The sequence below is a fragment of the Podarcis vaucheri genome (assembly GCF_965113315.1).
Source record: "Podarcis vaucheri genome assembly, chromosome: 7".
In the NCBI taxonomy this organism is placed as follows: Eukaryota; Metazoa; Chordata; class Lepidosauria; order Squamata; family Lacertidae; genus Podarcis; species Podarcis vaucheri.
The window spans coordinates 12,022,993-12,241,968 of NC_138765.1; the positions used below are offsets into that span (position 1 = coordinate 12,022,993).

A 218,976-nucleotide genomic window follows, 5' to 3' on the forward strand; every position below is an offset into this window, starting at 1 on the left:
TCGCAACTCACCTTTCCCTGCTCCTCATGCCCTCCCACCCATCAGAGGTGCTCCTCAGCGCCTTGCCTTTGACCCTTGCAGTTGCATCACAGTTTTCTGTCGCTTTGCATCTTTGGGAGTTTGCATGAGCAAACTGAAAGTCAGCAGGGCAGCTTTTCTTGCTGCCGCACCTGCATGTCAGGAAAGATTTTGCATGTCAAATATCTTCCAGTTTTAGATCTGTGAAGAGCAATTGCTGGAAATCACAAATGTGGGCCGGTGGGGGGAGAGAATGTGGTTAAATTAATGTCCTGGTGGATTGGTGGGCTTCCTATGTTCTTAAAAAACCCTTGGGTTGTTTTTTTAGGGGGGTGCCACAAGCCTTATAACAGGGGTTGGCAACCTAAGGCCCGGGGGCCAGATCCGGCCCAATCGCCTTCTGAATCCGGCCCACAGACGGTCCGGGAATCAGCATGTTTTTACATGAGTAGAATGTGTGCTTTTATTTAAAATGCATCTCTGGGTTATTTGTGGGGCATAGGAATTTGTTCATTTTTTCCCCTTCAAAATATAGTCCGGCCCACCACATGGCCTGAGGGACGGTGGACCAGCCCATGGCTGAAAAAGGTTGCTGACCCCTGCCTTATAATAAATCCCATGCCACCCCTAGCATGCAGAGCCTCATTTCTATTTTTTTAGGCACATAATCACCTTGCTGCTTCTGTTTGGTGATGCTGACTATGTTGTTGTTGTTGTTTTGTCATGTCCGACTCTTCGTGACCCCCTGGACCAGAGCACGCCAGGCATTCCTGTCTTCCACGGCCTCCCGCAATTTGGTCAAACTCATGCTGGTAGCTTCGAGAACACTGTCCAACCATCTCGTCCTCTGTCATCCCCTTCTCCTTGTGCCCTCCATCTTTCCCAACATCAGGGTCTTTCCAGTCTTCTCTTCTCATGAGGTGGCCAAAGTACTGGAGCCTCAGCTTCTGGATCTGTCCTTCCAGTGAGCACTCAGGGCTGATTTCCTTCAGAATGGAGAGGTCTGATCTTCTTGCAGTCCATGGGACTCTCAAGAGTCTCCTCCAGCACCAGAATTCAAAAGCATCAATTCTTCAGCGATCAGCCTTCTTTATGCTGGCTATACTATGCCTTTAAAAAGCAGCTTGCTGCTTACCTCTAGAAATGCCTAGAAAAGCTTCCCTTGCATAATTTCTGTTTCTTTTTAAAAAATAAAATAAAAGGGAGGGGTGGTGATTGCGCTGTGAGGGTTAACCCAGTTTAAAATCACTTGAGGTTTACAGTATAAACACATCCCCTGAAACATTTCCCAGATGAAAATAGCCATGCTTGGGACAACAGTATTGACTCATGCCAAAGTTCTCTTCTGGAATCCTGTTACCCCCCTGTGTTTTGCAAGCTTTCAAGAAAACCCTTCACACCCCTCTGGATTCAGCATTTCTTTATTGCAAAACAGCCTGTTCTGTGCTCATTTCAAAGCCAGGATGATAATTGCTATTTTGGTAAAAGATACACTTTTTTAAAAAAAAGAAGAATTCCGGTGTGTCACCAACAGTTCAAAACAGAGCACAGCAGTTCGTAAAATGGCAGACTGTCCACTGAGCTGCCTTATTCTGTATCGGACCTTTGGTCATTTTGCTCAATGTTGTCTACCCTGGCTGGCAGAAGTTTCTCCAGGGTTTCAGAAAGAGTTCTCCACTAGCCCTAACTAAAGGTGCGGTGCTGGGATTGAACCTGACACCTTCTGCTTGGCACGGCGTCATGTAACCTCCTGCACAAACAAACCAGAACAAATGAGCAATAAACGGTCACATAGGCTTCCTGAAAATTTGATGCAAAGAGATCAGGATTCGTGCTCGGTTTTGCATGGCCATCTGGAAGCGAGGAATTTACACAGTCCAGAATCCGAGGGAGCAATTTACAATACAGTGGCACCTCGGGTTACATACGCTTCAGGTTACAGACTCTTCTAACCCAGAAATAGTGCTTCAGGTTAAGAACTTTGCTTCAGGATGAGAACAGAAATCATGCTCCGGCAGTGCGGCGCCAGCAGGAGGCCCCATTAGCTAAAGTGGTGCTTCGGGTTAAGAACAGTTTCAGTTTAAGAACAGACCTCCGGAACGAATTAAGTACTTAACCCGCGGTACCGCTGTACTTTACTGAGGAATTTCTTATTGAAGGACGGGCGGGCGTCGTCTTCTCACTTCCCTTTCCGTTCCAGTGTGGTGTAGTGGTTAAGAGTGGTAGACGCGTAATCTGGGGAACTGGGTTCGTGTCCCCGCTCCTCCACATGCAGCTGCTGGGTGACCTTGGGTCAGTCACACTTCTCTGAAGTCTCCCAGCCCCACTCACCTCACAGAGTGTTTGTTGTGAGGGAGGAAGGGAAAAGGAGAATGTTAGCCGCTTTGAGACTCCTTAAAGGGAGTGAAAGGCGGGATATCAAATCCAAACTCTTCTTTTTCTTCCTTTGCCACCGCAGTGGCGCTGAGACTCCTCCACGCTGCCTTGGAGCAGCTGCCAGTTTGATGGAGACTTAAGCGCTTGCAGGATTAGATTTAGAAACGCCAAAATGTTCCAACACATCCCCCACGCGACCCGAAACCCAGCAGGGGTAATACAGATGGTCGGAATGCTGCTATTTTAAAAACGTGGTTTATTTTTAAACCAGATTTGTTTGAAATGTCTAGAGGAAGCTTTGCTGGGTTGGTGTCTTTTGGCCACGGCCTTCAACGTGGGAGCGAAAACAAGGCCAGGGGAACATTGGGCGGAAGCTTATGCTGAGCCCAGACTGTGGGTCCATCTAGCTAAGGTGGCCTACACTGGCTGGCAGCAGCTGGTCAGGGTGTCAGGCAGGTAGCAGACCCAGCCCGACCTGGGGAGACCTGGAAGTGTACATGGCACTTTCTGCATGCAAAGCAGATGTTCTAACCCACTGATGGGACAGGCCAAAGATGGATCTCCGGGGCAACATTCTGCCTCCATTAGGAGCAAGGGGCCTGTGCTTGGCCTAAGCATAGACAGACAGTGTGGACAGTGGAGATGCAGCCTGGAAGGCTGGTCCGGTCTGCGAACCCATTTCTGTGACCAAAACATTGAGACCATGGCTGGGAACACACTGTGCATTTAAAGCTAGACACACACACACAATAATTGTTTGCTGCTCACAGAGCTACGAGGTGGGTGCTTTAAATATATGGCATGTACACAGCCTTTATTGCAGATAGTGCTTGAGTATGCATACCCTCCAACATTTCTCCGATGAAAATAAGGGCTTCCTATTCATATATATTTATATATGCCGCCCATTAAACATTAAAAAACATCCCTATACAGAGCTGCCTTGAGGTGTCTTCTAAAAGTTTCAGTGCAGTGGTACCTGGGGTTACATACACTTCAGGTTACAGACTCCGCTAACCCAGAAATAGTACCGGTTTAAAACGAATCTCAGGGTTATTTGTGGGGCATAGGAAATTGTTCATTCTCCACCCCCCAAAATATAGTCCGGCCCCCCACAAGGTCTGAGGGACGGTGGACTGGCCCACTGCTGAAAAAGTTTGCTGACCCCTGCCCCAGACCCTCCAAGTGTACCTGTTTTCCAGGGACAGTCCTGGATTACAGAAGCCATCCCAGTTTCTTATTTGATCCCGGAATATCCCGCTTATGCTTGGGACGTCTTATTTTCATCCGAGAAGTGTTGGAGGGTATGGAGTTATGCGACCTCCGAGCCAAGGAGATAAGTAACTACAGTGGTACCTCGAGTTAATTACTTAATTCGTTCCGGAGGTCCATTCTTAACCTGAAACTGTTCTTAACCTGAAGCACCACTTTAGCTAATGGGGCCTCCTGCTGCTGCTGCGCCGCCACCGCACGATTTCTGTTCTCATCCTGTAGCAAAGTTCTCAACCCGAGGTACTATTTCTGGTTTAGCGGAGTCTGTAACCTGAAGCGTATGTAACCCGAGGTACCACTGTATTTCTTAATCATTTAAATTCTTTCCACTACTTAATACAGTGGTACCTTGGTTTAAGAACAGTCCAGTTTACGAACAATTTGGTTTACGAACTCCGCAAAACCAGAAGTAGTGTCCCGGTTTGAGAACCTTACCTTGGTCTAAGAACGGAAGCCGAACAGTGGAAGGGCACCAGCGGCAGGAGGCCCCATTAGGGAAAGCGCGCCTCGGTTTAAGAATGGTTTTGGTTTAAAAACAGACTTCCGGAACGGATTAAGTTCGTAAACCGAGGTACCACTGTATATTAATACCAAAAGCTTAGCAGCTGCGATCTATGAAACGGCAGACCGCTCCCCACAGGATGCCTTCCCATTGATGCCCCACAGAGAAGATACAGTACAACAGCTACTTTGCACTCTTGAGTTTCAGCTTCTAGGAAACCTGTGGAGATAGCTGGACCCGTGAGGAACAAGACCAGCTGCCCCTGCAAACAAAATGTTGACAAGGCATCCCATTAGGGATAAATAAAGCAAAATTAATGGAGCAATTTACTAGAGACGAGAACCTGACAAACTGGGACAGTTGCAGCATATGTATTTTTACCACCAGTTGGGTCGGATTTGGATTTTTAATGCCTCGGGCCTCAAAATAGTTCAAGCTGTCTTTTAGAAGGCGGCCTTCATTATCTTGCGTGATGACTGAGGAAAAGATAAACGGAGACATTTTTAGAAACAAGAATGAAAGCGCAATCTGACCTCTGTCCCAGGCATCTGTTGTGTGTGAGGATTATTTAAAATATATTCAAGAATATATTAAGGCAGAGCGTGCTTGTTTCCATCGCTGCTCTCTCAAGCTAGAAAGGCTTGCTGCATTTTCCTCCTCACCCAAACCCCTCAAATGAAGGACCCTCCGTTCTCCACCCACATCTTGGTGCGATAAGAAATCACGTGGGACCATAAATGGATCCCAAAGTCCATATTCCAGTGGGACTGCACAGGTGGGGTACAAGGGCTCTTGCATAGGTCTTACTACCCTATCAATCTCTTTAAAAAAAATAAAAATTAGAGTTTTCAATTTTTTACAAACAAAAAGAAAAACCAAACATAAAAAACAAAAACACATAAATTTCACGACTTATTTTCTCATAACATATTTCCCCGACCTCCTCATACCTCCCCTCCCTGTATATCCAGTTCAAATTATTTATACAGCAAATCCTTATCTCAAAGCATTACAGCTTAAAAAGAGAAGAAGAAAAAAGAAAAAAGAAAACACCTTCTTTTCTCTCCAACATCTTAGATTATTATAACTTTGGATAAAAGAAAACCATTTTATCAAATTCCTTTTACCATTACAGCTAGAAACCGCTTAATTTCAATCCGACATCATTCAACATTCCTTAATTTTACAGTATTTTTGTAGATAGTTGTCAGGGGTTCAGGAGCAGAGGCAAGGGAGGAAACAGAGAGCGAGGGGGAGGAGGCAGAAGAAAGGATGAGTGATGACGACGACCCGAGATCTCCGAGTCTTTCCAGTGAATCAGAAGATTCACAGAAAGGAGCACCAGTGGCCAGGGCAAGGGGGGAGACTAGGGGGACACCCCAGGAAGATAGAGCCAGAGGGGACTCAGAGGGGAGCAGTTGGAAATCGGGACCAGCGTCACCGCCAGAGAGTAGGGAAGAGGAAGAGCGCCAGGGATCAAGCGCTGGCAGCTCACAACAGGAGGGAGGGCACGAGTCAGGAGTGGCCACACCTCCATCGGGGAGCGAAGAAACGGTCAGACAGAAAGTGGAAGGTTGGGCGCGCGCGCCAAGTTCAAATGCACAGGAAGGTGGCGCAGTAAGCAGCCCGGAAAGGGAGCCAGGTCCTAAAGCCCGGCGCAAGGAGACAGGAGGGTCCGGGGGGTCGGCGTCAGAAGAATCCAGGAAGGAAGAGACCCCGGGGGGCAGAGGGACCCAGAGAAGAACAGTCAGGTGGAAAAGGTGGAGTAAGGCTAGGATATTAAGTTGGTGTACAAGGGGCGGAGACTCAGACGGAGCTTCGCCGGTCTAACCCATAAGACGTAGAGTTGCACGCAGCAGCTGGAGAATGGAAACTGTAACTCAATAAAGACTTTTACAAAGTGATTGCTGGCTAGCGTGATCCTCTGTGAGCTAGGATCTGGAAGCAGCTCTGACAATAGTCCTTAAATTTTTTCCAATCTTCTTCTGCCGACTCTTCTCCCTGGTCACGGATTCTGCCAGTCATTTCTGCCAGTCCCATACAGTCAATCAGCTTCATCTGCCATTCTTCCAAAGTGGGCAAATCTTGCATCTTCCAATACTTTGCAATCAGTATTCTTGCTATCAATCTCATATGGCTGGGTTGGTCAGCAGGCAAGTCCCAGACCCGTCAGTGGTGTCTGACAGAACACCCCTGTCAAAATAAAGTCAGAAATGCAGTCAAGTTACAGAAATGCAGTCAAGTTACGTGCAGAGTGGTGTGGTTTGCAAACTGTTTTCTAGGGAACTCTGAAGTTCCTCTGAAACTTCACCATAGTTCTTCAATTTCGACAGTCACATCTCCATCAAAGGCAGTTCGACTGCTATCTGCAAACCACACAAGTCGCAACCGGAGGTCCACGTTGCGGCTGCTGGAGAGTGGGCGAGGAGGAGAAGAGGCTGTCACTGCCAGGGCAGTGATGACACACCAGCTCTGAGGTGCAGGCGGAAGACAGGGTCACCCTGGACAGGAAAAAAGTAGGAACTGAGAGGAGCACAAAGTGTATCAATTATTCTTTTTAAAAAATGCTTTGTGCATCTGCGTCTAATCCAGGAGTCGCCAACCCATAGGTGGGATGCGCCCACGAAGACCATTTTACCAGCCCACGAGCCACTCCCGAACCGAGCCACCCATTTGGTGAGTCCCCTGCGCACTGCGCTAAACCAGCGCAGCACAGGGTCTCACCGAGCAGCACTGGAAAACGCACCTGCGCACACACAAATACCAGAAATTGCGTCTGTGTGTGTCCAGACGCCAAAAATCACTTCTGCGCAGGTGTGATTTTCGGCGTCTGGGCAATCGCAGACGCGATTTCCAGCATCACGCTGAGCCAGTCCGGCCCACAGATGATCTCCGTGGGAGTGATCTGGCCCATGGCCAGTAAACTTTGCCAACCCCTGGTCTAATCTTTCCCCTTTATACAACGTGCAGTCGTACCTTGGAAGTCGAACAGCTTAGTTCCCAAACGTTTTGGCTCCCAAACGCCGCAAACCCTGAATTGACTGTTCCGGTTTGCGAACTATTTTTGGAAGCTGAACGTCCGCCGGGGCTTCCGATTGGCTGCAGAAGCTTCTTGCAGCCAATCAGAAGCCATGTTTTGGTTTTCGAATGTTTTGGAAGTCAAACGGACTTCCGGATCGGATTCCGTTCGACTTCCAAGGTATGGCTGTATTTACTGGTGTGTATTCTTTTTCTTTTTGTAAATCCACTGAAGAATAAAATAAAATAAAAATCAGAATTAAGAGGTTTTCTCAGAACAGTGTATGTGCTGTGTCTGATTGTTGTCGTGATGGTTCCACTTGCCTTCTTCAGATAGGAAATGTTCGGGGGGGGACACAAAAATGGAGAGTTGAGGAGGGTCGGTTGTGGATGGGGGGAAATAGAAGGGCAGAAATGTCCCTATTCTTGGCTAGAGATGGAAATAAGATAAAGTCTCTAATAGAGAAGAATGGCAGGTGAAGTTAATGGACTATGCTGAAAAGGCTAAAATGACCAGAAGAGTCAGAAATCAGGAAGACCAAAATTTTAACAAGGAATGGGGGGAAATTATAACTTACCTTAAAGACCGTTGTAAACAGTGAAAATCATTAGTAGGATTGGAATATCACTTGCAATTTAAGGTTGAATTCTTGGCATAATGGAAGAGGTAAAGGGTTGATTATCATCATCATCATCATCATCATTTATTTATACCCCCCCCCCAATCTGGCTGAGTTTCCCCAGCCACTCTGGGCAGCTCCCAATCAAATGTTAAAAACAGTACAGCATTAAATATTAAAAACTTCCCTGAACAGGGCTGTCTTTTAAAGATAGATAGCTGCTTATTTCCTTCACATCTGAAGGGAGGGTGTTCCACAGGGTGGGCGCCACTACTGAGAAGGCCCTCTGCCTGGTTCCCTGTAACTTCACTTCTCGCAGTGAGGGAACCGCCAGAAGGCCATCGGCGCTGGACCTCAGTGTCCGGGCTGAACGATGGGGGTGGAGATGCTCCTTCAGGTATACAGGACCGAGGCTGTTTACGGCTTTAAAGGTCAGCACCAACACTTTGAATTGTGCTCGGAAACGTACTGGGAGCCAATGCAGATCTCTCAGGACCGGTGTTATGTGGTCTTGGCAGCCACCCCCAGTCACCAGTCTAGCTGCCGAATTCTGGATTAGTTGTAGTTTCCGGATCACCTTCAAAGGTAGCCCCACGTAGAGTGCATTGCAGTAGTCCAAGCGGGAGACAACTAGAGCATGCACCACTCTGATGAGACAGTCCGTGGGCAGGTAGGGTCTCAGCCTGCGTACCAGATGGAGCTGGTAGACAACCGCCCTGGACACAGAATTGACCTGCGCTTCCATGGACAGCTGTGAGTCCAAAATGACTCCCAGACTGCGCACCTGGTCCTTCAGGGGCACAGTTGCCCCACTCAGGACCAGGGAATCCTCCACACCCGCCCGCCTCCTGTCCCCCAAGAACAGTACTTCTGTCTTGTCAGGATTCAACCTCAATCCCTTAGTCGCCATCCATCCTCCAACCGCCTCCAGGTACTAACACAGGAACTTCACCGCCCTTGCTGGTTCTGATTTAAAGGAGAGGTAGAAATATGCAGGAGGAATAGATTAACAATAGAACCCACAAAGGGGAGGATGGAAGTCCAGGAAATTCCTTGGAATCTTGTTTTTATGATTTATGTTTGATATCGCTCTGTAAAATTTTAATTTGAAAAACCAAATAAATAACATTTTAAAAAGAAAAATGTCCCTATTCTCATCTGAGGAGTTTTAGAGGGCATGGGATATCACGTGCAATGATGAGCAAGGCTTCAAAAGGTAACTTTGAGATGCATTCACAGAGCAGCCCTGCCCTAGACAAACATTGTTTTATTCTCTCTGTAAAGCTACACACCCTGGTTCTTCAGTTTTTGCCCGTTTGGGCCTGGAAGCGGGTTAGTAGCTCAGGGTTCCTTCGCCCTTACCTTTCCTCTAGACCTTCCAGGCCCAGGTCCTTAAAGCTCTGTGTCTGTGCCCTTTTTTCTGCACCAGAGCTTTCTCCACTAAAAAACGCACTCCATAAAGCTCAATCGGAGCAAATGGCCATCTGTAGAAAACACAAATTGCCAATCACCTTTAAACAGCAGAGGAAATCATCGAAGCTTCGTTACTTAAACCGCTTGGCAAAAAGGGGGAAGTGGCCTACATATAGAAATTTGTTGAAGGATCAAGAAGGGAAATGGAAATTGCCGTATTTTTCGCTCCATAACACGCACATAGTTTTTAGAGGAGGAAAACAAGAAAAAAAAAATCTGAATGAAACAGTGGATGTATCATTTTGGTGCTTCATGCTGTGGCCACAGACATGTGATTTGATGGTGAGTTTGGTTTAGGCCAATGCAAAAATCCTGAGAATCCATGTGGATCTGTGCTTTGTAACCACAGCAACCGAAAGCAGCTTTTACAACTTTGTAAACAAAGCAACCAAAAACAGAAGAGTGGGCAATAAGACCCTGAGGCAGAATGCAGGAAAGCAGCAGCCTCCTCTGCAGCGCGTGATCTGATTTTTGCCTCTGCACTCGGGCCAGTCAGCTCCAGGGACCACACATTCGCTCAATAACACGCACAGACATTTCCCCTTACTTTTTAGGAGAAAAAATGTGAGTGTTATAGAGAGAAAAATACGGTAAAAGATTAAAGATCATTTTCAGAGTTGGTTACACTACAGACAATCACATGAGATGTACAAGGAAGACAATAAGAAAGGGTTTAGTTATACAACTTACAGATTTCAAAAGGAAGTTATAGAAGAAGAAGTGAAGCTGCTGAAGAAAGCATATAGTATTTTGCTAGAATGGGAAACAAAAGATGAGGTCAAATCGGTCTTGATCAAATAGGCACAAGATATAGGACATAATATAAAATTTGAGGACTGGGGAAAATTGTGAAATTTACAGATTGTTCTCTTTTAAAAGAAAACCATATGAAAATGATGTACAGGTGGTCTATCACACCAGTACAGAGAGCAAAAATGTATAAAACCAGGTCAGACATATGATGGAAATGTAAAGAAAAAGAAAGGACTTTTTACCATATGAGGTGGGAATGTAGAGAAGTTTTTAAAAATTGGGAAATGATATACAATGAATAGAAAAAAATGTTCAAAATGGCATTTGTAAAAAAACAACCAGAAGCATTTTTGTTAGGGATTGTAGGACAAGACCTGCCAAGAAAAACAAAGAATTTATGTATGCTACAACAGCAGCAAGAGTCTTGATAGCACAAGGATGGAAGAATGAGGAAGTCCCAACGGAAGAACAGTGGCAAGAAAAAAAAGGGGGGGAATAGCGTACTGTATGTGATTTTATGGTTTGATACTTCGTTATGTTGAAATTGCTTAATAAAAAATATTTTTTTAAAAAAATAGCAGAGGAAATCTCCAGAGGAGGTGCTCAGACACAGAGCTTTAAGTCACAGACCTGGGCCTGGAAAAAGCAGGGTGAAAAAGGTCAATGTGGATAATCTTTTTAGATATTAAGCTATGACACAGGAACTCACCTGCCTGGAATTCATTTCTGCCACAAGCTTAGTAGGTAGATATTTAGGCTAGTGGTTCTATCTCAGCTGAGGAACCTCAAAGGTCATCCAGCCCAGCCCCGTCCTGCTACAGAAGACTCACATGCTAAGGCATCCCTGATAGATGGACCACCCACCCTCTACTTTTAAACAACTGACAAAGGAGCGCCTACCACAGGCATAGGCAAACTCGGCCCTCCAGATGTTTTTGGGACTACAACTCCCATCATCCCTGACCACTGGTCCTGTTAGCTAGGGATGATGGGAGTTGTAGTCCCAAAACATCCGGAGGGCCTAGTTTGCCTGTTAGCATTTGAAGTTGAAGGCTGGCAAAAGCTGAATTGAGACAGAATGCTTTCCCCGGATAAAACTGCCCAGAGACTCTGAGTTTTAGAAAACAAGCAGGTTAATAGTTATTAAAGGAAATACAGGCTGACAGGAAAGATCCCTCGTTCTGTTTAGCTAAGGAGGATTTCCTATAATCCGTGCTTGCTTCTGCATCTCAAGAGAAGAGAGGTCCAAAATATGTCTCTGAAAAGGTATCTTGTGGTCAGCTCCCCTCAAAAATGTCCCTGTGAGATTCTTGCCACCTCTGTACCTCCCCGGGGGTTTACCACATTACAGAAGACACCTCAATCTGTTTTATCTGCTGTCAAAGACCACATTGTCACATTTGAAGCACTGCGATACCACTTTAACAGACATGGCTCGCCCCAAGGGATCCTGGGAGGTGTAGTTTGTCAAGGGTGCTGCTGAGTGTTGTTAGGATACGCCTATTCCCCTCCCAGAGCTACAATTCCTAGAGTTCCCTGTGAAAAGGGATGGACTGTTAAATCACTCAGAGAATTGTGGCTTGGGTGAGCAAACAGGGGATCTCTCCTGGCAACTCTCAGTACAGTGGTACCTCGGGTTAAGTACTTAATTTGTTCCGGAGGTCCGTACTTAACCTGAAACTGTTCTTAACCTGAAGCACCACTTTAGCTAATGGGGCCCCCTGCTGCTGCCACACCACCAGAGCACGATTTCTGTTCTCATCCTGAAGCAAAGTTCTTAACCTGAAGCACTATTTCTGGGTTAGCGGAGTCTGTAACCTGAAGCGTATGTAACCTGAAGCGTATGTAACCCGAGGTACCAATGTACCCTTAACAGACTGCCCCTCTCAGAATTCTGTGGGGGAAGCCATGACTTTTTAAAGTACAGTGGTGCCCCGCAAGACGAATGCCTCGCAAGACGGAAAACCCGCTAGACGAAAGGGTTTTCCGTTTTTGAGCTGCTTCGCAAGACGATTTTCCCTATGGGCTTGCTTTGCAAGACGAAAACGTCTTGCAAGTGTTCCGATTTTTTTCGCTTTCCCCCCCTTTTCCTAAGCCGCTAAGCCGCTAATAGCCTTTTAGCCGCTAATCCGCTAAGCCTTTAATAGCCGCTAAGCCTTTAATAGCCGCTAAACCGCTAATAGCGCTAATCCGCTAAGCCGCTAATAGGGTTGCTTCGCAAGACGAAGAGGCTCACAGAACAGATTAATTTCGTCTTGCGAGGCACCACTGTAGTATCATAGTGCTTTAAGCGTATAGTTTGAATGAGGCCAAAGTCTGGTTAAGGAGGAGCTGTGAAGCTTCCCGTCTTCAGAGCTATTGGACGGCAGACAGACCAGGCACTCAGCTGACAGGTGCATAATATGGTATTTCTACATATATCATGTTCCTGAGTGCTCACTGGAAGGACAGATCCTGAAGCTGAGGCTCCAGTACTTTGGCCACCTCATGAGAAGAGAAGTCTCCCTGGAAAAGACCCTGATGTTGGGAAAGATGGAGAAGGGGACAACAGAGGGTGAGATGGTTGGACAGGGTTCTCGAAGCTACGAACATGAGTTTGACCAAACTGCGGGAGGCAATGGAAGACAGGAGTGCCTGGCGTGCTCTGGTCCATGGGATCACTAAGAGTCGGACACGACTAAACAACTAAACAACAACATGTATATCATAGCAATGGTTTCAAAATCAGCAGCTGCACATATAAGCTAGCATGTGCAAATTTTATGCAAGTCTTTTGCATGTTTTCGAAGTGATGCGTTTTCTCTTCTTTTGGCAATGTGTAAGTGACCACCTTAATCTCTCCCCCAGTCACTTGTTAGGGCAAAGGTTCCTTGATCAAAAAGTCTCAAATTCTAGTTTCAGGTAGGTAGCCGTGTTGGTCTGACGCAGTCGAAATATATTAAAAAATTAAAAAATTAAAAAATTAGATTGCATTCTAATTGTTGCCGTCGTTTTTGCTAATTCAATCATTTCAAAAAATTAATCAAAATCTCAAACAGGAATGGAATTGTGTAGAAGAATACATGACCTAAACATGCTCCAACAAGAATTTATTGATTTGTATAGACTGATTTCACTAAGCTAAGCTAAGCAGATATATAAGACTGAATGTTTAATAATTAAGATACAAAAATACAATCTCAATAATAAAGTTATAAAATAATAATAAGGAAGTCACGCCCGGGTGGAGGGAAGACACAGGGCAAGAAATAAGAAATGGATAAATGTTGGTACATAATGAAATGTGGAAATATGAATTTACGAATATAATGTATATGTATCATTATGTAAAGATTTCATATATGGATTGCAACGAAAGAAAGAAAGAAAGAAAGAAAGAAAGAAAGAAAGAAAGAGGGGATTAAAAAATTGTCCAGTAGCACCTTTGAGACCAAGTAAGTTCTGGCTTCAGTGGTACCTCAAGTTTACTTAATTCGTTCCGGAGGTCCATACTTAACCTGAAACTGTTCTTAACCTGAAGCACCACTTTAGCTAATGGGGCCTCCTGCTGCCACCGCTGCACGATTTCTGTTCTCATCCTAAAGCAAAGTTCTTAACCCTAGGTAATATTTCTGGGTTAGCTGAGTCTGTAACCTGAAGCGTATGTAACCTGAAGCATATGTAACCCGAGGTACCACTGTATAAGCTTTCATGTGCATGCACACTTCTTCAGATGCCCAAGTTGTTTGCCCGGCAAGTGAAGGGCACCATAAATTTGATTGCTCAAGACCAGAAATCTTGTTTTTCAAGGGCAAGATGTTTCCAGAGAAACCTCATAAACCCTGCAGGGACCCACCCTTTGCTAACCACTGCTGACCAGAGTTATAAACCAGACTTTGCCACTCACTATGATTCAGGGCAATGCACCAGCCTATGGCCTGATAAGGAAAATCCTGAGGTGCGGATTTACTCCACTGCCCAGTTCGTTGGGGAGCACACCCTGAGTGTCTCTCCAGTCAGCAAATGAAGTCTAGCCAATTTAAAGAAGCAAAGAGCAGTCAGCAAATCTGATCTTTATTTGCGGACACATGTGCTAAACCCTGTCTGTGGTGCCTACCATTCCCCCCCCCCAAAGAATGAGTCAAGAGACCAGAGTATGGGTTCAGATTGGCCACAACTTTATTGAGCTTCAGAAGTGGGAAACTTGGCACAGGCCTTGGCAGGTAACCCTCTCAGCCCACCTGGCTGAGGATATGCAGGCAGGTGAGGTCCTGTGGGAGGGGAATGTAAAGTACAAACTTACACAGCATGCCCTTCCACTGACTTCGTCCTGGGAGTCTGACCTACATGCCACTGCTCTAGGGCCAGGGACTTTAACGGGCCCTGCAAGTGCCGCCGCATGGGAGGGAGCATGAATGCATCCCCTCTGACTTGATGTTAGACTAAAGGATACCTTGTTGTTGTTGTTTAGTCATTTAGTCATGTCCGACTCTTCGTGACCCCCTGGACCAGAGCACGCCAGGCACTCCTGTCTTCCACTGCCTCCCGTAGTTTGGTCAAACTCATGCTGGTAGCTTCGAGAACACTGTCCAACCATCACGTCTTCTGTCGTCCCCTTCTCCTTGTGCCCTCCATCTTTCCCAGCATCAGGGTCTTTTCCAGGGAGTTTTCTCTTCTCATGAGGTGGCCAAAGTATTGGAGCCTCAGCTTCAGGATCTGTCCTTCCAGTGAGCACTCAGGGCTGATTTCCTTCAGAATGGAGAGGTTTGATCTTCTTGCAGTCCATGGGACTCTCAAGAGTCTCCTCCAGCACCATAATTCAAAAGCATCACTTCTTCGGCATCAGTCTTCTTTATGGTCCAGCTATCACTTCCATAGGCCAGCTCTCACTTCCCATAGGATACCTTGCCAACGCCTAAAACCACCAAAGTTGTGACGAAATGCTACGGGGAAGGCGAAACCTGCCCATGCAGGGAAAATTCCTTCCCAGTTCTGAAAAAAACAACCATCTTACGACCACAGCAGCGCCCGCTGACCTGGAACGCAAAATATTAGTCTGTAAGGAAAAAGTATCATTAACTTGCTGACTGCTGACCTAGGATGAAATTCTTTGGAGGCAATAAATCATTAATTTGAGGGAGGGTGAGTGAGTGATCCTCAAAGGAAGAAAACCAAAAGAGGCTTGGACAAAGGGGTCAGCCATTGTCCTCCCTGGCTGAGGGCGGGTCAAAGGCCAGCCCAAGCAGGTGGGAGGCACCTGCCCAGGTGAGCCCCACTTGGTACCGCAAACCCTGCCCACCTGTGGGGAAGGGAGGGCGGAAATTGTTGCAACAAGGTTCAAACGCAACAAGGTTCAAAGAGTAGGAACACAGAGCATGGGGTTGCATGAACTTTTAAGACCTCTCCCCATTTCCCCTAATACATTTTTCAACAGCATCATCGATACATCCCAAGTATGTCACAAAGTAGGAGTGTCTGGCATGTAGAGACCTGAGCCTATCACCCACCCCTGTCAATAACCCTTTAACTACCCTCTTCCCAAAGAACAATAAAGGTATTTACACATCCCCCTAGCTGCAAGGCTTTCCTGCCTTCTCCTTTGAAAGTGTCAGGATTCAATCCACCATCCCAATGGGTTTCTGTCTGGGGTATGCGCTGCCCTTGATTATCTCCTGCCTCCTATTGTGTGGCTAAGTTCACACCTTATGGAGGGGCAAGGAGTACTTGACCTTCTGCTTAAGGGATTATGGGGGCTGGGGGAGCCCTGGATTCCCTTCTTCCAGAGGAAGCCCAGGCACCCCCAAACCCGCCCCTCCAGATGTTTTTGGGACTACAACTCCCATGTTCCCTAGCTAACAGGACCAGTGGTCAAGGGTGAGGGGAGATGTAGTCCCGAAACATCTGGAGGGCCGAGTTTGAGGATGCCTGCATTAGCCGTTGGAGCCAAGGATATTGGTCAAACCGTTGAATTTTGCTGATTATTAGAAGTTTCTACACTTTTCTATACAGTGGTACCTTGGGTTACATATGCTTCAGGTTACATACGCTTCAGGTTACAGACTCAGCTAACCCCGAAATAGTACCTCAGGTTAAGAACTTTGCTTCAGGATGAGAACAGAAATTGCATAGCAGTGGTGTGGCGGCAGCAGGAGGCCCCATTAGCTAAAGTGATGCTTCAGGTTAAGAACAGTTTCAGGTTAAGAACGGACCTCCAGAACGAATTAAGTACTTAACCCGAGGTACCACTGTACTGGATAGTCAGAGGAAACAGCTTATTGCTACAATTTTAGGGACTGCTTTTCTGAGCCTCTTTGCTGTTGTGTATGTATAGTGCCTGTGTCAATGGTCATTGTCCTGGCCTTAGTTAGAGGCTGTGGTGGGGACTTGGGATTTTGGGGGAGTTGTCTAACTGCCCCCCCATTCCTGGTTTTAACAGCCCCATACCTACCAAAGTATTACATACTGTTACAAGATGAGTGCAGTGGAGATTTGTAATAATAATAATAATAATAACAACAACAACAACAACAACAAAAACAACAACAACAACAATAATAATAATAATAATTTATTATTTATACCCCGCCCATCTGGCTGGGCTTCCCCAGCCACTCTGGGCGGCTTCCAAAAGAATATTAAAATACTATAATACATCAAACATTAAAAGCTTCCCGAAACAGGGCTGCCTTCAGATGTCTTCTGAAAGCCTGGTAGTGTGGTAGTGGTAGTTGTGTTTCCCTTTGACATCTGGTGGGAGGGTGTTCCACAGGGAAGGCACCACTACCGAGAAGGCCCTCTGCCTGGTTCCCTGTAACTTGGCTTCTCACAGTGAGGGAACCGCCAGAAGGCCCTCGGTGCTGGACCTCAGTGTCTGGGTAGAACGATGGGGGTGGAGACGCTTCTTCAGATTTGTGAACATGAAGCCCTGTGAACAGCTCCGTATGGCAGATTTCACGCCCTTCTCTCTGGCCTCAGGGTTCCTAGGCCCTTAGTAGCCGCACGACCGGCAGAAATTCAACTGGTGCAGCCCCAAACAACTTAGATCCAGGATATCTTAATGACCACCAGAGTCCTTATATCCCACCGTGATCCTTGAGATCATTGTACTTAATTTCCCACCGGGACTCAAACAGAAGCTACGCATGGAGTGTTGCCAGCCTTGTGCAGCAGAACAGTCTTCCAGCAGAGATGGAACACCTTGCCAAAAGACTTTTGCAGCTGTTTAATCCGCCAGTTGTTTTGATGATTATTTTTTCCTGTTTTAATGGTGCTTTATTGTTGTACACGGCCCTGATCTTATGATATGGCGGTGTAGAAACATGTTTATCAATCAGCCAAAGGCTGAAATGTGCTAGGGGAAAAACCACCGATGGATGCAGTTTTCTGTACCAACTGCAGCTGGGAAGCTCTCCTTGCAGAAGTGCAGAAGGGAGCGAGAGATGATTAACCATTAACAGGCGTTGGATGAATCCGAGGGGAACGTCCCAAGTTTGACAGCAAGTCAGCTGTTCCCTCCTCTTGTTCCTCTCTGTGCTGTTTGAACTGCAGAGTCTCAGAGCAATGGAAACTGAACCCCACCTACCCACCCCCACTTTGTTTAGCCTCTGGATAAGGTTGGGCAGCCAGAAGTACTTTCCTGCTGAGCTATATTTGGATCTGGCCTAACAAACGCTGCCAGTCATAAACTCCCAACAATGATTTTTCCAAGGACTACAAAGCGTTTGCTTTTAAGGACAGCAGAAGATCGGGCCAATCGCTCCAGTATCCTGCTCCCGCAGAGGCCAGCCCAATGCCTGTGCAAAGCTCAGAGGCGCTACCTGCTCCTACAGTTTCCAGGATTCCTGGCTTTTAATTTAGTATTGTGCGGTGAGGAAATCAGACAAAGGTTGCCAGCTAGAGAATGTGGCATGCAGTACAGTGGCATCTCATTCGGGGGATACAGAGCAGAGCAGCCACACGTAAAAACAAAAACCCAACCCCAGCCCCTGTGCAACAATCCTTAAATCCTGCCAGCGTCAGCACCCAAAATAATTACATTTCTTGGTGTTTTTCATTAGGGGAGGCAAATCGATCCATTTCGGTTTCTCTCAGTTTCTCCTTTTCCCAGTCCAAAGTTCAGTTCTTGGCATTTTGTGTTTTTTAAAAATAATTTTTATTAATTTTTCCATTTTAACAATCCAATCAAATCACATTAAATATTCCAAATTATAAAAACACACACACATATAGTCGGAATATTCTGCCAAATTATAAATTTTTATTGGGACTTCCCATGCTTCAAGTTCGGGGGGGCTGTGATCATCTTATATCTCTACTGCCTTGAGTTTCCAATAGTTCCTTTAAATCTTCCTGTTGTTAACCTTCCTTCTTTCATATTCATTTCCACATCAGTTTGCAATAAAAGAAAATCAAAAGTCCTCCAGAAAATTCATCCACTTCTTCGTGTGAATTTCTCCCGACGCAAATATGTTAGTGTTGCATTTTGCCCAATATGAGCATTTTTGCAAAGCAATTCCTCCGAATGTAGTGCAATTCTTCAATGTTATTTTCTCTGATAGATACACTTTGACACATGCTTTTTTTTTTTTTAACCCTAGCGCAGGCACAGGCAAACTTGGCCCTCCAGATGTTTTGGGACTACAATTCCCATCATCCCTGACCACTGGTCCTGTTAGCAAGGGAACATGGGAGTTGTAGTCCCAAAACATCTGGAGGGCCGTGTTTGCCTATGCCTGCCCTAGTGTTTGCACCTGTGTCTTGGCTGGAGAAAAGGCATTGCAAAATCTGGAGATTTCTCCTTGCATACACATTTGCATGGAATTTCTCTTAATATATAGATTTTTGCAAAGCAATTTCCCCTAATAGAATGCATTTTCAATGCTACTTTCACTAAAATGTGCATGGGGGGGAGAAAGAGTTTACCCTAGTATATAGATGTTGGCATGAATTACTCGGATGGAGGACCGCATTGCAAGATCCGGAGATGTACAAAGCTTTAAGGATGGTTCTCTGACCCTGCCAGAGCATCCAGCCTCTGATTTGGTGGGGGTGAGGTGTTGGTACTACGAAACTGTGCATACCGCCAGGAAGGGGAAAAAAGCACTGTGCAGACATCATGGGTTTTCAGTGCATGGAGAGAAGCAGTGGCAGCTGCCAAAACCTTGCAGGTCAACTTGTTGTTTAAGGCACTGCTAACACAGCCTGGTTGAAACGTTTGCGGTGCTATCAGCAAACACACGCAGCACAATTTACCTGCAAGGCTGTGTGTTCCTGTGTCGGAAGCATAACTCGATAAAAGAGCGCATGCTCCTCTGTTTATATTTTGTTTCCCAAGTAACCTTGGCTCTTTAGGACCTGACATAAAATGAAGTCTTGAAAGCTAGAGAACAAACTGTCTGAAGAGTGCGTCAGTAATGGGCTTGGGATTTATTTTTTATTTTTTTATAAAGCCCTTGATAAAAATGAAAGGAAGGAGAGGCAAGATCGTGACTTTCAAAGAGCTTTAAGGTCTGCCAGCATCGCTTCTTCTGTGTGATTCCATTTTCCATATATCAGCTGACCTCCACAAAGCGACTAATGCAATTCAGGGAGGAAAATCCTAGGCGGAGCTTGGAGACGGCTGAAGCTGCTACGGTTTTGTTTTCCTGAAAAGCCTCCTGTGCCCTGCAACCAATGCAGATATTCAACAGGTGAAGCTTCTTCATCAATGCCTTTCCATGACCCATAAAATGCCTGTTATAGAGGCAGAAGAGCCCTGCCAAAAAAAAGACAGTGGCAACCTCAGTCCTCTTCCTTGTACCATCAAAACAGAGTCTAATATATTTGTGGGAAGGGTGAGCTGTGCCAGGGATGAAGGACAACTGTAGTAAACAAAGCTTGGCTTCTTTCCAGCAATTCTGGGGCTGTGGGAGTGGTGTGACGGCTCTGTTAGCAGCCTTTGAACCTTGCACTGAACCACAATATCTGGCCTTCCCTGCTGAGATCTAAAGAGGTTAAGCCAATTTAAATGTTGTACCGAAGAGGAGAGTTTCTCACTGACCCAGTTAGGAAGAAAATGGCCTGGCCACCTCTTGTGTCTTCAAAAGCAGCTTAATCTTCAGGTGAGAAGTTCTTCCACCTGCTAATGTCAGCAGATCCAGCTGCTGTTAAATGCAGAAGAGCAGCAGTAAGGCAGAAAGTTGGCAGCCTTGATTTCCAGACCTGTGGGGCTTTTGGGCACTAAGGTTGTAAACTTTCTGAGGGCAATCTAACCTTAACACCAACTAGGATAAGCCGTCGTTTGCACATGTTAAAGTTTATCTCCAGTAGGGTGAAAGTTTGAAATTTCTACAAATCCAGCTGCTGTAACAGGCAGAGAGAACCACGTATTACTTATTCTTTTAACTTTGGCAGAAAACCAGAGAACTAGAACATGCAAATACTGAAACAATAAGACCATCTCTTCCGCCTCCTGCCCCCACCCCATCAATAAATTGCATAGTAACAGGTGCGTAACCTCAATAACTTTGGGTCACCTCCGGATGACCTGTTTACTGAGCATTCATCCTGCTTTCTTTGCGCATAATTTGTGGCATGTTATACAGCATTGATTGCTTACTGAGCATTCCTTTACATTTCTTTGTGCTTTTCTTTGGCGATCACTCGTAGCCGAGTAAGATTGTGTTCCATAAACACGGTTTTAACAGCGAGTCTGTAAGTGACTGTGGAGGTCAATTCTGGATCCACACGTCCTTCCACAGTGGGGACATTGGTTTCCGGAGGGGAGTTGATCACAGTGTGGATTTGCCAAGCGTGACCTTCCTCCTAGCACGTTTCTCCCTTTCGTCCTGAGTTTGAGCATCTTCAAAGCCCATGACACCTTTGGTAAAGGCTGTTCTCCAATTGGAGTGCTCACGGGCAATTGTTTCCCAATTGTTGGTGTTTATACTACATTTTTTTTTAAATTGCCTTGAGACAATTTTTAAACCTTTTTTGTTGACCACCAGCATTACGCTTTCCATTTTTAAGTTCGGAATAGAGTAGTGGCTTTGGAAGACGATCATCAGGCACCCGCACAACATAACCAGTCCAATGAAGTTGATGTTGAAGAATCATTGCTTCGAGACTGGTGATCTTTGCTTCTTCCAGTACACTTGTATTAGTTCACCTGTCTTCCCAAGTGATGTGTAAAATTTTTCGGAGACACCGTTGATGGAATCTTTTGAGGAGTTGGAGATGGCATTTGTAAGTGGTCCATGTTTCACAAGCATACAGTAAGATTGGTAGTACAATTTCTTTCTGCAGAGGCTATACAACACACTCCTGTCTACTCTGCATCCAGCGAGCTCCCACAGTTGGTTTGGGAAGCAGAGTTCGCATCCTGTGTCAGCCCCAATCCATCTTTATCTTGTATATAACCCGTTGCTACTTAGGAAATACAGCAAACCAGCTTTGATCCAAATTAAGAAAGAAAAAAACACACACAACCTAGCTGTGTTTTATGCATATACATTCAGCGCTGCATCAAGCAACTGCTCGTTGGTTTGTCTGTCTGTTTGTTGCAGTTATACCCCAGCTTTTTCTCCAAGGGGTTCATACACAACAACCCTGTGAGGTATGTTAGGCGAGGGGCAGTGTGACTGGCCCAAGGACAGTCAGCGAGCCAAGTGAGGATTTGAATCCTGGTCCCTCCCAGGTCCTGGTCTGACACTCTAACCACTACACCGTACTGTCTCCCACATTTGCCATCCCATACTTCCATTATTGGGACACGGGTGGTGCTGTGGGTTAAACCACAGAGCCTAGGGCATACCAATCAGAAGGTCGGTGGTTCAAATCCCCATGACGGGGTGAGCTCCCGTTGCTCGGTCCCTGCTCCTGCCAACCTAGCAGTTCAAAAGCACGTCAAAGTGCAAGTAGATAAATAGGTACCACTCCAGTGGGAAGGTAAACGGTGCTTCTGTGCGCTGCTCTGGTTCGCCAGAAGTGGCTTAGTCATGCTGGCCACATGACCCAGAAGCTGTACGCCAGCTCCCTCGGCCAATAAAGCGAGATGAGCGCCGCAACCCCAGAGTCGGCCACGACTGGACCTAATGGTCAGGGGTCCCTTTACCTTTACTTCCATTATTATCCTGTCATTTTCCTTACTGCAAACAGTCCGGGGTTTCGTTTGTTTGCTTTTACTCTTAACCGCATAACCCGAATTCACCCCATCAAACTGAATCCCATCTGCATCGTCCAGGAGCATCGCTGGTGTGTGTGTGATCCTGTCCTCTTTTAGCAAGGACCGAAACCAGAAAAAGAGGGAGTCTTCCTGGTGGTGCTGACATGATACAGTCAGAGCACACACACCTGCTGTATTCTTTCAAACCAGGTTTTTTAAAAATCAGGTCTGGTTACTTTAGGGCTGGGAGAAAAGTGACTTATGACCCACCAGCGAAACTGGCAAGTGATGCATTCTAGAAAATAATCTCCATCATTGTAAGGAGGTACATAGTTCTTAAAGTTCACAAGAAGCATTACCGAAACATGCCATTCTTATTGACTCCACTCAATTTGAGGTGCGGGTTTTTTCTTCTTCTTAAGTGCTCTCAAGTCTTTGTTCCAGGCCTCTCCCTTCCGGGCACTCCTGTAATGCTCAGCTCCAACTCATCTCATTCCTTCCCGGTGAATTATTTAGATGCCATTTCCTGGAATCTCCTTTGTTTCGTTTCTCCACTAGCCAAAAGCTAAGAGCTGAAAGAGAAGGCAATCACCAAGACAGTTCTATTCCTCCACTGATAGGCTTCTTCCTCAGACGACTGAAAATTCAGCTGTTGTTTATAGGCAGAAATCATCCTATAAAACATAGCCTCAGACTAGAGAAGAACCAGACAGGGATCTATCTGTCTGTCTGTCTGTCTGTCTGTCTGTCTGACTGACTGACTGATTGTGTAAGATGTAACTCTACAACAGACCCAGACGGGGTTTAAATTATTATGTTTGGCAGTCTAAGCTGACAAGGTAAAGGTAAAGGTAAAGGGACCCCTGACCATTAGGTCCAGTCGTGGCCGACTCTGGGGTTGCGGCGCTCATCTCGCTTTATTGGCTGAGGGAGCCGGCGTACAGCTTCTGGGTCATGTGGCCAGCAGGACTAAGCTGCTTCTGGTGAATCAGAGCAGCGCACGGAAATGCCGTTTACCTTCCAGCCGGAGCGGTACCTATTTATCTACTTGCGCTTTGACATGCTTTCGAACTGCTAGGTTGGCAGGAGCAGGGACTGAGCAACGGGAGCTCACCCCATTGTGGGGATTCGAACCGCCGACCTTCTGATCAGCAAGCCCTAGGCTCTGTGGTTTACCCCCCAGCGCCACCCGCGTCCCTAAGCTGACAAGAGCTATCGATTAAATTGATTAAACTGGTCCTTTCATTTGCAGGTCGAAAAGGGAGAATTTTGACATGTGTACAGCAGGGATGGGGAACGTGCAGCCTTCCAGATGTTGGCGGACTCCATCTTCCATCATCCCCCACTATTAAGCCCTGCTGGCTGGGGCTGATGGGAGTTGGAGTCCAACATCTGTAGAGCCACAGGTTCCCCCTCTGAGTCACTTCCGACACACGACAATTCTACAATTCTATGATTCCTTTATTTAAAAAAAAAATAATATTTATTTGATTTCACGAGTGCAGAGTTATAACAATACAAAAAACATATCCATATTGGGAGATTTCTCTGAATCTCTAGTCATCCCACCTTCATGGGTCCTATTATAAACCATTTCAACTGTATATTATTTCATCCACCTTTTATGTCTCTCCCTTTTTTCCATAATAGCTTCTACATTAAAAGTGTTATTGCAATCCTGCTAAGGTTTCCATCTTGGTTCCTGAGCTTTCCAGTCAGTTTTGCCATTTCAGAATAGTCCAACAGCTTAGTTTGCCATTCTTCTCTGATAGAGACTTTATCTTCTTTCCATCTCTGGGCTAGTAACATCTGTGTGGCTGTTATCACATACATGAATAGTCTTTTCTGCTCCTTTGGGATCTTGGTACCTGCAATTCCTAATAATAAAAAAGCCTCTGGGTTTTGTTTTGTCTTTTACAAAAGTTATTTTAAACATTTTTTTCAGTTCATTATATATCATTTCCCAAAGGCCTTTATTACCTTACATGACCACCACATATGATAAAAGGCACCTACTTTTTCTTTGCATTTCCAGCAGATATTTGTGCTTGTCTTATACATTTTTGCTAACTTACTAGGAGTCAAATACCACCAGTACATCATTTTCATACAATTTTCTTTCAGTGTACAACATGCCAGGTACGATTCTATGGTTCTATCTCCGCCCTGTGCCCTTGTCGGTTGCGTAAAGAGGGGAATTTCAGCAAATGCTACTTATTAGGGGGGGGGAGAGGAGAAAAGCTGGACCTGCTGAAATTTCCGCCTCTGTTCAAAGTGTTTGGAGAGCCCCCAGTTTCCCCAGCCACTCTGGGCGGCTTCCAACAAAATACTAAAATACAATAACCTATTAAACATTAAAAGCTTCCCTAAACAGGGCTGCCTTCTAGATGTCTTCTAAAAGTTTGGTAGTTATTTTTCTCTTCAACATCTGGTGGGAGGGGATTCCACAGGGCAGGCGCCACCACCGAAAAGGCCCTCTGCCTGGTTCCCTGTAACTTGGCTTCTCATAGCGAGGGAACCGCCAGAAGGCCCTCGGAGCTGGACCTCAGAGTCTGGGCTCAATGATGGGGGTGGAGACACCCCTTCAGGTATACTGGGCCAAGGCCGTTTAGGGCTTTAAAGGTCAGCACCAACACTTTGAATTGTGCTTGGAAACGTACTGGGAGCCAGTGTAAGTCTTTCAAGACCAGTGTTATATGGTCTCGGCGGCCGCCCCCAGTCACCAGTCTAGCTGCCACATTCTGGATTAGTTGTAGTTTCCGGGTCACCTTCAAAGGTAGCCCCACATAGAGCGCATTGCATTAGTCCAATCAGGAGATAACCAGAGCATGCACCACTCTGGCGAGGCAGTCTGTGGGCAGGTAGGGTCTCAGCCTGCATACCAGATGGAGCTGGTAAACAGTTGCCCTGGACACAGAATTGACCTGTGCCTCCATGGTCAGCTGTGAGTCCAGAATGACTCCCAGGCTGAGCACCTGGTCCTTCAGGGGCACAGTTACCCCATTCAGGACCAGGGAGTCCTCCACACCCACCCGCCTCCTGTCCCCCAAAAACAGTACATCTGTCTTGTCAGGATTCAACCTCAATCTGTTAGCTGCCATCCATCCTCCAACCGCCTAGAGACCGAAATGGGAAAGACATGTTTTTGTTGCGGCTGGGGCAGAGGAAGGCTGCAGGTGCACCCTAGCGTTTCTTCTCTCTGTGCTCCTCCCAGAGGTCATTCCTCCTCAGGTCACTGCTACAAACGCCCCACATCTCCACAGTGAGCTTTGCTCAAAGTGGCTCACCACTTATTCTTAAAACAGGGCGGTCAGAGGGTGCAGATATAGATGCACAGAATCATTAAAAAATGTCGGGTTGCAATGCAATGCAAGAATATTGGACACGCAATGCAATAATATTGGACATGAACATGTTTAAATGTTAGAAAACTGGGTTCCGCGTCGGTGGCTTGGTTGGTGTGAAAGTGAAGAGCCTTTGGCTGAAAAAAGCTGATGACAACTGCCGTGGGCTACAAGCCAGACAAAGGAAACTGATCGGCAAGCACTCCTCTCTCTCCCTAACTGTTACTCATTAGATCTGTCAACCATCCTGTATCTCTGAAACGGTGTGTCTAGACCGGTGGAATCTGAACTTGGCATGGCAGGTATTCCTTACTAGGCTGGTATTGAATGTTGCTGCTTGCTGGGTCCCCTGTAGAGAGAGCGGGAGACACAGGCCAGGTAAGGCGATCGTTTCCTTGGAAGTTGGCACAGAACAGGGTATTGCCTTACCCAATCCCAACGTTGCTTACTAGCTTTTCATTAACGTCTCGGAGCATTTTATGACCTTTTGAAGAATAGCTAGAAAGCTGCCGCTCCTTCTTGCCAATATTGCAGGGTGACGCACTCCCGGTTCTTTGGAGAGAGAGGTGGCAATTGTCGGTGCAATGGCACCATGAAATCTGACCGCAGAAGCAAGGAGGCAAATTCCCAAGTGCGGCAAGGCAACCCAAGACTTTATAGCCACACCCTTCCTAATGCCGCGGACACACCTTGGATTTTAAGCACATTTGTGTCCCTCCAAATAGCTTGTTAAGGGCGTGGGGGGAATTGTAGCTCGGTGAGGGGCGAACTACGGCCCTCAAGATTATTGGGTGTGGGATGTCATGCGGATGGTGTGGCTGTGACCTTTGGCTATAATGCCAAAAAGAACTTTTGACCCATGTAAACATCATGGCTTCAATACCAAGGCAGTTTCTTCCCTCTGATTTCTGAACATCCAGTCTGATGAAGAGTTCTTTTGGTCCCAAAAGCTCTTGGTCTCTTTGAAATTAAGGGTGGCCGTTTAACCCTTTGCCATGCGTGCCAGTTTAACTTACGACTTAGAATCGTAGTTGGAATGTACTCTGGGCTCATTCCTGCAAGGCAGGAATCCCAAGAAGTCTTCCTTCCTTGGCTTGGTGTATTAGGCGGGTTCCTCTTTGAGAAAACCTGATTTATTTAGCATACAAAGGATTGGAAAATAGCAGACCAGGAGATGATGGCATTACCTCCTCTGTGAAATAGGTGGTATCACTCTTTGTCCCTGGCCAGCTACACCACTGCTCATAATCTGGTGGCTGCGTAGAATTGTGATAATCTTGGCTTTTTATGATTAATAAAGAGCAAGTTGTGATAATCTTGGCTTTTTTATGATTAATAAAGAGCAAGTTCCTAGACCTCGTTGATATATAGATGACAAAGGTCTAGAACAATAAAAGTACCTGGGAGAGTTGGAAAGGGACCACGAGGGTCATGTAGTCCAACCCCCTGCAGTGCGGGAATGTTTCACCCAACATGGGGTTCAAACCCACGATCCTGAGATTAAGAGTCACATGTCAGACCACAGAGTCAGACCTCACCTGGAGTGCTGTGTCCAGTTCTGGGCACCACAATTCAAGAAGGACACTGACAAACTGGAACGTGTCCAGAGGAGGGCAACCAAAATGGTCAAAGGCCTGGAAACGATGCCATATGAGGAACGGCTGAGGGAGCTGGGCATGTTTAGCCTGGAGAAGAGGAGGTTAAGGGGTGATATGATAGCCATGTTCAAATATATAAAAGGATGTCACATAGAGGAGGGAGAAAGGTTGTTTTCTGCTGCTCCGGAGAAGCGGACACGGAGCAATGGATCCAAACTACAAGAAAGAAGATTCCACCTAAACATTAGGAAGAACTTCCTGACAGTAAGAGCTGTTCGACAGTGGAATTTGCTGCCAAGGAGTGTGGTGGAGTCTCCTACTTTGGAGGTCTTTAAGCAGAGGCTTGACAACCATATGTCAGGAGTGCTCTGATGGTGCTGATGCTGGCTGATGGGAGTTGAAATCAGACAACATCGGAGGGGGGCAGAGCTTCCGCACCCCTTCTCTCCCTCATGGGGAAATAGCGAGAGTACAACTGGATTCTATAGCAAGGGTGACAAGATGAATAGATATCCTGGGAGCTGCTGGGTGCTCTTTTAGTTAAGGAAAGAAACAAGCATCCGATTCCATCATTATAAGCCTCAAAATTCTATAGCATGTCAAAATTAACAATCACGCCATTCTTCTGCCTGTTTGGGCAGGCCTTCTCTCCCACAAAACAGGATGTTTTGTCCTCAAAGAGGATCTCGGCAACACTAACAAAACAATAATAATCCCCATACCAGGAAACTGGCCCTGGGGTGAATACCATCAAAGTCTTGTTGACACTGGTGGGGCATCATGCTTGGCTGGTTTGCCAGATGGGCACCAAAAGGGGGGCAGGATATGTGGGTCCCAGCCAGGGGACGGATCAGCAGCTGAGATCCAGTCAGGTCCTGCTTCCAGGCATTTGGTTGGCCGCTGTGAGAACAGGGTGCTGGACTTAGATAGGCCACTAGTCGGATCCATCTGCTAGGAACTTCATAGGTTCTTAGCTACCCAATCAGCTTCTTGCCCTGGGAAGGGTCACCATCTTGCCCTCTGCCTCGGGCAGCAAAACAACTCGGCTCAGACTATTGGGTTGTCAACTTGCAACCTGGCCACACCACCTGCACCTTTACATTTCCAGCTGTGGTGAGATATGGCAGTGGCCAATTCCCTGCCTGTCCTCCCTCCCCAGTTTTTTTTTTTTTGGCTACCCCCTCCCTCTTTGCTATAGCAGGATTTCTACACAACTGGTTGTACCAGCGGCAACACTCAAAGTTGTCTGTCCCAGCCTCCTCCTCCTTTTTATTATTTTCTTCAAAATAATAATCTGCTATACTATACTATAGCAGAGACATCACCTTGCCAACAAAGGTCCGTATAGTTAAAACTATGGTTTTCCCAGTAGTGATGTATGGAAGTGAGAGCTGGACCATAAAGAAGGCTGATCGCCGAAGCATTGATGCTTTTGAATTATGGTGCTGGAGGAGACTTTTGAGAGTCCCGTGGACTGCAAGAAGATCCAACCTTTCCATTCTGAAGGAAATCAGCCCTGAGTGCTCACTGGAAGGACAGATCCTGAAGCTGAGGCTCCAATACTTTGGCCACCTCATGAGAAGAAAAGACTCCCTGGAAAAGATCCTGATGTTGGGAAAGATGGAGGGCACAAGGAGAAGGGGACGACAGAGGAGGAGATGGTTAGACAGTTGTGATGGCCTGGGAATCTGATTCAGAGGCTGAACCTGAGGAGTCCCAGCCTGCACAGGAGTCCCCGCCTCCAGGGCCGGCTGAGCAGGGGCTTGAATCTGAAGGGCCCTCACCTGTGCCGGATCCTCAGGAGCAGACACCAGCTAAATCCGAGGACCCATTGCCTGCAGGTGCTCCTCTCCCAGCCCTGTCAGGGAAAGGTGAGGTTGCCTCTGGGTCCAGGAACCCTCCAGCCTCTCCTGAGCTGCAGAGGAGGGAACTAAGTTCTCTCAGGAAGTGCTCACCTCCAGGCCAGGGGAGGCGAGGCACCTGTGGGCCGGGGCCACCCTATGCCTTGGAGGAGATAAAGGCCAGCCCGCCCAGACCCAGGTTGGCGAGAGCAACATCATTGGTAACCTGTTCCTGCTGGCACCCCGACCTGCTCTCCTGAGTTCCTGACCACCCCCGACTCCTCGCTTTGGACCTCGCTTCGCCCCTGACAGACAGCCTCCTTACCCTTGACCTAGGACCAGACTTAGACCACGCCGCATGGTAAACCCCCCGCCTCCGGAACCAGCACTACAGTGTTCTCGATGCTACCAGCATGAGTTTGACCTAACTACAGGAGGCAGTGGAAGACAGGAGTGCCTGGAGTGCTCTGGTCTATGGGGTCACGAAGAGTCGGAGACGACTAAACAACTAAACAACAGCAACAATACTATACTATGATATTGTTACACGCCGGCCCAGTCTCTGAGCGGTACGAGATCCCAGGGGTTCCAGGCCAGGGTTCGTGGTTCCTTTTGGGAATAAGGCACAGAGGAGACTGTGGTGTCTTTAGAATATATGGTTTATTTACCCGTATGTACCACCTGAGCCTGCAGTGGAGGGGGTTCACAGCACCAGCACCCCAAAAGGGTCTTTGTTTCTCCTCTAACCGCAGCCTTGGATTCAAGCAGAAACCAAAACATTGCTCTCAGGCACTGCTCTGACTATCTCTCCAGCTTGCTCCTTTTCCTATCACCGGCAAACTCTAAACTCTGCTTTGTTCTTCTAACTAGCTGCAAGCTAGAGGAGGGGGCCAGGGGCGTAGCAAGGAGGGGCAGGGGGCAGTGGCCCGGGGCACAAAATTCTGAAGGGGTGCAACCAGGTACAACAGCTGTGTGCCCCGCCCTCAGATTGGCCAAGCTGGGAGGCATAGCTGTCAACTTTCAGATTTGAAAATAAGGGATCAGCAGCCTCGAAAATAAGGGATCAGCAGCCTCACCTGTCCTGGAGACAGTCTACGGGATATCTAACAATCCGGGATAGCAGCAGGAAATAGCGCTGGAATAAGGGAATTTCCCGCAAAAAAAGGGAAGGTTGACAGCTATGCTGGGAGGTGGTGGAGCTGCCAAACTGAGAAGGTGCACAGCCACAGCCACCACCAGAAGCTGTGCCAGCAACCATGTGCCTTGCGGGCTCTGCACACACCCCTGGCATGTGCTTCTCCCCCAGCTGCCCGGTCCACCAGGGGGTGTAACACTTGCTCTAGAGCCCTGTCTGGTCAAGTTGCATGGAATCAATTTCAATCCGTTACCCCCGAGAATGTGGACAGGCTGCTTGGACGCGTGAAACCAACCACCTGTCTCCTTGATCCTTGCCCATCCTGGCTAATAAAAGCAAGCTGGGAAGGGCTGGGCGATGGGCTCTGCGGGGTGGTGAATGCTTCCCTCTGTGAGGGAACATTCCCAGATCTGCTGAAAGAGGCGGTCATTAAACCGCTTCTTAAAAAACCATCTTTAGACCCGGCCAGTATGGCCAACTATCGCCCAGTCTCAAATCTTCCATTCTTGGGCAAGGTGATTGAGCGTGTGGTTGCTGAACAACTCCAGGCACGCCTGGAGGATGCGGACCATTTGGATCCCTTCCAATCAGGGTTCAGGCCTCATCATGGGACTGAAACTGCCTTGGTCGCACTGGTTGATGATCTCCGGCGAGCTAGGGACAAAGGTGAGAGTTGTTTACTAGTTCTGCTGGATCTCTCAGCGGCCTTTGATACAATCGACCATAACATCCTTCTGGACCGTCTAGAGGGGTTGGGAGCTGGGGGCACTGTTATACAGTGGTTTCGCTCCTTCCTCCTGGGCCGTGTTCAGAAAGTGGTGGTGGGGGATGAGTGTTCAGACCCCTGGGCCCTCACTTGTGGGGTGCCTCAGGGTTCCGTCCTCTCCCCCATGCTTTTTAACATCTATATGAAGCCGCTGGGAGAGATCATCAGGGGGTTTGGACTGGGTGTCCATCAATATGCAGATGATACCCAGCTCTACCTTTCTTTCAAATCAGAACCAGTGAAGGCGGTGAAGGTCCTGTGTGAGTGCCTGGAGGCGGTTGGAGGATGGATGGCGGCTAATGGATTGAAGTTGAATCCTGACAAGACAGAAGTACTGTTTTTGGGGGACAGGGGGCGGGCTGGTGTGGAGGACTCCCTGGTCCTGAATGGGGTAACTGTGCCCCTGAAGGACCAGGTGCGTAGCCTGGGAGTCATTTTGGACTCACAGCTGTCCATGGAGGCGCAGGTCAATTCTGTATCCAGGGCAGCTGTCTACCAACTCCACCTGGTACGCAGGCTGAGACCCTACCGGCCCGCAGACTGTCTGGCCAGAGTGGTGCATGCTCTAGTTATCTCCCGCTTGGACTACTGCAATGCGCTCTACGTGGGGCTACCTTTGAAGGTGACTCGGAAACTACAGCTAATCCAGAATGCGGCAGCTAGACTGGTGACTGGGGGCGGCCGCCGAGACCACATAACACCGGTCTTGAAAGACCTACATTGGCTCCCAGTACGTTTCCGAGCACAATTCAAAGTGCTGGTGTTGACCTTTAAAGCCCTAAACGGTTTCGGCCCAGTATACCTGAAGGAGCGTCTCCTCCCCCATCGTTCTGCCCGGACACTGAGGTCCAGCGCCGAGGGCCTCCTGACGGTTCCCTCATTACGAGAAGCGAAGCTACAGGGAACCAGGCAGAGGGCCTTTTCGGTGGTGGCGCCCGCCCTGTGGAATGCCCTCCCATTGGATGTCAAGGTGATGGACAACTACCTGACATTCAGAAGACATCTTAAGGCGGCCCTATTCAGGGAAGCTTTTAATGTATGATATTTTAGTGTTTTTTGGTTTCTGTGGAAGCCGCCCAGAGTGGCTGGGGAAACCCAGCCAGATGGGCGGGGTACAAATAATAAATTATTATTATTATTATTATTGCTCTGCCCTGGGCACCAGCAACCCATGCTACACCACTGGAGGGTCCTCACACGGAGTCTCTTTACTTTGTTCTCCTCAATGGCCCATCAACCAGGATATCACCTCACAAAATCATAGACTCAGTGGAGATTGCACATTACGGCTGACTGTGGCCCTACTCTGGGAGAATTCTGTGCCCCCACACTGCCGTCTGCCCTCCATTTTGCTTCCATATAAGAATGTCACTCTCCAACTGCAGACCCTCCAAGTCTCCCTATTTTTCAGGGATGTCTCTGATTTAGAGAAGCCGTCCCAGTTTCTGATTTGATCCTAGAATGTCCCGCTTTCCCTTAGGGCGTCCTTATTTTCTTCTGAGAAATGTTGAAGGGTATGGAGTTTTCCAACCCCTGAGCCATCTGAAGGCAGTCCTGTATAGGGAAGTTTTTTAAATGTTTTATTATGTTTTTGCATGTGTTAGAGGCTGCCCAGAGTGGCTGGGGCAACCCAGTGAGACATGTGGGGCATAAATAGTAAAAATTATCATTATGGAACGGGACCTCCCTCTTTTCATTGGAGAAATGTTGGAGGGTGTGCAATTGGTTTCTATCAGTCTTGTCAAACCAGCCAATCCACTCTTAAACTACAGCCCCATCCTTGAATTTCGAAGGATGGCTGAGCTCCTCTTTGTGTACTGAAAGTGCAAATTAGGTTACTTGGCCTTTCGATGCAGACTGAATCGAATGGCTCCCCCGTCCGTACTTGGGACTTGCCACAGGGCATCCCCATCAAGTGCTTTTTGCCTGGCTGGAATATGTCCTTGAATGCCTCTTGGCTGCTTTGGTGGAATGGGGTGTGTGTATGTTTGGAAACCTCTTCGTTCCTGAAGTATAGTCCTTTGTACAAAGCAAAGTCTCACATTTATTGCCCCGCCCACTTTTCCTTTTGGCCCCTCCTCTTGGCCCCAGGTGAGGGTGGGGGTCAGCCTTGGACTGGGGGGGGGAGGTACCCTCCCCTCTTCTTTTGTATTTTTATCCTCTGATAGCTTTGCTTTCCTTTGAAAAATTCCCCGAGCTGAAACACGAAGCCCAAAAGTCCGGGAAGTAATATGATCCACTCTTTTTTTATTTGCGTCTGTCGCTCTGGTCTGAATTTGGCAAGCCGCGCTATTTGCCAACTCCCAGGTACAAAAGCTGTATGTGTATACAGGTTGAGGGGAGATTTCCCTCTTCACAAAATATGCATCTCGAAACTTCCAGGAGCTTTTGAAAGCTGCTCTCTCCAAATAAACAAACATGTTACAGGAGAGCGTTTCTGCTCCAGTGATCCAGGGCCTGCCCCGAAATAATCCCTTTCTTCCCCAACTCTTCCCGTAAATGACATCAAGCAAAAAGGGAGTTGACTCAAAAAGCGGCGCAAGCAGAGAGATTCCCTCGTCGCTACAAATTTGTGCCTTGCAGACTTTCGCGGACGCTGCTCTTTGCCATGGGCCGATTCCTAGCTTGGACTCTCCTGCTCCTGTCGCTCAGTATCCTTTGCTGCACGGCCAAGGATAAAGGTGAGAGGGAAGGATGGAAACTGGGAGGCGGAGGAATCGCTACATCGATTCTTCCCCCTTTGGTGGGGGAACTGCGGAACCTTCTGCCACAGGACGCAGCGACGGCCACCAATTTGGATGGCTTCGGAAAAGGATTGGACAGATTTGTGGAGGAGAAATCTGCTGGTGGCTACTAGCCATGATGGCTGTGCTCTGTCTCCACGGCTGGAGGCAGTAATGCAGGGGCGGATCCTGGTAATAGGCCGCCCTGTGGTAATAGGCCATTTGACGCCCTCGCTCCAGCCCTCTGTGGCACCGGCTCAAGCCAGGCTTTGGGAAGGAGGCATGAGGTTCTGGCAAGGTCCCAGAGCCCTCCTACCTCTTTCCCCAAGCCCGGTAAGGGCTTTGCTTGCCCGTCTTTGGGAAGGAGGCAGGAGCCCTTACTGGGCTTGGAGAAGGCACCTTCCTTGGCTGCACGCCCGGTGTGATGGCAGCATTTGCGCTGCTGTAAATCTGCCTCTGTAGTAATGCTCCTGAATGCCAGTTGCTGGGAGGCGCAGCAGGGGGAGAGTATTTTTGTGTTTGGCTCCTGCTTGTTGGATTCCCACAGGCATCTGGGAACAGGATGCTGGACTAGGCGGGCTATTGGCCTGATCTTGCAGGTCCCAGTGGCTTAGCGTGGGTTGCCAGTGCCCCGGGCCACATGGAGGGAGGGAAATGGATGAAGTACACACGTGCATTCAGCTGCGTCACAAAGGAGATTGCAGCCTCAGAGATAAGAAAAGAAGAGTCCGTCCATTGTCTAGAGAGGTCGCTTCTTGGTTCTCATGGAAAGGGGTCAGTATGGCACAGAACATCCTGCTTTGCCAGCCAAAGGTGCCAGGCTCAATCCCTTGCCCTTCCCAGCTCAGGGTGGTCCTGGGTTGGGAGAGCTTGAGGTTTGCCGCTGCTGGAGAAACGCTGTTAGAATAAACTAGCCTTCCCCAGTCTAGGGCTCTCCATATAGAATCACAGAGTTTCTGCTTCATGGGCGAGTTGGGATTCGAACCCAGATCCTAGTCTGACATTCCAACTGTTACACCACACTGACTGAAAGGCACATACCAGCTAGGAAAAAAACAGTCAAGGAAGGCACTGAGCAGGACCGGTAAGGGGCATGGTCTGGTGAAATGTAATGGCCAAGGAGAATCCCGGGAGCCAGAGAGAGATGTCCAGGGGCCGCATTAGGCCTCCAAGCCACCCCACCCGTGATATATGAGGTGGAAAGGTAAGAAACAAGCTTCCCGTCCCCTTCTCCCCCAGGACCATCCTTCGATGGCCATCTGTCGTGGATGCTTTAGTTGAGATTCCTTCATTGCAGAGGGTTGGACTAGATGACCCCTGGGACCCTTTCCGATTCTATGGTTCTTCTCCCCTCTCCAGACAGAAGAGCGGGCAGAGACTGCTGCGAGAGGGAAGAGTCACTCAGAATATTTTAATTGTTTTAATGTTTTAATGTTGTATTTTAATCTTGTTTTTAAGTTGTATTCATTCAACTCGTTTTTATTATTGGTTGTTAGCCGCCCTGAGCCCGGCCTTGGCTGGGGAGGGCAGGGTATAAAGAAAAAAAAAATTATTATTATTATTATTATTATTATTATTATTATTATTATTATTATTATTAGGTCTTGGGATGCAAGGAAGTTCATGGCAGCAAAAAATCCCCCATCTTCTTTCCTCCAGCATAATTCAGGAGAGGACCATGACTCTCCAGAGTGGCTTTGCAGAGGCCACAGTGGGGAGAAGCAGGCGGAGACTTATCCTTCTGTGTCTTGAAATCTATTAACTTGTTGCTCCATATAAATTATCCGCCCTCGTTCTCAGAGTAGCTGTCTTGCTGTTCGGAGCTGTGATAGGAATTTTGAGGTCTTAGATATATGGTAATGTTCATAAGCATACCAACCAAGCACGTACATAGATCAGCACAGGAAGACCGACCTGGAACCATTTTGATTCCTAAACTGAGCAAAGGTTTTCTCTGCAAGGTCAAAGTGGGAAACCTCCCCATTGTCTCTTTCCTCACAAATCCTGTCTTAAAGGCACACTTAAGATATGAATAGGATGTGAGCCTGTGACCTGGCCCAGGAACTAAGTATTTATCATTACAAAAGACTGGCCAGGCTCCCAATCAAGTGACTATTAACAGGTAACCTGCCAGACAGGAGATAAACAAGGACAGGAGAAAAACAACATACAAATTTCTGTTTAGACCGCCTTTTCTGTGATGTAGGTATGATGTATCTGAGGGGTGGTCTTAGGTTACACACCTTCTGTGATGTAGGTATGATGTTTCTGGGGGTGGTCTTGATCTACAGGGTGGCAATTTCAAAAGTCTTTATAAGGCCTTGTGCACCATTTTTCCAGGTTTCCCCTCCTTTCCTGCGGGTGAGGGGAGCACCCTGTTGCAACAGATCAATAAAGATCAAGCTTACTAGCTGCTTTGCTTCTTAATATTCTCTGGTTGGCCTCTGTTATTTTCTCCTACCAATAGGGAACCTATGTAAGGACTCTAGAATCATAGAATCATAGAGTTGGAAGAGACCACAAGGGCCATCGAGTCCAACCCCCTGCCAAGCAGGAAACACCATCAGAGCACTCCTGACATATGGTTGTCAAGCCTCTGCTTAAAGACCTCCAAAGTAGGAGACTCCACCACACTCCTTGGCAGCAAATTCCACTGTCGAACAGCTCTTACTGTCAGGAAGTTCTTCCTAATGTTTAGGTGGAATCTTCTTTCTTGTAGTTTGGATCCATTGCTCCGTGTCCGCTTCTCTGGAGCAGCAGAAAACAACCTTTCTCCCTCCTCTATGTGACATCCTTTTAAATATTTATATATTTATATATTTGAACATGGCTATCATATCACCCCTTAACCTCCTCTTCTCCAGGCTAAACATGCCTGGAGAACATATGGGTTCTTGGATACCCCACAAGGGAAAAAGGGCCATTTTTGTTTACAACAGAGTTTACCCAATTGACCATCTTTCCTCTTTTCTCTGCCAGGTAGAAGATTCCGTTCAGGCCACAAGGGGGGAGAGCCAGCCCAGGAAGGCCACCAACCCTGTAGTTGTTCCGGTGAGTCTCTTTCTTGCATCACCAACCCCGACAGTTGAGAATATGGAAACTCTCTACCCCAAGTTCCGCTTTTGGTTTCCTCTGCAGCAGCTGGCCTGGCCTGTTTGTTGCTGAGGTGTGGCATTCGAATAAGATCTGACCTGTAACCTCTTGCACAAATCACTCGGGCTCGTCGCTTGGTTTGAGAGCGCCACAAACCAAACCCGAGTCCCCCCCTGATCTGACTCTGAAATTTCCCAGTGTGAAAAACGGAGATGGATGATGGGTCATCGTTCGTTAATTAAGAACAATTGATGTTGACGGTTAATAATGCAGCAAGACGCCGCCTGATGCCAAATTAGGCTTCAAAGCGATCTTATAAAAAAAAACCAACCAATTATGCAAGCATTTAAATATAAAGCACCCATAATTAAAATGCACAGACAATCCCATTAAAAATTAAAATGTGAGCATCCATAGTTAAAATGTGCAATCAAGCAAACCGATGCAGTAATTAAAGCAGGGAAATCCTGCTGGAGAGGTGAAGGAAATGTCTGTGTGAAGAGCCGGTGAATTAGACTGGGGGTTTTCTCGTCATTAGTGAGCGAGGCTGGGACTCAGCATGGTCTCCTATGGATTAACTCAGAACACAACGGTGGAACCTCATCTATGGAGAATGGAGAAAACTGTGTGACTAATCTATGGCCCTCCAGATGTCATTTATGGCCCTCCAGCTCCTATCATGCCAGAAGAAGAAGAAGAAAAAGAAGGGTTTGGATTTGATATCCCGCCTTTCACTCCCTTTAAGGAGTCTCAAAACGGCTAACATTCTCCTTTCCCTTCCTCCCCCACAACAAACACTCTGTGAGGCGAGTGGGGCTGAGAGACTTCAGAGAAGTGTGACTGGCCCAAGGTCACCCAGCAGCTGCATGTGGAGGAGCGGAGACGCGAACCCGGTTCCCCAGATTACAAGACTACCGCTCTCAACCACTACACCACACTGGCTCATGCATGGGCATGCTGGCTGGTGCTGATGGGAGTTGAAGAAGATATTGAGAACCACCCCTGGCTCACTCCCACAGTGGAGAACTGGAAGAGGATGGGGCAGCAGAGGAGGAATTGCACGTGGTTTGGCTCGCTTTCACGAGACGTCTCTGCAGTCAACACTCCTAACACAGGAACCTAAGAAGAGCCAATGGCCTATTTAGTCCAACATCCTTCTTCTCACACCCAGAGGCCTATGTGAAACCCTCAGTCGGGACCCAAGCAGAAGACCAACCTTCCCTCTTGTGGTTTCCGGCAACTCGTATTCCGAAGCATTGCTGGTTCCAACCGTGGAAGCAGAGCCGAGCCACAAGGACCAGTAGCCATTGTCTGCCCTCTCCCTGAATTTGTCCAGCCCTCCTTTAAAGCTATCTAAGTTGGTGGCTCAGGGACGCGGGTGGCGCTGTGGGTTAAACCACTGTGCCGCTTGGGCTTGCCGTTCGGAAGGTCAGCAGTTCGAATCCCCACAAGGGGATGAGCTCCCGTTGTTCTGTCCCAGCTCCTGCCAACCTAGCAGTTCGAAAGCACACCAGTACAATTAGATAAATAGGTACTGCTCCGGTGGGGAAGGTAAAAGGCGTTTCTGTGCACTGCTCTGGTTTTGCCAGAAGCAGCTTAGTCATGCTGGCCACATGACCTGGAAAAACTGTCTGCGGAAGTGGACAAACGCCGGCTCCCTCGGCCTGTAAAGCAAGATGAGCACCGCAACCCCAGAGTCGTTTGCAACTGGAATTAATTGTCAGGGGTCCCTTTACCTTTACCTTTTAAGTTGGTGGCTATGATTGCATCCTGTGGCAAGGAGTTCCGGAGTTTAACGATGTGCATACAGTTTCTTTGGATGTCCACGAGTTCTAGGTTTAGGAGCACTCCGAGATATTCTGCTTGCATGCCCTAACCCTTTCTGGTTATGAGGGGTGGGGAGGACCATAAAAGCACTCCTCCATCCCAAATCTTGCACTTGCCTCTTCCCGCTGCCAGTTACCATACCATACCATACTCATCTTTTGTTGGCTTATGTTGTTTTAGACCTGCGTGGGCCCCGGAATCCAAAGAAACACGGACGGCTGTGTCCTTGCGATGGCATCCTTACCGGTTTGTCTCTGCCAGGTAACAAAATACCTTGAGACAGGGCTGGTGGTGGAGATAAGATGAATGGGAAACATTTATCCTCCCCCCCCCAAAAAAAAAGACTTTAAAGGGGAGAAATAATTTATTGTGTATCCTACGCAACTAGCGTCCCATTGATGGGAGGGAGAGAGTCGTAGTCAACACGTGGGTCCCCTAACCAGATCAGTCTCAACTCTGTATGGTTTGTGCTTGTATCTCCTATTCGTGGCCCTGGTGGCGCTGTGGGTTAAACCACAGAGCCTAGGACTTGCCAATCAGAAGGTCGGCGGTTTGAATCCCCGCGACGGGGTGAGCTCCCATTGCTCAGTCCCAGCTCCTGCCAACCTAGCAGTTTGAAAGAATATCAAAGTGCAAGTACATAAATAGGTACCACTCAGGCAGGAAGGTAAACGGCATTTCCATGTGCTGCACTGGTTCGCCAGAAGCGGCTTTGTCATGCTGGCCAAATAACCTGGAAGCTGTACGCCAGCTGCCTCAGCCAGTAAAGCTAGATGAGCGCTGCAACCCCAGAGTCGGTCACAACTGGACCTAATGGTCAGGGGTTCCTTTACCTTTTTAAGTTTAAATTGGGACTCGGGTGGCGCTGTGGGTTAAACCACAGAGTCTAGGACTTGCCGATCAGAAGGTTGGCAGTTCGAATCACCACGATGGGGTGAGCTCCCGTTGCTCGGTCCCTGCTCCTGCCAACCTAGCAGTTCGAAAGCACGTCAAAGTGCAAGTAGATAAATAGGTTCCGCTCTGGCAGGAAGGTAAACGGTGTTTCCGTGCGCTGCTCTGGTTTGCCAGAAGCGGCTTAGTCATGCTGGCCACATGACCCAGAAGCTGTACGCCGGCTCCCTCGGCCAATAAAGGGAGATGAGTGGCGCAACCCCAGAGTCAGCCGCGACTGGACCTAATGGTCATGGGTCCCTTTACCTTTTTAAGCTTAAATCAGCCATGCCTAATCACTGGGGAAGGGTTGTAGCTCCAAGTTAGAGCATCTGTTTTGAATGCAGAAGCTCCCAGGTTCAATCCAGGGCTGGGAACAACCTTGTTGTGAATGAGCTTTATGTGACCCCTGTAAAAAGTGTTTGTTCTACAGATCAAAGCGACTGAATGCATACATTGGGCAGGGGCGAAACTAGGCTTTATTTCACCTGGGTCAAAGACCCAGTTTGGCACACTGACCCCAAGCACATTTGTGTAAACACAAACACACACACAGAGGCTGGGAGCCTCAAGGGCGCCCCTCTGGAGGCTTCGGGGGGGGACCAGCTTGCCCCCTACCCTAGCTACAGCACTGCATCAGGTAAAGTGATCTCACAAGTCAGCTGCTCCCTAATTGCTAAGGGATTAATAAACTATTAGTAAAACCTTGATTTTGGCCCAGTAGCAATTCAGCAATTCAGATCTCTGAACACACTTCCACTTGTTCCACTTGCCTATAAGACAAGTGTCCGAATGGTTTCCCCCTTGATCTGCTCCTTTCCCATGGAAAACCTTCTCTTTACAGCTAGATCGGAGCAAACGTCAATTTGGAAAAAAACCCGAATTGCCATTTGCTCCCGTTGAGCACTAAAGAGTGGTTCCCCCCGGAGGAAAGCAGCGGGACAAGAGGAAGTTTGGATCAACCCAGGGTTTCCCTCCTGCCAGCAGCATTCTGCGCTAGCTGCAGCGTCCAGATCAAATGCAAGGGAAGCCCCACCCAGAGTGCATGGCAGTTGAAGTTGGGTAAGCTGTGTAAAAGGGGCAGGAACATAGGAATGTGCCTTATACTGACCACTGGTCTATCTAGCTCAGTGTTTCTCAAACTTGGGTCTCCAGCTGGTTTTTGGGGGGACTACAACTCCCATCATCCCTAGCTAGCAGGACCAGTGGTCACAGATGATGCGAATTGTAGTCCAAAAACTACAGCTCTCCAGGTTTCCAGAGACGGGTCATTCCCAACCCTCCTTGCAGATGCCAGATGTTGAGCTGAGCAGCTGAATTATGCAAAGCAGATGCTTGATCACTAAGCAAGAGCATCAGAAGGGAAGATATAAACTGTCCCTTCTTCTTTTTTTGCAGAACAGCACCATCGCCACCACCGTGGCCTGGCCAAGCGGCATTTGCACCAGAGAAGGCATCGGTGCCAAGCATTTGTGAATAAGTGCCACATGATGCGGGTGGCCATACCCTTGTAGCTTTCTCTTTTTTTAACGTAAAATTTTATTAGTTTTTTAACATATCATTTTCAACAGTAATTAAACATACTTTTACATCTTATTCAATTTTTTTTACTGCAAATTTTCCAATCTAATCTCTTAGTATGCATTTCTTATTTTCCCAGTGTGTTGTACTGGTTAAGAGCGGTGGACTTGTAATCTGGTGAACCGGGTTCGCGTCTCTGCTCCTCCACATGCAGCTGCTGGGTGACCTTGGGCCAGTCACACTTCTCTGAAGTCTCTCAGCCCCACTCACCTCACAGAGTGTTTGTTGTGGGGGAGGAAGGGAAAGGAGAATGTTAGCCGCTTTGAGACTCCTTAAAGGGAGTGAAAGGCGGGATATCAAATCCAAACTCCTCCTCCTCTTCTTCTATTACATTTCGAACTCATAACCAATATCTCTATCTTTTTCTACTCTGAAACGCTTCGCATATTTCTCCTTAGAAAACGTCTTGTAGTCCTACTAGCGTAATTTGTTGATTACAGTTGCTCTTCAAATAATTCATATACTTCTTCCAATCTTCTGTAAATCTCTGGTCCCGCAGGTTTCGAATCCTTCCTGTCATTTTGTCCAACTCTGCATAGTCCATTAATTTCGTCTGCCATTCTTCTTTCGTCGGAATTTCTTCTTGCTTTCATTTCTGGGCTTACAATACTCTTGCCGCTGTTGTTTCATATAAGAACAGTTTGACATCTTGTCTATTAATGTCTTGGCCAAGTAAAAATGCTTCTGGTTTTTTTAAGAAGGTATATTTGAAATATGAAATACCCTTGTTGCTTTCTCTGCCCCGACAAGCACACAGCTTAATTCTTTGTGCTAACCATAAAACAAATCCCTCTTCGGTACTGGCTGTCTTTACTTTGTTCGTTTCCCCACAACGGTCCTGCGAGGTATGTGAGGCTGAGAGGCAACAACCGGCCTATGTTTACCCAGGGAGCTTCATAGCCAAGAAGGGGATTGAACCCTGGTCTCGCAGGTCCTAATCCAACACACCAACCACTACCATACCCTCCAAGTATCCTGATTCCCCAGGGACGGGTTCATGAATTACAGAAGCCATCTCAGTTTCTGATTTGATCCCAGAATGTCCTGGTTTTCCCGTTTTCCTCTCCTCCACACAGGGCCTTATTTAAGTTTGATGAGACCCTAAGCTACTGAAGGTAATTGGGCCCTTTTATATGTCCAGCTGGCCTTTGTCAACAACAAATTGTTGCTGGTTTTTGTGTTGAATACAGTCATACCTCAGGCTGAAGTAGCTTCAGGTTAAGTATTTTCAGGTTGCGCTCCGTGGCGACCCAGAAGTAACGGAGCGCGTTACTTCCGGGTTTCGCCACTCGCGCATGCGCAAGCGGTCAAAATGATGTCACGCGCATGTGCAGAAGCGGCAAATCGCAACCCACAGACATGCAGACACGGGGTGCGTTCGCTTCAGGATGTGAACGGGGCTCTGGAATGGATCCCATTCACATCCAGAGGTACCACTGTATATGCTATAATGTAATTTAGGGACCTAATAGGTATCTAAAGCCATTTGCACATTTTGCTGTGCAACCAATCCATGCAGAATATAGGCACCCTAAATATAGAAATGAGCAAACCAGTGATATTTTAGGGAGCAGACTAGCAGGTGGGGCCCATTACTTACGCACAGGAGCCTACACAACACAAAACACTGTTGCTGTATGTAGGTTCTATTTTATTTGTTTTTTATCTTGTATTTTGGAAATGTACATCCAGGTTTTTTCCCTTTAATTTTTTTGGGGGCCCCCAAGAGAGTGAGGCCCTAAGCTGTAGGGCTTGTTTAGCTTATATGTAAATCTGGAACTGCCTCCACATCTTTGTGGAGAGCAATTTAAAGTGGGAGAAAGATCAGACCACCCAGCTCCTGTCCCTTTTGGAAACAAGAGTCTTTGCTCTGTGTGTGTGTGTGTGCATGTGGAGACGCAAAAACAGAGTCCTGTTTATACTGAAAATAAAATATCTGCACCAAATGAAGGAACAGAGAGGACTAGTCACCACTGCAGTGCCAGAGCGGCAGAGGTAAGGCCGGGCACCCATAGCAAAAATTTTGTGGGTCCTCGTCCCCCCCAGGGCTCCCTGGAGTTGGTGCCAGTGGCTCGCAAGAAGCCCCAAAGCAGGGCCTAAGCACAGCACCTCTCTCTACGCACTTGTGATTTCCAGCAAACCAGTATGCAGACCTTTTACTCTGACCCAGAAAGGCTTCCCTTCCATGCTGCGTGGCAGACGTGTGTCATCCGAGGGGCAACATGATAAAATCTGGCAGCAAAGCATTTTGCTTCCATTTAAGGACAGCTCACAAATCATTAAAAGTTGTCCTCGACCCACAAAAAAAGCAAAGGTTACAACTTAGATTTGCAAACCACAACCATGTGACTTAACCACAGGAAATTGTGAAGTCGTAAAACTGGAGCTGCAAGATTTAGATGATTTTGTTGGTTGATTAACAGAATGGTGGGCAAAAAGAGGTAAGCGTCAAACTCAGGCGTGGGGGACATGGAAACCTCTGGATGTTCACAGGCTACAACTCTCATCATCCCTACATATTGGTCATGACAGCCGGAGCTGAAGGGACTTGGGGATCCTGCAACATCCTGCTCTAGAGCCTAGAATTCTGAGGAAGCATCTTTTAAAAGTTGAGGAAGAGAGAGAGATTTGATAAAAATGTGGGCAATCTGTTTTTGGATCACTAATTTATCTTTTAGGGAACAGTCAGAGGCTAATTCTCCTTCCTTGGCTGTGTGTTGCAGGGGGACTTAATCCCAATAAAATGGAATTGCTATTGCTCGGGAGATCTACTCATCAGGATAAAATTTAGGCCAGATCCTGAATGGGATCATGCCCCTTCTGAAGGGCCAGGTACACAGTCTAGGAATGATCCCAGGTTGGGCACTGTCTGTGAAGACAATGTTGACATCTGCTGCTTTTCGCCAGCTTAGGCTGGTTCAGCAGCTGTGGCCCTATCAAAAGATGGCAGTGAGTATGTCCAGGTTAGATTACTGCAATGTGCTCTACGTGGGGCTGCCCTTGAAGACGGTTCGTAAGCTGAAAGTGGTACCTGTGTTTGGTGCAAAGATTGCATGACATTTGTTCTGCATAGCCATTCGCAGGCACTAATTTACATTAGACAAAACATGCGCATTAGGCAAAATTGCAGACTAAAATGCTGGAGACGATTTTAAGAAAAACATGAATTGCTGCAGAAATGCGTATAACTGAATTTAAGATTGCAAAGGTGAGAAACCAAGAGAACCAAAACTAACAGATCCAGCCATACCTACACATTTCTTCCAAGACTGGCTGTGCACAAAAAGAAAAAAAAACTTTAGCAGCTGCTAGTGGGGATCTTGTTCACTTATTTTTTGCAATTGTAACTCTATATTTTTTTAATGTGCAGTGTGCCCTGGATTTTGGCTCAGAGGAATCAGGGCAGCACATGTAAAGCATATGACTCCCCCCCCCCCAAAGAATCCCAGAGGACTGTAATTTGTTAGGAATGCTGAAAATTATAGCTTTGCAAACTGCCTTGTGTTTTTCGGATGAAGGCTGGTATATAAATTTAATAAATAATAATAATAATAATGGGTCACGTGCCGTGGATCCGCCCGCACTTATTGCTGACAGGGAGCCCCACTGAATCCAATGGGGACTTACTTTAGATTAATTTACGCGTAGGATTGCACTGCAGATCATAGCTGTCAACTTTTCCCTTTTCTTGCGAGGAATCCTATTCGAAATAAGGGAATTTCCTTTAAAAAAAAAGGGAAACGTTGACAGCTATGCTGCAGATACAGTAAGCAACAACAAAACAACAAAAAACCGTGCATTTGCAAGGAAAAAAGGAACCCAGCATGGGTATACTAATTATATTAGGCGGCGCGAGACATTAGAAAGCGTCCCGAGCTTAATTCGTATCGATCCCCTGGCGTCCGCACTTCGGCGCGCCCGGCCCCTTTAAGGCCGGGCTGGCTCGGGGAATGCGGAAGCAGGAGCCGGGACGCCGTTGCCGTGGGAACCGGCTCGGGTGACGTCGCAACCGCCCGCCCCTCCGTCCCCGCCCACGACTCATTGGCGAGCGCCCGTCATGTGGCGCTACCGAACGTTAGCTCCGAGGCGGAAGCCGGTCTGGAAGGGGGCTCACAGGGGGCCGGCGGGGGCAGGAGGCGGAACCCCGTTGGGTAAGTAAAGGGCCAATCAAGGGGGAGGCGGGCTTGCCTTTTGAGGCGTTTGGCACGTCCCGCCGCGGTCTGCTCCCCCCCCTCAAAGTTGTAATGGTGGGGTCTGAGTCCGCTCTTCCTCGTTCTGTGGGAGGGCGCTTCCATTAGGGAAGTGGGGGGGGGGGAGGCGGTGGGAACATTAGGCGGTAGACAGTTATTGTTGTGGGGGGGGGGAGAGGTTTTCAAATAACGTTGTCCCTTAAAGGCCAGCTCACTTTATGGTGGCGTTTGTGACAGTTCCGTGGGCCGTGTTGTGTGATTGTTGAAGGCTGAGAGAAGGTGGCTGCAGCCCAAAGTCACTTAATGAGGGCGTGGGAGGATTTGAACCCAGGTCTCCCAGTCTGGGGCCCTTAACCTCTGCAGGTCAGGGGGCATGGGGTTCTATCCCCCCTGGAGGCAAATCTACACACACATATATAGGGGTTGCAAGGGGTGGATTGTCAGAGGAAAATCTCATGCAAGAATCGCAGGTGGAGGTACGTAGTTCGGCCGGAGCAGGAATGCATGCAGAAATTAACGCTTTGACCTGTTACGACAAACCCCCTTTTCAGCAAAAAACAATAATAGCATAAATATGGAGCAGCAGTAGGAGATCATACAGTCAGCTTGGTAATGTTGGGGTGTGTATGTGAAGGAATCCAAGGGTAATCGACTAATACTCTCTCACACACAGCTAGGATAGTAGATCCTGTGAAAACCCCAGCTGGTGGACCCTTTTCTCCAGGGATGGTCCTCAGGGGTGCCTCAAGTCTTCTGAAGGATCTGTGGTGATTCATCGGTGCAGAGCTTGAGGCCCAACTGAAAATAGCAAAGGGGTGGTCCCAAACTATTTTTTAATAAATGCCCAGCAGGTTCTTGTGGCACTATAAAGATTAACACGTTCAATTTGCTTCAAGCTTTTGTGGACTTTAGTCCCAACTTCGTCGACATGAATAAAACGTTGTTCTGAGTTATGGGTATATGCAGGATTACTTATCATGCAAGTGATGAAGTCAATTGTAGACCGTGGGATCTTATGCTATAATAAATGACTTGTAAACTGCTTAGTTCTTTTTATAATCGGTAAATAAATATTGTTAAGTAAATTTTAAAATGTTAGTTTTTAAGGTGCCATAAGAATTGGGGGGGGGGTGTTTTTTGCTGGGGCAACCTAATGTAGCTACACCCTCTGGAAGTTGTTGCAATCAAGTCCTTTATGGGGCTTATGTTGCTGAAAGTATGACCCATGGTATCTTGACAGGATTTGTATTTATTATGTTATAGCTTAAGGACCTGAAGGCAATGTACATGGTTCTCTTACCATTTTATCATCACAACATCCTTGTGAGAGAGATTAGGCTGGAAGATAGTGGCTGACCAAGGTCATCCAGTGACCTTAGTGGCTGAGTCGGGATTTGAACTCAGGTCTCCCCAATTCTAGCTACTATATCACATTGTCCCTCAGTGACATCTGCTAGAAATCAACTGTGTGATCGACTGTGATGGTCCTTGAGAAGATGGGAGTGGGCTCTAGAGTTCAGTGGTTGTTGGGTCCTTTTGAATACAGTGTAAGAGAATGTCAGATTTAGTTTAATTAAAATGTTTACTAAATTATGGCTTTTCTATTTATCATATTAAGCAGAGTGTGTGTACTAGATCTTCTGCTTCTAGAAGTTCATATATGTCATTGATCAGTAGTGAAATCTTTGCAACCCTGCTGCCAAGATGTGGGAAGAGAATTTCTTAGCATACCTTCCAAGTGTGTTTTTGTGTGTTTGTTTTGTGTGTGTGTTCTGCTCTGTGCCCCATAATTGGGTGGCTCCTGGGCTTCTGGGTAAGAATGTTGTTTCTGTGTATCCTATGTTTGCCTGTGGAAATTCTCAGTGAGATTCTCAGATACCAGCTGCATATATCTGAAAATTCTATGAGATGGAGGTGAATTAAAAAATTGATATTGGGGCTTTAGGAAGAATTATGTAAGCTTTCAGGTTCTGATATAGATTTAAGCTGCTGGCCATCTGTGTGTGGCAGTCTGGATGATAAGCACTAGTTTCAGAGTCCTACCCAAAGTAATTTCTGAACTCTTAGTCTGCCATCCTAGACATTGTTACCTGGGAATAAGTCCTGTATAACCAATCGGACTTACTTCTGGGTAGACATGCGTAGAATTGCACTGCAAATGTCACACATCTCTGCTCTTAAATGCAAAACGTTTTTGCACTGTTCCCTTGCTGGGATGAATTTTGGATGACAGCTTCTTGTAGAAGTTGTCAAGATTGGTTCCTTCTGTCAGTAAAGGCCAAGAATGACTGAACTGTGCCACATTCTCTTCTGTCACTGTACCTTGAGATTCCATCTTGTTCCCTCCCTCGGCTGTGTCTTCCAATTACTTTTTAATGAACCACCTTGCCACATCCCTGCGAGCACTAATAAAACGGCAATTCTAACAAGTTTTCTTTTATTTTTAAAGTTGTACACCGAGTGACTGGGTATATGTTCAGATCACTTCAAAGCTCACGATATTACATTCCTCTCAGCCAGGAGTTCTGGTGATTTCTTACTGCCCTGGAGACCCCCTGCCCCACAAACATTGTTGGCATCTGTTTGTCTCAAGAGACAATGGAGTGCGCCTCTGGGGGTGAAGTCAGGCCGTGTTGTTTCTGTTGCGTTAAACAGACCCAAAGTGACCTCTCCGGGGCGCAAGCTTGGGCAGTGTGTATGGAGGTCCTGCGCTGCCCAGATGACAAGTGCTCCCTCTTTAAAGAAAGCTATATCTGCAAAATTGGTTTCTCAAACCAATGCCTGCCCTTAATGGCAAGGATTTGTTTCAAGGTTTAGTAATGTTTTTGCATATTTCCCTGGCACCCTACCTTGCAGCCCCTGAGCAGCCTACAGCAGTTTCACAGAACTTGTTTTGTCACTTTTTGTCTAGTCAGTGATTTAGCTTCTAACATGTCACGCTGAGTTGGTACCGCTGTTATTACAGTTCTTCTTCCTCGGTAATGGCAGCGCGATTGGTTTGCAGAACTTGTTGAGGCCTGCGAAGGCGTTGCCTGAGGCGCCACATTCCCAATCTATGAGCGTTCCAGAACCGGGCACCCTTTTGCTCCTGGCTGAATCTCCGACCAGCCTTTTCTCTGCCCTCACGGTCACGCCAAGGGGCAGGGAGGAAGCCGGCAGCTCAGCTGGCGGTCACAAAGGGAGATTTGTGTTGAGCGCGCCTGGCACAGCTTGCGCCTGTGCCCCAGAGGTCACCTGATGATCTTAACTGATGCGGGCATTAGCCCTGGCAGAGCCGCGTGAGATGCTGTTTCTCGCTGGTTCGTGTTTTTGCTAGAAACTGCGGCAGTAGAGCACCTGGGGTGAGGAGGTGGCGAGGGGAGGGGAAGGCCAGGAACGGGTGCGGGTCTGTCGTCCGCCAATCCGAGAGCCACATGGACATGGTGTGACACGGAGGAGGCTCGGCTTTCACCGCAGGTCGTCATTCCTTAAGCTAGCCCCCCTTCTCTCCCCCCTGCGCAGCAGAGGTTAAAGGGCAAAGGTTTCACACCCTGCCGAGAAGGGAGACAGTTGACTTCCTCCCTCCCCAATCCCTGTCCAGTTCCAGCTGTGAGGCTGTTCCCTGCCCTCTCTCCCAGTCCCCTGTTTTCCATGTTTTTGGCATTTGACATGTGCCCCCTTTGCTGCCTGTGCCCCTTGCTCTCATCCTGCCCCCATGTGTTTCCTAGTTTACCCAGAAACATTTCTTCCCCAACAGATGCCAAAGCGGTGACTCAGCTGGGCAAGTCTCAAACTCCATGTCCTGGGAGGGAATGGTGAAAGCCTGGGCATCTCCCGGCAGCGCAGATCTTTCAGCTCTTGCTCAAAACTAAGTTTTGCCTTCCACATCTCGTCTTTTCAAACATCCCATCTTTGGAACTCCATGCCGCTTGTAGAACATGGATGGGGAGTCTGTGGCCCTCCAGATGTTGTGGGACTGCCACCATCCCAACTTGGGACTGGCGGGAGCTGAACTATGACCACATCTGGAGGGCCACTCGATTCTTCTTCAGCTGGTGCAATAAAACAGAAGGGGCAGTTTCCATTCTCTTCTAGGAAGAAAACTCAAGTTAATGATAAAAAGGATTTGACCCTTTGTTGTTTAAAAGGATGCTTCGTGTCTCTTAGGGTGAGGCCCACTATAAACCTGAAAGTGGGGGGTGCGGGAAGCTTGGAACACCTTTGCTGCTCCTGGATCTTCAGCATTAGCCACCGGGGCTGGGAAGACAGCAATGACAGGGCAGTGAGGAGGCCCCGGTTTGTGGGTTGCTAAATTCCTTGGGACCCAAGTACTTAAATGAGCCCCTTCCCCAGTATCAACCATCTCGGACCGTATGATTGGCAAGTAGGGCCTTGTTGGTAGTGGCACCATTGGCGGCTCGCCTGTGACGGGGCCTTTTTGTGGTGGTTCCTCATTCATGGAATGACCTTCCTAGTGAGGTACGTCTCTCTCCATCATGTTTAACTTTCAGGATGCATTTGAGAACATTCCTGTTTGGCATTTGGTGGACGAAGGGGTGCTGTTCCTGGCAATCCTGAGATCACTGCATAAAATAATGCTTTAAACTGATTTTAGAATGTTTTAGCTGTCTTAAAATGCTTTTTTTTTTTAAAAAAAAGAGATGTGTATTTGTTTACCACCCTGGGCTTCTTCAGGAGGAAGGGTGGGATATAATTCAGTAATTAGAAATAAGAATGACGACATCAACAACATCTGGTGGCTTTGAAAGTGAGATCCAGGCCAGGAGAACCAGCTGCAGACTGGTGGTTGGAACATGGGAGGACGAAGGGGGAACTGATATATATCATATGCCTCATAGCTCATTTTTGTAACTATGGAGTTATTATCCATTTTGTTGCAAGCTGCCTCAAAATTTTGGCTGCTAAGAGAGGTATAAATACTCCAAATAAATCATTTAACTTCAGTGGTTAAGGTGCCCCTGCTGCACTGCATAGAAAGATACTTATTTCTTTCCAAGATCCAGGATGATGAAAACTGGTTCTGCCGCTTCACAGCAGAAGCTGACTGTGCACAGTGCTGTTTGGCTAGTGCCCGTGACGTTACAATTCCACACCTGGGAGGTTTCACCACCTTTAATGTTTAAAAAGGCGATCTTGGAAGCGATGGCAGATGCCGATGTGAATAACTCGGCAGCCTAGCCCCAAGAAAAGAACAAATAAATTTAAAAGGCGTTGTGGAATGGGCAAGGTGAGATAATTCAGTTGGCATTCAGATTGCTGGTAGGCCTGTCCCTCTGACAGAGTGTCAAAAGAGTGGGGGCAGAATAGGCTCAGTTTGTGTGTGAGAGAGAAAAGTGCGTAAAAACCTTTGCAGAGGTGCATTTGCCTGCGCTATGGACACCTTACGAGCACACGTGTTTTTGAAGCGTGGTATGTGCTTATGCTGAATCTGGGATTGTTTTTTGTGGAATCAGAGTGGAGGAGGGAGCAAGGCGTGAGGAAGGAATTGGGAAAGTGTGTTTGTGGGGAAGGCATAACAAAGGTCAGAAACGGAGCGGAATTGCAAATTCCTGTTAACCGGAAGGGAAAGAAGCCTCCTCTTAGCTGTTCTTTCTGACTGAGGGCAGAAACGACAGGTACGCTGTAGCAAGGAGTAATATTTCATTTGGTATTCGAATAAATAAAGATATTCCAGCCCCTGCATGAAAAGTTGACATGGGCCGCTTTAAGAATGGGGCTGAAGTCTGACCATTTCAAATTGTGCCCCATGTTGTCTGATTTAAATAGAAGTCGCAGGACCATTTGCTGGCGAGTCTGTGATCCCTATTAGTTTTTTCTGATCTGGCTCAACGAGTGCAATGCCCCTTTCTTGCCCTTAGCGCTCTGCACAAAGGCTGTTGCTCTACAGCTCTCAGATGAGCTTCAAGGAGCCCCATGGGACCTGTCTGCGCATGGGGAGCATGTGGCCCTCCTGGAAAGAGTTGGTCTAATTGGCACCGCTCTTGAAAACATGGTCACGGGAGCCCCATAAGCAGCCCTGGCTCCCTGCCCTGTGTGGGGAAGAGCAGGAGCCTGTTCTGTTCTGTTCTTTTGGTGCAAATAGCGTCATTCTTCTGTTACAGAATCAACCAAATCAGTTCCTACAGTATTAAATGCAAAGGAATATAATAGGTCTGTGGTTGCTGAGGACCGGGGTTTTGGAATCTTTGTTGCCACACTATTTCACAGGGTTGGAAGGGACCCTGGGGGTCATCTAGTCCAACCCCCTGCAGTGCAGGGATCTCAACTCCACGACAGATGGCCGTCCAACCTCTGCTTAAAAACCTCCAAGGAAGGAGAGTCCCAACTGTCGAACAGCTCTTACTCTCAGAAAGTTCTGCCTGATGTTTAGCTGGCATCTCCTTTCTTGCAACTTGAATCCATTGGTTCGGGTCCTGCCCTCCAGTGCAGAAATATATCATGTGGTGTAGAGTATAATAATAAGAACTGCTAGACTCTCCGCATCCTTTTAGGGGGGGGGAAGCACTAGGTTTTTAGTCCTCATTGATTGCAGAGGAAGAAACAGGCAACGGCTGTGTACACAGTGCTGCTTACTCTGGCTCCGGCGTTTGAAGCTGTAGTGTGCATGGCATTAGCACCAATTCATATCTATCCTGTAGTTTCTTGGGAAATGACTCTGTTCGTTGTGTTTCCCCTCGAACCAGCTTCCACACAGTTCAGAAATACATGCCATGTTCCCTTTGCAGTTAGGCTGCACATGCTGAGATGACAGCTTCAGGAATAGGAGTTGGAGGCATGGGCGTAGCTAGGAATTATGTTAGGGGGGAGCAGGACTTTTGTTAGAGGGGAGCAGCCGAGAGCTATCTGTGATGCAATTGGTCAGTTAGTTAAGTATTTTTATTTACTTACTTGATTTAGGGGGGCAGCTGGGACGCGGGTGGCACTGTGGTCTATACCACTGAGCCTCTTGGGCTTGCTGATCAGAAGGTCGGCAGTTCGAATCCCCTCAACCGGGTGAGCTCTCATTGCTCTGTCCCAGCTCCTGCCAACCTAGCAGTTCGAAAGCACGCCAAAAAGTGCAAGTAGATAAATAGGTACCGCTCCGGCGGGAAGGTAAACGGTGTTTCCATGCGCTGCTCTGGTTTCGGTGTTCCGTTGCGCCAGAAGCGGCTTGATCATGCTGGCCACATGACCTGGAAAAGCTGTCTGCGGACAAATGCCGGCTCCCTCAGCCTGTAAAGCGAGATGAGCGGCGCAGCCCCAGAGTTGTCTGCAACTGGACTTAACTGTCAGGGGTCCCTTTTACCCTTTTAGGGGGGCAGCTCCCCCCCCCACACACACAATTAGAGGGGTTCTTGCAACCACAGTAAAACCCAACAGGCAATGCACTTTGGGTGAAAATATCTCACCCTGCTCTCCGGTGTGTACAACAACATGCAAGTGTGACTTGAAAAGTGTGGTGGGGTGTGGGAGCAGCTGTATTTTAAACCTCCAGAATATACACAGGTAATTCCAGCTGGAGGGACAAGCATCCAAGGACTGAGACCTCCATTCCCCACAACCCCTAAATTTCTGCCTTGTGCTCCTCATTTTCCTCTTGTCTCCCCACTCCCACCTGTTGTTCTCTCCCCAGTTTTCCTAGCTCAGCTTCCCTCGTGAAGCATCTTCCCCACTGGGGTCCTTTGCACTCTCAGAAAACAGTACCTAATAATTATACTCCAAAGCCAGCACCTTCCACCCTCCCCGCAGCTTTGCTGCGGGCACCAAATATATCCGGTGAAGAAAACAATTCATGCACACCAACCACTCTGTGCCTAGTTTATTCCAGCCATGGGTTTGCGGAGAGGGAACTGGCAGCGGAACTGGAATGTTGGAATTTTGATGCAGCGCCTGAGCATTCCAGAACGCTGCTGAGGGGGAAACAGAGATGGGCTGAGACGGTAGCTTGGCCCTCCTTCCCCTTCCCAGTCAATCCCAAACTCTCCCTCCCTCGTCCCCTCCTCCGAGGCGGGGCCAGCCTGTTGACTTCCCCAGCCCTCTTTTAAGCCGGCTGGCTGGGCAGGCAGCCAGTGGCCGAAAGCGGCATCAGGAAGCCCTGGTCCTTGGTGGGCAGCGGTGGGTGAGTACCCTCGACACAATCCCCTTTCTCTTCCTGTGCTCAAGTGTCTCCAAGAACCGGCTGGGGTGTCAGCTGCTTCCAGTCCCCTGGTATCCTGAGACCAGGCTCTTGCCTCCTCAGCGATCCGAGACCTCTGCTGCCACCGCTGGCCTCCCTGGCAGGGCTGTGGTCAGGATTTTTGAGGATGCAAAGAGCTTTGGACGTCTTTGAAGTGCTGGAGGCTACTCCTAACTATTTGGAAGGCCTGTTGATAGGATGATGGTTATTTATTAAATGTGGGTGGGCTGTGCTTGTGGGGAGTGCCTTGGGCACCTGTCGGCGAGGGTTGGGGGCTTGCCAGTCACAGAATTAGAGTTTGGGAAGGGACCCCCCCGGGTCACCTGGTCCAACTCCCTGCAATACACAGCCATCTCTGGGCAGGCTTAAACCACCAGCAGTCAGAGGCATGTCCCGTCGCTCCACCTGAAAGGGAGCAGGTTTTTGCCTGTACCTCACCAGGGTCAACAGCTTAAGCTGTGCGCTCACCTTAACCCCTACCTAGAAGTGAGCTGCAGCCAATGGCGGGAGGAGGGATAAAAGAGGGAGCTCAGGGACCCCACTGAGATGTGGGCAACATCTGCCTGCTCCATCCGTTAGGAGTAGGCTTGATTCTCTTTTTGTTTTTTTTTATTTCCGAATTTCAAAAGTTTACAAACTGACACATGCTTCCAAGTAGACATCCATTTCACATACAGCTTCACCCCACTGTAGTTCCCCTGTATTTTCTAAATTTGCTATGTATTATAAATATTCCACACTGTGCTCCCAACAAATACTCAACTGCTGCTTTTCATTCAAATCCTGCCTGCATTTTTTACATGTTTACGTGGAGTGGGCTTGGAGTGCACAGCTTCACCAGGAGAGCCCACGTCAGGCGTTATTCCTGGGTGACAGAACCGTTGAGAGAGAGTGGGGTGGAGCCCTCTGGAAACAGGCTCTTCCGTGCATTGATATTGTCTTAGTAAGCGATGCCCGCTCTGCTCACAGGGCTTCCGGCCTGCGTGGAGGAGAAATGGAAGCCGAGGAATCAGGGAATGTGGAGTACGTAGCTGAGGCAGTGACGGGGGAGTGTAAGTAAGGGGCAGGACGTCCGGCGAAGGCGCGCTCTTCGCTTGGTGAGAGGCTCCTTGCGCCCAGTCGCAGCAGCATAACTTCTCCACCTGGCTCCCTTCGTACCCGCCTCTCTCCGGGGGGGGACCCCCTCACAGCTCTCCTTTCCTCTTCCAGGCCCCCCTGTCACTGACACCATGGATCCTCGGCCCCTGTTCCAGACCCTGCATGCGCTGGCGGAAGACAACGTCAACTTCTTCCAGGAGAGCACCAGCGAGACGGGCCGGCGCTTTGTGGCGGCCTTCACCACCATCCGGGAGCACGCCCGGTGCCTGGAGCCGGTGCTGAGCCACTTTGCCACCATCTACCACATCTTCGACCTGGACGAGCACACGCCGGCCAACGGCTACCGGAGCCTGGCACAGACGGTGCGCTGCTGCCTGGCCCACATCGTCCACAAGAGCCGCTACGTGGCTACCAACCGGCGCAGCATCTTCTTCCGCACCAGCCACAACTGCGCTGAGCTGGAGGCCTACTGCACTGCCTTGACGCAGCTGCGAGCCCTCGTCTACCTGGCCCAGCGCCTGCTCACCCAGAACCGGCCCGGCCACCTCTTCAACCATGAGGACCGAGGGCTCTCTGAGCAGTTCCTGCAGGAGTACATCACCATGCACAAGGGCTGCTTCTACGGGCGCTGCATGGGCTTCCAGGTGAGGCGAGGGGAGGCGCTCAGCCCACATGGAGGTGCTAGGCTTTGGGGAGGTGGCCCCTGACCCGTCGCAGGCATCAGTGAACCCCCACGTTCCTACCTGTCATCATTTCTGTGGTCTCCTGTTCTAAAAGGAGTTTGGTCTTTCCCCTTGATGTCTTCGCAGTGGGACATCTATCTGCACAGTGCCTGGGGGCATGAGCTGCTTTGGACTGAGTCAGACAATTGGTCCGTAAAGAATAAAAATTATAATTACAATTAATTACTTATACTCCGCCCATCTGAAAGGGTTGTCTCGGCCACTCTGGGTGGCTTCCAAAATAATATAAAAAACACAGCCAAACATCAGGCATTAAAAACTTCCCCATACAGTGCTGCCTTCAGATGTCTTCTCAAAGTTGTTTATCTCTTTGACATCTGGCGGGAGGGCGTTCCACAGGGAGGGTGCCACTACCGAGAAGGCCCTCTGTCTGGTTCCCTGTGACTTCATTTCTCACAGTGAGGGAACCACCAGAAGGCCCTCAGAGATGGTGCAGTATCGCCTCACTGACTGGCAACAGCTCTCCAGGGTTTCGGAGGAGGGCAGGGGGACGTTCTCAGCCCCACCTAGAGGTGTCAGACACTTATCCTGGGACCTTCTGCATATAAGGCAGCGGAGCTGCAGCCCTCCTTCTCCTTTCCCTCAGCCCAAACCCTGTGAAGTTGCTGACTTCCCTCTCCAACCCCATCTATAGCGTGGCTGAATTTGCCACAGCTGTGTTTGCTTGCATTCATCCCTTGTTGGCCTGGCCTGACTCCTCTCTCTGTTGTTCCTCCACCACTGGCTGCAGTCAGCTGTATTCTCCTGGGGGCAGGGACCTGTCATCATCCCCCCCCTTCCCCGTGTTTGCTCTGTGCTTTTTGTTATTGATTTTTATGTCTGATACTGAAGTAGTAATAATTGCCAGGAGAGCCCGCTTCATCCCAGGAGAAGCTGGTGCCCTTTCCTCACAAGACCTCTGTACTCCTCCCAAGAAGTTCACCTTGTTCTCTGCAGAGCTCACGCCGGTGCCCATCAGCTCCCTTAATCTGATTTGCCCAACACAGAGCCCTCCGTGTTTGTCCCGAAGGAGCCTCTGTGGCAAGAGCTGGCACACAGCGGAGTCAGGGCCTCCCTGTCACGGAAAGCCAGCTCTGGCCTTCCCCTTTCCTTCTCTCTTCTTTTCCACGCAGGCGTCGGCCTTGGCTGCGTGGCCCTGAGCCATGGGTCATGCAAGTCCCTCTGGCTCTCTCCCTCCTCCAGCCCGACACACTTGCCAGTCTCACAGGAGATGAAGTTTCCCGGCTGAGTTTGGATCTCCATTTCGGAGCTTCCCTGACTCTCTGACTTCACCCAGTCCATGCAGCCAGGAACCCTGGCAGGACTTGGCAAGGGGGACCCAGTAGTGCTTCTTCTGCCTCATCCTTTTCCCGCATAGCTCAGGCAATGAGAACCAGACCCGGCCAGGCCTCTGCCTGCGAGCAACCAGTTCCCCAAACGCAACATCCTGTTCCCCGCCTCTCACGGTTTGGTCCTCTGGCTATAGATTTCTCGCCTTTCTCGGGCTTGGAACCAGCAGCCGTGTTTGGGAAGTGTGATGTGTCCCTGGATGTGCCGGACTGGATTCGGTAATGAACTGGATTAGGGTCAACAAACCGAAGCTCAGTCCAGACAAGGCTGTTAGTGGGTGGTTCTCTAGACTGGATGGATGGGAGGTTGCCTGCTCCTGATGGGGTTACCCTCCCTCTCCATTGATGTTGCTTGAGGCCCAGGTGGCCTTTGGTGGTGCAGAATGCCTTCCATCAGCGTTGGCTGGTGGCCCAGCTCTGCCCCAGTCTGGATGGGGATCGCCTAACTTCTGCCGTCTATGCTCTGTAACCTCTAGGATAGTTCAATGTGTCATATGTGGGGCTGCCTCTGAAAACAGTTCAGAAGCTTCAGCTGGTGCAGAATTCAGCAGGCAGACTGCTTACTGGGGCAAGACAGTTTATGCATATTGCACCAATCCTGCCCGACTACATTGGCTGCCAATTAGTTTCTGGGCCCAATTCAAAGTGCTGCTTATAACCTATAAAGCCTTGAAGAGCTCAGGACCACCGTGCCTCAAGGACCGCCTCTCTCCATATGAACCTGCCAGGATCCTGTGATCATCTGAGGCCCTTCTTTGAGGTCCAGAGGGTGGCAACTTGAGAACAGGGCCTTTTCTGTGGTGGCTCCCCGTTTGTGGAATGCTCTCCCCAAGGAGGCTCGCCTGGAAGCATCATCATATAGACTTCAAAAACATTCCTCTACAACCATATAATAAGCCTTTTGCTTATTAAACTATCTATAGCCTTTTAGAAGTGGGTGGGGTGTTTTTAGGATATCCCCCCCCCTGCTCCATTTTGGGTTGCCCTGGGGAAGAAAAAGCAACAAACAAATGTGATTATTTAATTCATTAAGAGTTTCTGCCCAGCCTTAATGTTGACCTTTCCCTTCCCAGTTCGCTCCCTCGATCCGGCCTTTCCTGCAGACCATCGCCATCAGCCTCGTCTCCTTTGGGGAAAATTACAAGCGCCATGTGTCCGGCATTGGTGAGTGGTGGGAGGCGGGGGAATGGCAGGCATATCTTGGCACATCGACAACATGGGAACTGTGTTCCTTTCCCCTCCCTGGAATGCCTAGGTGCCTCCTTTTCCCAGGCCAGTGGGTCAAAATGCTGTTCCTCTCACGTTATTTGTATTATTTTGACCGTGTGGTGTCATGTTGGACTAGGACCGGGGAGAGACCGGGGTTCCAGTCCCGCCTAGACCATGGATGAAGTTCACTGGGTGACCTTGGGCCAGTCACTGCCTCTCAGCCTAACCTCCCTCACCAAGGTTCTTGTTGGGATTAAATGAGGGTGGGGTGAGATCCATGTACAGTGGTACCTCAGGTTAAGTACTTAATTCGTTCCGGAGGTGCGTTCTTAACCTGAAACTGTTCTTAACCTGAAGCACCACTTTAGCTAATGGGGCCTCCCACTGTTGCTGCGCCGCCGGAACACGATTTCTGTTCTCATCCTGAAGCAAAGTTCTTAACCTGAAGCACTATTTCTGGGTTAGTAGAGTCTGTAACTTGAAGCGTATGTAACCTGAAGCGTATGTAACCCGAGGTACCACTGCCTTGAGCACCTTAAAGACAAGAGTGGGCTATAAACAAATAAATACGTGTATAAGACTAGGTTTCCCCCCTAAAATATAATGTAAAAAAAAATAGGGGCGTCTTATGCACAGATACATCTCTCCCCCATTTTCTTAAATCTTAGTCCCCTAAAATAGGGGGCATCTTATACATGGGGGTGTCTTATAGATGGAAAAATAGGGCAGTTGCAGTGGAACCTCAGGTTATGTTACCCTTGGGTAACATAAACTTCAAGTTGCAAAAGCAGCAAACCCGGAAGTGTTATGCCGCGCATGCATGTGCAGAAGCGGTCTCTCCAGTTGCGGAAACTTCGGGATACGGCCGGACCTCCAGAACGGATCCCGTTCGCAACCAGAGATACCACTGTATTTTGAAGTATAGGCCAAACGTCTCCCAAGGGCAGAAAAGGTTGTCTCAAGTCAGGAAGGATTCCAATCGCTGTAGAAGCAGTGGAACAAGCGCATTTTTGCAGCGCATAAGTGCCAGAGGCACATCCCCGCTATGCGTAGGAAGTCCAGTGTCTCTGGAAAATGTGTCAACGCTTGACCTCACTCTCTGCTACTAGCAATGAGCTTCGTGGTACCACATATTTTTATTTTTCTCTCTCCTGCACTAGACACACAGGGGGATATAATAATGTGGGCAGCCCCTTTCTCGAAATTCGAAGCAGAGGTTTCCCCCTGAGCCGTCACCCAACCCCTTTGATCTCCCTCTTCTTCCTCTTTCTCTCTCTCGTGCTCCCCCCCCCCCATTCAGGTGTGGCCGCCAGCTCTCTCTTCACCAGCGGGAAGTTTGCTATTGACCCCGAGCTCCGTGGGGCAGAGTTTGAGCGCATCACTCAGAACCTGGACGTGCACTTTTGGAAGAGCTTCTGGAACCTCACCGAGATGGAGCTGCTGGCTGTGAGTCCTGCCTCAGACGACAGGAGGTCGGACCTACTGCGGGGGAGAAGGGACCTTGGATGGGAGAGAGACTCTGCCTGGGTCGGGGGGGGAGGCTTGGAGGAGGCATGATCAGATGATAGGGAGCGTGAGGCAAGGCAGAGGTTGTGGGGACTGTGAAAGATGGGCGGAGGGACAGGTTTAGCAGAGGGGGGCACCAATAGCAACAAAATGGGCTGTCCAAATTGTATGTATACCTGAAGGAGCGTTTCCACCCCCATCGTTCAGCCCGGACACTGAGGTCCAGCTTAGAGGGCCTTCTGGCGGTTCCCTCATTTTGAGAAGTGAGGTTACAGGGAACCAGGCAGAGGGCCTTCTCGGTGGTGGCACCTGCCCGTGGAACGCCATCCCGTCACATGTCAAGGAAATAAACAACTACCTGACTTTTACAAGACATCTGAAGGCAGTCCTGTTTAGGGAAGTTTAGAGAGTCAGTGTAGTGTAGTGGTTAAGAGCAGTGGACTCGTAATCTCGTGAACCGGGTTCGCGTCTCCGCTCCTCCACATGCAGCTGCTGGGTGACCTTGGGCTAGTCATACTTCTCTGAAGTCTCTCAGCCTCACTCACCTCACAGAGTGTTTGCTGTGGGGGAGTAAGGGAAAGGAGAATGTTAGCGGCTTTGAGACTCCTTAAAGGGAGTGAAAGGCGGGATATCAAATCCAAACTCTTCTTCTCTTCTTCTTCTTCTTCTTAATGTTTGATGTTCTATCGTGTCTTTAATATTCTGTTGGAAGCCACCCAGAGTGGCTGGGGAAACCCATCCAGATGGACGGGGTATGAATAAATTATTATTATTATTATTTATTACTATTATTATTATTATTGATGCAGCACTGTTCCTGCCCTGCATGCTGCGTACCTGGTCCCTTGTGGGCCAGCTCTGCCCTGGATATTCCTGCGGGGAACTGCTCTTTGGATATTCACTCCTAGGGCTCTCACACAGCTTCTGCCCTCTCCGCAGTCCCTCGCCAGCATGGCCTCCTCCCAGGTCCGGTTATCCCGGGCGCTGCTGGTGCCACCACACTCCTTCGACCTGCCTCTGGTTGCTGACCCCCAGCTGACGGTCACCATCACCCCCCCAGTTGCCCACACCGGACCAGGAGCCGTGCAGATGAGACTCATCTCCCACGAGCTGCGGGAGGGACAGGTAAGCAGCTGGGAACAGCCGCGGGTTGGCTTGAGCTAGGGGGGATGCGCAGGGTCAGACCCCGTAGCTTCGAGGCATGTGGAATCCTGGGCTTTATTTAGCCTCTGGATGCGGCCCTCAGACCTCTCTCCCTGGCCCTTGGGGCTCTCCCTAGGCCATGCCTTTCACCAGCCCTGCCCCGCCCCCTCAAGGGCTTTTGCCTTGCTGGAATTTGTCCTTCAACAGCACTGATGCCTCTTGCATGCCTGGATGGAAAGCTATGGGGGGGTGTCTGTCATTTTGCATGGCTGGAATGTATCGTCACATCTACGGCACAAACAATTACACACGCCACTTTTGCATCCGATCGCAGCCACCCCGAGAAGATTGCCTGCAAGGGAACTTGTTCCGCAGGCTGAAAAAGCTTCTCCAGGCATATGGTCTCATCACGTGGCCAAACCGTTCCCGGACGGGACCCTGGCTGAGCGGGACTGCTCTGTAATTGGATGCCGTCCCACATGCCAGTTTCCCTGACAGCAGGAAACCCCCGGAGTCAAGGACAAGGGAGCTGGTCTGTCCTTCTCTCTGACGTACAGCTTTTTAACCACTCTGCTGCCATTCAGAACATAGGCCAGCAGCCCATCCTGCCCAGCACCCTGTTCTCATACTGGCAGACCAGATGCCTCTGGGAAGCAGACCCAAACACAAGAGCGCTCTCCTTTCCTGTGGTTTCCAGCAAATGTTGTTTTGGTCATTGTCTTTGTTGCTGGTGGTGCGTTTAATTGTATGGCTTTCATTGTTACCTGCTTGAGGCTTTTTTTAAGCAGAAAAAGCAGCATATACAGTGATACCTTGGTTCTCAAATTTAATCCATTCCAGGAGTCCTTTTGACTCCTGAAACGGTTCAAAAACCAAGGCACGGCTTCCGATTGGCTGCAGGAGCTTCCTGCACTCAAGCGGAAGCCGCGCCCGACGTTTGGCTTCTGAAAAACGTTTGCAAACCGGAACATTCAATTCCAGGTTTGCGGCATTCAGAGGCCGATTTGTTCAGGAGCCAAGCCGTTCGACTACCAAGGTACCACCTTACACATTTAAAATAAGCGCCTCGTTTTCAGTGCTCCGGTTCCAAGGTTACCCTGAAACTCAGACTTCTGTCCTTCCTCCTCCCCCTTTCCCCCCTCACATCCCTGTTACCTTCCTCCGGGGTTTGATCCTGGCTTGCAGGACAAGAGCGAACCAGGGTTTGCTGCAGACGACTAGAAAAACTGTGGTTTGCCTCAAATCAGGAACCTGGGGCGGGGGGGGGGGAGGGCAAATTCCATGTTCCGCAACGGTTGAGGGTTACCCAAATGCAAAATTCATTTTTTATTTAAACGGAGGATCATTCAACCATCCAATTCCCTTCTTGCAGTCTGGAGCAACAGATTCCAGGAATGCGTCACAGCAACCTTGTTTGTCAAGAGAGTCCTTTGAGATTTTGACAGCCCCGGGGACTGGCACCGCCGGGCGGCGGCAGGTGGATGCCAGCTGGGCGCCTCTTGCCTCTCGGGGCCTGGCACTGCACCCATGACTACTTGCTTTTCCCTTTTCTAGGACAGCGAGGAGCTCTGCAACCTCATGCGCCCTGAAGGCCCCCTGGCCCTGGAGCTGCGCTGGAGGACCAAGCCGCTGCCCCGCTCGCCTTACCTGGTGGTGCATTTCCACGGCGGCGGCTTCGTGGCCCAGACCTCCAAGTCGCACGAGCCCTACCTGAAATCCTGGGCTCAGGAACTGGGCGCCCCCATCCTCTCCATCGACTACTCGCTGGCGCCGGAGGCTCCCTTTCCGCGGGCCTTGGAAGAGTGTTTCTATGCCTACTGCTGGGCCATCAAGAACTGCCACCTGTTGGGTGAGAAAAGGAGGGCTGGGGGGAAGGAAGGAGGTGGGGGCCAGAACTGGGCCTTGGCCACAGTGGCCTGAGAGCAACCAGCTGCTAAGATCCTCCTCGGAAGATCACAGGAAGCTGCTCTCTCCTGGCTCTGACCATCTGTCTGCCTAGATCAGTGTGTCCCTATGCCAGGCATGGACCACAGCTCCCATCTTTAGGGTTGCCATACAGTCGGGAAAACCAGGACATGTCCTCTTTTGCAGGGCCAACATGCCCATTCGGGCAGATTTTTAAATTTTAAAGGAAGTGTCCAGGTTTTTCGGGCTTAGGCGGCTTGGACTGTTCTCTTTTTTGCTCTTCAAGATACGGCAACCCTAGCATCTTAGAATCATAGAATGGTAGAGTTGGAAGGGACCATGTCTATTCTCTAGTCCCTGCAATGCAGGAATCTTTTCCCCCAACGTGGGACTCTCACCCACGACCCTGAGATTAACTGTCTCACGCTCTGCCAACTGAGCTTTCCCAGGAATGACCCTGACCATTGGCCATACTGGCTGGGAACAGAGAGTCAAGGAGCCTCTGGGGCAGGGGCCCAGGTTCCCCCCACCCTTGCCCTGTGCCCAAATCTCAGGCAGAACTCGGTTTCCCAGGTGTCCTTCCAGAGATGGTAGGAGGGACATTGCGCATGCAGAGCTGGAGACCTCCAGATCTGAATGACATCTCCCACTAGCGCACTAGCAAGCATGGCTCCAGCAAGCAACATCGGGGTGTGTGTGTCATATTCAGTGTAAGGTCTACTCTGTGTAAATGCCTTGTTTGCATAGAGCTAATAGAGCTAAAAATAATAATAATGAAAGCCTTCTACCAGCTTTTGCCCCACTTCCGGCGCACAACGAGTTTCCAACACCAGCCACCCAGCCAGGCTTCTCTTGGGGCTCACAGCCAGGGCTTCCCATGTTGCTTTGTTCGTTGACTTATTATTTCATGAAATTTATGCACCGCCGGGCTGTAAAAGTAAAAATTAAATCTCAAAGCTGTTTACAGAAAGAGGGAAGCAATCAAATTACTGTTGCGAGCAGTCGAAAGCTGCTAATTAAAGCATTTTTGAAAAATAGTAATAATTAAAAATCATGATCAACGAGAAAAAGATTAAAACACATATCATCAGTCTGGATCAGTGGTTCCCAATTAGCTAAGTACTGTGAAACTCCTATTTTTTCAAAAAGCAAGCCAGGGACGCCCGCTGCTTTTGAAAAACGTTGATACCTCTATGGTAGTTTTCTGTTATGTCCCACGGAACCCTTGGGGTCCACACACCACCAATTGGGAACCACTGATCTACATGTGCCTAAAGAAAAAGGAAGTGCGGGCACTGCCACTGCCCGCGGTGTCTGGCATTCAGAGAGGGTTCTGCTGCTGGGTTTTGAAAAAGAGCCCTCTGCCCTGCTTCCCCCGAGTGGTTCTGACCTCTTTTCTCTCCCCCGCCGCTTGGCAGGTTCCACAGCCCAGACGGTGTGCCTCGCGGGAGACAGCGCTGGCGGAAACCTGTGCATCACGGTCTCCATGCGGGCGGCTGCCTTCGGGATCAAGATGCCAGACGGGATCATGGCGGCGTACCCAGCCACCCTCATGCAGGTCTCGGCCTCGCCCTCCCGCCTCCTCACCTTGCTCGACCCGCTCCTGCCTCTGAGCGTGCTGTGCAAGTGCCTCAGTGCCTATGCCGGTGAGGGCAGGGGGTGCTCGGGGGCAAGAGGGGTATCACTCCTGGCGGGCAAAGGGAAGCGGCGGTTTAAGGTCGTAGGGTTAGTTAAGCTTGGCTGTGTGGTCGGTTGGCATCTGTCTGTCTCGGGAGACCACGGAGGACTGCGCCTTGGGGAGTGAAGTCAAACCATTGGAGAGTTACAGTGCCTGCTGTGGCTGTTGAGCCTGATAAGGGAGAGACATGTTTTGTTGCAGCTGGGGCAGAGGAAGGCGTCCCGTTGTGTGGCTGCGTGCTTATTCTCACTGCGCTCCTCCCAGCGGTCATTTCTGCTCTGGCCACTACTGTGGATGCACGACTTGACTGCTTGTCTCCAGGCACGTCTGCAAGGGATTCCCACGTGGCAGAGTTGACACTGCCAGACTTCCTGTCTCATTTGCAGACATCTTTGAAATACAGAGTTGAAGGCATCTGGCTTCAGACACACTGTGGCGTTTCTGCTGCTGCTTTTAAAACGCAAAACTGTTTTCTCTTTATTTCACCGCAGCCCCGTAAGGCAGCTGTCAATCCTTGTATAAGATAGATAGGTAATTTATTACGGCCGGAGACCAGCTTATAAAACACACTTGGGGGTACAGTCACAGAAGGAAAACAAACAATTAAAACAATGTACAACAATAAATTAGGGACATGGGTGGTGCTGTGGGTTAAACCACAGAGTCTAGGACTTGCCGATCAGAAGGTCAGCGGTTCGAATCCCCGCAATGGGGTGAGCTCCCGTTGCTCTGTCCCTCCTCCTGCTAACCTAGCAGTTCGAAAGCACGTCAAAGTGGAAATAGATAAATAGGTACCACTACGGCGGGAAGGTAAACAGCATTTCCGTGTGCTGCTCTGGTTTGCCAGAAGCGGCTTAGTCCTGCTGGCCACATGACCCGGAAGCTGTATGCCGGCTCCCTCGGCCAATAAAGCGAGATGAGCACGCAACCCCAGAGTCGGTCACGACTGGACCTAATGGTCATGGGTCCGCTTTACCTTTACCTTACAACAATAAATTTAAAATTAATAAATGCGATAAGCGTATAGACACTTGAAACTTTAAGATAAACTACCGCAGGGAGCTGACCCAGATTCACCCATGGAACCAAGTTTGGGGATTTTCTTAACGAACTAGTTTGAGTCGGGAGATGGTCTGCGCCTACAGATCTGTACACAGAATCTGTTGACCATCCGGGTCGTCTTCTGATCTTTGCCTAACAGGAAAAGGTCGAATTTTTGCTTTTCCGGGACGTCAGCGAGCCTCACGAGTAGGCAGCACATATACTAAAACTTGTACAGTGGTACCTCAGGTTAAGTACTTAATTTGTTCCGGAGGTCCGTTCTTAAACTGAAACTGTTCTTAACCTGAAGCACCACTTTAGCTAATGGGCCTTCTGCTGCTGCCGCTGTGCCGCCTGAGCCCAATTTCTGTTCTTATCCTGAAGCACTATTTCTGGGTTAGCGGAGTGTGTAACCTGAAGCGTATGTAATCTGAAGCGTATGTAACCTGAGGTACCACTGTATAAGACTTGTACCCCGAATAAAACCAGAAAATGAAAGAGGTGGTGAGGAGTACCGTGAGAGGTGTAGGAAAGGGAGCTGGAAGGTTATAAGGGCATGGCAAAAATCTGGGTGTGTTTGTACGGTTTTAGGGAACGCGTCTCGTCCTGACTGTCTGGGTTTCTTTCCCCCCTTTCCATTCCAAGGGATGGAGCCAGAACCGTGCGAGTCTCCCACCCTGGAGAAACTGAGCCCCGTGAACATGGTGCGCCGAGACACCACCATGCTCTTCCGAGACTTGCGCCTGGGAGCCTCCTCCTTGTTTGGTTCCTTGCTGGAGAACACGGGCAAGATCAACGGGGCTGACGCCCCGATAGGTAAGAAGCAGCCCTCCCCATCTCTCCTCGGCCTCGCCATCTTTTCTTGCTCTTCATTCCCCGCCATCCTCTGACCCATCTTGTCCCTGCAGGGCGCTGCCCCTTCTCCTGGGGCCTGCGGGGCTCCTGCCGGTGCCCCCTGGCGCAGCTGCTGGCGATGCTGTCCCTGGCGCGGCTCTTCCGATTGCAGGGCCCGACTCTTACTAACCCTGCAGCTGGTAGGAGCCGCCTCCTGCCCCTAACGGCATGCAGCGCTGCTTGAGGCGAGGAGAAGGGGGCAGGGCTGCATCAATGCCCTTGCTGGCCAGCCCCAGGGGAGGGTCCTGCGGCTGGCACAGGGTGGCATGTGCAATGGCATCGTCTGAACAGGGCAGGCTGGCTTGGAGTGGTGTTATTGTTGCTGCTGCTGGCTCAGCATGGCATTTGTGGGAAAGAGCTAGATAAGGCGTTGGAGAGAGAGAACCTCAGATTTTGCACTGCTCTATTCTCATTCTGCAATATTGATTCTGGCATGCTTGCATGCAGAAATCTCATCTTTTCTCTCTGCATTTCGCTCTTTTAACGGTTCCATGAATCGCTAGGTTGAGAGGGAAAGGAAAAAGAGTTTATTCACTCAGGCTGGATCTACACTGATTTGTAAACACTTTTAAAAAAGTAATATAGCTCTCAATGCAAATCTCCATTGACGACAGATCGCTGCTCTATGGTGCCCTGTGGTGTCATGTTTTTATAACACAGTTTTAAACGTTTTAACTGAGCAATGTAGATTAGTCCCCAGATTTCCGGTTTTGATGACCTGAGCCAAATTGGACCATTGTTTCTCTCACTCCTCTTCGTCCCCCCAGCTGCCACCTCACCTGCTGCACTGTTGAAGGCTAGAACCTTGTTTCCTTTCTTTCTGCCGTCCCTTCAGGCAAGAACTGAGATTCTCAGAATTCTGCAGGGGTTTCTGTGTCCTTTGTTTTTAGGTCACATTCCTTATGGCAGCTGCTGCTTGGGAAAGTCTCACCTGAGCAAACTGACAGTTACAGCATCGCATGCAGCACAATCCCTGTGCAAAACAGCCTGGCATTGATTGGCAGCTGCTCACGCCAATGGGCCTCAAGGAGGCTGCCTTCCTTCCCGTCATTGGCTGACTCTTTCCCATGGTGCACGCTGCTGGGGAAGGGAGCAGGAAGGGGAGAAGGGGGATTATGTTTGCATCATCACAGGGAAGCAGTAGAGCCTGTGCTTCTTTGTGCAGAAGGTCCCAGCTTCAACCCTTGGGATCACCGGGTAAAAAGATCTTTGCTAACAGACCTGGGAAAGACACTTGGATGAGGCTCTGCAGAGTGACAGCTGGGGAACGGAGCTGGGTTGGTGGGTCGTCTGTTTGGACCAAATTCAGCTTTCCATGTTCTATGCCAGGGGTGTCAAACTCAAATTCATCGGGGGGCTGCATCAGCAGTTTGGTCACCCTCAAAGGACCGGTTGTATCTGTAGGACTATACATCATATGTACTTACAGTACAGGAGAGAAGGGTTCAGGCAGCCGTTGGATCTGTCACATCACAGGATGGCATGCGCTCAATATAAAAAGAAGCGGAGGTTTCCTGAATGCATGTAAAGTGGAGGTTTCCTGTGTAGAACGGCCGGCGCCGCTAGAGGGCAGACGTTCTCTGGCTTGTAGGCTGCCACGCATGCGCTGAAGAGGCGGCTTTCTTGTGTCAAAAAAAAAAAGAAGCGAGAATAAAAGGTGAAGGCTGGCGGCCGGCGGCGGCTACACGGGCCACATGACGAGGTCTGGCGGGCCGGATTCGGCCCGCGGGCCTTGTGTTTGACACCCGTGTTCTATGCAAAGGTGTCTCTGGTTCCACTTTAAGAGGCAATCTCTGACGATCGCTGGGAATCACAGGCACGGAGAAACGGCTGCTGATCTCAGGTTATGCTTGTAGGCCTCCCATGGGCAACTGGCCAGTCCCTGTTAGTACAGAGTGCTGGACCAGATTGGCTCTTCTGTTCTTCTACCCACAAAGCAAGCTGTGCCCTTGTTTTGCACAGGGACTCCGACTTTTGTGCTTTAGTCTGGATTTTTGGAGGTGTTATGTCAGGCATGTTCAAAGTCTGTTGCGGCAATTTATTTTCTGGGGGGAAATCCTAAAAAAACATCAACGACTTCAATCCTAAAAAAAGGTTAACAACTTTGGTTGGCCTTTTGGTCGGCCCTCACGGCCCTTCACTTCATCAAATCTGGCCCTCCTTAAAAAAGGTTGAACACCACTGTGGTAGATGATGGTGATTTTAATTTGTATATCAGTCTTTCATGCAAAGAACTCAGGGCAGTTCACAGCATGAAATACAGACTAAAACCACAAAGCAGATAATAAATGTTATAATGTATTATTATAATAATGGTTTTATAACTTGCTGGAAGCTTTGCCAGAGTGTCTGGGGCAGCCCAGTCAGATGGGCAGCGTATTATTATTATTATTATTATTATTATTATTATTATTATTATTATAACAAATTAAATCAAAATTTCCTCCCACAAACACATTTAAAAGGACATGGATTGGCTGATTAAACAAAGACTAGGGAGAAGAGGAATGTTTTTGCCTGGCGCCTAAAGATATGCAATGAAGGCGCCAGACGAGCCTCCCTGGGAAGAACATTTCGCAAATGGGGAGCCACTGCAGAAAAGGCCCTTTCTCATGTTGCCACCCTCTGGACCTCTCATGGACACAAAGAAGGGCCTCAGATGATGATTGCAGAGTCTGGGTCAGTTTATATGGGGAGAGGCGGTCCTTGAGGTATTGTGGTTTGTTTGTTGTTATTGTTTAGTCGTGTCCGACTCTTCGTGACCCCCTGGACCAGAGCACTCCAGGCACTCCTGTCTTCCACCACCTCCCACAGTTTGGGCAAACTCATGTTTATAGCTTCAAGAACACTGTCCAACCATCTCGTCCTCTGGCGTCCCCTTCTCCTTGTGCCCTCCATCTTTCCCAACATCAGGGTCTTTTCCAGGGAGTCTTCTCTTCTCATGAGGTGGCCAAAGTATTGGAGCCTCAGCTTCAGGATCTGTCCTTCCAGTGAGCGCTCAGGGCTGATTTCCTTCAGAATGGATAGTGCGGTTTGTTTACAAAACTGCAAAGAACCATGTGATAGCAAGGAGGAGGCAGTGGGGGGGAGCATTTGGGAGGGGGGTCCTAGCCAGGGAAGGTATGGGGAGATGTGTGGCGTGGACAGGTAGGGCAGTGTGCTCCCTGCAACAAGAGGACATTCTGCCCCCTTTGTAAACTGGAGCATTTTACCGCAGTCCCCAGGGGTGCTTCCTAGATCAGGTGTCGCTTTCTCTCCTCGGTATCGGGTTTTGCAGCAAGAAACAGGAAGCGAAAGCAGCTGTGGGCTGTGACCACGGAGGGGAAGAGAGCAGGTTTATCCTCATTCACCCTGTTGTTGTTGTTATTGAATTGGATTTATGTACCGCCCTATACCCGGAGGTCTCAGAGAGGTTCACAGAACAAAATCAAAATATAAAACCACAAAATATAAAATCAAAATAAAAACAACAACCCTATAACCACCTCTCCCCAAACCCAGAAGCTGCTACTGTGTGTGCACAGAGAGGGAGGGAATAGTTATGGTGTGAACATTGGCTCTAGGGAAACAGTGAACGCTGGGATTTGTGCTGAGAGGGGCAACGACGGGTCTCACTGTGGTCGAAACTGCACTGTGAGGCACTCACTAACCAGTCACTCCCCACCCGGCACACAGAGCCTGTGAGGAAGAGCATCTCCGAGGTGGGCCTCAAATCCAAGTCACTCGCCAGCAGCAAAGAATCCCGCAAGAGCCAGACCTATCAGAACCTTTCCTGTGCCTCGGATGCCTCTCCAGCCCAAAGCCCTGCCCAAAGCCCCACCCCGGCCCCAGACCCGGACCCTCCGGCAGCCAGCTTCTTCATGAGCGACGGCAAGCACGAGGCGGTGCCCCCCAGCTACGACGGCACCCTGACCTTCCCCGACGGCTTCCAGCCTCTGCGCTCCGACCAGCCGGCCACCTGCATGCCCCTGGAGCTGTCGCCCATCGTCAAGAACCCGTTCATGTCGCCGCTGCTGGCGCCGGACGCGATGCTGAAGGGGCTGCCGCCCATCCACATCGTGGTGAGTGAGGCTGCAGGGTAACAGTGCCCATCTTGGCCCCCTGTCCAGTGGCTGGGCTAGCTTGGGGCTCGCGGGATTCAGGAGGTCAACAAGTTTCAGAGGCGGGTGCTAGGGTCAAGTCAACAATAACTCACAAGGTGTCAGCAAAGTTCAGACTTCATTCAAAGAAACAAAACAGCTCGGGCCTAGTGAGCCTGGTAATTCTCCCTAATAGGTCTTGTCCCAATGAGGCAGTTGCAAAGGCTTTGCACCGCTCTCTAAGCCTCCTCATCCCCCAAGTCCTTCCCTCGCAATCTGGAAGGATTGGGGAGCTGGTTGCAGCAGGAGTTGGGGACTCCCTGGATTCTTCAGTGGCTGGTCTCATCTCTGCCTCCTGGCCCCCTTCCTCTCCTGCCTCTGATTCTGGACTGCTCTCTGCCACAGCCTCTCCCTGCTCACTAAACCCTGTTACCTCTCCAGCTTCGGACACCTTCTTTTCCCAGTCTTCTCCTTCTTCCCCCTCTGACCACTCATTGTCGTCCCACCACCAGTCCCCGGGCTCTGAACCTTCTTCCCCTGGGGGTGCCCTGGGGGGGGGGGTTCCCCGAATGATGCCTCTCACCGCTCTTCTGCATCCAGCCAGTCCATGACAACAGGATACAAAAGTTAGCTGGCCGACCTCCCTCGGGCTTCACAAAACTGCACAGTTGGTTGGCAGGGTGTGGGGGGAACAGGTTTCAGCAGCACGTGTTAAGGGACACCCATTGGCTCCAGTCCCGGCTAGGGGCCGATGGGAGTTGGGGTCCCAAACACCTAAAAGTCACCAAGTTGGCCAACATTGTCTTAAGGGAAGAGGCTGAGGTGCTAGGGAGTTCTCTGGGACGGCGTGGGATGGGGAGAGACACAAGGGAGCGGCTATGTTGGGCATTTCAGCATCTCTTCTCCAGAAAACAGCCTACCGGATGCCTCAGGGGGAGAGTCACCCCTTGGCATGATGGGAATATCCTTCCATTCATCAGATGGCCAGGCAAACCCTCTGCAGGAGTCTCCTATCTCTCACCCTGTCCTTTTGACTTGCCTTTGCCCCACCCTCCTCTGGACCCCCACATCTCCCACCCCACCCACACGGCAATTGGGCAGGGTTGTCACAGGTTCTCCACCCCCTGGTTTACAGGTGGCAGCCCAGAGCCGCGCATTCACTCTGCCTCCCTTCCCTGCCTCTCCCTAGGCTTGCGCCCTCGACCCCATGCTGGACGACTCGGTGATGTTTGCCCGGCGGCTTCGAGCGCTGGGGCAGCCGGTGACTCTGCGGGTGGTGCAGGACCTCCCCCACGGCTTCCTGAGCCTCTCCCAGCTGTGCCGCGAAACGCGCCAGGCCTCTGCCCTATGCACGGAGCTCATCCGGGACATCCTGGTCCCCCAGGATCCGGCCACGCAGCAGCCCGCGGCCACTGCCTCCCACCGGAAGCACCGGAAGCTGGAGAGGACCTCCCACAGCACCGGGGCTGCCACCAGCCGAGCCGCCAACTACACCCAGGAGAACAGCGCGGCGGCGGCCGCCGAACAGGAGGGGCCAAACGGCGCGGCAGTGGGGAGCGGTGCAACACCCGACGCCCAGGCCAGAGCAGCCCAGGAGCACCAGGAGGGCAGCAGATCCCCCGAAGGCCAGCAAAGTGGGGTCACAGACAGGTCCACACCCGCCTCGGGTCCCGGCCCCTCCGACGGCACGGTGGGCAGGGGGGTGGGGGCCTGACCCCTCCTGCATCACTGGAACCACTCTGTTTGAGAAGGTGTGGCGTGGCTTCGTTTTGCAGTGGAAATCCCTCTTGGTGCTTTTTTCTATCTGCCCACTCCTGCCATTGGTGGGTTGCGGGAGGCAAATGTCCCGTTGCTTCCAAAATCCGGGGGCCGGTTGCCCCGTATTCTCCGTTTTTATACATGTTGGAGTGTTTTTAAAAGGGCAGAACCCCGCTGCCGATGGGTCCTGGCAGTCCTGGAGTTTATGCGCCTCCTTCTCGCCCACGGCCCCTTCCACAATCCTGCTCCTTTCTTCGCACACCAGCAGCCCCCCCACCACATGCCTTCCTATGCACATAACACCCCACTGCCGCCAGAGCACCCCCAAGGACGATCTGTGCTGGGGGTGCGACTTGGCACAGATGAGCACAAGCACTGACCTCCCTTCTCCTTCTCGGGAGGAAACAGGGGAGCAGGGCAGCTTCCCAGTTCTTGCAGGGCTGCCCAGTCCCCTCCTCTCCCTTGCACAATAAGCATAAAATCAGCCACTGCCCAGTCCCAACCCTCGGTGGGGCGTCCCGGCTGCCACTTCTCAGTATTCACTTTTGTTCTTGGGGGACGCATTCCACCACACTGTGACCTTCCTGTCCTCCAAACTCAACAAGCTCCCCCCACTTGCCTTTCACTGTTGTTGTTGTTGTTGCTGCTGCTACAAACCAAACCGGGGGGGGGGGGGAGGGAGAGAAGATCTGGGTGCTTCTACCCTCCTGAAAAAGGGCTGTGGTGTTCCCTCCCCACCTGCAAGGGATGCGGCGGGGGGCGGGGGAACTATTTTTGTAAATAAAAGCTGGTTCGATTTTGAACGACTCGTCCTCTGTCCTTTGGATGTGTGTGTATCCGTGTCCCTTCAAGCAGTCCTGGTAAGGCTGAGAGAGGCGCCCTTGGCCACAGCAATATTGCGCTAATCAAGGCAGCAGTAGCACAGGTAGTGCGTACGGAGAGTGAGGAACCTTTGTGCCTCCTGTTGTCACTGAACTACAACTCCCATCAGCCCCAGGGAGTGGGCCCCATGGTCCGGGGGTACTGGGAGTTGTAGTGCAGCAGCAGCTGGGGGGCCAAAAGTTAGTCTGCATGGCACCTGGGATATGAGATCCCTGCATTTTGGGGGTGGGGTGGGCTAATTGGCCCTTGAGAGTTCCTCCTAACCCTACGTTTCTACAAAAAGCAACTAGCCTATAGCATTTTGTCTAGAAGCATCTAAAGGTAAAGGGACCCCTGACCATTAGGTCCAGTTGTGGCTGATTCTGGGGTTGCGGCGCTCATCTTGCTTTACTGGCCGAGGGAGCCAGCGTACAGCTACCGGGTCATGTGGCCAGCATGACTAAGCTGCTTCTGGCGAACCAGAGCAGCACACAGAAACGCCGTTTACCTTCCCGCCGGAGCGGTACCTATTTATCTACTTGCACTTTGAGGTGCTTTCGAACTGCTAGGTGGGCACGGGGATTCGAACCACTGACCTTTTGATCAGCAAGCCCTAGGCTCTGTGCTATAACCCACAGCGCCACCCACATCCCCCTAGAAGCATCTAGCACACTGTCATCTCCACTGACTAGCCACAGTACTGCAAGGTTTCAGGCAGGGGGTATTGTTCCCATTCCAACCTGGAGATTTTGGGGATCTTCTTCTTGCAAAGTGGATTCTCTGCCACTGAGCTACAAACCTTCCCCTTGGGTTTGGGCATATCTGTGTGGCCTGAAAGATGGAGAGGAGGGGGAAGAACTGGATTTATAAAGCTTCCATGCCTAGTTGCCTGAAAGGATCACTCACCCAGCAGTGATGCAACTTACAAGGGTGGTACAGTGGTGCCTCGCAAGACGAAAAGAATCCGTTCTGTGATTCTCTTCGTCTAGCGGTTTTTTCGTCTTGCGAAGCAAGCCCATTGACGGATTAGCGCTATTAGCGGCTTTTAGCGGCTTCTCTGCTGATTGGATCAGCTGATAAGCGGCTTAGCAGCTTAGAAAAAGGGGGGGAGGGGAAAAAACCAGCAGGAACTCTCAAGACATGGTCGTCTTGCGAAGCAAGCCCATAGGAGATTCGTTTTGCGAAGCACCTCCAAAACGGAAAACTCTTTCGTCTAGCGAGTTTTCCATCTTGCGAGGCATTCGTCTTGCAGGGCACCACTGTATAGGCTGTAAAAAGGCCCTTTCCGACTGAGTCAGGCCTATGATTCCTTCTAGGCTAAAGCTCTCCTTCGCCTTTCAAGCAAAGTTCTTCCCTAGGGGCGGGGAGATGTGGCAGGGATCGAAGCTGGCATCTGCCACATGCGTTTCTCCCAACTGGAACAGCGTGGAGGGTTTGCAGCCCTAAGGAATTGCACAAGCGACTTCTGCCTTGCAGAAGGGCTGCAACCGCCGTGTCTCTGCATGGCATGTAGCAATTCGAGGGTTTCTTTTGCAAGAGTGGGCTGTGAGAGCAACTGGAGCAGGGGAGGTGGGGGGGGGGAATCGACAGGCTTTTGGGGCAAGGGGAGGTGCAGGAACACCCAGTTCTAGCGATTGAGAAAAGGGGATGGGTTTTCACAAGGTAATGCAGAATTGAGCCAGTTCTCAACCACAGAGCATACTATGCTCAAGTCTGCAGCAACTTCTGGGTCCCTTGGGTTGGGTCCTCTATAAAAGCCAGACCTTCATCATTTGTGCTGGAGTGCTGCTGGCTGAGCCCCACCAGAGGGCATCTTTGGCTCTTCTAACAACCAGCCTTTGCTGGGAATCAGGCAGATTATAGCACTTCAACTGTCATGGCTGCCCCCAAAGAATCATGGAAGCAATGCTTCATAAAACAACAGTTCCCAGAATTCTCGGGGGGGGGGAGAGCTATGTACTTTAGATGTATGTGTGAATGTGACCCAAGTCTTGTGTTTTACACCTGCCCTGCAAACACTTGTAAGGATAGGCTAGAAAGAGATCTCAGTGGGGAGACGGAATGGGAGGAAGGATGGGGGTGGAGGGACGCCTATAAAATCCTAGGGCCAGCTGCCATGCAGTACAACCTACCTGTCGTAGGTTAACCCGAAATGTTGTCATTGGCCAAAGGTCACCCGCAACCTTTGCAGTTGAGTGGCAATTTGAGCCTCATCTCTCAAGCCCTAGGGAAATAGTCTTAACTCAACAATGCAGCCACAATCACCTGTCATTCTCTCAGTTCTGTGCAGCAGTGCAGTTAGGTATTTGACAATGGGCAGACTTCTAGCATCTTAAAAAGCAGAGACATCACCTTGCCAACAAAGGTCCGTATAGTTCAAGTAATGGTTTTCCCAGTAGTGATGTATGGAAGTGAGAGCTGGACCATAAAGAAGGCTGATCGCCGAAGAATTGAGGCTTTTGAATTATGGTGCTGGAGGAGACTCTTGAGAGTCCCGTGGACTGCAAGAAGATCAAACCGATCCATTCTGAAGGAAATCAGCCCTGAGTGCTCACTGGAAGGACAGATTGTGAAGCTGAGGCTCCAATACTTTGGCCACCCCATGAGAAGAGAAGACTCCCTGGAAAAGACCCTGGTGCTGGGAAAGATGGAAGGCACAAGGAGAAGGGGACAACAGAGGACGAGATGGTTGGACAGTGTTCTCGAAGCTACCAGCATGAGTTTGACCAAACTGCAGGAGGCAATGGAAGACAGGAGTGCTTGGCGTGCTCTGGTCCATGGGGTCACGAAGAGTCGGACACGACTAAACAACAACAACAAGACTTCAAGTCAAGAGGGCAGACCGTTTGCCCTAGCCCCAAATAATGCCACATTATTTTCTCCTGGAACGCAGCCGCCGCCTGTAATAACAAATAACAAAGCTCAAAATGTGTTAGGGGTCTATAAACATCTTACGAGTGCAGAAGTCCCTGTAAAGGATTTGACTGGTGTTAACACATGTTGTGCATACACATATATATTTCTCAGCTTGCCAGGTGTCCGTCCTCTTGCATTGCAACAAAAATAGATTGCAGGGTTCTGAACGGCTTTTGTCCTAGTTATATCGAATCCAGGATTAAAATAATAAGCAATGTGTTGGCATAAGGACACTGGGCTCTGATGATTAATTCTCTCCTCCCCGTCAGAGGTCATGTTAGCTCAAGATCGGTGTGTTGCAATGTCCTTTCTTTCCTCCCTTCCTTCCTCTCTGCCTGTTGGGATCTTCTGTTGTGCTCAGAAAAGTCTTCTACAAGCAAGGTTATTATACTTTAGTAGGCAAGGCAAAGCAAAAACCTCAATTTAATGGGAAGATTAGTCTTTGTATTTTGCTAATTACAAAACTCTCCCCGCCCACACAACCTGCTTTTCATTCTGAGAGCCTCATTAGTGTTTTTAATATCCCCCGCTCCTTAAATTAAATAGAGTCATAGCATTGGAGAGTTGGAAGGGATCCTGAGCATCACCTATTAGTTCATCCCCCTGCAATGCAGGAAAATGCAACTGTCCCGTACAAGGATTGAAGCTACATCCTTGGCATTATCAGCACCACGCTCTAACCAACTAAGCTTTCCAGGCTGCTGCATATATTTGCTGGTAGAGGTTCTGTACTCCTGGCAAGCAAAAGATGGGTCCAACTGTTTGACAGCTAGTGTAGGACACGGAGCAAAGGGAAAGGCAAGGAAATGGTATTTCAAAGAACCATTGACACAGCAGTACCAGATTTCCCCCGCACAATTGAGGGGGCACCAAATGGAGAAGATCCATAACATAGAAAATCCATTTGGGGGCACCAAATTTTGGCGCCATATGATGGAGAGATTACCAGTCTTCCCCTGGACACACAGATGTGCCTGTGGAAATAACATGTTGCCCTGCTTTTCCTGAGACGGGATCTAGTTTTGATCTTTTTGTCTCCCCATATATTAACTGTACTATTTCTTAGCACGTAACTTGTACAGTTTTATTCTTTCGCATTTTCCTTTAAAGAAATCTGATTTGATGTTGTCATTGCTGTCCTTAGATCATTTCAAAGTTTTTTTTTTAAAAAATCCTTTAAAAACAAAACAAAAACATGTTGCAACAGATTTAGGGCGGTGCAGGTGGTTCCCTACACAGGGCGTCAAACTGAGGAGGTGCAAAATAGTAGTAGTAGTAGTAGTAGTAGTAGTAGTAATAATAAGTGCCACCTATTTAGGGTTACCAAACGCCCCCGTTTCCCAGGGACAATCCCCCGATTTGTGAATAAGTCCCTGGACAAATTCCATCCCCGGAATGTCCCCGAATTTCATCTAATGTCCCCGGGAAATGCAGCAGCGGCAGTCTCAGCAGCCTGGAGCAGTTGGCTCTGGCTGGCTTCAGGAGCTGCTCGGAAGTCCCCATGTGATGGTGGTGCAGGGGCTTTAAGATGCAGCTTCCGGGCTGCCTCCACCTTCCCTGACCCCAGCAACTAAGCTGTGAAGGGAGGCTTCACGCTGCCTATCGGAGCAGCCTCCCAGCTCGTACTTGCGTGCAAGCAGGAGCGGGATGGGGATCTCTCAGGTGTGAAGGGAGGCTTCACACTGCCTATCAAAGCTTGTGTTATGTACTGAGTTGAATAGGATCCAAACTGAAGCAGTCTGATTGGTCCTAGAACAATGCAGCAGTATGATTGGTTGGCAGGAACCACCCAATCATGCTCCAGATATAAGTGAATCCACAACCTGATTGGCTTACAGTAGAATTCCGGAATTAGCCAATCATGTGCAGCCCATTGTCTAAATAATGTATATAAAGCAGATACTTTGAGGGGACTTTCATTCATTCCTCCTCACCACTATGAGCTGAATAAAGAGCATGAAATCACTTTGCGACTCTGAGTATATATCAGCTTGCGTGCAGCAGGAGGGGCAAGAATGTCTCAGTTAGGCAAGGGGAAGCCTCCCTTTGCAGCTGAGGGATCCCTGCCCCCTTCTGCTTGCACGCAAGTAGGAATGGGATTGGGGCTGCTCCGATGGGGAGGCACCGCGCTGCCCGAGCCTCCCTGCCGCTGCTCTCAACCCTCCTTCTCCGCCTTCCATGCCTGACCCACTGTGCACCGCTTCCCCACCACCACCGAAGATCCAACTCAGGGGCTGCCCAGGCTCATGGAGAAAGGAGACAGGAGCCTCGTAGGAAGGGGAAACGTGGCGGTTGAGGTCAAAGTGGTGGCCACCTCTCTGCCGCCGCCATTGCTGCAACATCAACGTCCCGAACGTGTAGTATTTATTCATTTAAAGTGTCCCCGGATTCATTGGAAGAATTTGGTAACCTTAATCTATATGCATGATGCATATCTACTCAAAAGTGAGTAGGGGCGCCAAATATTGTCCTCACTCAGGATGCCCTATTACCCAAGTCTGTCCCTGGTTGTATATGATAGCCATGTTCAAATATATAAAAGGATGTCATATAGAGGAGGGAGAAAGGTTGTTTTCTGCTGCTCCAGAGAAGCAGACACAGAGCAATGGATCCAAACTACAAGAAAGACGATTCCACCTAAACATTAGGAAGAACTTCCTGACAGTAAGAGCTGTTCGACAGTGGAATTTGCTGCCAAGGAGTGTGGTGGAGTCTCCTTCTCTGGAGGTCTTTAAGCAGAGGCTTGACAACCATATGTCAGGAGTGCTCTGATGGTGTTTCCTGCTTGGCAGGGGGTTGGACTCGATGGCCCTTGTGGTCTCTTCCAACTCTAGGATTCTATTCTATGATTCTATGAAATAGAAGTGCCAAATGGGGAGGTGGAGAAGACACATTGGGGGCACTGCTTTTGCACATTGCTGCTGTGTTTTATATACAGTGGTACCTTGGGTTAAGAACGCAATTCATTCTGGAGATCCGTTCTTAACCTGAAACTGTTCTTAACCTGAAGCACCACTTTAGCTAATGGGGTCTCCTGTTGCCTCCGCCGCCTGATTTCTATTCTCATCCTGAAGCAAAGTTCTTAACCTGAGGTACTGTTTCTAGGCTGGCAGAGTCTGTAACCTGAAGCGTCCGTAACCCGAGGTACCACTGTATTGTAAGCCGCCCTGGGACCCCCGGAAGAAGGGCGGCATAGGAATTTCATAAATGACAGTGTGAGGGAATTTCTGGAAGGTGGCATGGAGGTGGGGCTGGCTGCTTTCAGGAGGCTCCTGCCAACGGGCCAGAGGCTCCTGTGGGGTTCAGTGTGAGGTGGGGCGATGCCTCGTTGTCCCCAGGCATCGGACTCTTTCCAGGCGGAGGGATACGGTTCCGCTTCTGCTCGCACGACCCCTTCACTCCCCCCCGTCCCCTCGCAACGAGCCCCAGCGGCGGGTCGCTCCGCGGAGCAATCCCTGCCCTTGCCCGCCTGGGGGAAAAAGTCCCGGACCCTCCGAGAGGGCGGATTCCAAGATGGCGGCGCGGCCGGGTTGCCGCGAGTAAGGCGGTGTGAAGCGACCGCCTCGGAGGCCCTAAGAAGCGGCAGCGGTCCCTTCCCCACGCCCGAAGAGAGACGACAAGGCGCCGGTGGTGGGGCCGGCGAGCGGGCCGCGGTTACGGGTGAGGAGCGGCGCATCTCACGTAACTTGCGTCCGTCTGCGACCAGGAACGCAGGGGCGTACGGTGCGGGAAGAGCGTAGCAGGCGTCTGTGAATAGCTCGGTTGAATGGGGAGAGAGCGAGGAGCTACGCGAACAGCGCAGCGGGGAGATCAGGGCGCCCGGCAGGGGTCGCTGCGCGCGCAGCTTCGAAGTTCGAAGAGGCGCAGATGGGCGAGGGCGGGGGCAGTAAGGCGCTTTACGCAAGCGGAGTAGAACGCTTTCGAGAATAGTAGTAAGGAGGCACATGCGCGCCGGTGGGAGGCTCAATGTTTCGCTGAGGTTTTCATTGTGTTCTTGGAGAAAACAGCCTTAAACAAACGATGCGTAAAATGCCCATTTAAAACTAATAAGCGTTCCCATGCATTCTAAGCATCAGGATAAATAGTCTTTTTTTTGCATTCCTTTCCCAGTCGATATCCCTCCAAAGTGAGGGAAAATAAATAATTTCATTCATAAAAGGGTCCTAGCATTCGATGCACAAAGAGGTGCAGGGATGACATGTTATTCGGCAATCATTTTCTGTCTGTGCCTGTTGGATTTTAGCTATAGTGGTTCTTCAGCTGTCAAGTTCACAAAATATTACCATTTTGATGTAAATGTTTTTTTGGGGGGATGCAGTTAGCTCAGAGGGGTTGTGCCGAATCGGATCTTACAGGTACAGTACCCAGCTTTATAGATGTTATTGTTACTTGACTTGAAATTATTGCTTCTGCTTACGTAATTTATTACCTTTCCTGCCCTATGTAAACGATCCTTACGCAGCCACGAGCAGCAAAAAAGTGTGTGGAAGTAAATGAGTGGGCTAGTAGCATCACTTGCAGGCTACTCACTTTTGTAGGTTTATTTTAAAAGTTGGCTAAAACAGCTCTTGTGGCAGCTTACAAGGCTAGTTAGATACAATGGGCCAATTTGTTTGTGACGTTAAACTATATGCTTCCATCATTGTTACTACTATTATTACATTTATTACCTGCCCGTCACCAGCAGGTCCCAGGACAGGTTACAGTGATTTAAAGTTAAAAACAGTTAAAACAGATCACAGTACAGTAGTAGTATGCTGTCCACTGGGAGACTGGAAACAGAAGATTGGTTTATTTGAAACCAAACACAGACAAAAAAGTCTCCAGAGTTCCGTGTTGTGAATGTAAACAGTAGTTTGTTGAAACAAGCCAGGATCAGGTAATGATTTGTAATCCTTTTTGTTAACAGACCATATTTTAAAGTAACCAAAGTTTTCCAAGTTTGGAAATATTTAGAAATTCTGGGTGCGATACTCTCAATTTTCTCCTTCTGGCCATCTCTGGTTAACCGTCAAGGTTATTGTAGTTTATTAGAAGTTCCAGTAAACAGGATGAACTTGCAGTACAATCCTTTGTATGTTTACGCAAAATTAAGTCCCACTGTGTTTGATGCAACTTGTGGAAGTGGCAAGCCTCTAGGTGTTGTAGGAACCCAACTCTCATCAGCCAGCAGGGCCAATGCCAGGGATGATGGGAGATTTTGTCCTGCATCATCCGGAGGGCCACAGGTTAGCCACCACCTTGGCCTAGTAAAAATAGTAAAAACTATTCCAGGCAAGTATTCCGGAAAAGGAATTCCACAAGCCAAATGCCATGAAAGAACACTACCTGCCCCCCAGCCATCTGCTTAATCTCAGGGGTGGGGGGAGTTCCGGAGAAGGAACTACAGTGAAGATTGTAGCTGCTGAACAGCCTTATATAGGAGAAGGTTGATTAGAGCTCTAAGTTAAAACTAACTCTGAATTGCGCCTGGAAACATTTAAAGCACCAAAGAAATATGATCCCATGGTGAACCCTAGTTAACTGCCTTGCTGTTGTGTTCTTGACCATTTTATGACAAAAGAAAGAGAGTTGTAAACTTGCTAAACTTTTTTACAAGGCAGTAAAGTATTCGTTAAATCTGTAAAATCTCTTTGGGCACATGAATGAAGACATGAAATTTCACCCTTGGTATTAAAGTATCTTATAACTACTTCAATACTTGATGAGATTGCACAGCTGCTTGATGCAGTTGTAGTGACATTATTTTCAACATGTGAGTTTTCTTATGGGCAAGTCTTTTTATTCCCCTCCACCCAATCAAACTGAAACTTCTCTTCACCCTAGTTGCTCCTAGACTGAAACAAGGATCAGGTGTCTCCAAGTTCACATACATGGATATCCAGGTGTCTGGATTCCCTTTTAGTGTGTTGCATATAATTCAGTTGTTCCCTCCTCCCATGTCTTGTCCCCCCTTCCCAGGCACATCAAAAATGGCCCCAGCCTGCGAACGGCTGCAGTTTCGATTTCCTGGCTACGGCGATGGGGTGCTGCACCGAATGGACCAGCTGCGGCAGCAGAGGCGCTTCTGTGACGTGACAGTGCAGGTGAACGACCTGCGGGTTCCCGGGCACCGTGTGGTCTTTGCCGCTTGCTCCCCTTTCTTGCGCGACCAGTTCCTGCTCAATGACTCCCAGGAGGTGTCCGTCTCCCTCTTCCAGAGTCCGGAGATTGGGCGCCAGCTTCTTCTCTCTTGCTACACAGGATGCCTCGAGGTGCCCATCAAGGAACTGGTCAACTACCTAACAGCTGCTTCCTTCTTGCAGATGGGCCACGTGGTGGAGCGCTGTGCGCAGGCAGTCTCCCACTACTTAGTCCCCAAGGCAGACACCCTGCTGCGGGAGGAGCAGGCAGAGGGGAGCTATTCCCAGCAGGATGGGGAAGAAGAAGGGGAGGAGAAGCAACCTCCTTCACCGATGGGGGAGACAGATTCTGAGGATGTCAAAGTGGAAGTGCCTGAGTTCACCCCACGCGACTCCCACGGCCCCTCTTCTCCTGCAATCTCCCTCTCCCTCATCAACTCCGCTGTGGAGATCACGCGCAGCTACCTGCAGGGTTGCTATGACGACGAAGCAAGCAGCGAAGGACTCACTTTCCCTCCAGCAGCTCCTGCCCCCGCCCCTCAGTGGAGGAACTACCCGCTGCATCGTCACCGGCACGGCACGGCCATGGCGTACAGGGACTGGCGGGCGGGTGGCGGGGTGGCATCGTGGAAAGTGCCGGGGCTGGAGCGCCCGTACCGGTGCCCCCGCTGCAACAGTGTGTTCCAGCAGCTGGGGAACTTTGTGAGCCACGTGCAGGAGCACAAGCTCTTCCTGTGCCTCCGCTGCGGCAAAGTCTTCTCGCAGAAGAGCAACCTGACGCGCCACATCCGCGTGCACACCGGCTTCAAGCCCTTCCAGTGCCCCGTCTGCCGCAAGTGCTTCACCCAGAATGCCACCCTGCAGGACCACCTCAACCTCCACAGCGGCATCAAGCCCCACAAGTGCAACTACTGCGAAATGCACTTCACCCACAAACCGGGCCTGCGGCGCCACCTCAAGGAGATGCACGGCAAGAGCACCGTCCAGAACAGCCACGAAGAGATTGAAGAGGTCACCATTGACTTTGATTGATGCGAGAGGAGGGCGGGAGGGGAGGCTGCAAACTGAGCGGTAGATAGTCTTCTGTGAGGCCGGGCAGAGTCTTCAGTCAGTCCAAAATTCCTTTCAGTGAAATACGGGCTACGTGAACTGGGTAAGGGGCACCCTGCAGACAGAAGCAGTCGACGCAGGGGTGTCACAGGCCACGCTCGTTGCTTTTCAAGTAGTAAGGGAAGTGCTGTGGCTATAGAATGTTTACTGTAGAAGGGCACAGAGGACAAGGACTGAACCGTCATCTGGATAGGAGACAAAATCGCCCCACAGCAAGGAGAGGCTGTTGAGTGAGGATGCTGCCTGAGGATGTCTAGGCCCGTTTTGTAAATGGGTTCACGTGAGGGGAAGCCGCTGCCTCAGACAGTGGATTTTGGGTGCGCTTAACGGCAGCAGTGGGGACACGAGAGAGCTGGCTCATGGGGCACAATCCACTGGGCAAGCCCCAGTGAAATGAAGGGGAGCCCTGTAAGAATGTGATGGTGCTTTGGTATAGCTCCCTTTCAGTGTGTGTGTGTGTGCGTGTGCAGAAGACCAACATGGCAGATTAGTGTGTAATGGGATTGCGATTTAGATTTCCTACCTCACATGTGTCAGTGTTTGCTCTGGCCCCGGTGTGGCCGCTGCAGAATTAGCCATCTGACTCAACACCAGAAGAACTTAATCAAATAGGGATGACAGGAGATGGAAGTTTACAGTTGATTGATGGATTAAAATTAACGTCATTGGGTTCGGGTGGCAGACACCCAATAATTCTTGAAATGATTGCTAATCTTATAATAAAATATACCACATGTCACTAAAATCGGTCTCCTTACCAAGATGATTGGAAAGTGGTCAATGTTTTGCTGCTGGTTTTTTCGAAAGGGGGCAAGCAAGAAATTAACAAGCCACTTGGCCTAAGGTCTGCCTCTGGTAAATTGAGGGAATACGTTGTTAAGGATAGATGTATGGAGCACACTGAAGAAGTCAGTCTTGCTTACTATCAACATGGCTTCTTCAAAGGGAAGTCCTGCCTGACCTGCCTTCTTTAGATCTTTGAGAGTGTCTACAACTCCATGTAAGCTATCAGCCTTGACGCCTATATGAAGATTTCTTCTTGTTCAGAGGAAGTATGCCACTGGGTACCAGTTGCTGGGGTGTAACAGCAAGGGAGTCTATTGGAATTTTTTGTCTGCTTAAGGCAGTGTTGGTGGACTTTTTGGAGTCATCTTGCTGGTCGCTGATGGAAAATAGATACTGGTCTAGATGGACCTCTAGTCTCATCTCTCAGGTTTATACATCAGCCTTGCATTTAAGCACTAGCCTGGCTGGTGTAAGCAACCAGAAATTGTATGCTGGCAAGCAAGTGGTTTGGCAGAGGAGGGGTGAGCATAGAAACCAGGTGGGCTTCCCAAAAGAGAGGAGCCCTCTTTCTCTGTGCCCAGCATTGAAATGAGGTGACCCACTGCAGGAGAGATGGAGGCAGCCCCCAGCAGACGACTACTACTACTTCATTGTTTGTTTGTTTATTATTTTGTAGGCTACTAGCTTTCATAGGATTATTTACAACATTCTGTTTCATCCTCTATTTTCTCTGGGGTAGGAATCACCCGTGATCCCAGTAGGCCCTTGTTGGACATCTGCTCCAACTGAGTTAGCGCAGCGACTGGGGTGATGGAATTAAAGCTTGTCTGCAATATCTTTGCTTGTCTTTATTTTAAGATAATAATCAAACAGCTGCAAAACACCCCTTCTCACCACCATTCCTCAACAGCATTGCTCCTGGCAGCCATCAATGAGATCGCACCTAAGCGCCCTCTGCGACCCCGCAGAAACCGGGCTCCCTGGTTTACTGAGGAGCTCCGGAAAATGAAGCGGGACCTCAGACGGCTAGAGCGAGTATGGCGGGGTGCCCGTGACGGAGCCTCAAGAACATCTTATAGGGTTTTTATGAAAACCTACGAGATGGCAGTGAAGGCCGCTAAGAAGTCCTACTTCTCGGCCTCCATTGCATCCGCTAGCTCTCGCCCGGCACAATTATTTAGTATAATTCGGTCTTTAACGTCCCTCGAAGGACAGCCAAATTTAAATAACAATTCGACACATAGCTGTGAGGCATTTGCGAGCTTTTTTGCGGAGAAGGTCCTGTCGCTCCGCCATGACCTCCCTGCCAATTTGGATACAATTAAAGGAACTGGAGGCCCCTCGACTATCCTCGGGTCCAGTACTGGACCACTTTGACCGGATATCCCCAGCCGATGTGGACAGACTCCTCCGAGCTGGAAAGCCCACCACTTGTCCTCTCGACCCGTGCCCGTCTTGGCTGATTAGAGCATGTCCAGACGAGGTGCGGGCCCCCCTGGGGGATATCATCAATTTGTCCCTTGGCACCGGGACATTCCCAGGGGAACTGAAGGAGGCAGTGGTGTGTCCGCTCTTAAAGAAAACATCATTAGATCCCTTAGATCTATCCAATTACCGCCCAGTTTCGAATCTTCCATTCCTGGGTAAGGTGATTGAGAGAGCGGTTGCTGAACAGCTTGGTAGGTTTCTGGATGAAACATCGGCTCTGGAGCCATTCCAGTCCGGCTTCCGCGCTGGTCATGGGACCGAGACGGCTCTGGTCGCCCTAACAGATGATCTTCGTAGACAGCTGGATCGAGGCGGGTCGGGGCTGCTGATTCTTCTAGATCTGTCAGCAGCTTTCGACATGGTCGATCACGAACTTCTGGACCACCGCCTCGCCGACGTGGGGATCCAGGGCACAGTCCTTCAATGGCTGCGCTCGTTTCTCTCTGGTCGGGGACAGAGGGTGGCGCTTGGGGGGGAACTGTCATCCCGCCACTCCTTGGTGTGTGGAGTGCCTCAGGGTGCAATTCTCTCCCCGATGCTTTTTAACATCTTTATGCGCCCCCTCGCCCAGCATGTCCGGAGTTTTGGGCTGGGCTGCCATCAGTATGCCGATGACACCCAACTCTATCTGTTGATGGATGGCCATCCTGACTCGGCCCCAGACACACTGATCAGATGCTTGGAAGCTGTGGCTGGATGGTTACGTGGGAGCCGGTTGAAGTTTAATCCTTCGAAGACAGAGGTCCTCTGGCTGGGACGGGACGATATGGGATTGAGGGGGCAACTCCCATCTCTTGCGGGGGTGCAATTAGTGCCAGCACCGTCCGTCAAGAGTTTGGGTGTAATCTTCGATACCTCCCTCTCTATGGAGGCGCAGATTACAGCTATAACAAAGGCGGCATTTTTTCATCTCCGCCAAGCTAAGCAGTTGGCCCCTTACCTCTCTCGCCCTGACCTAGCCACTGTGATCCATGCGACGGTCACCTCCAGACTGGATTATTGTAACTCGCTCTACGTGGGGCTGCCCTTGAGACTGACCCAGAAACTCCAGCGGGTGCAGAATGCCGCAGCGAGACTCCTTATGGGGTCCTCGCTGCGAGATCACATTCATCCGGTGCTATACCAGCTGCACTGGCTCCCGGTGGAGTACAGGATCAGGTTTAAGGTGCTGGTTTTAACCTTCAAAGCCCTATACGGCCTAGGACCCTCGTATCTACGGGACCGCCTCTCCTGGTATGCCCCACAGAGGAACTTACGGTCCTCAAATAAAAACATCTTGAAGGTCCCAGGCCTCAGAGAGGTTAGGCTGGCCTCAACTAGAGCCAGGGCTTTTTCGGCTGCGGCTCCAACCTGGTGGAACACTCTGTCACAAGAGACAAGGGCCCTGCAGGACTTGACATCTTTCCGCAGGGCCTGCAAGACAGAGCTGTTCCACCAGGCCTTTGGCTAGGGCACAGCCTGACTCCCTCCTTTGGCAATCCTTACAATACTTTAGTTTATGGTTGCCATCAATTCTGATTTTAATTAATTCTTATGATGTTTTTATAATGTTGCACTATTTTAGTGTTGTTAGCCGCCCTGAGCCCGGCTTCGGCTGGGGAGGGCGGGATATAAATAAAATTTATTATTATTATTATTATTAACAGTATTCTATAACTACGCACTACACCACTTGATCAACTTAAATACAGTTTTCAAATAATTGCCCTATCACATCGGTGCAGTAGGTAAGCGCCCCGTGCTAATTAGTTAAATTGTTAAGACACCTCAGGTGTGCTGAATTGTCAAAAGTTCACAGATGTGCTGCCATGCGGGTTATAATTACAAACACACACCTCTGAGTAGCACCATTGACCGCATTAATATCAAGAAAACCCAACAGCCGTAGTGTGCTAAATCAGTACAATGCTCATTTTTTATTCTTAACCCAATTAAGATGCATTCTGGAGAGGTGGACAAAAAAGATGATGCTTGAGAAACGCTTTCAGCTTCCTGTATCTTACTGAGGAATTATTGCTCAAGTTCTGAGAACCTTAGTTCTAGGACAAACTTTTCCTTCCCAGCACTTGTGTAACCCATTGCCTCTCATAGGACTTATTTTTCCTGTTGCCTCACATCTGCTGTCACGAGGACATGTGCTCTTGTGTCCTTAAGCACTGACAGCCTGACTTACCCTGTCAACAAACGAATTTGGAAACCAAATTTGGAAATGACTCAAGATGCCCCAGGAATAATAATGTGAAGTTAATTTCATGCAAGAGATCATGGCTTCAGGTTTGTGTCCCGATCTCTTGGGTCAAGGAAATAGAATGGAAGATCCTGAAAGCCCCAGTTTCTGGAACCAGAGTGATGGGGGGGGGGGGTAATCCTAGAAAGTAAAGTTACCCAATAATAAAAATATCTGAAGAAATGTGCATGCACACAAAAGCTCTTACCAATAGCAAACTTAGTTGGTCTCTAAGGTGCTACTGGAAGGGATTTTTTTAATTTTGTTTTGACTACGGCAGACCAACATGGCTACCTACCTGTAATATCCACAGTAGTTCATTAACTTTACTTGGGTCAAAGAAAAAGGCACAAAATAGCAAGCAGGGTTTTGAGTCATCATCAGATTGGCTAAGTCTGCATTGGTCTTTGTCTTTAGAGGGAACATAAGATGAGGAAACATACTTAATTTAATTAGGTTGTCCTAGATGCTGTTCAGATATCACGTTACATTTAGGGATGCTGGGATAAAAAAACAAGTGATAGCCTATACCGCTTTTTTGAAAAGATTAAAACCATCAATTATCCAGGACTGTCTCCAGCCTTGGCTCCTTCACCAATGTGATTTAGGTGAGGGATGTGCCTGAGAATTGTTACCATCCCCTGCCTCGAGGCTACCTGCAATGTAATCTGATTTTATAGATGCCCCAGCCAGTGCTAGAACTCTAGCCCAGCAATCCTCTCTTGCCAGGGTTAGACTCGCAACACATCCACCCACCCACCCCATAAATATATTTCCACTTTAAAGCTTGTGGAGCTTCTGTTGCTTGTGCTGCTGTTGATGTGGATGGAACGAGGAGAGACAGCAGAGCAGGGGACAGGATTAAATCCTCAAATAGCACCTGCTGCCTCCATCTGCCAGCTCCTCCTCCTGGCCTACTTGACCTTGTGGCTGCAACAACTAGGCCAGCCAGTCTTCCGCTGCTGGTGCCCCCAACATGCTCAGATATCTGAAGAAGTGTGCATGCACACAAAAGCTCATACCAATAACAAACTTAGTTGGTCTCTAAGGTGCTACTGGAAGGAATTTTTTTTTGTTTGTTTCTTCCATGAAATTTAAATGTGTTTATAAAACCCTGGAGTTCTCAATGCAACCATTCTCCGTAGCTGCTGAACTGATGCAACAGGCTCCCTGGGTAGCAGCTGGTACACATGTGTGCCACCCCTTCCTGCCCTTTCCTAAGTGCTCTGGGGATCCCTTTGCTACTGGTGCAATAGCCAGCAAGTTGAATGGAGCCACGTCAGTGAAGCAGTTCTTGCTTTGGCTCTTCTTGGTGTTGCATGGGCCCCAGAGAATTTGCCAATACAAGAATCTAGAGCCTACTAGCTATACAATGTAAGTGGACGTTCTTTGCATAGGGAAGATGAAAATCCCATAGACTCTGCAGGCACTGGTAGTGCATGCCCAAGTTAGTTTGCATTGGAATAGCTCTTAAGTGGCTGCAAGATTTGGACAGCCATCAGATGTGTCTTTGCTGCATCGACTAGAGAGATCACTGAGTGCTCTACCAACTTTATTGACCCAATGACTGAACGGATTCCAAAAACGTTCTTCAGGTGCATTCTCTGTTCTTCCACCTTGGGTCTCCAGATGTTGTTGGACTGCACCTCCCATCTTCCCCAGCCTTCTTCCCCAGTAGTGCAGGACGATGGGCGTTGTCCGACGTCTGGGGACCCAAGGTTGAAGGAGGCTGCTTTAAATCCAAGCTCAAAACAAAAACGTGTAGTTGGATCAGCTCACTGATTAATCCATATGTGGCTCACAAACACTTGCCCATACTTGGCTTGCAGTGGTTGCTTTTTTAACTTCTTTGCATTCATCACTTTCTAAAAGAGCCCCATGTAACAGTTTCGGAATTCATGCCATGTCTTCGTACATGTAGCATTTCCCATTTTAAGGGAATTCCACAATGTCACACAACAAGGGCTGTGGAAATGAAGCCATCAGCGATGTGACCTGTCTAATCCATGCAGCAGTCTTCTCGATGTTTGGTGTGGCAAATATTTATTTTTAAAGCGCACCTCACCTTTCCTCCAAGGAGGTCAAGGTGGCAAACATGGTTGTCCATTTTATGCACACAACAACCCAGCAGGGTAAGTTAGACTGAGAGGCTGTGACTAGACTAGTGAGCTTCATGGCTAAGTAGGAATTTGAACCTGGGTCTCCCAGCTCCCAATTCAACACTTGAACCATTATACCACAATGACTCTCAATCCCAAGTTTGATGGGGCCTTTCACAAAGCTATGCAATTTTTTAATTTATTATTATTATTATTATTATTATTATTATTATTGCCACTTAGATACCACAAATGCCTTCTGTTTCAACTTTTAAATGCCTTTCTATTCCGTCAGACTTGTGCAGCCAGTTAAGAACACATAATTCCACAATAGTTAGCCAATTTCTTATTTTAACATTTCCATGTGGTTTTTATTTTATGGGTTTCTATCCAATTGTAGTAAATGGCTCTGATACTTTTCCATGAATGCTGATATATAAATATCTTTGGAAATATTAAATAAATGTGCCAAACGGGTTTCTAAGAGGTCTGAGATAGCTCAGTCGGTACAGCATGAGCCTCTTAATCCTGGTTGTGGGCAACAGATTCCTGCAGTGCAGGGGGTTGGAATAGATGACCCTCGTAGTCCCTTCTACAATTCTGTGATTATATTGAGTGTTTCCCGGACAATATGCTAACTTCTGTATGCATACAGGTTCCTGCGTTATGCAGCTGGTAGACAGGAAATTGAATACTTTGGCTTTACCTGATGCTAAGCTTCTATACTACATGGTTTGCCATGAGGACCTGGGAATTGTGGGGAAGTACGTTGTGTGTAAGAGGGCATCCTGATCAAATTTGCAGATGACACCAAACTGGGAGGGGTGGCTAACACCCCAGAGGACAGGATCACACTTCAAAACGATCTTGACAGATTAGAGAACTGGGCAAAAACAAACAAGATGAATTTTAACAGGGAGAAATGTAAAGTATTGCACTTGGGCAAAAAAAATGAGAGGCACAAATACAAGATGGGTGACACCTGGCTTGAGAGCAGTACATGTGAAAAGGATCTAGGAGTCTTGGTTGACCACAAACTTGACATGAGCCAACAGTGTGACGCAGCAGCTAAAAAAGCCAATGCAATTCTGGGCTGCATCAATAGGAGTATAGCATCTAGATCAAGGGAAGTAATAGTGCCACTGTATTCTGCTCTGGTCAGACCTCACCTGGAGTACTGTGTCCAGTTCTGGGCACCACAATTCAAGAAGGACACTGACAAACTGGAACGTGTCCAGAGGAGGGCAACCAAAATGGTCAAAGGCCTGGAAACGATGCCTTATGAGGAACGGCTAAGGGAGCTGGGCATGTTTAGCCTGGAGAAGAGGAGGTTAAGGGGTGATATGATAGCCATGTTCAAATACATAAAAGGATGTCACATAGAGGAGGGAGAAAGGTTGTTTTCTGCTGCTCCAGAGAAGCGGACACGGAGCAATGGATCCAAACTACAAGAAAGAAGATTCCACCTAAACATTCGGAAGAACTTCCTGACAGTGAGAGCTGTTCGACAGTGGAATTTGCTGCCAAGGAGTGTGGTGGAGTCTCCTACTTTGGAGGTCTTTAAGCAGAGGCTTGACAACCATATGTCAGGAGTGCTCTGATGGTGTTTCCTGCTTGGCAGGGGGTTGGACTCGATGGCCCTTGTGGTCTCTTCCAACTCTATGATTCTATGATTCTAAGAGAGAGAGTGGTCCCTCCGGGTGTGACTGGGGTGTCAGTGGAGCTCTTGGTAGGTATCACACTGTCCCTTTCTTGCCAGCTTTGTACTATTGGCCCTCCAGGTACTGACAACACCCAAGTTCATTATATAGAATCTTGTTTGAGTCTTTGAAGTGGGAGGGTGGGTGGGAGAGCCAGCAGGCATGAAAGGAGCATATGAGACAGCGAAATGATTGTTCTGCATTGCCAGGGGCACGGAGGACTAATCATATGTTCTGCAGTGGACTCAAAGCTCCGCACATCGGCATGGGGAGCCGTCTGTGCGAAACGGCCCCCATGCAGAGGGAAACGGAAAGCCAGCCACAGGCTGCACTGGCACTGAAAGCGTCTCTTTGAAGCCATAAGTCACCAGGATTAATTTTTCGTTATGGGAGCTGCCTTGCACCCTTGTCTCCTGCTGTGGAGCTGAGGTGTCAGTGCAAGAGGCTGACTGTGCCACACTGGGAAGGCCTGAGAGCTGATCGGTTTATAGAAACAGCACAGTGAGGTGGCGAAACTGTACTCTGCCCTGTTCTACTTGAGACAGAAGGTGGAAGATCACATGATTGCACTCTCTCATTGATAATCTTAACAAGGGTACATCTATGGGGTGCGCTACTACAAGTTCTGATGGCCCAAGCTTCAAGAGCTTTCAAGCAAGATCGGGATGATATATAGAGGACAGACCTATCAATGGCTGTTGGCCACAATGGCCAAATGAAACCTCCAATTCCAGGAGCAGTGTATCTCAGAATACCAATTGTGGGAGACAATCAGCCGAGGGGGACTGTTGTTCCTTTCATGACCTGCTTGTGGGCTTGATGGAGGCACAATTGCAACCAGGATGCTTAACTAGATAGCTCTGATCTGAGCCAGCTTAGTTTTCCTTGTGACACACAGAAGACGAGGACAGAATCCTCTCTGACGTCTGATTTTCCATGTGTAAGGACTTGGGGAGGGGTGCTTTTAAAATGGAATATTCAACCACAAATTCCCACTATCAGCATTTTAGTCTGGAGTGGTACAAACCAGATTTTACCACTGCAGGGTGGGTGGGTGGATCCAGCCTGAATTGGTTTGTGTCCACTAGGAAGTGGAGAATAGTGGTTAGAGCAGTGCAAGCGGAAACCCGAGACATTCAGAATTTAGGGTCTTTGGGTTTGCTCCTTCATTCTGAGAAATGGGTATGTGGCTGCAGTTAGTCATTCTCTATATAATTCATTACACTCCAGGTCTGGGAGGACCCTGGAGCTAATCTCGTTGTGCCTACTCAATCAAAGTTGGATCCTTTATACCCAAGTGCTGTTCTTGGAAACTAATTACAGATTTAGAGCAGATAGAGTCCTATCTCGTTTGGGGAGCTCTTGTATGGAAGTTGTCACCATTCATGTATGATCTAGTTGAGATACCTGCATTGCTGGGGGTTGGACTAGATGACCCCCCGAGGTCCCTTCCACCCGTACGATTCCTTCCATTCTTCCTTTTCACCACTTCCTGGAGGTGGAAATGAACACTGCCCATCCCTATTCTACCTCTAGTACTGGGTTCTTTTCTCCACTGTGAGTGGAAAGCATTTATGAGCAGGTGAAGGGAAACAGCTGGAAGCAGGAAACAGCCAGGAGCACCTGGGAGGAGGAAGAGGGGAAGGGCAGCCAGAAGAAAAGCACAGGAAGCAGATAAAGTGGTGACAGTTTTGACACCTGCCTAGGTGGCAGCTGTCACAAAGAATGATTACTCATCAGAAAGTGTGGCTCTAAACCAGAGCTCAACAATGCAGGGATGTTGCAACTCGGCTCACTTGAGTTGGATTGGCTGTTATATGGCAGTAGAAAACATGATTTGCCCAGATGAAGATTCACTGGTGATAATTTTGAGGAGATCTGATAAAAACACCTGTTTGAAACCCAGGAGTAGATCAACAGGACTGAGTTAGATTAACTATGTGCAGAAACACTAATGCATACAAGGACTAGGGTGCCTTCACAAGGCAGTTCATTCCGTTTCCCAATCTTCCACATTACGCCTGAGCTTTCACATAACATAAAAACCAGTTTTTGAAAAACTCACGGAACATATTTAGTGGTCCATGTTATTTGATTCCAGGGCAAGAAAATGTTTGCCGGCCATTAGCCTGGAAAATTGCAGTAGTAAAGTTTATCCCCCTCCTGTTGCGACAAACTGGTCTCCCACAACCAGGAGAGGCATGAAAATGGCGGAGGAGACGTTAGCTTTGTGCAGGCACAGTCTCAAATTGCTTGGGGAAAGCCCTGGAGAGGAGGGCACTTAGCAAGCTATGGGAAGGGGTACCTTTATTCTTGGCAACTGCTTCAACTTGGCAACTCTAGACTGATCTGCCAGAGATTAGTTGAGTCTTGGTTGACCACAAACTTGACATGAGCCAACAGTGTGATGCGGCAGCTAAAAAAGCCAATGCAATTCTGGGCTGCATCAATAGGAGTATAGCATCTAGATCAAGGGAAGTAATAGTGCCACTGTATTCTGTTCTGGTCAGACCTCATCTGGAGTACTGTGTCCAGTTCTGGGCACCACAGTTCAAGAAGGACACTGACAAACTGGAACGTGTCCACAGGAGGGCAACCAAAATGGTCAAAGGCCTGGAAACGATGCCTTATGAGGAACGGCGAAGGGAGCTGGGCATGTTTAGCCTGGAGAAGAGGAGGTTAAGGGGTGATATGATAGCCATGTTCAAATATATAAAAGGATGTCACATAGAGGAGGGAGAAAGTTTGTTTTCTGCTGCTCCAGAGAAGCGGACACGGAGCAATGGATCCAAACTACAAGAAAGAAGATTCCACCTAAACATTCGGAAGAACTTCCTGACAGTAAGAGCTGTTCGACAGTGGAATTTGCTGCCAAGGAGTGTGGTGGAGTCTCCTACTTTGGAGGTCTTTAAGCAGAGGCTTGACAACCATATGTCAGGAGTGCTCTGATGGTGTTTCCTGCTTGGCAGGGGGTTGGACTCGATGGCCCTTGTGGTCTCTTCCAACTCTATGATTCTATGATTCTAGATTAGCTGCTGTGCTCATTAGGCGTGACACTCCTGTGCAGATCCTGTTTTGCTAATAAAGGGTTAACTCCAACTTCCTCAGTGTGATTTACTGTGGCAGAAGCTGGCTCTCTTCTGTCACAGGCAGAACAGCAGCCACAGGTAGTTCCCCATCTCTGCCGCTATCCCATTTGGATTAATCACAAATCTTTCCCCCTTTGATCTGGGCTGGCCCACCCTCTAAATCAGAGGTGGGCAGATTTCAGATTTCTACTTCATCTTCCACTACTAGACCTTCCAAGATCTACCAACCAGAGCCAAGTGCAAAAGTCGTACGGTCAGCATTAAAGAGCATTGCGCTGCTTGCCCTGAGCCTAGGAATCTGCTTTCTGACCCAGAACAGAGCTGAGCTCCCAGCCCTTCTGCCTGGTTAGGTTTCTTCGTTTCAGCAGCCTGCTCGACAATGTGGGAAATGCCAGTTTGCTGCCGCTGCTGCTGTTGAAATAATTTGCAACCTACTGCAAATCATTCAAAGATCCACCAGTGGCCTGCCTTGGTTATTTGAAAGTTAACACTAAAAATGCAGTGTTTTGTTACCCGTAGACAAAACGCCAGGGGCACCCACCCCATTCTCATTTCCCGTAAAGGAGTTTTATCTGCGAGATGCAGTTGTGTTTTGTTGTCTTCTAGTTTTTAGTAAATGGTGTTGAATTTTCTGTAGGTTTTTTTTTTTATAAAGTGCTTAGAAATGTTTTATTACATTAAGCAGCATAAAATACTTTATTAATACATAATTCTGCTGTTTGTACAGCACGGTTTCTGCCCAGTCAGATATATTTCTAATCACTGCAGGGTAGGAGAATACCATCAGGGCTCAAGTTTTACATTGGCCACACATTCATTTAATGCCATTCCAGTAAACCTGCTGACACGCCTAGACTGGTAAGTTTTGATGAAACCATTGGGCGCAAGCCTGAAAACTAATTTAGTTTAATTTTAAAAAGAATTGTTTTTGCTTGCTTTGGAAGCAATTTGTTCTCCTTCATTGTGGTATTTTAAATTTTGAAAGCTTGCTTTTGAAGATAGCCACACGAAGCTGATGCAGTCGCCACATCAAAGAACACCCACATTGGAACAACCCAGATCCACTGATAATGATTCCATTTGTAATCTTGCTTCAAAATCAGCGGCTCCAGAAACCGCCCGGGACAGCAATATTTTTATGACTAGAAATGAAGCAACCTTTTATCCAGAAGGTGCAACCCTTGAAAAGTCTCCAAAAAAGCCTGGAAACTGATTTCAGATTATGCAGTGCAGCTAGCTGCTTCGTATGGCCAAAATGGCATGTTTTGCACTGGAGAGAAACCTGTTTCTCAATGCCTGGCTATTAAACCTTTGGAAATTTGGAGTCCCACTGACATGGTATCTGAATGAAGAACTAAAGAGGGGACAAGATGCAGAGCTCCAGTTAGGGTGGCTGCTTCCACATCAGCCCACCACCAAAAAAAAAAAGAGGCAAAGCATCATCAAAAAGGGAGGATTTGCATTATATTTGAATATGCTGATTTCTACATATAACCTGCCTCACAAGCCTGCTTCGTAGATTATATGGGAGAGGGAGAATATCCCTGTATGCCAACCTGGAGCACCTTGGGAGAAAGGTGAGATGTAAATGTAAGAGATATACTGCTAGCATTTAAGGGGGTTTCCAACTCTAAATTCCAACTCTAAAATTCTAGGATTTAATTGAGCGCGCTGCTTTACGAGAGTGAGCCGTAGGCAGCTTACACCCTCCACAAGCGACGCATCAACACCTTCCACATGGGCCCCGTCAGGAAGATTTTGGGCATCGCATGGCAGGATGGAGTCTCAAAGATATGCTCTCCCAGGCCCTCATTCCCAGCATGTCCACACTCCTGTCTCAGTGAAGTCTACACTGGCTTGGTCATGTCCACAGAACCTAAGGTGGCAGGATCTCCCAAGGACGCGCTCTACAGGGAGCTGGCCTCCGGCAACAGGCCAATTGGCAGACCAACTCTGTGTTATAAAGTAAAGGTAAAGGGACCCCTGACCATTAGGTCCAGTCGTGGCCGACTCTGGGGTTGCAGCACTCATCTCACTTTATTGGCCGAGGAAGCCAGCATACAGTTTCCGGGTCTTGTGGCCAGCATGACTAAGCCGCTTCTGGCAAACCAGAGCAGCGCACGGAAATGCCATTTACCTTCCCGCTGGAGCAGCACCTATTTATCTACTTGCCCTTTGACGTGCTTTCGAACTGCTAGGTTGGCAGGAGCAAGGACCGAGCAATGGGAGCTCACCCCGTTGCGGGGATTCGAACCGCCGACCTTCTGATCGGCAAGTCCTAGGCTCTGTGGTTTAACCCACAGCACCACCCGCGTCCCATCTGTGTTATAAAGACGTCTGCAAATGAGATGTGAAGGCTGGCAGCATCTGCTCTGCTGGGTGGGAATCCCTTGTAGATGACTGCAGTCCCTGGAGACAGTCAGACAGGTCGTGCGTCCACAGCAGTGACCAGAGGAGGAATGACCGCTGGGAGGAGCGCAGAGAAGAAGAAACGCCACGGTACATGTGCAGCAGCACAACTATATGCCTTCATCTGCCCCAGCTGCGAAAAAACATGGCTCACCCAAATTGGTATCTGTAACTCTCCAACAGTTTGACTTCTCCATTGTCTCCTGAGACAGATCCCAAATTCAATACCAATGCTTGCATTTTTCTCACCATAGTGGGGAAAAACGCTGACCTGTGTGTTTCTTGCTCCATCTTCTGTCCTGTTACTAACAGTGAGTGGGCAACTTCAAGTTCTTCCCTTCTCCCGCACGGCTCTTCCTTATATTCTTTTATCTTTAAAGCGAACTTGGGCGCTTGGCTCCCCTAGTCTCAATCCAGCTGTACCTGTCCACAACCAATGAATGAGGACGCACCTCTCTGCCAATATCAAAAGACAACTCCTAGTTTGGCCGCCTCGTCATCTGGTGGTTCAGTGTTTTCTCAAGAAGCAGTGGGAAGTCTTAATCTGTCATACTTAATCCGTGTTGCCTTAGTTACCTGCCCTTGAGCCCTTGGAGATGGGGTGAGCTATGGGTCTAAAAATGAACGGTGTGAGGACCAACGGGGGCCCAGGAGTACATCTGCTTCTGTCCTGAAGCCTCACTCACTTGATAGGGACATTAAGGCTGCATTTATCCCACTTAACTGGGATGTTCAGTATTGCTATCATTTGATATCAAAATACGAGTAACAAAATTGGGAAGTGTCTATCCCATGAGAATGGTGTGCCTCTTCTTAAGAACAAATGCATGCTTTGTGTTTTGTGGTTGATGGTAGTTGATGTACACTCTTTAGAAAAGATTGGGTGGCTTGAAGGCTGGGCTGGGTTGGGTATTTAAAATGATGTTTGTTTGAGTTTTCAGTTAGGATAAAAAACCATAAACAGATAACTAGAGTAAGAAACTGGAAAGTCGAGGTGAACGAGATTATGGGAGGCATCTTTCAGTCAAGGAGACAAGTAAAGTGCAGTATATGCCATATATTATGTTTTCTTCTCAGGTAATAATTAAGGACATATATAAATGGTCCTTCCAAAAAAGCATACTGCAAGGATGGATTTCTTGCTTACATGTGCAATAAGATGAAACCGTATTTCAACAGAGCAATCATATTTTATCATATCCTTTGCTATTCTATTTTGGCGTGTTAGCTTTTTGGCAGAAACAACTTGTGAAATTCGTGCAAACCAACCTGAGATATCGCCTGCAGGTGGCTTCCAGCAGGCCACAGTTTCTAAGCTGACTGCAGTCAGAATCATTAAAATGAACTCTTTTGAAATGTGCCGTCCTGCAGGTTACTGAAGATTGATAGCAGGGCTCATAAAGGATCAGGGTGTGATTTGTTGGACAGCCTGCAAGGTGATGCTACAGACCTCGTGCACAGAAAACAGGGCCCTGCACCTTTAGGAGTCACACAGAAGATGGAATTTCAGCAGCTGGAGCTTATATGGTTATTTTTAAGGCACTGTATTAATAGTGCTACAAAAGTCGTGTGCCACCTCCATTCTCTGCAAGATCCCAGGGGGTTCCAGGCAATCACCCAGGGTCAGTGTTCCTCTGGAGAATTGAGACATGGAGACGGTCGTAGTTTTGCAGCCAAAATGGACGTTGAACACAACACTCTGTGCCTCCCAACCAAGGACTCCTGCCTGGGGCCTCAGGCAAGCTCTGATGACAAATAGTACACTGTGCGGGCCTTGAGTCAAATGTGTAACTCCCACACATAGTTGTAAGCTTGAAGCAGTACAACTTTGGAGAGTGTGCTTGCCAGTTGAGCCTCCCAAATGGATTATCTGCTTCCGAGCCAGGAAAAGAACCCCGGTCTTCAGTCTGCCAGATATTCGCCTGCCATAGTTGAAGACTTGGGCGGTGTTGGCACTTTTCATCCCATCCCTTGGCCTTTGTCCCAGAGAGGTTTCAAAACACAAGAGGGTTGTGTTTTGAGGGTTAGATTGCAGCACATCCACTGAGCTCTTTTTGACTCGAGAGTTAGCCAGTGATTTCAGCTTGTTTGAAATGTCCATCTTGTCGAAACAAAGTAGGTCTGCCTCTGCTCAGTGCCTGAACGGGAAACCCACCGTGGAAATGTGGCTTCCGTGATGGGAGTAAAGTGAGCGATAAATCCACTACTAAATTAAACTGAAAATGGGTTTTCTGGGAAACTTTGGATCAGAAAAATATCCACAGTCCTGAACTAAACCGGGATCTGACTTCCGTGGCTTCTGTTTCCACTGTTGGAGGCAAGGCACTTCTTTGCTATCCAATTTCTGGGAATCACAAGAGCACTCTTGCTGTCAGGTCCTGTTTTCTGGCTTCCTATAGACATTGGGTTGGCCACTGATGAGTACAGGATGGCAGACTAGTGCAATTTATTTTTACATTGTTATAGGTTTGGCAGGGGTCAGTCTGGATGATACCTGTGGGTGCCTTTCAGACCTGTGATCCTGTGAGTGAGGTTAGAATCTGCAAGATAAAACAGGGCAAACCAGTCTGATTCTGAAAGCTGGGAAGACAGAGGTATGTTTTGCTCTGTGCTGGACTCAGATGTGTTTTGGGGCTTCCCTTGAACTCTAATGAGGAAGCAAAAACTGTTGGGGCGTTCCTGCTGTGCACCCCTCCATCGTGTGAGGAGGTTGTAGACATGTGTAAACAAAACCAAATATCCTAAGGACATCGCATTCTCCATCAGTGGTTATTCCAAAGAAATGGAAGCCCTGGGACCACTGGAGCTTCTTGATTGGAGTGGGCACGACAATATGATTGTGCCAATGCTGATGTGTGGTGTTTCTTTTTCCTGTTTTTCTTTTTCTTTCTTACATTTCTTTACCGCCCTTCATCCAAGGATCACGGGACAGTTGACAATATAAAAACACAGTCACAAGCGAAAACAGTACCCCCGTCACGTACACACATGCGCAGCTTAAAAAGCCATAAATTGTTTAATTAGCCAAAGGCCTGGGAGAAGAGGAATGTTTTTGCCAGGCGCCTAAAGATAAGCAACAAAGGTGCCAGCAAGCCTTCCTGGGAAAAGCATCCCCATTGCCAATTTTTAACTGGAACGAATTCATTGTGTAACTAATTAAAATGTTATAGGAAATTGCCATTCTAAAAATGGGGGGGAGGGGGGTTCCACTGAAAAATATAGTTGCAAAAAATATTGTGGGGAATTTCCAAATGGGGGGGATATACCCCACACCACTGGTTTCAGCTGCTATTTGAAATACATTATCAGTTGCCCTGATCCTCGGGTATCGGCCAAAATGTATCCAACAGAAAAGTAAAATATGTATATCTGGCAGGTTGGAGTATGTGCAGCCGCAGAGAGATGACACTGTTTTATTTTGGAGGTGACTGGATTTATATCTGAAACTCATGCATCTCTTATCTGAGGGAACTGCCCTAGCTAATGAACCAGCAATAAATTGGAGGGGAACGAGAAGGCAGAATCGCACTTGGCATCCAGGAACCGCCTTGAAAAGCTTTGGAGGCCGTACGCCCAATTTCCAGGTGAAAGGGGAAGTGGTTGCCTCATCTCTCAGCCTGTGAGCTTCTCAGTCATCTCATCTGCCCATCCTGTGGTTGGAGGAACGAGGACCATGGGTGTTACTGCCGTAGCAATGATAAAGTTTCGCTCAATGCATTAGCTGCCTTACGGAACTCCCTGCCAGAAGAAAAGGGGACGTCGACAAGTTTAGAAGGTGTTAGAACACAAGATGGATTGGGAAAACTTGTGGAAGGGGATAGAGATCTACAGCTGATGTTCAACCTCAGTAGCAGCAACAGGAGCTGCGGTCCACTTCCAAGTCCTGCTCAGCAGGTTGGGCTGCACATAAGCTGCTTTTGGTGAGCCTGAGGTGTGGCTTCCATAATCTTTCGTTTGCCTTACCTTGATCACATTCTCTGGTTTCTGGTCAGTCGGCACTTCAAACAGGAGGCCGAAGAGAGCGAGCATCATGGCTTGCACCACCTCCTGCCTCTCTATTTGCTGGAAGCTGCACAGATCAGCTGCAAGAAATGTTTCTGCAGCACTTTCCAGAGGGGTAGCCATATTAATCTGTTGCAGCCATTTTGTAGCGCCTTCGGGATTAGCAGTTTCATTAAGCTTTTTGTGGTGTGAAAAGCTGCCAGAATTATATTTTGGTGCTGCAAGACTCTCTGTTGGTTTTGCAGCAGTAACTCAAGCGCGACTCCTCCCATGCTAAGCATTTAACTCTGTTAGAATCTTGCCTTTCTGCTTACAGTGTAATCTGAACCCAGGATCCACCTGAATGAGAGTTTGGAGGTCTTGCAAGTGTAACTCCCTCATCCCCACTTAAACTGCCCAAACTTAAACTGGCCTGTTCCCCAAAAGCAGCATGGCAGGACTGGGCAAGGAGAGATTTACAGCTATGCCAAACCCCTTCCAGCTCACTCATGGAACTGGCAAGCTGGTACAATTTACACAGAAGTGTGGCATAAGTGAAATTCTCTGTTCAAGGCTTGTTTTCCCTCCAGCAGGCTTGGGATGACTTGCCCCAAATAGAATCTGGAGTAAGGGTAACTTAAACCACAGAGCCTAGGACTTGCCGATCAGAAGGTCGGCGATTCGAATCCCCACGGCGGAGTGAGGTCCCGTTGCTCAGTCCCTGCTCCTGCCAACATAGCAGTTTGAAAACACGTCAAAGTGCAAGTAAATAGGTACCGCTCTGGTGGGAAGGTAAATGGTGTTTCCGTGCACTGCTCTGGTTCGCCAGAAGTGGCTTAGTCATGCTGGCCACAAGACCCGGAAGCTGTACGCCAGCTCCCTTGGCCAATAAAGTGAGATGAGCGCCGCAACCCCAGTGTTGGTCACAACTGGACCTAATGGTAGGGGTCCCTTTACCTTTAAACCAGCATTAAGTTCCACCAGCTTCCTGGATTTAGGATTGCTCTGCCTGATGCAGAAACAGACCCAGTAAGGCAACGCCTTGTGTTTAAAATTCTAGAGCATTTCCAGGTTACACAGGACTCCTCTGCAGAGTGAAGCAAGAATGCCAAGTTATGTTCCTCTGCCAAGCTAATATTTACACCCTATCCGATTCTTGTACACACCATTTGCATTAGTGGAAGTCACTTGCAGAAGTAGGTCACCAGATGTGGACACTGCCCCTGCCGCTTGCCTTTATCTTAGGTGACAAACAAAAAGACAAATAATTCTGTTTTGTATGAAACACCCCTTATTAGTCAATGGTTTAATTAAGATTTAATCAGGCATCTATCTATGTTATCAGTTTGTGCAACTTGGCTAATAAATGTAGATGCACCATCAAAGGACTCTTGTTCCAATAATGGGGCGTTCCAGCTTTGCTTCCTGCCTGGTGCTCGTTTCAAGTGGGATTTCACCATGCAGCAGGCAATGCGAGCAGCTAAATTAGGAGCTCATTGGAAGGACTTGCACAACGAAAGATTGGGCTTTTTGTTTCAATAAAGGACGGGGGCTGGAAAGTGCGAGACAACCCCTTGCTTTTAGGAAATGTTGCTGAGCCGTCCCAGAAACAAATCAGGAGCGACGGCTCACGAAGCATCTAAGACTGCCTAACTTCCCAGCAAACGACGCTCCCTTTGCCCTTTTAAATTTAAACCCAAACTCCTCTTCATAGAAGCTGTTAATTAAAAACTAATCTGGGTGTGGACTTTTTCTCACTGTTTTAAGCCTTGGCATCCCTTTGGGGCTTGTCAGGGTGCCGACTTTGCCAGTAGTATATAGAAATGAAGCCGTGAAAGGGTCTGCACCTTGATGTAGTAGGGGCTGTAACAGGACACAAAACTTTAATCCTCCCATTTGTTTGTTTAAAAAAACAAATCTTTAAGGTCAGGAGGAAAAACTTTGGTGCTGGTAACGCAGCGGTTTGATTTCACCCTCCAGAGGCACACTCCATTATCTTTAGAGACAAGATGGGTGTAGCACACTCTCTGATGTGCTAGTATTACTAGGGAATATCTGCATTTAGGGGGAAAGTATGGGTCAGCAGCAATTGGGAAATGCCACATGAATGAGGAGGAATGAGAGGAAGCAGGCGAGATTCACAGGCCACGTTAAGCTGAGGTGTGGGTGGGTCCCTATGCTCAGCTGCAGAGGGTCAACACAACCTCTTGGGAACTAGGAGTGTAAAGATTAATTACATCTCTCCAGGAGCAAATACAGCATGACTATTAGCCATTGATAGACCTATGCCAGGCATAGGCAAACTTGGCCCTCCAGATGTTTTGTAGCACAATTCCCATCATTCCTGACCACTGGTCCTGTTAGCTAGGGATCATGGGAGTTGTGGTCCCAAAACATCTGGAGGACCAAGTTTGCCTATGCCTGACCTACTATAAAACTGGTCTTACTTTATTAAAACTGGTCAAACCTCAGCGGTTAAGAAAACGAAGCAATCCTGTTGTCTGAAAACAGATAAACACCCCCCCCCGCCATAAAGAGGCGCTCAAATAATTTATAAGATTTTATTGAAAAAAACCATCATGTACTCATGTGTCAAATCCGTCAATAATTTACTTATTGGCTCGTGTCGTTCTTAACAATGAAGCAACTGGCATGCAGATGGGCTGCTTGGTGAGCTCGGCTACGTGAGCAAGGGGTCAGCTGCCAACTCTGCCGGGGGAAATGATCTGCACTGCTTTGACCCAATTTGTGGGGAGAGCTTTCAGAGTGCACCAGGTTCAGACCAAGTCTGTTAAAATCCCATGAAGCGCTGTGATGACTGTCGACTGAAACGCTCCCATGTTAGTGCGCTGAAACGCTCAATAACGTGGAGGCAGCAGAACTGGGGGGGGGGGATTCTGCTGCCACAGTCCCCAACTCCCTGGAAATCAGTGCTCTTCCTTAGATCCCTGAAAACAACTGCTGCTAACGGTGCAGAGCAGTTTCCGAGGGGTGTTGCTGTTTTTAGGTACCACTTCCAAGTTGCCAGGGTGGGCTGAATGAGGCCCACCATCCACCACCCCGCCATTATGTTATGCTACAGCCAATCTTGAGCCCCAATGGCATGCACATCAAGTCAGGATTCACCCCCACCCGGGCTTCTCCGCACTTACGCTGAACAACTTCCATACCATTTCCCAGCCACCCCATTTAGAAGAGTTCCTGGACAGTTCTATGCAGAATTTACCTTCCTGAATAATCTGGTGCCACCTACAAGGCTGACATGTGGCAGACCGTTGAATGCACTTTTCTCATCGCTGTTCAAACAGCACAGCTTGCCACTGCACATTTGGGGTCAGGGGGCAGGGCTTTCAAGCCATTTCACACCTGGAGACGCCCTTCCCTTTAAAAGCCTGGCCACTGAGTGCAGCTGAAGGCATTTCTGAGTCAGTGGTTTGACACCCACGCACCTTCCTTCTCCAGCTGTGTTGCACGCTCAGCCTCCTTTTGAAATTCTAATCTTTTCCCTGCCGCCAGTTTGGAGTGGCAGGAACAGTAGCAAAATGAGCTTTTGGATTCTGTGCAACCTGCAACCACCTTCTCTTCTGTGTGCCAAGACTCACACCCACGGCCTCCCATCATCGCAGGTGCGCTGTGTTCCAGCTGCAAGCCTTTGCAAATTCCTCCAAACTGCTCCGTAAGACACGAGTCTCGGTAATTCAAGCGCTCCCCACGGATGATATCTAACTGGGAAAGTAGCTGAAAACTGGATCCCTGTGACTGGGAGCTGACACTTGGCGACCTCCTCCTTCCGATCCTCGGAGTGCCTTCTCTTCCTGGCACCATTCTCCTTCATGGCTTTCCAGCCTTGCCCTGTGGTCACTCAGCCTGCGGCCATTAACAGCAGCTGCCCGTGTCCATACAGGGATTGGAAATCGGGATTGACGGACTGCAGCTCAGACCAATCGATATGTGAGTGTTGCTGGGGACTGACCATGCTGGGGGCAGGGAGGAGGGTACCCTGGGCACGGCTGCTTCGCGCCCCATCTTGCAGCAAAGCCACCCTACTGCTGCCTGGCACCTCTTAGGTGCAGGGCTCAAGCCTGCCTCAAAGCCATGTCTTTCCCCAACGGAGGCTCTGTTCTTCTGTACCCGTTTCCTGATTTACAGGTATTCGGATCAAAGGCGCTCGGCTTCAGGGTCCAGTGCAGAGTGTTAGCGTTGCAGAAAATTGTCCAGGGCTCAACCTGGCAATCTCCATGTCAAATTGAAGCCCTCTCTGCCCCCTCCCCCAGGTTTCTGTGGGACCTTCTGCCTTCCCTGCCTCATGTGCAAGGTGGCCGCGCAGTACGGCGAGTGCTTCTGCGTCCCCTTCCTGCCGGGGGCTCTTGTGGCCATGCGGACGGGCCTGCGAGAACAGCTGCGCATCAAGGTACCCGTCTCCGGGGGGGACTTCTGGGAAAGTTCCAGCAGGTGATTGCCAGGAGGCGCAAAAGCGAGCTCTCCGCTTGGCACACGGGAGTTATAGCCAGGGTGAAGGAGGGAGGTGCAGGCAGGCAGGCAGGGAGCAAATGCACAGAGCTCTGCAGCCTTTCGCACAATGGACACCAGAGCTCTATCCCACCGCAGCAGCAGCTGTTGCAGCAGCCCACGTTCTTTGTCGGGCTGCAGCCCATCGTCTGGTAGAGTCAAGGAATTAGCCACGGGTGAGACGGAAGCCCGCAGCTCTTCCTCTTGACCACGACATACCAAAGTCCAATGTGGAGAAAAGGGAGAGGTTGCCGGATTGGTGCAGTTTGGCCAGAGGACAGAGTTTGGGGGAGACACAGGCTGCTATGCAGATCCAGGGGGTCTCATCTTGAGAGCACATCCTATCAGTAGATAGTTCCCATTATGCCATCCCTGCTATTCGTGGGAACTGGTTTGAGGTGCTGAGAATTCTGCTGAAAACCCTCCATGGAACCAAAGATGGAATGGCTGTTAGATTGGGTTTAAAGCAGGCAATCTACACTGGCTATGTTCGGTGTTTAATCTGGGGCAGCGGGGAGGCGCTTGGAGGCAGGAGCGAAGACAAGGCTTTCCCCGACTGATGGTCCTCTCCTCTTCCACAGGGCTGCGTGTGCTGCGACTGGTGCGCTTTCTGCTTCTGCTGCCCCTGCGCTCTGTGCCAAATGGCACGAGAGCTGAAGAGCCCATGTTGTTAGCCTCATCCTGAGCTGGACATTCTGGAACCCTCTTGCTGGTCAGCCCCGTCCCCTACTGTGTTGGGGGTGCTGTGGGGCTCAGGTGCCTGGAATGAACTGAACTGAACCACTCGGGGAAGCTTTGAAGCTGAGTTGCAAAGCGCTGCCAAGTTGGTTTCCAGCCGACTGATGAAGCGCAGGCATAGGAGAACTGCAAGCTTTGGACTGTCGTGGCTTGTGCCTCTCACTGGACTTCAGGTGTTGCTTCACTAAGGACAGTCACAACCTGCTCCTCCAGTGTGTGTGGGGGGGAGAGCCACATCACCCTCTCTCCCCCTGTTAATATTACACTGTGTGCACATAGAAAGTTGCTGACTTTGTAAATAAATAAGGTGGGGAGGGGGGTACAGCTCTCCCCCTGCAGCAAAGCATCTCGATTCCTCAGCTTCCAGGGGTTGGGTCAAGGAGGTGCGTACACAAAAGGCAGTTGACTCAGAACTGTGATGCAACATCCCTGGGAAGCGAAGCTGCGGTTCTCAAAATGCTGAGCAAAACAGAAGGGCCAGTTGTCTTCAGTCACAGAACCGTAGAGTTGGAAGGGACCCCAAGGGTCATCTAGTCCAACCGCCTGCAATGCACGGATCGAGGGAATAAAGCTTTTCCTAGGCTGTGCCATCTGAAGCCATGTGACACGTGCGGAAAGGCTTGACACAAGCCCTTCTTCCTGGTGCCCTAGAGTCGTAGGTGCAGCAGCGAGTGTTTCTCAAACCTGAACCCCAACTCCGCCCCCCATAGTCTGAAGTTGTACAATACATGAAAAGCTTCTGTAAGCCATCTCTTTGGCAACCTGGTGTGCGGGCTGGGGACTGATGGGAGTTGTAGTCCAACAACATCCAGGTGGCACCAGTTTTGGCAACGGCCCATTCAGCATTTGATTGTGTTGACTCCACAAAACCACCTCCAGCTCGGCTATTTTGCCAAGGAAGGAAACAGTGTCAGGGAAACTCTATGACCTTCTGAGGTCTTTCGGTGTCTGTGTGCAGGGGGTGGGTGGGCAGGCAGTGGTGGCCAAAGGACTGTAACAAAAGTAGGTGGGAGGGACGGGGTTAAAACGCAAAAAAAGGAAAACAACACTGAGAAAAATCAGAGAGGGGATGTCAAATCCCCTCTGCAAACAAACACATGGAGTTCCCTTCCGACAAACCTGTCCCTGACTTTTAATGCAGAAGAAGAGTTGGGCGGGCGGCCACTTGCTGCCCACTCCCTCCTGCGCAGCTGTGCAAGGAAGACGGGGAGGGAGCCGGCGCTAGAGAGGACCCCTCCCTCCCCACACCAACACTTTGGAGCTGCAGGAGTACAGCGGCGCCCTCTGGTGGCAAGGTCTGTGTTCCATGACATGATAACGGGAGATGCTTCCCTTGCCTTCCATGCGCAAAGGCGCTTCTCCTGCGCACCCCTTCTAGGCCGCCTCCCTGAGGCGAAGAAGGGCTGCTGAGCAGGCGACACAGGCAACGAGTCCCATCCCTTCCGAAGCCCGGCAGGGCTCCCCCGGCGGCTCAGAGGGACATGCTCGTGAGGTTCTCGTGGCTGAGGAGTCCTTTGCGGGAGCTGCTGACTCCGTGGCTGCTGCTGCAGTAGTCCTGGAGATTGTGGCGCAGGGTGACGAGGGCGGAGCCCAGGCAGGCACGGTTAGGGGCCTGCAGTCCTCCGGGCAGCTGGAAGAGGACCGTGGCCACCCCGGCCATCCCGTCGTCCGTCGGCTCCAGGGTGATGGGTCCCACCCGGAAGCTGGAGTAGGAGTAGCCCATCAGGTGGGAGAGGAAGGGCTCGGAGCGTCGGAAGTGGGCCACAGGGTAGGGTACCTCGTGGTATGGCTTCAGCCGGCTGGGCTGAGCAGCGGTCAGCGCAGGGTGCTTGTGGGGCCGCGCAGGGAGGAAGACCAGCTCAGCCGCAGCCCCCAGCGCATCTGGCTCGAAATAGATGGTCACTTTAGCGAAAGGCCGGCTGGCCATCTTGGTCATCTCCTGCAGGTGGCGCCGCTGCTCATGTCGCAGGTCCAGGAACTGCTTGACCTTCCAGAGCAGGACGCAGACGGAGAGGAAGAGGAAGAAGCAGGAGAAGAAGACGGAGAAGAAGACAAAGAGGTCAATGTGGGCCTGGTCTTGGCGGAAGAAGAGCAGCCCCTGGGACTCGGTCACGTTGGGGCTGGTGCCCCCAATGCCCAGAAGGATGACGTAGAAACGGCTGGATTTCAGGGCGTGGATCTCGTGCGGGTAGGTGATGACCACTCGGTCCCGGACAGCTCGCACAACCAGCACCGCTTGCTGCTCCCGCACGGTGATGTAGGTGATGAGCCCGTGGGTCCGCGCCTCTCGCACGGCCGGAGAGGGCTGGCTCCCGTTGCCAAGGCCGCTGCGCCCGCCCGCCTCTTCCCCCGGCGGCACGACGCGCACGGAGTGGAAGCCCGTGGCCCGGTCCACGTCCACCACAAACATCTCGTAGGAGGTGGAGATGTAGACGTCCACCCCACCAAAGGTCACGTCGATGGTGATGCGGATGTCCACGTTGGTGAATTTGGGCTGGACGCCGAAGAAGACGGAGCGGCCGAGCAGCAGGTTCTTGATGTTGGGCTCGTGGAAGCAGTTGAGCTGCGACGTCGGGTCAAAGCAGCTCTCTTGGTCCACGATGATCAGCCGGTAGCACTGGTGGCCGCCCACCGGGTTGCCGTGGAAAAACTCGCGGCACTTGGCACACTGTTGGGGACAAGAGGGGGAAGGCAGGTCAGTTTAGTGGGATTGGGGGGTCACGCAAGCTGTCTCATGCCCATCCTACCCAAATTCTTCACTTTGTGAAAGGGGCACAAATGAAACGACTCTGCACTGTTGCTTCTTATTCGAAAATCTTTACTACTTTGCTAAATTCACTTTGCTTCTCCCGGTCGAAGGGTGGCACATGGTGTTCAGCAGGTCCTTGCCCTGACCTGGCCACTGTGATCCACGCGACGGTCACCTCCAGACTGGATTATTGTAACTCGCTCTACATGGGGCTGCCCTTGAGACTGACCCAGAAACTCCAGCGGGTGCAGAATGCTGCAGTGAGACTCCTTACGGGGTCCTCGCTGCGAGATCACATTCACCCAGTGCTATACCAGCTGCACTGGCTCCCGGTGGAGTACAGAATCAGGTTTAAGGTGCTGGTTTTAACCTTTAAAACCCTATATGGTCTAGGACCCTCGTACCTACGGGACCGCCTCTCCTGGTATGTCCCACAGAGGAACTTACGGTCTTCAAATAAAAACATCCTGAAGGTCCCAGGCCACAGAGAGGTTAGGCTGGCCTCAACTAGAGCCAGGGCTTTTTCGGCTGTGGCTCCAATCTGGTGGAACGCTCTGTCACAAGAGACTAGGGCCCTGCGGGACTTGACATCTTTCCGCAGGGCCTGCAAGACGGAGCTGTTCTGCCAGGCCTTTGGTCGGGGTTCAGTCTGACTCCCTCTCCCCTTTCATAAGAACTTGCATGAAAGTGGCCTCCCAATTTTTCTCACAGGCTCATATAAGTTCAGCACAAACAGTTGGGCCTGGGGAGCATTTAAGGTCCCCAACCCTAATCTGCGGGTTGCCATCTGATTGGATTTTATTCTGATCCTGATCTGATTTGAGGATGTATTTTAATTGATTGTCTGATTTTATGTTAATGTGTTATACATTTGATGTTAGCCGCTCTGAGCCCAGCTACGGCTGGGGAGGGCGGGATATAAATAAAATATTATTATTATTATTATTATTATTATTATTATTATTATTATTATTAATGCCCCATAACCACCACATTGTGCGCTTTTGCTGTCCCTGCACAGATTTACAACACAAAACGGTCCCTATTGGTCTTCCTGCCAAGATTAGTCGTCCAAATACCACAGAGGGGGTGGCAAAAAGGACGTCACCTACACTCTTTTAATCTCCTAGCAGTGGTATGCGATTTCTGAACAGAGAATGATGTTCTGGCTATCACGGCAGGTCACTATCAAGAGGCTACGTAGGTTTATGCAATCACAGCCCAACACAAAAGCATGTGGCAAGGAGCTCCATGGGTTAATTATGTGCTTTGCTCACAAATCTTTGTTTGCCTGGAAGTTCTCCTGCATGGCCTGGAGACAGGGATGTACCTAGGGGTTGGGCTGCTGCCAAGGACACAGGCCCAGGGGGCCACAAAAATTGCCCCTCCTCACTCTGCCTGCCCATCTATGCACTCCCTGGGCTGCTCTGCATGCTGGGCAAGGTATGCAAGCTCCCCTGGTGCCTTGGCGGAGGAATGTGGTTGCTGGTGTGAGCAATCACAGCAGCCTGGGTTGGCCGATGGCGCTATTAGGAGTCTGTGTGGAGAGCCCACTAGGGTTTGGAGAGAAGAAAGATGAAGAAAGCAGGTGAGAGTTGCAGGAGCAGGAGAAAGGGAGGGAGGAGCCAGAAGGGAAAGCAGCAAGCAGAGGGAGGGAGGAACAGGAGGGGAGGCAGAGCAGAGCAGACCCAACCCTGATGGCTGCAGAGGAAGTCGCCGGCAGAGCACGAAAGGTGACAACAAGCAAACTTTTTCCGTTTCTGCTACAAGATCTCTCCCAGCTGAGGGCAAGGGAGCCTAGGTACACCTCTGCCTGGAGAGACTGTGCTTGGGAGAGAAATGATTCTGTCTCCTGCCCCATGTATGATCTTGCACAGCTCCCAGTTATCGCAGTGAGGATTGTGCGGGAGAACTTCCGGATGGACTGCGCCTTGTTCTGTAAGCTTCTTTCATCCCTGCCAAGGACCCACCTCCTGCGGCCGCAGCCCCGCCCCTCACCTGTTGCTTATAGCAGTCCTTTTTGTCTGACTGGGCACTGTTCTGGCAGCCTCCCGTCTCCGTGTTGTTCTGGCAGGGGCAGCCGGTCCCATCCAGCTCGTTGCACGAGTCAGCGTGGCCGTTGCACTGGCACCTGGGAGGAGAGGGGTCACCGGGAGACACAAGAACATGAGCAGAGCCCTCCTGGATCAGGGCAACGGCCTAGCCACTCCGGCATCCTGATCTCACAATAGCCAGATGCCCATTGAAAGCCCCCAACCACAAGGGCCCCCACCCCTCCTGTGACTTCCAGAAACCAGTATTCAGAAGCATTCCTGCCCCTAGGGAGGTACTGCATATTTCGCTCTATAAGACGCACCTTTTCCCTCCTAAAAAGTAAGTGGAAATGTGTGTGCGCCTTACAGAGCAAATGCAGGCTGCGCAGCAATCCCTCTTGCTGTTCTGGCTTAGGGATAGCCGAGCAAAGCCTCTTCAACAACATTTGATTCAGAATATTATTTTTCTTGTTTTCCTCCGCTAAAAACAAGGTGCGTCTTATGGTCGGGTGCGTCTTGTAGAGCGAAAAATACGGTATATGCATGGCCCACCCATTCCGAATTCCATTGGTTTTTAAATGGACCCTAAACATAAGGCTACAATGGTACCTCTGGTTATGTACTTAATTCGTTCTGGAGGTCCGTTCTTAACCTGAAACTGTTCTTAACCTGAAACACCACTTTAGTTAATGGGGCCTCCTACTGCCACCGCCATGCGATTTCTGTTCTTATCCTGAAGCAAAGTTCTTAACCCGAGGTACTATTTCTGGGATAGCGGAGTCTGTAACCTGAAGCGTATGTAACCTGAGGTACCACTGTATTGACTGCAAGGACTGGCAGTGGCTCTCCAGGGCTTGAAAGGATCCAGCCAGTGGCACATCTGAGTCCGGGATCCCGGCCAACCAGATATTGTGGGAAACCTGTTTCTAAGTGCTTTTAATATGTGGCATTCTCTGTTGTTTTTACTGCTGCCGTTGTAGCGTCATGATGTTTCGGTTTGATACTGTGGTTTTATTGATGCTGCATATGATGGGAAGAAGCCCTGGGATAGGTTTTGCCCTAGAAAGCAGCATATGTTTGTTTTTTAAAAAAATAAATAAGAACGAGACTCAGCCTTGGCCTCCCGGCTCCTTACTTGGTGCACTTTCCCTCCAGCAGGAAGTAGCCGTGCAGGCAGCTCTCGCATTTCTCCCCAAAGCTGTTGTTCTGACAGTTCACGCACACGGCGGCGTCCTCAGCTGGCCCTTCTGCCACCCATTTGGGGATCTGTGGGGAGGCAGGGAGACGAGTGAAATGTGACTTCCCACTCGTGCATTTTCCCCTGGCAGCAGACTAGGCTCACAATCCTCTGACGCAAATGCTGATCCTGTCCGCTCGGGAAATGCGATGCAAACCCATTCTCTCTCTCTGAAAGGCAGCTGGTTATAGTGGAATGGGGCTTCACGTAACCTGCCCAAGACTTGCACGCTGCTGCATTTCCATTAGACCCAGCAGTAAGTGTTTCGTGCATTCGTGGGCGCGAAGGCCAGCTTCAAAATGCAACTAGGAAATATGTATTTCGAGGGAGGCAAGGAGCCTTAAATCACTGCCTTTTCTCAAGAAAGGCGATTTATTTCTCGTGGGTGGCACTGAACTACTTCACAGGGTCGCTATGAGGATAAAACGGGGAAGAAGAGAACCCCGTAGGTCACCTCGAGCTCCTTGGAGAAAAGGAGGGATAGAAATGCAACAGTTAAAACTATGTTTTACTCAGGGGAGGCCCATTGAAATAAATGAGCATGGCTAAATTGGGCCCATTAATTTCAGCAGGTCTGTGCTGAGCAACTTAGTTGAATAGCACCCCATGCGTATGCCAGCACTAGCGGCAAGTGCTCATTCGTCTATTTTACATGTACACGGAGGAGTGACCAAAAAAAGTAGTAGTAGTAGTAATAATAATAATAATAATAATTTATTATTTATACCCCGCCCAGCCACTATGGGCGGCTTCCAATAGAATATTTAAATACAATAACCTATTAAACATTAAAAGCTTCCCTAAACAGGGATGCCTTCAGATGTCTTCTAAAAGTCTGGTAGTTGTTGTTCTCTTTGACATCTGGTGGGAGGGCGTTCCACAGGGCGGGTGCCACTACCAAGAAGGCCGTCTGCCTGGTTGCCTGTAACTTGGCTTTTCGCAGTGTGGGAACCGCCAGAAGGCTCTTGGCACTGGACCTCAGTGTCCAGGCAAAACAATGGTGGTGGAGACGCTCCTTCAGGTATACTGGACCGAGGCCGTTTAGGGCTTTAAAGGTCAGCACCAACACTTTGAATTGTGCTCGGAAACGTACTGGGAGCCAGTGCAGGTCTTTCAAGACCGATGTTATGTGTCTAGTCACCAGTCTAGCGGCCCCATTCTGGATTAGTTGTAGTTTCCGGGTCACCTTCAAAGGTAGCCCCAATTAGAGCGCATTGCAGTAGTCCAAGCGAGAGATAACTAGAGCATGCACCACTCAGGCAAGTACCTGTTCAAAGGTGTGGCTATGATGCAGTAAGCACAGGAGTTCTACAGACGATGGCACACAATTAAGGTGCCAACATGCATTGGATTCTCTGAAGAATATGGATGCCACTCTTTTGACCTGGCAGGTCTGCTTCCACCAAAGGAGCCGCCAGCAGTTGTCCCGGCAAGCCAGGCCCGGCTCCCCCGCCACCCACCACTGGCACTCACCAAGGCCGGCTCCAGAGGGAAGCGGGCAGGATCCCGGCGGGCTCTCTCGTACTCCTCCCGCGTGATGCAGACGTTGCTGTTTCCCCGGCAGAAAGTGTTGCAGGGGCGACAGGAGCCGCCGCTCAGCGCTGACCCCACAAACAGCGGCTGGCATTTTTCACAGTGCTGCCCCTGAGGGGAAAAGAGGCGAGGGGGCAGAGTTGGGAGCGGGCACGCACAGAGAGCGGCGGGTTGCCTTTTCGGCCTCCCGGGAGGCCTTTAGAGGGAGGCAAGTCCGTGCAAGAACACAGGAGCACGGGGATTTGGGAAGCTGCTTTCTACTGAGTCCAACCACTGGTCCATCTAACTCAGCCTTGTCTACACCGGCTGGCAGCAGCTTCCCAGGCTGCTTTCTACTGAGCCCGACCATTGGTCCATCTAACTCAGCCTTGTCTACGCTGACTGGCAGCAGCTCCCCAGGCTGCTTTCTACTGAGTCCGACCACTGGTCCATCTAACTAGTCTTGTCTACACTGGCTGGCAGCAGCTTCCCAGGCTGGCTTTCTACTGAGCCCGACCATTGGTCCATCTAACTCAGCCTTGTCTACGCTGACTGGCAGCAGCTCCCCAGGCTGCTTTCTACTGAGTCCGACCACTGGTCCATCTAACTAGTCTTGTCTACACTGGTTGGCAGCAGCTCCCCAGGCTGGCTTTCTACTGAGTCCGACCACTGGTCCATCTAACTAGTCTTGTCTACACTGGTTGGCAGCAGCTCCCCAGGCTGGCTTTCTACTGAGTCCGACCACTGGTCCATCTAACTAGTCTTGTCTACACTGGTTGGCAGCAGCTCCCCAGGCTGGCTTTCTACTGAGTCCGACCACTGGTCCATCTAACTAGTCTTGTCTACACTGGCTGGCAGAAGGTTCCCAGGCTGGCTTTCTACTGAGCCCGACCACTGGTCCATCTAACTAGTCTTGTCTACACTGGCTGGCAGCAGCTCCCCAGGCTGGCTTTCTACTGAGTCCGACCACTGGTCCATCTAACTAGTCTTGTCTACACTGGTTGGCAGCAGCTCCCCAGGCTGGCTTTCTACTGAGTCCGACCACTGGTCCATCTAACTAGTCTTGTCTACACTGGTTGGCAGCAGCTCCCCAGGCTGGCTTTCTACTGAGTCCGACCACTGGTCCATCTAACTAGTCTTGTCTACACTGGTTGGCAGCAGCTCCCCAGGCTGGCTTTCTACTGAGTCCGACCACTGGTCCATCTAACTAGTCTTGTCTACACTGGCTGGCAGAAGGTTCCCAGGCTGGCTTTCTACTGAGCCCGACCACTGGTCCATCTAACTAGTCTTGTCTACACTGGCTGGCAGCAGCTCCCCAGGCTGGCTTTCTACTGAGTCCGACCACTGGTCCATCTAACTAGTCTTGTCTACACTGGTTGGCAGCAGCTCCCCAGGCTGGCTTTCTACTGAGTCCGACCACTGGTCCATCTAACTAGTCTTGTCTACACTGGCTGGCAGAAGGTTCCCAGGCTGGCTTTCTACTGAGCCCGACCACTGGTCCATCTAACTAGTCTTGTCTACACTGGCTGGCAGCAGCTCCCCAGGCTGGCTTTCTACTGAGCCCGACCACTGGTCCATCTAACTCAGTCTTGTCTACACTGGCTGGCAGCAGCTCCCCAGGGTGTCCGGTAGGAAGTGTCTCCCAGCTTGCCTGGAGATTGAACCTGGCTGCTTCTGCACTGAGGACAGATGCTCTCCCATCACCGCCCAGTGTGAACCCAGCTGCAGGTCTCCTCTTCCAACTGGCCTCCGCTTGCGCCCCCAGCTCCTGTCCTCTCCCTGCGCCCCTCGGACCCTCTCAGCCACCTGCTGCCCTCACCATGGTGTTGTTGAAGCACTGCAAACACTGGTCCTGGGCCTCCACCCCCTGGCAGTTGCTGTGCTTGTTGCACTGGCACTCCACGGAGCAGTTCTGCCCCACGTAGCCAAAGTGGCACTGGCAGGCGTTGGGCTCCACGCAGGTCCCGTTCACGCAGCCCTGCTCACACACCGGCTTGCACAGCCCCGTCACGCTGCAAGGGAGAAAGGAGAAGGCGCAGAACAATTGGTACACAGCGTGTGCGATCCCCACCCCCGGTGGAAATTCCGCAAAGGTTTTCCCATACGCTGGTGTTGCCCGGCTAAAAACAGTGGCTAGAAATTGCTCTGCCTAATAGCAAACTTGAGTGGTTTACTGTGCATTACTATGGAAGTGAAAGACAGCCACAAAAAATTATGGGAGTGGGAGACGGAGGTACACAGAATTATACGAAAAGGATTTTTAAATTAATGAGATGTTTTTTAAAACCCACAAAACCTGCCCAACAAGAACCTGTGAGTTTATAGCAGGGGTCAGCTAACATTTTCAGCTGGGAGCCAGTCCACTGTTCCTCAGACCTTGTAGGGGGCCAGACTATATTTTTTTGGGGGGGGGCATGAACAAATTCCTATGCCCCACAAATACAGTGGTGCCTCGCAAGACGAAATTAATTTGTTCCGCGAGTTTTGTCGTCTTGCGATTCTTTTCGTCTTGCGAAGCACGGTGTCGGAAAAGTTTTGGAAAAGCTTCAAAAATCAACAAAGTCTTCAAAAACCTCAAAAAAGGCTACCACACCGCGTGCTATGAGTTGCTCCTCGAAGTCAAGTCGCAACTGTATTAACGGTGTTAAGAAAAAGGAAACAAACTTGCAAGACGTTTCCGTCTTGCGAAGCAAGCCCATAGGGAAAATCGTCTTGCGAAGCAGCTCAAAAAACAAAAAAACCTTTCGTTTTGCGAGTTTTCCGTCTTGCGAGGCATTCATCTTGTGAGGTACCACTGTAACCCAGAGATGCATTTTAAATAAAAGCAAACATTCTACTCATGTAAAAACACCAGGCAGGCCCCACAAATAACCCAGAGACGCATTTTAAATAAAAGGGCACATTCTACTCATGTAAAAAGACGCTGATTCCTGGACCGCCCGCAGGCCGGATTTAGAAGGTGATTGGGCTGGATCCGCCCCCCCCCCCCCGGGCCTTAGTTTGCCTACCCATAGTTTATAGGATGTTGATAGCCTCAAGAAGCCTTTCTCAGCCCTGAGTCCCCAGATGTGCTCAAACCACAACTCCCATCATCCCTGAGCTAGGCTGGCCAGGCTGACTAGGAATGATGGGAGTTGTAGTCCAACCAAAGCTAGGAACCCAAAGTTGAGGTTCCAAGAGGGACAATCCTTAGCTTCACATCTCGGTTTGCTTGGGAAAAACAAACCATAAACACTCAGGCTTAAGAGGAAGCAGAGATTGTGCTTGCTCAGTTGCTTATGCAGGGAGGAGAGCAAAGCAAGGATTCTCAGCACGCCATCGACAAGATGTACAGACATAACCTACGTGGGTTTACCCTGGAGGAGGAAGGGGTGCTGAAGGGACAAGGGTTCCCCTCAATTTGGGAGGGTGAAGCTGCGGCAAATGCCACCCTCCATCAATGGAGAAAAGCAGCCGGTTCGTGCGCAATATCTAAAGAGACCAGGGTAGACAGAAGGGATTTCGCAGCTCAGTTGTCTGAAATGCAATGGTACTTAGTGAAGCTGAGGCAGCTACCGCCGAGAGCACAGGCTTACAGTTCCCTGCTTCATCTCTGTCCGCCTCCCACGGCACTCACTTGTCCAGCGTGTAGCCGTTCTTGCAGGTGCACTTGTAGCCGTGGGGCAGGTCGTTGCAGTTCTGGGTCTCGTTGCAGTCGTGGTGCCCGTTCAGGCACTCGTTCTCGGGAGGGCAGGCCATGAAGGCCCAGTCTGCTTTCAGGCCACACGACTCGACCAGCCCTGCAGGGAGGCGAGAGGGACAGGAGCTGCAAGCAATCCTTAAGAGCAGCGCCCCCCAACCTGGTGCCCTCAAGCTCTTCTGGGCTGCATCTCGCAACCGGCTTGTATCAGGCTCTCCCAGAGCAACCACTTAATCCTGGGCAAAGGGCTTCCCCAGACCACAAATAAAAGGAAGTATTTCTGATAAACGCAATTACTATTATTATTATTAACCGCCCTATACCTGGGGGTCTCAGGGCAGTTCACAGAATAAAATCAAGATATAAAAATCACAAAATACCTAATAAAAATAAAAGCAACAACCCAATAGCCCCCCCCACAAAAGAACACATTTTAAAAGGGCATAATAATAAAAATAATAATAGTAGTAGTAGTAATTTATACCCCACCCATCTGGCCATTCTGGGCTGCTTCCAACAAAAGATTAAATATACATTAAAACATCAGTCATTAAAAACTTCCCTAAACAGGGATGTAAATCGGATCAACCAAAGGCCTGGTTAAAAAGGAACGTTTTGGCCTGGCGCCTAAAGATGTATAATGAAGGCGCCAGGCAAACGTCCCTGGGGAGAGCAGTCCACAGATGGGGAGCCACTGCAGAGAAGGCCCCGTTCTCGTGTTGCCACCCTCCGGACCTCTCGGACAAATGCCTTGTTTGCAACTAGGATTTGTGAGCATTACTGCCGGGCCGCCACTTTCCACTTTCCACACTCCTCCCTGAGAAGGTGCCATTGACCCCCCCCCCCTATTCCCGGTTCTGCTTGGTACGTACCGTGGTGAGGACCGCTCCTCCCTCCCTCCATGCACCGCCCTTTGCCGTTCTCGTCGCGGAGGCCGCACCAGCCGCACCGGGGCTGCTGGATGCAGAGGGCGCACTGCTGGAAACGGGAGCAGGACGGGGTGCAGCTCTCGGCCCCGCTCAGCACTCGGCCGCACATCCCAGCCGCGCAGCGCATGGGCAGGTACGTGGGGCTCATGCACTGCGGGGAGACAGGGGCGGAAGAGGGTGCCTGTTAGAACTCACGTGGGCGCACTTTTCCCGATCGAAACCCTGCACCGTGAATAAATGATGCAGAGGAATTTAGCAGAATTACCACAATCACAAGCTCCCCCGCTCCCCCCAGGGATTACCTGCTGCAAGCTGACGCTCCAGACACACTGCTGCCAGCCCCCGTCGGCCCCCTTGGAGCTCAGGCACTCCCCACAGGTGCTGTGGTTGTGGCACGGCGTGGGGCAGGCCAGCGGAGGCGACGACTCCACCGGCATGGGGGACACGTTGAGGAGAGAGTGGCTGAAGCAGGTCCAGTCGTAGGTGGGCTGCACGCTCAGGATACGCCTTGTCTCCCCTGGGCCAGAAGAGGGAGGAGAAGAGTCAGAGATGGTGGCCTTTGCGGTGTCCGAAACGCCTCCTCCTTTTCCTCACACGTGGCCTTAGAAGGCACGTCAGCTGATTCCCAAGGGCCATTTAAGCACCCAGGGGCCTGACTTGTGGGACGCACGCACAGCCCCCCCACAGAAACAAAGAAGAGCTCCATGCAGCTGGGGCAGGAGAAATCCATGGTGAAATGCGCAACCTGCTGCTGTCAGGAAAGCTGCTTGGATTTCTTTGTCCCGGGATCCCCTCACAAGCCAAGTAACTACCAATTCACTTTGCTCTTTTCATCAGCTCCCCCCAAACGCTTCCATTCACCCTTCATTCCCCCAGTGGCAGATCTTGGGGTCTCAAATTTGGCATGCCCCCCACCTCTCACCTTCCATTCCACATCATAATCCCAGAGTCCCTGAACCTCTGCGACTGAACCGCTCCCCTAAATCTGCCTTTGATTCGCTACGGCCTAGGACCCTCGTACCTATGGGACCGCCTCTCTTGGTATGCCCCACAGAGGACCTTATGGTCCATAAATAGCAACACCCTAGAGGTCCCGGGCCCTAAGGAAGTTAGATTAGCTTCAGCCAGAGCCAGGGTCTTTTCAACACTGGCTCCGGCCTGGTGGAACGCTCTGCCTCATGAGACCAGGGCCCTGTGGGATCTGATTTCTTTCCGCAGGGCCTGTAAGACAGAGTTGTTCCACCTGGCCTTTGGCTTGGAATCAATTTGACTCCCCCCCCCTCTTTCTTTCTTTTTCCTTTCTCCTCCTGTGATGAGGCTGCATTTTAAAATTGTAATGTTTCAATATTTTAATGTTGTATTTTAATCTTGTTTTAAGTTGTATTCATTCAACTTGTTTTTATTATTGCTTGTTAGCCGCCCTGAGCCCGGCCTTGGCTGGGAGGGTGGGGTATAAATAAAAATTATTATTATTATTATTATTGGCTGTCTGACCAATAGCTGACTTAGTGTGGTGTTCTGTCCTGAAGAACCCAATAACGTAAGATCAGGCCATTGGGCCTCCTAATCCAGAACCCCCCATTCTCACAGTGGCCAGCCAGAGGCCCCTGGCAAACCCTCAGGCAGGTCCCATGCCCAAGAGCAGTCTCCCCTCCTGGGGCTTCCAGCCACAAAATCCCCATTTGCTCTCCTGTGCAGCCCCTTCCCCGCGGCTCTTCCTCCCTCCGCCTGCAAGGCCCACCAACGGTTCCCTCCCCGCCTCCACCGGCCCCCACCTCTTGCCCCTCACCTGTGCGCTTGAACTGCCGCGTCCACATGCACTTCCCAGAAGCCGTGCACTTGGCGCAGTCCGAGGCCTCGCACGAGATCTCCGAACAGTTGCTGGCGACGAAGATCTCGCGCTGGTTAATGCGGCAGTCGTTCTCCGAGGTGCAGCTGCCGGTGCTGCCGATGCAGGCGCCCTCGGGGCAGTTGGTGCACCACTTGCACTGGGGCAAGGCCTGGGGAGGGGGTCAGAATACAAGGTCAAAGCCTCCCCAACTGGGGCGCGTTCACTACAAACCAAAGGCTGGCGACAATGCCCCGTACAACCCCTTGGCTTATATAAGCCTATTTCACAAATTTACATTTTCATATGGTTTTGATTGTATGGCTGTCATAAACCACTTTGGTTTTTTAAAGTAAGGCAACAGTATGCAAATATTTTTATAAATAAACTGGCACTGTAACCTTTCTGGCGCTGGGAGTGCTCTGAGTAGCACTGATGCTGATCTGCAGATGGAAATTAGGGGTTGCAATCAGATCACTTTCCATCATAGAATTGTAGAGTTGGAAGGGGCCCTGAGGGTCAACGAGTCCAAGCCCCCACCAATGCTGGAATCTCAACTAGATCATGCACGGCAGGTGGCTATCCAACCTCTGCTTAAAAACCTCCAAGGAAGGCAAGTCCACCACCTTCCAGGGGAGTCTGTTCCACTTTCGAACAGCTCTTACTGTTAGAAAGGGCTTCCTGATGTTTGGTCAGAATCTCATAGAATCATAGAGTTGGAAGAGACCACAAGGGCCATCGAGTCCAACCCCCTGCCAAGCAGGAAACACCATCAGAGCACTCCTGACATATGGTTGTCAAGCCTCTGCTTAAAGACCTCCAAAGTAGGAGACTCCACCACACTCCTTGGCAGCAAATTCCACTGTCGAACAGCTCTTACTGTCAGGAAGTTCTTCTTAATGTTTAGGTGGAATCTTCTTTCTTGTAGTTTGGATCCATTGCTCCGTGTCCGCTTCTCTGGAGCAGCAGAAAACAACCTTTCTCCCTCCTCTATGTGACATCCTTTTATATATTTGAACATGGCTATCATATCACCCCTTAACCTCCTCTTCTCCAGGCTAAACATGCCCAGCTCCCTTATCCGTTTCTCATAAGGCATTGTTTCCAGGCCTTTGACCATTTTGGTTGCCCTCCTTTGGACACGTTCCAGTTTGTCAGTGTCCTTCTTGAATTGTGGTGCCCAGAACTGGACACAGTACTCCAGGTGAGGTCTGACCAGAGCAGAATACAGAGGCACTATTACTTCCCTTGATCTAGATGCTATACTCCTATTGATGCAGCCCAGAATTGCATTGGCTTTTTTAGCTGCCGCGTCACACTGTTGGCTCATGTCAAGTTTGTGGTCAACCAAGACTCCTAGATCCTTTTCTAGATCTCCTTTCAGTGGTTTGGGTCGTAGCCTCCAGAGCAGAAGAAAACAAGTTTGCTCCATCCTCCAAGTGACAGCCCTTTAGATATCTGAAGATGGCTATCCAATCTCCTCTCACTCTCCCCTTTCCCAGGCTACACATACCCAATTCCTACAACCGTTCCTCATAAGGCTTGGTTTCCAGACCCTTGACCATCTTTGTCGCCCTCCTCTGCACACCTTCCAGCTTGTCAATATCCATCTTAAATTGTGGTACCCAGAACTGGACACAGTACTCCAGGTGTCGTATGGCCAAGGCAGTGCTATGACTTCCCTTGATCTGGACACTATACTTCTGTTGATGCAGCCTAGAAGGGCATTAGCCTTTCCCCCCTGCTACATCATACCGTTGAGTCATGTTCATCTTGTGGTCCCCCAAGACCTCTAGATCCTTTTCACGTGTACTGTTAGTAAGCCAGGTGTTCCCCACCCTATATTTGTGCAGCTAGTTCTTGCTGCTTAAGTGCAGAACCTCCCATTTGTCTCTACTCAAGTTCATTTTGGGCCTAGTTCTCCAATCTGTTAGGGTCATCTTGAACCCCAATTCTGTCCTCAATCCTTTTTGCCATTTCCCCCTCCCTGTTCTCAGAACCCACTCCCTTGGGACACGCTGGAACACCTGGCCATGCTTCGAATTCCGCACTTCCCTATCATTCCCCAGCACCCAATTCGGGGAGCGTCAGGAACTGGAGAGGTGGGGATTATGTGCTACTACAGTGTGAGCCGAAGGCCACCACCTGCCTTCAGTGCTCCCTGAAAAGTGAATGCAGAAGGGCAGAGTTTGGAAGCCCCGCAACCTCCAACACGGAAGGAAGAAGAGGGTGCTCCCCAGGCAGTGGGCCATCTGCTAGAAAGAGGGATGGGGGCTACTCACTGGAATGCCCAGGCTGTGGGCCATGGCACGAGGGTGCTGGGCAAGGCACTCGCTGCAGGTCCTCAGCCGGCGGCACTCATCTGCGGACCTTGGGGTGGGGAAGCAGGAGGTCCCACCAGAACAGCCCTGCCTGCAGGAAGGAAGGGAGAGCAACCAGGAAGCTCAGTGGCGGAAAAGCTCTTCCAGACTCTCCTCCTATACCTATAGGGTCAACCCTATTTGCTCAACCTTCTCAACGCGTGATCTGCACCCCCCAGATTTACCGCATTTTTTGCTCTATAAGACGCACCAGACCACAAGACGCACCTAGTTTTTGGAGGAGGAAAACAAGAAAAAAAAATTCTGAATCTCAGAAGCCAGAACAGCAAGAGGGATCGCTGTGCAGCGAAAGCAGCAATCCCTCTTGCTGTTCTGGATTCTGGGAGAGCTGCGCAGCCTGCATTTGCTCCATAAGACGCACACACATTTCCCCTTACTTTTTAGGAGGGAAAAAGTGAGTCTTATAGAGCAAAAAATACGGTATTTGTTTTTTAAAAGGGAGCGAAATTATCTAAAATGAGAGGCTATCATGATGAATCACATTGTTAAAGGAGGTCACATCCCTCTTCCTGTAGGCCTCCAGAGGACTACAACTCCCATCATCCCTCACATCTGGAGGGCTACAGGCTCCCCATCCCTGCTCTAAACAAATGGAGGAAGGGGATGAAAAAAAGTTTATGGGATGAGAGCAAACAAAATTGGCTTGCGTGGAAACAACGAGAGGAAAATAAAGATGGAAGAGGACAACCAAATTAAGGGTCTTAAAGCAATTTTCACAATGAAAGAATTAAGAACAGGTGGTACGATGTTCCCAGTAAACGATTCAACCATCTATTAGCTGAGATTCAAAAGTTAATCGGTTTGGTTATGGAATTTGGTGTATCTATGGCAGTGCAAAGGTTCGGTAAGGCTCAAGAGAGTTTTCGGCAAAGTTGAAGAGCCTGGAAAAACAAATTAGCAAGGGAGCAACAGGAAGGGGAGCACTCGTCTGTACTTTATGGGAAATTATGGATCTAGGAGTACAATGTGATTTTTTGGGTAGAGGATTCAGTGTCTCTTCTGTATAGAACTTTATGGAACTACGCAGCACGAATGTGAAATCCGTTTGCTAACCATTGTGCACTCCCTACAATGGCTACATTATAATAACCTGAAGGCACCGGATGGAGCTTTGGCAATGCCTCATTTTAACTCCCATGACTACTTGTGCATTTCCTGCCACCAATGAGCTCCACCCAAGCAGCTCCAGCCCCCAGTTCTTCTCTCTGCTTTTGCCTAGTCCCACCCCAACTGCTAACCACACCGTCCTGTTTCCTAACAAGAGGCACGGTCCGGCCACTCTCATCTTTGCCGCTTGCCCAGACCCTGCCCCTCCTCACCTCTCGGCAGCATCCGCAGAGAGGCAGCTGGGGTGGCACCAGGTGCAGCTGGCGTTGGACCTGTTGCAGGCTTCCGGACTGCTGAAGATGAGGCAAGGGTCGGAGGGCACGGAGAGAGCCACCATGCGCCCCAGCGCCACCCCGTTGAAGCCCCCGGAGAGGTAGATGCGCCCTCCGACAGCGGCCACGGCGTGGGCAATGGACTCCATGATGGGCTCTCCCACGACAGCTTCTGCTGCAGAGGGGAAAAGGAAACGCACAGATGAGCAAAACTGGAGAGAGAACACACAGGGCTAAGGACAGCGTCCGGAAGCACATAATTGCACCAATGCAGCCAAATCGAACAACTGAAGGTGTTCTTTCAGAAATGTATGGAAGGAAACGATTTGCAAGGCAAACAGAGAAGATGAGGAAGCACTAGGGAACTTAGAAAGCAGTAGATGGGAAGGGGATCTCATCCTCCAGCTTGGCCAGAGGACAGGAATGATGTGAACTGAAATCTGCTGACGTCTGGAGGGCCAGAGGTTCCCCATCGCTTCACTAGATAAATGAATATAATTTCTACAAGGGCCCTGCGCAGACGTAACACTGGGCAGTCTTTTAGACAATTGAAAGCATCTTGCAGGCCCCACTCTGTCCCCTCCACTCACAAAGGCGCACTTTTCGAGTTCAGAGCTAACCATGGTTAGCTTTCTGTCTACAGTGGTACCTCGGGTTACATACGCTTCAGGTTACATACGCTTCAGGTTACAGACTCCGCTAACCCAGAAATAGTACCTCGGGTTAAGAACTTTGCTTCAGGATGAGAACAGAAATCGTGCTCCGGCAGTGCGGCAGCAGCAGGAGGCCCCATTAGCTAAAGTGGTGCTTCAGGTTAAGAACCGTTTCAGGCTAAGAACGGACCTCCGGAACGAATTAAGTACTTAACCCGAGGTACCACTGTACAATGAACTGCTAACCATGGTTGATGCCAAGTGAGAGCATGCAAGCAGCTTCAGAAATGGATTTGGCAGTAGCTTTGTTTGGCAAAAACTCTGGTGTCAACGTAATGCTAAGCACAGCTAGCTGAAATGGAGGGATAGAGAAATACCCACACAAGGCAGCAGGAAGTCCCTAGGGGGTGCCCTCCGCTACCTAACTATGGATAACAGGTGGGCACAATGTCTACAGTCAGTTAGTCCACGTTGTGGGAGGCTCACCCGCTCTCCTTCATCACGTGTGCAAACATGGAGGACTTGAAGCCCCAGGGATCTGTGGCAATCGACTCAAATTTTGAACCAATAAGGTATTGTTTCGTTGCAAATTCAAATGACTTGCATCATTTATTCTGCATGTCAAATAGGGACCAGGAAGTATTATTTGTAAGGAAGCTCAGGTCATTGGGCCACAGACTGATGCGCTTGGCATGCCAAATCCTGTACCTCCGATCTTACCAAAAAATCCATCCCAGCCCTGACCTGTGCTGTTGGGTAGGATCCAGGTGTTGCAGTTTAGCTGGTAGAAGAAAAGGTGGTTGGTGAAATTCTCGCGCTCTGTGCGCCCTCCGATCACCACCATGGTGTCCTTCAGTACTGCTGCGACGTGGAAGAAGTGAGCCAGCGGCTGGTGAGGGTAGTAAGGAGCAAGGGATTGAAGAAAGACAGGAAAGAGCCCTTTAGTAATAGCATATCACAATTCCCCCCAATATGAGCCTCGTACTCCACGGGGCCCCTTCTCAAGCCCATTCTTCCCACCGGATGCTCTCCTCACCCGAAAGACAGAGAAGGCTAAGCTCTGGCTCTCCACGATAGACTATATTATAACAATATATAGTCTTCATTGGCTCCCATTACGTTTCCAAGCACAATTCAAAGTGTTGGTGCTGAGCTTTAAAGCCCTAAACGGCCTCAGCCCAGTATACTTGAAGGAGCGTCTCCACCCCCATCATTCAGCCCAGACACTGAGATCCAGCACCAAGGGCTTTCTGGCGGTTCCCTCGCTGTGAGAAGCCAAGTTACAGGGAACCAGGCAGAGGGCCTTCTCGGTAGTGGCGCCCGCCCTGTGGAACGCCCTCCCAGCAGATGCCAAGGCAATAAACAACTATTTTACTTTTAAAAGACAACTGAAGGCGGCCCTGTTTAGGGAAGTTTTTAATCTCTGATGCTGTATTGTTTTTAATATTCAGTGGAAGCCACCCAGAGTGGCTGGGGAAACTCAGCCAGATGGGCGGGGTATAAATAATAAATTATTATTATAAATATAACAATTCTGTTCCAAATATACTGGCTGCCTGCACTGACCCTCCAAAGGAACAGCACTGGTTTTGACCTTTAAAGCTCTTCGCGGCTTAGGACCCCAATAACAAAACCCTTGTGGTTAATGCAAGAAAGAGCTGGAGTGGGTGGGTTTCGACTCCCATCCCACAGTAAGTGCAAGGGAAGGAGGGAAAGAAAAAAAAATGCTAAATTGTTCCATCACTGAAATTGCAAGGAGGCAAAGCACCCTCCCTGGGGAAATGGTGGCTCTGTCAAGTGTTTGCAGGATCATGTGCTCATCATGGCCAACCTATACCAGACAGCAGATCACTCACTCGGGAGGAACAACGAAACCCTCCGCAGGAAAGGGAAGACAAATTGCCGAGAGTGATTTAAGGCTTCAGCTGATGTCCTTATCAGGCTGACTCACACCCAGGGGATGACAAGGCTAAGCGTGCATTACATTGTTCTGTGCAAAGGTTTCGCTCAAGGCAGCTCGCTCCTCCTCCCATATCGGGGGGGGGGGGCGGGCGGAGATCCTGGCCTTGAAATCACTGGGGAAGGGCAGTAGATTGGGGGCTGAAGATCTGCTTTTCATGCTGAAGATCCCAGGCTCAGTCCTGGACCAACTTCAGATAGGATTTGGAAAGACCTCTACCAGAAACCCTGGAGATCTACTGCCAGTCAGTGTAGACAGTATTGAACTAGATAGCTCTAATTCTGCATAAGGCAGCTTCCTAGAGTCCGATCTTCTGATCTCCACGCCACGTATTTAAACTTCCTACTTAAAAATTGTGCTTTGCGTGAAGCAACAGAGTCATTGGGATTGTCTACCTCAAACACCCAAACTTCTTTCACTGAGCTTGCCTACGTTCTACGTGATCTCGCCTCTCCTGGCATGTATATGCAAAAGAGGGCACCCATGATACAGGTGCATGCACACACACACCATGCACACACACACACACACACACACACACACACCATGCATGCACACACACACACACACACACACACCATGCATGCACACACACACACCATTTTCTCATTCCCTCAACCTGATCTGTCCTTGAAAATGAATCTTTTCTCGCTTACACTATCCTACATTTCCCTGCAACACATGGACTTGTAGAGCTGGAAGAGACCAAGAGGGTCATCTCCCAATGCAGGAATCTCACAGACAGTGCTAAACAGGCCTCATAATTCATTCTGGGCCTCAGGGCTGTTCAATAGCGGCGCCAAAGATGGGCAGAGTCTTCACACTGGGGAAACTCTCTGGTGGTTTCTCCATACCAGAAGCCCTGTGTCTTTTTGGGGAGGCTAGTACTTCACAGCACCCTGGCCGCAACTGTTACTTTTCTGCCCTGACAGCATCTCACCTTTGGCCCCTGAGACGGAGCCAGCAAGCTCCAGGTCAGGTTGGGATAATAAAGGCTGTAGAGCTCAGGGGAAGCAGAAACCATCTCCACGTGGAAGCGATGGCCACCAAAGACATAGATGGCATCCGTGCCCTCGTGGTACACAGCCGAGTGTCCGTACAGACCTGAAAAGTAAATTCAATACCAGGTGTTTGTTTGCTGGGTGGGACTGGGGGCTGGGTCTGTGTTTGATCTCACTAGTGGAAATACGGAGCCAGGCACTGTGGGACATTTGTAACGTTTCCCAGCCTGCGTGCCTTGCAACTGTGGCACGAAGGGTTTCTGGGATTCCCTGTCTTAGAGCTTTTCAGAAGAGGCGACTGTCTCAGATCAAGGCAACCTTGCATTCTCAAGAGGAGCATTTTTTGGCTCCGTAACCACCTAGTTAATCTCAGGGCCCCACAGCGGGTCAAAAGGATCCCCTACCTGTAGGGGGCGTTCCAGCCTGGCTCCCGGAACGCCAGCTCTCCGACACGACGTTATATTCCAGCAGTTTCTTGTTGAAGCCGTTCTCAGGGGAGTAGCCGCCGATCAGGAGCAGGGAAGAGCCGCGGCGAGCCGTGAGTGTGTGGCCGGCCACGGCTGGGATGAGAGGGTCCTGGAGAAGTCGGGAAGGGAACAGGGAACCTGTCAGGATCCAGGGCGTATGAAAGAGAAGGGGACAGGGTGTGGGGCACAGCATTCCTTCCTCTTTCCACCAATGTGGATTTATCTGCAGCAACACTGGTGGAATATGAGGGGGCCATTTATAGGCTAAAATGCATTCCTTCCCCTCCACCATGGGATGGCCGAGAAGAAACCAGTAGGCTGCATTGTGGAAACAGAGGAGCATATGCTTTGTGCATTAACCCCAAGCCTTTGCCCTGAGACCTCCCGCACTCAGGTGCTCTCCTCATTCCTCAATCGGTCATGTAATAATCTGCTGCCAACACCCACAGTTTCGGATCAGGAGAAGGTACACGCCCAGCTTGGGAGTGTCCTGGAAGCATCTGGTTGCCTGCTGTTGGAAGTGGACTGGCCTGATCCAGTTAACAGGGACCTGCCAACCGCTCGCAGTCTAAATGAGGGGGGTTACCTGCACGAGCCTCCATTGCAAAGTGGTGAGGTTGAGCAGCCAGAAGTCGTTGGCCACCCCGTCAGTCGTCAGTCCACCAAGCACATACATTGCCTTGCAGGAGGGGATGTAGGCGGCCGCGTGAAAGTACCGAGGGTTGGGTCCTGGGCCTCTGTCCTCCGTCCCTGCCAGCATCTGGGTCCAGCGGCGCTCGGCAATGGAGTATCTGCGGAGAGACAGCGCCCTCTATGGCCAGGATGGGAAAGGCAAGGGCAGCCATTGGAATAAGCCTGGCAAGGGGAGGATCTCTTACCTGTACACGTTGCCCAGCATCCCCTCTCGCAGCGACATGCCCCCAAACATCCAAAGCGTGGTGTCCGGCCCCTCCACCATGGTGTGGCCCAGGCGGTGAAGAAACCGGCTGGCTGTGTCCTTGGAAAATGCACAGGTGAGGGTTAGATTATAGTGCTGGAGTTGTCCTGGGTCTTTCTGCATCTATGCTCACTTAGTGGCCAGTCACTTAGTGGCCACAGAGACCCTGAGTGCGTAAAATCACAGAATTGTAGAGCTGGAGGGACTCCAGGGGTCATCTAGTCCAACCCCCTGCAATGCAGGAATCTCAGCTAAAGCATCCATGGCAGATGGCCACCCAACCTCTGCTTAGAAACCCCCAAGGAAGGAGAGTCCCCAACCTCCCGAGGGAGTCCATTCCACTGTCGAACAGCTCTTATCGCCAGAAAGTTTTTCCTGATGTTTAGTCGGAATATCTTTTGTTGTAACTTGAAGCCATTGGTTCGAGTCCTACCCTCCAGAGCAGGAGAAAGCAAGCTTGTTCCCTCTTCCATGTGACAGCCCTTGAGATATTTGAAGATGGCTATCATATCTCCTCTCCCTCTCCTCTTTACCAGGCTAAACAGCTCCTTCAACCGTTTCTCATAAGGCTTGGTTTCCAGATCCTTGATCATGTCAGTTGCCCTCCTCCTCAGATAGAGGACGAACTAATTAGATGCCCTGAGTGTGTAACAAGCCCAAAGCACAGCTATTTTCAAGAGTGACATTGCTCAGAGCAGCAAGAAATTATTGTTTTTATTTAATGCAGTATGCTCTCAGTGATAAATTACCCATTCTCATGGCTCAAAGAGGCCCCAGGCCGGATGACAGATAAAATGAACTGAAAAGCTAATGTCAGAGGGAGCCTTCAAGGGATGTAGGGGTTCACTTACAGCTGTCAGCTGGGTGTCGATCAAGGTCTCCCAAATGATCTTGCCAGCATCTAGAGGGATGGAACAATCTTTGCCGGCAAACCGATCGCTGCAAACACACAGACCCAGGCTCTAGGGAAGAGATGGGGCGGGGAGGAGACAGAGAGACAAAGAAGGGTGTGAAGACAATGAGACTCGCAGGAGGAAGCATATGCACGGCGCGCACAAATTCTGGAAACTGGAACTGGCTCTGCACTGCCATCATGATACTCAAAGGTCACCGTCAAACCACCTGAGGCTCATGGGAGACAGCTTTAAATGCAATGGCTTGCACAAGCAATGTACCCAGGGAACTCCTGTACTTTCTGGAGATTTTCATATGTTGATGAGCAACTAAATATGACTCCTGCACTTCTACCCACAGTCTGCTTGCCTGCTTTTTCCTAAGGTGTAGACTCAAGACCACCTCACCTATATTCAGTTACCCACCCTGCCATCATTCTGCTCAGCAGAACGCAGCCAACCCTACCTGTATCCAAGCACTGCTTTTGTCATGCTGTCGTGCAAGGCCCTTTGGACATACCCGTATCACTGCAGACCAGGCCTGGAACTTAATGCCTTCCAAGCTCGGGAATGCTTTTTGACTGGGCACCCATGTCAGCTCCTAAACTCCCTGGGCAGAAACCAAAACTGGAGAGCCAGTGTGGTGTAGTGGTTAAGAGCAGTAGACTCGTATGAACTGGGTTCGCTTCCCCGCTCCTCCATATGCAGCTGCTGGGTGACCTTGGGCCAGTCACACTTCTCTGAAGTCTCTCAGCCCCACTCACAGAGTGTTTGTTGTGGGGGAGGAAGGGGAAGGAGATTGTAAGCCGCTTTGAGACTCCTTCGGGTAGTGATAAAGCGGGGTATCAAATCCAAACTCTTCTTCTTCTTTCCCCTTTGCCATCGAGGCCACCCTTGTCCCTGGACCTTTCTGAAATATTCCTGCCCTTCATGCACACACACAAACCAACCCCCCGGGGCTCACCCTGTTGCAAATCCCCTGCCCCGCATGAGCGCTGCAGTTGCCCGGGCAGATCTGAAACTGGCAGCTGGGCCCCGTGTAGCCGTTTCTGCAGATGCAGCTCCCCTCCTGGCACTCCTGGTTGGGGTGGCAGCTGGGGCGGCAGCGGTGCACCGTGTAGGTAGCGTTGAAGCCCGAAGCCTCGGTGGAGTTGGCCTCGTAGTAGATGACCAGAAGGCCTGCAAGTACAAGGAGGGAGAGAATCGGAGGAGCAGCATTCCCAGATCGTGGAACTGCCGAGCTGGAGGGTCATCTAGCCCAGCCTTTCTCAACCTGTGGGTCCCCACATGTTGTCGAATTACAACTCCCATCACCCTTAGCTAGTGAGGCCAGAGCTCAGGGATGATGGGAGTTGTAGTCCAACAACATCTGGGGACCCACAGGTTGAGAGCTGCTGATCTAGCCCAACTCGCAGGATTCAGGAACATGCAGTTGTCCCGTACGGAGATTGAACCTGCAATGTTATCAGCACCACAAGTCTAGGTAAAAAGGTAAAGGACTCCTGGATGGCTAAGTCAACTAGAGGGTTGCAGTGCTCATCTCACTTTCAGGCTGAGGGAGCCGGCGTTTGTCCACAGACAGCTTTCTGTGTAATGCAGCCAGCATGACTAAACCGCTTCTGGAGCAACGGGACACCGAGATGGAAGCCAGAGCACATGGAAACAGTGTTTACCTTCCCGCCACAGCAGTACCTATTTATCTGCTTGCACTGGCGTGCTTTCAAACTGCTAGGTTGGCCGGAGCAGGGACAGAGCAACGGGAACTCACTCTGTTGTGCAGATTTGAACTGCCGACCTTCTGATCAGCAAGCCCAAGAGGCTCAGTGGTTTAGACCACAGAGCCACCCGCGTCCCTATACCACAAGTCTAACCAACTGAACTATACAGCATTGCGTAGAAGGATTCAGATTTCCTTTATCAGGCCGAGAGTATGGAGGAAAGAAGCAGGAATTTATATTGTGCTGCTTCTAAGGGCATCCAGAGGTCCCTTCTGTGAGAGTCAGCTTGCCTGTTATTAGACAGGCTGCTTCACAACACACAGCCAAAGAGATGCTCTGGTTCATGAGTGGTGATGCTGATCCCTAAGAGGCCGCTGGCCTTTCGTAAGCTTTCATTGCCTCTCACTAGTGGGAAAGGAAGCCTGCCTTTCAAATAAAGGTATGTGATTCGCCATAGTCAAGAGTCGTAACGTGGAGCTAAGTGGACCACTGATCTGACTAGCAAACGAATTCACTAAGTTCACACCCCACATCAAAACTCTGTTTTCCTTTTGACTCCAACCTCCTTCCTCCTTCCTACCTGATACGGCCTCCACAGTGATGGGACGGGGACGGCCCTGGCCGCAGAAAGCCCCAATGAGAGTGCGATCCAACTGGATCAGGCCCGTGTCCAGGAAGTCAGGAAGTCCATCAAAGGCATAGACATAGTTATTCTAAGAAGAAAGCGAAGGGGAAGCAAGCATGAGTTATCAGCATTGGCTCAAACTTGCTTCAAAGAGATGCTAAGTTTTTTAAATACAGCCCTCTGGTTTCTGTTCTGTGACTTCCAACAGGGGCTCTGGATCAGGGTTTCCCAGACTTGGGTCCCCAGCTCTGGTTGGACTATAACTCCCTTCATCCTTAGCTAGCAGGACCCCGTGGTCAGGGATGATGGGAACTGTAGTCCAAAAGCATCTGGAGACCCAAACTTGGGAAACCCTGATCTAGATGAAGTTCTCAAGTGATTTTTCATACCCATTTCCTGCAATTAGTGTGCTAAAAAACGAGTTCACAACAAACATATGCTTAGAGAAACACACATGCATTTTTGGGAGGAGATTTTGTGGGTGATTCAGCGGCAAGAAATGTGGGGGGGGGGAGGTATTTGCCCAGTTTGGATTTTGTTTCATTCACGACTGGGCTCCATTAAATAAACTGGGAGAGATAAAGGAGGGTGGTGAAAAGTCTTACAATGCCACTCTAATCTTTTGTGCCAATATCTCATTGTAAGAGATGGGGAAAGATTTCAAACTTCCAGCGCCCCAAGAAACTGCTTCCCACTTAAAAAAAAACAAGGCTTCATGCGTCTAGACATGCTTTTGAGAGACAGCAGTATGTTTTTAGGCAAAATATGCCAAATGCCATAGAAAACAAAAGAATGAGGAAGCTTTAGTCATGTCCATCTCCTCCTGCTGATTTCTGACATTACTAATGTATTAAATGACAAGCACCTGCCTCTGGAAGATATCACTTGCCTACAGAATCAGCCCCCTGGCCCCCACTGTGCCCCCCCCCGTGCTCACCATACAGAGGGTATCGGGTTGGATAGTAAGGGTGATCGTAGGGCAGATCTGCTCAGGCCGACAGGGCTGCATGTCCTCAGTGGTCGACAAGACCCAGACGCAGTAGGAGAGCCCACCCTGTGGGGGGCCCCCAGCCCGCTGAGAGCTCAACGACGAAGAGGAAGAGAGGTTGGCAAGCAAGGAGCGCCCCACACACTCCTGGTAGCAAACGCCCTCGTTTCTGGTGGGTAAAAATAAAGCAGACAATAATAGCGCAGCCGTGGCACTGCCAAAACAAATCTTTTTGGTTTTGTCATGATGGGCTGCGCTAAGTCACCCTGCCCTTTAAAGAACTGCTAAGTTTGGCCCAACCCAACAGAAATTCTGAAAATGACAGCATGGCCACTTGGCATCGCCTTGGTCTTTTGAGGAATCGGCCGGGAGGCTTAAACAGCGCTTTGTTTTGGTGATTTTGCAGCGTGTTTATTTTTAAAAACCACCAACTCTCTTCCCACCCTGCTAACTTAGGACGGGGAAGGAAAAGATAGCCCATAATTAGCTTCCGCAGGAGACAGTCTGTCTTGGAGGTAAGCAGAAACAGAAAAAAACAGAGATGGCAATTACCGTATTTTTCGCCCTATAGGACACACCGTCCCATAAGGCGCACCTAGTTTTTTGGGGGGGGAATAAGGGGGGGATTTATTTCCCCCTTAGGCGTGGGGCTGGGGTGGGGGAAGCCCGAGCTTCCCCCGGCCCCAGCCCCCAGAACAGGCAACTCTCTGCAAGGCGCGGGAGCCCTGCGCGGGCTACCACGGCTTGCGGAGATCTGCACGAAGCCTGGAGAGCAAGAGGGGTCGGTGCGCACCGACCCCTCTCACTCTCCAGTCTTCAGCGAAAGCCTGCATTCGCCCCATAGGACACACACACACTTCCCCTTCATTTTTGGAGGGGGAAAAGTGCGTCCCATGGGGCGAAAAGTACGGTACTCCTCCAAATGTCAGGGATGAAGATTGTAAAGCTAATTTGCCTAACCCTCCCTATTGGAGTAAGAGTTTCTCACTGCAGGACAGCATTCTCCATGACAAAGAATTCTGCAGAATTCTATGCAAAAGTGTATAACCTATGCAATTATGCACAAGTTTTCCTTTATAACTTATTCTGGTTTTGCAAGTAAGTGAGAGAGGCAAGCGGGCATGGAAGGTACCAAAACCAGCAGTGGCAGCACCCTTTCAGGTATACCATTACACCATCGTAATGACCAGAAAGCTTCTGTTACTTTTCCTCTTAAAGGAGGCTGAATTCTGCTCCCAGTCATATTCTGTGAGCTTTCCCTTTTGCAATGGACCCAAGTCACGCACACAGCCCTACATAAATACTTCCTGTTCCAGGAAACTGGAAGCATGTGTGTGTATGTCAGTCTTTGTTTTTTTGCTTGTACACGGCACACATCAGGGAGCAGTTCGATCCATTTTGCACCTCTTTAATGACGTGTGAGAGTTTTGCATTAAAAATACGCAGTTTGGGCCCAAATGAAGGGCAGCCAGAAACAAAAGACCTTTAAAATAAGAATATAACAACACTAAACATTAATAGAAAGTTTGATGATTCCCATAGCATGTATGTTGGAAGAGCTCTGTGTTTCTTTCTTTTTCAGGAGGCGAGTCTTTGGAAAATCGGGGAACTGCAGGCTGTGGAAAAAGTAGTTCAACATGACCACTTTTATTGTGAGCTTGGCAAGTGCCCCGGTAGTCCTCAGCAACCACCAGGGGAAATTTCAAAAAGTGGGAGAACTAGAAAAGGTGGGCAAAGTTTTGCACAGACCAAATGAAGAACTGCTTTGCTGTGTCAGACAACAGCTGCTGGCCAGAGGCGCATAAATGACTGTAAGCAGCCAATCCTACTGCTTGTATCTAGCAGCTGGTAGTCAGTAATATAGACAGCTCCTGAACATGGCAGCTCAACTTAGCTCTTCGGGTTAATAGCCTTCAATAGAAGTTGCTTATTTGTGCAACTTAGGTAGTATTGCCGTAATACAGGGGATGCAACCACAGTCAAATCAACCAGCTTCTCTCACCTGGGGTCCCCATAGTAGCCGGGGGCACAGCGCTCGCAGTGAAGCCCTTCGGTGGGTGGGGCGCAGTAACAGGCTCCTGTGGCCCCGTGGCAATAGCCCATCTCTTCCAGGCCATGCCCATTGCAGGCACACTCCTGGCAGCCGCTCTGATTTGTGGCGTTCCCGTAGCTGCCAGGCCGGCAAAGGTGGCAGCGCTCACCATGGGTCCAGTCTGCAGAGCAGGAGAAAAAAGAGGATGAGACCGATGTGGACAAGGAACAGAGGAAACTGCATTCAGTCACAGACTGGCTGGACGCAGATGAATGGTGGGGAATCCACAAAGGAAGAAGGCTCAGAGCCTGGGAAGTGGAGGTGGGATGACGATGAGTGATCAGAGGGAGAAGGAGAAGACTGGGAGGTGGTGTCGGAAGCTGAAGAAGCAACAGGGTTTAGTGAGCAGGGAGAATCTGTGGCAGAGAAAAGTCCAAGACCAGAGGCCGAAGCAGAAGGGCAGGAGGCGAGAGGCCAAGGGGCAGAGATGAGTCAGTCTGGTGAAGAGTCCGGGGTGTCTGCGACAAGCTCCCCTCCCCACTTGTCTCCCAGAACCAGAAGAGGCATGAAAAGGGCAGGGCACAGGGCAGAGGTTGGCTGCAGGAAAACACACTGGAAAGGAGGGGACTTAGAGGAGGGGTGTCAAACTCAAATTCATCGGGGGCCGCATCAGCAGTTTGGTCACCCCCAAAGGGCCGGTTGTATCTGTAGGACTATGTAAAGGACATGTAAAGTGGAGGTTTCCTGTGTAGAACGGCCAGCGCCACTAGAGGGCAGACGTTCTCTGGCTTGTAGGCTGCTGTGCATGCGCTGAAGAGGCGGCTTTCTTGTGTAAAAAAAAAAAAAGTGAGAATAAAAGGTGAAGGCTGGCAGCCAGCGGTGGCTACATGGGCCGCATGATGAGGTCTGGCGGGTTGGATTCGGCCTGTGGGCCTTGTGTTTGACACCCGTGACTTAGAGGGTTGTGGGGAGGTGGGGACCTCCAGTCTCAGGAATGGCTTCATGGGGGCAAGACCTGCCAGAGATGAGTTCGGCATGACACCTCTGTATCAAACGTGCTTTCGCTAATAAAGAGTTAACCCCAACTTGCACGGTGTGATTTACTGCTGGCTCGCTCCTGACAATTACACTGAGTCAGGCAGTTGGGTCCGTCTAGCTCAGTACAGTGCTACCCCAGGTTAAGAACTTAATTCGTTCTGGAGGTCCGTTCTTAACCTGAAACTGTTCTTAGCCTGAAGCACCACTTTAGCTAATGGGGCCTCCCGCTGCTGCCATGCCGCTGCTGCACGATTTCTGTTCTCATTCTGAAGCAAAATTCTTAACCCGAGGTACTCTTTCTGAGTTAGCGGAGTCTGTAACCTGAAGTGTCTGCAACCCGAGGTACGACTGTATTGACTGCAAGGACTGGCAGTGGCTCTCCAGGGCTTCTGACAGGAAATCTCTCCCAGCCCTTCCTGCGGTGGGCAGGGGTTGTATCTGGGAGCGTCTGCATGCAAGGCAGATGTGTGTCTCTTGACCTATGGCCCTTTCCTAGAAGGAGAGAAGGAGGAGGCAAGAACTGAAGACCTGTCCTCTTATACCAAACCATCACCAACCTCAGGCCCTCCACAGGTTTTGGACTACAACTTCCATCAGCCCTAACCAGCACAGCTGATGGGAGTTGTAGTCCGAAAACCGTCTTATACCCTCCGAGGTCCACACTGACGGTGCTTTACTGGCCAAAGAACAGCGATGCAACAAAACCATAAATTAGAAAAGCAGGAGACAAGAAACATCCGGCTCACTCTGGCATTCGTCGCAAACGCCGGGCCCGCTGAGGCCACAGCTGCTGTGGAAGTGGCACCCGCAGTCCACATTGCACTGCACCCCGCTTGGCGGTGGGGTGGCCCCCATGATGGTCTCGGAGGTCCAGCCCAAGTCGCACACGCAGGTGAAGTTGGGGGCCCCGCTGCATTCGCCGTGTGCGCATTCGTCGTAGCAGCTATGTGAAAACAGAGAGGGGGAGATGGAGAAAGTCCTGGAGAAAGCTCTTCCCAGAGCTACAGGGCCCATGCCCTCAACAAAGTGCAGTTCCCAGGATTCTCTGGGGGAACTCACAAGTTTGAAATGCGTGTTGAAAGCGCTTTCAATGTATGGTACAGATCCTTCAGAGGGACTGGATTAATAGAGAAGGCGCAGCCAAATTAACGCAGAAGTTTCAGAAAGATGAGAGTCTGGGGTCACAGACAACCCCATCAGACAACCAAAGCTCACAAACGTGTCCTGCCAGGGGGTTTCCTGGCATCATAAGGTCGCCAGAAAAAGCTCTGCAGGATCTTGCCACAGACCCATCTAATCCTGTTCTCACAGTGGCCAAACAGGTGCCTATGGGAAGTCCACACCTGAGCATTCTTCCCTGCTCAGGATACGCAACATAGTGCCTCTGGCAGTGGAGGGAATTACGGAATCACAGAATCATAGAAGGTATCTCCAAAGATCCTCTGCTCCAAACACCTGCAATGAAGGAATCTCAACTAAAGCATTCATGGCAGATGGCCATCCTGGTTCGTAGCCACTGAGAGCTGTACTCTCCATGAATCAGTGTAATCTTCTAAAGCCAGGCTGGTGGCCACCACTAAATCTTGTGGGAGCAGATTTCATTGTTTGTGAACACTGGGGAGAAATCTCTGCCTGCTTGCCGACTGTCTCTGGTTCCTGTAACCAGAACCAAGTTCAAGGAACACCCCCAACCCCACCCCAAACCTGCCAAAAGCGTTTTGCCCACCCCTCGTGCCCACCCTACTCACGTCTGGTTGCAGTACGCCACCCCGTCCCCCGCATAGCCTCGGTTGCAGTGGCATTCAAAGGAGTCGGGTGTGTTCTTGCAGCTGGCAAAGGGATGGCAGTTAGCCAAGCCCAGGCGGCACTCGTCTACATCTGGGCACTGCCCATAGGACCACTGAGCCGGGTGGGTGGGAAGCAGCCCGTGAGATTCCCAGAGGGCCACAGAGCAGTTCAGGAAGGTGTTCAGGCCTGAGAAATCCCCAGGGAGGCACCTGCAGAAGGGAAAAGGAATAGGTTATTCCCCTCACAACGGTCCCAGGGTTGAAACTACCTTTGCTTTCAAAGAATTCCCTTCCTATAACACCTGTATGACAAGGAGAAATTAAGCAAGCGCCGTATTTCCCTCTGCTGACCCTCCACCGATGGGGAAAACCTCTGGCTGTTGATTTTTTTTGCTGCCCCTCAAAGAAAAACAACGGCCCCATGGAAAAGACTTGGCAACCTTTCCAGCACAAACTTAGCAGCTTGTAATTTCTTCCTTCACAATTTTACTCATTTTATTTACAGTGGTGCCCCGCAAGACGAATGCCTCGCAAGATGGAAAACTCGCTAGACGAAAGAGTTTTCCGTTTTGGAGGTGCTTCGCAAAACGAATCTCCTATGGGCTTGCTTCGCAAGACGACAATGTCTTGCGAGTTCCTGGTTTTTTTTCCTCCCCCCCTTTTTCTAAGCCGCTTATCAGCTGATCCGATCAGCAGATAAGCCGCTAAAAGCCGCTAATAGCGCTAATCCGTCAATGGGCTTGCTTCGCAAGACGAAAAAACCGCTAGACGAAGAGAATCACAGAACGGATTCTTTTCGTCTTGCGAGGCACCACTGTATTAAATTTGCATACCACCCTTCACCTGTAGATCTCAGGATGGTTCGCAACGTGAAAACACCATATTAAAAAACACAGAATACATGATAAAAATAAGAACCTCCACAAACCAATGATCCCCGCCCTCTCCCGCAAGATGTTTAAAAGGGCACTGGAAGTTGATCAGCCAAAGGTCTAATTAAAGAGGAACACTTTCGTCTGGGGCGAAAAGGTGTATAATGAAGGCGCCAGGAGAGTCGCCCTGGGGAGTGCATTCCACAAACGGGGAGCCACCACAGAAAAGGCCATTGTCGCATTGCCACCCTCTCGCAAAGGAGGCACACGAAGAAGGGCCTCAGAGGATGATCACAGGATCTGGGTAGGTTCATGTGGAGAGAGGTGGTCCTTCAGATATTGCAGTCCTGAGCCCAACCACAACTGAAGTTAAAATGGTGAAACTGAAGTCAAACCTGAGGTTCCTAATTTGGTGCGACGCACTAAATGGTGGATTGACAGCCCTGCCCCCTTGTTCTACTCACCCCCTGGAAGTAAGCTTAATAATAATAACAGTAATAATTTTATTATTTGTACCCCACCCATCTGACTGGGCTGCCCCCAGTCCTCCAACATACATAAAAACATAATAAAGCATTACACATTGAAAGGCTTTCCTGTACAGGACTGCCTTCAGATGTCTTCTAAAAGTGATATAGTTACTCATCCGTGGCCAGGCTAAAACAGGCACCTTGTCTGTGTGGTGGGGAAGAAGAACCACTGTAAACATGAGTCTTACCTGCCCAAGGTGGGGTTGTCCGAGTTGCCGCACCAACCACATTCAAAGTTCTGCAGGCATTCCCGGCAGGTGTTGAACCGGGTGCAGTCCAGGCATTGGGGCACAGAGTGCACGCTGGGGGGAGGGGAGGGGGGGGAAAGAGGTTGGTGAGCAGCTTCTGCATGCACTGGGTTCGAGAAAGAAGGAAAAGAGGGAAGAGGGGTCCAGAGGGCTAGTAACCTGATGCCTAGCAACTTAATTTGTCAATTGGATGACTCTGGTTTTGCTGTAAATAAATTGTTTTGAAATTTAAGTAGTCAAGTTACTAGCCCTCTGAACATCTTCTTTCCTTCTTTCTCAGGAACTTGGAACCAGCTACAAAAATATTTTTCTGGGGCAAGGAGGAAAGTGGCCTTTGCAGGCTCTTTCAATGGTGTTTCAAATACCGTATTTTTTGCACCATAACACTCACTTTTTTCCTCCTAAAAAGTAAGGGGAAATGTCTGTGCGTGTTATGGAGGGAATGCCTAAGGGTGGCATGCCTACGGATTTTCCTCCTCTAAAAACTACGTGCGTGTTATGGTCAGGTGCGTGTTATAGAGCGAAAAATACGGTATACGCGATTTCAGTGAGGGGTGTGGTGCCTCGGAGCGTAACTCCTGCATAAATGGGATGCTTATATGCATCTTGTGGAATGAATGAATGAATGAATGAATGAATCGCCATCTCCTTTTCCACTACCACTTCCCCTCACGCGGTGCTTAACCTGGGCTGGGGCTCACCCATATTTGATCATTCCTTCTGGAAACCTATTACAGTGGTACCTCGGGTTATGAACTTAATTCGTTCTAGAGGTCCATTCTTAACCTGAAACCATTCTTAACCTGAGGCGCCCTTTCACTAATGGGGCCTCCCGCTGCCGCTGGATTTCCATTCTCATCCTGGGGCAAAGTTCTCAACCCGAGGTACTACTTCCGGGTTAGCGGAGTTTGTAACCAGAGGCATTTGTAACCCGAGGTACCACTGTACTAGCATTTTTATGAGCCAGGAGTGTTGCTCTTCCAAACTGCTAGTAGAGGGAAGCTCCTCTGAGCCTGTGCAGATTCTGCCTTTCTTCTTTCCGCCGAACAACCACGAAGGAGACCGTGACTTCCTCATGCCCCGAGTCTTCCTGCTGCATGCCCAACGTACCTGTCATACCAACCGCGGCAGTCTCCATAGGGGTATTTGGCCAGGTAGGCAGCAAAGAAGAAGCAGCTACGTGTGGACTGGCACCAAGCACACTGGCTGGAGTTGGAGAGGCACTCGGAGCAGGTATTGCGCCTGGAAGACGAGAGGAGAAACCAACGCTTTCAAGACCCGCTCTCAGAACTACTTTGCCCCTTCTGCACCTTCCAGGGCCATATTAGAGGCCCTAAACACTTAAAAAGACTTTGTTTCCCCCATATATATCTAATTCAAACTATAAACAACAATAAACAGTAAAGTAAAAGTCAAAATGGAACAAAACCTACGGTACAATGGAAAATGAATGTTTATTTTTGTATACTTCTGCTTTGTATCTGATTTTTCCCCCTCCTGCTCTTTTCTAAATGCATAGTCTTGGATCAGATCCTCAAAACTAATCTTACATACCGTATTTTTCGCCCCATAAGACGCACTTTTCCCCCTCCAAAAATGAAGGGGAAATAGGGGTGCGTCTTATGGGGTGAATGCCTGCAAGCCTCGCGCACCCGGCAGGAGGTCCCACCGGGTGCGCGAGGCTTGGGGCGGCAGCCTGTCGCCCGAAGCACGGGGAGCCCTCGGGAGGGCTCCCCCTGCTTCGGGCGAGTGTCTGCAAGCCTCGCGCACCCGGCAGGAGGTCCCACCGGGTGCGCGAGGCTTGGGGTGGCAGCGGACTGCTTGCGCGCACCTAGAAGCTTGGGGCGCGCTGACCTCAGCTCGCCCCAAGCTTCTGGATTAGCGCAGGGGTCCGCTAGCCCTGGGAGAGGCGCCCGGCTCTCCCACGCTAGCGGAGACCTTGCCGGCACGCAGAAGCTTGGGGCGCGCTGAGCTCCGCACGCCCCAAGCTCCTGGTGTAGCGCAGCGCACCTGGGGGGGAAATAAAATTTTTTCCCTTTATTTCCCCCCAAAAAATCTAGGTGCGTCTTATGGGCCGGTGCGTCTTATGGGGCGAAAAATACGGTAGCATATCTGCTTCTATACTAGGTAGAGATAAGGAATCCAGCCTGTCTTGTTGCATAGTTGTTCGGTTGGGATTTTTAATATGCTCCAACTGAGAAAACGAGGAATTTGCGACCATTAATGTTAGAAATCCAACAATGGAAAATTTCTGCGGTGTTTCCTTGATGCCTTAAGCATGTGCTTACTTTGCGTAATGGTTAATCCAGCCCTGGCGCCCCCACCTCCTGAATTTTTTCCCCTGGTTCTGCCGCTGCTTGAACCAGGGCTTCCCAGGTCCAGGCTGTGCTAGGAATCCAGCATCTTTGATTCCTGCAGTGCAAGGGGTCAGACTAGATGACCATCAGGGTCCCTTCCACTTCTACAATTCCATGATCTCAGGCTTCTTGAAGATAAGACAGTGCTGCTGCTTCACCACTGGCAAAGAGCAGGCATTAGATGCTGGATCAGAGCGAGCTTTCTGACCTGAGCAACCAGAGGACTTCCCAAATACTTCCAAGCTTCCCTTTTCTAGTTTTCCCTGCTGCCTTCTTCCCTGCAAGGCCACACGTCTCCCATCTGCTGGCTGGCACCTCAGCCCCAGCCATGGACTGCCCCTCGCTCTCCTGACCTGGCTCTCGTCCACATCTGTTTGTGGCCTTCGTGCTCGGGAGGGCAGAGTCTGACCGAGGTTCCTTTCCACCGCGGCCTTGTCCCAAACCTTTCCGCCGGGCCGCCCCCCTGGCTCACTCACTGGTGGGTAAGTACAGTGGTGCCCCGCAAGACGAATGCCTCGCAAGACGGAAAACTCGCTAGACGAAAGAGTTTTCCGTTTTGGAGGTGCTTCGCAAAACGAATCTCCTATGGGCTTGCTTCGCAAGACGACAATGTCTTGCGAGTTCCTGCTGGTTTTTTTTCCTCCCCCCCTTTTCTAAGCCGCTAAGCCGCTTATCAGCTGATCCGATCAGCAGATAAGCCGCTAAAAGCCTCTAATAGCGCTAATCCGCTAATCCTTCAATGGGCTTGCTTCGCAAGACGAAAAAAACCGCTAGACGAAGAGAATCACAGAACGGATTATTTTCGTCTTGCGAGGCACCACTGTAATATCCAAGGCAACACGATGACCAAGAACAACAATGCGATGTCAATATAAACGCTTTATATAATCTATACAGAACATTGAACAGCACGAAATATATGAAATATGCACTCTCTGCAAAACCAAATAAACAGAAATCTTATAAATCTTTGAAAGTCACAAAATATGCACTCTTGATGGATTCTCTTGAAAACATACAACCAAATAAACATAAACATATGCAGAGAGTGCATATTTCATATATTTCATACTGTTCAATGTTCTGAATACAGTGGTACCTCGGGTTACATACACTTCAGGTTACATACACTTCAGGTTACAGACTCTGCTAACCCAGAAATAGTGCTTCAGGTTAAGAACTTTGCCTCAGGATAAGAACAGAAATCGTGCTCCGGCGGCGGGGCATCAGCAGGAGGCCCCATTAGCTAAAGTGGTGCTTCAGGTTAAGAACAATTTCAGGTTAAGAACAGACCTCCGGAACGAATTAAGTACTTAACCCGAGGTACCACTGTAGATTATATAAAGAGTTTATATTGACATCGCATTGTTGTACTTGGTCATCGTGTTGCCTTGGATATTACTGATAACTGTTTGCAACACAGGGGTTTGTTTGGTCACTCACTGGTTGCAGAGTTTGGGGCAGTCCTTCGGAGAGCGGATCGCACTGGGGAGGCGGCCCCGGCGGCTGCAGAGGAAGTCCCCCTTCTTGCTGCTGTTCACTTGCCACTCGCAGAACGGGTCCTGGAGCAGGGGAACAAAAGAGGAAGCGTGGGGCTCGCATCCAAACGAGTGCCCAGTCTCTCGTTCCGTAAGTGCAAGGATTTACACTTGTGCAAGAGAACTCTCCCCCGTTCTGCTCCCCACCCCACCCTCGCTAAATCTATTCTGGGATCGGACACTCAAATTAGTGGAAGAGATCAAACCAACACTCGCTCCATCAGCCCTGCCAAAGGCCGGCTCCATCGGGTACCTCTTACCCCAGAACTGAGCATTATGAGAACCACTGTTTAAGAACTGGTGCTTGATTTTGGGGTTTCCCCCCATTTTCCTTTGTTTGTCATGTTCTTTTAAATTTGCAGGCATGTAGGCAAGGACTGCCTTGTTCTAACTAGTTGTATGTAAACCACTCTGGGAGACTTTTGGACTGAAGTGTGAGGCCCAAACGCTCTTTATTTTCACCATCATAATCAGGTTGTGGGAAGGTGCAGCAAACACATAGATGTCTTCTGTTGTTACCATTTATTTATTTCCAGGGTGGAAATAAATAAAGTCAGTAAGACTTTATTTAAATCACTGGTCAGTAAGATTTAAATATTTTTTTTTACAGAAGGACTCATTCTTGCTGGTAAAGGTAAAGGTATCCCTGCCCACCAGAGCCAGTCGTGTCCGACTCTAGGGTTGCGCGCTCATCTCACTCAAGAGGCCGGGAGCCGGCGCTGTCCGAAGACACTTCCGGGTCACGTGGCCAGCGTGACTAAGCGGCATCTGGCGAGCCAACACCAGCGCCGCACACGGAAACGCCGTTTACCTTCCCGCTATAAAGCGGTACCTATTTATCTACTTGCACTTAGGGGTGCTTTAGAACTGCTAGGTTGGCAGGAGCAGGGACCGAGCAACGGGAGCTCACCCCGCCGCGGGGATTCAAACCGCCAACCTTTCGATCGGCAGGTCCTAGGCTCTGTGGTTTAAACCCACAGCGCCACCCGAGTCCCCCATTCTTGCTGGTATAATCTTTAATATTTACAACCAGATGAAGGTTTATTTTTGGAATAATGAATTTTCAGAGTAGTTTTTACAGTTATATCGAAAATTGCTGATTTGGTTATACTATTATAAATATATAGACAGGTAAATATGAAATTATTGTGTCGTTTAATAACTTAACTGTTTATATTTGGACAACTTTTCTGCTGTACTTTATTGGAAGGAGAAAAATAATCATTTCCGTAATAACAATTTAAACAATTTATTTAAGTATAGCAATAACATTATAGCATATATATCCATGCTTGTTAACTGATGTGGTTAAACAATTAAAAAAAAAATCTAGACTGAGTTTTAGCACACATGAAAAAACTTAAAACAAATCCTTATTTCCTGATGAATAGCTTTTGGACTATAATGTAACTTAAATAGAAAACTATCTTTAGAAAGATTTTTCCTCCAAATAAATATATAACTATTAAATATTGTAAATATTAAAGATTATACCAGAAAGAATGAGTCTGACTAGTGATTTAAATTGATTTGATTTAAATCAAAACCACCCTGTTTGAATTATGAGCAACAGAAGGAATTAAGAGATTGGTGTTATGATATAAGAGAGAGAAGATAGGGAGCAGTAAGGGGGGGAATAATAATAAAAAACACACCATGGAAAACGGAGTGGGAAGTCAACAAAACAAAAAAAAGTTTTTTTGTATTGGGGTGTAAATGTGAAATTTAATAAAATATAAATGCGGGGGAAAGAAAGAAAGAAAGACAGACAGACAGACAGAAAGAAAGGGTCTCTGATGTAACTGCGCTGCAATGCAGTGTTGACAATCCATCTCCATCGCTCCTATGCCTTTAAGATTTTATCCCTTAGCAGAGAAATGGGTTTCATTGACAACAACTTACCCTAGACAGATCAGACCCATCGTTCTCCGTACACAGATATTGTTGAAAATACAATGGTCCTGCCCGCTGCACTGAACTGTGCCTGCCTCCCCCTCTCCAAAAAAGGCTCTGCCCCAAGGAACACACAAACCCGCAAGCCATATCCCTCTCACCTTGCTGCAAGCATGGCAGTCTCGGTAGTCCTCGCAAAGGATGCAGTTGCCGGGGGCCAGGATGAGGCGCACGCTGCCAGCGCCACAGCCGCCGGCATCGTCCTTATGCGCCAGCCGCCGGTGGCAGGTGGCACTGACCGGGCACCAGCCGCAACCCTGGTCGGCCAGGCAAGCCAGGCAGGAGCGGTAGGTGGCGCACAGCTCTGAGCGATAAGGCTCCAAGAAGAAGTAAGAGATCTCCTGGCAGGAGAAGAGAAACGAAGATAAGCATCACCTGGTATAAACATCGCCGCATCTCTCTGTGTCGGAGGGGATGCAGCGAGCGAGGTTCGCTTCCTTTATTTCTATTTCATTTCTTAAAATTTATATACCACTTGATTGTCTAAGAAACAAACCAACCTCAAAGCAGCTTACAAGAAGAACGCATGGAAATAACCAGTAAAAAACAACAATTGTAAAACTTCAAAAAATCATTAACATCTTGATGTTAGCATTAAGATAAATTCAACAGGGTAAATAAGTTCTGATGGATGTAATAATGGAATGCTGAATGGTTTAGTTTATACAAAATATGCAGGGATTTATATTACACAAAATGAACCATGGAAAGAGAAGAAGGGAAGTCATTGATATTTTAAGGTTGTTTAAATGAATATTTTAAAACGTAAAACAGAAAATTTAATAAAAATTATAGAAAAAATAATAATTAACATCTTCTTTTTCGGACAATTTAAAGAAATATTCTTATATGATGAATACGTTAGCAGGATTTGAACTGTGAGCAACAGAAGAACTTGAAGATTATAGCAGCGTTGTTATGATAAAAGAGACACGAGACAGGGCGCAACAGAGGGAGAGTAATAAAAACACAATGGAAAAGGGGGTGGGAAGTTGACAAAAAAATAACAAAGAAAAAATGTTTTACTATCTACTGAAATCCATGTGTTCAATTTTTGGAAAACTTAATAAAAATGCGATAAAAATTAACTAATATCAGCGATATACTAAAAAAAAAGTCAACATTCTACATGTCTGCATAGACAAAAATGTTTTGGCAGGTGCAGAAAAAAGCCCACGGGAAGAGCCCTCTCCCAGGAACTGGTATTCAAAAGCACAACTGCCCCCGCCTGCAGATATCCTTCGCTCCCTCACATCCTGTTCCTCTTGGATCCTGAATATTCCTCAAAAGCTGCCTTGTCAATGGCAGCAGTCTGCGCTCGCAGCAACGTGAACCAGAAAGCAGTGGGTTCTGCACTCGAAGTCCCTGAAGACGAGCGAGGCTGCAAACCTCTCCCCATGGAAGAAGAAGAAGAAGAAGTGTTTGGATTTGGTATCCCGCTTTATCACTACCCGAAGGAGTCTCAAAGCGGCTAACATTCTCCTTTCCTTTCCTCCCCCCCAGCAAACACTCTGTGAGGTGAGTGGGGCTGAGAGACTTCAGAGAAGTGTGACTGGCCCAAGGTCACCCAGCAGCTGCATGCGGAGGAGCGGAGACGCGAACCCGGTTCCCCAGATTACGAGTCTTAACCACTACACCACACTGGCTCTCTCACGGAGAGGGCGAGATACTCACGCTGCCCCCGGGCACTCCTGTGCGATCCCACGTGAGGGTCAACTCGCTCGTCTGCCCGTTGCCGGAATTGTTGAGGTGGCCTTCGACCAGGACGGTGTACTTATTGCCCCTCTCGGTGCTGGGGAAGAGGCGCTCAGCCCCAGGGCGTTGCAGTAACCGCTTCTCTTTCTCCTGCTGCACTGCCCAGCGGCCCACCTCCTCCTGAAAGGGAAGGCGGGAGGGCTAGGAAGAGCAAGTTCTGCAGCCCAGAGTGGCCTTCTAAGCGAGTCAGAAGTTGGGGCAGCTTTACAAAGATGCACTTGCTTGCTTGCTTGCTTGCTTGCTCACCTGCCTTTAAGCGTAAGAGTCTCCTGCAGACGAGCTGGTCTCCCCCACCCGCCCATTACTCTCCTTTTAAAAAAGGGGGTTTCTGGTGACTGAGCCACTGCCTATGTTTGATTATGGTCACCAAATGCTATAAATCGGAACCATTTTAACACTACTTAAAACGGTGTTGTGTAGCGGTGGCTAAAGTGTGGTACTAAGGCCTGGGAGACAAGGATTCAAATCCTCAGTTGGCCATGAAGTTTGCTGGGTGACAATGGAGTGACTTCTGAGGGTGAAGTCAAGCCGCTGTGTGAACAGCACCAAAGTAGTCTCCTTGGGAGTCCAAGCCTAGGCAGTGTGTGTGGAGGTCCTGGGCTGCCCAGGTGACGAGACCCCCCCTCTCAGACTCGCTGATGTGGTCCAGAGAAAAGCAGAACAAGACATCTGGCACTGGCTGAGCAGCGGGAGTTGCCGGAAGGAGGCGCACAAGACTCTATCCAGCTGTCTTAGGGACTCCACTCCAGATTTTTGCAGGATCTCTCCTGAAGATATCCCACAAGGCAGCAGAGGCCAGAGTTTGCCTTCTCCTAGATGGGCCACCTTCCCAGGTGGACAAGGCCCATCTGCCCCTCATTTCCCTCTACAGCAGGTGCAGAAACCACCTTCTTGACTGCTGGACCCAATCTTGGTTCCGTCTGCTCAATCCACCAGAATCTGTCTCTGCGTGCCAGGAAAGTCCCTAACTCACCACAGGTTTGAGATCCATTGGCTACTCTCACCTGGTTCAGACTCTTCCTTAGCTCTTAAGGCCCCCCCCCCCACATTCTCTCTCATAGGCCCCGTGGGGAGTACAACTCTGATCTCTGACCACTGGCCATGATGGATGGGGAAGAGGAAGGCTGCCCCAGAACCTTTCAAGCAGACAGCCCCACCCCCACCCTGAAACCCCCCAGAATTGAAATGCTTTATTGTCACTTGTACAACTTGTATACAGCGAGATTACATGAGCACCCCCCACTCAGCTCTCTTAGTCTTAATTCCCCTCGTTTACTGACGCACACCCACCAAACCCGAAAGTCAGTTGCCCTGTTGTTCTCTTTTCATTCAGCAGCCTAACAGCCCACAGATAGAAGCTGTTCTTTACCCTGTTGGTGCGACTAATCATGCTTCTATATCTTCTGCCTGAGGGCAGGAGATCAAGAAAGTGCCGGCCAGGGTGTGAATCATCCCTGAGAATTTTCCTCACTCTCCTGAGGCAACGTTCTTCCGCGATGTCATCCAGCAGATTCACGGGACAGCCCATAATATCTTGTGCTGTATTCACCACCCTCTGTAGGCCCTTCCTATCAGTTGATGTCAAACCAGCGTACCACACCGCGATGCAGTAGGAAAGGACACTTTCTATTGTGGACCGGTAGAAGGAGAACATTAAATGTTGATTGACATCGTTCTTTCACAGTACAGTGGTACCTCAGGTTACATACGCTTCAGGTTATATACGCTTCATGTTACAGACTCCGCTAACCCAGAAATAGTGCTTCAGGTTAAGAACTTTGCTTCAGGATGAGAACAGAAATCGTGCTCTGGCGGCGTGGCGGCAGCAGGAGGCCCCATTAGCTAAAGTGGTGCTTCAGGTTAAGAACTGTTTCAGGCTAAGTACGGACCTCCGGAACAAATTAAGTACTTAACCCGAGGTACCACTGTACTCTGAGGAGATGGGAGTCTCTGTTGGGCTTTCTTAAGCACCTGGGTTATATTGATTTTCACTGAGATAAACTCCTAGGAATTTAAAGGAAGAGACTCTTTCCACACAGCCCTCCCTGATGTACAGCGGGGCTAGTTCTCCTCTCTTCCTCTGAAAGTCCAACACCATCTCCTTTGTCTTGCTGATATTAAGGTATATATATTCCATACCCTGCGGCACCTTATCTCCCTGCTTCAAACCCGAGTTCTGCCCCCGGACTGTTGTATCCTTACCAGCTCCGACGCGCCAGGGGCCCGGGCCAGCTTGGCAATCACAAAGAGGCGCTGGATGCGTGCCCAGATTGAGATGTCTTCGGCAGGTCCGGAGCTGCTGACCAGCGGGTGAATGAAGCCTTTGTAGACCAGGGAGACGTCCATCTCCGTGCTGGGGTTGAGGGTGATCGTGGTGCTGCGGACGATGGAGACCTAGGCAGAGGGACAGTTGTCACAGGCTGATCTCTTGCAGAGTCCAGGGCAGGGAAAGGCCACCTTGAGACGGCTGGTCTCCCTGCCGATTCTCTCCATTGTCCAGAGCTGGGTGACATCGCCCACCTGGCACCACTCAGGCCATCAGTTCAATAGCCACTGCATACTCAGAGAAAGTTGGGGGAAATGGCAAATTAGGGCGTTATTAAATTACTGTTTCGGGGAAAGAAATAAGAGGGTTTGCTCTTCAGATAGGGCAAGAGAAAAGGCAAAACAGTACCCCAGAGTCCCATCCAGACCAGGCAGTCAAGAAGGATTACTGTAGTCGATGTTATCGAAAGCTGCTGAGAGGTACGGCGGAACCAACACTGTCCCTGCCCAGCTCCCAGCTTTATGTTATCTGCCAGAGACTTAATGGCATTAAGAGACTTAGCATGATGGTTAAGAGCGTTGGACTAGGACCCGGGAGACCAGGGTTCAAATCCTCCCTCAGCCGTGATGTTCATTGGGTAACCTTGGGCCTGCTGTTACCTCTCAGCCTCACATACCTAGCAGGGTTGTGTTGAGGATAAAATGGGGAGGGGGTGAACCATATATGCCACCTTGATCTCCTTGAAGGAAAGAGGGGATATAAACAGATTCATAAATGAAAAATAAAATATCTGTGGCATCCAACTTCCTGAAGAATTGTGGGGAAAGATGTGTAAGTCAATTAATCAATCAACCAACCAACAAATTGGACATTATTTTATTTCATATTTTTTTCTTCCCAAGTATATCGTAATTTTTTTATTTAAAAAACCGTATTTTGAATAGGTTACTTTTCTGAACGTTTTAATTACAGATAACCTATTATGGAGTTGAGTTAAATTAAATTGCACATTGCACTGTATTCAGATCACAGCCCTCCCGTGTGATGGATGCGTGTGTCTTTTAATGAACACAGCAGAGTGAAAAATTATGAGTCATTGCAGGGAGGGAGGGGGGTGTTGTGTATGAATTTAATAGCGTTTAGCTTACTTTTTAGTTGCTATCTTGTTAACATCGTTTTACAGATTATAAATGCCTTATTGATTTGTTAATCGCGTGGTACGAATTACGCTGTAATTGTGATGTTTAGCTTATATTCTAATTGCCTGTTTGTTAATTGTGTTTTATAGACTGCAATTGGTTTACAGACGATTTGTTAATTATATTATATGATTTATGCTGCACTTGTGATGTTATGCTTTTTGTTATTTATTGCTTGCAACCTGCTTTGGGATTCATTTGACTGGAAAGCGGCAAAGAAATGCAACCGATAAATCAATCAATCAGTCAATCAATCAATCAATCAATCTGCTGATGGTGTATATAAATCTGAAGACCACTCTCGCCATTACCTTATCAGGCTGGGAATCGTTGCGTGGCTGCTGGTAGGTGATGAGGTGGAGGCCAGGGAGGAAGTTTTCATGCTGACATTGCGCCAAGGAAGTGACAAAGAAGGGCTGAGGACCCCACCAACCATAGGTCCCAGAGATTTTCCCCACCTGGCACCTGCCCTGCTCTGCGGAGGAAAAGGAAACAGGAGTGTCGGAGAGTGGATTTCTTCAGCACATGGTTTCTGTTGAAATATGAAAGGCGCCGGCTCCTTACGACACACCTGTTTGGACAAGCATTCTCCTGATCTGAATCTCCTGTTTTTATTTTTTATTTTAAAGCTATGCTGCTTTAATGGGCTTGTTTATTATGCATTTCAATTACAGACGTTTCAGCATTTTGAATAAATCGCTTCAGGGTGTATTTAAATATTATTATTATTATTAAGAGCATCTGCAACCCATTCTTCAGCCAAAAACAGTCTCAAAGTGCCTCACATGCACTCAGTTAAGAGAAGGCGGTTCCTGCCTGCAAGCTTTACGGTCCTTTAAAGAAAGGCACACAAGGGGAAAAGAAATGGAGGGAAGAGGAAAAAATAAAACTCAAGCGTCCCAGCTCTTAAAGAGAGGTTCTTCTAATGCCCAGCTGCAACTGTTCAGAGGTAGGTGGTGCCTGCCTAATGGAGTTTCCGTCAGCAAAGTAGATGAAGTGAGTCCCTGCTTCCCATTCTCCCTCACTGAGGCACTGAACTGCCTTGGTTTTCCTTCTTGAAATCAAAGGCGATATACAACTTCTATTATTTATCATTCTTTTTAATCTCTTTAAAAACAACAATGAGGAATACAGTGTTCATTCCTGTCAACTTGCTCCCAGGCTTGTGGCGAGCCTGTAGCCCCAAAAGAGCATTATTTGTAATGTCATTTTAAGAAGTGTGCCTCGTAAACGCGGGTTTGTGGCAACAGGCGGAATGGCCCGGCTTGGCTCACTTACCTGAGAGAGGCATGCACGTCTCATTCTGCACACACCAGCCAAAGGGTCCCGGGGCACGAGGCAGAGAAGCGTTGGTGCCGCCAAAAGCCAGGCAGGACTGGCAGTCAACTAAGAGGCGGGCCAAGCCCAGGCAGCCAGTATTGGGGCACTGAGGAGAAGGAGGGGGAAAAACATTAATGAGCCCTAAAAGCTTGCACTCCCAGTAGCCAGCATGGTGCGCTACCGATGTTGCCAAATTACAACTCCCACCATCTCACAGTGGACAACCAGTGAGATTTCCACTCCTGTCCATGCACAGCTACTCATCTCTGGATCGCCACGCACCCCACACTCCCAGAGGTAAAGGTAAAAAAAGGTAAAGGACCCCAGGACGGCTAAGTCCAGTCAAAGGTGACTATGGAGTCTGGCGCAACGGGACACCGTGACGGAAGCCAGAGCACACGGAAATGCTGTTTACCTTCCCGCCACAATGGTACCTATCTATCTACTTGCACTGGCGTGCTTTCGAACTGCTAGGTTGGCAGGAGCTGGGACAGAGCAACGGGAGCTCACTCCGTCACATGGATTTGAACCGCCAACCTTCCGATCGGCAAGGCCAAGAGACGCAGGTGGTGCTGTGGTCTAAACCGCTGAACCCCCAGAGTTACTCACAGTGCTGTGGGGCTGGGTACTCTGGCAGCCTCTCATACACCAGGCACATTCTGGGTCCTTGGCACACGTGGTTTTTTCAGTGTAAATGGAGCAGTAGTCCAAGTGGTACTGAAGCCGTGGGGGAAGAAGCAAAGGTGTGGGTCAGTGACCCCTCAAGTCAGTCCTGCATCCAGAAAGGCACTCGGCGATGCTGCCTTACAAAGTGCCCCACACAAAGGGAGGGTGTGCAGCTCCTGCCCCCCACACCCTGCCCTCCAGCAGAATGCAAAGACTGTCTCTGCAACAAAACACATTCTTTATTTTTTAATGTATCCATTTTAAGGTGTTACATACAGCTTGAAATAGAATAATGTGACAGTGATGAGCACATCTCCAAACTTGGCATGGGGGTTTCCAAGGTGGGGGGTAGCAGACTCTGTTCGTGTTTGGGGCACCAGGCACCATTTTGAATCAAGATGGCGGACTAACACTTTTGGCGTGACTTCACCTGATTTTTGGGAAGCGGGTCCAAAATCGCGAACTGTGCTGTCCATTTTAAAAGCGCAGTTTTTTGTTTGTTTGTTTCCACAAATCACCAGACACCCCTGCTGGTTATAGATAAAGCAATAAATAAAATAAAATAAAATAATCTCAAGCGGCGAATAAGAGTACTGAGGGAGGGGAACATAACATGTAAATCATAAAACAAAATTTCAAAGCCTAATTAGAATTCCTCCATTGCATAGACTATCAGTTGCAAAGGAATTGCATACATGAACACATCAGGAGAGACCATTACTTCCTGGAGCAAGTTAACCAGCCTAATTCTCTAATGAACTCCAAGTCTCATGCATTTATTTGTAAAATTTCCCAGTTTTACGATTTTACAGTTAAAAGTATACATCTGAGAGGCCCTAACTGGGGTGTATGTGGTTGGCCTGGTTAAGACCAGAAGGCCCTCTCCTAGAGCACAGGTGACAGGCCAGCTCTTAGGATGCTGAGGTTTCGATGGGCCCACGGTCAGGCAAGCCCATCGGAAGCAGGGAAAGGGAAGGGGTTAAGGGAGGCAGAGTCACTTACCATCTGAGAAGGCACCTGGAAGACAAAAGTGGGCACCTTGTACGCTAGGAGGTCTCCCCGCGGCACCCCGCTGTAGCCGCCAGCCACAACCAGCACGTTCCCGTTCATGACAGCGGCCACATGGGAGTAGCGGCCTCGCGCCTGGGCCTGATTCTTGGCCTCGTGCTCTGAGGGAAGGAGAAAGAGACCAGGTCAAGGGCAGCCTATTGCGGTGTCACAACAAGGCGCTGGAATTGGGGCCCGGGAAAAATAGGGTGCCATATAAAACTATACATTTTGGGAAATGGTTTGTCTGTCTACCTGTTCCCCGTGGGTTTAGCCACCTCTCGAGATATCGTTGCCAAACTTGGCATGAGTGTTCTGAGGTGGGGGCAGCAGTCTTTGTCACCAACTGGTCACTAGGTTACAAGTTGGTGGACCAAAATGTGACTTTGGCATGACCTTGCCCCCTTTTTTTTGGCGTAAGTTCGTCCATCTCTTGAGATATCATCACCAAACACAGCATGAGAGTTCCTGAGGTGGGGTCTTCATCAATATTTGGGAGCCATTTTGAATCAAGATGGCGGACCAAATTTTAACTTTGGCTTGATTTTTGGTGTGACAGATCAAAACTCAACGATTACACTATCCGTTTAAAAAAACCACACCAATTATTATTTTTTTGTTCCTTTGCAAGAGGAATGAGCAATCTGTGATCTGCTGGACTACAACTCCCATCAGTCCCAACCATTGGCAGGGCTGGATGAGGCTGATGGGAGCTGGAGTACGAGGAGAGATATAAGAGGGATATGGGCTCCTGCTTTACGAGCTCTGTGGCAAAAGGATGATCAGCAAGCTCAGGTGCCCCCTTTCCTTTCAACGCTGCGATGAGAGAAGCTGGACCTGCGGAACTCCTCTCCTCCCCAGAGTACTTGATACAGAAGTGCTCTTTCTATAGGGAAGTTGACCACTAAAAATTCTGTGGCACCATCACGACCCTGCAGCAAACTAAGAGGGCGAGCGCAATTTCCTAGAATCAGAACCTTCCCTCACCGTGGGAGAGTGGAGGCGCCAGATCGTGATTGGAGACCCACTGATGGCAGCCCAGGTGGTAGAAGAAGATTTCGTCCTCGTAACATTTCTCCTCGTGGTAGTGGATGTGGACGTTTCCCCCTGGATAGGAAGGGGAAGAGAAGCAAAAAAATATATTATAATAAAAACTAGGTTGTGGGACATTGAACGCCAGGAACTAACAGCAGCAGCAGAGAAAACATGTTCCCCTTTTAACTTTCAACTTTCTTGGGCATATGAAATTAACCACAATTATCTTGAATTTTTGATCCTCAAGAAAGAAGGGCATTTTTGCTGGCCAGGTTTAATTCAAATCCTTCAAACCTCCTATGGGGAAGGTTCTTGGGAATGGTGGATGGAGAAAGAATTTGCCCATGTGAAGAGCATCAGGTGGAAACTCTTACACATATGGTTCTTAAATGTAAACTATATGGTGATCTCCACCAGCAGTTCCTAGATCAACTCTGCATCCCCAAATGGAAACCAGAGCTAGAGGTCATACATTTTCTATTACTGGGGAATAATCAGGAGCTCACCAAGTTAATGGCTTTATCTTTATCTGGTATTTTGTCGTCGAAACACATTGTAGATGTCTGATCTCCCTGGTAACCTAGAGATGTAATGTTAGACTGCTTTGTGTCACTGGGAAGGAAGGAATTCTGTATTGATTTGCTATGGATGTTTGTATGTGATGCCAATAAAAGGTTTGATGATGATGATGATATATATATATATATATCCGTATTTTTCGCTCTATAACATGCACCCGACCATAACACGCACGTAGTTTTTAGAGGAGGAAAATCCATAGGCATGCCACCCGTAGGCATTTCCTCCATAACACGCACAGACATTTCCCCTTACTTTCTAGGAGGAAAAAAGTGAGTGTTATGGTGCAAAAAATACGGTATATACACACAATGGTGCAGTAAAATGTCCAGCTATTTCCAGTGCCTAAGAACACAAGGAAAGCCTGCTGGATCAGGCCAAAGGCCCATCTAGTCCTCTTCTCCAACCAGATGTCTGTCGGAAACGGGCAAGCAGGATTCATGCCCATGAGCCCTCTCCCTTCCTGTGGTTTCCAGGAACTGGCATTCAAAAGCATTGCTGCCTGATTGCAGAGGCAGTACATAGCCATTATGGCTAGTAGCCACTGATAGCAACTGATAGGGGATATGGGGACGGGGGGCAATACAGTCATACCTTGGAAGTCAACTGGAATCCATTCCGGAAGTACGTTCGACTTCCAAAACGTTCGGAAACCAAAGCGCGGCTTCTGATTGGCTGCAGGAAGCTCATGCAGAAAACTGGAAGCCACGGACCCCCCCGTCGGTCATTCAGCTTCCAAAAATAGTTCACAAACCGCAACACTCACTTCCTGGTTTGTGGCATTCGGGAGCCACAGTGTTCAAGAACTAAGCTGTTCAAAAACCAAGGTACGACTGTACTTATTCCCTTCCTTCAATACAGGCTTTTCCCTTACTGAGACAACAGAAATTTTACAGGAAATGGAAGCTTTGGCAATGTTAATTTAACAATACCGTACTAAACTTGGTAACAGGGTCGCCAGTTCTTTTTCCTGGCTCTGCTCCTGTGCCTTTAGCACCAACCTGGATACGCAGCAATTTAGCACATGAAACTTTGCCTGGCATGCAAATAAAACGGCCTGGGGAGCCAAGTTTCTGTGTCTCAGGCTGTCAGAGGAAAAGGGTCAATGCGAGGAGGGCAGGGGTTTGGGGAATGGTGGAAAACTGGTTTGTATTATCTGCACCAAAAATGATTAGGAACAGAGGAAGATACTGAGTCAGAACATGAATCCATTTAGCTCAATAGAGTCTACACAGATCAGCAGCGGCTCTCAAGGATTTCAGACAGGATTGTCTGCCGGCCTTACCTGGAGATGTTGATGGGGACTGAACCTGAGAACTTCGGCATGTTATGCCACCAAGCTACGGCCCTTCCCCAAATTCCCAAATATCCGGTATTGGAAGAGGAAGGAAAGATCTGACCCCCACCCCAATTCTCACATTCCTCCACGCACCCCTACCCAAAGGGCTGGAGAGGCCATACTCACCATACACAACCATGTAGTTGCCAATGACTGTAGCAGAGTGAAAGGCCCGTTCTCGAGGTCCCCGGTGCGAGTCCTTCGCACGCAACGTGCTCCAATAGCGCAGGTCCACATGGAAGAGGTCGGTGGTGTTCACACGCACGCTGAAGCTGAGGGCAGGAGAGTTTCAGGTAAGCTTTTCTTCCTGCCTTGGTCAGACCACACCTGTGGGGCTACCTTTGAGGGTGACCTGGAAACTACAACTAATCCAGAATGCAGCAGCTAGACTGGTGACTGGGGGCGGCCGCCGAGACCACATAACAACAGTCTTGAAAGACCTACACTGGTTCCCAATACGTTTCCGAGCACAATTCAAAGTGTAGGTGCTGACCTTTAAAGCCCTAAATGGCCTCGGTCCTGTATACCTGAAGGAGCGTCTCCACCCCCATCGTTGAGCCCGGACACTAAGGTCCAGCTCCGAGGGCCTTCCGGTGGTTCCCTCGCTGTGAGAAGCCAAGTTACAGGGAACCAGGCAGAGGGCCTTCTTGGTAGTGGCACCCGCCCTGTGGAACGCCTTCCCACCAGATGTCAAAGAGAAAAACAACTACCAGGCTTTTAGAAGACATCAGAAGGCAGAATTGTTTAGGGAAGCTTTTAATGTTTAAGAGGTTATTGTATTTTAATATTCTGTTGGAAGCCGCCCAGAGTGGCTGGGGAAACCCAGCCAGATGGGCGGGGTATAAATAATAAATTGTTATTATATTATTATTATGGAATCCTGTGTCCAGTTCTGGACACCACAAATGAAGGAGGATAGTGACAAGCAGAAACGTGTAGAGAGGAGGACAACCAAGGTGATCAAGGGTCTGGAAACCAAGCCTTATGAGGAACGGTTGAGGGAGCTGGGTATGTTTAGCCTGGAGGCTGAGAGGAGATACGATAGGCACCTTCAAACATCTAAAGAGTTGTCACACAGAGGATGGAGCAAACTTGGTTTCTCCGGCTCCAGAGGCTAGGACCCAAACCAATGGACTGAAGGTACAAGGAAGGACACTTGAACATCAGGAAGATCTTTCTGACAGTAAGAGTTTGACAGTAGAACGGACTCCATTGGAATGTTGTAAACTTTTCTTCACGGGAGGTTTTTAAACTGAGGTTAGGTGGCCATCTGCCATGGATGCTTGAGTTGACATTCCAACTATACAATTCCAGCTCTACAAATCCTATGATTCATATCACCCCCTTCATGTTTCCATCATCTCAAGTCTGCCCACAGCGTCAGCATCAATCTCATTTTGCCCAGAGGGACTGTTTATTTCAACACATATGTTTAAATTAGAATTGCTGGGTTTTTCTTATAGTTAACGTGAGCTGATATGGTCTCTTCCTTTTTCCTTCCTGTTATATTTGCAATAAAAATAGATTTTAAAGGAAGCAATTGCACCCACAAGCATTGACTCAATAACCTGAGAAGAAGGTGGGAACTTAGCCTCTATCAGGGATGGGGAAAACATGGCTCTCCCAGGGTTACTGGACTACAACTCCCATCAACCCCAGCCAGCATGGCCAACAGCTAGGGCTGATGGGAGTCGTAGTCCAATGCCACCTGTAGAACCACAGGTTCCCCATCCTTTGTCTATATGCCAGCTATACCAACCAAGGCGACTTCCTGCATCAATAGGCCAGAGGAAGTTGTAAATCAAACCCCCAAAGGCCTTTTGCACCAGTTTCCCTCAATGTTCTGAACAACAAAAAGATCTACTTCTGCTATACACATATCTTCCTATATACATAAAATTGTAAGGCTGCCGTCACGCTGCAGTCTGAATGGCCACCAATAGAAAGCTACGACTGGGTGGCAGGCAGCCAAGGGAAGCTGTTCAAAGGAGTAGGGTGGGGGGCGTTTCACAGAGGAGTGTGCAGGGGTTGGTGAGTTGTAAAGGGAGGAGGGTTTGGCCAGTTGTAGGGCAGATAGGTGGGGTTGGTTGGTGGAGTGAGCAGGGGTGGCAGCCCCTGGTATGTATGCCCACAGTACTCCCAGTTTCTCTTTACCGAGCAGTTGAGGGTCGGTGCCCGCCGTAAACCAGGAGAGTGCGGGAGGCTGCGTGGAACACCATGGAGTGGCCTGCGGCTGCGGGAGCCTTGCCGCCTGAGGGCACCACCAACTCCCAGCGCCACATCCTCAGATGGAAGCGGTACATCTGTGAGGAAAAGACATCCACCGAGGTGCGGCCTGCGTAAAGGAAGGGAAACAAGTTAGCAGGGCTAAGAGCACCTATTTCCAGCTCTGGCTGGTTCACCGGCTAAAGCCCCCTTTTGGAAAGAAGTGACTTGGCAACCATGCTCCACGCTCATGTGACTGCTGGGCTGGACTGCTGCAATGTGCACCGCATGGAGCTGCCCTTGAAGACATCTCAGAAACATCCACAGGTCCGAAACGCAGCAGCCAGGTTACTTGACTGGGGTTCCGTACAGAATTCACACAGCAACCTGCTCTAAAACAGCTGAACCGGTCACCAGTTTGTGTCCAGGTCCAATTCAGGGGGTTCACGTGAGTGGTTAGAGCCCTGAATGACTTAGCACGTGAATATCTGGGCAATCAGCTCCTTTCCTACATACCCTCTCGGGTGTTAAGATTGGCAGAGGGGGCCCTCCTGATAGTTTCGCTGCCTTCAGAAGCTCAGGGGGTGGCAGCCCAGGAGAGGGCCATCTCTGTAACAGCCCCATAACCAGTCACAGGCAAACTTCAGCCCTCCAGATGTTTGGGACTACCATTCCCATCATCCCTAGCTAACAGGACCAATGCTCAGGGGTGATGGGGATTGTAGTCCCAGACAACTGGAGGGCCAGAGTTTGCCTATGCCTGCCCTAAACTATGAAAGTCCCTCCCCACAAGCCATTACAGGCACTTCCATTGTACCATTTCTGTTACGTGTTGAAGCTGCACTTATTTACCTCTGGCTTCTGACAACTCAGATAGATACTTTCAGGATCCACCCTAGTCTTCTGGTTTTAGATTATTTCGACTGATTTTAATCTTGTGTTTTTATATCGTTGCCACCCACCTGGAAATTTATGGTGACAGGCAGCTAAGGAATCCTATTATTATTATTATTAGTAGTAGTAGTAGTAGTAGTGGGTGAAGCAAAGTATTCCAGTACTCTACTTTTTCACGTCCCATTCAAGTCGCTGCCCTTCAGGTTATTGGAGGCTTTTAGGCAGAGGTTGGATGACTATGGATGCTTTAGTTGAGATTTTTGCATTGCAGGGGGGTTGGACTAAGATTCTGTGATTCTTGCTCTCACCTCCAAATATGTAAAGCCATTCATTCACCACGGCAGAGGCGTGGCCGGCCAGCCCAGGAGGTGGAGGAAACCAGGTGGTGTTGAGGGGCACCAGTTCCTGCCAACGGCCTTCCCAGGGCAGGTACATCCAGACGTCGTTTGTAAGAAAGCCGCTGGCCAGCTCGCCCCCAAAGAGGACCAGGAATCCCTCCCATGCCACGGCGACGTGGGAGTGGCGGGCCGACTGTAAAAGGGGGGGGGGACAAAGGAGTTAGACAAGTGGGAGGTATGGGATCAAGGCACAGTGGGGCAGATTTCCCCCCAGGGCCATTTCACACATGAAGCAGCTGCAAGGAAGGCTCAAGGGGCAGCCTCCTGGCTCTGAGATAATAATAATAATAATACATTTCTATTTATACCCTGCCCTTACCGGGCTCAGGGCGGCTAACAACAAATTTAAAACACTTAACTGATGCAACAAAAAACTACATAAAATACAGTATAAAACGTGAATAACAATAAATTCAGAATTCAAAAATCAATTTAGGGGGGAAATCCATCCAATAAAAATTAGATGATCGCCAGGGCTAGCTGTCTAAATTAGTCCTATTTGGGCCAGCGAGGAGACCAGGTGAGAGTTAGCTGTGGGATCCCAGAGTGGGTAATCTTCATAAAAAGGGGAAGGGGAGGAAAGGAAGGAAGGGGAATAAAAGATCGGGCTAAGTTCAAATTGAAAGGCAGGCGGAATAGCTCTGTCTTACAGGCCCTGCGGAAGGAGGTTAAATCCTGCAGGGCCCTGGTCTCATGGGACAGAGCATTCCACCAAGTCGGATGTGTGCAGACACACATTAATTATGATGCAGTCACACATTACATTTTTATGAGGATGCTATAAACATCTCAGGTTCATGGGCCCTAAAGGGCCTTGTTTAGATTTTTTTAATCTATACTTATTTTTAATAGTTGTTTTTTTTTAAAAAAAAACTTCATATTTTAAAAAGAATGATGCCAATTTTATATATACAGCGGTACCTCTGGTTACGAACTTAATTCGTTCCGGAGGTCCGTTCTTAAGCCAAAACCATTCTTAACATGAGGCACGCTTTCGCTAATGGAGCCTCCCGCTGCTGCCGTGCCACCGGCACACGACTTCCTCTCACATCCTGGGGCAAGTCACAACTAGGGGCATCTACTCCCGGCTAAGCAGAGCACGTTACCCAAAGCATCCATAAGGGGGGTGGTATGTAACACGAGGTTCCACTGTACTGTACTTGTTTCTAATTGGTTTATGGGTTTTAGTCATGTTTTAGTTATCATTTCATTTAAACACTGCTTGATATTTTTTCCCCTGACCAAGTGGTTTATATATTTTCTAAATAAACAGAATTGCTGCATAAATCGCTGCTGGGCAACAAAGGAAAGAAGAAGCTTACTGGAGAGGGGCTGAGCACTCGCCGATGCCAGACGTTGGTGGTGAAGTTATAGAAGACGAGGTCCCCCAGGGCCGTGTTCAGATCCAAACCTGGAGAGGAAGAAGAAAAGCCATGGGGCTACAGAACAGGAAGGAAGCGCCCCTTGGGACTGCAGGAGGGAAAGGAAGCACCCCAGGACTGCAGACCCCAAATGCCCAGAGCGGCTCCCTTCCTTCCACCCCACAGGAGTGGATAACTGGATTAATTTCTGACCTCCAAAGATGTACAGTCCTCCAGTGGAGGGCAAGAAGGCACCAGCCGCTGCCGTGCGGGGCCGGAAACTAGGATCCCGGGCGCTGACGTTGTACCACTTGCCGGCTCCTTGGTTCTCGCTCAGGGCTAAGTCACAGGCCCGGCCCACAAAGCCCGGTTCGCACCGGCAATGATCTGAGCCCTGTGGAGAAGCAGTACACCCTGTCAGGACAGCAAAACCTAAGGCTCCCTGCAAAGCACCACTGGCCCGCAGGCAGGGAGGAGAAACTCATCTCAAGGGGGAAAGGTAGCCCTTGTGCCTAGGAGTCTAGGCTTGGAAGCAAAACTGCAGGTATCCGAGAGACGTCCGAATGAGATTTCCAAGATTAGAGACACGGAGCAGGCCAAGATCTGGTGCTTGCAAAGAGTTCCCCAAGAGAAGCAAAAACCAGGGAAAAAATGAGGCAAAATAACAAAAACTGCAGAATAAGATTACACAAAGTAGCAGAGATTAGGCAATGTTGTTGTTGTTGTTGTTGTTGTTGTTGTTGTTGTTGTTGTTGTTGTTGTTCCCCGCTCATCTGGTTGGGTTTCCTCAGCCACTCTGGGCGGCTTCCAGCAAAATATTAAAATACAATAAAACATCAAATATTAAAAGCTTCCCTAAACAAGTCTGCCTTCAGATGTCTTCTAAAAGTCAGATAGTTGTTTTTAAACATCTGGTAGGAGGGCATTCCACAGGGTGGGCGCCACTGCCGAGAAGGCCCTCTGCCTGGGTCCCTGTAACCTCACTTCTCACAGTGAGGAAACCACCAGAAGGCCCTTGGAGCTGGACCTCAGTGTCTGGGCTGAACAATGGAGGTGGAGACGCTCCTTCAGGTATACAGGACCGAGGCCGTTTAGGGCTTTAAAGGTCAACACCAACACTTTGAATTGTGCTCGGAAACATACTGGGAGCCAATGTAGGTCTTTCAGGACTGGTGTTATATGGTCTCGGCAGCTACTCTCAGTCACCAGTCTAGCTGCCGCATTCTGGATTAGTTGTAGTTTCCGGGTCACCTTCAAAAGTAGCCCCACGCAGAGTGCATTGAAGTCCAAGCGAGAGATAACCAGAGTATGCACCACTCTGGCGAGACAGTCCAGAACAGAGAGCTGTGCAGAACTCAGTTGTTCCTGGAACTGAATTCGGATTGTCTCTTCGTTTTTTTTATTTTGCGAAAAGTGTGCCCCCACTCGAGAAATACAAGATGGAGGCTACTGGAGAAAGACAGGAGAAAGCTGTGTCTAGGGCAAGAAGTTTGGGGTGACCACCCCCCACCACACACACACTTGGCTGCTACAAATGCTCTTTATGGGGCAAGCACGGTGAGATCCAGAAAGTCTCAAGTCTTACCTGGCTGCAGCTGCCATGGCTCTGGCAGTAGGTGACGCAGTCAGGCATGGAGCAGCCCTCGCCGCCCCAACCTTGGAAGCATGTGCAGTGCCCGTCGTTGTCGCAGATCCCGTGTCCGGAGCAGCCCATTGGGCACAGTGAGACCGTGTAGGTGGCATTGAAGCCCAGGAGGTTGTAGTTGGCATCACTGAACAGGTGCAGCAGCATCTGCCAAGGAGTTAAGAGGGTGGGATGGTGCCAAGATCGCAGCTACATGCCCCACATGTAACCCAAGATCACAATTGCACGACTCGCGTGTCCCTTAAGAGACCACAGCTACGTGCCCCGTGTGCCCCTCAGAGTCTCCCCTCCTCTCCCCAGGATGCAGCAATCTCCAACCTCATCTCAACAAAAACTCATGAATGGCCACCTCCCGAACCCCAGAGCAAAACCTCCAGGCCACGGAGCCCTTCCATGCCCATTGGTCCAGGCCTATGTCTATTGGTTGCAACTTGAGCCCATCCAACCTCCGGGGTCAGTACCTTGCCAGAGGTGGCCTCGATGGTGGGGGGTAGGGTGCTGCCGCTGAGGCTGGCCAGCAAAGGACTGCTGGGAGAATCTCCATCGTAGATGAACAGGTAGTCATAGGTGCATTCAGTGTCCATGAACATGAACGTCAAGAGGATGCGGTAGCTGCTGCTGGGAGCTGAACAGGGTGGAAAAGTGGGGCGGGAGGGTTAGAGTACCAGGCACAGGACCAAGAATGGGCTTTCATCATTTCCTGACTCCTGTAAGGCAGGGGGTACCAACATGGTTCCCATGAGCCCTGGATGGTCTTCCCCTAGAGCCCACTAAGCTTCTTAGACCCCTTGGTCCAAGAGGCACTGAGTGGGGTCACCTTTTGTCCTGTGAAAAGTGCACAGAACTGAAGGAGGAAGTTTGAGGAAGGGCGCTCTTTCTCACTTCCTCTTTCACCTCTATGGGAACAAGGTTCTACGCCGCCAACAGCTGTGTGATAGGCAGGCATTCAAGAAGGGGCCATTCCCATTTCTGCAGCAGGAAAAGTGGGCACTTGCAGGATTTCTGTGCACCATGTAACTGCTGGGAGGCACAGAACCCCACTATCACCCTTCTTCAGATCACACGACTGATATATTTGGCAGGACTTCTCAAATGTATCATTAACCGGCTGATTTATATTTAAAGGTAGAAACAAATGGGTGGGGGAAACGGTTTTTTATTATTATCTTTATTTAGTTATTAGATTTATATACCACCCTTCATCGTAAAATCTCAAGAAAGTTCACTGAATAAAATGCAAGATAAAAACAAGTAAATACAGTCATACCTCGGGTTAAATATGCTTCAGGTTGAGCGTTTTCAAGTTAGGCTCCGTGGCGACCCGGAAGTAATGAAATGTGTTACTTCTGGGTTTCGCCGCTCGCGCATGTGCAGACTCTCAAAATGACATCACGCGCATGCGCGGAAGCAGCGAATCGCGACCCGCGCACACGCGGGTTGCGTTCACTTCAGGATGTGAACGGGGCTCCGGAACGGATCCCGTTCGCATCCAGAGGTACCACTGTAAGAAAAACAAAACAGCAAACTAAAAACCCCTTCTTCCCACAGACACATTTAAAAGGCTATAGAATATTAATCAGCTAAAGGCCTAGTTGAAGAGGAATGTTTTTGCCTGGTGCCTAATGGTGTTCAATGAAGGCGCCAGGCAAACCTCCCTGGGGAGAGCATTCCACAAACGGGGAGCCACTGCAGAAAAGTCCCTGTTCTCATGTTGCCACCCTCCAGGCTCTCGTGGAGGAGGCACTCGAGGAAGGGGCCTCAGAAGATGATTTCAGGGTCCAGGACTTTGGTTGCTGGTTTTGTTTGTAATTAAAGTCTCTGTTCTATCCTACTTTTTATTTTTAGTTTAGGTTGTTGCAGACAGCCACCATAGGACTTTCGGATAAAGGAGGTAGATTTATATACTTCCAATAAATAAAGAAGCCTCCCCAAATTCCTACCTTCCACTAGCCACTCGCAGTTGCCGTTGACAGAATAGTTGCCCGGCCCGTCCGTCACATAGCCTGATGCACTGCGCAGGACCTGGCGGTGCCCCTTACAGTCGCCACCGCTGGCCCAGCGGATCCCACACAGGGCTAAAAGCAGCGTTACCAGCAACCTCAGGCAGCCGTCCAATAAGGAATCCATGATGGGGTTTGGATCTCCCCACAATTCGGAGGCTGCTCAGCACAGTCCAAAAGGTGAAGGGAATGCCATAATCCAGCCTGAAAGAGCAGAGAAGAACTTCGGAGGTCAGGCAGAGTATACTGTTTATTTTCATTTTCATCATCGCCATCATCCGCACTGCCTGTTGCAACTTAAAATCACAAAAAATTAGGTGCATCCTAAAAACATACATCTCGAGTGCCAAAATAATAATAACAATAAATATAATTGTATTATTGATACCCTGCCCATCTGACTGGGTGTCAGGTGCATCTCTGTGGGGAGTTCCGCAACTTAGGGGCTGCTGGAGAAAACGCCCTCTCCCGAACCGCCATCCCACCAAAGCTTTTGAGGGCAGTGGAACAGCCAAGATGGCCCAGAGAGATTTTGGGGCACAAGGAGAAAGGCAAGGAGTTGTTTAGCACAATAGAACAGCCTTCACCAATCCATTTCTCTCCAGATGTTTTTTGGACTACAACTCCCATCAGCCCCAGCTCCAGCATCTGGAAGGCACCAAGTCAGCGAAAGGTAACTTTTGACAAACTTCCCATTCCCGGAACGTAGACAGGGCTCAGATCCACAACTTGTTACAAATGCTGAATTCGAGTACACGTAATAGGTATAGGACAGGACAGGATGTAGACAGAATAAAGGAAGATGTGGTGTAAAGGGGACTGTGCCTCCAAACTGCAGTCAGGGCTTTCCAATCCTTTCTCACAAGCAGCTTAAATTTGAGACCTTAAAGCAGCCATTGCCAAGCAGGTACCCTCCAGATGTTTCGGACAACTCCCACGGAGGGCACCAGCTTGGCGAAGGCTGCCTTACACCAATAACAAACCCACTCCCCGTAAGGCAAACCGGGTGTGTACATGCAGTGCTGTTTTTCTGGGGGGGACGCAGGGGTACATAAACCCCTAAACATTTTGTGACTCTTTGTACTTCTGTCCATTTACTGTGTATATTTTCCCGATTTGAATTATAAAATGGTGATTTTCTTGCGTCAAAATGACAGGTTCGTGGTTTATAGATAAGTAGGAATTGTGTTAGTCAAGGGTACTTTGAGTACTGAAAGGATCTTTTATCTGTTTCCCCTTTCTTTCCCATTGCCCCCCCTTTCCTCCCTTGTGTGTGTGTTTCCACTCTTTCTGTCTTTAGCGTACTTTGTTAACGGAAAAAAAAGGCCCAATAATAACATATGAGAGAATGGGAGCTCACTAAACACCCTAGCTGGACTCCTCCTGGCAACAAAGCTTCCATGAAGCCTTTTTGCCCCAGAGAGGATTCTAATATGCCCCTCCAGCTTGTCATCTCCAATTAGAGAAAAAAATAGAAATAAAATAAAGGGGCAAAAAATGGTTAAGTTTGTGTTGTTAAACTGTAGCCTAGAGCTGGAACATGAAACTGTAAATTTAATGGCGCTCAGAAGGCAGTAGATATAATAACAGCCCAGCCTGAGAGCCCACGCATTAGAGATCTTAGTTTCCCTTAAAAATAAAAATAAAAAAAGAAAAAGAAAAAGAAAAATGAATAAGAGATGTACTCAAAGATTTAGAAATATTTCAAGGGTTTGTATTTACATTGGCCTTGGCATCCACAGACTGTTCTTAAATCCGTTAACACCCCTAAACATTTTTTTTTTTTTTAGAAAAAAGCACTGTATACGTGTCACATGTGCGTTTAGTATCCCCCACCCACCCCAAAAAAAGGCTATATGGGAAAAGGAAGAGAAACCCATACACAGAAGGGAAGAAATTCCCTGGAACTGGTCCCAGCTGGGGAATCAAAACAAGTTTCCTAGGAGGAAACTTAGGTCCAGAGCAGGATTTCCCCCCCTTTTTCCCTTTAAGCATTACTTCTGGAGTTACAGGTCCTTGAAAAGGAGGAGACCCTAAAGTGGGGGGGGGAGTCCCTGCTAAGTCTTTGGGGTTGTGAGAATCATACCTTAGAGATGCCCAAAGGGGCTGCAGCACGCAACATAAATGCGCCTACACTGTGTGTGTGTATATTGAAAGGGAGGTTCATGATCCTCAGTTTGTGTTTGTGGGAGAGGAGAGGGCTTATTGTTTTTGTTTTGTCCTTCCTTTTATTGTGAATTTCGTGGTTATTTTATCTTGTATTTCTATACTGTCACCCTTCACCAGTAAATCTCAGGGCGGTATACATAATTAATAATAACAATAACAAAATTGAGTGGGGCGAACGTGGGGCCCGGGAAAGGGATAAATCCTGCAAACGGGTGACTTTGCAGCCAGGGGACTCTCTGGAGGAGGAAGGTGAGGGTCAAGGGGGGGTTCTATCAGGTGAGGTCTATTAGGGGGGCCTACAAAGGGGGGCATGCGGAGGCGTGCAATGAGGGGGGAATGCGGGAAAAGAGAAGACCCACCTCCCCCCCCCCACGCGAAGACCCACCTGCCGCCGACTCCGCTGCCCCCGCGGCCCATAGAGAGGCTCAGCCCGGGACCGATGAGGCGCAGCGAGACGACGGGGCCAGAGCGGCCCGCGGGAGGAGCGCGGCGCATAGAGAATGGAGGAGAGGGATAGAGGGGAACCGGAACGCGGACGTTCCCTGATTTCTATGGAAAGGCAACGGGCGATTGAAGAACCATAGAGGCCGCAGGAGGGAAGCGAGAGGCTAGAGCGGCAAGTTCTAGGCCGGTGTGAGTGTGTAGAGGCCGCCGAGGACCGTTGTCATGGCAACTGGAGGGACCGGAGGCGGGATGTTTGTTACCATGAAATTTAATACACCCGCTCATTTGATTATGTGTAGTGATTAATAATTGTTATTTTTATAATAGTTGTTTTTAATAATGAAAAAAATACCGTTTACAATGAAAATAGCGCGTTGGGATTGCTGCTGTTGTTAGATTCAGGCAGGCCTGTCTTCCGAGAGCAGCAGCACCGAGCATGTACAGAGTGCCGTTGTCCTGAATTTGGGGTGGGGAGCACGAGCAGAGTGCCATTCTCCTGAATTTGGGTAGGGGGTGGATTTTGTAGGTTTTTCACCCGCAAAGGCTTGTGAAGCTCATTATTTAGCGCGTGGACAGCGAAGGCGCAAGGTGTTGCAGGAAACCCCCTCCCCAATCATTCCGTTTGTACCAACTCGACACACTCACACACAGCATACGCGACGCTTCTGTTATCAATTCATAGAAAATCACCCGTACATCGGATCTGTACCGTTCCACTTTTATTTTACACCATGAAGGAAGGACTATCAAAGGGGAGAGACTTGACACAAGGCAGCCAACACATCCGCAGGGAGCCCTACCCAGTTAGCATGCCAACCTTGATGGTCCTAGACAGAAAATCATTACACTCACAAAGCACCTGCATATGGAAGTGGATTCAGTACGGACTGAAACAAAGGACAGTGACCAGCCCTTCCCTCTGGGGGCAGGAAACAGTGAACTCCTCTTTGTCCTCAGGAATGTAATCATGGGGAGAGGGGAAGGAGGAACGGGACAGGTGACAAGACACTCAGGTTACCACCACAACTCCTCCCTGAACCCCTCCTCTTTGTGATGTGTCAATGATGTAGTCTTAGGGGTGTAGCATGGGGGATTAGTACTGTAGCTAATAAAAGTTGGGGTCTTCTTTTGTTCAGGGCTTCCATCTTGCTTCATCCTGTGGTGAGTTGGAGTCCTGTTGCAACAGTCTCAATAAAGACCAAGCCTACTGGCTGCTGTTTTGCTCCAATTGTCCTGGTTGGTGTCTTTGCTTTTTGTCCAAGGGAGCCCTCGGATTTCTCTGTTAACAAAGGCATGGCCAAACTTGGCCCTCCAGCTGTTTTGGGACTACAATTCCCATCATCCCTGACCACTGGTCCTGTTAGCTAGGGATGATGGGAGTTGTAGTCCCAAAACAGCTGGTGGGCCAAGTTTGACCATACTGTAGGGGGAAGATCCCCAATGGGGATCAGAAGCCGCGATGACAGTGGCAGACACACAGACGCCGGCACGGACTTCTGTGAAGGCGGCGAGGAGGTTCCTCCTGAAGACTACGCGGAAGGGATGGAGAAACCCACCCACCCACCCTACCAAACGGCTGTGGGGCAGCGGGACACAATATTTGCTAATCCTTCGGTTGGAAGGAGCTTACCAAGAATGCCTCTCTCTCTCTCCTCAAAGATTGTGCATCCCACACTATCAATGCAAAAATGGGACATGAACATGTGCAAAATTATTTTTTTGTGATCTATGTTCACATCCAGATTGAATGCCCACGTGTGTGTGTGTGTGTGTGTGTGTGTCCGGTGCTAAACCATGAGAAGGCAACCTTTGGCCCCCTGGATGTTGCTGAGCTACAACTCCCAACAGCCCCAGCAAGCGTGGCCAATAGCCAGAGATGGTTGGGAGTTGTAGTTCAGCAATGCACTCTTGCGCTAGACTATTGATCCACAAATGTATTGTTAGTTATTGGTCAATGTACTGCTATTTATTAATGGCTGAATGAAATAGACTGATATTAACAGGCTTGTGGGTTGTTATGCTTCTGAATGCCCTCCAGGAATTCAGGAATCTGGGGATACTTATTTTTGGAAATAGAGGAAACAACAACCCTTTATTTTGAACAGGTGTCTCCACCCATCACAAGAAAAACTGTATGGTTGATTAATGCAACGGACAAGCTGATGGGCTTGGCACATATATGGAACGGAGTAACTCTGAAAGGTAAAAAGGCCAGAATCCATTGTCCAGTATTGGAACGTCTGTTGCAAAATGCCTTCTCCTAGGAATGACTGTTTTCTCTATTTAGCCATTCTTATTGACAATTATATAAGCTGTCTCTTGGTATCTGTTTTGTTATTATTGTTGTTTCATATTTATATATGAATAATATTTTAAAAATATGTTTCCATTCACCATCCTTTGTCTATGAGGTGTGGGTGGGTGGGTGGGTGACTCTGGAATTCACTGCTAGTCATGTGCAGTGCACCTATTACAAATGTGGTACTCTTCAGACGTTGGCTACCACAACATTAAAACTATTCCTCTGCTATCCAAGTCAGTATAAACTGCAGGGATTTAACACGCAAACTCTCTGCTACTCAACCCTCCCAATGCTTTTCACCCCCATCCCACCCAACTATGAAAGAACACACAAATCTGACTTACACCAAGTCAGAACACTGGTCAACCTATTACAGAATTGTTACTGGAAGAAACCTTTCAAATATCCAGATAGTAGTTGAGCCATTTCCACCTCAACTACTCAAGATGTTTCTAGGTGAAGATGTGGGAAATTGAACCTAGGACCTGACCTTCTACAAGCAAAACATGAGTTGTACCACTAAGAGGACCATTCCTTACCTTCATGCAATCACTGCAGAGCTCCCTGCAACATTGAACCCACAAGCACAGTGCTTGACAAAAGTTGCGAGAATCCAAGTGTGGATAACGAATCATCAGATGCAATAAAAAGCAGCTCAACTTGAGAAGGGGAGCTATTTGTGCCCAAGTCTCAACAGATACATTTCTATTTATTGCTGCAAATCAGCTCCCAGGGGATTTCCCCAACAACAGATTTGCCAATAGCAGTGGTAACCGCCTCCTGTTCAAGTTGCTGTTCAGTTTCAAGCAATGCAGAACCACGGGTCTTGTTGAAGTTTGAAGGAGTTTGTTCTAGACCTGGATGCTTCAATGCATTTTCAACAAGAACGACGGAAACTATGTGTGCTATCTGCAGGAATCTGGCTTCTTCTGCATCTTCCACACCCAAGAAGAGGCACTCACAAGAATTGGGACAAGCACAGTCACACTTGAGATTGTGAGGAGTCCCAGAGCTTACAAGGTTAATAGCTCAAGGGAAATGACGTCCTGTCCTGGGTGTGTTTCACGTAGGAATGTGAACTTACTTTTACTTTCTGTTTTGGCTGCAAAGGAGAGGCAACATATCGTTGCTCTCGCATGGCTGATTTATCGTTTTGCTGCTGTACATTAAAGCTTCGTAGAACAGAAGAAGCTGTGTATGAGAGTTTTACTGCAGTGCTGATAAATCCTTACACACAGGCACGCTGCTGCTGAAGAAACTCTGCTGTAGCCGGGAGAAGCGGAATGACTCAGCACCGCGCCGCGAAAGCATTGGGCGCCATTGCATTTTCTGAAGAAGATGGGTCCGACAGTCAAAACAGACAAGTCAGTTCCCGTTTCACTCAACAGAGATCCACGCCATTGTGACTCACCAAGATGAATGAAGGTCACCAGTCACACACAGTGGCTTTCACCCAAGTGATTGACGCACCACTCCCTGCATTTTGTCGGCCTGGAAAGTCACCCCAAAGAGGAGGAGGTTTCACAGACAAGTGCTTCTGGTGGAACCATCACTGGTGGTTGGCAGGATGTGTTCAGCTTGGTGGGTCTCTTAACTCCCCACCCCCCCAGCCTGTGTTAGATTTTGCTCATAATGAAGTGGAAGGATGAAGCTAACACCATGGAGATTAGATGGTGGTCAAGCCACTTTGGGATGGCAATGTTTGCCCAGCCACAAATACAGGGTGTGGAGGAACCTTCATACAATCATGGACATCGTTGCAACCAAGGGCAGAGAAAAATAAGCAAATGTGGAACTGGCCATCAGTGGAAGGTTACTGTGGAAGGATGTGTGGTTCCAGAATTGGCCTCCACAGTCACTTACGGACTCATTGTTAAAACCGTGTTTATGGAAGACAATCTTACTCGGCTACGAGTGATCGCCAAAGAAAGAAAGAGAAAGATTGTTGTGTTGAATTTTGAGGGAACCCTGAAGAAAAGAGTTAAATACATCCTATCCCTGTCCCCCACTAGGCATAGCTATGGATCATATACAGTTGCCAGCCGACCAGGGAAAAAACAGTTTGGCTGCTCATGCATCTTTAAAAGCAGCTTGATATGCAGAAGCCTTTCACAGCACGGGGATAAGGAGAATCTGTTCTTGTTGAAGGATCAGCTACAAGAGATATGTTGTGAATGCGCTGTATCTTTAAAGCACCTTCGAAGCACCTTCTTTCCCTCAACAAATTTTGGGCACTCTAGTTTACTTCTCAGAGAGTTACAATCTTTAGCAATCCTTAACAGACTACAGTGCCCAGGATTCTTCAAGGGGGAAAAGGTGCATCAGGCGTACTTTAAAGGTATAGTTTGTTTCCACAACCTAGTTCCAAAGTTAGCTGCCCCACGATGAAAAAAGCGCTGTAGATGCAGTCTAAACAGCATATCTAAGCCACAAATTCCAACGTACTTTAAACGAACATGAACTGTATTCCCCAATCCTTTCAAAGAGCTCGAGTTCCTAGGGTTCTCTTCTTCGGAAGCTGTGTCACTTTAAAAAAAAATATGTTTGGGACTGGCAGTACTGCAGATGTGTCCTGAGAGAGCAAAGAGTTTAATGTGACCATCAGCCTTTTTGTATACACGGCGATGGTTAAAGTCTTCCATGCCCAGTTTCCTCTTCCTCCTTTCGTGGCCACCTGTTTCCCCCAAAAGAGCCACATGCCTTCACAGTGAGATAAAAACACAAGAATCCTCTTTATTTTTGCAAAAAAAGCCCACTCTGGTGGATTTAAGAAATTCACCGTCATCAGGGAGCAGAGCCCACAGCACCGTCACGGGGAAGGGGAGGAGGGCAAATACCGCCACCCGGGGGCGGGGTGTCAAGGAAACGGGGAAAAGGGAATGCCTGCTACCACTGTACTGTAGCAGGGAAAGGGTAGCATCGGAAGGGAGCAATAATACAGGAGAACATTGTTACAAGGCCAGCCTGAGCCGGGATGTCTGCAGTCCCTCCCATCTGCATCCAGGCAGGAGAGTCGTTCAACCACAATGGCGGCTGTGAGAAGGCTATGGTGACCTCCCTTTGGGGTCAAACTGTCTACAGGGGAGAAGGCAGCCAAAGATTGGCCTGTCCGTCTGAGAGAAATAGGGGTGGAAGAAAATCACGCGCTGGTCACGTTAATCCAGTTCCTGGCTTCCCCCAGTGGTAGGCAGCGTACAACCATAGCTTGGGGAAGGACAGGGATGTATCGTACAGATAGATGTCTTTTAGGCAATTAATTAGGCGAGGAGGGGAGTCACGCCCCCTCTGTTGTACCGAGACGGGGGGGGCAGGAAGATGGGGGGAGTGGGGGGAACCCCAATTCTACCCCATGCCAAGCATCTAGTGTCCCCGTACTCTCACTAAACTCTGGCATTCCAGGGAAACAGGATAAAATAGCCCTCTGCTATGGTAGGACACAAATTGGAATAGAAGATGGCAGAAGATGGAGCGTGGAGGAGGGGGCCCAGAGGAGAAACCGGGGTTGGGGGTTGAGGCAGGGCCCCCCCCACCCAGAAAAATGTTGAGAAAGGAAGCGGAGGAAGCCACAAAGGATCAGGACAGTCAAGGAGAAGCCTAGACGGGCCGGGCACCCGTCGTGTGCATGCTAAAATACTCAGTGTAGCCATTGTGCTGGTGGAGTTGGGGTGCATGGAGCTGATAGGGGGGCGGTTGGCTCTCGCCCCCCAGGGACGGTTTCAACAGCACAGGGGCACCGCTGAGCTCCGAGGTGGTGACCACGCAGCTGGGGGTCAGGTTACGGTCGGCGGATGATGTCTCCTCCACCTGTTTGCGGGGCTGGATGGGAAAAGGCAGAAGAAGAGCCATGTGAGAGCGGACATGGGCGGACAACAGAAATAAAGGACCCCGAACAAACCAGAAGCAACTGAATCACGAGGGCAAGGAGGGATTCACGGTTTACAAGACTTAGCGCAGGCACATGCAAAGTGACTGGCAAACAAGTTGATTCTGATTTCTCAGTTTTCTCATCTGAAGTTCACCTCTCATCATTTCCACATCAGTTTGTGCATGCATATATATGTGTGTGTGTGTGTGTGTGTGTGTGTGTGTGTACTCCTGAAAATTTATCCGCATATTAGTTTGAATTTCTTCCAATATACTAATTTTTGGCAAAACAATTCCCCCTAATATAATGTCTTCTTGTATTTCCCCTCCTAAATACAGTCATACCTCTTGTTACGTTCGGTTCAGGTTACATCTTTTCAGGTTGCGTCCCACAGTGATCCAGAAGTACCGGAAAGGGTTACTTCCAGGTTTTGCCGCTCGCGCATGCACAGACGCGCAAAATGACATCATGCACAGAAGCGGTGAATCGCGACCCACGCACGCGTGGGTTGCCTTTTCAGGTTGCGAACGGGGCTCCGGAATGGATCCCGTTCACAACCAGAGGTACCACTGTAGGTGCATTTTTATGTATGCATTACAGTAGTACGCATTTTTAGATATGCTACTTGGCTGGAGAACAGCACTGCAGAATTAGGAGATGTGTGGATTTTGAAGAATGGCTGCATTTATGTTTGTGTACTGTGGCCTGAGAGTGAGAATTTGATAAATTTGCCTTTACGTGCAAAAACAATCCAATTCCTCTCCCTTCCTTAACTGTACAGCAACTCACAAATGCACCCAAGCCACATAAGGCAGCCCACGGTGAGATTTAGAAACCTCCTGTTTTTTCACCACTTCTCTGGTACAGCAAATAAAAGGGGGGGGGAGAATCAGGATGGGCAAGTTCTTGGCCAGCCACAATGCACAGCTGGGGAGCTACGCTCAGCATGGCGGTTCATGAGTAGCACAGACCTAGCCTCGTGCAAGAGGAAGGGAGTAAACCTGATCTGCCTGCTTGGTAGCAACCCACAAATCTGTCAGCTGGAAGCCTTTCTAAACCAGGTGCATGGAGGAAGTACGGAGGCCAGGTAGTTTAAGGCTGTGAAGTAGGGTGGGCGGGATTTTAGGACCATCATCTGATGGGAAATTTGGGGGCTGTAACTGGGGGCAAAATGCTTTGAAGCAGAGGCAACAGGGAGGCTGCTCCATCAGGTGGCAAGCTTGGGATTTCTTGTGCAGTGAGACAGGCTTCTTTGCCCAAGGCCTGGTGCCCCAGCTGGGCAGGGGCCTGTAGAGAAGAAAACAGCAGGAGAACCTTCCTGGAGCCCCTCACCAGATGGGGGGTTGTGGGGATTCAAAGAGGAGGGGGAAATCCATGCACTTTCCCTGGGCTCCTTGGAGGAAAATGTTACGGAAAAGCAGCAATGCGGGAGCGAGCTGCAGGTGGCTGGAAAGCAAAACAGGATGTGAATGTTTGGGACTGTACCGGGGAAACAAAGGGGCAGTCTATTCACTGTACTGAGCAGCGGATGTTAGCTCAGAGTGTCATCTGACCTGTACTGGAAGTACAGGGGTGGATTTTATCTCTCTACTGTTGGAGTCTGATGAGTGCAGACGCGTTTCTCTGTACTGCTGCAAGGACAGAAATAAAGACATGTAAATACATTTCTGTCTGTCTCTTTCCCCTCCCTGGGGGGAGGCAGGGAGGAGAGAAGAGTGGTGTGTTCTTCTCATGTTTGAGGAGGATCGCCGATAGTGACCTAGCCTGTATCCTGCCGGGAGTCGCAGACGGGGAGGTCAACAAGGATCTCAAGCCGAGTGCCTGGAGAGTGGCCAGTTTCCTCTGATAAGGCTTAAAAATCCAACAGAAAAAAGCAGTGTGGGATATAAGAGCAATGTGCAGAGCCCAGGGAAGCAAAACCTGCACTTCCCAAAGGAGTGGGTGGGTTTCTAGGAAGACTGAGTGACCTCTGCCTCCAGAATCCAGCTGCCATGCAGAGGAGCATAGCTGTCAACTTTCAGATATGGAATTAAGGGATCGGCAGCCTCGGAAATAAGGGATCAGCAGCCTCACCTGTCCCGGGGACAGTCTATGGGATATCTAACAATCCGGGATAGCAGCGGGAAGCAGCAGGAAACGGCGCTGGAATAAGGGAATTTCCCGCAAAAAAAAGAAGGGAAGGTTGACAGCTATGTCACAGGGGAGATGCTTCCTCTTCCAGTGATTCCATGGAGGACATTAGCAGAAGCGCTGGAAGGGAAAACCGGGGAGACCCAGGGAAGGTTAGGAAGCGGGGACCCTCCTTAGCACTCACGTTGCTTGAGCTGCTCCCGGTACTCTGTGGGATGGAAAAGAGTTCCGTGAAGTTGGGCACCGAGTCACTGATGAACGTCACGTTGCCGTAGACGTGGTGCGGGAACTTGGCCCCCGACGCCACCTCCTCCACAATCCCGATCTGCGATGTCCGGACGTGGTACGGGAAGTTCTTATTGGCTGCCGAGGGCCGGGTCATGATCTGAGAAAGCAATGAGAGTGGAGGACCAAGGCCTGGGTGGACCCGCGAACTCAACTGCCTGCATTTCCTCCAGGCCCTTAATGTCCAACCAGTAGATTGTGATCTACCGGTAGATCCCCAGCTGATCCTGGTAGATAGTGGGACCCTTATCGATCATGGAATTAAATAAGGTTTACCGAAAGTTAACAAATAAAAACTGAAGAACTCTGGGCAATCCACCCACCCCATGGACACTCCTCTTCCCTCCAATGACAATGGGTTGATCACTTCCAGTTTTTTTATACTGGGAGTAGATCACAGTCTCATAGGAGTTGGACATGCCTGCTCTAGGCAAAACACGTCTGCTTCCTCTCTTAATTTCTCTAGCATTGCTCCCTTTTTTAAAAAAAGAGAGAGAAGCAAACTTCTAATCCTCACACTTGTAGATACATTATGAGTAGCTGAGAGGTAGAGTTCAGCAGGGATACTCAGCTCCATCTCCACCCACACTTAATGTAGGAGGACACCTCCAAAAAACTGGTCCATGAAAGAGGCTCCATCAAGAATTGACCCCTAAATGGAAGCATTCTATAACAGAAGGCAGAATTGACTGCTGATGGTATCAGAGCAGGGATGGGGAACCCGTGGGCACGCTCCAGAGGTTGTTAGACTCCAGCTCCCATCATCCCTGGCGGTTGGCCATATTGGCTGGGACTGATGGGAGTTGTAGTCCAAAAGGTATGGAGGGCACCAGCCTGACAAAGGCTGTACTAGTAGATATCGTGAGTGCATGTTATGCAAGGGAGCTACAACTGGTTTCTGAACCTAAAACAAACACCAAAAATAGAACCCATCAATGCACGCCAAGAGGCCTGCAAGTGTGATCTTTCCTTGCACCCAACCACGGAGAAAAATGTATGAGGGTGGGTCCCTGTATTTTTCCATCTGCAGGCAGCAAATCAGCTTGCAGGGGGTGGCTTCAATTGCAAAAAAGGGCTCACAGAACAGGATCAGATTCAAAGGTCATCCCTATCCCACCCCCAGATTGCATTTCAGTATATCAAAGTAAGAAGTCAGGAGACCCGGTCAATGGTGTCTTAATGCACTGTTTGGCCCCAAGACTTCAGTGGCTGCCAGGATAATGGGGGAATCCTCTAGGCTGCTGGCAGTTTCTTACCAGAAATACGGCATGGGCATAAAGGTGGATGCCCAGCTGGATCCCATTGACTATCTTCTCCCGTGCCCACTTGGGAATGCCAAAGTTGGCAATAAGCGCAGTGACTGGGACAGCAAAGAACCTGCGAGAGACAAAGAGGGCTGCTCAGGACATGCTCCCCACACATTTTCTCCCCACTGCCTCCAACAATACTCTGTTTAACTGTAGCTTCTGCAGAGCTTTTCTTACCCCTTGGAAAAGCAGCCTCTGTTGTGCCAGACATTTGCATTGTGCCCAGCATACCCCCTTGTCTTCCTTTGTCAAATCTCACCTATCTAGCATGGCGGCCCACTCATTGGATGAGGGGCAAACATCTGTCCTGACTTTGGCCAGCTGAGAGTGAGGGAACATTCGGGGTTATCAGTTACATTCCCTTAGACCGGGGTGGGGAACTTCAAACCCAGGGGTTGAATCTGGCCCTCAAGACCTCTTTATGTGGCCCTCTGAACTCTTCCCTGGCCACACCCCTCACCGTCCCTGCCCTGAGTGTCTTTGCCTGGCTAGAATGTTCCCATGAACTCCAAGAATGCCTCTTGTTTGTCTGGGCACAAGATAAGGGATGGGTGTTGTGAGTGTATTTAGCAACCAGCCAAATGCAGGAATGTAAAATTTCCATCCATTGCTCCTCCCTCTTTTGCCTCTGACCCCACCCACCAATAGCAGGTGGCCCTTGGAACGTTGTCCAAAAGGGGAAGTGGCCCTTGGGTTTAAATGGAGGTCCGTCCACCCCCAAGTTAGATTCCTTCCTCCTTAATGTCCTCTACATCCACTCACCAGAGGGTATAAGCGGCAAAAAATGGCACATAGAAGGGCTGTTTCTCTGGGAACTGCTTGAGAGTGATCAGGATGGCGTAGCAGAACCAGATGTAAGCCACAAACTGCAAGGCGATCAGGCCGTATCCAGCCGGCGACTCGTAAGTGTACAGCACCTGTGCTTGATCAAAGAACTGGGGCCGAAAAGGAAGGAAGCGGTTGAGTGGTTGGGAGATGCGATTGCTAGAGCTGCACAAGCCGCAACAAAATTCACAGCTGGGGACGTGAACCACACGCCTCTAAGCACACGGAGGCTTGCAACGCCCTCTTCTCTAGGCCTGGGCGAGAGATCAATACATCATCCAAAACCGGTTTGAAGTCCGTATTGTGATATCGGTTTTGTAATTTTTGACCTGCCAATATAGTGATATAGTCATACCTCATGTTACGTTTGCTTCATGTTACGTTTTTTCAGGTTGCGTCCCGCGGCGACCCAGAAGTACCGGAAAGGGTTACTTCCGGGTTTCACTGCATGTGCAATAGCGCTAAATCGCGCTTTGCGGATGCGCACAAGTGCCAAATCACACCTGCGCAGATACGGCGCTTCAGGTTGCGGGCTTTTCATGTTGCGAATGGGCCTCTGGAATGGATCCTGTTCTCAACCAGAGGTACCACTGTATTGCTAATCTATCTCTCTCTCTCTCTCTCTCTCTGTGTGTGTGTGTATGTCCACAATGCAAAAATCACGATGCAGGAAAAACCATGAAGCCAGCCATTGCCTCTAACGTAGCTCCACCCTCATTTCAGACATTGTCATATATCGGTATATCATGATGTTTAGCTGGGGATAGATCTTGATGTTGAAAACCAGATATCGCCGAGCCCTACTCTTCTCGTCATTCTCATCACACCTGCAACCTATTTTGGGAAGGTGTTTGGATGTGGACACCTCTGACGATATTGTAATAGGAGGGATGTATTCAACTAATTCCCAGAGGTCCCTGTGGAGAGGGATTGACTGTTAAACCACTCTGGGAACTATAGCTCCATGAGGGGAATTGGGGCAGCACGTTTAACAAACTACAGCACCCAGGATCCTTTGGGGGAAGAAGCCATGACTGTTTAAAGTGGCATCATAGCGCTTTAAATACATGGTGTAGATGTGGCCTAGATTAGCGAGGTTCTCAAATAGATAAGAAGAAGAGTTTGGATTTGATATCCCGCTTTATCACTACCCTAAGGAGCCTCAAAGCAGCTAACATTCTCCCCCCCCCCCCAACAAACGCTCTGTGAGGTGAGTGGGGCTGAGAGACTTCAGAGAAGTGTGACTAGCCCAAGGTCACCCAGCAGCTGCATGTGGAGGAGCTGAGACACGAACCCGGTTCACCAGATTACGAGTCTACCGCTCTTAACCACTACACCACACTAGCTCTCATATAACGTTTTACAAGGACAGAATAATTGCCACACACAGGAAGAACAAAGGTATAGTCTGAGTGCCTCACTTGTAGTTCTGTAAATCATTTAATGCGTCAACATGAATGGAAGTTATTAATATTGCACTTGAGACTTCAGAGAAGTGTGACTAGCCCAAGGTCACCCAGCAGCTGCAGGTGGAGGAGCGGAGAAACGAACCCGGTTCACCAGATTACGAGTCCACCACTCTTAACCACTACACCACACTGGCTCCATCCAAGCTGCTACAGGAGTAAACAGACACTCACCTCAGCCTCGTAGATGAAGAGCACGACATGAGTGATAGTGTAGAGCGTCATGTACACAGAAAGCTTGATAGAGCCGGTGTGGCTGATCCGACCCCTGCAAAACAGGGAGCCATGAGCCAGGATTTGGGGGAAGAAGGAATGACTGCCCCACACCCCAAATCTCCCAATACCCTTTATCCATCTGGTACGCAGGCTGAGACCCTACCTGCCCATGGACAGTCTCACCAGAGTGGTGCATGCTCTAGTTATCTCCCACTTGGACTACTGCAACGTGCTCTATGTGGGGCTACCTTTGAAGGTGATGCAGAAACTACAACTAATCCAGAATGTGGCAGCTAGACTGGTGACTGGGAGCAACCACCGAGATCATATAACACCGATCTTGAAAGACCTACATTGGCTCCCAGTATGTTTCCGAGCACAATTCAAAGTGTTGGTCTGACCTTTAAAGCCCTAAACGGCCTCGGCCCAGTATACCTGAAGGAGTGTCTCCACCCCCGTCGTTCAGCCCAGACACTGAGGTCCAGCACTGAGGGCCTTCTGGCGGTTCCCTCATTGCGAGAAGCGAAGTTATAGGGAACCAGGCAGAGGGCCTTCTCGGTAATGGCACCCACCCTGTGGAACGCCCTCCCATCAGATGTTAAAGAAATAAACAACTATCTGACGTTTAGAAGACACCTGAAGGCAGCCCTCTTTAGGGAAGTGTTTAATGACTGATGTTATAATGTACTTTTAAACTTTTGTTAGAAGCCGCCCAGAGTGGCTGGGGAAACCCAGTCAGATGGATGGGGTATAAATAATAAGTTGTTGTTATAAATAATAAGTTGTTGTTGTTGTTGTTAATCTCCCCTGTAAATGTTATCCGCACTAAATGTACTCTTCTCATTCCTAAAGTTTCAACTGCAAATCTTTTGACTGCTCAGTTTTCAAACATTCCTCTTTCTTCCCCCAGTCAACAAACCCATGTCACTTATAAGCCAAGTGCAATGCCAATGATTCTCCGACCAGCATCACAATTTGTCCAGATGCTAATTTGTGTCACAGGCCTGGACTGTTTTAGGCCTGCCTGTTCTGCCCTCTCTGCACCTCAAAATACCCATTGGGCTCTAAATGGGCAAGGCACATCGAAATAGTTTGCTTCTCTTCCTCTGTGTCCCATTGCAACCTCTATTGCCTTCCCTTTGAACATCACATCACGACGTGGGCACAAATAGAAGCATTCCCCATTTCTGACCTTATCGGGGACAAGGCACCCTTGGACTAGAGAGACTCAATAAAGTATGAGACAAGATACATGTGCTTTGTGCACTGCTGCTAACATGGTGTGTGGATCACTTCCCTGACCCGCAGCAGGAGCACTTTGAACGCAGAGCGTACAGGAGGTGTGTACACAGAATGTAGCTTGTCATTTCAAGGGCTTTACCAGTAGGGGGCATGTGTAAGCCTGCAGAAATCTAGCGGCTGTCTCTTTGGTGCAGTCTATTTAATTTTGTTTTTAATGTTTTGGGGCACTTGCAGACAAGCTGTTTAACTGAGCTTTCATCCTGATTTGTTTGCAGAGAGATTAGATGACACCAGCTATTTAATGTACATTTAAAGCACCCTGATACCACTTTTAACAGCCATGCTCCCTCCAAAGAATTCTGGGAGCTGTAGTTTGCTAAGGGTGCTGAGGATTTCTGGGAGACCCTCCGTCCCCCTTGCAAGGCTACAATTCTCAGAGAGATTTAACCATCAATCCCTCTTCTCAGGGAACTCTGGGACCTGTAGCTCTGGGAAGAGAACAGGAGTCTCCTAACAACGCCCAGCACCCTTAACCAACTACAGGTCCCAGAATTCTTAGCTTAAAGTGGTATTATGACACCTTAACTGTATGAAATGAATGGGACCTCTGGTTTGCTTGCTGGGAGGTTAGGCAATGTTGTGTCAGAGCAGTGGCGTAGCGTGGGTTGTCAGCACCCGGGGCAAGGCAAGTAATTTGCGCCCCCTAACCTGTGGATTTGTGCCCCCTAACCCTAACCCCCAGATGTTGCGCCCGGTGCGGCCGGCCCCCCCTGCACCCCCCACGCTATGCCACTGGTCAGAGAAGTGTTATCTCTGTGCGCTTTTCCATCAGCTGCCACCAGTAGTTTGGGGAAGTGGGTTTGTAACGCAAGACCTCCTAATCCACTATAACTTTGCAACCAGAGTTTGTCTTCCTGTCTGTCTGTCTGTCTGTCTGTCTGTCTGTCTGTCTGTCGGTTGATTGGTTGAATTTATATACCACCCTATACCCGGAGGTTTCAAACCCGGAGTTTGCCAATGTGTGATTGAACTGCATCTGAATTTGGGATCCAAGAACGAATAGGAACTGGGATAGCTCAGTTGGCAGAGCACAAGACTCTTGCTCTTGGAGTCATGGGTTCGAGTCCCATGTGTGGCGAAAGATACCTGCATTGGACCTTCATGGTTTTCTAATTCTACAATTCTATGACTAGAAGCATCTTGCCTGCAGGATGCTTCTCCACACCAAACGACCCTCTCACAAAGTTGCTTTTCATTTTTTGGAAGACATGGCACTGAGTCTCAGTTATCCATGTTTCCAAGTGAAGCAACTCACCCATCAATCACAGCCTTTATGGATCCCCACACCCTCCCACCAATTATTCACCACTAGGCAATACAGCCCCATCCCACCCTGACTCATTGGAAGGTCTGTCCCCCTTTAGTCATGCTCAGGGACGCGGACTTATAAAAAATATTGGGGGGGGGGCCGGGAAAGCTCATGAATAATAAATAAGCTCATGAATATGCAAATAAAGTGGCGCCGCCTCCTCGTGAGCGAATAGGGGAGAGCGTGCTGCGCCTATTAATCAGCTCCGAAGGAAATTGGGTGGAGCTTTTGCTCGGGAGGGAGGGCAGGAGGCATGCAGCCCGACCCTGTGCATTTTGGGCTGGGGGAGGGGCGGCGATGGCGCTCTGCTGGAGGGGCGCCAGAGATTATTGGGGGGGCGGAGCCCCCCAAACGAATTTTTGAGGGGGCTCGGGCCCCCTCAAGCCCCATGGAGTCAGCGCCTATGGTCATGCTGGTACCTGGTGACAGTGAATCCTTTCCCCAGCAGGATAAGCATCAGGAGGAAGATCAGGAAACTGACGGAGAAAAGGAGCTTGGCTAGAGGAAGGGAGGAAGGAGAAAGAGAGAAAAGGAGAAATGGAGTTAAGCCCAGGCCATTAACAGGGTTCTTCTGGAATATGAGAATCAAAACAGTCCAAATGGCCCAGGATTTTTATATGGCCTTTAAATAATGGATCAGCGAGGAAGGGGCAAGGGATACACACTAGGATACATACTAGAAAGAACGATACGGAATGGCCAACAACATTCATTGCTTCCCTTCTGAAAAGCTGCAGGACTGTAATTGATAAGCAGCGTCCAAGACGGCAACTTTTATGTGGCCCTGCTCACTCCGGATTCCCCCTTCGTACCTACCCAAGATCTTGAGGCTGCCATTTCCAATGCCGTCGCTCGCATATTGGCCCCAGTATATGCAGAAGAACATCAGGCTGAGCACTGAAGAGAAGAAAAAGGGAGGGAGGGGAATGAAGCAGGTGGCAAGTGTTGTGCAATTGCAAAGGCAGAAGGAGGATGGAGGGGTCGGTTGCCCATGCAGGGTCTCTTTCCTGATCCCTGGCAACTGTTCTTTGTCCTCTGACTGTAAAGGTAAAGGGACCCCTGACCATTAGGTCCAGTTGCGGACAACTCTGGGGTTGCGGCGCTCATCTCGTTTTATTGGCTGAGGGAGCCGGCGTACAGCTTCCGGATCATGTGTCCAGCATAACTAAGCCACTTATAGCAAACCAGAGCAGCACACGGAAAGGCAGTTTACCTTCCCGCCAGAGTGGTACCTATTTATCTACTTGTACTTTGACATGCTTTGAACTGCTAGGTTGGCAGGAGCAGGGACCAAGCAACAGGAGCTCACCCTGTAGCGGGGATTCGAACCGCCGACCTTCTGATCTGCAAGTCCCAGGCTCTGTGGTTTAAACCACAGTGCCACCTGCGTCCCCTCCAACTGTATCAGCCATCTAATCCCAATCCCCATCTTTTGGCCCCTCCTTCCATCCCTTCCGACACCCCTTTTCCCTGCCAAAAGCATTTCAGTTAACTCTGAACCTGAATGCACAACCCTAAGCCTTTGGGGGCAGGAGACAGTACACAGTTTAATTGGAACGCACCCTACGTATATTAAACCAGCTTTGGAACTACACAATAAAGGGTGGGCTATAATAAATGCCAAATCAATAAGCAAGTGAAAACAGAAACAAAGCCCAGCCACTGGTGTCAGCAACTTGGCAGGGTTGCTTTCCTCCCCAGAATCTGCCCTCGCTGCCCATGACTCACCCTCCACCCCAGCCGCCGTCATGAACATCTTGTAAGTGGTGTGGAGAAGTTGCCGTCCCTTCAAAAGATCTAGGAGGGAACGAAGAGACAGAGAGGGTCACGGAGACAGAGAGACACAGAGAGCAGGGGGCCATTGGCAAAAGTATCGTTGGCTTTTCTCTGCCCACCGGAACACAGCAACGAGGCCTCTCTCCCTCACTCCAAGACACACTGGAGATTGGGTTTCTCTTAGAAATTCTTCTTCCGGAGCCAGGGGTAGATACTATTGGGAACCTGCCATGGCCCATATTCCTGCGAAGGCCCGCCGTCCCATCATTCTCTGGAGACACCTGACCCTGCAGCTCCCCCTCCTCGCTGTCAAGCCTTTCCGTTACAACACCGATTGGAGGAGCTACTCCCCACTGTCTCTCTACAGAGCGATGCCCCGTTTGCCTGGGCACTGTAAAGATAAAGGTAAAGGGACCCCTGATCATTAGGTCCAGTCGTGGCCGACTCTGGGGTTGCGGCGCTCATCTCGGTTTATTGGCCGAGGGAGCCAGTGTACAGCTTCCAGGTCATGTGGCCAGCATGACTAAGCCGCTTCTGACGAACCAGAGCTGCCCACAGAAACACAGTTTCCCTTCCCGCCAGAGTGGTACCTATTTATCTACTTGCACTTTGACGTGCTTTCAAACTGCTAAGTTGGCAGGAGCAGGGACTGAGCAACGGGAACCCACCCTGTCACAGGGATTCGAACCGCCGACCTTCTGATCGGCAAGTCCTAGGCTCTGTGGTTTAACCCACAGCGCCACCCACATCCTGCCTGGGCACTGGGGACCCCCAAAATAAGTCACACTGCATGAGAAACAGGAAGCGTTGACCCAACTGCATCCGGACTGGGACTCTTTGGTACTCACAGCCAAAGTAGCAGGAGATGATGAGGATTAGGATGAAGATAAGCAGGAAAGTTATGTCTGTCTCCAGGATGCCTGAGAAGAAAGGAGACAGCAGATTCAGCAGCGGACCTGGGAATTGCCTTATTTTTTAATAATAATTTTTATTAATTACAATCCAATAATAGCTTCATTACAACAATACCAAATTATAATACAATTACTAATACCAATCATTCAAATACCAAATTATATAATTTAGGTGCCCCCCTCCTGTGTGCTACATTTGATGGTTTGATGATTTTCTTTATTTCTTGCGTTCCAAAATCTTATTCATTTCAATTGCATTCCGGTCAAAACAATAATCCCGTATACAACAACTGCAATATTAATAGCTTCCATTCGTGTTGACGCATTAAATGATTTACAGAACTACAAGTAAGGCACTCAGACTATACCCTTGTTCTTCCTGTGTGTGGCAATTATTCTGTCCTTGTAAAACGTTATATCTATCTTTTCCCGGTTGCTGCCGTTCTCCATCATGCCTTGGGTGGAGCTGACATCCTATTGTAGTTTCATAAATTTCTCCACCACTCTGTCCCTGGCTTTGTTGTTTTGCAACTCAGTGGCGTAGCATGGGGGGTGCAGGGGGGGCCAGCCGCACCAGGCGCAACATCGGGGGGGGGCGCGCTCGCACTCTCAGCTCTCTGCCCCTACCTGGCTCACTCACTCTCTCTCACTGCAGTGCTGGCTGTGCGAATCCGATCTGAGCTGCCGGGTCGCCGCCCACTGTGGAGGGGGTGGGTGCCAGGCGTGCGGTGCGGAGAGAGAGCGAGGGACTATCTGGGGGAGGGACAGTGCAGCAGCTGCCCAGCGCAGCGCTGAGCGCGGGAGAGAACCACACCAGACCAGGCCAGGCAGCAACAAGAAGAAGCTAGCAGCGGCGGCAGGTTAGGGGTTAAGGGGGCGCAAATTACTTGCCTTGCCCCAGGTTAGGGGGCACAAATTACTTGCCTTGCCCCGGGTGCTGACAACCCACGCTACGCCACTGTTGCAACTTTAACAACAGCTGCAAAAATCACTCTGTCCCAATAAATAACCTGTTTTCACCCTTTTCCCTCTCAGCCTGGTAAGAAGAGTGATCTGTTGAACTGCAGATGACTCAGTAATGAACCTTATCAGTTCCTTGGCAAGTTTGCAGATGAAAGGAATCTGCGAGATGAAAGGAATTGCCTTGTACCACTCCCGTCTGGAGCTTCAAGGTTATCACTGTTGTGTGAGGGCTGCTGCTGCTGCTGCTGCTGAGGAACTAGAATTGCCTGCCTGGGTGCCTGATGGCTGCTGTCAACTGCTCAACATCAGGTAGTTTAGGCTGAAAGATGCCCGACAGGCGCAAGGTAAGCCTTCATGTTGTTGTTGTTGTTGTTTAGTTGTTTAGTCGTGTCCGACTCTTCATGACCCCATGGAGCAGAGCACGCCAGGCACTCCTGTCTTCCACTGCCTTCCGCACTTTGGTCAAACTCATGCTGGTAGCTTCAAGAACACCATCCAACCATCTCATTCTCTGTCGTCCCCTTCTCCTTGTGCCCTCCATCTTTCCCAACATCAGGGTCTTTTCCAGGGAGTCTTCTCTTCTCATGAGGTGGCCAAAGTCTTGGAGCCTCAGCTTCAGGATCTGTCCTTCCAGTGAGCACTCAGGGCTGATTTCCTCCAGAATGGAGAGGTTTGATCTTCTTGCAGTCCATGGGACTCTCAAGAGTCTCCTCCAGCACCATAATTCCAAAGCATCCATTCTTTGGCGATCATACCTGCGTGCAAAATCGAACTCTGGTCTCTAAGTTCCTAGCTCAGTACTCTAACCACTCTGACACACTGTCTCTCTGTCAAGCCTCGGCAAACATGCTGAAGGAATTCAGATTCCCAGAATCTGAACTTCGCAAACCTGACGGGAACTAGCAGGGAACTCACCGAACTCGTCAGCCGAGAAGTGCCGCGTCCAAAGCGATTTGCCGTTGGTGAGAATCATCTCATACTCCAGTTCCAGCCCATCACCCTGTGAGAGAGCAGTCAAAAGTCATTCTGATCTTAGGGAACCAAGGCAGAGCCACAAACCTGAGTAGGCGGGCGTCACGAGACTCACCCCACACTTGCTGAGGGCCACATACCACCAGCGCTCACGAACCGAGCGGAAACTCCTGCCACTGGCGCAGCTCAAGTACCGCACCGAATTTTCTGTCACCAACTGGAAAGAATAATAACACGAATAATTTTATTATTTGTTCCCTGCCTATCTGACTGAGTTGCCCCAGCCGCTCTGGGCAGCTTCCAGCATATATAAAAACATAATAAAATATTAAACATTAAAAACTTCCCAGGGCTGCCTTCAGATGTTTCCACCCCTAAAAGTCAAATAGTTGTTTATCTGTTTATAATAATAATTTATTATTTATACCCCACCCATCTGGCTGAGTTTCCCCAGCCACTCTGGGCGGCTCCCAATCAAGTGTTAAAAACAGTACAGCTTTAAATATTAAAAACTTCCCTAAACAGGGCTGCCTTCAGGTGTCTTTTAAAAATAGGATAGTTGCTTATTTCCTTGACATCTGATGGGAGGGCATTCCACAGGGCAGGCACCACTACTGAGAAGGCCCTCTGCCTGGTTCCCTGTAACTTCACTTCTCGCAATGAAAGAACCACCAGAAGGAGCTCAGCGCTGGATCTCACTGTCTGGGCTCAATGATGGGGGTGGAGACGCTCCTTCAGGTATACAGGACCGAGGCCGTTTAGGGCTTTAAAGGTCAGCACCAACACTTTGAATTGTGCTCGGAAACGTATTGGGAGCCAATGCAGATCTCTCAGGACTGGTGTTATGTGGTCCGGGCAGCCACTCCCAGTCACCAGTCTAGCTAAAGCATTCTGGATTAATTGCAGTTTTTGGGTCACCTTTACAGGTAGCCTCTTTGAAGGTGACATCTGTTTGACATCTGATGGGAGGGCGTTCCACAGGGAGGGCGCCACTACTGAGAAGGCCCTCTCCCTGGTTCCCTGTCACCTCACTTCTCACAGTGAGAGAACCACCAGAAGGCCCTCGGAGCTGGATCTCAATGTCCAGGCTAAATGACAGAGGTGGAGATGTTCCTTTGGGTATACAGGGCAGACAAGAAGACTTGTGATATGGCAATCAGGTAAAACTGAAGGAGGAGCTTCTCCTTTTCAATTAACCCCGGACCATTAGGAGATGTTTTCGCTATAGGAATATCATAGGAGTCTGTGGCTCAGGCCCAGACAGGCCCTTGAATTTCTCCCCAGGACGCACAAACCTCTCACTGTCCCTGTTTTCCCCAAGGGTCTTTGCCTGGCTGGAATATGTCCTTGAATTCTGATCATGCCTGTTGCTTGTCAGGATGGAGGATAAAGAGGGGTGTTCGAGTGCATGTAAAAACTATCCTACTGTGCAAAGGTTACATTTGCATTTGATGCTCAGCCTACTTTTGCCTCCAACTCTGTCTGCCTCTGCATGCAGCCTTGAAAATTCCCCAGCCCTGATGTAGCTGAACCAAAGACCTGCTCAGGAAGCAAATGTGAGCTCCACATTCTACATGGAACAATATCAGCCATGGTTTGTGGGTCCCCAAGCCCTGCCTGTGTACGTGAGTTTGCTGTGAATTTTGTGGAGGGGGAGGAAAAGCATCTTAGTGGAGAAAGAAACCAGAATCATAGCCCTTGTTAGAGTAAAAAGAGCCTGCAGCTGCACAGACAGGTTTAACTGCGTATGGGCAACACTGGCTGAAATTTCAAAGTCCCAACTTACTAGGCTTGTAGGACTACAATAAGTTTTGTAAGGAGAACTATATGAAATATTACGGAAAAGACTTATGAGAAGGGATTATAAGTTATTGACTATTAAAAGTAATAGGGCAATAAATGTAAGATTAAAAGAGGTTTGAAAATCATTAGACGTGGCTGATGGAAGTCTTAGGATAAAATACCCAAATGATGTATAAGATAAGATGAGATGATACGTTCTGTTTGGAAAATATACGCAAAAAGCAATAAAAATGTATTTTAAAAAGAAAGAAAGAAATTTCAAAGGCCAGAGAGACGTCTAAATAAGATATTCTATAACTGGAGAAGAGGTATCAGTGCCTTTGTCTGTCCCACAACTGGTCAAAACAGAGAAATTCAAAAATTCAAATCACACTGCAGAAAAATATGTGCTGAGTAAGATGATACATGCAAATTTGCTCCAATTGCATAAGTCATTTAGGTTGCTGAATCAAACTTTCCTTGCTGCATAAATCAAAATTCCCTGGGCACTCGGTTAGTTTTGTTTTAGAATGGTCTGCACACAGCCCTAGATTTATGCTTTCTCTGTCCTTCTCCACACTGAGAGACAAGATATAATAGAGGACAAAGGCCCCATTTTTGCTGGACGCCCAGTCAGAACCTGTTCCTCTCACTGCAAGTGTCTTATTTTGTGTCAAAAGGAATGCTGAAAAAGAGAGCTGGCCTGCTTGTTTCATGATAGGCTCAGTCAGTACAGCATAAGACTCTTAATCTCAGGGTTGGGGGTTCCCACGTTGGGCGAAAGATTCCTGCATTGTTCTCGTAGTCCCTTCCAACTCTGCAGTTCTATGATTCTCATTTACACCTTCCACGCAATATACAAAATTCAAGAAAATCAGCTAAAAAGCAGTTGCACACATCACAGAAAGTAACAGCAGGTAACATCTAAAACACCCATGTTTTCTCCCATGGCAGAGATCTATGCATCCAGCTGGGAGAGCTTGTCGGAACAAAAAAACGTCTTCAGTTGTTTCTGGAAAGTGCAAATAGCATTCACACGCCTTTTTGCTTCAGAACATCCTGTATCTAATTTGTTGTTGTTTAGTCATTTAGTCGTGTCCGACTCTTCGTGACCCCATGGACCAGAGCACGCCAGGCACTCCTGTCTTCCACTGCCTCCCGCAGTTTGGTCAGACTCATGCTGGTAGCTTCGAGAACACTGTCCAACCATCTCGTCCTCTGTCATCCCCTTCTCCTTGTGCCCTCTATCTTTCCCAACATCAGGGTCTTTTCCAGGGAGTCTTCTCTTCTCATGAGGTGGCCAAAGTATTGGAGCCTCAGCTTCAGGATCTGTCCTTCCTGTGAGTACTCAGGGCTGATTTCCTTAAGAATGGAGAGGTTTGATCTTCTTGCAGTCCATGGCACTCTCAAGAGTCTCCTCCAGCACCATAATTCAAAAGCATCAATTCTTTGGCGGTCAGCCTTCTTTATGGTCCAGCTCTCACTTCCATACATCACTACTGGGAAAACCATAGCTTTTACTATATGGACCTTTGTTGGCAAGGTGATGTCTCTACTTTTTAAGATGCTGTCTAGGTTTGTCATTGATTTTCTCCAAAGAAGCAGGCGTCTTTTAATTTCGTGGCTGCTGTCACCATCTGCAGTGATCATGGAGCCCAAGAAAGTAAAATCTCTCACTGCCTCCATTTCTTCCCCTTCTATTTGCCAGGAGGTTACGGGCCCAGTGGCCATGATCTTCGTTTTTTTTTTTATGTTGAGCTTCAGACCATATTTTGTGCACCTGCCAAATCTGTTTGTCTGTCTGTTTGTCTGATCTTACTATGACCAACATCCCGAGTCTTTGGGTATGGGGGAAATGGTGAGCAGAACCCCACAGCCCCTTTCAAGTCCCAGAGACGCTTACCTGGCATCCAGACCAGGCATACTGGGTGGTGAGGTTGATCACCTGATTGTTCTCTGGACGGATCACGGACTCCTTCATCAAACAATCCTAGGAAGAGGAGAGAGAAGATAAAAGGGAAATAGCAGGAGCCTCAACCTAACATCACCCTGAGCAGGATGACCACATGCAAAAGGGGACCGTGGTACTGTTCATTCAGAAACGGTATTTCCTTTCCTTCCTTTCTTTTTGTTATTCATCCTTTACTATTTTATTCACATAATATACATTCTTTACAACAAACAACTCCAAAATAAAATCATATGTAACAAAACCGCAAGTCTCATGTTTTCGTTTACACTGATCTCCTCTCCAATACTTGATAATTCTCGCTGCTTTCTGCTTTCCTTATAGAATCTTTATGAAAATTTAAATCTCTTAAATCCTATTCCAATCTTTAACAGTTTCAATTAATCCCTTCACCCCCTTCCCCCACAGCCCAGTACTTCCCTCCACCTGTGTGCAATCTTCTTTACCTACTATTATTTTTGTTATTGTTGCGTTATTCACTTTATTTGTTATTCCACCCTTAATATATTATTATCCTATCTCCTTGCGCCTTTTAAACTTTTGCATATTAATTTTTAAGCTCCAGCACTGACTTTTTTCATGTATTCCTTAACGCATTCCCACTCTTTATTAATTTTTTTATTACAGTAGCCTCTAATTGATGCTGTGGATTTTGCCATCTTCGCGAATTCAAGAAATTTGGTTCTCCATTCTAATAATTCTGGTATTTTATCAGTTTTCCCATTTTTTGCCACTACGATTCTGGCTGGTATTTCCTTCTCCCTGAAATAAACGTGGAGGCACATTTGGCTCTTCTCAGACCTGGAGACGATGTCCTGCGCTACTCTTGCTACCTATGAATCACTCACCCTCTGAAGATGCTCCAACCTGTACCTCACCCCTCTTGGCATCTGTGTAGAAAACCAAAGCTTCCTCTTGTCCTCCGTCACAAGTAAATAAAACAGCCAAACGCTGCCAGGAGACCAAAGCGCCAGCCCTCAGCAGGATCTGCCAGCTGTTTTCGTTCCCAGACCCCCGATTCAGCACAATTCCCTGTTCTCAGAGGAGACTGCCTGTCACGTCTCTCGTGAGACGCTGTTCTGAGCCTGGACCCTGTCCAGGCTGGGAGTTGTCCCCAGTGGCGTAGCATGGGTTGTCAGCACCCGGGGCAAGGCAAGTAATTTGTGCCCCCTAACCCGTGGATTTGCGCCCCCTAACCCATGGATTTGCGCCCCCTAACCCTAACCACCAGATGTTGCGCCCGGTGCGGCCGGCCCCCCTTGCACCCCCCACGCTACGCCACTGGTTGTCCCAGAACAGTGATGCATGCAGAAACACACATGGTAGGCTCCTTCAAGGTGGGGCGTCTTTCGCACTCTAAACCAGCGTGTGGGCTTTCAGATGCTGTTGGACTCCAGCTCCCTTCAGCATAGCCAGTGGTCACAGACTGATGGGAACTGGGGAGTCCAGCACAGGTTCTACGTCCCCGCACTGCTGGTTCTCTTATGCCACTCTAGTCTGTCTCAGCAGGAAGTCTGGGGATAACTAGATAAGCCAGCCAGTGTGGTGTAATGGTTAGAGTGTTGGACTAGGGACCTGGGAGAGCAGGGTTCAAATCCCCACTCAGCCATGAAGCTGGTTGGGTGACCTTGGGCCAGTCACTGTCTTCTCTCAGCCTAACCTACCTCAGAGGATTGCTGTGTGGGGATTCAGCAAGGTATTTTGGGAGAAGTTTCATTGGATATGATATAGAAGCAATGCGGCCGCGAGCTGCTGCTAGCTTGAAAGCAAAACATAATGGGAATGTTGGGACTGTTCCGTGGGAAACAGAGGGACAGTCTATTCACAGTGCAAAGCACCGGAATTAGCTCAGAGTGTAATATGAGCTGTACAGGAAGTACAGGAGGAGTTTGTCTCTCGGCTGCTGGAGTTTGAAGAGAGCAGTCATGTTTTCTGTAACGCTGCAAAGACAGAAATAAAGGCATGTAAATACGTTTCTGTCTATCTCTTTCCCCTGCCTGGGCAGGGGGGCAGGAAAGAGTGGTGTGTTCTTCTCACGCTGAGAAGGATCGCCTATCGCGACCTCTGCCTGTATTCTGCCGGGGAATGCAGACAGGGAGGTCAACCAGAGATCAAGCCGGGTGCCTGGAGAGTGGCCAGTTTCTCCTGATAAAGGCTTGATTCCCAACAGTTTTTGCTGTTGTTTTACTGGTACTAACTTTTTGTGTCTTTATTTTTATGTGGAAATTGTTCCGTTTGGTTATGTAGTTTTTAATGTGTTTTATTTATTTTTATGACTGCTTTGCTATATTTGTAATTATGCAAATCTTTTCATATTGTAAGCCGCCTTGAGCATTGTTTTAACCATGGAAAGGCGGCATACATATAAAATGATGATGGTGACGATTCAGTGAGGAGGGGGGAGAACCATGGACACTATGTTAAGCTCCTTGGAGAAAAAGGTGGGGTAGAAATACAAATAATCCTTCTTCTATCCTCTACTTCCCCTTCTCCAGCCAAATCACCACACTATGCTCCTGGCCTTGAGATAGGAGCTGGGGAATGTCAGTCTGGATGAAACCCGGGGCCCCTCCCAAATCTGTGAGGCTGAGAAGCCTAAGATGGAACCCGGATGAACAGAGAAACTATTCCCTTCATCAAGGTAAATGACCTTAGCTGCTCAGCACCTGCATCTCAAAAGAGAAAGCTGCATCTTCAATGGGTGAGCTCTGTTGCCATAGAATCAAATGGACAGGCCTTCTCCCATCTCCCTCACCTGACAGGTAAGAAGAGAAACTGTTATGTACTGAGTTGAATAGGAGCCTAATTGCAGCATTCTGATTGGTCCTAGAACAATAGGGTCCAGAATGCAGCAGTCTGATTGGTCTGCAGGAGCCACCCAATCCAACTCCAGGTGGAAATGAATCCGCAACCTGATTGGCCTATAGGGGAATCCCGGAATTAGCCAATCGCGTGGGGCCCATTGTGTAAATAATGTACAAAAGCAGACTTTTCGGGGGAACTTCCATTCCTCCTCACTATATGAGCTGAATAAAGAACATGAAATCCACTCTCGACTCCGAGTATATTTCAGAAACAGTAGGCCAAGACAGGGCCATATGTTGTGTTTGTGAGCTGAAAGTTGGAGGCTGGAATCTGTGATGAGCCTCAGCTGGACTTTGGGGCTTCTCTGGAAATCTAATGGAGAAGCAAGATCTGGGGGAGTGTTGACGCCGTGAGCCCCTCCATCCAGTGGCGTAGCGTGGGTTGTCAGCACCCGGGGCAAGGCAAGTAATTTGCGCCCCCTAACCCGTGGATTTGCACCCCCTAACCCATGGATTTGCGCCCCCTAACCCGTGGATTTGCGCCCCCTAACCCTAACCCCCAGATGTTGTGCCCGGTGCGGCCGGCCCCCCCCTGCACCCCCCACGCTACGCCACTGCCTCCATCCAGTGCCCATCTGTGTAAATAAAACCTCATGTCCTAAAGACAGCAGCATCTCCACTATCCTTCCAAGGAAAGGAAACCTGGGTCAGCACAGGAATCGCTGTCGGCCGTCATCGCTCAGAGAATGGGATAGGAGCACACAATTAAGCAACTACTCTATTCCAAACTTAAAAATGGAAAGCATAATGCTGGTGGTCAACAAAAGAGGTTTAAAAAGTGTCTCAAGGCAAATCTTTAAAAAAAGTAGTATAAACACCGACAACTGGGAAACAGTGGCCTGCGAACGCTCCTGTTGGAGAACAGCCTTGACCAAAGGTGTCGCGGGCTTTGAAGACACTCAAACTCAGGACGCGAGGGAGAAACGTGCTAAGAGGAAGGCATGCTTGACAATTCCACACCATGATCAACTCCCGCCCGGAAACCAATGTCCCCACTGTGGAAGGACGTGTGGATCCAGAATTGTCCTCCACAGTCACTTACGGACTCATTGTTAAAACAGTGTTTATGGAAGACAATCTTACTCGGCTACGAGGTATCGCCAAAGAAGAAGAAGAGGATGACAGAAGAGGATTGGGGAGCAATCCGTTGTCTCCTCTAGCAACCACCCAACCCCACCTCCTCCCAGTGTCTTTCCTTGCACACATGGAGAACCAGGCTCCTCTGGCAGCAGGAAGGTTTTGTGAGCAAACACTTCTCATCACTAAGCCTTAACGAGCCTCTGCTGATAGCTGATGCTCATATCTCCGGAAACTGCCACATCTAATCTCACACCAGAAAGCGAGCAAATTACATCGCACAAGAAAGGCACCCAGCTGCTCCCTGACACCCACTGTCATCATGGAAATTATGTCAATTATGTACAGCTGAAATATGCAAATGTGCTGCAGCTTCGTAGCACCTAATAATGGTTCCCCCTCTCCAGCTTCCCTCTGCGCTGAAGAAATTGCAAGTGCTCAACCCCCATCCTGTTCTGACTTAAACCGCCTTGGAAGAGAAACCTCAAAATTCTTGACCTGTTCTGATTGAAGAGCAGCTTCCGTTACTAAGGGACTGCTGAACAGAAGAAACTGCTGGCTATAGAAAATAGAGGATTATTCTGTCATTCCACCAACCTGCGTACCATAATACTTTGCGCTTTTTTCATGCAGAGCTTTCCGAGAGCTCAAATCGCTTTACATAAATTACCTGGGTAATCTGTACAACAGCCCTGCAAAGTAGTTCATCATTCTTATCCCTATACTATTGGCCATCTGCACAGTGTGGAAAATACCTAACCTCAGACAAGCTGCTTCATCAGGTTAGGGTGACCATGAGCAGGAGGAATATGTTCCTTACAGATTGCGAGCGCAGCTATTTCTGTTGTCTGCAAACATAGCAGCAAGGAAGAGAGAAAGAGAGACAGTATTTGATTTTTAGAATTTAGGCACTTTTAGCCTTAGTAATTTGGGACGCGGGTGGCGCTGTGGGTTAAACCACAGAGCCTAGGACTTGCTGATCAGAAGGTCGGCAGTTCGAATCCCCGCGTCAGGGTGAGCTCCCGTTGCTCGGTCCCTGCTCCTGCCAACCTAGCAGTTCGAAAGCACGTCAAAGTGCAAGTAGATAAATAGGTACCACTCCAGCGAGAAGGTAAACGGTATTTCCGTGTGCTGCTCTGGTTCACCAGAAGCGGCTTAGTCATGCTGGCCACATGACCTGGAAGCTGTACGCCGGCTCCCTCGGCCAATAAAGCAAGATGAGCGCCGCAACCCCAGAGTCGGCCACGACTGTACCTAATGGTTAGGGGTCCCTTTACCTTTACCTAGCCTTAGTAATTAGGCACTATGAAAAGAACTCATAAGGCATAATGGTGTACCCGTATACCTTTCTCAGGTGGCCTTGCTACATTCCCCCCTTTCAAGCTTAGAAACAATTCAAACATTTGTTTCTTCGGCTTGACCCTCATGTTGTACTCCAGTATAGACAACGGTCTCTTCCCGGGGAATCTCCTCAGGGGGAGTCTCACAAACTAATCTGGCATAATCATGTTCTTCTTCTGGGACAGGGGGTAAGGCTCGATATATGGCCATTATAAAGGTAAAGGTACCCCTGCCCGTATGGGCCAGTCGTGTCCAACTCTAGGGTTGTGCGCTCATCTCACTTAAGAGGCCGGGAGCCAGCGCTGTCCGAAGACACTTCCGGGTCATGTGGCCAGCGTGACGAAGCTGCTCTGGCGAGCCGGCACCAGCGCAGCACACGGAAACGCCGTTTACCTTCCCGCTATAAAGCGGTACCTATTTATCTACTTGCACTTTGACGTGCTTTCGAACTGCTAGGTTGGCAGGCGCTGGGACCGAAAGACAGGAGCCCACCCTGCCGTGGGGATTCGAACCGCCGACCATACGATCAGCAAGTCCTAGGCACTGAGGTTTTACCCACAGCGCCACCCGCATCCCTATATGGCCATTATATACTTTTGCAATTTTTTCCTAATGTCAGGGGCACTTTAGGCCACAATACTGCAGAGGCAGATGGGGGGGGGGGTAGGGAGGTGCCATGTTGAGAAATAGCAGCTTCCCTAAGCCAACACACAATCCAATTCTTATTCAGAAGCAAGCAAGTCTTACTGACTTAAACGGGACTTCCTCTCAACTAATGTGGATAGGTTTGAAGCAATATCGCACGTGAGCTGAGATCCAAATAGGAAGATTTATGCACAATGAACTTAAACTGGGCTTAATAGCCATCACAGTGCCCTTCCACCCCCTAAGTTCATTATCGGTCAGAGAAGAATGAGTGGAATTCACTGGGACCCTCACCCAGGTCAGACTCTACTTGGGGTCCCAAGTTCTCATCTCCTAACCCCCCCTAGGACCTTCCAGTTCTCAAAAGCTCCTTCCATTCCTCCTCATCCTCCAAAAACCCTCCCCACAACATCTCCACAAGACTCATGACACCTGGGACTGCTGCTCTGTGAGGGGAAGCAACAGGGGAACTCTAGCAGACAATTCTCAGTTCAGTCACCAAAGAACAGTTCCCCCGATCCTCTGGGAGAAGCTATGACAGCGTAACAGGTGTAAAACAAGTCCTAGTCTATTGCGGTACTACAACTCCCATCACCCCCAAAAATTGACTATGCTGGTTGGGGTGGTGGAAGTAGGAGTTCCACATCACTAAGGACATTGGTTCACCAGCATTTTACTACTGATTTCTCCTAATAAACACATTTTTTAAAATGCAGTTTTAGCTAATGGACACGTTTCTGCAAGCAATTTCCCCGTATACAATGTCTTCTTGTTTCGTTTTTTCCCACGAATACATCCATCCTTATGCAAACTTTCCCCTCATAGATGCATTCTTTGTAAACGTTGCTAGGCAAAATTTTGATAAGTGCAAATTTCCAAGGACAGATGTGTTTTTGGTTCACATATAGCTTTGAAAAGCGTGGCTTTGATAAGATTTGGCTTCCAAAGAGGCCTAAATCGAATTTCTCTCCTTCTGCCTCGGTGGCGACTGTGCATAACCTGCAGAGAAGAAGCTAACCCACTGGGACATATTCACCTCTTGAAGGGAAGTCTAACTGCAGCTGAATGACCCATCCAAACTGACCTTGTTTCCCTTCTTGTAGACGGCGGGCCACTGGGAAGGATCATCAAAATAAAGAAGGATATTCTCGCAGCATTTGGCCTTTAAAGGGAAGCAGAAGTACAGGCTTTAAGGATAGCAACATAGGCCAAACACGACAAATAGATTGTGTACAACGACAGGGATGGTGGACCTGTGGTCGTCCAGATGTGGCCAGACTCCACATCCCATCACCCTGAGCACAGGCCATGCTGGCTGTGGGATGATGGGAGTTGGAGTCCATCCACACCTGGAGGGCTGTTTCCCACCATATATGAAAAAGGTTAGGCTTTTTATTTATTTTGCTTATTTGACAAAATATGTCAATAAAAGCAGTTCAATGCCATTAAAAATAATTTGGAAGTAGCAAACAAAAAAGAAGATTAGAGCATGTCAATATATATGACGTTGGGGAGGCTTGCCTTAAAAAAGTTTTATGCAGGCACCAAATTTTTTGAGATGGTAAAAGAGGTGGCTAAAAAACCAAAAAAAGGAATATGATTGAAAGATAAAAATATTACCTCTGGGTAGCGGAACCTGAAGTCCAGGCGCCCATAGTCAGAAAGGAAGCAGAATCGAGTCAAGAAGACCCAGTCCTGGGAAGAAGGAGTATGTTTATGTGTTATTCCTTATCATACCAGCTCCGCCATTTTGTTTTTTTGTTTAATATATTTATGAACCTCACTTTCATATATAATATATCCCAAGGCGGTATACAGACTAAACATACAATATCACCATGAACACATCAAAAAAAAGTTTTTGATTTGAGTTCCTACTGAAATGAGGCTGCATTTTAATGTTGTACTTAATCTTGTTTTTAAGTTGTATTTTAATTATTTTTTTTTACCTGGTGTTAGTCGCCCTGAGTCCAGTCTTGGTTGGGGAGGGCGGGGTATAAATAATAATAATAATAATAATAATAATTATTATTATTATTAAACCCATCAGTAAGAGCTGCTTGGCAAAGAATCTCACATTTGAAAGTCCTGCCAGAATAAAACAGTTTTTAGAAGACTCCTAAATCCAAACCCAGGACACCACCTTCTGGGTCTGAAATCCTGCACCAGTCACATGACCCGCACAAGATTGCATATTCGGGGTGGGGGGGACACTTTTTCCCGGAGTGAGATCTCGACCAGAAATCACGCAAGAGCAAGGCGCCCAAAATGGCCACTGTACTCTCACAGGGTGAAATGGGATGTCTGGGTTTTCTGGGACAGTTGGTGAGTATGATGGTCTGAAATTGTACATAGCAGCTTCCATGTTCCTCTTGAAATCTTTAGGGTCTTCTTGCATGAGGGTCTTCTCCCAGCCCTTTGCAAACCCAACCCAATGGAAGCGCGCTGTGGAAAGCATCCAAATACGATTAGAACATTATATTTCAGGAGAGATTAGCGTAAGCCCAACCCAGCCTGAAAATTATTCAAGTGTCAGCAGCCAAAACAAGGCTCCAACCAGTTACCATAAAATTTTTTACGGCTTGGCTGTAGGAAGGATAAATAACATCCCAAACAATCCCCATAAAATGAAATCTATTAGGCGGTTAACGTCATAGTCATTAATTTAATAGAGCGCAGTGCACCAACTAGAGAGGGCAGGCCAGTCTGTACCAACGGCTTGTTGCTAGGTGTGTAGACCCCTAAATGAAGGGGGCCACAGGGGCCCTGTCCTGTGGCCTGGTGAAGTGGCCTGCTTCAGGAATTGGTTCTGAAAGCAGCAGAATCTTTTTTTAGTCAAGGGCAGGGGCAGCTACTTCACGATTTGGGCTCCATTTTAGGAAACCAGAATCTTGCTGCACAAACAGTAATGGATCCTGTGACCCCAGACCGCAGGTTCTGGGTGGAAGAAGTGGGGTCGACACAGGTTTTCTTGTAAAGAAGTCAGTCTCAATATCATAGGCTCATATCATAGAATTGTAGAGTTTGAAGGCAACCCAAGAATCATCTAGTTCAACCCCCTGCAATGTGCAGAAATCTCAGCTAAAGCATCCATGACAGATGGCCATCCAACCTTTGCTTGAAAACCTCCAAGGAAGGAGAGTCCACAACATCCAGTGGGGGACTGTTCCACTGTCAAACAGCTCTTACCGTCAGAAAGTTCTTTCTGATGTTTAGTCAGAATCTTCTTTCTTTTAACTTGAAGCCATTGGTTTGGGTCCTACCCTCCAGAGCAGGAGAAAACAAGCTTGCTGAGTCTTCCATGACAGTCCTTTAGAACTCTGAAGATGGCTATCATATCTCCTCAAAGTCTCCTCTTTACCCAACTCCTTCAACCATTCCTCATAAGGCTTGGTTTCCTCAGCTAATATAATACTTTGATTATTTGGGGGAACCTACAGGTGTTGATCTCCTTTTTGCCAGTTTTAGAATTTTTGTAGGTTTTGAATATAGGTATGGACTTGGCAGAGATGTGTACAGTCTCCTAGAACCAACTTTCCTTTTCATCTATGAAGCAGATATGCTCCCTTACAGTGCATATTCAAAGGCCCGACCTCTCCAACAATTGGACCTCTTCCAGATCTGGGAACAGGATCCAAAAGTGTTGGCTACTTGAGTCTCAAGATGCACTCTCAATGCAGATTATGTGCCACTCCACAATTGTTAACAGCGTTGTCATGGTTTCCCGGGAAGTGAGTCACTCGACTCAAAGGTTTTTACGCAAAACTTGAGAACATTTTCCGATGGAGGGCCATTGACACAGAAAACGTCTATTAGCGGGTGTAACCACAAGTGGGAGGAGACAGGGGCTGGATCTGGTGGTAGGTGGGAACCAGAGCCAAAAGAGGGTGGAGTTTGCAGGATTGCATAGTTCTTTGGGTCTATTCTGTCTATTTCTCTCTCTCGCTCTCTCGCTCACGCAGAAGAGACTCTCAGAGGCGGTGGTCTGAAGGAGGAGAATGGCCCTACAGTGTCCAGAGAGCTAGTTGATGTTTTGGATCACACAAAATCAGACTCAGGACTGCAGGTTCCCCACCCCGATTTAAATATTGAAGCTATGGTCGACCTCCCTGCAGCCCTTTCTTACAGGTTATGAAACACAGACTCTGTTTATAGATTCCTAGAATGGTACAGCCAGAAGGAACCCAAGGGCCATCTATGTCCAAGCCGCTGCAATGCAGGGATCTCAGCTAAAGCATCCATGGCAGATGGCCGTCCAACCTCTGCTTAAAATCCTAACCACCAGAGAGAAAGAGAAGAGTGATGGGAATACACACACAAACACAAACAGGGCTATAACCCTAAGTGCTCCAGTCACCGAAACCTGACCATTGCACCATTAACCCCCTAGAGCTTCCACCTTGTGCAACTCCTAAGCTCTTTTCACCTTCCCAATCCCAGTCCTGAAGCCACTTTTCTATTCTGCGGCCCCACTTTGCACCCTTGTTCTCACTTTCACCACCACGTCCATGCCTTCCCCTCCTTTCTGTGCAACTAATCCAGAATGCGGCAGCTAGACTGGTGACTGGGAGTGGCCGCCGAGACCATGTTTAGGGAAGTTTTTAATGTATGATGTTTTATTCTGTTTTCATTTGTCCAGAGTGGCAGGGGAAACCCAGACGTATGGGCGTTGTACAAATAAATGATGATGATGATGATTACCCCCTCCCCTTGCACACCACCACCCCAAATGATAACCTCCTACAACTCACCCCTCCCAAACATGGCAACTATGAAATCACCTTTTTCACCTTCCGCAAATACCTTGGAGCCACCATCTCTTCCTATTCTGCAAACACTTTCATGCCCCTGCTTAGTGGTGTAATGGGTCAGTGCGTCTGGCTGCTAACCAGAAGGTTGGCGGTTCGAGCCCACCCAGGGATGGCCGTGGGCAAGATTTCTGCATTACAGGGGGCTGGACGAGATGACCCTCAGGATCCCTTCCAGCAATACAGTTCTATTATTTTATTATTCATTTTCGCCCCCATTCCCATGCCTCCTATTCGCACATGACCTGTGGCCTAGGACCCTCATACCTACAGGACCGCCTCTCCTGGTATGCCCCACAGAGGACCTTAAGGTCCATAAATAGCAACACCCTAGAGGTCCCAGGCCGTAAGGAAGTTAGATTAGCCTCAACCAGAGCCAGGGCCTTTTCAACACTGGCTCCGGCCTGGTGGAACGCTCTGCCTCATGAGACCAGGGCCCTGTGGGATCTGATTTCTTTCCGCAGGGCCTGTAAGACAGAGTTGTTCCGCCTGGCCTTTGGCTTGGAGTCAATTTGATTCCCTTCCCCTCTTTCTTTTTTCCTTTCTCCTCCTGTGATGAGGCTGCATTTTAATGTTTTAATGTTGTATTTGACCTTGTTTTTTAAGTTGTATTCCAATCAACTTGTTTTTATTATTGGTTGCTACCCGCCCTGAGCCCGGCCCTGGCTGGGGAGGGCGGGGTATAAATAACATTTATTATTATTATTATTATTATTACTACTACTACTACACAGTGGTGGCTGGTGCCCGTTGGTGTTCATAGGGCGGAGGGCAGGGAGGTCAACATTAGGGGGCGCCTGACTACTTGCAAGTAGGAAGGCAGACAGGTAGGAGATGCCTGAGGGCCGACTGATATTGGTGATCTGATGCCCTGTTTGTCAGCTTCCATGGATACTTTTTGCTTTTTGAGCCCAGCTCTTTATTGACTTCAGGGCAAAAACTTCAAAGTCAGAAGTGACCTTCCTTAGGGAGTAACAAAGAGGCGCAGCAAATTAGATACCTGGGTCATAAACCGTAAGCTCCCATTGCCCAGAGCATCTAAAAGGCAGCTATGTGACAGTTCACACTAATCAAATGGAGTAAAGGGTACTAAAAAAGGTCAGATCCTATCCCCCTTGACAGCGTTCTCTCCGTTTCCTTCTGGCACAAACTCTAATCTGCCTTGCTGATTGCAAATGCCAGAGAAGCCACATTCAGGCCACCCTACGAAACTGCTTTGAACAGTCGTGGCTTCTTCCCCCAAAGAATTCTGGGAGCCGTAGTTTGCTAAGGGTGCAGAGTTGTTCGGAGGCCCCTATTCCCCTCACAGAGCTCCAGTTCCCAGAGGGATTTGATTGTTAAACCACTCTGGAAATTGTAGACAGGAACAAGGGGGACGCTCGGCACTTTTAACAGATGACAAGTCCTGTAACTCTTTGCGGGGGGAGCCACGGCTGTTTAAAGTGTCATCATAGCGCTTTAAATGCACGACGTTGAGTGTGGCAGGAATAACCCCGTTTATTCCAGTTCAATGCCGATACGGAAGGGGTTTGTGTCCGACCATCGGGAACCCCCGTTCTTCCAGGAATTGCATCCACCTCCTTTCCCCTTCCCTCTACACGGCTGAAACAGCGCAGCGAAATACCGTGCGGTTGTTTCTCAGGCACCTGACACCACAGACGGTGTCAAGTCACCGAACCACCGCAGTTTCCTGGGTCAATGCCATCCCCGCTGCCACTAGACAACAGCCACTGATAGACACAGCTGAGACAGACAAAAGTCTCAAGAGGAGGGGCTGAAATAATTCGGGTCAGGGGAGAAGGCAAGAGAGGCCAATCAAAGGATTTGGAGAACAGGCAGGGAAGGATATTGTAAGCTAGACCATATCTGCCAGGTCTAGAAATGTATGTATATAATATCAGGTGGAGGTATATAAAATCTCCCTGGGGAAATGGATATCTAAGGAAACAAGCCTCTTTCCTCCTCCCTCTTTCTCCTCTGTCCGACTCTCACTCCTTCCCCTTAAAATCCCCTTCGCGTTCCCATGGCAACAACCCATGCTCAAGGTTTCCACGGAAACCGTACCCGAGGCTGAAGAAGGCAGAGGAAACAAGCAAAATCCGAGAACTGGGGCAAAGGCAGGGGGAAGGATCCAAAAAAAGAGGGGGGGGGTCAGATTGCACACCCCCCTCCCTGGATTTCAAGCAGCCTCCTGAGCTTTATCTGCCTGCCGCGGGTCTCTTCGAAACACCCCCCAAATAAACCCCTGGGGGTGCATTGCCTCAAAAAATACTGTTTTTTTGGTGAGGCCTGCTGCCTCCGTGGCTGCATCCTGCAAACAAGCAGCAATGAACAGGCGCTGTGTTAAAGTTGTGAGAAGGGGCAAAGCTCAGGTGAAGCACCTGCTTTTCAGGCAGAAGGTTCCAGGTTCGAATCCTGGCTTCTCCAGGTAGGGAATGCCCCCCTTTCTGAAAACCTGCTGCTGTTTATCAGCAGGCGGTACCGAGCTAAATGGGTCAACGGTCTGCATTCACACCATACGCTTAAAGCACTACGGTACCACTTTAAACAGCCATGGCTTTCCCCCCAAAGAATTCTGGGAGCTGTAGTTTGTTAAAGGCGCTGAGAGTCATCCGGAGACCACTACTCCCCTCAGAGAGCTACAATTCCCAGAGTTCCCGATGGAGGAGGATTGATTGTTAAACCACAGTGGGAATTGTAGCTCCCAGAGGGGTGTCTCCTAACAACTGCAGCTCCCAGAAGTCTTTGGGGGGGGAAGCCATCACTGTTTGACGTGGCATTGTAGCACTTTAAATATACAGTGGTACCTCGGGTTACATACGCTTCAGGTTACATACTCCGCTAACCCAGAAATATTACCTCGAGTTAAGACCTTTGCTTCAGGGTGAGAACAGAAATCGTGCTCTGGTGGCGCGGTGGCAGCAGGAGGCCCCATTAGCTAAAGTGGTGCCTCAGGTTAAGAACAGTTTCAGGTTAAGAACGGACCTCTGGAATGACTTAAGTACTTAACCCGAGGTACCACTGTATGGTGCAAATGTGGTCCAACACCATACCCAGGACAATTCCCATGTTTCAAATCCTTTTCTGAAGCTCTCTCTTCTCCAGGGCTCCCATTTCTGCGCCCCAAACCTAGAGCCCTTTTGTCCTCTGTGTGTGGTCAAGTGGTCAGTTTTCCTTCTCCCTGCCCCAGCCTCTGGCAGATCCCTTCTGCAATGCCAGCTCCAGGATTTGGAGGGCATTAGTGACTGCATCTCCATCTTAACTGATGTCCCCGTGGCCCATGTTATACCCTTGCCCTCTGCCTCAGGACCAGTGGCGTAGCGTGGGTTGTCAGCACCCGGGGCAAGGCAAGTAATTTGCGCCCCCTAACCCGTGGATTTGCACCCCCTAACCCGTGGATTTGCGCCCCCTAACCCTAACCCCCAGATGTTGCGCCCGGTGCGGCCGGGCCCCCCTGCACCCCCCACGCTACGCCACTGCTCAGGACCCAATCTTCCCAAACACCCAGAGGGATGCCAAACGCAAGTAGAGAACTGGCTGGCCGACTCTGAGTAGTCGCATCAGGCAGTTAAGGAGAGACTGGGGGGTGACAGCAGCTCCCCCCCCCCCCTTGCAGGGGTGTAGTGGTTACCAGTGGTGACTAGTGCCCCTTGGGACTGGTATTTTTTAACCTAGGTTAACCAACCTCTTGGGACACGGGTGGCGCTGTGGGTTAAACCACAGAGCCTAGGGCTTGCCGATCAGAAGGTCGGTGGTTCAAATCCCTACAACAGGGTGAGCTCCCGTTGCTCGGTCCCTGCTCCTGCCAACCTAGCAGTTCGAAAGCACATCAAAGTGCAAGTAGATAAATAGGTACCGCTCCGGCAGGAAGGTAAACGGCGTTTCCCTGTGCTGCTCTGGTTCGCCAGAAGCGGCTTAGGCATGCTGGCCACATGGCCTAGAAGTTGTACGCCGGCTCCCTTGGCCAATGAAGCGAGATGAGCACTGCAACCCCAGAGTCGGTCACAACTGGACCTAATGGTCAGGGGTCCCTTTGCCTTTACCTAACCAACCGCTTGTACATGCAACTTCAGAGTGGTCTGTTAGGTGTGGGCTAGGGAAGAGGACAGATTCATAGAATCACACTGTAAGAGTCTTACTCTCTGCCGACTGAGCTAATCCTCGTTTTTAAAGCATATTTCATTTACGGAAGACACATCCGCCCCATAGATTTAAATCAGGCATAGGCAAACTCGGCCCTCCAGATGTTTTGAGACTACAATTCCCATCATCCCTGACCACTGGTCCTGTTAGCTAGATTTGATGGGAATTGTAGTCCCAAAACAACAGGAGGGCTGAGTTTGCCTATACCTGATTTAAAGCATATTCAGCACACATTTAAAACCCAAGTTGTCCCCCAAAGAACCTTGGGAAGCGTAGTTTCTCTCCTCACAGAGCTACAACTCCCAGCACATTTTCAAACTACAGTACCCAGGATTCTTTGGGGGTGGCTCCGCACAAAGCGATTGTTGTAATGTGTTAATAGTGGTTGTGTATATATAAAAAAGAGGTGCTGGTTATTCTGGTGGCCAAACACACAAAAATAGAAAATTCCTGCCATCATTGGCTACTACGAGTCACAATGGCCATATGTTATCTCTAGTATCAGAAAACAACAACTGGGCAGGGTTATTGTGTTCATGTCACACCTGTGGAAAGACGTGTTAGGCCCTTAGTCTGATGCAACACAACTCTTATGCCCTTATATTTCTGTGCTTTAACATCAGATGAATTAACCTGGAATAAATACTGTCCCTCATTCTGCGCTTTCGCATACATTTAAAGCACAAGGCCTTCATCCAAAGAATTGCAGTTTGCTATCCATTCTGAAGGAAATCAGCCCTGAGTGCTCACTGGAAGGACAGATCCTGAAGCTGAGGCTCCAATACTTTGGCCACCTTATGAGAAGAGAAGACTCCCTGGAAAAGACCCTGATGTTGGGAAAGATGGAGGGCACAAGGAGAAGGGGACGGCAGAGGACGAGATGGTGGGACAGTGTTCTCGAAGCTACCAACATGAGCTTGACCAAACTGCAGGAGACAGTGGAAGACAGGAGTGCTTGGCGTGCTCTGGTCCAGGGGGTCGCAAATAGTCGGACATGACTAAAAAACAACAACAAAGTGTGGCTCTGTGAGGGGCAAACTACAGTTCCCGGAATTCTTTGTGGGGACGGCACCATGCACTTTAAATATGCTTTAAATGTACAGTGTGACCATCACATGTAAAGTGGATTAGAATCTTCATTCTACTGCAAAATATCCAATTACAGGATTTAACTGTCCTTTACCCAATTTATTAGCAGATGGGCTAAAGTGGGTCAATTAGTTGACATTAAAAACTCAAATATGTGCTTTGGATCAAATAACCCAGGGTATATGGCTATTGCACCCTAAATCACTGGCTCATTCCCTGCTCCCAGACCCTCCAGTCGCAAAGGAGATACCGCGATCCCAATGCTAACCGCCCCTAGTCCACCCACCTACCCTTTCTATGGCCTAAGAAAAAATATGTGGTGGTACCTCCAATGCAGGCAAATTTATTGCGTAGTAAGGTTTATTGAGCTAGCATGCAGTACATAGAGAGATTGGAAGGGCAGGGGGAGTAAAATGAGGCCAAACAACAACGAAGCACAAAAAGTATGTATAGTCTGTGGCAACGTTGTAAATAGCTATAGAGCAAGTAAAGAGATCGTTTACAACAGCAGTTATGCTGCATTGCTGACTGTAAATACATAGAAAGAATATTTATTGTGGTTTATAACATAGGGAACTGTAGGGTTGCCATATTTCAAAAAGTAAAAACCAGGACACCCTGAAAGTTGTTGTTTTTTTTAAAGGAAACTCCCCAAATTGTTGAGCTTTTTACAGAAAAACCCAAAAGTTGCAGTAAAAACTACAATAATTTTTTTTATTTTTTTTTTTACATTTTGGAGCTTTTTAAGGCATTTTCGGCACGATTTAACCTGTTGCTGGTTTTCCAGAACATTTGCCCGATTCCCGAAAAGTAATCCAGGACACCATTTTCAGAGGCGGATTGCAGGACATGTCCTGGGAAATCAGGACGGACGACAGCCCTAGGGAACTGCCTTATACTGAATCAGACCAAATAGTCCATCTGGCTTAGTACTGTCTACACTGACTGGCAGCGGCTCTCCAGGATTTGGAATGGGACCCTACCAGCCGTACCTGGAGATGCCAGGGATGAAAGTCCTCCTGCATGCTCTACCACTGAGCCACAGTGATGTGTTAGGGTGAGATCCTGATTTTATACAATACTGTCACAGAAGATGATTCAGTCCCATTTCCCTTCTTCCTGTGTGTGTTCATCTACATGGAAAGTATATTATACACACAAACCCGCCAACTTAAGATAACACTTTCTGCGTCAGATATTGCAGACTCTGGATCATGTTAGTATGCTAGTCTTTTAAGGTGACATGAGACTCTTTGTTGGGTTTTTTGTGTGTGCAAGAGACCAAGGGCTCATCTTCCAGACTTCCTTTGGTGTCACAGGTCCGAGCTTTAAAGCTCCATGTCTGAAAGTCTATTTTAATTTTTTTGTCGCAGCGCTTTCCTCAGGGTGTTTTACCGCCAAATCAGAGCAAATGGCAACTGGGTTTTCTGTGGGTTTCCTTTTCCCCCGATTTAGTGGTAAACCACGGGGTTTCCTGCAGAAAGTCAAGTAACTTTTATTGGCATCACATAAGAACATTCAGAATACATTTAAAATAGATAGGCCAGTGCGATCTCGTCGCCACCCCAAGGGCACAGTCACCCGCCAAAGGGCAGAAGAGGCAAGCAATCTGCCTCATCTCTCAGGGTTTCCAGCAAGGGCAGGATCCTGTAGCATACTTCAGCGACAAAAAATCAAATAGAGGAACACTCGGGCAGAAAGCTTTAAAGTCCAGACCTGTGCCTAGAAAGAGCAACGCGAAGGGAAGTTTAGATGACTCCACAGCTCCCCCTCTAAAAGTTGTTTCAGTGGCATAAGGCACTTACAGACAACCTGCTTATTTCACATTTAGGCTGATTTGTTTGCAAGGAGATTAAGAGGATTTTGGCTATTCCATGAGTATTCATTGTGATGTGTTTGCTGGGAGGTTAGACGATGTTGCATCAAAGCAAGTGTTATCCCACACTTTCCAGGGCATTCTCCTTTCGCTTTCCTTACTGCAAAACCAAAAAAACCACAACAACAGATCTGTTGGGAAATGAGGTTTTCGTTGCACAAGACCTCCCTATCAACTACAATTTTGTGGTGTGAATTTGTTGGTATGAGATGTGAATCCCACCCCAAAACAGTGACAGCCTGGAAGGACCCATAGTCATGCTCTCCCACACAGCAAAGAGGCAAAACAGCCAAAGCTTAGGAAGCCACTCTATAGTGAGCCAGAGCACTGGTCCATCTAGCTCACTGGTCTTCAACTGGTGGTTTGGGACACATTCATGGGTCATGGCCTGATCCAAGGTGAATTGCAACAGGAGCACTACCACCATACAAATATATGAGTAGGGTTTACTCCTTAGCCTTTTCTTCTCCCGAAGATATCCCACAAGCCAACAGAGGTTTAAGATCTGAGTTTTCCTTCTCCATTTGCCCCTCACTTCCCTCTATAGCATATGAAGCAACTGCTTTCTTGACCGCTGGACCTGTTTTGGCTTCCTCCACTCAATCCAACAGAACCTGTCTTCTCCTGCAGGGCAAGTCCCTAACTCACTGAGGGTTTGAGACCCATCAGCTACCCTCACCTGGTTTAGCCAGCCAGTCGAAGCCGTTCCTGGGGTGTAGCCGCTGTCACATGCTGACAGCTTCCAGGAGCCACAGGTGAGAGTCCATTGCAGGGTGAGGCCCAAAGGTGGACAAATTACCCCAGAAGGAGCATGACGTGTCCCCTACCAGGGGTACTAAAGGTAAAGGGACCCCTGACCATTAGGTCCAGTCGTGGCCAACTCTGGGGTTGCGGCGCTCATCTCGCTTTACTGGCAGAGGGAGCCAGCGTACAGCTTCCAGGTCATGTGGCCAGCATGACTAAGCCGCTTCTGGCGAACCAGAGCAGCGCACGAAAACGCCGTTTACCTTCCCACTAGAGCGGCACCTATTTATCTACTTGCACTTTGACATGCTTTCGAACTGCTAGGTTGGCAGGAGCAGGGACCGAGCAACGGGAGCTCACCCCGTGGCGGGGATTCGAACTACTGACCTTCTGATCAGCAATTCCTAGGCTCTGTGGTTTAACCCACAGTGCCACCCGTGTCCCTACCAGGGGTACTACCCCTCCCCTAACCCCACCCCCACCAAATGCCTGGTAAAAGAGTAAGCAGTGGGACCCCAAAAGCACATTTCAGTTAAAAGTGGGTTTTGGGTCTGAAAAGGTTGAAGGCTACTGATCTGGCAGCAGCTCTGTAGGGCTTCAGACAGTGGCTGTTCCCATCCCTAGATGGAAATGTCGAGGACTGAACCTCCTACATGCAAAGCAATTGATCTGCCACTGAGCCAAGACCCTCCCCACTGATATCAGATTAGTTCTTCCAGAATAACTAGCTCCCCTAGTTATTGACACACCAGGCCTGCTACTGGTTTTTTTTATTCCACATCTATGTATGCATTGAACGGGCGATAGAAACAGCCACCCACCTCGCTTCTATCTGCTCCACTCCAAACAGCCAAGGCTGCTGACCGTGTGCTAAAGGACAAGTGACCTATTGCATGGCCTTGAGCCTGCACCCTATGAGACAGGCCTGGCGGAGGAAGGTCCAGGGTGCAAAAGTTACAGCACCGTGAAATGGATCCAAACACTTAAAAAAAAAGAAAAAGCAAGCAGGCTGGCCTTTCTTGGTAGAGAACAAAGCCCCGGTTTGTCATGGGTGTGTGTGAAGGAAGGCATCTGGAACGCCCCCCCCCCAAATAACCCACCACCCCAAATTCCAGCTACATCCTGGAATAACCTCCCTATCCAGCGGCTTCTCCAAGCCGTCAAGGCAGAAGAGGGAGCTGCCTTAGCAACCATCTCGCCCCGTCCAAAGCCCATCATTGGGGGAGAATCCAAATAAATCTTCTGGGGGTGGGGGGGGGTTGGAGGGGGGCATTATCTGATCCCTCTTGGGCTCCCCCAAGGGGAAAAAGGCCATTGCAAATTTCCTAAATGAATGGGGGATCTTTTTTTTTTTGAAGGTAGAAGGCTCCAGTGCTGGCAGAAGGGGGGTGGGGGAGAGAGGTCACATTTGAGAGCGCGCAGCAATGCCCCGCCAGCGCTACCGCAGCAAGCGCATCAGAAGCGAGCGCGCAGGGGCTTTGGGGAGGAAGGAAGCGGGGATGGGCGCAAGGGAGCCCCGGGAGGCCTGCGCCGCGTGGGCCCCCGAGTGGGGCGGCCCGGCTCGGTTCTGCAAGCGCCGATAGAAGGCAGAGCACCTCCTTCTTCCCGCCCCCACCCGCCCCAAATCTCCCCAGATGCGCACTCACCTCCTTGGTGCTGATGTTCCCTTTCACGTACTTGCCCCAGCAGGTCTGGGGCGCCTGGAGCAGGAGGAGGTGGAAGGAGACAGCGAGGAGCCTCGCAGCCCCGGGCAGCTCCATCCTCAACCCCATGGCCGGCTCCAGCAGCCGGGCTCGGCTCCCTGCGCGCTCCCGCTTAAAGAGACACGAGCTCAACGCCTCCCCCCAACCTCTCCAAAAATTGCACACCCCACAACGCAGCAGCAACCTTCTTCTTCTTCCTGCACTCCCAAATCCTGTGCATCGGGGCTGTGTCTCCTCCTTGCAAGAGATGGAGGCGCTGTGCAGAGAACGGATTAAAAAAAAATAATTCACAAAAACCACACCGCTATTTATTTTTGGGCGCGGATTGTGTGTGTGTGTTGGTGTTATGAAGACGCACGACTTCCTGCGACCAATTTCGTCTGCACGGAGAGAAATATCACAGGGCTCGAGCAGATTGGGCGGTGCCGTCACGGATCTGTTGGGGTGAAAAGCTCGCAGAAACGGGCATGGAGGCGTCCTTCGCGTCCTCGCGTTTCCCCAGTAGGTTCTCAGTTTTTAAGACTGCGTATGTATGCTACTCGGGGCAGGGACCTGTCAGTTCCCAGACTACCTTGTTTTGTAACGTTCCAAGCACCGGAGATGCCGATATAAAATATTGGGAGGACGGGGGACCCAGGTAAGCCCTGCCCCGCATAATCAATCACAATCTGTGGCACGCACACACCATTTGAATGGCGATATCCCATCAATTCGCATGGGGACCGGCTCCGTCATATATTTTAGGGGCGGATGTCAAAGGGACCTCGGGCCCTAGGAGTTGGCTCCTATGCCAAGCACATCGAAGTTTTGTTTGTTTATATGTGTTTTCTACCTGCACCCTTTCGTTGAAGAGAGAGAGAGGTGCTGGAGGGGCTCAGAAAATATTTTAAAATGACCCCCCCACACACACACACACATGCCTGCAAAAGGCCCTTGTACATAGAGTAGCCTTTGATTTCACAGGAGGCATTGTAGCAGAATGATTTCCATCACTGATGGCCACAGGCCAAGGTAGAAATAAATACAGTGGTACCTCGGGTTAAGAATGTAATTCGTTCTGGAGGTCCGTTCTTAACCTGAAACTGTTCTTAACCTGAAGCATCACTTTAGCTAATGGGGCCTCCTGCTGCTGCTGCTGCGCGATTTCTGTTCTCATTCTGAAGCAAAGTTCTTAACCCGAGGTACTATTTCTGGGTTAGTGGAGTCTGTAACCTGAAGCGTCTGTAACCTGAAGTGTCTGTCACCTGAGGTACCACTGTATTCTGTCACACCCTAGATTAGAGAAAGGCTGCAGATTTTTTTTCCAGACAGTGGGCTGCAATTCCTTCTGGGGAACATCCACGGCCATCTGTCGTGGATGCTCTAGCTGAGATTATTGCATTGCAGCGGGTTGGACTAGATGACCCATGGGGTCCCTTCCAACTCTACGATTCTATGATTCTATGAACCTTCCAAGGGCCATAAACTGCTGGTGGGCGGAGCCAGAGGCAGAACTTTCTTCCTATGTGCAGTAGGCTCATTTCCACACACATGCAAACACCTCTCTTTCTACCCTTTATCCAGACAAGCAAGAGGCATGATCAGAGTTTGACATATTTCAGTGGGACCAAAAAACCCTCAGGATGAATCATAAGTTCTTCCATTCCATAAATTTCCTCTTTAGTTGGTGAAACGAAGAGTGTGGTTTCACTTCCCTCTGATGGTTCTGATATGCTAACCCAGGGGTCAGCAAACTTTTTCAGCAGGGGGCTGGTCCACTGTCCCTCAGACCTTGTGGGGGGCCAGACTATATTTTGAAAAAATAAAATAAAAATGAACAGATTCCTATGCCCCACAAATAACCCAGAGATGCATTTTAAATAAAAGCACACATTCTACTCATGTAAAAACACGCTGATTCCTGGACCATCCGCAGGCCGGATTTAGAAGGTGATTGGGCCAGATCCGGCCCCTGGGCCTTAGTTTGCCTACCCATGTGCTAACCGTAACAGAGGAAATATGAAAGAGGAATTTGCTTTTTAAGAGTAAGCATTTATTAAACTGTGGGTATATTTTCTTCAATACCTCAAAACGGTATCTATATCTACGTTGACTAAATGCTTTGAAATGTAACCAGCTCACCCGTTGGTTAAAATGCCAGTGGTTAATTCCTTCGTCGGTTGACAGTCCTCAGATCTCACCTGCGTGAGCATTTTGCTATGCAGATTTTTAAAAAACGAAAACAAGTTTATCTGTCAATCCTTTTTTTTCTATTGTCAAGAATACAGCGGTTCCCAGCTGTTCTCCTTGACTCTGGTAAGTAGCGTCAGTGCATATCCCTGGATATGCTGGGATCGACAATTCTTAATATAAAACAGTTCTGGGGCCAAGCAAATGGTTTGAAACAACCTGATGGTCCCACCTGAATGATTTAACTAATGCACAAAATAACAGCTGTGCTTGGCACAACAAATATAGAAGTAAGAACATAAGGAGAGATGCTGGATCAGGCTAGTGGTTCAGCAGATCCACCATCTTGTTCTCCCAGTGGCCACCCAGATGCCTGCAGGAATAATAATAATAATAATAATAATAATAATAATAATAATAATTTATTTGTACCCCGCCCATCTGGCTGGGTTTCCCCAGCCACTCTGGGCGGCTTCCAACAAAGATTAAAAATACAATAAAATGTCACACATTAAAAACTTCCCTGAACAGAGCTGCTTTCAGATGTCTTCTAAATGCCAGGTAGTTGTTTATCTCTGTGACATCTGATGGGAGGGTGTTCCACAGGGTGGGTGCCACCACCAAGAAGGCCCTCTGCCTGGTTCCCTGTAGGTTTGCTTCTCGCAGTGAGGGAACCGCCAGAAGGCCCTCGGCGCTGGACCTCAGTGTCTGGGCAGAACGATGGGGGTGGAGACGCTCCTTCAGGTATACTGGGCCAAGGTCATTCAGGGTTTGAAAGGTCAACACCAACACTTTGAATTGTGCTTGGAAACGTACAGGCAGGAAGCCCACGAACAGGACCTGATCGCGACAGCACTTTCCTGTCCTGTGGCTCCCCCCAACTGGCATTCAGAAGCAGCATTGCCTCTGCTTGCGGATGTGCAGAGAAGTGTTTGAAAGGTTCTGTGGCCGAAGCAATCAGGAGAAGCTAGAACGGCCCAGACACTTTGCTCAAGCCACTTGGCAAATCCACACCGTGATCATCTCCCTCCCAGAAACCAATGTCCCCACTGTGGAAGGACGTGTGGATCCAGAACTGGCCTCCACAGTCACTGACAGACTCATTGTTAAAACCGTGTTTATGGAAGACAATCTTACTCAGTTACGAGGGATCGCCAAAGAAGAAGAAGAAGAAGAAGAAGAAGAAGAAGAAGAAGAAGAAGAAGAATATTGTGTTTTGATGTTGCAGCCCAGCTTAGGTGGGCAATTAACAACAACAACAACAACAACAACAACACAGTTCTTCATTCCAAGAAAAACAAAACCTGGATAAGTGCTGGCACTCCTGGAATCTCTTGCCACTCAGAGATTGCAATGCATGCAACAATGTAACCATTCTACCTTATTATTATTATTATTATTATTATTATTATTATTATTACAGGTAGGTAGCCGTGTTGGTCTGCCGTAGTCGAAACAAAACAAAATAAAATAAATTTAATAAAAAAATTCCTTCCAGTAGCACCTTAGAGACCAACAAAGTTAGTTATTGGTATGAGCTTTTGTGTGCATGCACACAAAAGCAAATACCAATTATTATTATTATTATTATTATTATTATTATTATTATTATTATTGCATTAAAATGGTTGTTGCTATTCACATGGGCATTATGAAAACTAGTCCTGGAAGAATCTGCCTTCTGACAACTGTTCAGGAAGCAAAAATAGCATCTGGTCAGTACTTTCTCTGGTCTGCTGGCAACCTTAGCACACATGAAAGCCCACTCACCCATGCGCACATACCACATCACTTTCCAAAACTCGCCACATCCTCGAATCGTCACATTCTCATATCAGCTGATGGAGTCTCAGGAAACCCAGAGATATCCACTTCCCCAGCTCACTAAGAAGAGTGGATTCCCCGTCCCCAATCTGATGATGTAATTTATTTTTCTTATTTCATAAAATTTATAGATCACTTGATTGTAGAGGAAACCTCAGCCATAGCTAGCTGAACCTCTTGCACCCACTTAGCTGTTGACGCATGGGAGAAAGCAGCACACTGTGACCTTCGAGAAAGGATCCCATGAATTGTTTTTACGGAGGATTCAGAGGCAGGTGTCGACAGCTTGATATGTGGAGCACACTGTGCGTTGTACCGCCATCTTTTTTTAAAAAAAAACGGCAAAGTTATTGGGAAATCAATGTGCATCCTAAGCAAACAATTTTTCTTTTCTATCACTGTGCATTTGCAGGACCGAAAGCGATTAATAAATGGCAGTGGCAGGAGCTTGTAGGGTTGGCGTAAGGGCAAGGGGTTATTGCAAGGCTCGCTCCTCGCAGGAGCGTTTCTCAAGATGAAGCCAGAGCTTTTCAGTAGCATTAAGAGCATTTGTGCTGCTGTTCATTGATCATGGAAGAGGGACCAGGAGGGAAATGAGTGCACAATGCTTGCCTATTGAGGTCAAACAGACACCTTTGCTGTATTCCTTCTAAAGCCATTTTTGTTTAGGCTAGCGCAACTAGATATATAAAATGTTGCCGTGTGTTTCAATCTGCTCTTTAGCTTATTGTCAATTTTAGCAATTTTTAAATGTTTTAAATAGTTGTTGTTTTTAACTGATAACTTAATCATTTTAATCTTTTTGCCACCACTTGGAGGGTCGTTTTGTCACAATCAACCAATATATTGATTTATGAAATCAGTCACTGCATACATAAGAAATCTTAACCTGTTTTAGTATTTGAACTTTTGTGTGTTTTAAAGTAGGGTTGTGATTTTTCTTTTCTTGATTCTATTTACAGTGGTACCTCGGGTTAAGTACTTAATTTGTTCCAGAGGTCTCTTATTAACCTGAAACTGTTCTTAACCTGAAGCACCACTTTAGCTAATGGGGCCTCCTGCTGCCGCCGTGCTGCCAGAGCATGATTTCTGTTCTCATCCTGAAGCAAAGTTCTTAACCTGAAGCACGATTTCTGCGTTAGCAGAGTCTGTAACCTGAAGCTTATGTAACCTGAAGCGTATGTAACCCGAGGTACCACTGTATTGTCTTTATCTTTCTGAAAACTGCTTGAGGTTTGTTTGTTTGTTTGTTTTACAAGGAGAAAGGGACGACAGAGGACGAGATGGTTGGATAGTGTTCTCGAAGCTACCAGCATAAGTTTGACCAAACTGCGGGAGGCAGTGGAAGACAGGAGTGCCTGGCGTGCTCTGGTCCATGGGGTCACGAAGAGTTGGACACGACTAAAAAACATGTATAAATTTTGTGAAATAAATAAAAATAAATGTGTAACAGGTACAAAAACAGGAGCGCCTTAAAGCTATTCACAAGGATGCAACAAAACATCACCTGCCCACGGATGAAGGTGAAGAAGAGGAAGTGCAAGCCAAAAAGATCTTTTAATATGGTTTGGGCAGTTTGTTTTAAGTATGGAAAATGAGCTCACCTTAGCCTTATATAACCTGCGTCCCTGCTGTCCCTGGCATTGCCTGTAATAAACACACACACAACACACACACACACACACACACACACGTCTGATTGCCTCCCCCTCCTGTTTCCCAAACTGCACATTAGCACCTTTCCAGCTGTTATTTTGTGTCCAACAGCACACTAAAATAAAAACCTTGTCGGAGAGAGATGAAGGTGGCAGACTGTGCCATTGATGCTCGCAGCGGGCATGCTTAATTTGTTAATGCTTGCTACCATGCCGAGACAAACAAGCTTTGCAAGCGTATCTGCAATGCCTCAGAACCCTGTTCAATGTTCACGTCTACTCAGAAGAAAGTTCCCTTGAGTTCCTTAGAACTCTGATAATCTCCTTGAACTCGGATAATGCTTCTGGTTCGCCTGGATGGAGCGTATAGAAATATAAACATGGGATGTATGCAGTACAGTGCCATATTTACCTAGTATAAGCTAAACATGCTATAGCTTAGGACCCCACTTTCTTGGCCCCCCCCCCAATGTAAAGGGGGGGACGACTGGATGTACAATTCCAAAATCTAAGATAAAAAAACAAATAAAATAGAACCTATATACAGTGTTTTGTGTTGTGTAGGCTCCTATGGTGTAAGTAATGGGCCCGGCCTGCTAGCCTGCTCCCTAAAATATCACTGGTTTGCTCATTTCTATATATAGGGTGCCTACATTCTGCATGGACTAGTTGCATGGCAACATGGGCAAATGGGACGCGGGTGGCACTGTGGGTTAAACCACAGAGCCTAGGACTTGCCGATCAGAAGGTCGGCAGTTTGAATCCCCGAGACGGGGTGAGCTCCCGTTGCTCGGTCCCTGCTCCTGCCAACCTAGCAGTTTGAAAGCACGTCCAAGTGCAAGTAGATAAATAGGTACCGCTGCGACGGGGAGGTAAACGGCGTTCCATGCGCTGCTCTGGTTTGCCAGAAGCAGCTTAGTCATGCTGGCCACATGACCCAGAAGCTGTACACCAGCTCACTCGGCCAATAAAGCGAGATGAGCGCCACAACCCCAGAGTTGTCCACGAATGGACATAATGGTCAGGGGTCCCTTTACCATTACCTTTACATTCTGCATGGACTGGTTGCATGGCAACGTGCAAATGGCTTTAGATACCTATTAGGTCCTTAAATTACTATATAGCATCTATTCAACACCAAAAACAGCGACAATTTGTTGTTGACAAAGGACAGCTGGACATATAAAGGGCCCCATTACCTTCAGTAGCTGAGGGCCTCATCAAACCTAAACCCAGCCCTGATGAAGTGCCACGTTTAGGTGAGCATGATAGGTTTGCCTGCCCTGGGTGCTGCGCCAAGAAGGCACTGCAGGGGTCACCGCAAGAATGATGTAGTTCAGAAGGTGAGAGGCGGGCGGAGGGGGAGGGTCAATATTGGTACCACACAGGGCACTGCTGAAAATTGAAAGCCCCAATTCCGCCACTGATATATGTGCATTGCTCCACACCTTTGACTTTAGCCTCTGACCCCACCTACCCACAACTAGAAAGGAAGGCAGTAAAATATTCCCCTCTCCTGCCCCAACACAACAAATCCATTTTTAAAAAAGGAGTGTCACTTTTGCAGTTAGAAAGGAGATGGGGAAATGCGTCGGGAAGTGCAGAATAAGCCAATGATTTGTGGGAAGACCTAAAAACACCCTCAAGCAAATCAGGATTTATGCACCCTTGTTGCATAAACACCCCGCAAAGAAATCGGGACAAAGGCCAAGTAGAGACTGGATTTAATCTAACCTCTGCGTAAGCAAATCAGGATGAATGATCAACGCAGGACATCTGGAGGAGCTGCGGGATTGCAGTGAAATAAATGAACCCAAAGCACTTGTGCACTTGTGAATATTGAATCTGTGCTGTAAACTATAATGGTTATGCTATGCTGAATAATCAAAATGTAAAGCATGTTTTAAAATGAGTCATATGATCACTGTCACTGGCCAGCTGCAATACTCAGGGGCATGGAATTGTTTCCTCTTGAGTAAAAGCACAACCACTATAACAAGAAAGAGTGTTGAATGTGGCCAAAATATTCAATTTATTATCATTTTTTAAATGAAAAAGCATATATTCTTTCTCTCACAAATTATTGACGTGTAATTGTATTGTTCTGAGAAGAGTGGAACGAGAAAGGTGCTATTTCAGGGGTGGAAGAGGCAAGAGCTAAGAGAATGGGAGAGCAGCAGAAATTTGCAGGGAAACCTGGTCTTGGGAGATCTTAAACGCATCCCACTTGAAGAAGCAATGGATTTTAAAAACAGT

General features: G+C 49.0%; 6 protein-coding genes and 1 long non-coding RNA gene across 11 annotated transcripts; 5 read left to right on the plus strand and 2 right to left on the minus strand.

Annotated features, from left to right (window-relative positions):
- Window positions 1–3,676: 3,676 nt before the first annotated feature.
- Window positions 3,677–111,647, plus strand: LOC309537052. The gene is made up of 2 exons (XR_014221794.1): window positions 3,677–3,966; window positions 111,376–111,647. It is a non-coding gene; the product is annotated as an uncharacterized lncRNA (long non-coding RNA).
- LOC309536991 (uncharacterized protein) lies at window positions 33,216–41,006 on the plus strand. The gene is made up of 4 exons (XM_082231425.1): window positions 33,216–33,518; window positions 36,540–36,611; window positions 38,661–38,741; window positions 40,809–41,006. The coding sequence occupies exons 1-4, from the start codon at window positions 33,446–33,448 to the stop codon at window positions 40,922–40,924; spliced, it is 342 nt and encodes a 113-aa protein (XP_082087551.1). The 5' UTR covers window positions 33,216–33,445; the 3' UTR covers window positions 40,925–41,006.
- On the plus strand, window positions 45,029–72,521 carry LIPE (lipase E, hormone sensitive type). Of its 4 annotated transcripts, XM_082231008.1 has the most exons (11): window positions 53,081–53,279; window positions 54,306–54,388; window positions 54,546–55,078; window positions 57,579–57,669; window positions 59,015–59,160; window positions 60,160–60,345; window positions 61,918–62,212; window positions 63,687–63,914; window positions 65,633–65,803; window positions 69,557–69,942; window positions 71,150–72,521. In XM_082231008.1, exons 2-11 carry the CDS (start codon window positions 54,331–54,333, stop codon window positions 71,672–71,674), a joined length of 2,619 nt encoding a protein of 872 aa, XP_082087134.1. In that variant the 5' UTR covers window positions 53,081–53,279; window positions 54,306–54,330; the 3' UTR covers window positions 71,675–72,521. The 4 variants fall into 4 exon arrangements, with proteins under 4 accessions (XP_082087133.1, XP_082087132.1, XP_082087134.1 ...); XM_082231007.1 differs by lacking the exons at window positions 53,081–53,279; window positions 54,306–54,388 and adding an exon at window positions 45,029–45,142; XM_082231006.1 differs by lacking the exons at window positions 53,081–53,279; window positions 54,306–54,388 and adding an exon at window positions 45,352–45,657.
- On the plus strand, window positions 78,695–83,472 carry LOC309536622 (zinc finger and BTB domain-containing protein 26-like). The gene is made up of 2 exons (XM_082230757.1): window positions 78,695–79,155; window positions 81,457–83,472. Exons 1-2 carry the CDS (start codon window positions 78,816–78,818, stop codon window positions 82,647–82,649), a joined length of 1,533 nt encoding a protein of 510 aa, XP_082086883.1. The 5' UTR covers window positions 78,695–78,815; the 3' UTR covers window positions 82,650–83,472.
- Window positions 104,325–106,096, plus strand: LOC309536990 (cornifelin-like). Its single transcript, XM_082231424.1, has 3 exons — window positions 104,325–104,457; window positions 104,781–104,917; window positions 105,597–106,096. Exons 1-3 carry the CDS (start codon window positions 104,340–104,342, stop codon window positions 105,687–105,689), a joined length of 348 nt encoding a protein of 115 aa, XP_082087550.1. The 5' UTR covers window positions 104,325–104,339; the 3' UTR covers window positions 105,690–106,096.
- On the minus strand, window positions 104,731–167,457 carry MEGF8 (multiple EGF like domains 8). 2 transcript variants are annotated; one of them, XM_082230919.1, is made up of 43 exons: window positions 167,341–167,457; window positions 164,727–164,990; window positions 163,248–163,411; window positions 162,727–162,933; window positions 161,355–161,535; window positions 161,103–161,191; window positions 159,691–159,913; window positions 158,438–158,618; window positions 156,410–156,555; window positions 154,318–154,437; window positions 153,286–153,452; window positions 152,227–152,334; window positions 151,576–151,723; window positions 150,609–150,772; window positions 149,035–149,226; window positions 146,752–146,952; window positions 145,179–145,418; window positions 143,030–143,148; window positions 140,340–140,471; window positions 139,170–139,283; window positions 137,541–137,789; window positions 136,539–136,735; window positions 134,725–134,935; window positions 132,672–132,891; window positions 131,690–131,822; window positions 130,356–130,570; window positions 129,350–129,460; window positions 128,440–128,558; window positions 128,148–128,352; window positions 127,499–127,670; window positions 127,034–127,197; window positions 124,878–125,022; window positions 123,421–123,652; window positions 122,003–122,132; window positions 119,682–119,892; window positions 118,195–118,409; window positions 117,836–118,043; window positions 116,901–117,063; window positions 115,104–115,296; window positions 113,246–113,416; window positions 111,671–111,801; window positions 110,501–110,633; window positions 104,731–108,421 (listed from the first exon to the last, which is right to left on the minus strand). In XM_082230919.1, exons 2-43 carry the CDS (start codon window positions 164,911–164,913, stop codon window positions 107,225–107,227), a joined length of 8,208 nt encoding a protein of 2,735 aa, XP_082087045.1. In that variant the 5' UTR covers window positions 164,914–164,990; window positions 167,341–167,457; the 3' UTR covers window positions 104,731–107,224. The 2 variants fall into 2 exon arrangements, with proteins under 2 accessions (XP_082087045.1, XP_082087044.1); XM_082230918.1 differs by having other exon boundaries at window positions 123,421–123,655.
- Window positions 167,458–172,414: 4,957 nt separating this feature from the next.
- TMEM145 (transmembrane protein 145) lies at window positions 172,415–211,426 on the minus strand. Its single transcript, XM_082231159.1, has 15 exons — window positions 211,016–211,426; window positions 198,330–198,404; window positions 197,794–197,871; window positions 190,717–190,803; window positions 187,147–187,248; window positions 186,975–187,059; window positions 185,031–185,102; window positions 184,135–184,203; window positions 183,223–183,303; window positions 182,826–182,904; window positions 179,754–179,847; window positions 178,051–178,223; window positions 177,238–177,358; window positions 175,881–176,081; window positions 172,415–173,517 (listed from the first exon to the last, which is right to left on the minus strand). The coding sequence occupies exons 1-15, from the start codon at window positions 211,139–211,141 to the stop codon at window positions 173,296–173,298; spliced, it is 1,665 nt and encodes a 554-aa protein (XP_082087285.1). The 5' UTR covers window positions 211,142–211,426; the 3' UTR covers window positions 172,415–173,295.
- Between the last annotated feature and the right edge of the window lie 7,550 nt (window positions 211,427–218,976).

Coding starts and splice junctions, on each gene's coding strand:
- LOC309536991 (XM_082231425.1), top strand. CDS start 33,446: ATGGGCCGATTCCTAGCTTGGACTCTCCTGCTCCTGTCGCTCAGTATC. Junction 33,519..36,539: donor CTGCACGGCCAAGGATAAAG/GTGAGAGGGAAG, acceptor TTTCTCTGCCAG/GTAGAAGATTCCGTTCAGGC. Junction 38,742..40,808: donor TACCGGTTTGTCTCTGCCAG/GTAACAAAATAC, acceptor CTTTTTTTGCAG/AACAGCACCATCGCCACCAC.
- LIPE (XM_082231006.1), top strand. CDS start 45,555: ATGGGGTTCTATCCCCCCTGGAGGCAAATCTACACACACATATATAGG. Junction 59,161..60,159: donor CCGAGATGGAGCTGCTGGCT/GTGAGTCCTGCC, acceptor CCCTCTCCGCAG/TCCCTCGCCAGCATGGCCTC. Junction 63,915..65,632: donor GTGCCTCAGTGCCTATGCCG/GTGAGGGCAGGG, acceptor TTCCATTCCAAG/GGATGGAGCCAGAACCGTGC.
- LOC309536622 (XM_082230757.1), top strand. CDS start 78,816: ATGCCTCGTTGTCCCCAGGCATCGGACTCTTTCCAGGCGGAGGGATAC. Junction 79,156..81,456: donor CGAGCGGGCCGCGGTTACGG/GTGAGGAGCGGC, acceptor CCCCCTTCCCAG/GCACATCAAAAATGGCCCCA.
- LOC309536990 (XM_082231424.1), top strand. CDS start 104,340: ATGGCTTTCCAGCCTTGCCCTGTGGTCACTCAGCCTGCGGCCATTAAC. Junction 104,458..104,780: donor CAGCTCAGACCAATCGATAT/GTGAGTGTTGCT, acceptor CCCCTCCCCCAG/GTTTCTGTGGGACCTTCTGC. Junction 104,918..105,596: donor GAGAACAGCTGCGCATCAAG/GTACCCGTCTCC, acceptor CCTCTTCCACAG/GGCTGCGTGTGCTGCGACTG.
- MEGF8 (XM_082230918.1), bottom strand. CDS start 164,913: ATGGATTCCTTATTGGACGGCTGCCTGAGGTTGCTGGTAACGCTGCTT. Junction 151,724..152,226: donor GTACCCAGCCCCACAGCACT/GTGAGTAACTCT, acceptor CCTTCTCCTCAG/TGCCCCAATACTGGCTGCCT. Junction 111,802..113,245: donor TCCCTCTGGAGCCGGCCTTG/GTGAGTGCCAGT, acceptor GCCTCCCCACAG/ATCCCCAAATGGGTGGCAGA.
- TMEM145 (XM_082231159.1), bottom strand. CDS start 211,141: ATGGGGTTGAGGATGGAGCTGCCCGGGGCTGCGAGGCTCCTCGCTGTC. Junction 187,249..190,716: donor ATGCCTGGTCTGGATGCCAG/GTAAGCGTCTCT, acceptor TATTCTTTCCAG/TTGGTGACAGAAAATTCGGT. Junction 182,905..183,222: donor TGGCAGCCTCAAGATCTTGG/GTAGGTACGAAG, acceptor CCCTTCCTCTAG/CCAAGCTCCTTTTCTCCGTC.